The sequence below is a fragment of the Rhinolophus hipposideros genome (assembly GCF_964194185.1).
Source record: "Rhinolophus hipposideros genome assembly, chromosome: 25".
Taxonomy (NCBI): domain Eukaryota; kingdom Metazoa; phylum Chordata; class Mammalia; order Chiroptera; family Rhinolophidae; genus Rhinolophus; species Rhinolophus hipposideros.
The window spans coordinates 13,737,588-14,025,945 of record NC_138071.1 but is presented as its reverse complement, the minus strand read 5'-3'; the positions used below and the strand labels follow the sequence as shown (position 1 = coordinate 14,025,945).

General features: G+C 41.5%; 5 protein-coding genes and 1 long non-coding RNA gene across 19 annotated transcripts in view; 1 reads left to right on the top strand and 5 right to left on the bottom strand.

Annotated features, from left to right (window-relative positions):
• NRF1 (nuclear respiratory factor 1) overlaps window positions 1-22,762 on the bottom strand; it is a 115,060-nt gene extending 92,298 nt beyond the window's left edge. For 3 of the 5 annotated variants that reach the window (XM_081038320.1, XM_081038322.1, XM_081038323.1), the window contains exon 1: window positions 22,652-22,762. The gene's annotated coding sequence lies outside the window, so the exon portion shown is untranslated. The remainder of the gene's footprint in view (window positions 1-22,651) is intronic. The other 2 variants (XM_081038324.1, XM_081038321.1) reach the window with 2 other exon arrangements.
• Window positions 22,763-52,435: 29,673 nt separating this feature from the next.
• On the bottom strand, window positions 52,436-60,461 carry SMKR1 (small lysine rich protein 1; the record flags this gene model as incomplete). The annotated part of the gene is made up of 3 exons (XM_081038315.1): window positions 52,436-53,105; window positions 59,086-59,404; window positions 60,439-60,461. The coding sequence occupies 3 exons, from the start codon at window positions 60,459-60,461 to the stop codon at window positions 52,908-52,910; spliced, it is 540 nt and encodes a 179-aa protein (XP_080894441.1). The 3' UTR covers window positions 52,436-52,907.
• A 7,317-nt stretch (window positions 60,462-67,778) lies between these two features.
• Window positions 67,779-107,630, bottom strand: STRIP2 (striatin interacting protein 2). The gene is made up of 21 exons (XM_081038760.1): window positions 107,429-107,630; window positions 102,585-102,654; window positions 99,450-99,524; window positions 98,381-98,515; window positions 96,942-97,062; window positions 96,082-96,150; window positions 95,775-95,881; window positions 94,874-95,001; window positions 93,803-94,006; window positions 92,348-92,583; window positions 92,024-92,089; window positions 91,261-91,324; window positions 90,455-90,526; window positions 87,619-87,693; window positions 86,866-86,963; window positions 86,304-86,430; window positions 83,697-83,797; window positions 80,437-80,503; window positions 74,889-74,993; window positions 73,840-74,044; window positions 67,779-71,623 (listed from the first exon to the last, which is right to left on the bottom strand). The coding sequence occupies exons 1-21, from the start codon at window positions 107,561-107,563 to the stop codon at window positions 71,373-71,375; spliced, it is 2,511 nt and encodes an 836-aa protein (XP_080894886.1). The 5' UTR covers window positions 107,564-107,630; the 3' UTR covers window positions 67,779-71,372.
• Window positions 107,631-111,171: 3,541 nt separating this feature from the next.
• AHCYL2 (adenosylhomocysteinase like 2) lies at window positions 111,172-252,179 on the bottom strand. Of its 10 annotated transcripts, none has more exons than XM_081038552.1 (17): window positions 251,621-252,179; window positions 154,001-154,112; window positions 146,283-146,426; window positions 145,726-145,826; window positions 139,722-139,824; window positions 138,199-138,293; window positions 135,467-135,573; window positions 134,277-134,393; window positions 131,622-131,685; window positions 131,055-131,143; window positions 127,784-127,854; window positions 125,656-125,750; window positions 118,243-118,341; window positions 116,546-116,614; window positions 116,375-116,453; window positions 114,594-114,714; window positions 111,172-114,200 (listed from the first exon to the last, which is right to left on the bottom strand). In XM_081038552.1, exons 1-17 carry the CDS (start codon window positions 252,104-252,106, stop codon window positions 114,194-114,196), a joined length of 1,959 nt encoding a protein of 652 aa, XP_080894678.1. In that variant the 5' UTR covers window positions 252,107-252,179; the 3' UTR covers window positions 111,172-114,193. The 10 variants fall into 10 exon arrangements, with proteins under 10 accessions (XP_080894678.1, XP_080894680.1, XP_080894681.1 ...); XM_081038554.1 differs by having other exon boundaries at window positions 154,001-154,109; XM_081038555.1 differs by lacking the exon at window positions 251,621-252,179 and adding an exon at window positions 250,795-250,913 and having other exon boundaries at window positions 154,001-154,109.
• Window positions 252,180-253,900: 1,721 nt separating this feature from the next.
• LOC308492998 lies at window positions 253,901-256,819 on the top strand. Its single transcript, XR_013992590.1, has 3 exons — window positions 253,901-254,119; window positions 254,879-254,953; window positions 256,172-256,819. It is a non-coding gene; the product is annotated as an uncharacterized lncRNA (long non-coding RNA).
• A 1,637-nt stretch (window positions 256,820-258,456) lies between these two features.
• SMO (smoothened, frizzled class receptor) lies at window positions 258,457-277,387 on the bottom strand. Its single transcript, XM_081038475.1, has 12 exons — window positions 276,845-277,387; window positions 266,559-266,764; window positions 265,716-265,925; window positions 265,282-265,454; window positions 264,717-264,936; window positions 264,497-264,620; window positions 263,129-263,221; window positions 262,584-262,692; window positions 261,592-261,777; window positions 260,855-261,003; window positions 260,212-260,346; window positions 258,457-259,946 (listed from the first exon to the last, which is right to left on the bottom strand). The coding sequence occupies exons 1-12, from the start codon at window positions 277,170-277,172 to the stop codon at window positions 259,507-259,509; spliced, it is 2,373 nt and encodes a 790-aa protein (XP_080894601.1). The 5' UTR covers window positions 277,173-277,387; the 3' UTR covers window positions 258,457-259,506.
• Between the last annotated feature and the right edge of the window lie 10,971 nt (window positions 277,388-288,358).

Below are 288,358 nucleotides of genomic sequence, written 5' to 3'. Positions count from 1 at the left end.
GGGAGGCCAGGTGGTGCAAAGTTATTTTTATGTCATCTTCTAGCTCAGTGGCACTTAATATTATGAAGATCCCTTTGTAATGACCAAAAACAACAAAATAACAAACCACCAGAAAAAGAAACTTTTACTACATGATAATTACATTTATTCAGAAAAAGATAATGAAAAGGGTATGCTTGACATTACTTAGTTGTTGTTTGTTTTTAATCTATTGAGCAATACTGTTGAGCGAGAGTATTATGTGAGCAGCCCAGATAACCATAGGTCACAAAAGCCCTCAGCTGTCACTGCTGGCCATCCCTAGGGTTCTGGGCCATAGGGGAGAAGCCCTGCTAAAGGGGATGGGAGGAGCATCCTGCAAACATCCCACTGTGTGAAGAATGGCTTGGGAAGGGCTGAGTCAAACCCGCCAGGTCACTAATTCAATGGTCCATGAGGAAGGGCCCATGGAAGCCTCAACTAAGACCCAGGACCTGGAAAGCATGTGTGAAATAAAAGTGCTGAAAATGGAAAGGACTTAGTGAACAACTGGATGTGAACAGTGAGGGAGAGGTGACTCCAGAATGACTCCCCATTTCTGGCTTGGATTAGAGAGTGCCTCATTAACCAAGGCAAGGAACAGTAACAGAGCAGATTTGCAGAGAAAAACAACGTGTGACAACACTCACGCCAGCTACCTAAACATACACCTAGATCTAGAGCTGTGGCGCAGGTGTATATTTGGGACTCATCAACAGGGAGATAGTAATGAAATCACAGAGCATGAACAGAATTGACCAGGAATAATATGTGAAGTGGGATGATGAAAGACGCAAGGAGACCTGGAGAATCTTCAATATAAAAGTGGGGGTAGGGGGAAACGTGAAGAAGAATGAAAGGAAGTCAGAAGGAAAAATGAGAGTAGCCAAATGAAGGGAAAATCAACAATATCAAATGCAGTGAAAGAGCTGAGATAGCTTTGCCAAAAGATGCAATACATTCATTCATTCAACACATACATGATAATCACCTACTGTGTGTCAAGCACTGGTACAGGAGACAGCTGTGAACACGTATTGTTTCTCTCCCCCCATCCTTCTAGAGGGAGATAAACAATAAACAAATATATACATAATATATCAGGGAAAACAAGAGGTGGGGGCGGGGAGGGTGATGGTCAGGGATGCCTGAGCTCAGATCCGTGGGAAGTGAGGGAGACAGCAGGAAATACTTGGAGGAAGAGTCTCTGGGCAGCAAGAAGAGCAAATTTCAAGGTGCCCCCGGTACCTGAAGCGCCCTAAACTAGGGGAGGAGAGGCACACAGCTCCGAGAGGTTAGTCCCAATCAGGCTTCTAGGACCTTCAGGGATACTAAGATCCTTGGCATTTACTCTGAAGGAGAAGGCAAGTCTTTGAAAGCTTTTGAGTAGGGCAGACATACGACTTAATTTTCTGATTTACACTTGAAAAGGCTCACTTGGCCTGCTACGTGAAAGCAGACGGAAGGGAGAAAAAGGGTGGAAAAGGGTGGAAGCGGGAAAACCAATGATTAAAGCTACGGAAAGACCAGCATGGCTTGGACCAGAGCAGCAGCAGTGGAGATGGTGTGTGGTTAGAGCTTGCACGTGTCGTGGGTAGAGCTGCCAGCACTGCCCGATGATTTGGATGCAGGGTAGAGTGAAAGAGCAGAGGGCAGAATGCCTGCAAGGTTTCTGGTTTGAGCAACTGGAAGAACACAGTGGCCACTTACTGAGAGGGGAATGAATGTCCGAAGAACAGATGAGATGCCTGTTAGGTACCCACGTGGAAATGTTGACTAGGGAGATGTGAACCGGCGGCTTGAGTGTTATTTTTTAACTGCCTTTAGATGCTTTTTAAAAACTATTTTTGACTGCTTTTTAACATTTATTTTTGTTCCTTTTTTGAATATAATTTAAAACTGTGCTTATATTCTTAGAAATTTGGAGGTCAACACTTATTATTTAGGTTCATTAATTCCTCAACAAATCAGTTATAAAAGTGCCACTAGTACCTTTTCTAAGGTAACAAACGCTAAGTCACAATCACCTATCATATCTCAGTTTACAAATTTCTGTCATTTTTCTTTATGGATGTCAAAACAGTCCACGAAAACAAGGTTAAGTCCGTAAGCTGAACTAACTGTAAAGCCGAGAATGACAAGGCCGGTGGCACACGGTAGTACTAGCTAACGTTTAGTGAGCCTTTGCTTTGTGCAGGGTGCTTTTCTAAGCACTCTGGCATATACAGAGGGTGCCCCCAAAATGTATATGTATTTTAAGAAAGGAAAACTGTATTAAAATTATAATACTCAGTATATACCGATGACAAAAGATGCATACAAGTCACGTTTGACTTCTGCAATGACAAGAGGTGCTCAAAGTGGTTCCCATCAGCGCCCAGACACTTCTGATAACGGTGGACTACTGCTTGAGCAACATTGACCAACGTGTCCACTTGTATACATTTTTTTGGCACCCCCGGTCTAATGTCATGTAACACTCACAACTCTATGAGGTATTATTCATTATTACTCTTACTGACACATAATGAACTGAGGCACAACAAGGGTAAGTAACTGTTCTATAGCTAAGAGCAAGTGGCAGAAACAAAATTTAAATCTTGACAATGTGCACAGTGCTTTAGTTTACAAAACATGTTCTGTAAACACATTTTATTTTTAAAAGAAGGTATTGCACAGTATTAGACTGAACAATATGGAATTGTTTTATGTAGGTCCAAAATTGTTAAATATTAGCAATTTCATATGGTTCAACCATAACTATTATGCTATGGCCACTTAAAAAATGAAATATGAAAATGTTTTTTAACTGTAAAGCACTATGGCAGGTATTATTTTAAGCAACAATAAATAGAACCACACTAAGAATTATTAACACAATTGTGAAATTGAAAGTAGTATGAAAAAGAGCAGACAATAAATATGGGAATCCATTCAAATTACACATCAATCAATAATCAATAGTCAACGAAAAGTCCCTTATATATCCAACCCAGGTTTCCATTTGCAGCCTTAGTATTTTTGAGGACTAATCTTCTGAACTATTGTTCAGATAATCTCAAGCTGACACTATTTCCCCAGTGGCACTCATTACCACCTGATGCAATATTTGCTGTTTTGTTTATTTTTTTCCTCAACCCACTAGAAAGTAGGTTCATGAGAGCAAAGATTTTTCTGTTTTATCTAGTCAGTGCTTTACCCCAGTACCTAGAACTGTTCAAGGCTCACATTAATCCCTCACATTCACTTGTTGAATAAATGAGTAATTAGAATTTCCTAAATTACTTGGAAAGACTACATGAAATACATTTTAAGACAAAGATAAATAGCACCCAGAGATTTTGTAATGTAAACAAAAACAAATAAAACAAACCTTTCTAAATGGCATAATAATGGTTCCTACCCATATCACTTCAAAAAGTGTCAAACATCTAAATTTTGAATAGTATCCATTCAAAAATTAAAACCCCTTTAATTACTTTGTGATTAAAATAAATTGTATCCTGAATTACTTACAAAATTAAATTTAGGATAGCATATAATCAAAGTTACAGACACCGTAGTAAGAAGGAAAAAGTCATCTTAGAATCCCAGATAAGGAAAGAAAGAGAAAAATTAAAAAGCACATGTTTCAAGACTGAAATAAATGAAATTTAGAACGTGGTTGAATATAAAATTAAAATAACTTTATTTAAAACTAGGAATAACATTTCCATTTTAGAATTTGTTGAACTTGTACAAGATATTCCTAAACTTAAAGGTGGGAGAGGATATACTAGCCTAAGTTTCTAAAGAAGTAACACCTCCCTACATAATGTTTACACTATATTTCCTTATTTTCTGTTCAAAAAAAAGAAAAATCAAAAATTTTCCGTGACTACCAAATGTTGCATCCATTTAGAGTTAAGTATTTGAAAAAGCATAGCACACTGTACAAAAAAAGATAATCATCACCCTATAAGATAAAAAATGTTTTTTTTACCAGTTTCTCAATGTGATCTTTGATAAAATCCTCAATAACAGAAGGGGAAAAGGGACCATCCGATGTAATTTACCACACACATTTATCAGGAGCGCTTGGTTCTTTCTGGCCACAATAGAAGTCCTGCAGCTGGCAGTCAAACCACCTAAAGTAGCTCGTCACCCCCCTTCCTTAATCTCCAGAACTAAACTCACTTGGGTCAAAACAAGTCAACTGCCTTTCTCACCAACAGTAATATGCTGGAATAAAAGTGTCAAGTATAATTCTAGCTGCCAAGATTTTGTTCTTAAGAACAGACTTGTAACTATTAAAGGGACATTAAATTAGAGCTATTGCCTAAAAGGGTTATCTGCATCTGTAGCTTGATTGGGATAATATTCCTGAGGTCCTGATCTGTAATCAAACCAGAGGAAAGGAAAGCAACTGGTAAAAGCAACAAATTTCACAACCCCCTAAAGAGTGAATAAAAAGCAAACTACTGGGGAAAAAAATGAGTGTGCCAGTAGCAATATGTAAGTAAAACTAGAGTTATACATTAAATAGATGTCATGTGTTGTGCAACAAGGAATATTCATTCACTCTGGCTTAGCATAATTACAAATCAGTAATGCAGAGGAATACTACAAAAGTATTAAAGGATGAAGTAAACTGATGTATACTGACACAGAAAAAATGTCCACAATATGTACTGTTGGAAATTGGAAAAAACAAACAAAAAAACCCAGGCTATAAAATATGCTAGAATGAATGTGATCTCATTTTTTTTTTTAAAGTACGGATATAATTATGGGCAAACAAAAATAATCCAGGAAGAAGATATACTGAAACTATTAAGAATCCTATCCTCTCTGCAGAATGGAATTATGAATACTCTACTTTTGTTTTATAATTTTCCTGCCTTTAAAGTAATAAGTATGTAATTACTTTTATAATGGGGAAGGGGGTTATTCCCAGGTCTGGGAAAGGAAAAAAAAGAGCATAAGCCCCTCTCCCTCTTTACCAAATGAAAAATCTGAGGGTGGCCTCCAAGCTCATGGAATCAGAGACACATATGTGTATATAGAATATCAAAGCTGCATGATGTCCTCTGGGCATCCCTTCTTTAAACAGAATCTTATGCAGAACCTCACAACAGAAGATTAAAGTGGAATTTCTGGTATTGAAGGGGCTGGGGAACAGAAACGGCTAGTCATTCACCTCCTGCAGGACCCCAGGAGGCTCCTTAGGAGTCCACTGAGCACAAGAGGAAACCCCCCTGTTAACAGTCTTCCATGATGTCATTGGGAAACTGAGGCCCAAGGATTAGCCTCCCATTAAGACCTCTGCCTTACACACTGGTCCCAGGGTTATTTTATCTACTAGGCATTATAGGCAGTCTTTGGGCTGTGTCTTTTCCATTACATCATACAGAAAAGCGTAGAGAAAGCTGAAAACAGATGAATTAGCTCCAAAATACCAAAAGAAGACCGCACAATCAAAATTAATCAACAGTAAGGTCCAAAAAAAAAAAAAAAAGAAAAAAAGAAAAGGAAACATAAAGGTTCTTCATAGTCAACATGATTCAAGCACACAACTCCCTAGGGGCTTTGCAAATGTATGTTTTTCTATTGTCTGAGGTTCATGTTTAGCTATACATATCCATCAAAGTTAACACAAGCTGTAATCTGCCACTGAGAAAACAAGTGGGGAAAAAAAGCAGCAACAGAGGGACAGTTTTGTAAACAAAAAAGAGACAGAAAAGACACGTTAGTCAAGTAGATCGGTAACTAATAGTGCCAGAGATAATGAAGTCCACCCTTGGAGGGTAAAATCAAATTCCAAAAAGACTCCAACAGCCTAAAATAATGAGCAAAATTTCAAAAGATAAATTTGAATAGGAATAAGCATACCAGTCTGAATTTTGGTCTTTAAAAAAAAAAATTGCAGAAAAGCACAGGATGGTGTCATCATCATAGAAAAAAAAAGATTCAGGAGTGCTGGTTCACACTAAACAGTATGAAAATAAGCATAACATGACAAGCAAAACATGTCAAATGTGGATAACGAAAGGGGATTTCTGCATCAAGCCGACCACACCTGTATGAAGTGCTCCGCCCTTTACTTTTTAAAAATGTAGAAAAATTCCTTAGATTTCACTGGGACTGTGAAAGGCCCAGTAGTATAAGGAATAGCTGGAAAAAACAGAGATGTTTAAATCTAAAGAAGAAAAAACTTTTGGGAAATTATCTTTCATTAAACATTAAAAGACTAGAATGAGGAAGAGGAATTATAAATATTATGTGGCCCTAATGAGAAAAAATAGGTAAGAAGTTAGGGTAGGCAGGAGAATGCTGGTCAACACGTGATTTTTCCAAAATGGTGTGAAGACGGAGTGGGTTGTCAGGAAGCGGTGAGTTCTGCCATCACTAGGTATCTCCACACAACCTCTTGGGAGCACTGGAGAAATGGGCTGCATGATCCTGACTGAAGCTAGCAAGAAGAAAGTAAGGGAGCAAAAGAAACTCTAAGATTCTGCCCAGACCAGGCATTCCTTTACATACCTGAGTATTGTGTTTTTGAAAAAGCATAAGCAACCTAAAAATATGTCAGCCACTTTAGGAAACAGTTTAGCAGTTTCTTACAAAACTAAACATATTTTTACTATGTGACCCAACAATTATACTCCTTGATATTTACTCCAATGAGTTGAAAACATATACATGCAAAAACCTGCGCACAGATGTTTACAGCCGCTTTACTCATCAGTGCCCAAACTGGGAAGTAACCAACATGTCCTTCAACAGGTAAATGGCTAAGTAAACCGTGGTCCATCCAGACAATGGAATATTGTTCAGCACTAAAAAGAAATGAGCTATCAAGCCATGAAAAGACACGAAAAAAATCTTAAATGCACACTGCTAAAAGTAAGAAGCTAATCTGAAAAGGCTACATACTGTATGATTCCAATTACATGACATCCTATAAAAGGCAAAACTGTAGAAACAGTAAAAAAGATCAGTGGTTTCCAGGGTTTGGGAGAAGGGAGGGAAGAAGCACAGGGGACTTGGGGGCTTTAAAACCATTCTGTATGACACTGTGATGGAGATTACATTATTAATACATTTGTCGAAACCCAGAGACTGTCCAACATAAAGAGTGCGTCCTAATGTAAACAATGGCCTTAAATTATATTGGTTCATCAATTGTCACCAATTTACCACACTATGTAAGGCAAGCTGTTAATATGAGAGGAGAGGGTGGGGGTGTTAAGGGCTTTAGGGGAACTCACTGTACTTTCCGTTCAGTTTTTCTATAAAACTAAAACTTTAAAAAATACCTATCAAAAACCAGTGTTCCCGTAAGAAATCATGGTAAAGGTGGGGAGAGAGATTTTCAAGGCACAGTTAGGAAGTGCCTCCAATTTAAATCACCATATAAATCAGCCTATAGTTAGATAATGCTGAATACTTTTATAGTTATGAGGTGTGATCAAACAAGATGATGAATGTTTAAATTTAAAAAAAAATTATTACAGTAAAAGATACATTACCATTAATCCCCCTCAAAATACTCCCCCTCACTTCAATCATACTTATCCCACCATTCTTGCCCCTTTCTCAAGCAGTTCTGGAAGTCCTTTTGTGAGTGTCTTTAGTTGTGCTATAGAGGCTGTCTAGATGTCCTGAACCATTTTGACTTTGTCATGATGGAGGATGATTTATGCCACACTTTAAAACACACCTTCTCTCAACCGCAGCTCACACCGACTGACTGCACCGAACAAGGTGAAACTTGTCACACACTGTTACTAAGGTTCCATGAGCTGCTTCCCATATTGAAGATCCCTGCCTTTCCGTTGGATGGCACTCGGCAGCAGCATTCACCGTATTTTGTGATCACAATGGAAAGGCTCCGTGTCACGCATCACTTCTGGTATATGGCAATTTCTGTCAAATAAAAACGTGACGTGTGTCCTCATCCACCTAATTCACCAGATCTGGCACCGTGTGACTTCTGGCTCTTCCCCAAAGTCAAAATGATTCAGGGCATCGAGGCAGCCACGACAGCGTAACTAGACACTCATGAAAGAGGACTTCCAGAACTGCTTCAGAAAGTGACAAGAATGATGCGATGTGTTCGAAGTGAGGGGGAGTATTTTGAGGGGGATTAATGGCAGTGTGTCTTTTACTGTAACAATTTTATTCAAACATTCACTTTTATCACACCTCATATATCCTTTATAGTTTGTTTATAGTTTACATGTATTTATTCTTAAAATGTGGCTTACATATACTATGTCGATAGTTTATTGTTAATGATAGTTATATAATGCTGAATGCACTGGAGTGGACAGGACGCATGGTGGCAGGAAAAGACTGAAGAGCTCAGGCGGGTGGGATGGCTTCGTCTAATGAAGACACACCGTTGCCGGTGCAGCTTTCCCAGCACTGCTACTGTTGAGAGAGGAGCCTAAGACTTTTCTTTCTTCCCTTTAAACAACGGTTTGGTGGAGCTCATGTTTGCCGCAGTAGGGTAGTCAGTGGGATGGGCCTCCCTAGAGGGGAAAATTGCTCAATTGAAACTACCTGGATCTGGAATGGACACAGGACTTTGCTCACTATTCTTCATAACGAGTGATTTGTTTTTTAACAATCACCTTCTGTAACCCTTTTTAAAAAGGCTTTACTAGCTCAAGCACAAGCAGTGACGTATTAAATTTAAAGGAGATGTTTGCTTTTCAGATCAGATCCGTCTTACTGGAAGATTCTCTGACCACTACAATTTTAAGGACCCAAAAAGTAGAGACTCATTAATAGGAGCCTAACAACACTTGAATTGTTAACTCTGTAGGTACCTGTACATGGGTATTCTTTTCCTGTGCTTTTCTGAAACCAGTTAATTCCAACTTCAATATCACCTTATATTATTTAGTTCTTATTTCATCAATTGCATTTTCCACATATATTATCATCCACACTCCATTTGTTCACCCTGTTCGCACAACTTGGAAAAGGTGGCCTATTATTTTACGCACCAAGTTTTGTAATGTTTAGATATCATACCATATTCATTAAGTATTCTTTGAGCACCTTTTCTGTGTCAACTCCAGGACCAGACACTGAAGCGGAGGGGCAGCGGATGGCTAGTTGAACCCTCAAACAGCAGCAGCTCTCAAAGTGAACCACAGAACCCGGGAGGTGGGGGTGTCTCTGAGATTTGTTCAAGGGATCCATGAGGTCAAAACTATTTTCATAGTAACTAAGACATTATTTGCCTTTTGTCACTATGCTTATATTTGCACTTATGATGCAAAAACAACGGTAGGGTAAAATCACTGGCACCTTCACACAATTTAGGGCAATGGCACCACACTGCAGCAGGGATCGTTACATTCTTCACCTTCCTGTGCTCACAGTAAAAAAGGAGAGTCCATTTTATTTAGGAATGTGTTGATGTAAAAGCAAAAATTATTAATTTTATTAAATCTTTACCCTTAAGTTAATATCTTTTTACTATTCTGGGTAACCAAATGGAAAGTATGCAAAAAGCACTTCTGCATTTGAAAGTGTGATAATAGCTGTTTCAAAAAGCACATGTACTATGCTCTGAGTTGCAAATAAATTACCCATTTCCCCCCACCACCCTCAAAGAACACCATTTTTACTTGAAAGAGTGGCTGACAGACAAACTACATGGTTGTTCAGACCTGGTAACTGACAGATAGTTTTTCAAAAATAGACAAAGTGTGCCTATCACTTCAAGGAAAATAATTGACAGTATTTGTTCCCAATGATAAAATTTGTTATTTCAAGTGACAATTAGAATTTTGGAAAACTTTTATCTACCACTGTGAGCTTGATAGATTTCCATTACTTATCCTTTTCTGATGAGATCAGTACTAGTGTTAAAGAATGTGATTTATGTCAACATTTGGAGGATCTGCATAACTTTAAGTAAACTAATATTTTACAAATGACCAAATGTGATATTACAAAATCAGGCATGGATTAAAAGATCCATTTTAATGGATTAAAAGATCCATTAAAAGTGCATGATAAACCAATAGATTTCAATGTAACAAAGTACAATGATGAATCCACACTGCAACTCACCTTTAAAAAATTAATACTGCTGAGTTTTGGTGTAATATCAAAGAATAATCCACAATTATTCAAAAAGACTCTTAAAATGCTCTTCCCTTTCCCAACTACATATCTGGTATGAGACCAGATCTTCTTCAGACATTTACTTTAACCAAAGCAACATACCGCAGAGTGCAAAAGCAGATATGAGAATCCCGCTGTCTTCCATCAAGCCAGACATTAAAGAGATTTGCAACAACTCACAATACTACTCTTGTCATTAAGTTGTTGTTTTGGAAAACAGTTATTTTTTATAAAAATATTTCACCTATTTTAACATGTAGTGGGTGTACTATTGTTATTTTAAAATTAATAAACATTTTCAAAATTTCTCAGTTTTAATTTCTAAGATGGTAAAAATCAGAAGTTACAACCCATATTCTTGAGTCTTCAATACTTTTTAAGAGTATAAAAGGGTCCTGAGACAAAAGATTAAGAACCACCAGCCTACAGTGCAATGAGAGTGGGGAAAAGCAAAAAACCCAAGGTAAAATATAATCATGCCATAGCCCTACTATTCTTGGACTATTCCAGCTCTTCCTAAACTATGATACCTACCAGGCTCTTGAAATAGTTTATTTAGCCCTGCTGTCAATATAATCAAAATGAGTAATCCATTTAGAAAGCATGGAAAGGGCTCAAGCAATAATACCAAGATGTGTTAAACCAATTTGAATTGATGGGTTTTTCTTTATTCCTTTTCTAAACAAATGGCCTAAATTAAAATTGGTTTTGTTTCCCTGGCATAAACTTAGCCTATAAAGAGAAGTCTTTCACAAAGGACTAAATAATATAGTACAACTCTCTTGGAAATGCATCCCACACAATCAAATTAGTAATGGAAAGCTATGGAATTTAGTTCCCTGCCTCTCAACAATAGGGCAAAAAAACCTAGAAATCCTACACTGGTGCTAAGGATCAGGATACAAAACATTTTTGCTTACCCTGCCTTGAAGGATACACAAGAAATTGGTACTAGTGTATATTTCTGGGAGAGAAATTATGGAGAGAAACTCACTTTCCACTGTATTCCTTTCACACTGTTTGATCTTTTAACCATTTGCACATAATACTTATTCAAAAATAAATATTTTTAAAACACTATTTCTACATCACTCATTTCTCTAGTCTTTTACTTCAAATGCAAATTCCCAATAATACTAGATATGAAAATCATTAAATGCATATTTATTGAATAAGCAATGGACACACACCTCATAATACCTGACAAAAAAGCATCAAAAGCAAGCTGTCCATCAACCTGGAAGTGACCAGCCACTCACTACCGAAAGAATACCTGGTTACCTGATTACAGGACTATTTAGCATCCCATCCATCTGCCCAATATTAATTGATATAGTTGCTACTTCAATGGTAACTTTTCATATTCACCACAGCACTTCTTTTAAGAAATAGTCTCTGAATAGCACCAAAATAGGTAAGTTTAAAGATTCCTTTAAACCATGCAGCAACATTAAATTGAATTAATTTTACTCCTATTATGCATTAGGCCCTATGACTTGATAATGTAACACTTATAACAACGTAATGTGACGATGTGTACTTGGACCTAAATAACTACACAACAAACAGATTTAATAATCATACCAATGGAAAAGACTTGGGGGTTTTAACCAATTCTAGTTTAATGAGCCAGTCTTATGCTGTGGCTACAAATAAACCTAATTCACACTTGGGATACATGAATCATAGTGGCTACAAGGTGCCCAGCATACAGAAAACCGGACCCACTGTAATCCGTACTTGCCAGACCAGTCCCACACCTCACGTGGGGTTCTAGGCTCCACGTGATATGTAAAGACCCTGACAAAGTGCAGTAAAGTCAGGGTCGTTTGGTATGTGGAAGGCAACATTTAATGAGTAAGGTACCATGTGTTAAGTACTTCACAGAAATGTTTCTCAAATCTTCAATGATACAGACATTATTATCCCTGTCTTAAAATGAAGGAGATTCAGACTCAGGATAAATAACACACTCAAATTTACCAAGCTAGTAAGTGGCATTTAAACCCAGAGCCCTAGGAAACTAATACAGTCCCCCAAATCTATCTTTCCAGCATATCCCATTACCTTTTCAAGAAGGCTGAATGGAGGTCCTAGAAATATTTAAACTAAAATAGAGACAACTCAGAGGGCTTTATAAGAAAATAGAAAATATATTTGTTTTTGAAGTCCTAGAGAAATAAGACCAATAGGTAAAAGTTACAGGGTGAAATTTCAGTTGAAATTAAGCTTCCTAACCATCTAAACGTCTTAAAGACTAAACAGACCTTAAGTAGTAAATTTCCTATCAGTGGATGTGTTCAATAAGAGACTAATAACTTTAGGGAACAGACCTGACTTAGATGGCTTAGAATCTAGTCTCCCCCTGGGTCCTAAACATTATAAAATACTAGATGGCACCTCAAAAGCCTAGTTATAAGGTAAAATATAAGTGAATTTTGCAAGGTTTCTACAATCATTTAAATGCTGCGTTTTATGTATCGGGCACTGTGCTTGATGATGAACACAAATATACCTACTTTCATGATACTTATGATCTGGTGAGAACGACAGACATGTGTCAAGTGACATACAAAAGTATAAAATGACATGTGCAGAGACATATATGCTGAAGGAAAGTACAAAAATGAGGGAGATGTGATAAAACTTCCTCAAGGAAATGATACTTGAGGAGAGATCTGAATAAAATTTATTAGATTTTACTAGAAAGAAAAGAGAGGAAAAAGCTTCCCAGGCAAAAGCAACAGCAATCAGAAGGCCTTATGGTTAGGGGAGCATGACTGATACAAAATGAGTCTAAAAAGTAGATATGGCTACATTCAGGAGGTTTGTCCTCATCCTAAATTCAAAATGGGGGGACGTGATCCGACCTGTGTATTTAGAAAAGATCAATTCATCCTGGTTGCACTGAGATCACTGGTGCTCAAAGTGAAAGCGGATGGGCCAGTTATAGGTTATTGCTCCGGTTCAGGAGAGAAACTATCAACTCAGACAAAAGTGGTTAATAGTGAAATGAAGAGGACAAATTGAGCTTATTTAGAAAGTTAAGCAGGATTTCATGATATGGAAAGACCAAGGTTTTTGTTCTGAGAAACTCCATGAAATGATGGTACCATTCACTGAGGTAAGCAAGAGGAGAAACAGGGCTAAGTTTGAGAAGGGACTTTCATTTTGGGATGTAGTACATTTGAGGTATCCAAAAAATGTCAAATAGGGCACTGGGTATAGAATTCTGAAACTACTGGTAGGCCAAATCTGTATACCCATATTACATGGAACAGCTGCCCAATCTTTTATTTTTAAGGGAAAAGTTGTTATAAAATAATCATTATTCTTTTTAAAAAGGTAATTTCAAAATCATGCAAGTTTAAAAGAATCACTACTATACCAAAACCCTAAATTAATGCTAAACAACATTACCTATTTAAAGGGCATTAGATTTGGCTACCAAATGGATTTCTTCAAAAAATCTGGGTAGATTCTCGTTAGAATTAGGTACTGCTCTCACATTTTTCAGACACCAAAAATGAGAACAAAAGTTTAAGAGGCAAAAAATTCATACTTTTATTCCCAGATTCTCCACCTCCCACTATTTCTGGAAGATATTGTTTCTAGCATCTAATTGATAGGTATACACGAACAAGTTTTTCTCCTAGAAAAGATCCTAATCTTCAAAGTAGAAGGGAACACTTTTTTCTTCAGACACACACTTCCTCATGCTTTATATTATACTCAGATGAAAATTTACTAGATTACGTTAGATATTAATTGCCATACTTAAGGGACTATTTACCCTAGAGTTGCTTTTCATTTTGCATAAAAAACAAAAAGCAAACCAGCTAGCAGAAGGATTAAAGATAGAACTAATTGAGTAGGCAGAAAATTTACATTACTAACTCTAAAGAGAATCCACTATATAAAATCTTTAAGGAAGTTAACTTTGAGAAGATTGTTTTTCCTTACATAAAATTAGAATTATATACATCACATACTTCATTGAGGACAAGTATAAATTAAATGACATAGCATTTCATATTTGTGTGTGTGTGTATGTGTATATGTATCTTTTGAACTCCCCATAGTAAATGCTAAACAGGTTCTTTTTTACACTTGTATATTATACTGCAGTTACTAATATCTAATTTGCTCTAAATGGGAAAATAACAATTCAGAAGGTCCCAGGGTAAAACAAAAGATCAATAATACGTATACTGGTTCACTTCAGGAACTACCCTGCAAATAGGACCCTTATACTAGGACTCTTAGTTCAGGAAGTAGGAGGGGAGAGCGGGGGGGGGAAAAAAGTTATTATGTGAATATGTGAATGAAATTGAGGTTAACCCAGGATTTAGCTTTCATTCTTCACTAAGTAAGCTTTCATAAGCAAGCCTTTCTGCCCTTACTCCAAGTTACCCTTACCTCAGCAAAACCACACAGAGCATGAAACAGACAGTAAGCATTTCCTGGACAAATTTATATTTGGAGAGAAACTTTTAAATATCTTTTATATTTCATGAAAACAAATGGATTTATAACTTCCCCATTATGAATGTTCCAAGGCAAAATAGATAAATATCCTTAGACATTATTGGTTCAAGACAGTATGCATAGTATTATTCCATATTATCATATACAGTATGTATAGTGTGTGTGTGCACGTGAGTGTACATGCATACTTAAGAAAATATCTAAAACCATATATATTAAAATATTGTTAATTATCTATATGGCAGAATTATGATTATTTTTAATTTTATTGTCTTTACTTTTCTATAATGAACACACATATACATGCCTTTTTACTATAAGAATATATTCTATTTATTGTTTAACATGTCATAACACAGACTCAGAATTAATTTTAGAAGGAATTTTTATTTACAAGAAACTTTAAACACCATTTCTGTCCTCTTCATTTTTCAAGTGGGGAAACAGAGGCCCAGGGAGGATAAGTGACTTACCTGACCCAAATCTCACAGAGTCCATAGGGCCATAATTATATTATTCATATTTGTTTATTTTTTTCTGATTATAAAAGTGAATGCATTTTTATTAAAGATAATTTGAAAAATAATAAAAGATACAAGAAAGAAAATGAAAATCACCTAGATGTTTATAAATCAAATATACCTACTGATTTTGGAGGGATTTTTTCTTTCTAAAAATTTTCAATCTCATAATACTAATACATTTTCAGTGTAGAAAATCTTTTAAAATACAGAATCAAAAATAAAGGAAGAAAGGCAATTTTAAAAGAAATTTAAAAGAAATTTTAACTCAATCACATAATTGGTGATGTCAGAATTATTTCTTTAGACTTAATACCTGAAGCCAGTTTTGGGTCAAGAGACTAGTTCTATGATGGTGTTTTTATTTACCACCTTGCTTGGTTCCTTAATTTGTGGGTTATTTTCATATGGAAGATCTTTTGCTAAGCATTTTTATTTCATTGTTGTTTCATGAAAGACAAAGAACCAAAAGGAAAAAAAAAAATCAGGAAAAGTTCTATTTAGGGATCTCTGCAGATTTAATGAATGTAAAGATAACCCACAAACACAATTACAAGTTACATAACACAAAATTTCTGTTTAAGATCACCCAATATATTTATTCATATCATTCTTGTATTTACTAATACTTTTATAGGGTATCCTATAAAACATTACCAACTGGAATTAATTATAGAAAAAAAATCATGAGTTATAAGCAAATATGTTTATAAAAATAAGCTACTTAAACTCATGAATTATTAAACCACCATTAACTCAATTAGCAAGACATTAAAAAACTGTTTATTTCACCCTTTTAAAATGTCTGCCTTCTATAATTTTATAATGCACATAAGTGTATTAGTACAATAGCATAGGAACATCATTTATAAATGTGATTCAGAATGTGTGCTCAAAGTTTTACTTGTAAGGGTGACCATGAAAAGTTGGAGATCACTGCCCCAGAATTTAGGGCCCAACTATCAAAACTGTCTCCTAATCTAATTTCAAAAATCCAAAGATCAGAGAAAGAAAGTATAAATGACTACCTAAAATTTCAGAATGAAATAGTCTGGGAATCAAGTAAGTTCTAATATGGAACATTATAAAATAATTTGCTTGAATTTCTAGATTTTATTAATGACTTAAGAAATGTGAACAATAATAATTTGTTAGCATTAAGTCTTCTTAGATCTTAAAGCATTCCATAATTGTTATATTTCAGGAAGACCATATAATATAGGCCAATGGCATTTTTCATCACACGGTCAGAAAAATTAAGCAAGGAGAGAATAAATGTCTTGCCACAAATCATTAGATTAAAACATTTGTACATTTTTAAAAACTTCCAAATTATAAGCAACGCCCAACTTAAAAATGATTTTTTGAGTGCTATCTATGAACCACTTAGCTTTCTTTCAAACTCACTTTTTCTTTAAAACAACAGTAATTTGACCCCCACAAAGCCTGTTGTGTATAGTGCATGGATAGTCATGTACTAGTGTGAATACTGGAGTATTTATTAAAAAAAAATCCAAGGAGTCCGGAAGACTTGGCAAAATTCTAAAAATTGGTTAAGCTTTGCTCTGGCACTCCTCCCACCTTCCTTCTGGTTCTCCTACTCTGATCTCCTAGAGGTGCCTCATGTCTCCCCAAAGTTCCTCACCTGAGACACCTACTCAAAATTTCTTTCCCTTGATCTACCAGTCAGGTAACTGATTTCAGCCAACTAACAACCAACATTTGACTTAATCATTAACATTACTGAAAAGGCCCTTGACTTCTTTGTGTGTTAAGAACTCTGAGAATCTCAAAAAAGTTACGGACCCTCTCCCCAGGAAAATCACATAGGTACATACACAAAATTTTTCATACAATTTCAAAAGATCAGGATCCTAAGGCCAAAATGTATCCATGAATCTCAGAACTATAAAACCCAGGTTAAACTTAACATGTAAACATTATGAAACCTCAAAATCTTTTAAGAGAAGTCTGAATTTTAAGAGACTATATACTCAAGTATACTCTACTATGTACTCAAATACATAAACTCTAATTGTTGGAATTGAAGTCCTCTCCAAGTGTTTTTATGCTGTAATTCCCAAGAGCGCAGGGGAGGAACAGGACCTGCCAAGCATGTCTTACTAAGCATGAGTCCTCTGTTAAATTGGGTTTACAGGCCCTACCCTTATATCCAATCATGTTTTAGAAATCTACTTTGTTTAACCATCATAATTCCTGGCAAAACAATACATACATACATACACACACAAATACATTCAAAAAATTTATTTTAACTCTTAATTTCCAAATCCAGTTTTCACCCCAGTGAGCTCTCTGTAGTATTTCACATTGCTAAATTCCCTGTTAAAATTCCCTTAATCCTCATCGTCAGTTTCTTCAACCCTCACCATTTATCTTACCTTTACCCACTTTTTCAAGTTCCCTCAAAAAGCCCCTCTTCATGCACTTGACCCTGATAGGGATGTTGCACAAGGTTGCCCTTAGTCTTTTCCTCACTCCCACCAGACATTACTCTTTTGCAGTTCTATAACAGTATGCTAATGAATACGCCTCTCTTAACTGATCCCCCTTTCCCTGGAACTCTAGCCCAGATCTGTCAATAGGTAGCTATTAGACCTACCTTCATTCCCACATCTAGAATCATACTCTATTACCTTCCGCCTCAAATTCCGTTCTTTTCTATACATTCCCTATCTTAATTAAAGGCATCATCTATGCACCAAGTACAATCTTTAACTCCTCCATGCTCTTCCAAATCAGCCCAAAATCTCATCAGCTTCATTTTCCACTACTCCCCAAGTACAGCAAAATCAGACTATCAACACCCTTCCGCTAGCCTCTTCTCCATCAGTAAAACTGCTACTCACCCTTCAGTCCTACCTTTACATCCCCTGAACGAATCTTCCCTAACCTCACTTATTCTCCTTGCATCACCCATCCTTCTCCCCAGAAGGAATTCATCCCTCCCTCTGTAATTCCACACCATTCTTCCTTTACTCTATTTTAGTTCTCAACAAATTGTAGGTATTATAGTTAGTTGAGCCCTTATCTTTCTCCCTTAATAGACAGGCCCATGGTTTGTTACTCTAGCACCTAGCGCATGTCTGGAATACAGTATGTCTTTAATCAATGTCTGGTGAATGAATGGCAAGACTCCAAAGTAAGGACACACTTAAGGTAATTTCTCAATGGAGAGTACGTCTCATCCTCTTTTGAAGATAAAACAATTAAATCCCCTAGTCCCTACCTCCCCATTTTTAGTCCACTGCTTAGTTTTAAGCAATGTTTCATGAGGACATTTCCTCACTTCCTCTTGTTCTTTGTAGGTTGAGCTGCCAGCCTAACCACATTAGCATTCAGCAGCAGCAACAAAACAGACTCCAAGTTCTAAAAAGCAAAGACTTTACCAACAGTAAAATACAAGCTCTTTTTTGAAAATGGTCTTAATGCTTATGCGTATAAAGCTCATTCTTCATGATTCTGAAAAAGGTTTAGCACAGTTTATCCAACAGGCACCTTTTAAGAGTTAAGAAAATGCCCACTTAAACTGTCAGCCCAACTTTTCACATTTGTAACCTCAGAAATCAGCGTCTATGAATTAATTTAAATACTAGTTATATAGTAAATACAGTATAAACAGTAGATGGTCTAAATCACCTGATGACCCATCAAAAGTAGCTCTTTAGCTTGTTTTAGAAATACTATGCCTCCAAAATTCCAGGGATCACCCCTATCTATAAAAGGTTCTTTTGTTAGTATCACTTACTCTTCCCCCTGCTCCCCATTTCTCCCAACAAACTCTACACACACACACACACACTCCTCCCTTACTAGAGGTGGCTTCCTCAAGAAATTATCTGATGGCCCAATAGTAGTTTGATAAGGCAGGTTATGAGATCTGGGATTCTGGAGAAGATTCCTTATGTTCAGCTTATCTTTTAAGTGACTGCTATTGATGATACAATACAGATTTGCCTCAAGAGATCACAAATGTGGTAGCTCTGCCTTAACTACCCCCTGGTTTTTCCTTTTTTCTTTTTTGAAATATACTAGAGTATCTTTATGAAATATTTCTGATTTTTCTTCAGTTCACTTAATGTTCACATCTTAGGAAACTGTAGGTATACAGACATGATGAAAAGGAAAAGAAATAAAGCTTTTTTGAAGCTATGATAACTAAACTGCATTGAGTGGGGTTAAAAACAAATTAGCCTAATTCTAAACTGCACTTCAGAAAAAATACATATCCCAAGGTATATATAATCCACTTATTTTCCTTAAGCAGTCAAATATTCATTTTCCAATAAATTTTATTACATCAAAATAACTTCAGACAAAGCATTCTTGTTGCTCCAGGATTAAAAGTTTCCAATAGTCCAATGTGGTTGTAATCTTCTGGAAACACCTGAAAATGATTTGTTTCCCCTTGTTTTACTATTTCTCTTCCAGCCTGTTCACCTTAGTAGAATAAAAATACTAACTGAAAAACCAAGAAAGTGGGTAACCCAACACCTAGCTAGTGAGGAAGAAACTAAATGATACATAATGCACAAAAATTAACATGTGTCCGAGCCTCAAAAAACACTGATTGGACTTGGTCTAAATAAAATGTTTCTAAAATAAACTTAACAAGTGGTTTCTATTTCATTGCTATTTTACTAAGCATTCATGGAAAATTATATTTGAGTAAGCTCGGGCTGAAAATACAGCTTTAGCTCTCAAGGAAAACATAAAAGAACAGAGAGAAAATGTCCTTTAGTATAGAATATTTTCTGAAATGTTTTTTACAAAACCAAAGATTGGTATTTATTTTCCAAATACTACTTATGTATGTATTAATAAGCATCACACACAAACATGTAAATTCAAACATCACATTTCCTGGACTAATTACAGCCATAGACAGAATACACGGAAATGCTTAAGGTTAGCGTACACACTTCTGAGATCAACCCACAGGGTTCCCCCTTTACCCTCCAACTTTTCACAGTAGCATTGAATGGATGAACAGGCCTGCTGCAGCATGAAGCACTGGGCTTGCAAGGATACCTGACAGAAGCTGAACATATGAAATAACTTCCTGTTCTCCAGAGAACTGGAAGGTGTGCTTCTAAAGGCTGACAGTTCATAGTCCTTCCAGAAACTGAAAAATCAGCACACTTTTTCAAATACTTGAGAAAAAAATTTTAATTTCAATAATTACTATTCATTATTATTATTCCCCAACAAACATTTACTGACTGTCTTATTACACATAAGAAAAGGGGTACAAACATTTAATCCCAGACCCCACGGAGCTTATATTTCCCTTAAAAGTCACCCATCTGTGATTATTTCACATAAAATACTTCTTGAAGACAACCCCGGGTCTGGTTGAACCTACAAGCAATGCAAATTCAGGTGTTTAAACCATGGGAAGTCGGTCTTCAGCTCCTTAGCAAAATTAGAGATGGATGTATAATTGTGATTTAATAAAACAAATACCGACAATTTTGGGTTCCATTCGAATGTACACGAATTTGGAGGGAAACGTGAAATCCCTTCGTCTTTTAATCCCTTCTGTGTCTGAACGAGGGGCCTCATTATAGTCACACCCCTTAGTCCAGAGGCTAAATTTCCTTAAAACCTGGTCAGAAAACTATTTCCATGAAAACTCCTGGCTTGGGGGTTAAGAAACTTTTTTCTAAATGAGAACACCACCACTGACTCCTATGTAGAAAGTTATTTTCCCTCATATAAGCTGAATTTGAGATGGGGATAGAGGGAAGGCAGGCAAGACGAAATCAGAGGACTACAAATAAGGATGCTGTCAGAAGGAAAAAAAGTCCCTTGACACAAAAAATTCTGCACACAATTTAAGTATACTACATTACATGTGATAACTGTATGCTTGTTTTTGCACCCAATAAAATAAGGACATTACACTCAGATGCGCCGACAGAATTAGTCCTATTTTTACTACTTTATGGGATAACACGTCAAGAACTTTCAAACATAATTCTAGGGAGTCAGGTTACTACTGAATAACACACACAAAACCAGCATCGCCAAGGGCCCCCTCCCCTTTCCCTTCCGTGAGGAACAACCCAATAACTTACTGTTCAAGGCCAAAGGAAAAGAACTGTTTTAAAGGCTGGGCAGAGATGAAATGGGGAAAGGGTCACTGTTAACGCAGAGGATGCCTGGGAAAGCTGACAGGTTCACTCACACTACCTTTTACCCTAAGAGTTTCCCAATACACTGTCTCTACACACTTAAGAAAATGTGCATTTCGCTCTGACCACAGAAAGCACAACTGACACCAGCTCTAAAGGAACCAATTAATATATTCTAACCTAATGCTTGAAAAGAAGGGATGGAGACCAGCCTACAGCTCCTCCACCTGGTTGAAGCGGATACCACTGGAAGCCCTACAAATATTAAGATTTTAAAACAACCTCAAGTTCCGATGGGCACTGTTAGATACATTGTAGAAACTTTGGGACCAGCCACAACGACACAACAGGTGAGAGAGGCGGTGGACATCACTGCACAGTCAAGTGGACACCATGCGGGGGCAAACCCGTGAGTCCCCGAAAAGCTGGGAATATGGTAGAACGTCCGTGCACAAGGCAATCCCGAGCCCCGTCTTTCCAGTAGTGAAGGTTCGGTTCCTTCCGAGGGTCGCGCCACTGCCCCGCTCTCACCCGGGGGACCAGCACCCCAGGCACGGGAGGAACCACGGCCCCTCCACAGGCAGCATCTCCGACGGGGTAGAAAGCACAATGTCGCTCCTTATTTCTGCGTACAAAAGGACTTTGCGCCCTCCTCCTCGAACTGCCGTCGCTGCCGCCCGGGCCGCCTCCTAACTTGCAAGAAGGTGGGCAACGCGCCATGTTCCAGCGTCCCCCGGTCTACCTGGGTAACGAGCCCACGCCACCCCGGCGGGAGGGAAGCTTCGGTCGCCCCAAGAGCCAGCCTCCTCTCCCGCAGGAGACAGCGGCTCCCGCGCCCCGGCCCAGCCCGCCGCGCCGCCCGGGACCCGACCCAGGAAGGGCCGAGCGGGCAAGCGGGGAGCCGCAGTCCGGTCCCGCGCAGCCCGCCCACCTCCCGCTCCCGGGCCCGGCGCGCTCTCCCCGGCTCCCCGCTCCCGAGCCTGCAGGATGGCCGGGCCCGGGGCCCGGGTTCCACGGCAGAGAGGAGGCCGCGGTCCCGAGAGCTTCAGGCGGCAAGGGAGGCAGGCGCCCTGGGGCTCTCGGGCGGGCAGCGCCTCCCTCCCGAGCCCGCCAGGACGCCTGGGGCCTAGTGCGGCCTGCGCATCCTCGGGGTGGCGGTTTGACGGGCCCGGGCCGGGGCCCCCGCCCGAGGCCGGCCGGATCCGGCGGGGGCCCAGGCCCGGAGCCGGGGGCGGCAGGGTGCCGGCTGCGGGGCGGGCCGGCCGGCCGGCGGGCGGGCGCCGTGTTGCGGCTGCGCCGGGGCTGAAATAGCTGGAGATTGCGCGGTAGGGCACTCACCTCAGAGCGGCTGCGCTACCGTGGGCCTGCGCCGTGGAGACTGCGACCGCGCCGGCTCCTCGCAGCCTCCTGCCACCAGCGGCAATGGCGAGCGCTGCCGCCTGTGCCGCCGCCGTGGGGGAGGGGAGGGAGGGAGGCACGCACGCGACGCACGGGCTCGGCTTCCCCTCCCGGCGGCCGCCATGATGGGGAGGTCGGCGCGCCTCGGCTGGGCGCCCCGGACCCGGTTCGGGCGGAGGTCGCCTGCCGCCCCCCGCGGCCTCCTCGCGGCCCCAGTTCGCTTCAAAGGTTTGCATGGGGACGAAGGCACGGAAGTCACTGGATTCGTCAAATGGGGACGCCCCGGAGAAGTGGCGCAGGCAGCCCAAGATGGTTGCTCGTGGGGAGACAGAACATTTCTGGGCCCCCAGCCCCGGGAACGAGGAGCTCCTGAATGTACCCACGCCGTCGCAAGGGGGCTTTGCCGCATCTCCCTGGGCGCTGCCTTGCCTGTCGCCTCCTCACCCTGTCTCTGGCAGGACCTCTGCTTTCCTGTTTCAAACCCTGCCCGGGCGTTTAAAAGCGAAAGTGTTTGCACAGAGCAACGTATTGATGTATTCCGGCGTTCCTGTGTTCGGCGAACACACATCTAGAGGACACTGTGTGTACCAGCTATTTTTATGGGCGTGTTGGACATGCACCTATTAGGAAGAGGAAGTCGCTGTCAAGAAGCTTAGACCATGGGGGGGGGGGAATCAGGAGTGATGGGGACCCCCCAGCAGGTGACCGAGAAGTAAGGAGGGGTGGAGAGTGGAAACACAATCTAATTCTAGAGGCACTTGAGAGGTAGTTTCGGTTCTTTGTGTTTTAAAGTGTGATCAGGAGACTAGCTGAGTCAAAAGCACCCGGGGCTGATCATTTAAATACTGGGCCCCCATTGCTGTCAGCAGCATCTGGGCTTCTTAGACCAGGAACCTTCATTAGTAACAGCCCGTCCACCCCAACTCCCCCACTCACATTCTGCTGCTGATTCTCATGCACACCCTAGTTGAAGAACCACTGCTTAAGGAATTGCCAACGATCTCAAAAGGTATCAGACAACAAAGCAACAAAATCTGGAGACTCTAATTTTCAGCAAAATTCCATTTCCCTCCAAGTTCAACATCTCCAAAAATGGAATGTCTTTTTATCCAGCGTTTTTGAACACAAGTGACACCACCCACCAACCAGGTGATCAAGTCAGAAACCTAGGAAATGATCCCGTGCTCCTTCCTCTCTCCTTCAAGTCTCCACATCCAATTAGAGGTTTAAGACTGTCGTTCCCTATCGTTTCTTAACGTGGTTCAGGCTATCATCTCATCAAGACACAAAAACTTCTGCGTGGTCTCCCTGCCAACAGGAATTGCCTTCTCCAATCCATTCTCCACCCTACAGCTTGATTGGCTTTTTAAAAAAGTAAATCCTGTCATTTCCCTGTTTAACAGGCTTAATAAGATCCCATTACACATCAGTTAAAGTCTAAAATTCTTTGACGTGACTTCAGGGCCCTCTAACCTCCCCCTCTGCTGCCATCTCTGACCTCATCTGTCACAGACTTTTCCCACCAGTTATAGCCAAACAGCTCTCAAGTCATACAAGATAAGTTCTCCCACCTCACAACTTTTGCAAGGGCTGCTCTCTCTCCACAGAACTTTTTTCTCCTATTTCTATTCACCTGTTTAAACCTTCACCTGAATAATCTCAATGACTCCTTAAGGTCTCAGCATTAATAGCATTTCCTCTAGGATAGCATTCCCTCATCCCCCAGCCCTTGAGTGCTTAGGCCCTTCCATCATCACGTCCAATACTTTACCATCTATGTTGATTGAGCCCTCACAAGGTCTCATGCCCTATTTTAAGTCCTTTACACACATTATTTCCTTTCTCATGTAATTCTCAAGTGAAGCCCATGTGATAGGTACTACTATTATCTCATTTTGCAGATGTAGAGGTTATTTGCCCAAACCCAGACATAAGGTGGAGACAGGTTTGAAAGCCATCAGCCTAAACTCAGAATTGTGTCCTTAACCATTCTCAGGGGTCTTCAGATTGCAGGTCAATACCTACTGATGAAGCACAAAATTAACTTAGTGGATCCGGACCAGCATTTCATAAAATAAACAGACATCAAACTTTGTAAGGCTTTCGTTTTGTGAAACATTTATTTCACATATATAAATGTATGCACAAAAGTGTGTGTGTACTATATCATGATATAAAATGCATTTCTTACTGGCTTACAGTTGCAAGAAGTTTGAAAGCACTGCGTCAGTCTTTCTGCACAGCACCTCTCAGACCACGCACGGGGCACAATCTGGAACCTGCAGGAGAGCAGGGAGTGTGTTTTGTTCGTGACTTTATACCAGTATCTCTTGCAATGTCTGGCTCACAGTAGACCTTCAATAAACATAGCAGGAAATCACTCTGTTTCTACCCTCTGCAGAAACGCAAATTTCTTTCTTAAGACAAATGAGCCTGGGAACACCAGTCTGGATGACCTAAGATTCTAGAATCAGTCTCAGAAAAAGAAAAAAGAAAAGAAAAGAAAAATCTGTAAGAGATTAAAAAACTGGATTCTAAAAAATTCATCTTTAGCACAAGGGAGTCAGAAACTGTAGACAGTATAATGCAGGAAGAAAACTCCATACGGGAAGAGGTAGGCAGTAATTGAATTAAGAAAGAAGGGATGACTCAAGATGACTTAACCTTGAGGCCCAGAGCAAGGAAAAAAGGAAGCCTAGACCCATGAGAGATGGCTGGGAGCTCAGCAGCCTGGAGGATGCAGGAGATTCCCAACTTGGCTTTGCTTTCAGTAAGCTGATGGTCATTCGATTGATTACCTGTAAAAAATTACTGTGTGTGCTAAGAATCAAATACGTGGTGACACAGATAATGTTTTCAACAGGTAATAGGAGTTAAAGTTATGTGGGAAATTTCACAAAACAACGGACCTCGATTTGGCCTCGAAAGGTGGGCCAGATTCTTAAGGGCATAGAGCAGAAAGGTGAAGACACTATAACTGGGGTGGGGGGTGTTGGGGGAGACTGAGCCACAGGCCGAGATGGAAGGCCCTTAGGTGTGTTTAGTAAGTAAACAGGCGCAGGGGGTCTCAGTTTGAGCAGCCAGCATTCAGGCCTGTCTGAGGTGGTTTACTCACCAGTGGGACAGACCCTCTAAGTAACAGTGGACAGTTGGCTTACAGGAGGCTTTTAGCTGTAGAAGGTAGTCAGGCTTCCCTTCCAGTGTTGCCTGTGTGAGTAGGAGGAGATGAAGATGAAGGGAGATGGGCGGAGGGAACTTTTCACAAGGGATTCGAGGACCCGCTGACAAACTGCGTGGAATCCTGAGAGCAGCAGCTTCCCCAGCTCAACTTGGAAATGTGCACAGTTCCATCTCCACAAGGATTCATAGGAAACTGGCACCATGTGAGCAATTCAAGGGCTGGCCCACGATGTGTCTGCATTTCCAGAGGGTGCTGGCCCCAGCAGCTGCACCCCCATGTTTTCAGAGGCCCTGGGTCTCCACTGGGGAGGCCTGTTCCATCAAAGCACTTTCTACCTGTGAAAACTTGGCAAGTCCCTTAACACTTTAATCCTCTGTTTCTTCACTCATGATACGGAAGTGAAAAGAGAGAATACACATAAAGGGCGCAAGCAGTGCCTGGCACCCAGGAAGCACATAGTAAGTGCTGAGTATTATTTGCTTTTTTCCAGTGACCATTAATCATGTAAATTGCTTGGCACAAAATCCAGGTATGATAGATAGTGGCTGCTGTGATCATGATGATGATAATGAATAACTGTTCCTGAGCACATGTAAATATCCTTGGGAACTCCCTCCCAAAGTTGGGGAGAACATTCAGGGGATGTCAAGACAAGGGAACAGTGTGTAACAAGGTTGGAAATGTCAAGATGAGTTTTTTCATGCCTGAGGCTGATTTGGGGGAAAGGGATAGAAAACACTATTTATTATTAGTTTTTAAAATCAGTAATTGATTTATTAAGGTAACAACTTTTAAAACCCATTTCTCTTTAAGCTTAATCCACTAATCTCATCTGTTTATAAATCTAGGAAATGTTAACAGTCATTTTCAAAGGGCCTCTTGTCCCCACACCCAAGCTTTGCTGATGGTTCCTGTAATATGCATCTTCTGCTCCAAGCTGTTTCCTGAGTGTCCGCCCTACACATGAAACTGCAAACTATGATCGGGAGCTCATGTCATACAGACAACTGCAAGTTCAATAGGTTGAAACCTGACCTTGTTATCTTCCCTCTAAGCTGTTCTTTCTCCTGTTGTCCCTGCCTCAATTAACAGTGTGTATTGGTTATAATGTCTTAGAATCTTTTTTATATGACGTCTCAGTTCAAGTCAACACAAATTTGTTGAGCACCTACTATGTACCAAATACCTGGGTGTTGAGGAATACAGTGGGGAGGAATGCAGTGGGGATACGTGGGCCCTGTCCTTCCCGAGGGGAGGCTGAATGGCTGATCAATACTCTTTCGACTCAGTTGGAATACACTAAACTCCCTTAAATAACTGTTTCACTTATAACATTGTTAATGATTTTTCATAAACATTTTAAACAGCATTTATATACATTAATTTCATTTTATCTTTTAAATACTATATTTAAATGCCTGAACTAACAAACAACACCTCTTTATATAAGTAATAACTAACTTAATGAGCATTTACCAAAAGTCAGACACTAGTGCAAGCTCTTGTGTGAACTTATTTCCCTCACAACAACCTCATGAAATAGGTACTATTATTATATTCATTTTACAGGCAAGAAAACAGAGGCACAAGAAGTTTAAGTTACTTGCTCTTAGCCATCTATCATATAGCTATTCATCCAATAACTCTTAGAAATCTAATATATTAAGTATATAAATACAGTGAATGTCAGATTCTCTTTCAATGCTATTTGCAAACTGGTAACATTCTCTAATACAAGTCTAGAATCAGTTACCCAATTATATATTAGGTTGGTATAAAAGTAATTGCGGTTTAAAAGATTAAAAATAAACACAAAAACCACAATTACTTTTGCACCAACCTACTACTTCACATTGGAATCACAAAGCTAATTTTTTAGATTTTCTAACATAATAAAATCTCTTTCCTACACACTGAAAATACCAAATTGCACAGAATATTACCAAAGTTAACACAAAAATGTGAATACTATGGACTTGATTATTTCAGCATTCTCATATGTAATTCCGAACCTTCTTAGGACTCAATGACATTTTGCATCCTGAGCAAGTTGAGGTGACTGCCTCAAGCCAAAACTGGGCTTACCTTTGCAGAAGAACGGGGAATCCTGTCTCAGAGGGTTGGCCAACATGTGCCAGAGAGATTCTTCTGCCACCACTGGGAACACATCAAGTCCCTTTTATATGATATGTATCAACAGGGTTCTCCCAGACCCTGCCCTACAGATTAGATTCCCATGATGCCTCACCTAGTTCTTTCTGGACCTGTTGATTAATTAGGTTATGAGATGGATGAAAATCTGGTAACCGCCCAGGTTCCTTCCCCTCTTGATTAGATCCAACTGTCCTCATCATTGGATGATTATATTTGGCATTCTTTTCCTATTCTTGCCCTGTCTGCCACAATCCCAAGGTCATTCTAATAATAATAATGATAATAATAATAATGATAATATAATGATAGTAATAATAGTAATAGTAATCCTAATAAAAGGTAGGTTGAACCAGGCTATAGAGGGTGTTAATGGTCTCCTTGGGAGGCAACAGTTAGTTTTTGGCAATTTTAAGTAAACCACGAACAAGATCACAATAGTATATAGATTCACCAGGAATCCAAATATGAGTTGAGCCACTGGTCCATAGAGGGCACTCAAGGCTTTCCCCTTTCTTCACTCTCTTTAGAGCGGGCTCAGAATGGTGAGCAAGAAAAAAAAAAGAAGAATGGTGAGCAAGAAATTTCACCCCACCCCCATAAAGGAACAAAAGCTTGCTAAAATTGGAGAATATGGATTAAGTTACATTCTCTAGGGGCAGAGCCTTTAAAAGGTGAAAGGTTCAGCACCAGTGGGTGCAGTCTCCCACCTTCCACACATTCTGAGCAGTAACAAGGGCAGCCCTTGCCCCACTCAGATGCATGCCAACCACATCCTCTTAAAGTTCTAAGACTCATATTTGGACATTGATGAGGAAGAGTAGACAGAAACAACCCAAGTCCGGCCTTTCTTTCCTGACTTCTGCACTGTGGTTTGAGGCCAGATACTCAGCTAACAATAAAGTTCTCCTTTGCCTGCTTGTGTCCCTATTCCCTGTACATATATTTCCCCCAGGGACATCATGGGAAGGGGAAATGGCTGGCCAAGGCAGGATTCAGGCATTCCCGGATCCCCAACCAAACATACCATCTTAATATTAATCCTGGAAAGATACGCTGAACTCCATAACACACCAGAATTGGGCTGGAGATGGCTAAAGCAACGAAAAGAAAAAGATTAATAGAGGGAAAAAAGGAAGTTTCAACACTGCTTGGTAGTTGGTGAGATGTTTAGTGACTAGGAGGGCAAAGGTCAGAGGTAATTCCAAGAACTAAACGACAGAAAGACAGAATGATGGTCGTATTGATGACAATGATCTAAAGGGACAGCCAATTTAGGTGGAAAGAGGATGTGTTTGGTTTCAGACAGATTGAATGATGCGTGGCAACAAGGAAGCCACGTGTTTTGGGAAGTCACTAGCATGGAATGTAGGTGGGGAAGGCTGAGGCAGGGTGACCAGGGGTGGAATAGACACTTGCACAACACCGAGAGTGATTGCCTCCTTAAATTTTGTACCTGCGGTGCCTTGCTAGGCTCACCTTACTCTTAGGTCTGGCTTGTAGTGAGAGTCCATGGGAACTCAGAAAAGTTAATATCTGAGCTGAACCTAGGGGTGGGGGGAGGTGGACTTGGTGGCGAGGTCATACACCTCAAGGTGAAGTAACATCATGGAAAATCCTCCCACGAGAACTCCCAGGGCTGCTCTAGGATTATCAGACTCTTGAGTGCAACTTAAGGGTACAGAGCATGAAGGAAACAGGGATAGTAAGAAAAAGAGGGAACATTAGGTCAGATTCTGCAGGCACTAAGAAAATACTGATGACTGTTAATCTGGGAATGACATAATCAGAGTGGTACTTAAGAAGATTAATTGAACAGAATAGTATGAACCAAAGGAAGGGCTAAGGTCAGGGCAAACAGTGGCAGGCTATTGTGTTAATCCAGGCAGAAAGGTGACAATCCAAACAAGGGAATGAAGATACAATGGGAAAAATATACAATTACTATAACTTGGCAGTGGATTGGATGTTAGAGACAAGGGACTAGAGAAATTGGAACTTCTGTAACCTCTATGCAGCTATAACAAGGGCTCCTTCTGGAAAGGAGCCAGTAGAAAGACATTGAAGTTACAGAGAAAAAGAGGGGGAAATTGATGGAGCAAGGTGCTAAGGTGAGAAAGCACAAGAGTGGGGGTGGGGCGGAAAGGAGGTGGAGCACCTGCACATTTAAGAGAAGCTAGAGGAGAAGAAGAAGGATGTGAGGGTGTGGGTGTGTAGGGAGCTCAACGAGGGAGAGAATTCAAGTTGATTATTCTCAGTTTTCTATGTGAGGCAGGAGACTAAGTCATCTGTTGAAAGGAGGCCCCAGAAATCAATAAGACGCTCAGGAGCCGTGTGAATGTGTGGGAAAAGGCCTTGCTTAGGGAGAAAACACCAAACAAGGGCAGACAAGAGGGATAACCCCACTGGTGAGGTGTATTGCTCTCTACACTCACCCTCAGCTACACATGTGACTATCTGAATTCCAGTGAGATGCGCTGAACTCCAAGCCACACTGCTCTCCTTCTACACAGAGGAAATAGCCGTTATGCTTGTCTCCATTTTGCTATTTGTTGTTGAGTTTCCTCAGTTTCCCCAAGAACCGCTACTACAGAGACCGTGAACAAAAATGGGTCCGAGAAAATATAGGGTCCTTAAAAATAGAAGAAAGAGGCAGCAGGATGGTTCACTTGGTTAGAGTGCGGGCTCTCAACAACAAGGTTGCCAGTTCAATTCCCATGTGGGATGGTGGCTGTGCCCCCTGCAACTAAAGATTGAAAACGGCCACTGGACTTAGAGCTGAGCTGCGCCCTCCGTAACGAAGTTGAAGTACAACTACGTGGAGCTGATGGGCCCTGGAAAAACACACTGTTCCCCAATATTCTCCAATTAAAAAAAAATAGGTGGAAAAAAGAGGCAGAAAATGAGTACCAGAGAGACAGCAGCATGAGAAGAATTTGGCCCAAAGCTGCTGGCTTTAAAGATGGAGCAAGGAGGCCATTAGCCAAGGAAAGTGGGCAGCTTCTAGGAGCTGGAAAAGGCAAGGAAACAGACTCTGCCCTAGAACCTCCAAAAAGGAATGCATCCTGTCAACACATAGATCTCAGCCCAGTGAGATCTGTGTCAGATGTCTGACCTACAGAACTGTAAGATGATAAATTTGTGTTGATTTAAGTCACTTAGTTTGTGGTGACTCATTACAACCGCCACAGAAAACTAAGGTAGCTCCTCAAATTTTTCAGAGAGGAAAAGCAGATCACACAAAAAGATCAAGGAATTAGAATGACATCGAACTTCTAAGAGTAGGAATGAAAGTTAAAACACAATGGAGCAAAGCCTTCAGAATGATAAGGCGAGATCATTTCCAACCTAGACTATATACTCAGCCAAACCATCAATCAGGATGAGGTGGATGAAGACATTTTCAGTTTGCCAGATATTAGAAACATCTGTGCCATGCACCCTTTCTTTGTAACCGACTGGAAGCTATGCCTGGTAAAACACAACGTAGGAAATGGGGGACCCAATACAGGAGAGAGGTGAGGAAATTCACAGAGTGATGATGAGGGAAAATTTCAGACAACTGGACTAGGGAGTCACCCTCCCAGAAGAGCAGGAGGACAGAGCTCTACCGCTGGGGCTGAGGAATAAAAAGGAACAAAGAGAGGCAGAAGAAGCATTCTTTATGCTTCCCTCTCTCATATCTGAACTACTAAACAGGATCTTTCATCCATCCTAGAGAACTGGGAAGAGTGACTTTGACCCTTCTCTTTGCCCAGGAACCCACCGCTTCCCTCATCCCCAGAGAAGGAAGTGATGGTTGGTGATTGGTGATGCTCATGTCCCTTCAGAGAGGCTTATCCAATGGGCTTCCATGTAGTCGACTCCAGAGCAGACTCGCCCTGGAGGTTCTAAGAATGTGGGGCCAGGCCCCAGCAAAAAATATATGGCTACAGATAGAAATCCTGTTCTCCCATCCCTTTCATCTACCAATGTTGATATTTTATCTCTATTTCTGCATTGCTTCTGCACTCAAAGGACACTCAATCTAGGCTGAATGTCTGTGTCCCTCCCAAAATTCATATGTTTAAAAGCTAACCCCTAATATGATGGTATTAGGAGGTGGGGCTTTTGGAAGGTGATTAGGTCATAAGAATAGTAAGAGGTGGAGCCCTCATGAGTGGGATGAGTGCCCTTATAAAAGAGACCCAGCGAGCTCCCCTCACCCTTTCTGCCATGTAAGGACACAGTGAAAAGATGGCATCTATGAATGGGAAGCATGTCCTCGTCAGACACCAAATCTGCTGGCACCTGATCTTGGACTTCCCAGCCTCCAGAACTGTGAGAAATAAATTTCTGTTGTTTATGAACCACTCAGTCTATGGCATTCTATTATAGCAGCCCAATTGGACCAGGACAGAGGGAAATTCTAAACACAGCAGATTATCTGATACATTTGTATGAAAAAACAAAATGGATTGAAAGGCTGCTGGAGAGTGTGCGCTATAGAAAACAAAGCAAATGAAAAACCAAGATAAATATTAACTTTGGGGGCGAGGGGAGGGAGTCGTACAAACAATGAAATTACAGTGCAGTAAATCAGTAGGCTCAGCATTCATTCACTCCAGATGCTTACTGATAGCCTTCGATGTACCAGGCATATTAGTAGGCCCAGGAGACACGGTGGTAAACAAAGTCGCTTCTCTCAATATATAATCAATATTTAAATCAATAAGTGTATAATATAATGTCATGGGGTTGTGTACAATAAGTCTTTGAAGAAAATTAAAGCTGGGAAAATGGATGAGAGAGTATTATTTTCAGTAGGTAAGTCTGGAAAGACTCCTTTGATCAAGTGATAATTGAGCAGATTCATGAATGAAATAGGGAAGCAAGTCACGGAGAAGTGTATTCTGATAATGGGAAGAGCAAGTGCAAAGGTCCTGAGGTCGGAGTGCACCAGTGTGGTCGCATGTTTGAGGAACGAGGGAGGCCACTGATGCTGGAGAGGAAAGATGAAGGGGTAAAGAGCAGGGGGAAGAGAGAGCCAGGAGCCAGATCCTATAGGACTTTGTAGGATGTGGCAAAGACTCAAATGATTCATAATCATAATAAAGTACACACTGAATATTGATTTAACTACAACTTCTGATGAGAGGATGGAGGTTGTACAAAAATGTCAGTCCTCATCTATCATAACAGAAAGTTAATGGGTAACATCTAAAATTGGTAAACCAGGAAACGTAAAACTAAACATATTGTTTGGAAATGTGGACACAAATACTAGAAGAAACAGCTAACAGTGGTTGCCTCCAGAGAGGAGCTTGGCTGGGAGGCAATGGAGTGGGGAAGGAGACCATTGTTAATTGTTGTAAGCCTGTTAGCATAATGTACTTTTAACAACCATATGCCATATTGTTTTGACAAAACTGAAAAACAGAACAGGAAATAAAAACCACCAAAAAACCAACGAGTGACCTCCATGTCCTAGTTTCACAGGCAGTGACAGGGATGACCTCCTTCTATTAAGCTGAAATCGGGCTCCTGTAACTGTCGCCCATGAGCCTAGTTCAGCTAATTGGAAAGACCCACAGAAGGCTGCTCTCTCCTCCCCACTAGTGCCATCAGGTGTGTGAAGGAGATCTCTCCAGAAACTCTCTCAGGCTGCCCAGCTGCTTTGACTTCCTCACTAGACAAAGTTTCCACATAGAACCAAGTCAATCCAGTGATAAGCGGCAGCCACACATGCAGCAGGCTGGAGGCTATGATAAGAGATGGGAGAAGGCTTTGAACTTCAAACCAAACCGACCAAGGCGTTCTTACTCAGCCTCCCAACCACGTGGACCACGTTTGGTGGGAGAAGTTAGGAGAAAAGAACTTACATTCAACGAGTATTCGCTGTGCTTTCGTTTATGTTTGAGAAGTTTTATATCCATTCTTTCATTTAATCCTCAAAAACAACCCTGTGTGTTTAATGCCGCTGAACTATACACTTAAAAATGGTTAAGGTGGTACATTTTATGCTATGTGGATTTTACCACAATTTAAATAAATAAATAAAAAACGCTTGTGTGGAACATACTGTTTCCATTTTTTCAGAAGAGGAAACAGAGGCTCAAGAAATTAAAAAAGAGTTGTCCAAGCTACCCAGCTAGTAGATGTCTAAGCCAGTGTGAATTCAAGTTTGTCTGGCTTCAAAGCCGATAAGGTAAATGTTAAATGCAGTGGAAGGAATCAACTCTAGGAAGGGATTATAGACTTTCTTTAGAGTCTCACAGTTTTCCCCAATGCCAGCTTAGAGTAGTGAGCAAAAGCCAAAGTGAGGCTTATTAATTAACATTGCCCAGCGCTCTGCTGCTCTGGGAGAGGGGTCCATCACTCTGTTTCTCACCCATGAAGGCCACGGCAGTGATGGGCTGGCTGCCAATGTCTGCAGCAGGTGAATGTGCGGCTCGGAGATGTCTTAGATACTCTGAGGGAGGTTCCTTTCCCTTGATTTTAGGATCTGAATTAGCTTAATTTTCAGATGATGCAAATCCGATTCTTTCCCTGTGGGAGTTGGAGGAAATGACAAGAACTTGACAGAGGGCAAAGAGAGCATCAGCATATCATTACAATCCAGTTGAGAGGGTGAGGGGGGGCGGGGGGAGGGCTTAAGAGGACAGATGAAGGTGCAAAGAATAATTACAGTAATAATATCATCAAACACTTTTCTAAAGGCTGCCATGTGGCAGGTACTGTTCTAAGCACTGTATATGTCTTAATTCATTTAATTCTCATAATCACACTATGAAGTTATCAGTCATTATCAGTTACAGAGTGCATAGTTTATAAAGCATTGAATTATCCTATATGCCAGTTTCTACCTAAGAAAATGGGAGAGTATTATTTATAATAAACAAAAGCTAGAAGCCATTTAACATCCAACAATAGGGAATATTAAAGCCACGCAATTTATGCTGACAAAAAGGATAGATAATAATAATAACCAGTATTTACCAAGTGCTTGCTCTCTCCATGCATGCTTTCCATCTATCACCTCCTTTAATCTTTACAACAACCCTAAGGTCCCAGTAGGAGCCCATTTTACAGGTATGGAGACCGAGGCTCAGAAGCCATATAAGGTTAGTGAGAGTAGATTTGAAACCCAGCCCCATCTAACTTCAGGACCCAAGCTCTTACCTACTATGTTATCCTGCCTCCAAAGACTGGAAGATAAAAACTGTGGCACAAAATTTCTGCTCACGAGGCTTACAATCCATAAAACCTGAGGCCGTGGGAAAATGCCAGTGGTGACTGTGATGTGAACTAGGTAAGGGGGTCATTTGAGTGAAATGAATGGACGTTGTTTTCCAAATGTGTTAAAGGCGGCCGACACAGGGCTTTCTTCTCCCGGCTTTCCCTGGTAACAGTTCCCCTTTCAGCTGTCATCAGGCTCTGTGCCACTTTGAGTACGTGGGCCTTCGTGTCCTGGGGTCCCAAAGGGAGAAGGGGAGCAGAAGGAGTTACTTTTCCTTTCCTGGGTTACCCTGGGACCTTCAGACCTGCACTCCTTTCTGGTCACACTTGCTTGCAGCAGAGACTGTGGCAGGGGCGTCTCTGCTGCCCACATTTTGGTTGAGCCTCAAGCCTTCCGGGAGCCCGACTCCACTCACACGGCCTCCTCTGTGTCATGGTCACCTGTGTCCTCATATGCACTATCAGTGGCTCAGAGTGTCTCAGAGGAAAAACTTGGCTCCTTTGACTTCCGCACAATGGACCACTCCCCCAGAGCTTCTGTTGTAGCTGCATTTCACTGATGGTTTCAGAGGGGAGACAAGAGAGGTTTACATCGAAGCCAGCCAATGTCATCGTCTTTCTTAAAGGGCCTTTACCCCTTCGCACGAGTGCTGGCTTCTTGCCACCTCTCTGGCTCTCCTCCTTGTCTTTCGTGTGTCTCTTTCACTCTTCTCTCTTCATTAGCCTTCTCCCTGTTCAGGAGCAAAGCCATTTGAATTCCTCCCTTTGCTTCCAGCAGAACGGCTTCCCCTCCTCTCCCTGCTAACTCCACTGCCACAGGTCACAGTAAGTCCCCACTCAGCAAAGCGTTTTTCCTCAAAAGACACTTCCTCTCCTAAGAGGAAGTGTAGTAACAACTGTACCAGAAAAAAGAATTTAATTTTTTTTTTTTACATTCGCTATCATCTGAGGTCAGCTTACGCAGTAAACAGACTCTGAGACAGCGATTTATGTGCAGGAGATTTATTGGGACATGCTCTTGGGAACAACCTCTATAAGGAGTGAAGGAAGCAGGACAGGACACAGGGAGAAGTTAGGCTTTAATGCAAAGTTAAGCTTTAATGCAGTTGCAATAAGAGCCTTAGAAAGTTCTGGAAGTGGAATGGCTCTTGGGAGTTATACCATTGAGGCGAGGAGCCAGGCCTTTGTACTTCCCTCTCCTCACACACATGGACGGGTCAGTCACTGGATGCCAGACAGCCCACTCGGCTGAGGAAAAGTCCAGATAGAGACAGAGCTGTGAGCCATCAGCAGGCGTTCTCCCCACAGCTGGAGTGTGAGCTTCTCCCTCCTAAAGGGAGGTTGGGGATGGCACACGACAGCACTGCAGTAGTAATACTTTTTAAAAAGTATGAAACAACCTAAATGCCTACTCTTGGGGATTTGTTAAATACGTAATGGTATATCCATGCCAAAGAATGCTATGCAGGCGTTAAAAACTCGGTGTTTACTGACATAGAGTGGTAGTTATGATACAGTCTTAAGTGAAAAAACCAAGTTGCATTTTTTCATTTTTATATTATGTATGTAATATATAATTTTATATTATTATACATATTATATATGCATATATTTTATATATACAACATCTCTATATATACACAGAGAGGGTGCCAAATCATGTACACACATTTTAGGAAAGGAAAAAATGTATTAAAATCGTAATAATATATACCGATAGCAAAAGATGAATACAAGCCATGTGTATACATTTTTTTATTTAAAAAATATATTATATTTAAAATATATAGCCCACACTTTTAATACTGACTACCTCTGGTGAGGGGATTATACAAAATAATTAACAATAAACATTATTTTTATTATAATAGTCCTGAGAGTAAAACTTTTCTGGAAAAAAAAAAAAAATCCTTAGCCAAACAAGACCAAGTAACAGTTGATCAAATTTAAGTCAAGGAAGTGACTTTTCTTGCTGCCGACTTGAATTTCTCTCCCCATCAGTTTTCTGTAAGAAATGGCATTTCTTGCCACTTCCGGCCTTAAACTGTGCTGCAGCCTGTGCAGCTGTTGAGCAGCTGTCCCGTCGCGCTCCAACACAGAGGTGGCTGTGAGCAGCTCATGGGAAGGCTGTCGGCTTCATGTCTAGTGTGGGAGGAACAGGGAGAGCTGGGGTTGCCCAGATTCCACAAAGCCATGCAGCAAATTCCCAGGCTGTGGCCCCTCGAGGGAGGCAGGACCGGAGTCCCAGGCTGGTCCCTCTTTCCAGCCCTCCCTTGTTATCATTTTCAGCAAAATACCAATCACCACTTACTGAGAGTTTACCGCTTGCCAGGCGGTGTGCCAAGCACTTTATATTCATTATCTCACAACCTTATGAGGTATATACGATTATCCTGTTTGACAGACAAGAAACTGAAGTTTTTGCACGACTTGGTGACTATACTAAAACCCACCGAACACTTCCAATGGGTGAATTCTATGGTACGTGAATACCATCTCAATAAAGCTGTTTGAAAAGAGAGAGAGAAAACGAAAGTCCGGGTAGGTTAGGTAACTTGCCCAAGACTACCGAGGTATAAAGTGGCAGGATATTGTTAGCAAGAAAGAAGAGGCGATGGAGCTGGGCAGTGTCAGCTACACCAGAACCTGCTGGCAGTGTGGTGCGAAAACTGTGCCATTGACAACCTCCATGCTTGGAGGCGATGGAGGGTCTGGGGGGGGTGAGCCCTCTGGGCAGTCCCTTCAGCTGTGAGCAGGAGCATCTGGGCCCCTGAGTAGCTTCAGCAGTGCGAGGGGTGGGAGCGGGGAAGGGGTGGTATGAGAGGGAGGGAGAAAAATGAGTGACATCTGTCACAGGAAGCCCCCTGCGAAAAATGTTCCACCACGTGGACAGCTATCAGTAGCTGCTGCAAATTGGCTATGCGCGAGGCAGAGAAGGAGCCAAAGAACCGCTGGAGTTTATGTGGCAAGTGTCCTGGGAGCCCAGCCCCCAACTAAGGCCAGAGAGAGAGGGGCACAGGGAGAGACGGCTGCTGCTACTGGAGAGGCCGCACCAGGCTGGGCCCCAAATCTCCGTGTTCACTCACGCTGGAGTCGGTCCTTCTGCGGCCCTTTGAGGGATGTCCAAGCCGCCGCCGTGCGGGGATTGTGCTAACGACACACGCATGTTCTACTAACTAGGCCTTCACCATTATCTCGAAATAGTTGGTATGAAAAAGTATGATGGGTTTGAAATCCTTTGCCTAATCACAAGAAATTTCCACAAGAGCTGTTAAAACTCAAAGAGGATTTCAACTGCTGTAAAAGTTTGAAGGGTGGCAGAAACGCTTTTAAAATTTCTGTCTCCTACTTGGGCAAATTTCTCCCTGATGGTGATTATCAAGAACTTGACTATAGATGATTATTTGAAAATCTTCATTGGCAATTATCTATCGCCATTGCAAGCATATAACAAAGAATGTTTAAGAGAGTTTCATTTGGCTGGATTTGCGGTCCTCACTACAGAGTCTCATGTGGGTGGCCCCTAAGAACGTGAACTGTGCCTGGTCCAACCTGAGATGTGTTGTGTGAAAATACACACCAGATTTCGAAGCCTTAGTGAGAAAACAAGAATGTAAAATATCTTACTAATAATTTTTATATTGATGACATGTGGAATCATAATATTGTGGATATACTGAGTTAAATAAAATATAAAATTTTTTTTCAAAAGTTATGTTCGTGAAGTAAGCTCAAGTTTCACATTAAAAATTTGAAAATATTTTATTTGGATAATTTCATACAAAGTCTATATTTAATATGTTCTCTAATTACTTTATATTTTATTTTTATAATTCTTTAGTATAAAGAAAACATAATTACATTTTCCATAGAGCCCTACAGAGCTGTCCCCAAATCCCCTCCAGTTTACTTGAGCATGCTGTAAAAATATGAACATTTTCTATGAGTGTGATGATATGAAATAGTTTCAAACAAGGTATTTTTGAACATCTATATGGTTCAAAAGTTGTTTTTGAGCAGCTTCAAGGTTCAGAAAAGGTATTTTTGAGCATCTCCCCATGCTAGGAGCCACACTGAATTCTGGGGACACAGAGCTGTACATATGGTATATTGCATTGTATATATAGCAACAATTATGCCGGGGAAATCTTTGTTGTCCCACTAAGAAAAGAAGCAGCTGGCGAGAATCTCGCAGCAACCTGCTCTGTTGGCCGCAGAATTTGTGGGCATCTTTGTTAGGCTTGGACCAGCCACAGAGCAGTGGGCCAGGAGGCCTCAGTCTGAAGAGTGACAAGGAGAGGAGGGCCTCTTTGCTTTTTTGAGCTTTATGTTTAAGTAGAGCCCGTGGCCTGGCTTCTTACTGCATGTCTCCACTACACAAGGCTTTCTCTCTGTCCTCCTGTAAACTCCAGAAGCCCTGGCTCAGCTGCTGAACATCTGTGTGCAGGTTTCCTATAACCCACATGCCTGAGGCGAGGCAAGTCCAGAAGTCAGGGGCCAGGCTACCTGGGTGCTTGTAAACTTGGTTATTTTTCACATGTGTGACTTTGGCAAACCATTTTGATCTTGTTATGGGTCCGCCTAACGCCAAGGCTGACTTTCTGTTTCCAGCCTCGCCCCCTTGGGTGGAATACTGCCGTCTCCATAAAAGACCACTGCAATGCAGGAAACCACCTGCACGCCCTCAATTTTGTAATTCGAGACGCTGGCATTTTCTCAGCTCTTCTGAGGTGGAGCCCAGGAGGAGACTGTCCATCTGGAAAGTCTTCAGGGAGCTTTAAAGGTGATGGAAGTTATCTTCAAAGTTGGATCCCAGACTATAGGGCTTTTTCCTGGAAATGCAAAGAAGCAATGTGGCATCTGTCAGATGAATACTGCTTTCTCAAATTCTGTGGGGCCTACCTACACCTGCTCTGTGATGTAACTTTGTCATAATGGTCTCCATCTTTGCCCCCAAATACCCATGTACTTGTGCCTAAAACCATTGATATACAAGTGTAGGTGGTATACATTACCGTAAAAACTATGTATATGTGTGGAGGTTCAGTGCAAGGGGTCGACTTAGTTATAAGAAGTGTTGTATCAAGATATCAGGGGTCATGGATGTTAGTTACTAAGTGGCTTAAATATTAAATACACATTTAAACTTTAAAAAACTGTCCAGTGGAAGGAAAAAACTGAGAATGCCTTTTGAAAATGGACTGTTATAAGAATTTCAGCCACTTAAATACCCAATAATAAGGAAATGATTAAGTAACTCACAAAATAATCAGTTACCACTCACCACACACTTCACTCTGTACCAGGTACCAGGCTAAGCATTTTATATGCGTTATTTTGTTTTTAAAAAATGCTCAAAATAACCCAACAGAAGAAGACTATTATCATCATCATTTTCATTTTGTAGATGAGAAAATTAGGGCATAAGGACATGAAGCCACTTCCCAAAGGCCACACAGCTAGTGAGTGGCACGGCTGGGATTTGAACCCAAGACGGTCGGGTCCTACGACCAAGCATCAACCACTAGGTCACCAGACAACACACTACCGTACAACCGTGGTTAAGTTTTCATGGCCACGCACTGTTGGTGAGGCTATCCTGGTTAAAAGGAAGACAGCTTGCAGCGTCTGTCACAACGTTAAGACGTACATACCATTTATCACACAATCCCACTCTAGGGCACCATTCAAGGGAAGTGCTCATGCATGTACATGAAGACAGTTGCACAACTGATTAGAAACGTCCTAAAAATGTCCATTAACAGGGAATGGCAAAATAAATTATGGTATATCTGTAGATGAACTATTTGGCAGCTTTTTAAAAGTGTCCTGGATCCCTGTGTACCAATAAAGAAATGTCTCCAGGACACATTGTGACATGGAAAAGCTAGTTGTAGAACCATTTGTTAAAAAACTGTTTTGTGTAAGTACAGAGAAAGGTCTGAAAGGATGAAAACGAAACTGTTAAATGCGGTTTACTTCTGAGGCCTGGGAGGAAAAGAAGGATTGGAAAGAAATTTTAACTTTTTCCTTTATGTATTTCTGAATTTTAAAAATTCTTCACAGTGAATGTGTATTGCTTTTGTAACTTAAAAAAAAAAACTAATGTGGAAAAAATGTTTAATGTTTGCAACCAATTTTTAATGATATGAGAAAATATTGTAGCAAGTGAAAAAATTAGAGCATGAAATTATGTATACAGTATGACCTCAGCTACAGAAAAATGCATTTAAAATCCAGGGAGGAAATATATCAAAATGTTAATAGGGCCTGCCTCTGGGTGGCAGGATTATAAGTGGGTTTTTTTCTGCTTTTACCTTTGTATACTTTCTAAATGTGCCTTATTATTTTTATAATTAGAAAAAAAAAAATTAAGCAGGTCTGCCAAAGGTGCACGGCAGGCTGTAAAACCAAAGCAGTTGAGGCCAAGTGCTTCTACTCTAGGTTGTCGCCCACACTGGTGGCATGATGGCCACCTAAGGAAAATTTCCTAATTGCAATGGGACAAACGAGGAAAGAAGATGGTTTCTCATTTTGCTTTTCTGATTAAGTTGGAAGAGGAGAAAGGAGGGGGAGATACCAAAGATGGGGAGAGTCTTCTGGCAAAGACAGTGAGACGTCCCAAGGGCCAGAATTGGGTTGTGAAGGTCAGAGGGCCAGGCCCCTCAAGGGATGGTTTCTGATCCTGAAGGTCAGTGATGGGCCTTCCCGGGAATTGGGGGATCACAGTGGCATGAATAGTTTCTGCAATTCCACAGGTGAATGTGACTGGGCCCAGGCAGCACTGCAGGGGTGGAGGCAAGGCAGACACCACACTGGGTAGAATTTGTCTGTTCAAATTCCAACTCCTCCTGAAATGTGGGACCTGGGAGGTCAGGTTGGGTGGGCAGGAAGCTGCCAGGAAGCTTTCACATCTGGACAGCCGGCAGGTTTCAGAAGGAGCACAGAGACCCAGCCAGTTTCTTCTCTTCTGGGGCTGGGCTCACCCTACACCTCCCCAAGCTTCTGGCCACCTCAACTGCTTTGCGGAGAGTCCCAACCTTTCCATCACTCTTGCTACAAATGCCTCGTGTTATTTGCTTTCTCTGGTCAGTTAGCTCTTCTATCACATTTTGATTCTTATTCACATTTTTATCCCAGAAAGTAACTCTATTTAAGGGAAGCTTTGTCAGCTCCCCCTTTGCCCTCTTGTGGAGTGTGATATATGGGAGTGAGTGAGTTGTCAGTCTTGCACAGAAGAGGGGCAGACAGGCTCTCGTGCTCAGAGGATTCTTCTTAACACTGTTCATGTAAAAAACGATCACTTGGGTTGTCCTCAGAGCTCTCAAGGTCAAGCCTCCCCCCTCTCAGCTACCTGGGCTCAAAATCAGAAATCAGATGGACACCACCTTCCTGTTTGCATCGCAAACCATCACTACATCAAGAAAAAGCAGGGGCCTTTGGCCATTCCCAAGTTACATGGGCAAGGGTGTGACTTTTTGCGGCAACTCCAAAGTCGGCAACCTCCAGCCATTGGAATGGGGCCACCACCCACCATGTTGGGTTGTTGTCAGGGCTACCTGAGAAGGTGCTGCAAACTCCCACAGGAATCTAAATTGCAGCATTTACCTTGTGAGCCCAGACAGCCTGCAGCCTGCAGCGCCCTCAGCCCCATGAGTGATGCCCTTAAAACTGGGACTCCAGAAAGTCTGCATAAGCACCTCCCTTGTATCACCAGTGTCCAATCTCCCCTCTGTAATACCTCGTTTCCCCGAAAATAAGGCCTAGCCGGACCATCAGCTCTAATGCATCTTTTGGAGCAAAATTTAATATAGGACCCAGTATTATTTTACTATAAGACCGGGTATAATATAATGTAATGTAATGTACTGTAATATAATGTAATATAATATAATATAATACAATATAATATAATAAATAGTATATAATATATATACTATATTATGTATATACTATAATATATATACTATATTATACATACTATAATATATAAATATAATAAAAAAAGATGCATTAGAGCTGATTGTCCGGCTAGGTCTTATTTTCGGGGAAACAAGGTAACTATGGAGTCCCTCCCTCTCCTTTCTACTCCCTTGGCCCTAGTTCAGGGGCCCATCTCCACTTGGGCTCTAGCAGTGACACCTGCCATTTCTTCCTGTCCCATCCCTGCACACATGCTTCCATGGCCTCCATCGTGAAGACCCTCAGACACACACGTGGCCACACCCCTCTCGGACCTTCCGGAATGAGCCTCACCCGGCAGAATCAAGACTGAGCCCTCAGTCCGCCTCTTCAAGTCTTCACAGTCCGGCCAATAACCTTTTCTCCAGCCTTCTCTTCCGTCCAACCTTTTCCTCACCACTGCTGCCTCTCTTGCTCCAGCCAAGTTCATCTGTGCCCTGACTCCATGATTGAAAAACCAGCCCATGTCACATGCTCTGTCATTTTGGTCAGTGTTGCCATTATCCCGTGTCATCATATTGATACTCTTACTAACATTCCAAACGGTAAACGGTCAGCTAAGAAAAGCAAGCCCATGAAGTGCTGCACACTGAGCGCAAGTTGCACAAGTTAATTGTACAGGGGCGAGAAAGAGAAAGGACAGGGACTTGTGGTGTGTGTGTGGTTTACAAGACCAGGGTAAAAGGGCTGAAAGGCTGCCTGCTCATCCCACAAGGGCCTGGAGAGCTGAGGTGGTGGGTAAGGAAGGCGCAGTAGAGCCCGACGGGTTCCTGGGCCTTGTCCCAGCCGAGTGATTCTGCTGAGCCTGCCAGATACACGTCAGGAGATTCAACTTCACACGAAGGAGTTTTCACACCCTGTGGCTGGAAAACGTTCTGGAGGCAAATGTGTTCTCCCCAGAGCTTTGGTTGATGCAAGCAGGCACGGAAGTGAGAGAAAAAGGAAAGAGAGGAAATGAGGTCAAGGTCATGTCCTCAATCTGGTTCTGGGCCAGGCCTCTCCCTGAACCCAGACCTGGCTTTTGAGCTTTGGAGAAGTGGGTGAAAGAAGCAGGAACTAGAGAGGAGAAGAGAAGCCCTAATGCAAGAGGAAGGCGGGGGAGCAGGAGGCTGCTCAGGGGAGAAGGAAGATGTCTTTCTGTAACTGGAGGGGGCTTCAGTAAGAGTACCCCTCCTCACCCCTCCTCTTCCCTCTTTCCTGTGTTTTAAAATGAACCCAGGATTTTGTTTTTATTCTGGTATGGTAACACCAACATATCAGGAGACCACTGCCACTGATACAAGTTTGTTACTCACAGTTTCCAAGAGGAGGGGGCATACCGCACCTCACAGGGTCTCACAGGGACTCACCAGGGTCCGTCAGGAACAGAGGAAAGCATGGGCCAGAGCCGTGACTGTGGTTTCTGCGCAAAGGTCAGGTGAGGCAGGGTAGGTAACCTGATTAAAGGAGGTGAATGGCGTGGGGATTGGTTGGTTTGCATATCACAAATGCGCTCACAGGCAAGCTGTTTCCTATCTCAGAAATTAGCTAACCTTGGGAGCAGCAGTCTCTCTCCAGGTCTGGAAGTCCCCAAGATGTGAAAACATCACAAAATACAAAAAATAAAAAGCAGAATGTCAGAATGTGCCAAAGCAACAGTGAGTCTTTGCCAGGTCTGTAACCTCTCCATAAACCCCACCCAGTGTGTATGTGTGGGGGGGCGTATAGGAGAGCCAAAATAGCCAGGTGAAAGTAGGATGCCCCAGGTTCCGTCAGCCATCATCAGCTGGTGAACATTTAGGTTCCATCCTCTCCGCCAGGATGTAGTAAGGGGTAGGCTAGAGCCTGGGCTCTGGAGTCAGACCTGGTTTGAACTCCACCTCAGTCAGTTATTGCTGTGTGACCGTGGGGAAGTTACTTTATCTCTCTGAGCCTGAGAGATGGCAGAATTAAACAAATCTGTTTACAGAAGCTTCTCACTCTGTGAGCTGCACAATTCCTGCCTTAGCGACTCCTCAGGAGCCAGCTGAAAAATTCAGATTTCCTGGCTCCACTCAGACCTTCATGTGGCCAGGGCCTGGGTGACACTCAGTAAATTGTAGAGAGAGAGCAAGACCAAGAAAAGTAACTTTCTTAAGGAGATGTCAGGTAATAGTAGGAAGACACTGGGGTAATGCCGAAGCACCCCTAGACAGGTGGAAAACACTATCTGTCATGCACGGTGTCATGCGGGATCTCAGGTCCCCCTCCCTACATGAGAACACAGGACATGGTGAAGCCAAAAAGGAACACCCAGGGAGCCATAGATAGGGGATCTGGCAGCTAGATTGGAGACACAGGAAGCGGGAACCACACGATCCGCAACCTGCCTTCCGCTTCTCTGCCAACCGACCCCGCTTGCTGACTGCTTTCCGCATTTGCTAGCCCAGCCACGGCAGTTATATCAGTGGCTAATGGTTAACCGGTAACAGCTGATGGTCAACTAATCACTTAACACCCAGAAGTGGTCCTGGGACACAGATACCGGTTCCAGGCTGTGAGAAGGTCTTTCTGGCATCACACACAGAGGGCTGGCACCCTTCATCTGGGTCCACAGACCGGCTTGTAGCCCCTATACTGAAGTTAGAGGTGTTCAGTAAACACGGGGAAGACACTGTTTTCAGCTTTGTTAGGCCCAGCATTAGAAATAAATTCATATACTCAGAGGAAACTGTAAATGTCATATCCTTTCAAGTTCCTAGTACTGTCTGTATATCCCAAACTGTGGAGAATGGGCTATTTAGTTATTTAAGACTGAGCACTTTTTAAAGCAAGCTGATTTTTCCTGGTCATCTTTTATCCACAAATTCCATGAAGGCAAAAAATCTATAGAGTTCATCTCCTCTAAAACTCACTCCTTCATCTTGCCTATTCCCAACACAAAGAGGTCTTTGTATAATTTCCGATAAGGGAGAAACATTTCACTGAAGCGACTTCACAGAATTCTGTAACCAACGCTTTCTTGTCACCCGTTTCCCAGCTAGAGCTGTGAGCATATGAGAGGTGGGAGCCCAGACCTCGGACCTTAGGGCACCCGTTTTTCTAAAATGCCTGACTCATCCTATCCAGGCTTTCTTGGAGAAAGTGAAGTGAAATGAAACCCTCCCACACTCCTTTAAAAATGTATACTCCAAATTCCAGTTGTCGTAGTAACATCTTCATGCTGCCCTGCTGCCTTTATGTATTTTGGGGCTGATGGACCATCAGTTACCATGAGAACAGAAGTGGTTTTAAACACAGCGAATCTTGTGGTGCTTATCTTTGTGTCTTGTGAAAAATTAAACCCACGTCCACTGGGGCAGCCTCAGCAGGGCTCAGGGAGTTGAACAATAAAATGAGAAGGCTTTGGCCAGTGAAACCACTAGAATTTTCACTTTATTTGTTCTCTGAATTTTATTTTGAAGAAAAGGTGTATTTTCTTTTGCTCTATTAACTGTCTCTCTTTAGAGAGTGGTCTTAAATGCATAGAACTACATACCTTAAAGACAAATTTGTCACTTCTGCCCAACAATTGTAAGCATTACCTGAGCTAGGTATGTTGCGCTCTACTCCCCCAGCCTGACCCAGTGACCCACTAATGACAGAGCAGGGCTAACTGACCAGGCACTGGCCCAAAGTGTCTGCATTTATTCTTTCTTTCAAAACTGAATTTTGAAAAATGTACGCTCTATGAGTTCAAGGACATAATACATGCTTCTTCAGAACTCTCTGCATGGCCCTATTTGTTAATTGATATGACGTTAAGCTTTCCATTTGTATGTACAGAATTAAGTGTCAGCTGAGAATTTGAAAGTTAATTTCAGAGGATTTGTGCGTTGGAACAAACTGGAAGGTAGGAAGAAATTAAGCCCACAGTTTGAATAAGAGCTTGTATTAATGACACATTCTTTAATTAGTCCTATGACATAACTGACATGTTTTGTGCACATGCCACATGCGAGGCACTAGGCTAAACACATGACATGTAATTTAATCCTCACAATACCACACACACACACACACACACACACACACACACACACACACACACCTTGGCTTTACTGCAGCAACAGGCTGCCTTTGTTGCCTTAGGCGCCTGGAGGCATATTTCAGCAGTGTGGATGGAGCTCAACAATCTTACAGAAAAACAGAAGCCCACAGACCGCACACACCTGGCAGCAGACTGCCAAGGAGGTGAAGGCGGAAGGACCCATGGAGACAGAGAAGGGACCAAGGGCACTGGGCAATTCAACTCTCACAGCCCATAGTGGACCTGGATATGTGCACATTACTGTCTGTAGCTCTCCTGGTGATGTATATGTGCCCAACATGACTATGGCCAGTACAACAGTGACCAGTGCCCCAGAAGCCGGGGACCAGGAGGCCCAAGAAGACGAAGTTTGAGGGGCAGCGGTGGGGGCAGTGGCCTGAAGTGTATGAGATGGTGGATCTCAGTATGTATGGCCTCCCGGCTCTGCAAGTTCTCCTTGGTAGAGACTGCCATGATCCCAACCTCTCACTCACAGCTTCTCTGCCTCGTTTGTCATTAATGCATTTTACATCCTAGTCTGGGAGAGAAAACACAAGGTTGAAATACCTGGGAAAGCTGTTGACAGAGTGACAGAATCAAGGTGCAAAACAGTGGGTAAGGGCCGGCCCGGTGGCTCAGGCAGTTAGAGCTCAGTGCTCCTAACTCCGAAGGCTGCTAGTTCGATTCCCACATGGGCCAGTGGGCTCTCAACCATAAGGCTGCCAGTTCAATCCCTCTTCCCACAAGGGATGGTGGGCTCCGCCCCCTGAAACTAAGATTGAACATGGCACCTTAAGCTGAGCTGCCGCTGAGCTCTTGCATGGCTCAGTTGGTTGGAGCGCGTCCTCTCAACCACAAGGTTGCCGGTTCAACTCCCGCAAGGGATGGAGGGCTGCGCTCCCTGCAACTAGAAACGGCAACTGGACCTGGAGCTGAGCTGCGCCCTCCACAACTAAGACTGAAAGGACAACAACTTGACTTGGAAAAAAAAAGTCCTGGAAGCACACACTGTTCCCCAATAAAGTCCTGTTCCCCTTCCCCAATAAAATCTTTTAAAAAACCCAAAAAACAGTGGGTAGGAAGTGCAGACTTGAACCAGGGAAGGCAAGTAAGACCCAGTGAAGTGTTTTTTGTGGGACATGGGTGGAGGCTGGGGGAGGGGAATGCGTGGGTGTTCTGGTGGCACATGCTGTGGCTCAGAGGCCAGGAGGGCCACTTGTGCAGGAGGATAGAGAGAGCACTGTTTTCTCCACAAGGAAAAGATGAGAAAAAAGGCGAAGGCAGAGAGAGGGAGCAGAGTGTCCAACTGGAGGGAGGAAGCCTCGTAGGACGTCTGCCCCGCACATGCTGCCCCTCCCACCTCTACTGGAGATCTAGAACAAAGAAAGAAAAGCCTTGATTGATTGATTTTGTACCTTTTTTATTATGGTAAAATATACATAAAATTTATCATTTTAACCATGTTTAAGTGTACAATTTAGTGGCATTAAGTACGTTCATAAGGATGTACAACCATCACAACAATCCATTTAGAACTTTTTCCTCATCCCAAATAGAATCTCTATACCCATTGAACAATAACTTCCCGTTCCACCCTCCCCTCAGCTCCTGGTGACCACTATTCTGTATGCTGTCTCTATGAATTTACCTATTCTAGATGATTTATATAGATGAATCATACAATATTTGACCTTCTGTAGCTCACTTATTTCACTTAGCATAATGTATTCACATTTCATCCATGTTGTGCATGTGTCAGAATTTCCTTCCCTCTTCCAGGCTGAGTAAGGTGTTACTCTCCATAAAGAACTATTTCCAGAATCCTTATCACAAGAAAAACAAAATGTGTAATTATGTATGGGGCCAGATGTTAACTAGACTTCTTGTGGTGATCATTTCACAATATATACAAATATCAAATCATTATGTTGTACACCTGAAACTAAAATAGAGACCAACTTTGGCCGAACACACAGCGCTTGTGGGCCATGGTTGGAAGTTTGGTCTTATCCCAAGAGCAACTGCGGGTCACCATGGTAATGTCTGAAGCAGAAGAGCAATGCAATCACACCTGTGTTTTTAAAGAGCAATGGCCAACGCAGTATTTGTGTGTGGTAAGAAATGGCAGGTGAAGAGAAAGCCAATCTCATATTGGCTCTGACCCTCCCGACCAAACACGATGGCGTCCCCGACCCCAGCGGTGAGTGGCTCTGTCTGCAGGTCTGCCCAGATTCCTGCAGCACCTGGCCACTGCGGGGACCCTGCTTCGCCAGGCGGCATCTCTGGGCTCTCATGGCACACGCTGCACACTCCTACCACCAGGGGGCGACAAGGAGGCGTGGGCCTCAGCCCGCTGGGCGCGGCGCAGACCCGGAGTCTGACGGGTTGTGGTTGGTGCACCAGCTGAAGCCCCTCGTTCCTCCCTTGCACATTTACCCTCATCTCCCCTTTTATAAAGGAGACTGAGACAAGGAGGCACCCCCCTCCAGCAGATCGCGGTCCCTGTCCCATTCCCTCATCCTCCCTGACATCTCTGCTGCATGCAGCCCCACAGACCCCCGTTCCTTCCAGATTTCCTCACCCCTCCTTCTCCTCCTCCTTCTGTGACAGTTCCTCTTCCTCTTTCTGCCCTAAACGAAAGGAGGTTGTTCCGAAGGTTCCTAACTCGGTGCTCCGTATCTCTACACTATCCTGCCCAGCCTTTGGTTCCAACCACGAGCTTCTGTTGAACGCGTCAAAACCTACCAGCCTGGCCAACATCTCTCTTCTGAGCCCTGGTCCCAAGTTCCCCAGTGCCTGCAGGACATTTCCACAGCCACCTCACCTCTCCCCGGAGAAGACCTAATTCACCTAGCTCACGTTTTATAGCCAGGTGACCAGCCCTGGTGCAATTGTCTGGGGGTCGGGGTAGGATGGAGGAGAGCAGTGATATAGGACATAGCAAAGGTGGGGTACATGGGGAGAAACCTGTGGACACCAGGTAAATGGACACCCTGTGGAGGAAGAGGAGAAGCAAAAACGAATGTAGAAGACATAGGAGAGTCAGGAGAGACCATCAAAGAGGCCAAGACAGCAGAGAGGGTATGGGTGCAAACAGGGCACTGGCTCAGCAATGACCAAATTCCATCCATTCGAAGGCACTTCTTTTTTCACATCTGAACACGATGTGTCATACAACTGATGGCATTAGTGGTGGGTTTTCCCTCTTCTTTCTTAGTGGTACATATGTATTACTTTTTGCAACATTTGTTTACTTTCTCTGATTATGTGCACATAAGAAATAGATATGCATGTATACGTCTGTTTGTGTATATACATATACATATTTGTATTGTATATGTACATATTACATATATATGGATATATTTATACATAAGTGTGCATGTGCAAAGGTGACAAAACATTCGCTCCTGAATCTGGGTCAGTGGTTCTCAACCAGAGGGGATTTTGCCTCCCAGGGGACATTTGGAGACACTCCTGGTTGTCGCAGTTGAGGGAGAACCATCAGCACCTAGTAGGCAGAGGTCCGGAACGCTGCTAAATATCCCACAATTCACAGGACACTCTCCCACCACAATGAATGATCCAGCCCCAAATGCTAACTGTGCCAAGGTTAAGGGCCTGGTCTAGGTAAAGGGACTGCAGGTTCACTGTACTTTCTTTCAACCTCTCTGTGGCTTGCAATTTTAAATACAAAGTAGGTAAAAAAAAGAAAAGGAAAGATGTATGACAAGAAGGTGAGGAGGTGAAGAAAATGTGAGGAAATTCTTTCCAGGATTCTGCCCGTGGAGCGAGGAGTAACAGCTAGAGGGAAAGCAAGCGAGCACTCCTGCCAGCCACACTACCACCCGCCCCCATGAAGAATCCTCCTGGTGTCCGTGATCAGTCATTCCTGACCAGTAATACCCGCACCATCCCTTGGCACCGTGGACTGGACCAGCGGGAGGTCCCTGACCCGACTACTCATCCGCTAGCTGCCACCACAGAGCCTGTTGTGTGGTAAGACAAGGCAGGTCTATTCTCTTCTGTACAGACCCAGGAACGAGGCACGTAGGAAGCATAGAAAGAGACCACAAAGCAGAGCTGGAGTCACAGGGACCACAACAAGATGAAGTTGTGCAAAAGTAGAAAGAGAGTAAGCAGAATGAAACCGAGCACAGAGGGAGGACAAAGCATCAACAGTTGGCAGAGCTGGTGGTCTCACTACAGTAGGCACAGAAGTGAGGAAACGCCACTGCTGCTACGCTCCTGGCACCATCTTGGATCCGGCCCCGAGAGGTCAGGTTGGACCCACAACGTCTTCATCTCATGCTCCCCTCGCCCCCACCCCCCATTCGGTTCCTCTTGACCTGGCAACTAGGGCTCACCCTGAATCTGCACAGATAGGACAGCTACTCAGATGTCATCCCCCACAAACTCACGTGTGTTATGAGCACGCACTTTTCTAGGATGAAGACTCACGCGATTTCCCTTCTTCTTCGATACTTATGAAATCCTGAGTCCTGGGTTGCAGCCTTCCTCAGCAAGCTGCGTGAATCTCTGAGATCCTCAGCAGGCAACCTGCGGCATCCCCGTCAGGAATTCCGACCAACTAGACCATCCATGAACAGGTGCTGCCTAGAGGAACCAGAGCTGTGCAAGCGTCAGAGTGGGGGAAAGGGCAGAATGTGCTGGGAAGACAGCGCAGGAGGTACGAGGGGGGGGAGGGGAGGGATGCCAGGGGAACCAGAGATGATGCTGACCCTTGACAATGCCTTTCCTTCCAAGTTCCGTATTTGGGGCTTTTAGGTCTTTGGGGCTGAGAGGAGAAAGATCTGTGGCTTTATCTCTCAAGTGTCTCCACCCAGGCTAGGGAGGTCCTGTAATATCAGCAGAATTCACATGGCAAATTTCTGGCACCAATTCCATATCCAGCCAAGTTGAAAAGAAAGCCTGCAGAAGCTGGGGAGAAGATGTAAATGTGCAGAAAAGGGGGGGAGAAGAGTCAGGTGAAATAGAAGGAAGAGAGGGCTGAGGCTGGTTGGTTCCCTTCTCCCTGCACCACAACCATTGAACACTGTGGGCTCCTATGAATCATTTGTTTATAGGCCCTAACAAGGTCTAAGCTGTAGAGACAATCTTAGTTTCCACCAGTGTCTGTGGCCAATTAGAATAAGGCAAGAGGCAGACTGCTGAGAAGAAAATTATAGAAACAAAATATTTATTATTTTTCCTGAAAAGGACAGGAAAAGAAAACAGTGCCCAAGAGAGGGATGTTCATAAACAAATACTGTGCTTTTTGCCGGTTTTCTATAAATAACAAAGCCACTTTGGCAAAAGAAAACTCATGCAAGCTAGAATTAATTGTCTTTTGAGAGCAAGGTTTAATTCTGACCCAGGATTATCATTTTTTTAAAGTTCTATCTATTCCATCACACTGTGCAGGCATTACTGTTTTTTCCTCCCTTAACTTCCAAAAAACCAAAGTGGCTAACCATGGCTGGGTTGGTCTCAGGAAGTGAAAAATGCGTGACTTTATCATTAACTGCCACAGAAACGCTTTTGCGTCTCAAGTTGTCTTCAGTAAGGTCTACTTTGCTTACAGACAATTGTATTACCCTGATCTCTCTTCCCCTAGTTCTGTTCTCTGTACTAGAGATGCTGTGCAACGCTGGCCCTTAAGTCTTGTTTTTCCCTTTCTTGGACTTGGGGGCTCCCGGCCAGAGGAAGCCCCGCATGTGCAGGCAGTGGGCGACATTGTGCGCGATGTAATAGAGGTTCAGCATCGCCGCAGGGCTGAGAATGTCCACTTCCGGCTTCTTCTGCTTGTTCCCACGAGATGCGCGCTGGCCTTTTCCTCTTTTCTCTTTATCTGGCTTTTGAAGACAAGTATATATACACGGGGCAAAAAATTAGTGTTAATAACCTTGATGTGATTTTCAACATATCCTACTGAACTCAGGAAAAAACAAATTCCTAAAAGGAAAAGATGGTAACAACAACAACCACCTTTACATGGAATGGGAAGAGAAGATACGAGCGACCTAATTCAACAAACGTACATTAAGCGCCCCCAGATTAAAAGAGACCCATCCTAATGCAATGTGTGGGTCTTGTTTGCATTCTGATTCGAACAAACAAGCTATAAAAAGACACTTCTTAGGCAATTGGGAAAATTTGATACTATCAAGGAATTATTAATTCTATCAGGTCTGACAATGGCATTGGGTCATGGAAAAAATGTTTACACATTTCGGAGATACTAAAATCTGTAGGAATGAAATGAAAGAAGGCCTGAGATTTGCTTAAGAATAATGCAGCTCCCTCCCCGCCAAAAAGCAGATGAAGCAAATGTGGCAAAATGCTGGTAATTTCTGAATGGATGTATGGGGATTCATTTTTGTGTGTGTATGGAAACTTTCATAATGAAAATTAAAGGAAAAGCATGGTCAATAATGAGGATGCAGAGATACATGTTGGCACTTGTTCTGCGGTAGTCTCCAGCTCATTAAGGAGCCGTGAGGACTGAGACATGAATACACGGTACTTAGCACAGCATCTGACAAGAAGTAAACACTCACTAAGAGATGGTTGCCATCACTTGTCATGGCTAATCCTCAGAGCTGTGTTTCAGAGGGAGGGAGGTAGTGCAAATCGGTGTCCACCAGACTCAGGGCCAGGCCAATGCCTTCTGGGAAAAGGAAGGGATACTATCCTAACCTGGGAATAAGCTATCTCCGCAGTTCTGCTAGAGCTGGACAAAGCTCAGTTGACTTCGCTACGTCCTACGATCCCGAGGGAAGTGTGTTATTTAGAAAGTGTCTCTTCTAGCTAGACGAGGGAAAGGAGAGGAATGGTGCAGTTATCAAGGACTCCTGCAAGGGCTAAATACTTGTGTAATCGTTGTTCTGTTCATAGCATGTCACTTTACAAATGTCCCAAGCTAAACCAAGAGAAACATAACTTGTGTGGTTACAAACACTAAAATACACTTTTGTGAAGTGAAGTGGAGTAGATGCAAAACCCAGGAACACAGATGAGAAGCATCTTGTAACACAGAGGCCCCGCTTGCTCCCGTGAGAAAACCAAAATGAACACCCACATGATAATGGCATCTCCCCATAAAACACCCCTGTGGGGTGTGGAACATACACAGCCAGAAGCTCTCAAAGATTTTGGGTCTTGGCTTTCTTTACGATTTTACACTTTTTTCTTTGCATGTCACCCACCCTTGACATACCTGGAATAACTACAAAAAGAAGTGTGTGTTTTAATATCTAAAATGGTCTGAGAACTGAAATTCACACAGAAGTCTGACATTTTTATTCAAAGTTCTCATCTTTTTGTAGAAATTGGCAAATTGATTCTAAAATTCATATGGAAATTCAGAGGACATAAAATAGAGGGTTGATATTTTTATTCAAAGTTCTCACCTTTCTGTAAAAGATTCTAAAATTCATATGGAAATGAAAAGCACTTTGAAAGAGTTGAAGGTCTAATATTATCTTATTTCAAGACCTATTATAAAGCTACAGTTTCCAGACAGTATGGTATTATTGATGTCAAGATAGACAAATAGATCAATGGAACAGAATAAAGAATCCAGAAGTAGATCCACACATACACGAACAACTGATTTTTAACAAAAGTGCCAAAGTAATTCAGTGGAGCATGGATAACCTTTTCAACAAATGCTGCTGGAACAATAAATATCCATTAGCAAAAAATGCACCTCAATCCATATTGGCACCATATACAAAAATTAACTCAAAATGGCTCATAGAGCTAAATGCAAAAGCAAAAGTCTCTGGAAGAAAATACAGGAGAAAATCTTTGCAACCTTGTGTTAGGCAAAGATTTCTTGGTTATGACACCAAAAGCACAATCTGTTGAAAGAACAACTGATAAGTTGGCCATCAAAATTAAAAGCTTGTGCTCTTCAAAAGGTATTGTTATAAAAATGAAAAGCCCAGTCACAAATTGGGAGAAAATATTTGTAAATCATATATCTGGTAAAGGCCTTACATCCAGAATAGATAAAGGACTTTTGAAACATAATAAGAAAACAACCCAATAAAAAATGGTCAAAAGATGTAGACACTTCCCCAGAGAAGATACACAAATGGCCAAAAAGCACATGAAAAGATGCTCAACGTCAAGTCATTAGGGAAATGCAATGAAAACCATAATGAGATACCAGCACACATTTATTAGAATGGCTCAAGCTACAAAGACTGACCCTACCATGTGTTGGAGAGGCCATGGAGAAATAAATGAACTCTCATACACTGCTGGGGGGAATCTGACATGACAGACACTTGGGAAAACAAATTGCCAGTTTCTTTAAAAGGTTAAACACATACCTACCCTACAATCCGCCATTCCACTCCTGGGTATTTACCAAGAGACATGAAAGCATGTGTCCATTCAAAGACTTGTACATGAATGTTCAGAGGAGCTTTATTTGTAATAACTACTAACTGGAAACAACCCAAAAATCTATCGGTGGGTCAATGAATAAACAAACTGTGGCAGCACCATACACTGGAATATGGCTCAGCAATAGAAAGGACTATCAATACATGCTACAACATGGATGGATTTCAAAATAATTTTACAAGCGTTAGCCAGAGAACTCATTCTGTATAATTCCATATTTATAAAATCCTAGATATTATAAACTAATCTATCTATAGAGACAGAGGGCAGATCAGGGGTTGCCTGGGATGGGGGAGGGGTGGGGAGCTGGGTACAGAGGAGCAAGAGAAAAGGACTGATTCCAAAGGAGCACAAGGAAACCTTGGGGGTGATCAGCATGTTATCTTGATTGTGGTGATGGCTTTAATGGGAGCGTCCATATGGCAAACGTATCAAATTGTACATTTTAAATATGTGCAATTTATTGTACATCTATTATACAGTAATGAATCAGTTAAGAAATTATTGTGAGTGAAAATTTTCAGTTTCTGAGCTGATTGGGTTGGTTCAACACAAGTCTCTGGCTCTTGGTAGTTCCTGGTCTCCGGATACATAGCTCCCAGCTTGAGACTCTCTAAACTCCTGAATGAAAACCACCTGGCTCCAGCCACACTGGCCTTCCTTCTAGTTCCCAAACTGCTAGCCTCTGCTCAAATACCACCTCTTAGGAAACCCCCCCCATACACCGTGTCTATATTCTATCTATCACTAGGGTGACTATATAATTGCCCAAACCAAGATACATCAACAGATACTGGGACTGTCCCAGGCAAAGGGGGAGGGGGCACAGATGGTCTCCAACAACCCTCCCAGTAGTGCCACTTTCTATTTCCTTACTTTAAGCATACTTAGCTAATCGTATTTTTGTTTGTTTATGTTATTTATCGTATGTTTCTCTAACCAGAGGTTTGTGTATGAGTTCACCACTGAATTCCCAGGGCTTAGACCAATGTCTGGCACACTGTAGGGATGAATAAATACTTGCTGAGTGAATACATTGTAACTCAGATGCAACGCAGACCCCAGATTTAGAAAGCAAATGCAGACTTCGGCTTTTCTGAATTTTGAGATGCCTGCTTCATTCACTCCACAAATGTTCCACAAAGAGCTACTGTGCAGGAGGCCCTGCAGCTCTGTTCCTGTCTCCATGAGGCTTACACAGTCCAGTGAGAGAGAAATCACGCACACATTGCCTCATCAACTATGCTGTGAAAGGAGAAGCCCAGGAACATGGCATTATGATGACACAGGATGGGCAGGTAGTGACCTAGTCTGGGATATGAAGGAAGAAGGGTTCCTAAAGAGTGGCCTGTGGCTTTTAAGAGGCAGGGAATTTCCAGGCAGAGCAAACAGCCTGTGCAAAGGCCCTGAGACTGGAGAGAACATGTGACCCATAGGCAACCATGGGGCGGGGGTGTGGGGGGGGATCGGTGGGTAGGGGGGCAGTGAGGGGATCTGAGGGGAAAAGTAGGCAGGTTGCAGCTCTGGCCAGCAGGCCTTGGAAGCTAAGGCGTTCGACCTCTATCCATGGAGCAGTGGAATGCCATTAGCTTAAATGGCTTTATTAAACCATTCTGCTTCAGTTCCCTGGCCTGAAAGAAAATGGCAATATCAACCTTGTGGAGTAACCTGGGAATGACTCAATTTAAATCAAGTGGTATTTATTTAGTGCTTGTACATGCAGTGAACTGGAAGGAACACAGATTTACCAAACACATTTCTGCACTACAGTCTAATGGAGCCAAAGAGGCAAAGACCTAAGGGAGGCGCAGAGGGCGTGGCACTTAGGGAGCAATCCGTAAGCAATAGGTATTTCTGAGCTGGGTCTGTCTTGAAGAAAAGTAGATCAACAGCTGGAGATGGGGCTGGTGCAGGAGGATTCCAGAAGAATGGAGGTCTAATGAGGGATTTTTTTTTTTAAGGCGGGGATTATACGACAGATTAAGCTGAAGAGGTTGAAGCCCCTTTACCAAGGGCTCTGAGCACTAAGCACAGCAGTACTTAGAGTACTTAGTTGAGCAGACAAGGGGAGTTCTTGAGGACCTGGGGTGGGGATTACAAGATCACAGATGTTCAGGGCTGACCAAAGGAGACAGAGAGCCCCTGGGTAGCATGGACAGTGAGGTTGTGAGCTACTGCCAGAGTCCAGGCAGGTGGCAAGGACAGCTTGAGGACCAGTGGCATTAAGGGTGGGAAGCAGGTTGCAAGAGGTTGGATGAGGCCTGAGAAACAGGAATATTTGTGAGTTTGAGCCAGGAGGATGAACTTGCCATTAGAGGCCAGAGACGGCAGTGGTTACAAGAGCTGGATTTTGAACAGTTGGAAAAGACTCTCTGATGGAGAGATTGAGTGGAAGTGGAAATGGAGGTGTGAAGTTTTCAGGTTTGGCTTAATGTGAAGCTCTGTGAGCCAACAACTGGGAGGTGAGACAGAAGTAGGGACATTGCAAGGTTCCTGGGCATAAAATGCAAGAATTCCCTGTACAAGAGGCCTCCTCCAAAGCCTTTCCTCAAACTGGAAGTGGAGGGAAGAATCGCTCTCTAGAGACGGTGGTCTGAGTGGCACTTGGGCTCATTTTCTATTTAATCTGCAGAAAAGAACCCTGCAGGGGACTCAGGGCGCCGACAGCAACAACTAAGTGCCTGGCCAGGGGTAACACACCATGTTACCAGCCTGTCTTTATTTCACACACAAACCATCTTCTGGGTGTGAAAGTAAGTGGCTCAGAAGAACCAAGGAACTACAAGCCACCACCTCACAGAAAGAGGGCTCAGCCTGATTCTGTGGCTGCTGTCCCCTTCATCGCGCAGACCACCTGGGGAACCCCTCTCCCCTTTCATCTTTAACCCCAGTGTGCAGATTACTTGGATTGGACACCACTCACAACGCGAGGAGCTGAAGACACAAGTCTTGACAAAGCTTCTAGAGGGCAGAACACCACGGAAGTAGCGAGAGCCTCGGAACCTCGGATACTCAAGGAAGACGTGTATTACCATGGTGACGCCTTTCTCAGTGGAGCAGATGAGTGTGGCACGGGTTCCCAATCTTCATCTGAACAGAGGGACCGCAGTTCTCGGTGTCCTCGGGAGGCGGCGCCCCGCGCCCATCCCTGCGGCGCACCGGGCTCCCTCCTCGGCCCTGCCTGCGAGCGGCCGCAGGTCGGGGACCTCGCCACGCTTCTCAGAAGGCCGACACGCTCCGGGGGTCCCGGCAGGGTCAGGGGGCAGCAGCCCCCGAGCGGCCGCAACACCCGACACCCAGGCCACCGGCTGCGCGACTCGCGTGGAACCCGCCGCAGGGAACGGGGCCGCGCGCGCCGCCAGGTCGCGCGCACAAACGCCGGGGCCGCGCCGCGGGGCGGGGCCGCGCACTGTTTACCTGTTGCCAGGACACCGGGCGTGGCGCCCGCTGTTGGGCCCAGCCGGGCTGGCGGCGTCCGCTGTCCCGCCTGTCGTACCGCGCTGGCGGCCATTTCACCTCGCGCGACGGCGGGAACAGTTGTGAGCGCCCGGAACCCCGGCCCGGCGGGCGCTGGGGCTCTGGGGCCGGACCTGGCGGGGTAGAGGGCGGGCCGCGGGGTAGAGGGCGGTGCTCGGGGTGTGTGGTCCTGGCCTTGGAGTGGGCTGACTCGAGTGTGAGTCTGAGCTCGGCCACTCGCTGGCTGACCTTGGAGAAGTCACCGAAGACTCCACGACCTCTTTTGGAAAGTGAGATAAAGCCTTTGAGGGTTGAAGTGAGAATAACATGGGGAAATGTTTGTTTAAAAAAAGCCTGTATGTGATGGCTCGGTGTGAGGTCGGAGGGATAATGGATGGGGGGAAGGGGATTCACAGTGTGAGGGATATAAATCATGAACGTCTAAGTATTACCTTGTCTTGTACACCTGAAACTAAAAAAAAAAAAAAAAAAAAAAAAAGCCTGTAACAGCCGCAAGAGAGTAAGAGCCGTGAAGTTCTTATACTCCGCATGGATTGGACAGGAAAGGACACAGTAGGTGCGAGTCCTCCCTACATCCTCCTCCCTGAAGGGGAGGCTGCAGTTTGGGAACAGCCCTCATTCCTTTTTTACGACTGTTGCTTTTTATCCAACAGTTTATCGAGCATCTACCATGTGCCAGGCATTACGTTCTAGGCCCTGGGAATTCATCCCTGAATGAGTCAAAGTTCTTAAGGGTACTTTTTTTTTGGGGGGGGGTATAGAAATGGGGGACATGGAAGATATTGAAAATGATAGGTGCAACAAGGTGTGTTATATTGGATGTATTAAATTGATGTGACTAATGGGTGCCCTTTTGGATTGGTGATTGGGGAAAATCTGGGGAGATGACCTTTAAACAGACTTGGATGATCAGAAGCAGTCAGCCAGGCCAAGGGCTGGGACAGGACGTTGCAGGCATTGCAATGGCAGGAAGAGAAAACTGGACCGGGAAGCCGGGGTGGAGTCCTGAAAGGCTCTGCAACCAAGGATTAGGTGTTTCGTTTGCCTTCATTTGATGGATGAGCTGGCTTCCTAAGGGGGAGTACGTATATCAGTATTTATGTACCAGGTTCTCATAATCCTTTCCCTAATCCTTCAGCAACAAAGCAAACCCAAGTTCCAACTACTTTTAATTTGTCTGGTAGTTTTGTCATGAATCCATATGCCCTTGATATGATAGATTCTCCTGCCCTCTGCCTTTGCTTTCTCCTCTGCTGGCCCCTCTCTTTTAATCCCTGGGTAGGGATGGCCCACATTCCTGCATTTCTTTGCGTCATCGCAACTCTCAGGTTAACCCTCTATTGGGGTCACTCCCCAGTCTGTACCAGCCCTGCTTTTCCTGAGTTCCAGATAGGAAGTCCAGAGCCCTGCTAGAAGTTTTCAAATTCAGGTGTTTCAGAATAGACCAGTAATTGGGGGGTGGCATGGAGTGTGTGTGTATGGGAGGGGTGAGGGTTGGGAATTAATCTGCAAAGGGTTAAGAGAAAAATTGGGGAGTGATGGAAATATTCTGTATCTTGATTGTAGTGGTAGTTACATCAGTGCAGGGCTGGTGACATAATTTGCCTGGCTCAGTGCAAAATGAAAATATGGGGAAGCGGGAAGCAAAAAATGCCACTAAAGGTACTAAATTATAAAACTTTTCCTTTTTTTCTGTGGTCTTTATCAACCTATTGTGATGTTTTTGCTATTTAATGTTGTGTTTCCCCACGGAACAGGGACACTCCCCTTTCCAGGTATCTTCTCTTCCCCTGGGCTGCCACCCTACGTGCGTGACCCCCAAGGCAGTGCAGCCTCTGTGCTGGGTTGTGCTTGGTACCTGGGTCCTGAGGGGTGAGATTCTCTGATGTGCTGGGGTGCCACCATGCTCTGCCCCGAAGTGGGGGTGAATGGGTGGGAGTTAGGGTTAGGGGGGTATGGGGCTGACAGATAAGACTCAGTTGGAGTGTATGCTCAGGCCCTCTTCCAGTGCGGTCCATTTTCCCATCAAACTTCATCTACAAAACGCAAATTCAATGGTACATTGCAAATTTCAAGACTGTTAACACTAAGCATAAACCCTAAGCACAGGGCCCTTGGGAGAGGAGCGCCCGGTGTGATCACTGGTCACGTGCCCATGAAGCTGGCCCTGCACAGGTGTATACATTTGTCAAAATTCATTATACACTTCAAATGAGTGTAGTTTGTCACACATAAATTATACCTCAATAAAGTTGATTTTAAAACCTCAGCTCATAGGAACCTCAGCCTTCCCGTATCTAAAATGAAACACTTCTCATAGTAAATATGTATCATTTTGGATAATGGCATCAGCAGCCATCCAGGACCCAACTATAAACCGGTCATCTTTGAACCTCCTCTCTCCTGGATGTACCCAGAGCTCGCTCTCATCCACACCTACCTGAGCTGCCTCCTGACTTTATGGTCTGGGGACAATACCTGTGCCTGATCACCCAGACTCAGACCTGCGCTCCTTGTCAAACCCTAGTCCTCTGGGGCTGTTATTTTTCCCTGTCAATCTCCCCCGTCCCCCAAACCACCACCTGTGTTCAGGTCTGTACTGGCCCGATAGCTCTTATCCTGCACTCCACCCCGGTATTTTTTCTAAAGGATAAATTTAATCCTGTCTCAACCATTTTCAAAAACTTTGAATGACTATTTCCTAGAGAGTTAACTCCTTGGTATGGTATTGATGGCCTTTCAAAACCTTGCCTCAAGCTGCTTTTCTAGCTTTATTTACTCTCACAAGCCCTACATCCCTTATTTTTCGCAGTACTCTTTAGAGTCGGATTTGTTGCCTCACATCTTCCAGCTTTGGCTTTACATGGTCGCCTTTACCTCGAACGCCTTCTCCCCCTCACCTATCAAAAGCCTATTCAACCTTCACGGCCCAGTCCACACTGTACAATCTGTGAGCTCAATTTGTGCCGAGTCCTCTGGCATAGAGATACGCTTACTTGTCGCCCCTTTTCCACAGTGGGCAACCTCTTCCAGGCTCATCTTTGCACGCTACAGCAGTAACAACAGGCATTCATGGGATCATTCCCACGATTCAGTGGGAAGTATCACCCCGTTGTTCTGCCAAGCCCAGCTACTTCTTCCTTCTCACTGATGTCTGAGACCAAGTTGCTGTGCTCCCCTCCCGTCCTTCTGTCCCATCTCCCCACTTGTTTCTGCGAGCGCGTTATGCTCCCAGCTCACTGAGTCACCTCATGCATACCTGCCTCTCCTGCACTCCGATTGCTGGTTGAGCTCAAGGTCCTGTCCTCAGCCCCCTGCCCTTCTTCCTGTGTCTTCTCACGTGATGCCAGCGACTACCTGTCTCGGGATGACACAGTCTCTGTTGTGGAGGAATGGCCTCCGTCTGAGCTCCTGTCCTCAGGCCCCCTTATTCCCTAGACTTAGGGCATCTCCCCCTCATGTTAGCCTCTCTCAGTTTCCTGTCAGTGGCAACACTGCTCTCCCAGCCTCCCGCCTTTGTCATCTCTGACTCGTCTCTCTCCAACTTGAAAGGATGAGTCCACCATGAAGAGCAGTGCCTCCTCAGGAAATTCTCTTCTATCAGCCCCTCCCTCGACATCGTCCTCATTTTAGACCAGAGCTTCATCATTCTGGACTGAAAATAATTAACCCGGAAGGAGAACTCTGCATACATCAGCACGTTCTCCAATTTGCACTTGAGGTCAGAGAGCCTAAGAAACTTGCCCGAGTTCACACACACAGAGTCAAAGCCCGCTCTGTCTGTCTGTCCAGCCTGTGTTGTTACACACTAAAATTATTCGGGAAGATGCCCTGGACTGGAGGCCAGAAGATGTAGGTTCAGTCTTGGCCTTACCGCTTACCAGTTAAGCAATTTGGGGAAATTCTTTGAACTTCACTTTCTTCCCTTGGGTTGCTGTGAAGGTAATATGATAGAACGCATGTGAAAGTGCTTTGTGAATTCAAATTGTTTCCAGTAAGCCTTGCTTTAAAGATATAAAGTTGGGGGTGGGGGTGGGGAAATGGAATGGGGAGAGGTACTAATTTTCAGTTACAAGATGAATTGGTCTGAGGATCTCATGTATAAAGAACATGGTGACTATACTTGACAGTATGTTGTATAATTGAAATTTGCTAAGAGTGGAACTCAAGTGTTCTCAGTAAAAAATAAGTGAGGTGATTGATGTGTTAATTAATTTGATTGTGGGAGTCCTTTCACAATGTATATGTATGTCAAATCATCATGTTGTATACTTTAATATATTATAATTTTATTTGTCAATTATACCTCAATAAAGCTGAAAAAGAAAGATATACGTAAAGCATAAGAAAGCATGCTTTGTCAGCGGACATGAGGTTGGACAATTAAGTTCACAAACTCATCCTAGAAAAAGTGCTATATTGCTGAATATCACTAGGGTCACCTTCGAAGTCCTCCCCTTGGGAAGCTATGCACTGATGCCAGCACCTAGTCCACCCTTCAAAGCAATTTTGGAACTCTTTCTGGAATGGCCATCAGAGCTGTCCTCGTATTAACCTTGATGTCCTGAATGTCATCAAAATGTCTACCTTTCAATATTCCCTTTATCTTTGGGTAAAGAAAAGTTATTGGGGGTCAGATCAGGTGAGCAGGGAGGGTGTTCCAATACTGTTATTTGTTTACTGGCTAAAAACTCGCTTACAGACAGTGCTGTGTGAGCTGGTGCATTGTCGTGATACAAGAGTCATAAATTGTTGGCGAAAATTTCAGGTGTCAAACTTTTTCATGCAGCCTTTTCAGCACTTCCAAATAGTAAACTTGGTTCACTGTTTGTCCAGTTAGTACAAATTCATAATGAATAATCCCTCTGATATCAGAAAAGATTAGCAACATCGTTAAAACAAGTTCAGGAACTTAATTGTCAGACCTTCGTAAAATGAGACAAAATCGATGGTTTAATGACAGTCTGGTACAACTTCAGTGGCAGCACCATTTTCAAAATCTGGATCTTCAGACTTTGCACTGGAGAAAGCCTTAGCATTGACCTTACAAGGAGGTGAGTGAAGAGGGCTGCTGAGATGTGTGGCTGAAAACAGACTTTGTTATAACACAGAGCGCAGGTTACCTCAGAATCAAAATGTCATTGACAGCATATGCATTTTTCTTAAATACCAGTCCACTTAAGAATCACTTAGCATGTAGGACTTAAGACAGATCTGTTTATGCTATAAGAACTGAACAAATCTTCCTGTGTAAACTGGAAGATGATGTTAAATTTAGATAACTATTCAAACCTACATCCGAATAGCACTAGTTAATTTTATCTGTTTATAAATACACGTCCTTATGTCTTCTTTATTAATAGTAACATTTACTGTACTGTTCTTTTAAAAAATGTAACATTACCAGAATGAAAGCATGCATTCTTAGAATATCCAAACTTAGAATATCTATCACTATCTTTCTTAGAATTTACACTTGAAAATTCCTATTCCCTCCCTTCTCTCCCTCTTTACTTCCTTTATAGCACTGCATTCACTTCACCCCTTATAGCCTTAACATTGAAGAGGAAGTTACTAAAAAATAAAACATTCTTTGAAGGTAACTTCCTCTGGTCAGCCACTAGGGTCCTGGCAGTGAGAACCTTGGGGTGCAGTAGGACGAGCTGGAGCAGACTCAGGGGAGGAAATTCTCTAGAGCAGGGGGTCAGCAAAACTCAAGTAATAAATAGTTTAGGCTTTGCAGGCCTTATGTCCTCTTTTGCAACTACTCAATTCTGCTGATGTAGAACGAAAGCGTTTATAGACACCATGTAAATGAATAAGCATGCCGTGTTCCAGTAAAACTACTATGGAAACTCCAATTTGAATGTCATCAAATTTTCATGTGTCATAAAATATTTTTCTTCTATGGATTTTTCCCCCCTAACCATTTAAGAATGTAAAAATCATTCTTAGCTCATGGGCTATATAAAGAATGTTGGTGGGCCAGAGAATTAAAATGCTATTTATTATTCTTTCTGGGGGAGAGAATAATAAAGGGAGGAGAATGAGGTGAGAAATAACAATAATCAGCAATTATTGAACACTCATGTTTAGCAAGTATTAATCTAAGCACTGTATGCATACTGACTCATTTAATCCTTATGATTCTAGAAGGTAAGTAGTAGCAGTATCCCCCTTTTACAGATGAGGAATCTAAGGTATAGAGATGAAATAACTTGTCACTTATCACACAGCTAACAGAGCCTAGATATAATAACTCACCAAGTTGCGTCCAGTACATTCCATCTGATCCATTACGCTGTATGGCCTTTCTGGGTAAAATATCTCACATCTTGTGGTAAAGACATACTATCACAGGCGTCCACATGGAGGAGCTTTGTCATGTCAGCTCCATTAAGCTTTTGAACAAAAGGTTACAGAATGTCCAAAGTAATGTTCCATTAGGAGGCAAAGGGAGAGATGGCGCCGTCTTGTTTAGTAAGAAAGTCATCAAAGGTGTTTGAGCAAAGCTGGAATGGCTTTTGTACTCTTACATTTCCTTAGAAAGGCTTTGGTGATTTTCTTTTCTATAAAATAAAAGTAAAATTTTAAAATCGTTTTTGAAATTTAAATATGACGAATTACACAGGAGTGGACACCTGAACACCTCCCCACAGCCCACTCAGACAAATTACTTTCGCAGGATCTTCTGGGAGCCTGAAAGGCCAGAGCTGCTAGCAGGAGGTTATATTTCAGATTGCTCTGGCCTATTGCTACGCGAACTAAGTGAATCTCCCTTACCCTCATCCTACAGCATACACACACCCCATTCTTCTCTTCTATACCTTTGCTTCTAACTTTCTTCCTTGCTGAAAAATGTTTTAAAGCAGTGTTACGGAAGAATTGTTTGATTTAATTATTCAATATATTAAATTTATAGTCATCGAAGAAAATGCTGATGTAGATAGATCTCCAGGATAAATGATAAAAGCAAGTATAGGTAAGAATATATTCTGCTTCCATTTGTGTAAAAAATGTTGGTGGGGAGGAGACGAGTATGATCATGGGAATTTGCTGAAAGTATAACAAATAAAAAAAAGTACTGATAGTGATGACTTGTGGAGAATGGGGTAGGGATCTGGGGTGGGATGTTACATTTTTCACTGTGTACTCTGAAAAATCATTTGATTTTTTTACATGTATCTTCTTAACAAAAATACCAATAAATATATAAATGTATTCTTCAATTTTACACCTGCTTTCCTGTGTCACAAAATCTACCCAAGCTTGAAACTTTAATTGACTCTCCTTTGACTAAGTCAATAACTGCAAGCATTTTCCAAATAAAGATAACTCCCGTTGGATTTTGCCTTATACCTCTAATAATGATAGAGTAAATGAATCAATACTGATATTTATAAGGTGTTTGATGAGTGTTAGTGGGTTGATTGATGCCTCCCAACCCCCCCAAAAAAGTATATGTTCATGATCTCATCCTTAGGACCCGTGAATATTACCTTATATGGCAAAAGATGCAATTAAGTTTAGGATTTTGACTGCAGGAGCTTATCCTGATGGGCTCTATATTTAATCAGATGTATCCTTGTAAAAGAGACGCAGAGGGAGTTTTGAGAAAGAAGAGGAGGAAGCAGTGTGACCACGCAGGCAGGAATTGGAGTGATGTGCCACAAACCTAGGAATGCCTGGAGCCTGCAGAAACTGGAAGAGGCAAGGAATGGATTCTCCCCTAGAGCCTTTGAAGGGAGTATTGTCCTTCTGATACCTTGATTTCAGACTTCTGGCCCCTACAACTGTGAGAGAAGAAATTTCTCTTGTTTGAAGCCACCCAGCTTCTGGAAACTTGTTACAGCAGGCTTAGGAAGCTAACACAGTGGGAAGGAGGTACAACTAATGGCTCAAGTTAGGTGTTGGGATTCCATAAATGTTCACGGTTCTTCTGGCCCAAACAATACCACAGGTTGATTGTATTGAGGTATTTAATTCTGTTGTAGACACTTTAGTTGTTACTATAGAAACTATGAAGTTGTGAGGTTCTTGTCAGTGAAAGTACTGGAGGCTAGATTAACACAGAGGGAATGCTATTAAAGGAATTCTTGCATTAGATGGAGGTTAGCCTGGATGATCTCAGATCCATTTAACTCAAGGATATATTTCCACAGAAAAATCTGCTTCCAAATATGAGGTTTAACATTTTAAGGATGATAATTAGAATAGTCAGACATATGGAGAGTACATTCACCTGGGAAAGGTATTTGAAGGTATAACGTACTCAGGACTTACCATCTATAAACTTTCCAGATCAGGAATTCTAAAAGCAATCCAGAGGCTACTGAAAATTCACTAGTGGAAAAATCAGTCAAATAAGATAACTCGTGTTTTTCCAAAATCACCAGTTAGGACTTACCCATGCCAACAATTCTAAAAGTATCTGCATGTTGTTGCCAATATAAAAGCTTTGATCTCTCCCTTTGTTCTACCTTATTTTAGAGATTACACATTTCCTTATATTGTTAAACTGCCACCATATTAATAGCTCAGTGTTGAGTGGTAAGATTATAAGGGAGGCAGATTCTTCTTTTCACTATCACTATATTCTTTTTTGGTTGAGAGAAAATGAGAAAACAGGAGGCCCAGAGGAAGACAGAAGTTATATTTAATGTATACATAATAAAATCATGCTGTGGCCATATTTACTTCAAAATTTTTGATGTCTCTCATGTTGAAAAGCATCATATAAAATATGTACTAGTATTAAACACATGTAAGATAGTACTGGCTGCTATAGAACTTACTGAGTGTTTCACAAATGTTTATAGCTAAATTCTGTATTTTGTAAAACATTCTTTTATTACAGAAGACATTCTCTTATCACACTAATACAGAAAAGCCTGGCCCTGAATTATAGGTAGAACAGATGTTAATTGGCCATGCCCAGTATTTCTGAGATAATAGCAGGACTTTGTTAGCCTCTGCAAATCACCCTAAACACACACTTTGCATGTAGCATCCCAGAGTGCCAAAAGAGTGGCAAAGTTCATATTTGACCTAGCCTGGATATTAAGGTGGTTACTTAACTCACCAATTACAGCATTGATGAGATCAAGGTCATGAATTTGATTGTTGTATAAACCAGTGTCATTTGTGTTCCAGAACCACAGCGTCATTCTTATTCTCACCTAGTTTTATTGTAGATATGGGCTATCTCAAGAACTACAGCAAAGAATTCAAACACAACTGCTCGGGAGAAACAGAAACTATCAAAACACTTGTCTATAGGATTATTTTTATATAACAAAGGTTATTGTTAGGTGGAAGAGCAGGGGAACTGTGGACAAAGGTCAAGAAAGCCACAACTGAAAATATCAGCACTCTGGGTGGTGAACACACAATGTGATATATAGATGATATAACACAGAATTGTACACCTGAAAGCTATGTAACTTTACTAACCATGGTCACCCCAATAAACTTTAATTTTTTTAAAAAAGAAAGAAAATAGCAGCACATAGCCCTGAAATGGTAAGTTCAAATGCTCCCTGGAAATCTATTGGAATTCTCAAGAATCTCTAAGAAGATCCCACTACCAATCTCAAGAGCTCATGGGAAGCTGCTGTATCTTACTGTCTATGGCAATCTGGTTGCCAATTGGTTCTGTTTCTCTAGTGAGCTTCTCTGGCCCAGTGGCTGGCTTGTCCATGTGAATTGCTTCAGGCCAATGGAATATGAGCAATTTGATTTATGCCACATCCAAGCAGGAGCTTTAAAGGTGCTTACATCGTATGGTTTGGTCTTTTGCTCCTGCCCTTTACTATGAGGACAGTATATCCCAGGTACGGCTAATTCTATCAGCCTAGTGCCAGAAGAAGACGACGAATGGAGCAGAACCAATCTAGTAAGCCAACCTGAGTTAAGCACAGCTGCAGCTGATCCCCAAACCCATGAACAAGAAATAAAAGTTTGTCATTAGTCACTGAGATTTTGCAGTTGCTTATATTTGTCTACTCCCAGGGAATACTAATAGGAGATTTTATATATTCATGTTCTTTAATTATTTTTCCTTTTTGTATCTAAAGTCTATAAGATTTTCTTATGTTGAAGAATTTAAAGACCCAATTTCTAACTCTAGTTCGATTTTCTTTTTATTAAAGTGCTTCAGTAGATAAAGTGTCAACACAAACTTTACTGAAATATTCACAAATAAAAGTCTTCTACTTTATGAATCACTCAAATAATGGTGTTCTATGCAGTAACAATAATCACCATTGGAGGTTGATTAATCTGAATTTATTCCTAACCATACACATTGGAAAATTCAAACTTGTTACCTTAACATATGGGGCTGGCTGTCAATAGCTGAATACTAGTCCCAGCAAGTCAGTGGAAAAATGATGCAATTTGAAACTAATCACTTCTCCTTGGTACCACAGTTTCTCCATCTGCACTGAGAATTAATCTTCCCTTCGAGAAGATTTGTAAAAAAGTATGAAATGTTAAGGCTTAGCGTACTTCTATGCCTCAGAAAGCATTCATGTGCATATTTTTAAAAGGGCAGCTTATTTGTTCTTGACACAAATTAAATACTATATGGTTTTAAATGAAATAGATTGATGACTGCTCTTTCCTTGAACATTATCTTTTTACTTAAATCACATTAAAATTATAGATTAATAGGGTTCATAGATGATATGCTCAGTAAATTATTTTGATTGCAAAGAGGACTCCCATCCTACTCAGGCAAAATTTACAAGTTATTTTAAGAAGTTTCATCCATTACATACTTACATTCATCATGACCTTCCCATAAAAACAGAAATCCGGCTACCTTAAAGCACAAAGAAGTAAAATTTTAAACTTTAATTAGAGTTTTGGTATAGTTCCTTTGGACATGGTTTGTAATTCGGTCATGAAAATGAGACTGGGGTTGACAAAGGACTGAGTCAATAAGCCAATTTTGATTAGACCTCCCCCTCCTGGCACAATTAAAGTGGCCTGGTGCTATCATAAAAAAGATTCAGTCATGTGTATGTGGTGGGTGGGGGTGGATTTAAAGTTAAAAAGCTTGATAATATAGATGACAAATGTGGGGATAGAAGAAATGTAAAATAGTCCTGATTGAATCAGAAACTTTTCTAAAAACTTGTCCTGTTGGGAAGTATTTGATTCTACTGTAAGAAAAGTTTATAGAGGTTGGTAAACTAGTCCTTATAGTTTCAAAGAAATGTGCAATACTTTTAGGTAGAAACAGTATTGCTAAATTACCAGCAGAAAAAAGAAAAAAAAATCAATCAGTACAGAAGAAAAATGGTAAGCTGTGATGCTCTTGCTGTTCAATTAATAATTGATCATGAGCACAAATGGTTACACCACCTCAATAAATAAACCATTCTGTAGTTAACTGGTCATTTAAAAAATGAATTGGATGAAAAAAATAATTTTCTACAGTGTACGCAGTCATTTTAAGACTAAGGTAGTTTTGGAAAAACATGAAGGCCTGTTTCATATCGGTTGTGGCAGAGCACTCCATGCCCTATACAGAGTACACAAAGAAATAATTTTCACATTGAACACAGATCTCTTAGGGAATAAAGAAAAAAACACTTCACACAATATTCATGCAGTATTTGGTAATAGTAAATCACCATCCTTCACAAAGCAGGTGCAAGTGTTCTAAAATCATCTCAGAGCTAATGATTTTAGAAAGAGGTGAGTGTTGAAATTCTAAATTTAAAATAAAGACTTAATTTCAAAGTTGGTTTTTCCAAACCTCTGGTAAATCCTAGGAATCCAGGGTGAGCAGAAGACAATGTTCTCTTTTATGACATGCACCTCCTATTACCATGATGAATGCCATGGGCCAAATGCCATAATAAACTTACACTCACTTGGGGCCAACAAAGGCCAGGCTGGTTCTAGGCAAGACTAAACGCAGTCCAACAAAAGAGCCCGTCAGGACTGATCCAGCAGATTTCTAAGGCCACCTGTCACCCAGCAGACCCCAGGGCAAGTTGATCAATTTTTTGTGACTCAGGATCCCAGCCTTGCACTATCTCCAGGCCCAGCAGCTCCCAGAACGCCCTGAACTCCACAGGATGTCGGTGGACTGGGCCAGCTCTCCCCTGGACAAGCTCTTCCAGAGGTGGAAACAAAGGCTGAATGGGCAGAGTAGGCAGAGCACCATTTATTGGAGCCAACCCCCATCTATCAGATGCTTTGTAGACCAGAGCTTAGTGATTCTGGAGCAGCTCTTCCCAACAGATGGGTTGTGAAAACACCTCTCTTTCCAGCCAGATCTCATATGAATAGTGGAAATCCTCAGGCAGATCCAACCTCTGCCCCAGCACACTCTGCAAGCAGTTATCCACAGGTGAGAATTCAGAGTCCTGGGGTCTGTCATACCGGCGGCTGTTAAAAGCCTCAATGTTGGCCCTCAAGGTGCATTCTTCTGCTTGGAAGTCCCACGGCCTGGCGTCGATGTCTGTGATGGGAAGAGAGAAAGAAGATGTGTACAATTCAGGACACTGCGCCCCTTACCACAGAACATGGTCTGTAGGATACCAACAATGGAACTGCTCAGAATTTCCTTTTCAGAATTTAAAGAGCCATGTACAAAGTAAGTAAATAACATGCCGTCACTCAGGTTTAAAAAATATACACATGCCTACATACAAATGCTTATATATGCAGAGACTATCTTTGGAAGGGTAGTCTAGAAACTGGTAGCAGTGATTACCACTGAGAAGGAAATGAGGACCCCGAAGGAGGTGGACTTCTTTTACTGTATTTCCTTTTCATTATTTCACCGTTTTACTAGTTATATGCATAGTAAGTTCTCAACGTCATTGATGGGTTCTGTGATTTTAAGTGAAATGACATATAAAGAAACCAATTTTATCATAGGTTAATTGATATAAATGAGAGGTAAGTTCTGAAGGTATCTCATCAACTTATAATGAAATGACATTGAACGAGGATATTATTCGAGGACCTCCTGATTATATTTTCAAAATGGCAACTCAGTTGCCTTTCTTGAGCTTTCCTCAGGATGGGTCTTTCCCATTTGAACAGAATCACCAGCTCTCAAAGAATGGGAAGAGGTACAACAAGGAGACGCAGAATGGATCAATTACTAAAGAATTTCCTGATTCCCTGGGACCTCCCCCAGCACATGATAATCATGTGTCAGCTTATGTTAAGATTATGAGGTGAAGGCTTCAGTGGAGGTAAAGACAGAAAACAGATAATCTGCTTTGTTTCTACTTATTCCACTTAGACACTTATTTCAGAGCCAGGGATACATATTTCCCAGATTGCTTATGTCCCACACTCAATGCTTTATCATAAGTGCAGCTGGGGTTTGGGCTCACAATGGCAGCAACAACAGATGTGCCCTTTACAGGACAAAACATTTTCATGTTTTAAAAGTCTATAAGAATTTAAATAGTTAATTGTGCTTTATGTCTTACAGTAGAAGTTGCATCCTGGCTTGTTATCTGCCAACTATACACGCCCTTAGTTCTCTGAACTCTTTACTGCAGCGTCCTCTAAAATTCAGGCAGGTTACAAAGTCGAGCAAACACAAGTCATTAGTCATCTTACCAAAAACTCTTCAATGCAATTATGCAAGAAATGATCAAATCCCACTACAGCAAACATCAATACAAGGAAAAAGCTCTCTAAAATAAATTCTTCCAAACTCTGGTCAATCTTAGCATAACTCCTGGTAGGTCAACCAGATATTGCAATGTGAGGCAATATACAGTTCCTAGCATTACCTAGACTGTGCCATAGCCAAAAGGGTTTAAATAGAATGTATCAAACCTTTAGATGTAACTTTCAGTTTACAGGTAATACCAGAGATAGAGGAATAATGTAAATGATACCCCACAAATCAAGTAGACAAATCTAGAAAGTGGATATGGAAACTGGAGAAAACTTGAACTATTTCTTCAATTAGTCAGTGTTGGGGGTAGGGGAGAAAAAAAGGGGGGCAGTGACTGCTAGAATCAAAACAAATAAAAGGATATAACAACCAGATGGAATTTATGGTCCTGGGTTGGATTATGACTTGGAAAAAAATAGCTTTAAAGAACATTTTGGGGCAACTGGGGAATTCTAAATTTAGACTTGATTATTAGATAAAATAAAAATGTAGTGGTATGGGAGGGTAGAAATGTTAACTGAAGAGAGAAGATGATAAAATAGCACATACAATTTGCTTTCATTTTAATAAAATGTGTATATGTAGAAAAATATCTGCAATAATATACAATAAGATGTTAACAGTGGTAATCTTTGGGTGATACAAATTTGGCTTAAATATGGTAATATTGTAAAATGTTTGCTTACTTGTATTTTCTTACTGCTTTGTAATAAATAAAAGGTTGTTTTAATTTAAGGGAAAAAAAGCTCTCAGTGAAAACTGTCATTTAAAGGAATGCTTTGGAAAGGGAGTAATTATCCCTCAACTTACTTGTTTAATAAAATAGGTTTTCATAGTTTACGTAGAATAGGGTACGTGCTAGATTGGGGCAGTGCATTAAAGTTTGTTATATCAGCACATGACCTATAACCACATATCTTCTCATCTAAAATATGTAACAATTCATACAATGAGAGTCGAGATAAATGTTTATTTAGTTTTGTTTAAACCCCAGGCGACTACTGGAGGTCCAAAGCTCTGAGAATACTCACCATTCCCGTAAGCCCAGTCATCATTCATGCGATGGCGCACTTTCTGGTAAATGGCTGACATGGTTTTCATGTTGCTTTTCCTCCACTGGCGCCCAAGGTACTTGGTCTGTATTTTTAGCAGCTTCAGGACATAAAGTTGTAGCATGGCCTGTTTGACCTTGAGCGCTCGCTTTAAGATTGGAGCAGACTTAAACACCACCAGCATCTGCCCATTTAAAGAGGGGTGGGAGTGAAGAAAGATATATGCAAATCTAAAGTTTCTTGGAATTTCCAACTCACAGATAAATTAAGCCAAATCTGGCTGGCCTCAGATTACCCTGGGGAGCTTTGAGAATCTATGGTCCAGGCTCTACTTAGATTTAATCTTTAAGAACATAGAGGAACTACTCCATTTATACTTCACAATGAAAAGTTTCTAATATTCAAAGTACATGATATAAAGTGCAAAAATATTTTGTCAGGTACACATCTCATTTGCACTGCTGGCAGTTTCTTGTGTATCTTCTAGAGGTAATTCTATGTATGCATATATTACTTTTATTAACAAAAATGATAGCCAACTACATATCCTGTTATACTATTTCATACCATGCCTTTTTAAAACAATATATCTTGAAAATTATTCCATCGAACTACCTCATTCTTTTTAATGTTATATAATATTCTATTATAAGGTTGTACCACAAATTCTGTAACCAGTTGGTCCCATATTAAGGACTAGTTAGGTTGTTTCTTATCTTTCATGATTACAAATAATGCTGCAATGAATAATCTTAGACTTGGGATGTGTAACTATAGTCCAAATAAGGACGCTAACTTCCCTACCAGAGCAGCCCTGACGAAGTGTCCATATTTAGCTTCCTGAAAAGAAATGGACTGGTAAATAATTATCTCATATAGAATAAATGTCCAGAATAAGGAGGGGCAAAATCTTAGGTAGTATTTAGTGTCTATCTATAGAGCTTGCAAAGCAGGAAGTCCAAACTATTTACTAGAGATTCAAAAAATTCGGTTAGATGGACACCTCAGTGATCTGAAGCGCCACTCACCATGGTTCTGGAATGCTTCCATTTGGTCAGCTTATTGAGCAGCCTCAGAAGGTTGATGCAGGAAAAGAGGTTCCTCCAGCAGAACTGATTGTTTTCTCCAGCTTCCTGTAATAAGGCATGCCTCTCATTATCTCAACACCTACAAGGCTGTCATTCCCACAGAAGCCTGGAAGTCACTAGTGGTCAGTCTAGAGGAGACTTTCCATATGAAATGCTTCCTCCTCACCATCCTGCTCTTCACACACTGAGGCCTTAACCCATGCAATATCTTTCATCTGAAAACACACAGCTGCCAATCCTAGAAGACTTCAGACTGAGAGCAAGCCACTGGTAAGAAAGATGACACATGAACATAGAAACTTCATTTAAGCAAGCTTTCTAATTTAGGATCAGAAAAGAGATGATAGAATTTTACCCCCATATACTTTACAACACTTATATAAGCCATATTTGTCACTGCTAGGAGTTATACTGGTAGATTTCAAACTATGTGAGATGGATCTGATATTCATTATGGTTGAATTATTTTAATCACCCCCCACCCTCCTTTATCAAACATATTGCAATAAATTGCTTAATTCTTCAGCATGGAAAGAAAAATGGCAGATGGTTAATTTTAACTAGGTGTTTCTCTTATGTTTCTCGATATCTTGTGAGCACCCAACCAGAAATAACAAATGGATGTCAGATTAGAAACAGATTAGAAACTCATCATTCAGGAGTCCTTATGGAATTTGGGGCCTATAAATATATACTGGTGTCAGAAGCTATATACATCAATGAGTATGCATGGTAGCCAATCTAACATCTTGGAAATTCCTCATGTCCACAGAGTGACAGGAGAGTGTAGGAGTAAAAGATGTGTAGAAGTGAGCTGCTGTCTGGTAAATGGAAAATTGCCCTCTCCTCTTCCAAATGAATTTGAAACAAGCAAGATAGGCATACATGTAATGTGGATTGAACATCCATGATTTTTGAGAGTATTAGGCTTGCCTAAGATATAAATAAGACTAAGGGTCAAAAGGTTTCAGGGAAATTTTTTAGAACTATTATTTAGAAAAAATGTTCTTCCTGTAGTAAATGTTCAATATTGTGTTTAGAACTAGTTCCCAGGAGAACCATCTGTTTCCATCCAAGGGAAACTTCCATGGGAGTTTCCACTCTAATGCATTAAGCTAGTTTGCCTTGCCCAAAACAGATCAGGTTCTATAGATGTTATGTCTTCTGTGGCTAACAGAGGAAACAGACTTTTAAATGTTTATTTTTTTAAAAAGAAGCAGGGGAAACAACAAACATATGGGATACAGGTAAGTGTATTGGAACTGTATCCTAATTTCTAACACGGTAGTAGCATTAAAAGCCTTGTATCCCTTAACACCCAAAGAATAATACGGGAGTAGAGGTACGGCCTTGTAGAAAAAGCACTGGAGTGAGCCCCAGGACACCTGGATTACGGTTTTGCCCTGGCTGTGTGATCTTGGGCAAGTCATTTCCCTATTTCCAATGAGAGGTTAAACTAGATAATCTCTGACACTTTTACTGCGTAAATTGATTTCAGAAACCCACAAAAAACAAGAAGTTGGTATTTTGACTATTTTATACACTTAATAATAACAATTTGAGCTGCTTTGTATATAAATGACATTTTTTGTGTATAAAAACTTCCTATTGTTGGACCGGCCTAGTGGCTCAGGCGGTTGGAGCTCTGTGCTCCTAACTCCGAAGGCTGCCTGTTTGATTCCCACATGGGCCGGGGGGCTCTCAACCACAAGGTTGCCAGTTCAACTCCTCGAGTCCTGCAAGGGATGGTGGGCTCCACCCCCTGCAACTAAGATTGAACACGGCACCTGGAGCTGAGCTGCCGCTGAGCTCCTGGATGGCTCAGCTGATTGGAGCACGGGCTCTCAACCACAAGGTTGCCGGTTTGACTCCAGCAAGGGATGGTGGGCTGCGTCCCCTGCAACTAGCAATGGCAACTGGACCTGGAGCTGAGCTGCGCCCCCCATAGCTGGGACTGAAAGGACAACTTGACTTGGAAAAGAGTCCTGGACGTACACACTGTTCCCCAATAAAGTCCTGTTTGCAACAAACAAACAAAAAACCTTCCTATTGTTATTCATTCTTGAAAAACACAAAAATATAGAAAAATGTACATCTGTGTTCCTAAACTTATTTTCTGGGGACGTTTCCATCCGCAGTCAGTGGATGGAAAGATTCATTCGGATGTATCTGACCGTCGTGGCAAAGGGGTTAAGATCCTTTCAGCTCTGACAGTTCAATAATTCTGTGATTTACGTCAACTTTCTGCAGTTGGTTTAAGAATGAAGTTCTGAGCCAAAGAAAATTAACTGTGGCTGCCTTTTCTTCAGAGCTCAGTCTCAGAAGTTCTAGGAAAGATGCCCCAATTCCCTCCTGACGATAATGTCGCCTGCCCAGGGCTTGCTCTCCTTTCTTTCTGACACTGCCTCCCTGACATTTACCGCTAGCCCCGGTTCTTGCATCACCAGATGCTGCCTGGAGTGGGCGCTGAAGGAACACCTGCTGGTCTGGGGCTCTCAGGATATGGGAGCCCAGTCTGGTCTCCCTTGCTTGCAGCAGCAGGCTCTGCATGGAGCCCTGCCTTGCCGTGTCCAACCCAACGATCACTTTCCCAGCAGGCCTTCAGCGGCATGGGTGCCATTTGAGATTTGCCAGGCTTCAGGGTTTTCTGCGTTTGTTTATGTTCCTTTTAGGCAGGTCACCTTCCATTTCTCTCTCTTTTTTTGCAGGACTCGGCATATTAAGTAAGATGTAAACTTCTGTGGGGAGATATATTTTGTGACTAGCAGAACCTGGCCATTCTCCTGCTGCTGGTACTTCACACTATTGAAAGCAAGGCTTTCGCTCACTTTCAGCCAGCTAAAGTTAAAAAGAAAACATGTGCCCATCTTCCACTCTCACAAGTAAATTATTTGTTTGTGCACACCTTGGGTCTAAAGATGTACAAGTATATATTAATAAAGACATACATATACATGGTAATTGCAACAAAATATTAACAGTGGTTATACGTAGGATATTTTAATTTCCCCCCCCTATTTTTCCAGTTTTCTCCAATTTTCTGCAATAGTATATATATCGACTTTATATTCAGAAAAAAACTTTAATGTTATTTAAAGAAAACCTATACGCTTAAAAAAACCAGTATATTTTCTGTTTACAATTAATTCATTAAGCCTGAAAAAAGAGATAAATCTTCAAGATGAGTCATTTCTGAGTATGGAAGCCATCAGTTTAGATAAATAAACCATTATACTGAGGATGTATGTGGGGTAAACTTGCTAATTACTTAAGCCCATGATTGGACTTACATTGTAAATTCAAGCTAAAAAACAAAACAAACAAACTGTGGTTACCAAACGAAACCACCAGGTGCCACTGCTGCTTCACAGAAAGGAGAGGCATACCCAGCCTGAATTTGTTTTTGATTAAGAATAGATACATGCTTTCACCCACTCTTGCATAATAATAAAGTCTTCTCAGAGGCATAACAATTATTTTGATAATTTTATGCTCATATACCAAAAGGTCAATTGAGATATGAAAGAGATATGAAAGTATGGTTCCCATCAATTCCTAAATAGGGGATTGAGAAAAGACAACACATTGTATCAAGAAATAGATTCAGGGCTGGACCGGTGGCTCAGGTGGTTGGAGCTCCATGCTCCTAACTCCGAAGGCTGCTGGTTCGATTCCCACATGGGCCCAGTGGGCTCTCAACCACAAAGCTGGCAGTTCAATTTCTCGAGTCCCGCAAGCGCCCCCTGCAACTAAGATTGAACACGGCACCTTGAGCTGAGCTCCCAGATGGCAGTTGGTTGGAACGTGTCCTCTCAACCACAACGTTGACGGTTCGACTCCCGCAAGGGATGGTGGGCTGTGCCCCCTGCAACTAGCAACTGGCAACTGGACCTGGATCTGAGCTGCGCCCTCCACAACTAAGATTGAAAGGACAACAACTTGACTTGGAAAAAAGCCCTGAAGTACACACTGTTCCCCAATAAAGTCCTGTTCCCCTTCCCCAATAAAATCTTTAAAAAAATAGATTCAGGTCATAAAAGCTGGCTTTATGTTTTGAATTACCCTACTAATAGACAAATGTTAATGCTATCTGTGTACCACTGTTCCTGTGATAAAGTGCATTCTTTATTCCAGCTCTGAATAGCAGGATGTAGGTCTCTAGCCTGCCTCTGCTGCTTTCAACAGTACGATTTGGGCAGTTATTTAACTTCTCTACCCATAAGACAGTAATACCAACCTCATCCAGTTGTTTTAAAGATTGGATAACATCATGTACATAAACAAAGTTGGACAACTTATCACCTCTCTCTGTAGGGGTAAGTAGTTCCCAGCTTCCTTGGCTGCTGAGACCACATCTAAATAAGACAGGGAATCTTGGTCCAGTGTTAAAATGGGTGCTAGACTTGGTGTCTCCGGACATGGGCCTTTCATCATTCACGGCCTGTCATCTGTGAAGAGTGGAACATCCAAGTCACTTTATCCAATGGGCCCTCAGGCTTCTCATCTTTGAAATAGGGTTTTGGACCAAATGGCTCTCAGGTTCCATTTAGCGAAGAATCTGAAAGTTCTATACAACCTGTATCACAGAAAGCATTTTTGCATAATATATGTTTCTAATGCAACAATCGGCAGGTATTAAAGTTGGGGGACAAAGGGTTGTAGCACACACAGGTGCTGTCATCTCATCATTTAGCTTTTTTTTTTTTATCATTCAGCATTTATTGAGCTCCTTCCATGTACCAAATACGGTGCTAGATTCTGGAGATATAAAAATGATGACAATATCTCTTCCTTTAAAGAGTTTTCAGTCAAATGGAGAAACAGATACAGTTACAATGCAACAGAGTGAGGGTATGGACCGAGGTGTAACTAAGGAGCTGTGACAATACATGATGAGGTAGACACTTGATCTTCAATATGCTGTTCATCAGTCAGTTTCATGGAATTCAGAATAACTCTAAGGATGTCTTCTGATTTGCCTCAAGCTGTTCCCAGGATGAGGAATTTCCTGAGTCATCCTTCTGTGGCTAGATTGACTTTTGTGTCAGAGAGACCCAGGCGAGGTATTTTCTGAAGTACCACTCCTGGGTGTTATAACCCATAAGAAAAGCGAGTAGCTTGTATGTAGCACAGCAGAAAGAAGACAGATAACTGTTTGGGACAGACCGGAAGAGATGCTCCTGACATTTTGCACAGAAGTTCACATTCAATTTCAGTCCCCTTATCTTCCTAAATTTCCTCTCCTTCTTAGTGTTTCTCACTGACCCTTTTCTCTTCTCTACAGAATGCTATGCTCAGCTTTTCCAAATTATTCTCAACTGGATCAGCAATTCCAAACCCCTACCGCCTCTCGGCTTTTGCCAGTAGGCCTTTATTGAACGGAAACTCCCAAACCAGGGCATTCTGGGGATGGAGAAAAAATGGAACAGCAAATGCCAGCTTCTGCCACCTGGCAATTTCAAAGGTCACCCCATCCCCATCTGCTTACCAGACTCTCCGTGGTGAGTTCTGGCAAATCCTGGATGGTACAGCAAGGGTAGTCCAGGCCCGAGATGCTGCAAGATGCGGAGATAGGGCAGGCTTTAGGAAAATCACAATGGCAGGAAACAGTTGCACCTGAAAGGGCAGGAGTCATTTCTCTCTCTAGCAGGCCCCATTTATTTCCCAAACTGCTTAGTGACCTTAGCGGAAACTAAGGGTTCTGGTGCGAGGCAACTCCAGCTCTAATCTCCTCTCCTCAGAGTCATGAAAGGAACCAACTGAGTTCTTTCAGGCTGGCCCACCATGTGGCAGATGCAAAAGAGAACCTCTGTATAGCCAGCTTTCTCCTCCATTCTTTAAAGGAATATGCAAGCTTGTGTGCATTTGTGTCTCTGTATGTAAGTGTCTGCTGGATGTATGTGTGAATATCACTGTGCTTCCAGAAACGTTGCCCACATTTATTCCACGTAACCTGTGGATGTGAGGATGAAACAAAGACCTCTCCTGTGTCTCTCACCAGATGTTTCTGAAGGCCAGGAGCTCTGGGGAATGAAGCTGCTCCTAAAGGAAGCTTGAAACAGAGGCAGCTTCCTGCAGCAGGGCCAATCTAGTAGCTCAAGAATGGCAACAGCATCTGTCCCGAAAACTGACAGTGGGGCACGGCCAGGGAGCTGGAGGCTCCGCAAGGAGCCTGGGAAGCAGGGAAATGAGGCATGATGACAGGAACACGCCAAGTGACAGTTCTGTCTCTCCTCGTCTCCCTTCTGTACTGGTACAATGCAGAATTGAGACTAGCTAATCTCTCATGCTCCTTCTAGTCCTGATATTCCGTGAGGTTTTAAACACCAATCGACCTGAACTAGTGCAGTTGGAAATAAAGAGGTTGGCACAGCAGGGGCAATAAAGAATATGGGTTTCCTTGGGCCTGTTTCTGCATTTTGAAAGTCAAAACTTCTATCCAAGCAAAAGGCAACAATTTATTTGACTAGAAATGTTTTGCCTTTGTCCAAGAAACCCACAGAGATAACCTAGGGAACAAGGGGAGGCGAGGAGAGGGCGGTGGACCTACCTACACTGTTGCTCATCATCTTAATCCCGTCTCCTGGACTCTCCCAGGGCTGCCAGTTCTGTGCTTCTCCATCAGGATAAACGTTCTCGGCTGGCTTATCAACTTATCTACCTACCTCCCACTGACAAAGCCCCATGGCAAAGGAGGTGCTGGTGACCAGGAAATGGGGGCGGGAAATCACAGATGGATGCATTCCAATCTCAGTGAACTGAATTCTAGCCTCAGGGGCCATACAATAAGCTTACAAGTTTCTAGACTATCTAGATGGCAAGAACCATGAGGAAACTGAGCACGGATGAGCCCCAAGTTCTCAGGGATCAGGTAACGGTCAAGTAGGTAGGCGTGCACGGGAGGACCTCCCAGCCAGGCCGACCTTAGCAAGGGCTGCGCAGTCCGGGACGATCAGACTTCCAACTCCCAATTGAACGTGATGGACACCTATTGGATTGTTTGCCCCTCTCTTTCCAGGCCCATGTGTTCAGTAGGGAGCATTTCATTTCCGAACCCCACTCCCCCAGCCACAGTTGATCGATCCAGGGATGGACCTCTAACCCTGGGAATGTGAAACAAGGATCGAGCCACTGTAACCTCTGAAGTGTCATCAGGTGGGACATGCGTAGCTCATGTGAGCCTATTTCACTGAGTGGCCTGGGAAGCAGACAATGCAATTTGTCAGTGAGAGAGGAAATGGAGCAGAACTATGGCTTGGTGTCCACAGACAGAGGTAGAGGGCGTCCTGGTCTCCCCACACTACAGACCAACCCTGAGGCCCAGAGCTGCAACCCTGTCCTGGGTTCCAGATGATATACCTCCCATTTCTTTTTAATAGATTCTCCACTCTGCATAAGCCAGGTCCAGCTTGTTTCAGTTACTTATAACTAAGAGGGTGGACTGAAACACACCGGTACTTTCATGAAGCTGTGGCCCTCACCCCACCCGACCTACACTTTCATTTTCCCTAGTAACCCAACTAGCATGTTTTAGCACCCTTTTTAAGGGGGCCCGTATACAAGGCTCTCTGCTGAGTAGAAAACACATTCTCCAATGCTTCCTCCAAATGGGAAAAGTATTTAAAGCAATCTCATATGTTTATCTTAACTAATGCATACAAAAGCTCTACGATATAGTCAGAGGAGGTATTATTCTCATTTTAAAGATGAAAATATTGTGGCTCAGAAAAACCAAGTATGTGACTGGAGATTACATAGCTAGCAAATGGCAGATCCAGGTCTCATGACTTCCGGTTCTGTGCGTGTGTTAAATTACATATAAGTGAGCTGGTCTCCACGGTGGGATTTCAGGCAGGACAGACAGACTGCTGAGGCCACACCTCCTAGCCCCTCTCCCGTCACTCCAAGTATCAGATCAGCCTTCTTACTTCTCCTCCAGGAAATGTGTCTCTGTTTAAGCACTTCTGGTACGCTCTACTGATTGAAGTGCTTCCCGTTCTTAGGGAAGCAGAAAATTAAGGAATAAGGATCTACTCTGTAACCCTCCCTTGCCCTCCCACTGCCAAGTCCCCACTTGGCTGGAGGAGTGGAAAGCAATTTGTATTCACAGCAATTGTGATCAGAAAGCAATTTATGTTTTGATCCCGCCTTCACTGCTGACTGAAGCGGCCTCACCAGAGTGTTCATCCCGAGCAAGTCAATCAACCTGAGTTTCTTTCCTAATTGGTACAATGAGAAATCAAACATGGCGTACTACCTCTTAGCACCGCTGAGATTAAATAATGGATGTGAAAATAACGCAAGTTTTAAAACTACAACGTGATCTAAGTAAGGGTCTAGTATTTCCTTTCAGTTACAAATTCTGTATTACACTTTAGTTTACAAAGTAGTGGAACTGATCCAACTTATGATTTATAACAAGATCGGGGCTGGCCAGACGGGCAGGCTGTTTCACAAGAAACATCTTTTGGATCTTCTGACACAGGACTGAAATTTCATCGTTGTAGTTTTGTTGCTTGGAGTCATGACAGTTTTCAGTTTTCAAAACTTTTAAAATACAAATATCTTTGTGAAGAGGCCAAACCCATACACCCCAACAGCTAACACTTCAAGGAAATTAAATTTGACAGCGACAGCTCTAAGAAAGAAGGGACTAGGGACACCAGGAGAACTGAGTCTCAGAGACGAAGGAATTTTCTCAACCACCCCAAACTAGCCCTTTGAAATAAACCTGTCCAGAGCCCATACCTGTTTTTAGCAGTGATGTAGGACAAAATATTTTGATTGAAGAACTTCAGGATCAGTGGAATGCAGTTGGCAAATACCAAATGTTGCGATACATATTCAAACTGAATTAAAAGATCAAAGCAGAAAGGGTTGCTTATTTGGGGGAGAATAGAAGGTATGTATGAAAAAGAGAGGCAAGTATAATTCTAATATCCACTCCTCAGAATAGTCACTGTCCACTTGTGTTATCAGTCTTCTTGTCTGGGAAGTGGGGAGAAATATCTTCAGCCAGCCCATCTTATACGGAAGGAGACAATCTGCAGAGGAGCAAACTCCTGACCCAAAGCACAAAACACAAACAAGCCAGAAGGAAAATCCCACTCCAGATAAATAGAAAGAATTGCTGTGAGATTTGTAACTAATCCCAACAGGAAAGGGAAGGCTCCCTGAATTGTTCTCTATACCAAACCCCAGGCTCATAGTGTTTCCACTGTGATTGATAAGCAGGGACAGGTGCAACTTACTCCTGGTGACTGCTGGCATCACTGTGTCAGGACGGAGACAATGCACAGTAACCAAATGAACCACGGGAATGTGGGCTCCAGGGAGAGTATGTATGGTTCATCGTATTATCCCTGTACTATCAGTATGTTAATGAATGAATCCACAGGAGCCCTTCCGTCAATAGGCACTGCGCTGAGAATAAGTCCCAGACCTCTCTGATGAGCTAAACGCCACAACACAGGCGCTCCCTTCTGCTCTCTTGAATCTGGATGGGGTTTGTGTCCAGGAAGACCTAGTGGAGGCAGTGTCATGGAGCTGTGTCACCATGGATTTTGCCCAGGATACACTGAGGAGTATCAGACACAATTTGTCTCCAGATCCAGAACCTAGACGACTGGGAGAGTGCAGAAACTGTGTTGACAAACCAGAAAATGGTGCCACTTGAAATCCCCTACTTCTTCCTGATTACCAAGTAGCCACCATGGCAGCAAGTGAAGCTGCCCTCTGTCCCTGAACGTGTGGTTAGAGGTGGGGAGTCAGCTTGTGCTGCCCATTTCTTCTGATCAAATATTTCTTCTGGCAGCTGACCCAGGGTATTTTTCAAAGCCCCAGATGGAGAAGCCAGTCCATACCACGGAAAATGGTTTTCAGTTTGAGATGTGTCTGTAGCCTTGTCAGGATTCCCTGACACTGACACACACTGGCGAGGCCCAGCAAGCCACCCACCTGTCTGGCTGTTGGTCCACACACTGCCCACCAAGCGAGGCGGCAGAAACACACAGCCACGTGCACCCTTCTCTATTCTTCTACCAGGAACACGTACCTCCCACCCACCCCAACTCCTCCCAGCCCTGCTGCTGCTCAGCGAACACTAGCAGAAGTGTGAGCACCCAGGACACCCCAACACACCCAAAGACGTCTTTGCATGTACTAAAGTGGAGAAGTGCCCTGGTTGTATACTCAGTGGACACAGACCCTGCAGGGACCTCCCTGCCGTCTGAGGACCTGCTCTTCCTCCGGCAAACTTGGTTCTGACTTTGTAGGAGGAAAATAGAGCAGAGCTTCTGTGAGGGGATGACAAGCCTCCTCTCCTTCCCTGGCTCTCGCCACAGAGACCATCCATTCACTGCCATCTTCCCCTATACCTTGGCGATGCCCACAGGACCAAGTCCAAACTCCTTAGTGTGGCACCAACACCTTCATGGAAAAGCAGGTTAACCTTCCTGAGCTCTGGTTTCCTCATCTATAAAACGGGTAAAATACGACCTACTGCATAGGGTTGAGTGAATTCAATGAGAACCCACACAAGCTTAACAGAGTGCCAGGCACATTATAGCTCCTGGATAATTGTATATTTTCCTGTATAGTATGGTCTGCCCCATTGTCCCCTTTAGCCTTAGGGGTCACCAGGCCTCTCCATCTTCTCCGACCCCAGGCAGAACTCCAGCAATATTTCGTCAGTTTCATAAGGTACTGTGCTCTCTCCCCTCTGGACTTTCACAAATTAGCTTTTCTGCTTGAAATGCTTCCTGTCGTCTTTCCCTGACAACTCCCATATCCCAGTACACATTTCTTTCTTTAGGACTCAGACTAGAAGTCACTTCTCCTCCACTTCAGGCTGACTCAGTGTGTCCATGGCAGTCAGTGCTGACCTATGTCACAGTCCGTACCCCTCTACCATTGGCTGTTTAAGGATCTGCATCCTCACACGCCCTTTAGGGCCAGAGCTGTGCCTTATTCAGAATCGCATCTCAAATGTTAGAAAAGTGCTTCCCATATCAAAAACTATGCCCAACATACTTTTTCCCCTTTTTGTGGAAAGTTTGAATCCTGCCTTCCATCGCTTCAAGGCTGGCTGGGCCTATTCCCAAGAAACTATATTCCTACCCACAACCCTCATCTGATGCTTGAAGGACAGCCATCTGTACCCTTATAGGACAGTTCCCCACATGGCACTCCATACCCCCACCCCAAGCCGGGGTGACAGGTGTCTGGATTCCCTGAGTGACATAAAGAGAAGGCTGGAAGATGCTCAGCAGGGCTACGAGGGCTCCTGGTCCCTCGCGGGGAGACAGGGCCTGAAGAACACCTGCGCCCTGTGGACAAGCGCTCCCCACTGCTCACCTGATAGATGTGGTTCAGTTTGAAGTGTTTGAGGAGGAGCAGGAGCAGGGCAGAGATGCTCTTTACGATGATCTCCTTGTGCCTGTTCACGTCGATGCCCAGCTTCATGCTCTGGAGAACAGTGACGCTACAATGGGGACAGGAGTCAGGGCAGGGGCGGCAGGGGAGAGGCCTCCATGACCCAGCGTACAGACAGCCAGGCCTTGGGGAACCCGAACTTCTGGCCTACGGAAACCTCCAGGGTTCCCACTTCTAAGCCTGTTTGGAGAAAACCACCTGGAGTCTCTGTTTCTCTCTCCGCTTTGGCAAGCTCATCCCTTGGCAAAGCCCACCCACGTACCTGGGCGGCCAGTCATGGGCACTGAAGCTGCCCTCCAGGCCCTCGATTCTGAGCTCAAAAGGGCACAGCAGAGAACACTGTAGTGAAAAGGGACTACTGGTGGCGGAGGAGAGACCTCTTTGGAGACAATCCCTGTGCGTGTTGACAAGGTGGGGTGGGCACTGGGAGACCCCATAGAAGAGACGGCTAGTACTGAGCAGCTGCCCCAGTGGAAGCACTCACGGCATCTCCTCAGGAAGGACGTCTGCCAGGATATTGATAGAGTCTGTCTTAGCCTTGGAGGTGGGCGCTGCGGCCAGCAGAATCTTAAGCAGAGCAATCTGGAAAGCAGAAAATGAGGACATGCATCCCCGTCAGGCCCATTCAACAAGGCAATTCTTCAACACCCCAACAGCCATACGAGAAGTGTTTTAAAGCTTTCCTTTCAGTTCTTCCCTCAATGATCAAATCTCTCCAGCCCCCAGAGGGCAAACAGGTGCCCAGTCCTGAGAGGCCTGCCTGTGGGGCTAAGGAGCCAAAAGGAAGCTCATAGGCTGCTCTGCTTCAAGACTCCTCTTTCCAAAGAGGGGAAGGAAGAAGCAGAGTGAGAGGGGCAATGCCCAGAGATAAAGGGCGTGGTACATGCAAGACCTCACTCCCGCTACCCTTTTCTCTCCTCTAACCCTGACCATCTAAACTTTCTTTCCTCTCACCCCGACCATTCTCAGCCTGAAGCTAGCCAGGACATGACAGACTTCAGCAGACCTCAGGGGGCCTAGGGCCCCTCAATCTCCACCCTCCCAAAGAAGGACTTGGGAGTGCTGCCAAGCTCTCCTTCCCCTTGGAGGAGCCCCGAGGAGAGCTCAGGATTCCGTGTCAGAGAATGCCTCGCCTGAGGGGCACAGCCTCCAATGATGGACAGCTCAGCTGAAATGGCTCTCAGCTGTCTGTTCCTCGTAGCAGAGAAGGGCAGCTCGAGCCCAGCCATCTTCTTACCATGTACTGGGGGAGGCTATACAGCATGCCTTGGTAGAGGATTTCACATGGCGTCTCTGGTACCACCTCTTCCCCCTAAGGCAGGAAACACACAGTTTGCCCAGGACATTTCCAGTTGACCAAAAGCTACATTTTCTTGGTTGTGAAGGGTGGCATGAAAAGAGCACTGAGCTTGGTGTCAGATCTCAGCATGTTCCCTATCCTATTTGTGTCAATGACTCATGGTCTGACCTTGGGTAATTTACTTTCCCTCCCTCGGTCCTAGTTTCCTAGGGCTCGTCTGACGGACCGCTGAGGGCTCTTCCAGCCATAACAATCTGTAATTCTGGTTTTCACATCATCTGGCGTCAACCCAGAATTATTCTTTCCGTGTCACGTGCTGGGTCAGGAGTCAAAACTCCTGCCTCGGAGATGGCTCAGACCACTGCTTTGCTGGACACGTGGGCTTAACTCAGGCTACAGGTGTGCCTGGGACACAGGAACAGACAATCCACACAGAGTCACTTCCCATGGTGTCAACCTGAGGCCCTCTGGGAGCTCTGGAATGCTCTGAAGGAGAGACAGGTGACTCAATCAAGAGAATCGATAAGAGAGTTGGGTAACCTATGGCCTGGAGAGGCAAGCAGGAGTAATAGCTGGGAAGCTTGAGGTGGAAACTATTTTCTTGACTTCTCCATTAGCCCCTACAACGCCTTTCTCCCTTCTGACCCACCCCTCATGCACTCCTCTTTTTGTCCTTTTGATGACCCACTTAAGCTTTTTACCAGAGTAGGGAGACTTGGGCCTCCAGTGCTCCAGAGGCAACTCGGGCCACTGTCATCTTTGGCCAGTGCTGTCCTTGCTTACCCCAGGTCCCTCTGTTACAGGGCAGGGGTCGCTGCCATGAGACCCTGAGGCATGGAGAAGTAACCAGGTCCTTTCATCCCACACAACTGAACGGCTGCTTCCATGAGCACAGGTCTTACGTGGGCATTCAGTGAAGCCTGGCAATCCTGCCCGCTTGCCTTCCTGTTCTCCGAAGGCTTATCTCAGACTTTCTCTCCTCTCCTCCAACCAATCCCTCACCCAGAACCTCTCAGCAGTGGCTAAGTCTCCCTCACACTTCGTGGAGAAAACAAACCGACAGGCACCTGCTCCTCTTCTCAATGCCACATCCTCCAGTCTCTACCTTCCTTGACATGAAGGAGGAACCACCTGTACTCCTACCAAAGGCCAACCCTCCACTTGGGCTCAGGTTCTCACGCACTTTTGCCGCGTCAAATGCAATAGTGTGTAATTGTCCCCTCCCTCCTGGATCACCTCTCTCAGGACACAAACATACTCGAGCATCTCCCAGCTATAAAGCACTTTCCCTTGAGCCCACAGCCTCCTTCAGCTACCATCCTATTTCTATTCTCTTCATAACAAAACTTCTGTTGTCTATGTTGACTGTCCGCGTCCTTTCTTTGCCTTTTTCCCCCACACACCCATGAGGCTTCTAGCCCTACCACTTCACTTGAGGTTGCTCTTTTCAAGGTCACCAGTTTTCTTCATGTTTCCACATCCAGTGGGCACCTGGCTCTTACCACGCTCCCCTTGTCAGCGGCCCTTGATACAGCTGATCACGCCCTTCTTGAAAGACTTTCTTTTCTTAGCTTTTATGGTATCATGCCCTGGATTTCCTCCCACCTCCCTGAGTGATTTTCTTACTCTTCTTTGCCGGCTCCTTTCCTGACTCATCCCACTCTCAACATACTGGTGTGCCCCAGGGCTTTGTCCTGGCTTCCACCCTCTTCTCTATTTCTACTCCTTCCCTGGGTTATCTCAGCCAGTTTTATGGCTTTTGACACTGTCCATAAATCAACAGCTCCCAGATTAATCTCTCTAGGCGAGTCATCTCTCTAGAACTCTAGATCCATATATCTATTGCTTGGCTGCTCTAGTATGGATGCCTAATGGATATTTAAAACTTAGGATGACCAAAATAGAACTCTTGATACAACAAAACTCCCATCGTGGCAAATGGTACTTGTTCTTGAGTCCTCTTTTCCCCTCTCTATCATACACAATTAAACTGCAATTCTTGTCAGCTACACCTCCAAAATATCCCCCAAACTCGTCTACTTTTCCCTGGCTCCACACTTAACTACCCACGTCCAGGGCACCATCATCTTCCACCTTGATTTCTGTTTGAGCTTCCTAACTGATACCGCTGCTTCCACTCTTTTCTGGTCTAGTCGCTACACTGCAGCCAATGGTTTTGAAAAAGATAAATCAGATCATGTCCCTCCCCTGATTAAAATCTCCAAAGGCTTCCCTTTGCACTGTGAATCGACATCAAGCTCGCTGTCTTTGCTTCCAGGGGCTACATAGTAATGTTGGCCCAGACCACCTCTCTGACTCCGTCTCCCACAAGCCCACCCATCAACCCTGCGCTCCAGTGGGCCACGCCACGTGAACAGCTTTCGTTCCCTAACCCTAACATTCTGAGCTTGCTCTCATCCTGTTAAGGCTATTCCCTCTGCTTGGAAGGCTCTTTCCCCTGATGTTCCTATGGCCGCTCCTTCTTGTACCTCATATCTTGGCGTAACTGTCCCCTTCTCAGAGGTCTACCTACCCTGACTGCCCAATCTAGTCTACTACATGCCTTTATCATGTCGTTCTATTTAAACTTTCTTCATTATATCCCCCATTCTCTTATAGTCTTCTTGTTTCCCTAACTATTGGTTTATCTTTTTTCTCCAACTTTCACGTGACCTTGTCTTGCCTGGCACACAGTAAGAGCCCAAGAGCAGGCACGCATGCTCTGTGACAGCACTGCAGATAGATTTCCTTCCCGTGCAGGACCCTGACTCACCAGAGACATCGGGCACTTCTCCAGCGCTTCCTCATTCTTGATCTGAACGTCTGCAATGGAGATGTACTTGTGCTGGGGAAGATAAGACACCAACAAGGGGCCGAGGGCCTCGATCACACGTGCACCCGCCTCTTGTCTAACATCCTCAACCACAAGGCAACATTCTGTGCATGGGTCCAAACAGGTCATGAACTCTCTGAAGGTAGGACTCTTAGTCAGCTTTGCATCATTAACACTGAGCAAAGCGCTTCATGCACAGTGTTTCTGTTGATTCCATGCTTCCCATTTGTTGAAGAGCCTCAAATACCTAAGCATTTACCCTCAACCAAAGTGCAAAGGGAAGCCAAGAACAGGTCCTTGCCCCTGGCCCGCTGCCCTGAGGGTTCTGCTGCATGTGCATGTGGGTGTGGAGTGACGTTCAGGGGGGAGAAAAGTCAAGGTCTGTGCAGGAGACGCCTACTCTTAGTCTTGGGGCTCAAACGCGTTACACGTAGAGCAGCCTGCTACTCAGTCCTGGGCCTTTGGAGGTTAGTGGTCCTATAGGGAGAGAGACGTGAGAGGAAAGGAAACGCGAGGTGGGAAGAGAGAGAGAAGGGATGAAAGGAAGAAAGGAGAACTTTTGTATCTATCTGAACGTTGGTAAGTAGCAAGACCAGATTTTTACCTCTTTGGCCAAAACGCCTTCAGGGAAATGCAGAATAATAGGTTCAGCATGTGCCTGGTGGAGGAGCCTAACCCAGTACCAGGACCTGGTAGTCCAGCTTGCCTGGATGGCTCCCTACCCCTGAAGAGCCCCCGCCAGTCACCTGCTTTAGGGTCTTCACACTTTCGTGGATGGGCCTGGGTAATCCAACCAAGGTATCTGTGTCCCTGTGAAATGCAAGACACACCAGATCATACGCTTCAAACGTATAGAGAACTTCCCAAACCCCTGGAGTCAGGTGGACCCTGCCACTTTCATCATCTGGTACTCGGGATCTTTCTTTGCCAGCTGCCGGGTCCCCCATCATTGCTTTAGGATGCAAAAAGAATGGTACACAGAAGAGTTCCTGAAAAATGAGGATTTTTGTGTAGTGTCTTGGGGACTCACTTTGTCTGGAAGTGGTGAGTTCCTCCTTAAAAGGGCATGTAGCCCAGTGACACTTTTGACAGTAAAACACCACTAATAATGCCTTCTCAGGTTTTGCAGAGGACCGTGGGAAGGATTCATGAGGGTGCAGGGACAGGGGAAGACTGGCTCTGTTCTGACCATGTCTCTTCTTCACAGACTTGTGGCCCATGAGAATAGGAAGGGCCCCTAGGGACCATCTAATCCTGCACTCTTATGAGGAAATTGAAGCCCAAGAGGGAAATCACTTGTTGCTCAAGGCACCACACCAGCTAAAAGCAAAGTAAGTTGTTCTAGGAAACTGGAAGGAAGAAATTCCATGGAAAGAACCCAAGGTAGTCCCTGGGAGTTGCTCATGGCCTCGTGGTTCTATGTTGCATTGTGACTGTGGGCGAAATCTCTTATTCCGAGCCACCCGCACCTCTGGCCGCCTGTAGCCATTCGGACCATCAGTCACTTACTGTCCCAGAGTGAATCCGATGAACTTGTTCCTGCTTAGCTCCAAGAAGTGCTCAATGTCCTTCTGCCTGAGAGGACGGCGGAGAGGTGAACCCCAGAGAAGGGAAGAAAAGCAAACCTTGAGAGAGAGAACCTTTCTGGGTTCCTACCCCATCCAATTGGATCCTTGGAGCGGGGGAGAAGAGTAACTAACAGAGGGAGCTTCAAACTGAGGTGTTCTGACCCCCAGCCCAACTTACTGAGCCTTGAATACACAGACCACTCCACCCTGGGTCTTCAGTGATTAATAACCCAAAGCTCAGGGTCCCTGGTGCTATCAAACCTACCTGACTTTTGGGGCCCAGGGTAGGCCCTTGGGGAAAGCCACCCGCTCAGCAGAGAGGGGTGCCTGTGAGGGCGGAGGTGGCACCAGAGGGTCCTGTTCTAGCAGGTCTAACTCTCCATCCAAGGTTCGTTCTCCATCCCCAGCAGACTCCTCTTCTTCCTCTGTGGTTGGTTCCTCGGTCTTAAAGAGATCTCTCTCATTGTAGATGTCCAGGCTGTCCTGCTTAGTGAGGAGTTGCTGCGGGAAAAGGGGGCAGGTATGCAGAGGTCTCACCCTGGGCATCCTTGGTGGAGCCCATCCCCTTCCCACCGGCTGCCAGACATCAAAAGACATGTAGTAAGAACCCAGCTCTTGTGAAAATATCCCTTTTCCACCTCCACCCTACTGTTCCCACCAGGCCCAATCCCAGGACAAGCAGCTCTCAGACCACCATGACAACCGCCAGGAACAGAGCATAGATAATCCCGAAGTCAGAGTTACTTAGCGTTCAGAAAGCACTGATGCCTTTTTTTTTTACCAGCACTTTCCTTCCTAATTATGCTCTGCTTAGGTGAACATTCAATTAGTTTGCCTTCTGTGAGCATACACCAGCTGGCTGGCTGAGGAAGAGGAGGACAGAAGCTGCTGCTAGGCAGAGGGAAGCGAGTTTGGAATTTTAAATGTTGTCACAGAAAGAAAAACATTGGACAGAAATAGGCCAAAAAGTTAACAGTCACTGCCTCTGGTTGTTAAGATTGTGGGTGATTTTTTTTCTCTTCTTCTCATTTTATATTTGTTCCAAATATTCTACAATGAGTAAGCATTACTGTATAAAACAAAAATTAAAGGTTAAAAAAATTACACTGCAGATAATGTAGGCTAGATAACGGAGCGTGACTGTCTGGTTCTGAAATTTGTAGTTGGCAAATCAGGCAGATGAGTTCACGGGAGCACGGTCAGGTCTCAGTGCAACTTGCCATTTTGACCTTTCCAGAGCTGCAGACTATGCCTAGAACCCTAACCTGTCATCTCCCACCTGTAAGCCTCTGGTTCCAGGGCCTGACAAGAACATGGTTGGCTCAGAGTAAACCTTGCTGCTGAGAAAACAGGGAAGGCACGAGGATTTTCTGGGAGCTCTGTTCAGATGCCCTGGGTCCCTACCCCCAGGATTAGAGCCTAACCCAGCTCTTGCTAGGGATGCTAAGGAGCCCCAGGCACTGAGATGCAGGCCAATGACCCTGTAGCAAAACATGGATGTACAACGTGATATCACAAGGTGACATCATGACAGCTCAGGCGTCTGTCCATGCTGGGGTATAGAGGCCAAAGTATTGAGTCCGAGGCTTCAGATTGGTCACATGGCCAAGGGATGGGATGAGCCGGGTCATTTACTGTCCTTCCCTACCACACCCAGAGTAGCTTAGAATCCTGAATTTTGGCCAGCTGGTGTCACGCCACTGTCGGCTTTAGTCCATACCCTTCGAGAACCACGGCGGCCTCGCAGCTTGGAGGGTGGTGGCGCCAGCTGAGACTCCCCCAGGTCGAGAGTGTAAGAGGGCGGGGAGGCAGCACGCATGCTCTTCACCACCTGAATGCTGTCCTCAGCCAGTGGCGGCAGGCCCAGGTCTGCTCGCTTCTGTATTTTGAGTGCTTGCAGATGCTCAAATCCACCGAGGGTAAACTGAGGGGTAAACAGGAAAGGGGCAGAGGAGAGAGAGGAAGGGAGGGAAGTCAGAGAGAGCCAGGTCAGGGAGGCATGGATGCAGAAGAAGAGACAAACCTCCAGGCCCCCTGGGATACCCTCCTTAATTAGGAAGTAATAAAAGGAAGGAGCAAATGTGGTGACTAGCCCAGTGTGAGGAGCTCAGAAGTCAGGATAAAGCATTTTTCACTGACCCAGGGCTGGACATCTCACCAGAAACGAGGAAAGGGACTTCTAGGGGTTTCCACTGAACCAACAGGAAAATGTACCTTCCCCTTTAAGGAACACATCCAGATGCTATAACCCCCAGAGCCACTCAATGTCCTCTGCAGTCAAGAGGCAGTTTCCCCTTGAGGCCTGCCCTGGACGGTTCAGCAAGTGCTGTGGGGTGGGAGTCGGAGATGGGGGAGCAGGGTGAGTAATTAGCAGCAGAACTACAACCATATACTTACAAAGACTTCATTTATTTTAAAGCAAATCCTCTATTTATCTGGAGGGAGGGCAGGCACTAATCCCCCACTTTACAGCTAGAGAAAATCAGCCACAGAGGTGCCCCAGGTTCCTCAGTAGGAGCAGAGGCCAGATCTCCAGGTGTTAGGCTGTGCTCTTCCCACAAAACATCAGCTGTATCAGGGGAAGGTGCAGTGATACCCCGAGTCGCTCGTCAGAAACAGATTACCTGCTCTGACACAGCACATAGGATTCTCTGGGACAGCACTGTTAACCTCCATTGGCTAGGAGCTGCCCTGTTCTGCCGAGCTCCTGCCTCGGAATCAGACTAGAAGAAACTGAGGTGGCCAAGGGCTGCCCATCTGCTGAGATGGGAGGGGAGACTGAGTCACTCACCATGACCACCTTCCAGAGCAGAAGCAGGACCTTCTTTATGGGGAAGTGGGGAGCCAGGCCGCTGCAGAACTTGGTAACCATGGAGAAAAGCAGAAGGGCAAAAGGTTCCTCATTATGCATGGAGAAGCCTGGGGGTGTGGAGAGAGGCAAGTGAGAAGGTGAGGAGGAGGTAATGGAAACCCGGCCCGTGACCCTGATTCTGGACACACCGAGGAAGGCACTCACCACCCCTAAAGCCTCTGAGTGCTTGGTCCTGAGAAGGCAGCTAGAGACCCCCAGAGAGAAGCTCCTCAGGGGCAGAAAGGGAGGCCTTTGAGGTAAAATGGCTCAGCTCCCGCAGCGGGGGGTAGACGCCAAACTGGGAGTAACAGTTATAAAGACGTGACCTTCTGGCCGAAGGACCCAAGGGCATTTCGTGGATCACAGCCCACTTTCCCACAGCAATGAATACAGTTTTTACATCCCACAGGCTTTCATATCGTATCCCTGTCTGATGACAATACCAACTTACATTTGAACAGAGTTCAGTTTTCAAGGTGAATTCAACTCATTGTTTTCACGTGGGATTTGTGTGGAATGGGAGAGGGATGCCTGCCCCCATTTATAACCAAGGAAATTAAGGCATAGAGAAGACATAGGACTGGTCCTACTTCACAGATACAGGGCAAATCAAGCCAGGCCTTCATGCCTGCCATGCAGTATCTCTGCCCTAAAAGAAAGGATGTTAATTCTTAAAAGAAGAAGAAGAGGAGAAGGAGGAAGAGGATGAGGAGGATGAGGAGGAGGAGGAGGAGGAGGAGGAAGAAGGAAACAGAAAGGCTGCCTGTCTCTTAGGCAGATGCTCTGCTTCCCCTCCACCATCAGCAGCCATCCCCACCCTTCCTCAACCGCCACTTCTTACTCAGTTCAGTGCGGAAGGTCTCCCGGGCTCTCCTCCACCCGCAGGAGTCTGTCTCTCGCTCCAGGCGAATATTTTCCACCATCAGGTACATGACACTCAGCAGCACCCTGGGGTTATAGAAGGGTCACAAGAGGTGCCCAGGGCAGCTCCCAGCCTACAGTCAGAGACCTCAGGGACGGTCTCTGTGGGAGCCCAACCCACTGGAATTAGCAGCTTTTACTGGTTTGGGTGCATCCGGGATTTGGCTGAAGGGTAACCCATTGCTAATCCCGACTCCCTATTCCAATCCCATGGCAGCGCCACTCACCGGAGCTCGGTGCTATCCGCGATGGAGATGGCTGGTTTCCGAAGAGCACTGCTACAGGCCTGGCTGTTGCTGCCACAGGAAGCAGGGAGAGAGCGAGAACCCAGAAGCCTCTTTACTCACTGTGTTCCCACTGATCACACACGCAAACGTGAGCACCTGCCATTCCCTGGCTATGTAGCTCTAAAGAAATTGGTCTACGGTAAAGGAGCCCATAGCATTCCTTGGCCAGATCAACAAACCCTTAACTGTGGTGAAGATGGGCAAGGGCAGGGTCTGTGATATTCACTCCTGTTATAATCCCCACTGTGCCTAGTGCTGTGCTGGACACAGAATAGATGCTAAGCAATACCTGATGAATAATAAACAGAATTCACCTTATCTAAAACTCCTGGGTGATGGACGTGAGACAAAACGAGGTGTCACTACAGTGGTAGCAGCAGATAAGGCCACCTCCAGAGCCATAACCCATGAGGGAAAGAACTGGGCACAGCTACAGGAATTGGCCCTGTCCCTCTTGGGTCATGTTCTCAGCTAGAACAGTTTTGTTCATGGATTCCAGAGTTAGGCTAAGCTGAGAAGATGTCTAGATAAAAAGGCAACTCACCCAAGGTAGGCAGACCCCTGAAGCCCAGGATTGAAGGATTGAAGCTGTAAGTGGGGCAGAAGCAGCTGATGAGACCAGCCACAGGGAGGAGGACAGAATATCAGAGAGCCTGGCTAAAGGGAGGGGACCTGTCAGTGTGAGCTTTGGATGGGGGTGAGAACAGACCCAGCTCCCCACAGAGGTCTCTATAGTAAGGGAAGCAGCGTAGGACACGACACCCTTCGAGGGGAGGCCAGCCCTCCCCCAAGCTTCTTACTCGATTTCCATGTGGAGTAGCTCCAGGAAGGCCGAGAAGGTCCCCATCTGATAGAGCAGGAAGCAGTTGTACCTGGACCAGTGTAGCACGTCAACCTCTGAATCACATTCCCCAAAAGTGCCTAGAGGACCAGACAGTGCCATAGGGGTTGAGGGGGAGGGGTATCCCAGTTCTTTGCACCCTGCTCACGATCTTAGGACTATCTTCCAACATGCTGCCCAACAATTAGGCTGACAAAGGTAGGGCCAGGGCCCCCTAGAACTTCCCGGAATGAGGCAGGGATGAGGAGAGGCAGACTCCTGGCTTGGGTTCAATGTGCTCATCAATGGCCCGTCTTAAGTTTGAGTGCCCTGAGAAGCAGCTCCAGGTGAGAATTCAAATGCAAGTAGTTTATTTGGGAGTGGATCCTGGGAATTATCTGTAGAGAAGTGGGGGCGTGAGATAGGAGAAGGCAGGCACGAGCTCAATCCCAGGTGGGGGGAGGCTCTGAGAAACAGTATAAAACAGACAACTCAGAATCATCCTACCCAAGAGGGGTGAGGCGGGCGGGTTATTCATCCGCTGACTCTGGTCAGTCATGGACGAAGGCTGCTGGACCAGGGGAGCATGTTAGTTCCCTAGCGCTCCTGGCTGCCCCATGTGGGCTGCAGAGAAAGCCCTCAGGCACAAAGAGGAAGATGCTGGCAGCTGGACACCGGCCACAGCACCAGACCCAAGAGACGTGGGTGGGCTTCCGGCTTCCCTTCACCCGGTTTCCACTCTTTCCTCTCCATTTATGATTCTTACATGTTGGCTCCCAACTCGTCGGTTCTGCCAGCGGTCCTCTTATTCATATTTATGATCTCAGGGCTTATTTTTACTACTCCAGCTAGGCTATCTCATTTCTCTTTCCAACACCTGGGTAATAGGCCTCTTCTGGGAGGCTTTCCTCAATTAATCTCGTTGAATTCTGATCATCTCCAAATACAGCATCCACCCTGCTACTCTGTTGGCTTGAACCTTTTAAATGCCAATGAGAAACAAGGCAGAGGGTCCACGTGTGCATTTGTGGTGTGCCCTTGCCTCCCCTCGGAGTTGGGGCCAGGGAACAGCTGTTAAAGAGGCCTCCAGGCTCGGCTGGTGGCACATCGTCAGCTCTGGCCACGCTGACGCTCTTGCCAGTCTCCAAATGCAATTACATTGCAAGGGAAGGAAAAAGGACCCATGGAAATCCTGGGATGCCCGGTGAGATACAGGCCGATTCCAAGGGATCCAGAACAGAACCCACCACCTCCTCATCTGCTTCGTAAGAACCAGGTTACTCCCAGCACATGACAAGATCTGCCCTTGAAAGGCAGGGACCTTGCTTTCCTAGCATGACTGGTCTTATCCTTATCCTGATAACACCGTTTCTCTCTCTCGTCTCCACCTCTCTGAAGTGGGCAAAGGTGGCTGCTCACCTTGGGCCAGGTAGAGAACAGCCCGGGCCCCCTTCAGTCGCCTCTCCCTGCTGACCACCTCCAGCCGGTCCAGGAGGCCCATCACGTAGGCCTTCTGGGCATCTTCCTCCAACTCCAGCCACTCCTTGCCCTGCACTGGGAACAGAAGGCCACACAGAGCCAGTGGCAGCGGCTGCCTCCCCTTCCTGAAAAAGCTCCTGACAGCATAGCCACCTCTGACCTCAGCCACCTACAAATCCTTCTCTTCAAAAGCTTTCCTTATTTAGCTGAGAAAAAATAAGGGATGGGAAAAGGTAAGGACCCAGAATGTTCTGGCCTGAACCCACTCTGCAGTCTCACCTGCCCCACCCCCACCCCCAGCCTCCACACACAGCCCATACTGTCCGATCTCTCTGCCTTTCTTCGGGGAGTTCTCTCTGTCTTCCGACAACAGGTAATTCCTAGTCACCATTACAGATCAGTTGCAAATTGCCTCTTTGCCACTAATGCTTCAGCCAGCTCTTTTCACTCCTCTTGTAACACTTACCATTTTCCTCTTGGCTTTAGCTAGTGTGGGGACATACACATCTCCCCTTTGTTACCAGACTATAATCTCTTTGAAGATACTGCAAATTCACCTTCACCCCTGCCTCTTGCATCTCTGGCACAAAACGGGTACTCACCACACATTTGTTAAGTTGAAAATTGAATTGTCACTGACCAAGTAAGGGAACGGAGGTCCGAGAGGAGCACAGTCTGGGCACATGAAATTATTATTAAATGCTATTGAAAGTCCAGGAGTAGCAGGCTGGGCACTGGGTTCTACCAGGTGGCACCAGCCCAGCCCAGCCCCACCTCCCCTCCCTCTATCAGAGAAAGGGACCCAGCTCAGGCTTCTCTCGCTTCCATGCTATGGCCTCTCCACCTGACATATAGGAAACTCTGTCCCATGTGCGAGAAGGGATAGAAAAGTTGTATGGCTATGGAGAGGCTGCAAAAGGATCATCTTTGTTTTAGGCTCTTTCTAGATCAGGCTGGGGATAGCACGGAGGGAAAAAGCAGGTCTCTATGAATAAGGATCTGGGATCACCTTGCGTCTTGAAATCTTCTTCAAAGCACCTCCTGTTAGTGGTGAATTCCAGGTTTTCAGTGTAGCTGTACAATTCTGTGGCAGGAAAGATAGGACAGAGTCACAAACATTTGTCAGACCCTTCTAGAAGGGTCTGGAGTGGAGAGGGTGGTATGAAAGAGCTACAGCTTCCAACACATTCCTGTGTCCAATTCAGTGCAGAGCCAGCTTCCTCCCTTGTGGAGCAGTTAAAAATAGCCACTTGTGTCCCTGGGTGATTAAACTATCAAACCTGTCCTCCTGCTGCCAGCTGGCTGCTACAGCGGAGAAGGCAGGCATCTACATTTGGTGAGGGCCAGGAGCAGGGTGGGGGCCGAAAGGGCTTCGTGTCATCACTCCTGTTTCTTAGGGCTGCACCCTCTCCTGTTTGTCAACCCAGACTGGGACTACCCTGTCTCTAGGGAAGAGGAGGGCAACCTAACTCTTGAAATTTATAGGCACGATCTTGTGCAATTCAAGAAGCCGGAGTGATGGCTGGAGAATATGCGTGACATGGCTCTTTGGGGTTGGAGCCAGTTCATTCTCTCCCTGCTGAGTTTCCTCGAAGGGTATAGAAGTTTAAGTTCCTGTCCACAGCCACCCAGGCAGAGGCAGCACCAAACCATGCAGAAGCAGCGACAGTTGCCAAAGGGCTGCCCGTGCCCAGGCAGGGCAGCTAACTTCGCTGACAGTAGTTCCTCAATGCGAAACACAGAGAGCTTATGAGAAATAAAAATGCCCTTCCTTACACACACACTCCAGCACATTATACCAGTGCCCTCCTCTTACGGAGGATGAAGAGAACTCAACAGGTGATAAAATCAATTTCCTCAACACTCTGTTCCCTCACGGAGACCCTTGCTGGACACTGAACTCGGTCACAGATATTATAATTGACAAAGTAAGAGAAATTCACTTATGTGTCAGCCAGCTGTCTCATGGTGGAGAAGCACCTTGTCTGGGAGCCAGGGCTTTTAAGTCCTGAGTCCCCAAAACCCTGCAGTGACCAGAAGAAAGACCCATCTCTGAATCTTAAATTCTTCAGTCACTAGTGGGTAGTGTGGATATATACTTTTTAAGAGTAGAGCACAAAGCCAGTCAGAAAACGGAAAGGCTCTTAGGTACTAACTTTTGTTTTTATTTTATTTTTAAATTTTAGATCATGAACTGTCACATACAGGTAAATATAGAATACATGTAAAACACCTGTGTATCTTCCACCCAGAATACACACTTATTAACACTTGTCATATTTGCTTCAGACATCTAAAATTCCCTCTTCCTCCCCAGTCTATCTTATACCCTCTCTAGAGGTAACCAGTAAAATGAAATTGGTGTGTATGCTTCACATGTCTATTTTATTCTTTTACTACATATGCATATGCCTGTAAAAATATGATATCATTCTGTTTGAAAAGTTTTTATCCAAGCAGTATCATATTGTGTTTTTTTATAGAAACATTTTTTTTGTCTTTCAATAGTTTTTTACAAGAAAAACTGAATACATCCATTCACTTAATTAACACTGCACTAAATCAAGGGTGCAACTAGACTTCTAGAAGCATCTTTTAGACTCTTGTGTTTATGCAGTTTGATGCATTTACAAATTATTTTATCACTGCTTCTTCCCCCCTCAACATTATATTTTTAACATTTATTGATATTGAAACATTGATATAAATCAATTATTTTAATGGCTGTATAATATTGATATACCTTAGGTTATTCATTCCCCTACTAAGTTGTTTTCAATTCTTCACAATGGCTGCAATAAACATCTTTGTATATGTGTTCTTGTGCCCAAGTGGTTTTTAAAGTGTACGTCTAGAATCATTAGGTCATAATATGTGTGTATCTTCAACTTTGCTAGATCTGACCAAACTGCTTTCCAATTTTATACTCTGCGCCCTCGTGCCAAGCAACATATAAAAGTACTCATTCCTCTGGACCCTCACCAACCCCAGGCTTTTAAGTTTTGCAATCTGATCAATGTCAAAGAATATCTCATTATTTTAATTTGCTTTTTCCCATTTAGTAATGTAGTTGAACATCTTTTCATATATTTATAGACGATATGGCTTTCTATTCTATAAATTACTATTCATATTCTTTGACCACTTCTCTAATGGATTGTTCCTCTTCTTTTCTCTCTCCTCTTCTTTCTCGTTCCCTCCCTAGCTCTCTCCCTACACACACACACACACACACACACACACACACACACACACACACATTCTGGATTCTAATCTTTTGTGGGTTATTAAACTAGCTTTCTATTTCTGTCACTCATCACAAAATTTATTCCTTGTGCTTATTCACAAGAACTTCTTTAAAAACATTTGTCTCTTTTCTTTGAAAAAGCATGTCTCAAAGTGTCACTTCCATGTGACAGAATATTTAACTTTCACACCATCTCCACTCAAAGCTCACTTATTAATAACTGGCATTTACAGCACAAGTAACATGGACGCCCTTAATGTGAGGAGATCACATTCAGCCTGAGCTAAAAAGAGAGAAGCAGCCCAGCACTGAGAGAAGACTGGGGTCACTTTCCTCCATCAGAAACATCCTAGCAGCGCTCCACTATGATAGATATAAGTGACATGTCCAACCTTGTACATCTGGCCAGTTGTCTATAGAGCTTTTCTTCAGACGTTGCTGAGATTTATTTAAGGGACAGGTATTAGAGGAAGGGGGGCAAGATAGAGGTAGAAAAGGAGAAATGAAATGGGATAGAGAAGGAGAGGGTGGCAGAAAAAAGAGGGTATGCAAAGTTATGGGTGGATATGGGAAGAGAAAGAGAGGAGAAATGGGAGAAGGTGGAGAGAAAACATTTGAGAGTGTCCCAGAAGAGAATAAAGAAGGGTCAGCAGAAAAGTGATAGAATGAAAGAATGGAGAATACCAAAGCCAAGGGAAAATTCACAGAAAGAAATGTGGACGTGAACAAAGAGATATTTACTGCTGGAGAGTGGGGAGAAGAGGGAATGTGGAGAACAGCCTTTGTTCTACAGCTACTTGTTGAGAACAGACAAGCTGCCATGGTAGATAACAAGCCCCTTCCCTCTCCCTCCTGGGCATTCCTCCTCCACCCTCTACAGACCCACCTAACTCGTACCTGATAGCTCTGCTGCATGCCCATCTGCGTCTCCATATTCAAATTCCAGAGTGGGGCAATCCACTGAGCCCTGTAATGGAGAAATCTTTGTGGTAACTTGGGGAAAGTGTTGACAAAAGGAGATCATACCCTCATTTCATCCTCTTCTTCTCTTGGAGGCCAAGGTGACCACGGAGGCAGCTAGGAGAGTCCCATCTGTGCCTTTCATCCAAGAGGTAACCTTCTACAAGCCAAAACTTGAGGCTCAGTGCAGGGTGGGGCTGAAGATTCCAATATAGAATCAGAAACTCTGGGTAAAGGGCCAGGAACAGATATAAAAGCGACAATGCCCATATCTGATCTACATAAATACAAATCAGAAGAGCAGCTAGCTGATCTCTAGAAAAACGAGATAGACAAAAACAAAAGAGGTGAACTGAATTCTAACTTCAGCTATCATTAACCCATTGTATAATTTTGGGCAAATCTCATTGTGGGGATCATAGCTCCTCATCTGTAAAAAGAGGTCCTTCAGCTCTAATGTTCCATAACTTTAGGATTGTCAAATAAGGTAGCATTTCTACTCCAAAAGTTGTATTAAAGTCTAGATTTTTCTATGATATTGTATGCATACATTTATAATCTCATTTAAAAATATTTTTAATATAATCCCCTAACCTCTTTAAACATTTTGGGGTATTTTCTACCTGTGTGTGTGTGAGTGTGTGTGTGTTTTAAATATTAAATCTTAGCTGTGACATACTCTGTCACATATTGTGTGAACTTGAGCAAGTTTTATTTAAGTGAAAGCTCTCTTTTCTCAGTGTGGTATAAAAAAATATATTTGGTCTTTGCCCCAGTTCCTGGCACAGAACTCCTAAACTTTGGAATTTTCTGAGTGATAGGAGTGTCTGTTGTTCATTAGGAGCCCTGTCAACCATATTGGAGTTTATGCTAATAAGGTGACTCACCATTGAGTCCTTAGAGAGTTTCAGAGGGCCTGGCCCCACCTCCTGGGAGGGGAGGAGGCTGGAGATTGAGTCCAATCAGGTGGCCAAGGCTTAATGCAAACACCCTGAAAGAATGAGGTTTGGGCACACCAGTGTGCTAGGAGGTGCTGCCCCTGCGAGGACACGGGAGCTCTACACCACCCCATCCCCATCCCTTGTCCTATGCCCCTCTTCATTGGGCGCTCCTGAGTTGTATCCTTTCTAATAAAAATGTAATCAAAAGTATAGTGCTTTTCTGAGTTCTGTGAGTCCTTCTAGCGAACTATCAAACCTGAGGAGGGCATCATGGTAATCCCTGAATTTGTCATTCAGGTAGCCTGGGGCTCCACTTGTGGCAGGTGTCTGAAGTGGAGCAGTCTTGGGGAACTGAGCCCTTAACTTGTGGGGAGTGAACTAACTACTGGTAGTGTCAGAAATGGAATTGAATTGGTGTCAGGGAATTGTTGGGAAATGACATGCTTAGCTTTATCATCTGTAAAATGAGGATAATTCATAGTGTCATTGTAAGGACTAAATGAGTTCATATGGAAAAAACAGCACATCACCCAGCAATTGATAGAACGATGTAGGTGGTTACTACACTTAGAATTTTACTCTACTTACAATTTTAATATTATATTATAAAGGCATTTTTCTCATATTATTATGACTATCACTTTAAACAGTTAAGTGGAAAGATATCTGTTGGTTTATTTAACCAGTTCTCTACTGTTGAACATTTAGTTTTTTTATTTTTCTTTACTATATGCATGAAGCTGTAATAAGATTAATTTTTTTTCACATTTAGGATCTTTCCTGAGGATAGATTCTTATAAAGGAAAGTAATGCATCAAACCCTATGAATATTTATATGGCTTTTTGTACATGACAAGTTGTTTTTTAAAACCACTTTATCATTTTATCAAACTTCTGGATTACAGAGACCAGTAAGAAAAAAAGGTAGAGGGCGGGGAATGACATAAGGTTGTGGATGTTTTATTCTGATAAGTACAGATTCAAAAAATCTTTTAAAAAATATATTTCAAAAAAGAAAGAACAATTTAATACCCCCAAAATGGGAAGGACACACTATCAGAATAAAAGAATCATTAAAAGCAGTGTTCTTCAAACCTTTTTTGACTGTAAATCACAGGATAAATTTCACGTCATGTCCCAACATACACACACACACACACACACACACACACAGAAACAAAAGTTAAACAAAATATATTTACCATTATTGTATGTGATGCACTGATGTTTTCTATTATTCTATTTCTTTAAAAAAATGGTCTCAACTCACAGGTTACCTGCTACAGTTTGAAAAACACTGTTCTCTGGGTGAGCACACAATGTGCCATATAGATGTATTATAGAAATGTACACTTGAAACCTATGTAATTTTACTAACCATTGTCACCCAATAAATTTAATAAAAAAAAGAAAAACACCGTTTTAAATTGCATACATCCTTTAAATTTAATGTATGGAACTATATTTTATGAAAAACTCACTTTAATGCCCTGAATTTTCCTCATTTTGCCACAAACTTTGTCAAGGACTTTGGGAACCAATTAAACCAGGGGATCTGGCTGAAAGAGGCCTGAGGTGAACCCTTAGTAGGTTAAGAATCTGTTTATTAAGCAAATAATTATTCTATAGCTTCATTTTTAGGTTGGAAGTTCATACACTAAGCCATTGGGAGAGAATAGGTCAAGAGTGCTGTCCAAGGAGCCTCTCTTGACTGGTGCCAACAGTAATTCTCTAGAAGCCCTAGAGAGGAAAGCAAACCATCTCCCCTGAGGTCTATCTTCCCCAGGAAAGCAAAAGGAGGGCAGGAAGGAAAAGCAGATAGCATCTGAGTCTGGCACCTGCATATCGTGGTAACAGGGGATGTACTGACAGGTAGAAGCAGCTCTCCGGCTGCAGTGCAAGGTGGAGGAAAGCTAATCTTTTCAGCCAACCTTTCAGTAGGCACTGAGCCCAGAGAGAGAGGATCACTGCAGTTGTTCATTTCCAAGCATGAAAAGTGCAGCTGCAGACAATCAGGAGGTAAACTGCGGTGCAGGTGGAAAGCTCCGAGTCTCCAGATACTGAACTCACTGGCAAAGGTCAAGTACGTAGGTGCTGTCAAGAGCCTTTTCCTGAAGGAAGACTTAAAAGGTAGGGACAAGGCCTCCAACCTCAAGAGGAGTTTTAGTTCCCCCCTAGAACATAACATTCTGAAATTATTTTATTTACTCGCGTATTGCCTCTCTCTCCAGCCCCCACTAGAACGTCAGCTCCACACGTCAAAGACCTTATCTTGCTCACCACTGTATCCCTAGCACCTAAAACAGTGCTGCGCCTATACAAAGTCTCAATAATCGCTGAATTAATGAATGACTCACCCTCCCACCTCCCAATAAAACATTTGAGCAAGAACAATGTCTCTATGGGGGAAGGAGGCACAGGGTCCCCTAAAAGGCCAGCCGATCCCCTGCCTGATCTAGCAGGAAGGAGGGCTGAGTTATGCCTCCGAAAGGTGGTGTGATTTGGAGCCAGTCTTTTCACCTCCTCCACTTCTCCTTTTAAAAATGGGGTGGATTCCTACTCGTCAGTATCAAAATGGAAAGCATACATGAAATCCCTTTGGAAACCGTGAAATACTATTCAAATGGTAAACCCTGGACTGGGATGCCGAAGACCTGGCCTCTAGTACCAGCTCTGCCCCTTGATGATGGTGGTGGTGATGATACAGGAAGTGCTCAGAGCTACTCTGCTCTGACCCATTACCTGCACTGTGCCTGCACCGAATTAAACATTGTACATTCAATTATCTCTCTTAGACGTTATCGCAACCTCCTGAGGCAGATAATGTTAACCTCATTTTACAGATGAAGAAACTGGAGCTCCGAGAGGTTTGGCAATATGCCCGATGCCACCCAGAGAGTAAACGGTAGGGCTGGGATTCAAACCCTGGTGGGCTGACGCCAAAGCCACGATGCCGGATGCACGGTCCTGGGCCAGTCATTTCTGTCTCTTTTACGTCTGGAAAAGACAGGGTTAACCCCACCTGATCTCCCAGACCCCTTACATTTGGTCTATTTTCCTGGTCCCCCGTCCGCTCCAGTTCTACTCTGGACGCGCTGATGGAGACTGGCTGGACGGGGGGTGGAGGAGTGAGGATCGTCCGCTCCTTTCATCCTCCCGGTGAGGATTTCCTCTCAGAAGAGGAAGCCGCCCGAACACTCACACTCCTCTGCGCGGGTTTGCCTCCTGGGACACTTCCATCCACTCGCTCCAGTCCTGCCCCCGCCTGATCCTGTCTCATTAACCCTTGCAGGTGGGGGCCCTGAGGTCCGTGGAAGGGGCTCCCTAAAGGGCCTGCCAGCCCTGGGGGGGGGAGCGGGGAGGGCACGAGGCGCGGTGGGAGAGCGGCTGCCCCCCACGCACGCCCCTCTTCACCGCGGCGGAGCTCCGGCCTCCCACCCCTCAGGCCAGTCAGTCAGTCTCCCCGCGCTGGTTTCCTCCTCGGTACATCGAAGACACAAATTCCCACTTGAAGGAGCTGCAGCGACTAGTGGGATAAATATTTGACAAGTATCTGGTACTCTCGCTAAGGAGCTACGGCGTGCGCCCCCGGAGCGGAGGCCAGAAGGCTAGAAAGCCCCAGACCCGCCGCAGGAGACCGGCGCAGAGCGGTCAGGGGCTGCCCAGCCCAGAGTCCAGACGGCGGACTCCGCGGGCGCCCGCTCCCAGGGGCACCCAGGGGCACCGCGGGGCGCGCCCGGGGGTCCGCGCGGGGAGGGCGACGGGGCCAAATCACCTCAGCCACCGCTTCCCGCCTGCGGGCGCCTCCCGGCCACTACTGAAGCTCTCCGGGCTCCTCACCTCCGACTCCCGCCGCTGGCTTCTGAATGCTTCCCGGCCCTTAGGCGCCGCCTGCTTCCCTTTGCCGCTGTCGTTGCCGTTGCCGTTGCCATTGGCGGGCTGACTCCCGGCCCCCGATGCCGCAGGGTCCTCCATGCCACTCTGGTCAGCGGCTCGCCTCAGCTGCTCAGCGCTCTCTGCCCGGGGCGACCCTGCCGCCCCGCGCCGCGAGCTAAGCCCCGCCCCCTCCACGGTTATTGGCTGCAGTCGCCTCCCGCAGCCCCGCCCCGCGGCACGATTGGCTGTTCGACCACCCCGAGAGAGACTTGGAGGAGGTGGGGGCTCATTCAAGGGATTTTTTTTCTTGTCTTTTTTTTTTTTTCAGTCCTGCGGCGTTGCTGCTATCAGTAGACTCCCGAGTTGGCTCCCAGCTCCACCTCCCGAATTCTGGGCCTCTGCTTCTCACTCGGTGTCCCTCAGCATTCAACCCCTCCAAAATAAAGACTAAACCTTTTGGGGGAGCTCTGTGTCTCCCTCCTGCTCCACTGCAGTCACCGTTTCCCCGTTACCACAGACCTCTGCTCTCGAATCCCGGCTCCTGCAAGTGTCCCAAATTCTGCTTCCGTCACAGGGGAGGGATGGCACTGCCGGGTGGCCAGGGACACCTCAGGAAAGGAGGGACTCGCCCTCACTGAAAGCGCAGATTTCTGTAGAGAATTTATGCCTCAGGAGTGAAGTTTGGCTGGGAGACTAGGGGTTGAGGGGGAAGGTGGGGGCGTTTTACTTCGCTGAAATTGCTGGTGCCTTTCAGGGCTGCTCCCGGTCATCTACTTTCTTCTGCTGAAGTGGGCACCTTCCTCATGGTGTGAGCTAGGGAATAGATGTTGAATGCAGAGCACGCCCCCGTCCCCACCTGCTCCTCAGTCCTTTTCTTCATTCTTCTAAGATCCTTCTTAAGGGCTCAGTGTTACCTGGGGCGAACGAGGCTGTGCGACCTGCCCACTCAGAATCCCTAAGCAAGGAGCCTGAGGGGAATCGTGGGAGCCAATGGGTAGGATTGCGGGGACTGAACTGCCACTTTGTTCCAGGCATCGCACCAGGCACTTTCTAGGTATATCACACCTCTCTCCCCTAGGTTGCGGAAGAATCGTTGTTACTGATGAGGAAATTGGGAGGTACTCCTTGCAGTTCTCAAGGTATCACGTTCCGTCTTGTCTCAGTGTCTTCCACGTGCCCTATTCTCTCCCTCTGGAGGAAACTTTCTGTTCTAATCTTGGCTTGACTTCTATTCTTCCTTAAGATTCCATTTAGTCATCACCTCCTCCTCCAGAAAGCCTTCCTTTTGACCCTCCTCAACCCACTCAGGCTGTGTTGGTGTCAAGCCACATCTGCCTGGATCCAAAATCCTTGTATTTCCCATGACATTCCCAAAGTAAGGGGCCAAAAGGAATTATTCCCCCTTGTTATGTCTGAGGTACAACTCTGTCCCTTGCTTAACCGTATCTCTCCCTCACACTTTCCTCTGCTAGTCAGGGACAGATCAAGGCAGAGTTGAGAGAGCAAGCACTCCTTGGAGCTTTCTGAGTTTCTTTCTCTCCTGGGTCTTCCACGTCTCTTTACTGTACCCTCCCAGCATTTTCCCTTTCCTACCTCTCTTACCCCAACCTGGATCTAAGCTCCTTGAGAGTAGGATCAAGTTTTGTTCATTTTCGTATGCCTCATTTATGTATGTATAACACAGGGTTTCTGTACTATTGACTGAAAAATTATTGTTCGTGGGGGGCTGTCCCTTGCATTGTGGGAGGTTTAACAGAATCCCTGGCCTCTCCTCACTAGTTGCCCATAGTACCCTTCCCCTAGTGTGACAATCTAAAATGTCTCCAGATATTGCAAAATGTCCCCAGGGATTGAGACCCAGTGGTTTAACAGAATTGAATTGATAAGAAGTTCCAAGAAAATCCCTGGCTCAAGGCCTAAACTATTTGATTTTGGAATGTTTTCAGGGTATAATTTGTTAAACTCTTATTAAAGATTCATATTCTGCTTTAAAATTCACAACCTACACCTAGCTCATCACTGCTTTAGTGTGGTGAACCTGCCCCAGCACAGCCCACTGTCGTTTCTGAATAAAAGAATTATTCTACCTACCCTCTTCCAAATCTCTCCTCCTAAGCAGCCAGAGTTCTAGGATTGACAGGCCCAGAACTTCATGTTCCCTTTTGTGAGCCTAGTCAATCAGCGGGATCCCCAACAGTGGTGGCAGACAGGAGTGGTTATTTTTGAGGCTTTGCTCCTTTTCCAGCCTACCCCTGGGGCAAAGAGAGCTGAGTGATCTTCAGTTGGGAGTAGGATTAAGGACAACTCTCAGGTCCCCTCTGGCCTCTGTGTAAAACTGCTGAGCCTAGAGCTCCATCTGGCTCTACTTTCAGAGATGGGATTTCAAAAATTGGTGCTATGGAGATTGCAAAGAATCAACATGAGGAGAGACCTCAATCCATTATCTTTTCTACACCCAGTGGAATGGGAGACAGTAAAGGTCAGACATCGATCTGATCATTATAGGCCGATGTTCAGAGGAGGCCGACGTTGTCAGAAAGGAGGAAGATATCTGGAAACAATTCTTGGACGAAGTGACAAGAAAGCACAGATTAACTGAAAACTTTGAAACTACAGGCCATGAAGTTGGCACACTCAATTTCTTTTCGCTTATTTGTCAACAAAGAAGTGACAGTTATCAGTACCATTGACCACAGAGATACCCATAAATATACCTGGGAGCTAATTAGGGCTGGTCTACAAGTTTTTCCATCTTGCAGAGATGGCTCCAGTGCTGAGTTATTTTTAAACCTACACTACTACTTTCCCTTATCCCAAAACTCAGATTTCCTGAGGCTGCTGGCAGAGGGCTGGAGGTATAAATAGAACCAAACATACCCCTTTCCCCATATAATCACTCCACTCTAATCCACGGTCAGATATGTGATTAAATAGATAACACCTGGCACTGAGAAAGCTTAAAAATAAGATGAAGGAAGTCTTAAAATACCTAGTTTTTTAGGATATCAGGCAGCCAGAATAAAGCAGAAAAAGGATAGAACACCCTCCTTTCGTCATAAAGGGCATGTGTGGGGGACATAAGAAAACATCTTGGAAACAGGATGTAGAACTAGTTCAAGATGTCAACTAAAGTAGCTGGCTGTCAGTAAGCTACTTGAAAATGGCTACTCTACTGGTAGTTGAGAAAGAACAGGCAGTTGGATTCATGCTCTGGTTACCGAGTTAGTCGGGCAAAACCTGACTTAGAGACAAATCTCTGCTAGATTCAGGTCTTTCTTCCTTTTGGTTGGATGTTGTCAGGTCCTGGGTGGCAGAGTCCTTTGGTCCCAAACGGTGGGATGCTACCTTCTTCTGTACTCTCTAGCCAAGGGCAATATCTCTCCAAGAGAGGGCTTGGGGAACCTAGAAACAGGCTTTAGTTTCTCTGCCTTAAGCCCATATTTCTCAACTCCCTGGTAGTTTCTCAGAACTACCCGGGTGGTCGTTCTGAGAAAGCAGGTTCTGTATACACATAACTGGGGGTCACGGTGATATTTATTCATGGAATAAGGGACTCTTACAAGGCTGAGGCCAAACATGCCTATTGGTAACTCCTGCAACTTTTCACATCCTTGCCCTACAGTAGCCTCTCTAGCCTGTTGCTCTGAAACCTTTCTCATCTCTGAATTCCTAGTTCACAGAAGCAAGGAATACTCTCAAGACAGGGATGCATTTTAAGAATATTTTATTTATCTTTTGAGATTACATCGTCATTATTGCTGATCTAATACAATCACTTAGACATAAAGATTTCCAAGAGCCTCTCAGAAATGGTGATCCTTAAGAGGTTTTATTTCCTTTCAGTAAGATGACAATGAGAACTAGATGATTATTTTATATAGTATATATATGTATTTATGTATGTATATATAGTTTAGAACTTGTCCACATATAATTTGCTGGTGTTGCCTATTTTCTTTCCATAATTTTCCTTTATTAAAAAAAGCTTAATGCAACAATGCATTTTGATTTCTTTTTTAAAACCATGACAAAGTTAATTTTGAAAAAAAAAATCCATGGGAGCAGCAATTTCAGATCTGTTCAGAGAAAAGACAAGCAGCAAAAAAGCTTTGCAGGAGTATGTGGCCATGGGGAGCCTTGCTCATATGGGAAGGAACGATGAAGAGGTAGGAGGGCAAAAGGAAGGTAGATAACTTTTTTTTTTTAATAATGAGAAAAAGAAAACAATAGTTCCATTAGAAAGGCACAAAAAGACCTTGAAAACTAGCACAAATTCATCATAGGGACAATGGTAAAGCCAGGGCCACAAAGAGATAACTGGACTTCTTTCCCATACTTCCAGATAATAGGATGCATCTAAGGTGAGAGCTTGAGAGAAGAAGACACATTTGTTCTGATTCCAAGGGTAAGAGGGAATAAGGATCAAATGCCAACACTAAGGTAGAACCCAAATACTCAGGAAGCCTGGGCCTCCATGTTCTTAACGGTTGATGATACAGGGTTCCCAGAAAGAAAGAAGTCGTCCAAAACGCAGAGGCAAATACCTCACCATGGGCAGCAACAATGGCAACCTAATCTAGAAGCCTAGTGGGGCTCCTCTTTCACCTGGAATTGGTCTCTTCACGATAGCCAGGCATACATGACAGGATCAGCACATAGTAAGCTCCAAGGGGAGCCGGGCTTTGCAGAGACACAGCAGGTTACGATTTCTGGCCTGAAACATTAAGAGCCTCGAGTCCAGATATTGCTGAATGGAATCTGCTCTGGATATAGTATGAGGTACAAAGATCTGAATCTTTTGTAAAAGGGATCCAATTAATTAATTAAAAAAATGAGAACTGGGTAGGCAAATGGAAAAATTAAATGGTTTGGTGGAATTTTCAGCATTTATGATCTCATGAAAGAGTATCACCATGTATGCAGCCTTTTTCTACTTGGTAAGACACGTGGCCTCTGAGGAACCAGACTCTACGGGCTGAGCCTATATACTGTTTAATGAGGCAAACAGCCATTTACCTAAGGTCCACCTCCCTACCCCCAAAAGGAATGTCACTTTCAGACTAGCTCTGAAGGTAGATGTGAAGACCAGGGTTAAGTTGGAGAAGGTGGAAGTTGGGCAGGAGAATTAGAGGGAGAAGGTTACAGTGATCCTGGGTGGTCTGGCGCTTTCTTGAGTCACCTTGGTCTTGAGACTTTGAGGCAGACCAGTATAGGAAAAAAAATGGGGAAACAAAAAACCCGACAGTATAATTACGGTTGTCAGAGGGAAAAGGGACTCATTTCATTCAAAATTCATAGGACCACTCTAGACTTTATTCTTAGAAACAATCTTGTTCCAATGGAACTCATAAGACCATCAGGTCAGTCTCCAAAATGAATCAAACTCTTAGGTGGAACATAAAATTTCACGCTACTCACATTACTAATTTTTTTGTAATGTTGGAGTTACTCAAGAAATGACCTCTGAAATACAGAATGCTAAGATGGAAGAGGCCAGAACATGAAGATATCCCAACAGAGAAGAAAGACCATAGACCAAACTGCAGACACATTAGATCTCAGTTTCATTGATGGCAATGGCCAAAGAGATGAATGTCTGATGAGGTTCAAAATAGTCAAACTCGCTTTGATCATCTGGACACAATTTATAGTGTCATCTCTGTATATAGCTTAGCCAGTTAAGCTGCAAAGCCCTTCCCAGGATACAAATAAATATATTCTGCTTCCTTAGGGTGTCAAGCTGTGCGCCTGAAAGACCTGTCCCATTTCCGAAGCCATACACCCACAAATCCTTTGGAAAGTATGCCTTTCCCTGTTCAGTTTCAGAAGTAGTATTAGGCAATAAGAGGAATTTTCAGGAAGCAATGTTTCACAACAAGGCCTACTTTTCTGAGACAGTGCCAATTTGGAGGGAGCTTCCTGGGAAATTATCCAGTTAAATGACAAGGAAGTAAAACTATGGGCCCCATTGGGTCTCGCCCCCTCCTGAGCAGAGGTAAGTTGGGTTAGAAAGATGGCAAAATAAATGTCTGACAAACATTAGAGATGCTGAGGAAATAACGGAGGCACATTCCTCTTGGGACCAAAAAGTGTTAAAATGGACATAAATATTCAAGGAAAAGAAAGGAGTCCTGGGTAAAGAAGGAGATCCCAGTATGCACAGGCACAGCTGAGTTCTTGGTGCATCTTGACAAAGCCATAATACTCCTTCCTTCTAGTCATTTTACAAAGAAGGCAGTGACAGTGATGGTCAAGGCCAGGAACCCAGGCCATATTAATTCAGTGGTTTCCAAAAGGCCTTACCAGGGGATGGGCCCAAGCTGGTCCTGAAGGCAGCTCCTGAAAATTTATTCCCCAAACCCCAGGGAACAAGGAGTGCGGAATCTCTGGACTAACTCCTGAGCCTGGACAAGAGAAAAATGACCACTGCTGAGGACTCTGAGCCAATGGAGAACAATGCAAAAGACACACTGGGAATGGTTACACCTTCTTTCCTTCCTCAGCCTGTCCTCTGCAGCTCTGACTGCCCTCTGGGCAGTAACCACACTTTGGGCCAAGGTGACAGGCACAGGATTCTAGATTTTAATAAATAAATAACCTAACATATATGGTGAGCACGGCAGGCGGCTGATTGGAGAAGCAGCTTGCAAGGTTCTTTCCCGTATAGGAGTGGGGTGAAGACTTGGAGTACTATTCCTTAAAACTTCTTCTGGCTTGAGTTACAGGAACTTAATACCTGGAGGGAAAAAGAAAGATGAGACGGTGATGTTATCAGCTGTGGGGATGCTGGGACATGAGAGCCCGCCTAAAGGTACAGCAGGGAGGTAGGACTTTCTGGAGTGTAGGGTGAGGGTGGATAATGATGGCGCCTCTTCACCTCAGTGAAAAAGGTCAGTAGTTCTCCATAAAGAGGTGAAGATCATCAAGATGAAATGGAGAAAGGCAAACTCGGGAAAGGGAACACTATTTAATGTCTGCTGGCCTCAGCGTCCTTTGGGGGTGGCAGTGAAGGGGAGTAGGTTTATTTTTCTGAGTTCATGTAAACATGGTGATGGATGCAAAGACCAATTCCAGTGCAGAGAGGTCTTCCCTACCCAGGCTTTCCTGTTTTCTGGGGCCCCCACAGCACCTGTAGTAGTTAGGCTTGAACGGTCCATTCTTGTTGAGTCCCAGATACTTGGCCTGCTCATCTGTCAGCTCTGTCAGGTGGGCATCAAAGGTGGGCAGGTGCAGGCTGGCCACGTACTCATCTGGAACACACCACAGAAGCCTTGACATAAGCATTCATTCTGTTGTCTAGCTGTTCTCTCCAGGCCAGGCCTTAACAAGTTGGAAGAAACCTTCTAATTCTTGGAGCTGAATGAAAAACGCTCAACTTTTCCTCACTGGCCCTCAGTTCTAAGGAATGGTTGCATGAGCTTCAAGCCCTGTGCTTTTCAAAGCCATATAACCTTTCTTCTTTACAAGCTGCTTCAGCCTTGAACTTTCCTTCTCCCCAGAAAGTGTGAGGGACAAATGCAAGAAGCAACAGGACTTAGGGTCTAAAAGAAAAGATGGGATAGTGGGAGGATTAAAAAACGGGAAGCTCCAACTTTAGTTCTGCCTTGAGTACGATACTTTCAGTCACTTAGAAAAACTAACATCTGGGAAATCAGACAGGAATGACTAAGAATGATAACAGACTGCCTTGCTTCCAGTATGCTGAATTCTCTTATGAGTTTCTGTTTACATTCTCTTACCTGAATACATATGACTTATTCAGAATTTTATGTCATTCCTACATATTTGTTTGGTCTCCCTAACTTCATTATACATTCAGTCAGAATATGGAATATTCTATCTCATTTATATCCTTCCACAATATCTATTAAAGGGAAAACATTTCAACTTCTAACAGTTGCTGTGTATCTAGTGCTAAAGCAAAACAAAACCAGAAGCTGATTTATTCCCTGATCTTTGCCTTGGGAGTTTATAAACACACATATCAGTTCAGGTGCTCGAGGCAGGTTCTTTAAAAATTTAAGACAGTTTAATGTTTCTCTTATATAAAACACCCACATAGGCGCTGGCCCGGTGGCTCAGGTAGTTGGAGTGCTGTGCTCCTAACGCCAAGGTCTCCGGTTCGATTCCCACATGGGCCAGTGAGCTGTGCCCTCTACAGCTAAGATTGTGAACAATGGCTCTCCCTGGAGCTGGGCAGCTGAGTGCTTCTGTGGGTTACCATATGCTGCCATGAGTGGCCAGCAGCTGGTGAGAGCTGCTGTGAGCAGACGACTATCGACCAACTGCCTCAGCTGGGGGGAGTGCAAGGCTCATAATACCAGCATGGGCCAGGGAGCCATGCCCTACACAACTAGACTGAGAAACAATGGCTTGAACCGGAGTAGGCAGGGGAGGTGGAAGAAGGGGGGGGGGAAACAAAACAAAACCCACCCACATAACTAAACTGTTAACAGAAGCTGTTTAGAATCTTTCCCTTTGGTCTGAAACAATGGGGTGAGAGTTAGATGGTGTAGCACGAAAGTCTTCTTGGTCTGTGAAAAGTTTGGTAGGGGCTACCTAGCAGCCTAGAACTGGAATAAGCCTATTCCTTTCTCGGGGTAATCTTTTTTTTTTTTTTTTTTTTTTTTTCTTGAGATTCTCGCATACAAGATACTTTAAGAGAGAAAATCTTTAAAATTCACAGGCAGGTAAAATAAATCACAGCAAAGCGTCATGACTTCACTAGTGCAACTCGTGGAAAATGTGATAAAACAACTGAGGATGGAACCTAGGAATCCTAGCTCCTACTTTACAAGATCAACATATCCTCTGTTTCTCTCCATAAGAAATATAATTCCCCCAAACTTCGTTTAGCCTCTGACTCTGAACGACTTTGGTAAGGACAGGGAAGGAAGAGCACATGCTTACCCATTTTCTTGGGCAACAGGTAGACGTCCTGCTTATAGCGACCCTCAGGAGCATTGTACAGCTCTATCAAGGCAAGAGCCTAGAAAAGCAGAGAGATGGCTGCTGACACGCCATTCACAGCACGTGAACCCTAACGGTCTTATAACTGCTTTCCCACTCTGGATGCCTTACCTGAGTAGTAGCAGTGATTGAAAGCACAAATGTAGGCACTGTGGAGCAGCTTAGGTTCAGTAGACGGCCCTACACAGCAAGGGTTAAGACACAAACTGGTTAGGACAGAGCCTCTGGCCTTTGAGGAATGAGGGAAGAGCATGCCTGCCATTTTCCAAATACTTCCCAACAAACATTGCTGGGCAAAAAGCAGGTGTTCAACACATAGAAATTAATTGATTGACATTTAAGTGAAACCACAAAATATTCTGGATGTTTGATGGAGAAAATAGGTAAAAGATCTCTGGGATGATGTAAAAAGGAATAGAGGTGGTCACATGATACTGAGGCTTATGTCAAGGAAAGGTATCTTCTCTTGAATTTTCTACTTTCTACAGCAGAATATCCTCCTAACCTATCGGCATTCCTTTGAAAGACAGTCCTAAACAATAATCTAGTCAAATTCAGGGGCAATCTCTCCAGGGAGTAAGAGGAGATATTGTTGGATTTAGGAAGCTGTGATAATTTTTGTTCTTCTTCCTCAGTTTGGTTCCCCTGAATTCAAGGGCTGCTTTGTATTTTGAGTGGGTGTTTCAGAGACTACAAGAGCTAGAAACTGCCTCCAATGCCATCCTTTCCTGCTTTATTTCCTTGACCACCTTTGTTTGCTCAACCATAGAAACCAAAAACAACTGTGGTACTTGCTTTAGTCACCAAAATTACGACATGGCACCTCCCAGGGCAACTAGAAATAAGTCACCAGACAATGGGCTGACATCAAAGCAATTAATGAATATTTCACCACCTGCTCCTCCCTCCTCTCTCCTCCCTGTACAACCCATTTCTTGTGAAGAAATAATTCAGTCCCATTACAGATGCCCTAAAGTATTTGATAAGGTGAGATAAGGTGAGGACAGGTGAAAAGAACAGGAAGGATACTCAACATAAATTTAGGGGCCCCTAGTGAAGACAGTATATATTTTACATTTTCAAATTCAGTTTCTTTAATTAAAATAAAACGTATCATTATCCTCCTTGTTATTTTGGTATCGTTCCCTGAAGAAGAGAAAGGATCAAGGTAAGAGCAGGGGGTTTCGTTATAGCTGTCAGGAATCTAGGACTAAGGAAGAGAAGCTTTCAGGAAAGGAAACATGTCCAAATTTTGACACAGAAGACTAAGTAAAATGGAAGTCAAGAGTAAGTCTGAGCTAGAAGAAGCTAGGAGAGGAAACTATCACTCACACAACCAGTGCATAGCTGGGTGTCTACTACGTCTGGCTCAATTCAGGGGAATGGACACTCCAAAACAGGGACTCTGTCAGCAAAGACATGGTCTTCCCAGAGTATTAGTTACAGTCAGGAATATCTTTGTGCTTACTGATTAAACCATCCCACAAATGACATTATCTCTTTGTAAGCATCACTCAAAGAGGCAATGGTTCTATCCGTTAATTTCTTTCTCAGTAATAGTCATTATCTGACTCAACCTGTAGAGTGACACGGAGAGACAGGATAATTGGTGAAAAGTGGGGAACCGAAATAGTTTCTTAATTGCCGAATGAAAGGACCTTTCACAATTAGATGTAAAATCCATTGGTACAATAGTTAAGCTCGTACTTAAGAGAAATTGAAAGTATGAGAGAACATGAGGAGGAGGGGACCTGGGTATTGTATTCTCTCCTGTGGAGGCTAGATTTCTTACCAGCCTCAGGTCTTACCTCTGCCAGCAATACTATCCTCTTGCCATCAGGCCATATGACATGGTCCACTTGGGATCTCACTCGCTCCCAGGTCAGTTCTGGAGTCCGCAGACTTGCCTGGAAGACATACAGCAAGCACATCATCAGTCATGCCAAGTCCCACGTTGCGGACAGAAAGATGCTGAAGGGAGCCATTTCAAAAAGCAAGTTGAAAGGAGCAACCAACATGCCAGATGAAGAATACCTGTCCTGGGTGGTTTAGGACTGTTCCATTTCAGGGAATTTAATCTTAGGCCCAGCCAGGGAGGGATCACTCTGGGTGCCATTCCACAACATATACTGTACGCCCACTCTCTGCTGAGCACAGTAAAAGGTGCTACAGGAAATACAAAAGAAACCAAAGACATGGTTTCTGCCTTCAAAAAGCTCTTATTTTGTTGGGGACACAATACATATGTGAGGGGGAGAAAAGCCTTTAAAATACTTACAAAGCAACATGCAAACAAATGCAAATTAATACAGTGCCAACTGAATACGTAAGTGCTGAAGAGACACAGAAAAAAGGAGGATCAGAGCTGAGTAAGATTAGTTAGAGAAGGCTGAATGGCCTCAACATAGCATGCTGGCGCCCCAGTTCTGCCCTCGTGTCCCAGTCCCAGGTTCCACCTTCTCCATGATAGTGGTTCACCCTAAAGTTATAGAAGCTTTGTGACCTAAGTGCAAATGTGAGGTAGCCTTTAGAGGAATGCTTAATGGTAGAGTAAAGCTCCCAATGGCTCACCCTCCTTCCATTTCTGTATAATGTATATTCCGAGAATAAGAGAAGAAATGTTAACTTGATTAACAACAGCAGCAATCAAATAACAGTCACAGGGTTTAGACTTAAGACAACAACTTCCTTCTTCCGATAGGCAATGCCTACAACAGAGAGGGCGTCTGTATTCTAAGACCACCCATTGGCTCACATTGGTACAATTGAGAAGTGCTGCCAAATAGTAGTCCTCGGACCAATAAAGAGAAGCACTTTAGTTATACAATAATCATTTACTGAGTGCATACTATACTCTAGGCACTGTAGTAAAAGACACTATTATAGATAAGTCTGTGGATTCCTCTGCTAGACTGTGGGCTATTTGTGGACAGGGACTGTATCTTCATTTCATTATCAATTTAGTGGGAAAGATAGATACATAATTATATTTCAGTATGTTAAGGACTATTTTAATGGTCTGGACCATGTCTTTATTAGGTAGATGGGAAATACAAAATTTCTTGAGCTGTCAAGTTTCACAAATTGATTCAACCTTTCTACATGGCAATTTGGCAGTAGCTAACAAAATTTTACATGTATCTAATCTTTGATCAATCACTTTCATTTTAAAATTTCATCTTGCTCAAGTTCAGAAATGTAAGTGTGCAAGAATGTTTATCCATTGCTATCTGTAATAGCAAAAAACGGAAATTGACAAGGGAATGGCTAAGTAAATCAGGATAATTCCACACAATGGAATATTATGCAATTCTTTAAAAAAAGAAGCATATCTATATGTGTTAACATGAAAACCATTCATTATTCTTAAGTGAAAAAGTCAAGTTGCAGAACAATACACTATTCACTCAATTTTGTAAATTTTCTACTTCTTACTTTAAACACAATTGTATTGTTTGCAATTTTAAGCTAGGAAAGTATTATTTTAAAATTAGAAGTTTAAAAAGAAGTCTTACAAATAAACACTGTAAATAAACTTAAAAAGAAATTTAAGCAAAGACAATTTGGGGAAATTAAGGATATACAAAATAAATCCTTTAGCCTGTAGAAACATCACCATGGAAGGCAATACCCACAGAGAGCCAAGAGATACTCCTTGGTGACACTGGTATTTTTTTATTGAGATGATGGGACTTTAAAGTACTTCAAGTTCTCAGTGTCTCACACTCTTAATCTTCCAGAAGACAAGCAATCTTGGTGACCGGGACTGAAGAGTTACTCCATGATTAACGAGAATCTTCTCTCGTTAGAAGGAGGTATTACAAAGTATTCCTTGGGAAAAAAGATATGTTGGAATCAAAGAAAGGACACTTCTTATGAACCTCATAAAATGATCAATGCTTAGTAGAGGCAGTTTACAAGAGCCCTGGAATGGCTAAGATGCAAGCAACAGACCTGAGGGTCAGTTTAAAAACGGGGTTTGAAGAGAAACTTGGTGGAATGATGTTTAGCACTGTCCACGCAGCTCCAATAACCCATTAAGGTCTATTTGGCAGTAACACTCCTCGAGAGAAGGGTTTCCTATGGCTAGCACAGCTTTATAAAATTTCTCTAAAGACGTCCAATTGTCTTTACTGTAGATTTATAATCACTAAGCAATCTACCAGGAAAAACATTCCCTATGCAGACTACCTTCCCAAACTCGATGTATGTCACTGTAAACTAGCCAGTTACTATGCTTGCACAAACTGGTATTATATGATTTTGAACAGCACACATCATTTTTTTTTCAGGGAGAACAACTGTGGTTTTAGTGTTACAAAGCACGTTGTTACTAGCTAGTCTCAGGTTGTAATTCTCTGGCTGACAGAAACTTTTAAAGCATGTGTACATAATGGTTTAAACCAGGGGTGTCCAAACTGCAGATCCATTTTTAATTGGCCCGCAGCAAATTCCAAAAATATATTTAGTTTACTTAAATAAACCAGGTGAGGCAATACGTACTTCACCTCGAGTGAGTGGCCCAGCTGTTTATGTATTTTACCGCATATGGCCCTTGGTGAAAAACGTTGAAAAAAGTTTGGACACCCCTGGTTTAAACACTTGAACTGTGAAGCTTAGAATCATACAGGGCTTCTATGTGATGCATACAGATAAGGAGGTCTGTTTTCAAGGGAGAGGAAATACATGAAAGATGTGGCCAAAAAGCTAAGAGCGCAATCCCTATCACAAGTCCCCTAAGTAGTCACAGATTAATATTTCTCAGGAAAAAAAAATGCAGCTTTCTAAATGAGCAACTCCTGATGAGCTATTCCTTGCTAAAAATGCAGCAGTCAACATCTCAAGGTTAGGTAAAACTATAAATTTCTACTTTAAAAAACCCTTAAATTTTCCCCCCCTTTCTTCCAGCCTCCCCCACTCCGGTTCAAGCCGTTATTTCTCAGTTTAGTTGTGTAGGACACAGCTCCCTGGTCCATGCTGGTATTATAAGCCTTGTGCTCCCCCTGGCTGAGGCGGTTGGTCGCCAGTCTTCGGTCAGCCACTCACAGCAGCTCAGGGCAGCTCTCATCGGCTGCCAGCAATTCACGATGGCTGCAGGCCATTCATGCTGGCCACTGGCCACTCATAGCAGCTCAGCTCCAGGGAGATCTGTTGTTCACAATCTTAGCTGTAGAGGGTGCAGTTCACTGGCCCATGTGGGAATCAAACCGGAGACCTCAGCATTAGGAGCACGGCGCTCCAACCACCTAAGCCACTGGGCTGGCCCTAAACATTTATTTTCTAAAACTGTTTGTGGGTCAGGAATTCATGAGTGGCTTAGCTGTGTAGCTCTGCCTCAAAGTCTCTCATGCTGAGTCTGGCCCTTGAATTTTTGATTACTAAAAATATCTGGACAAAACCTTACCAAATCATTCTCCTTCGCAGTTTCACTGAATTGACTTACAGTGACTCTCCTCTCTTTTTCTCACACTCCACACCAAATCCATTTGGCAAATCCCGTAGGTCCTACCTTCATAATACATCACTTCTTATCACTGCTTACCCATCTAATCCAAGCTACCACCTTCTATCACTGTAAATACTGAAAGAGCCTCCCCTTGTCCTTATCACTACTCAAGTTCCAGACGTGTTTTCTTTACAGGTCAGAGCAACCTTTTAAAACATAAGTCAGATTTTGTCAGGCACTTGTTCAAAAACTTCCAATGGCTTCCCTTGTACCCAGAATAAAATCTGAAGTCCTTATCATGCCCTACAAAGCTCTACGTAACCCACTGTCTCCTTGAGCTGCCTCTTATCCTCATCCCCTTGCCCATTCTGTTCCTGCCAAGGCGGAATCTTTTCTGTTCCTCAAACACATTAAGCACATTTCTACCTCAGGGTCTTTTACTCACCATTTTTTCTGAATAGAATGCTCAGATGGCTTGCTCCTTCAGTTCATTCAGGTTTCTGTTCAAATGTTATCTCCTCAAAGAGACCTTCCTTGATCACCCTAACTAAAATAGCACTGTCAGTGTCCGTACCCCACTGTTTTTCTTCAACACTAGACACTAACCGACAACACTACCTATTTAGCATCTGTCTCCCGAGTAGACAACAAGGTCCAGGGGAGGATGTGTGTTGTTCACTGCTAGTCTTCAGCCAAGCATTGGGCATAGAGCTGAGCAAGTATTCAATACAAATTTGCTAAATAGTGAATGAACATTCTGGTTTTAATTATTAGCTGAGTTTGCTATTTCCTTAAATTTCATTTACGTGCCCTGTGATACTACCATCAAAGGTTGAGTTTAACTTAATTTTTCCAAAGTTCTTCTGAGCATCTCCTCTTCTGGACCATTTGGTTGAGTCATAGACCTACTGCTACAAAGAGCACTGAGAGCTGAGAGATGGTCCTTAGCTAGTGTCTGTGGCAGATCCTAGGACTACCTAGCATTACCTGCAAAACTAGGCCTAGTCACAACACAGAAGCCAGAGTGACCTTTTTAAAATCAAAACAATCCTGGCCGGCCCAGTGGCTCAGGCGGTTAGAGCTCCGTGCTCCTAACGCCGAAGGCTGCCGGTTTGATTCCCACATGGGCCAGTACCAGATGGCTCAGGTGGTTGGAGTGCAGGGCTCTCAACCACAAGGTTGCACGTTCGACTCCTAGACTCCCGCAAGGGATGGTGGGCTGCACCCCCTGCAACTAAGATTGAACACAGCATCTTAAGCTGAGCTGCAGCTGAGCTCCTGGATGGCTCAGTTGGTTGGAGCGCATCCTCTCAACCACAAGGCTGCCGGTTTGATTCCCACAAGGGATGGTGGGCTGTGCCCTCTGCAACTAGCAACGGCAACTGGACCTGGAGCTGAGCTGCGCCCTCCACAACTAAGATTGCAAGGACAACAATTTGACTTGGAAAAAGTCCTGGAAGTACACACTGTTCCCCAATAAAGTCCTGTTCCTCTTAAAAATAAATAAATAAAAATAAAAGTAATCCCTTTAAAATAAAAGTCAGATTGTTACAAATCCTACAATGGCTCCCTATTTCTCTCAGAATATAATGAGAAATTCTTACAATGGCCTAAGAAGTCCTATCATATCTGGCGTGTTACCTCTCTTACTTCATCCTGCTCCAACTATACTGGCCTCGTTGTTGATCCTCAAGCAGACTAGGCACCTTCCCGCCTCAGGACATTTGGTCTGGCTGTTCTCTCTTCTTGAAAAGCTCTTCACCTAGAAGTCCATATGGCTAGTTCCTTCAAGTCTGCTCAAACATTGCTTTCTTAATGAGGCTTATACCTTGATCCCTCTACGTAAAATTACAACGCAGCACTGTTGACTCTCCTTACCATGCTCTACTTTTTTCTGTGGTGCTTTTGCCTTCTAACATACTATAAATTTTACTTATTATGTTAATTTTCTTTTTTCTCTTTTAAAACATAAGCTCCTTGAAGGCTGGAATGTTTGCCTGTTTTGTTCATTGATTCCAAGCACCTAGCATATAGCAGTCACACAATAAATGTTTGTGATTGAAGGTAAAGAGTCTCCTGGGCTCTATGCTGAGAGATTACTTATGTGTGGGCTGCCCTCAGAGGAGAGATTACCATCTCAATTTGAAATTAATCTGGAAATCATGAGGAGGTAATAGTACAACATCAGGAAAACAAAACACAATGAAATACTAACTGGACTAGAGGTAAAAAAAACCCTGGATTTTGTATTCCAATTTCATTTTTTAATCAATGTATATGACTGAACAATGTACTTATTAGTTTCCCAATTGAAAATCAGGGATAATAATGACTTATGGGGTGGTCAAAAGGATGAAATGAGATAAAGTAAAAATATAAATATTATATGATTGCATTTGGAATTATTTTTATCTCAGAGCTTCTTGAGGGTTTAAAAGGGAAAATGCTTTTCCTGTCCCCTTAATCAGAAGTCTTTTCATTAGGGCTCAGAGTATGACTACCTAAGCTTTTCCCATTTGGGGGCTGTACAAGCAGATTAATCCAGAAAAGTACAATCATGTGCTAGGTAGCATTAGAAATATTAATATCTTTGACCATTTACTAAAGGGACAGCACGGCACATAAGTAAAACTTAACGAAAAAAGAACTAACTAAATGATTCATTATAAGCAAAATATCATGGTAAGACATGGTATTTTATATAATGGAGCCATGCCACTCAAAAACATCAAGGGTAGAAACAGGCTTTGGTAGGTTGTTTGTCCAGCTATTTTTATAAAGAGAAGAATAGAGCACAGAGTTAAAAAGAGAAACCATTTAAAATAGATGAGAAACCATTTCAAATAGATACTATCCAACAGGCTCTCAATATATCAACTAATCCTTACCTGGCAATGCTGAAGCTCAATCAGAGCAGCCCTCAGTGGAGATGAAAGCATGCTTTGCTTGAGCCATTTACCCAGAGGGAAATACAGTTGTGCCAGAAAAATGCCATAAAAATTAAAAACCAGAGTGAAAGTCACACTGAGAGATATTTTGATAAGTTTGAAAAGAAATAAATAATACTTCTATTAACTATTACTTGGGCAACTTAATATGACCAAGTGTTATGCTGGACTAGAAAGTTTTAGGGTGAATGCAATCAAATTAGACATCCAAAATGATAGTTTCCAGGTTTGAGGAACATGAGGAACACATACTACTGAGTTCATTGTGATACCTACAGTATTTTCCAAACTTACTATAGTTTGGAAAATAGTTAAGGGGAGACCTGGCCCAATGAACGAGGGAGAAAAAAGAGAAACCACAGCATTTGACAGACACAGTAAATCTTAAGCAACATTCTCATCCTAATCCACAGATTTCCCTCCCTTGACTGATTTCTTTGGACCAATCTACCTATCTCACCTTCATGGTAAAATTAAACATTCCCCAAATACTGACTACCACACTGACTCACATTTATTGTATTCTTTTTGTAATTTTGAATTTACCCAGCTCTCAATCCTAAATGTAAAGATAAAATGGCCTATAGTGTAAATAGGCATGAAGCTTGGGTGGAAGCGAACAATCATTTGAAATAATTAAGTTGAGACAAAGAAGCTTTATATTATCCACAAGCACAGGTCATGGGGCTAGTAAGTGACCAGACTGTAGACAGCTCTGCCAGGACAGTCATGTTTAGGACAGTTGGTGACCCTGTTCTTTCCTCTTCCAGTTTGTTTCTTGGCAAGGAGGAAAAAGAAGTCCCCAATGATGAGTCGCTTGATCTTACCACATCAATCTCTGTGTTGGAATGTCCCATGTTACAAACGATGCAGCTATTCTTCATACGGTCCAAGTGCTCTCTGGTTACCACATTCTTGTTACCTTAAAAACAGAGGAGATAGGCACATGAAGAGGAATGAAGTTGGATCCATATCTCACGCTGCATGTAAAATTTAACTTGAAATGGATCAGAGACCTAAATATAAGACCTAAAATTATACAACTCTTAGCAGAACATGGGAATAAATCTTTGTGACCTTGGGTTAGGCAATGGTTTCTTAGATACAACATCTAAAGCAAAAGCAAAGGAAAGGAAAAAATAAACTGAACTACATCAAAATCATAAATTTTTGTGCTGCAAATGATAACACCAAGAAAGTGAAAAAACAACCCACAGAACAGGACAAATATTTATTTGCAAATCATATAACAGCTAAGGGCTTGTACCCAAGATTCTTAAATAACTCTTAGACAACTCAATAATAAAATGACAATCCAATTTAAAAATGAGCAAAGGATCTGAATAGACATTTCTCAAAAGAAGATGTGCAAAAGAAGACGTGCCAATAGGCACGTGAAAAGATGCTCAATGTCATTAGTTATTAGGGAAATGCAAATCAAAACCACAATGAGATACCACTTCACACCTACTAGAATAGCTATAATCAAAAAGACAGACAACAACAAATATTGGCTAGGATGTGGAGAAACTGCAATTCTCATGCACTGCGGGTGGGATTGTAAAATGGTACAGTCACTGTAGAAAAGTTTGGCAGTTCCTCAAAATGTTAACAGTACAGCCACCATATGGTTCAGCAATTCACTCATAAGTATATACCTAAGAGAACTGAAAACACGTTCACGGAAAAACTTGCACATAATGTTCATAGCAGCGTTATTCTCAATAGCTTAAAAGTGAAAACAACTCAAATGTCTATCAACTGATGAATGGATAAATAAAATGTGGTAAATCCTTAAAAGGGAATATGACTGAACAATAAAAAGGAATGAAATACTGATACGTGCCATGACATGGATGAATCCTGACATTATGCTGAGTAAAAAAAGTCAGTCACAAAAGACAACATACTATATGATTCCATTTACATGAAATGTCTAGAATAGGCAAATCTATACTGACAGATAGATTAATGGTTGCCGAGGGCTGGGGAAAGGTGAGGGGCAGAATGAAGAGTGACTGCTAATAGTATGGGGTTTCTTTTTGGGGTGATTAGAATTAGAAGATGAGATGTTGCACAACTTTACTAAAAAAATCACTGAACAGTATACTTTAAAAGGGTGACTTTTATGATTTGTGTGTTATAGCTCAATAAAAAAAATTAGCTTGTGGCGATGGTTGTATGACCCTATGAATTTGCTGCAAAACACTGAATTGTACACTTAAGTGGGTAAAATCTATGGTATTGAATCACATCTCAATAAAGCTATTTTAAAAAAGACATTGATGAGATTCATGTGAAGAAAGAACAGTTCCTTATGGTCCCTCCCCTCTGCCCCCAGCTCTCCCTGAAGCTGCAAATATATTTCTATTCTTAAATATTCTGATTTTCTTCCTCTCAAATACAATATAAAAGAAAACCAATGTTCCAACACTTCATAGTTCTCCCATAAAGGTAAAATCTCAGTCCAAGAAACGAGCTAGTTCTGCATATTCCTCTCTAAAACACAAAATCTACCTCTTTGGGAATTAACACAGCTACCTTCCCCACTTTTTCTAACTATGAACAATTTTTCTCTCGCCTGGCTTTAATTACAGGGACTAGCAAGAAATATCCACCATTTTTGGAGGTAAGATAAAAATATCAAATGTGCAAATGTAACATCTGGCTTCCCAAATAAAATTCATCTGTAGCCATCTTCTAGGTAGCTGAGGATGGATGGAGATATAGAACAAAGGGATGGGGAGAAACTTTCCTCTAGGGATGACCTAATGTATACTCTTGGTCAGAGCTCTAAAGAGGCAGGAAGAATGTGAAAGACTGACTGGTTTTGTGGACTACTACTTTTGGCTTTTGGACTTTGGTTTCGTTCAGAACATTTCCCCAAGTCATTTTTTCACTTGTTCCATGAAAGCCTTCCCAAGTGCCACCCCATTTTGTATGTCATAATCATACCTGTACAGGTAATAACAATGTCCACTTGTCGGATGACCTCATTTAATTTCACCAGTCGAAATCCATCCATGCTGTGGAAATAAAGCCCAATAATTAACCTAAAAGACAGCTGGGGAGCCTTTTGCCACAGAACCTCAAAAGCTATTACCAAGTTCTTTTGGTACCTACACTGTCACTTCCTGATATAGCTGGACTATTTTTAGCAGTGAAGAATTCAAACTATTTCCTTAGTTCATACAGGACAGAAATAAACGTTTCTTTCACATCATTGGAACCCAATTCTTCCTGATAATAGGGAGACAGGATTCACAATGAGATGTCCCAATCAAGTTTCTAGAAAGTACTATTTTATCACTGAACCTACTTGCCCTTGAAATTACTCTCCCCCAAATCATCAATAATCTCCTGAATGCAGAAATAAATTGTTTTCCTTAAACTCTTATATTACTTGATTTCCTCTGCTACATTAAACATCAATTGCCTTCTTAAAACTGTGTACTCCTTGGAGTCCATGATACTGTTTTCTCCTGGTTTTCATATATATATATATACATATATATATTTTTTTATTTTAGTTTTTTTTTTTTTTTTAAGGAGGGCACCACTCACAGTGGCCCATGCGGGGATCGAACGGGCTACCGTGGTGCTACCAGCACCACGCTCTAACCAACAGAGCTAACCGGCCACCCCTCTCAGTCAGTCTTTAAATGCTGGTATTCTGTAGGGAATCCTTTTCTCTGTTCTTTTAGCACTTATCCATATCTTTTCCTTGATTGCCAATGACCACTCGTAGGTGGTGTCCTGATGTAGAATTAACCCCTCGTCATTCAAAGAATGTGCAATAATTCACGAGACTCTACAAAGTGAGAGAACAAGAAAAGGTTTACTGAAAGTCAGGCAGAGACAGAGTGAGAGATAGTTCTGTTTGGAAGAGAAATACTGGCAAAAGGAGTTTGCCAGGGCAGAGTCCGATAGGGACCGCTGCTGCGGGTTTCTGTTTAGCTGGGGTTTTACATGTTTTCCATGCAGGATGTAGGGTGCTTGTCAGCTTGCAGGGGGGCTGCTGGTACAATTGTCTTCTCCTGGGAACTGTCCTGTTTCCATCTAAGATGAATGTCAGCTTGCAGGGGGTTGCTGTTGCAATTGGGAACTGTTCTTTTCCTACCTATGATGGATGTAAGGTGCTTGTCAGCCTGCAGGTGCAGTGCTAGCCCGGGGTTCAGAGCCAAGCTGTTAATGTTTAAGCTCGTTCCCCCTAGCTCACAAGCTCGCTCCTATTCACTCTTTGCCTGTCTCATCAGGTGGTTGAACTTCACATTTGTATCTTTAGCTTACATCTCTCCAAAGTTTCAGAGCCATGGATCAAATTATAGCTCTTCCTGGATTCCCACAAGGATCTCAAACTTACTGTGTTTAAAAAGAAACTCACTATCTTCTCCACACCCCGAACCCTATCTATGTCTTCTCCTACATTTTCTATCTTGATCACCAGCATTACTGTTCACCCACTTGTATAAGCCAAATAAACTAGACTGTCCTAGCCGACTGCCTCTCCCTGACTGACGCTGTCTCTTGAATCTGTCCCCTCCCCATATGTGCGGGCCTTGCTTATGTGCGGGTCTTACTCTTTCTTCTTAGATTACTACAGTAGCATCTGAATTGATCTGATTGTCTCTAGGTTTATGTCTCTCTAATTCATTTTGCAGACTGATTTCCCTAAATGCAATTTGGATCATGTCACTTCCTTGCTTGAAATACTTCAGTGAGATTGCCTGACCTCAGGATCAGCCCCAAATACTTATAATGATGTATGATTATATTAGACATATGATTCCTACCTCAGACATTACCACTCCCCCAAATTTATCCTACTGGCCAGCTACATTAAAATACTTCGAGCCTCTTAAATATGCTGTGCTCTCTCCTTCCTTGGTGACTAAGCACATGTTTCCAGTACCTGGAATTTACTTCCAAACTTCCAAGAAATCACTTACCCAAGTTTGAAGACTCAGCTCTATTGACACCTCTTTTGACCCTGCCCCTTGCTCTTTAGTTAGATGGTTCTCCTTTATGCTCCTACAGATGCATGTGGTATTCACCTCCAACACAGCACCTACTACACTGCACAATGGTTATTTGTCTGTGTGCGTCTACAAGCAGGGACCTGTCTCATTCATCTATTCATCTTATTCATCCTCAGCACAGTACCTAATATATAGTAAGTGATCAGTTCATGTCTATAATTTGAATTAGTATCTCAATCAGTATTAAAGCATGTTTAGGTTTCTCGAACGAACCCTTAAAGTACTAGAATGGTGCGAGTTCCTTTAGTGTGCTAGAGCCCCGACCCAGAGAAAGCCAACGACTCTGCTGGGGAAACCTGTGGGGTTATGGCTAGGATGTGTGAGGAGTGGTAGGGTAGGGGGAAATGATTACAGTCAAATCTTTATGCCATGCCTCTTTTGATCCTGGGAACCTTCCTCTATTAATGGTAAAAATTGGGTGGGATATCCAGGCTACAGACACTAGGGCATAGCAGTAGTTTATAGGGACAGTGATTTTTCCATCCTGCTGTCGATGGCCAGAGACAATTTTAATATAATAGCTACCGCTTAGTGAGAATTTATTATGTGACAGCAATTCTGTACTTTATATAATTATGTATTTATTATATAACGTATAATCATATAGCACTTTCACAACTCTTTGAGGTAGGTAAGATTACTCACATTTTACAGATGGGAAAGGGACTATTCTTTTTTTTAACACTTAATTTTGGAACCATTTCAAACTTAAGAATTACAAGAATACTACAAAACAACTCCCGTATACCCTTCCCTCAGGGTTAGCAGACTTTACCTTTAATTTGGATTTGTCTGATATGTCCTCCTGATTAGATTTAGGATATGCATTTTGGGAAGGAATATTACAGAAGTGCTCTTTTCAGTGCATCCCATCAAGAAGGATCTGGTACCAGCTATTTCTTTTTTGATCATTGTTTTCAAAGGGAGAAGGATTTCACATGGAGAAGGTAAGGGGAGACTTCCACAGGAATTCTACCTTTTAGCCTCTGACAGTCTCTGCTCTCTCCGAGCAGAGCTCCTTCGTCCTCGAAAGACAGGAGCTTACAGTTAATGGCAGCCCCTCTTAGGATCTGGGCCCCTCTAAGTTCAAATGTGGTATTAAATCATGCCATTCTTTGGAGGCAGCTACAAGATAGCATGTTAGATGGCTGTGTAGAAGAAGAAGCGAGTCTGCGTTCACATCTTACCAGGCTTGAAGAGCACAGATGGGGTCAATCTCGGTTACATATACAATGGAGCCCATGGCTTTTAAGGCAGCGCAGCACCCCTTCCCCACCTGAAGAGGGGAGAACGTACACACAATAAGGAAAGTCAATGAGAAAACAGTTTCTCACATTTTCTGGTAATGTGTACCCCCTTTTCAGCCCCCAAAAGGAATTTCACTGAATTGTTTCGTGCTTAGGGAAAAATAAGAAAAACAAATACATGAATGCAGTTGATAAGCAAACTCCTAGCCCCTACTTAGCACATGCATGAGCATAAGGACACCCACACTCACGATTTATAATCAAAACACAAGCTAAAAGAATTCACAAACAGTCCACGGGAACAGTCAGAAAATCAGTTTAAGAACAAATGGCAAAAATGCAAAGGGAAAAAGAAAGATCGTACTCTAACCAGAGGGTCTCTAAAGTTACTTTTTCCTGACCAAAGTAGTAAATGAATGTATTCTTAAGTCCACACAAATAAAAAATTCTACTTTATTTCAACAAAATACATTTTAAACACCTAACAACTGAAAAGTTAAACCTTACCTCTCCATAGCCACAGACCACCACCTGCTTTCCACCAAACATCATGTCTGTTGTCCTTTTAAGTCTAGGAGAAAAAAACAGTAAATCAGAAAAATCTCGTTTCTCCCTTGAGATTAGATTGGATCCCTTTGTTTTTATGTTTGGGTTCTCCCTGCCGCCCCACATTTTGAAAGAAAACCTGGTTTCTATCCTAGATAATACATGTAATACCTAGAAAGGAAGGCTTAATAAAATATACATTTTCTCACTCCATGCTATCCAATCAATTCTATCTACATTTGAGTCTTTTTCTTTTTTACCACTTGGCTTGGGAGTGGTACAGAAGGAAAGAAGCTATCGACTACAAAGTAACTTTTCAACCTAAAAGCAATACATATTTATTATATAACATTTGAAATAGATAATATTTGGAAATAAAAGATATAAAGAAGAAAATAAATATCATGTAATTTTTATTCATGAGGTGACAAATTCTGGCTTAATGGAAACAGTCTAGCTGATTGAATTAGACAGACACATAAAATACAACAGTGATAAATGAGCATTACATTTAGTAGTCTCCACATGGCAACCAGATGCCATGTTAATTCAACAGGGAGGGTGATGAGCACCAAAACGAAGACGAGCTTTGAAACACACCAACACTGAATATGAGACAGTGAGTTTTCTGGGGTAGATGCCTTCTTAGACACGTTCTACTTCTTTATCTCTGATTCTCTATGACACTAGAATAAAGGTCCTCACTGTTTTCAGTGTCGCCTTGAAGAACTTGTAGAAGTTTCTGGTTTTTCATGTCAAGTCTCTGACTTCTAATTCTTCTAGCCCCAGGAACTTCTAGAAGAGTTCCTGAAATATGATCTATTTGATAATCTAAAAATCCTACCTGAGATATCCTTCTTCCTACCAAGTGGAACCTCAGTCTCCAGAAGGCTACACTTACACTGCTTTTTGGCATTGCAGGCCAATTAAAAAAGTGTCCTCTAGCAGTCAGCGGGGCCATTCCCTCCCAGCTGTGGTGCAGTTTGTAACTAGCTGAGAACTACAGAAAATCAATCACTACTCCTTTCCTCATATGAACTCACTATTGGCCTGAATGTCCTCCTTTCCATTGCAACGTTCCCTGGAGCACACTTTGCCTCTTCTTTAAGTTCTCCTGCTCTCAACTCCTCTGAGAGGAACAACTGCCTGTGAACCAACTGTAAAGTTTCTCACCATCTGAAGGTGTCAATGAACTCTTACTACTCAGCAGGTTTCTGATAGATAGTTGTTTTCCTGTTTCTTCATTAACCTTAATTTCTGTCCCACTGTTTTTATCTTACTCTCACTTTCATAATTTCTGATATTAAAGAATCTTTCTTACCGACAGGGTAGACACTGCTTAGGAGGGACTTTGTCCATTTTTATGAACTAGTATAGGTACCTTTATCTATCTTTTACTGAACCCAGTATAGGCAGATTTTAGGCTCATAGATTTGAGACTTGAAAAATCAATAAGATATTTAGTTGTGGATGAGTAAATATTTTTAATGACTATATACCCAGTTAATTATTGATTTTATTGGGCACAAGGCTATTTTCATCACAATAACACTTACATGTGGACAGAACTAGGGACAGTCTATAAAAAGACTGATGAATTGAAAATTCATTCAAATGTCCAATCCATCTGATAATAGTATTGATTCAAAGGAGCAATAATTAACAACAGTTTGAATTTGCATTGGACACTCCATTCTCCCCATCTCCCCCCCAAAAACAAAAAGAATTCAAGGCAAAAAGCTTCTCCTAAGATCTAACTCCATCTTAGCACTTACTGTACAGGGTTCTAGAAAAAGGGCAAGGGAACTAACATGGACTACCAGGATTCATACCTTATTTCATTTAATTCTCACAGTAACTCTATGAGGTAGGTCTTACTGCCACCATTTTACAGATGAGGAAATAGGTACAGAGGGGTTAAGTAACTAGTCCAAGGCCTGAGAGTTAATAAATGACAGAGCCAGTAGTCAAACCAAGGTCCTGCTGGCTCCAAAGCCTGCGGTGTCGCAAACTGCCTGGGGTCCAGAACGGTTAGTAATGTGGCCCACAGCCCCTTTCTTCACGTTCCCATTAGCCTATACATGATGAAAACCAACTTAATGGTTTCAGATGGGGAATTACTGAGTCTTCCTAGCAAGAATGAAGGAATGTCGGGACACAAGTATAGAAACAGAATGGTTGGTATATATCTAAGTAGAGTTTGTCCAAGATGTACAGTCCTAACAGATTTGGAAAACTAAAAACGCCCTGGGAATTGACCCTTGGTTCACCACAACTTTCCAGATGGCCAGAGAAGTATATGATAGTTGGAACCTCTTCCCAAACCATCAAAGATGCTTACACGTTTATAACTACTTTACTTAGTCTCAGGCCTGTTAGGGTCATCAAATAAAAACTCTGCCACCAACAGATAGGGCTAGTCTGATTTTTCTAAGTAAAATAGATTTACTTGTAGTGGTGATAACAATAGCAGCTCTGGGTTACAAAATCTTGAGTATGATGTGGTGATAGACCCAGAGGTAGTACATGAATCATTTCCAGAAATAACCAGAATGAAAACACTTAGAAGTTCAATTCAACAACTCAAGTTCACAAATCAAAATAATAAAAAATTACCCATCGAGGATTGATTCACGGCAACAGTAGAGGTTGTCAAATTTCTGTTTGGTGACTGAGTCATTGACATTCATGGCTGGGACACACAGTTTCCCAGCTTTGGATAGCTGGTACAGCCTGAGAATGAGGCAAGTCAAGAAGAACATAAAACAATGAGATACTGCAATCTACCACCAATTTTATATCAAATTCCAGAAATATGTTGATTGGGTAAGCAGGAGAGCATGAGGCATGACGAGTTGATCCTATTAGGTGTATATGGAGAAATAAACAATATTTTTCTAAAGCCTTTACGCAGCTCAGAATAAAGATCTTAGTCAAAAGGCATGTGACCCACCTCTAAATTGTAATGATTAAAATGTAAAAATTTAAATTGCTTATTAATTTTATTTCCCTTTTTAATTACAAAAAGAATAACTTTAAGTACTATTTTAATCCCACTACTCCAATGCAACAATTTTAACTTTCAAACAGTCTCAATTTTATCATCTCAGTACACATACCTAAAAATATGTATATAAACATATAGGAGTTTTTTTTTTTTTTAATTGAGTCAATTAAAAGTCAGAATCAGGCATTTTATTCAAAATTCGACCCTTTCTAAGAGTCTGAAGGTATGGTACCGCCCATAGTTTTGTGTGTTCAAAAAGGTCACAGAATACCGAAGCAGTGATGATGACATATTAAGAATTTACTTCCCTAAAACTTTTATTTCATACTTTCAGTTCTTTCTGGGTGAATAATAGCAAACAGAAATGATTTCAGTTTTACTCAGGGAATTATTGCTCATTTGAGAAACAGAACCCTAAATCCTTGCTCTCCGTATACGAATGTAAGTGCCATGAGGGTGCAGGTTTTTGTCCAGAGCCCTAGCACAGTTCTTAGAACTGTTCCTGGTTCACTGCAGAAGTTCAATAAATATCTGTTGAATAAATGAATTTGTCCAAAAAGGGACAAGCAGTCATTGCATTACAATGACTAGAAAACATGAGGACCGTACTTGTTTCCCTACCCTTCCCATCTCACTATTTTAGGTTTGTTATTTGTGTTAAAGAAAACAAATCTGCAGACTCAGATCTCATCACGTCAGAGTAAGTTCCAATTTTTAACATAATGTATTCTATAGGTATGTGATTTCAAGATCTATGTCTACGCTGCATGAAACCAGGTATGCCTATGCCAAACCTTACCTGTGGACTCCAGTAACACTCTCTTCCACTATGCCCTTGATTTTCTTAAACATGTTGGGATACTTCTTATAAATCCAGTGAGTAAGATCCCCTCCATCATCCAAGATCTGCAATAATAAGCATCAATAATGTCATTCATTTTGCTGAAGGCTCAAAGCTTCCAGTACTTCTCTGGGTCTTATATCCCAATTATTATTTGTCAATTTACAGATATTTCAAATTTCTCATATGGTTATGAAAAGTAACTTGAAGCCAGTATAATGACCAAACAGTCATTATACTGAAGTCAAAGACGATGAGGGGTGAAAAACCAATTGTAATTCTCACAGCCAAATGTCATCCCACATGACACACCTACTCGATCAAAATACACAGCAATGCAATGAGGATTTTCTTAGGGACCAATAACTTAAGTGGTTATCTAGACCACTAGTTCTTGAGTATACTGTAGATATTCAGAAAGCCTCAATGTGATATTAGCATATTTCTATTGGTAAAATTCAGGACCTTAAACATAATCTATCAAAGCTTAGTTTAAATAAAACCATATAATTCGTCTCCCTCCCACAACAATGGTTTATGAAACTGTATTCATTCATTTTTCACTTATCCCAAGGTATAGGCACTGTCCTACCCAAAATGCCAGGCAGCACTGTTGGGTTTTGCCTACACTTAATACACCAAGTTAACTCACACTCTACACACAAATGCACAATAACCAGGGAACTGGTGCAGCACGCAGGTCTGCACGCATGCTTCTGAGCATCATGGTATTTCAGGTTGCGATTAAAGACAAACACCATGCTGTGCCCGCTGGAGCTTTCACCCACAGAGGAAAGTCTGTGAATTATAAATAAGGTAAAGAAAGACCAGCTGAGGATACTATTAGGCAGTAGGTCATGGCACTTCAGCCCTTCACGTGGCTGTCAGAAATGCTTGGCAGGACTTTCCAAATTGTTATACCCATCCTCTCGGGAAGTCCCACAGAAGTGAGTCGCCCTCTACTGGCATGCAACCATTTTGCAGTCCTGTCAATTATCAACTCTCCCACAGGTGCCGAAAATGCCATCCTGGACCCCTGGGTACACAAAGTCCCCAACCTCATGTCTGCCACCGGATATCTTTTTTGCTTCTATTCTTGCTATTGATCTACTTTCTCAGACTCAACTAAACCTAATCTGAGAGCAGGGATTGGAGGCAGGACTCTCATGAAAACTCTTACACTTGCGCCATACTGTAATTTTGTACTCTCTTTTATCCCAGTAGAAAGCCTCAGAACAGATGCCCTAAGAAATGGGAAGGCTTCTCTGAGTTTCTCTCTCTCTTTCTGCATGGATGAATCCCTCATGGGGTTTTCCCTCGTAGCCTCTGATTCCCTAGCCACACAAAAGATCAGAGACAAAAAAGGTTGAGCAACTGGAAACTCTTAAGTCCCACTATTCTCCCCCATTTTTCCCTTTTAACAAAGGTATGTAACACAGGTAGTTGCCACCCCTAATATTTAATGAATGAATGTAGCCCATAGAGCTCACCGTGTAAATTTACTAAAGAAAATTCTTGCCACCAGGGAATCTTCCTGAGGTTGGAAAGCAAGGAAAAGTACTAGATCTTGACAGGATCCAACGAGATATGGGTCCTATTTTCTGAGGGTGACACGTGTTTTCATCCTTGTGTTACTCTTCCTCAACCTTTCCAGGCTCTAGAGTCTATAAAAGCTCTCTGGGAGCAATCCCATGTACTCCGTATGTTCATGACCATAAAATTAATATTTCCAGTAGAAACCCCCTAACATATCTTCTTGAGAGCCTGTCGGTCACCCTCCCTTCTGTTACTGTTATACTCAAGTTCGGCTGGAATTCTCTGACTCATAGCCAACTCCTCTCTCCCTTTCAGGATATGAAAGCTTTAACCCAGCTTCCTCAAACCAGCACATGGTGCAAGGTGACCTGGCTCACAGAATCCAGAAAGGTAGGCTGCTTCTCTCTGCTGTGTACCGGGTGAGGCCCGCTCTGCAGTATTTAGCAGCAAGCAATAGTTGGACTAGAGCTTCAGGGATTCTTTTTGCAGTTGATTCCCTAATTTCTCTTCTCACTCACATGCAGAAATGTTCGCAAAATAGGAGTGCCTGATACTCTGTCAAGCTTTTTGCTTCTCTTCGTGAATTTAATATGCTATCAGCCTTTAAGAACTTAATCTTTTAAAAAAGTGAAACAAAAATAAAAACCCCCAAACTTTGCCTAGTTATATTCCTTAAGGTGGAGAATGAATAAAGAGAAGAAATTTGAACTTGGAATCCCTTCAGATTTACTATGAATGTAGCATATGATTCTAGAGAGTTAAGTACTACAGGAGCGCTCTCTCTCTCTCTCTTTCTCTCTCTCTCTGTCTCTCTGTTTAGATTATTGTTGTTGGGGGGTGGGGTGGTGAGCAGTGGTACGGGATGGTAACTCATTAATCTTATTTTTTAACCAGCCATGTGTGAACCCTGAGCAGAATTTTAATGTTGCAGATGAATATGAATGCTTCTAGGATCAGCACTAACAATTACAGCACTTTGAGGCTATAAAGGTCAGTATTTTGGGGGTACCCTGAGAATAAGCATGTAGCTCTGCTGGAAGCCTAGGTACATCAGATGGAAAAGGAGGCATTTCCTTTTCTACTGTTGGGAAACCCTCTCTTATGCCAATTTCCCTCCCTCCCCCCAGGATTATGTTAGCAGAGATGTAACCCACCATGTTTGGCTGCCAGCCTTCCACATTCACACATCTATCAATGCACCACCAAAAGTCATCTTCTGACTCTCCTTTCCAGGCAAAGACAGGAAATCCTGAGAAAAAGAAACAAAGAGAAACCATTAGAGCCAAAAAAAAGGGCTAACCCTATATTTTGGCAAGAAGATGCTGGTTTTCCCCAATTCCACACTCTCTTGTTCTCGTGCACTCCTTGGATTGACTTTTCTTCACTCATTAGTATTGTCTTCAGCCCCTTTATCCACGCCTTTGTCTGTGGGGGTCATTTTGCTCTTGCTAGACCAAAGAGGACAAACAAAAGGGACAACAGGACGATGGACACTAAAAATATGATTAAAGCAAAAAAAAGAAGAAACCAGAAATAAGTACTTCTTCATCCAGTCCAACTGGAATTCTCACCATTTCCCAATTACACTTTGATGTTTCTTGCTTCTATGCTTTAGTCATCCCATCCTCTTTATCAGGAAAACCCTGAGACTCTTCTCCATCTGTTAAAATGTTGTTAAGTTCATGGCTCAGTGAAGTGTCATGTTCCTATGGAAGTCTGATTAGCTCAGCTGGAAATGATCGCTCGTGAAATCCGAACTTTTATAAGCCCCTTATTTTGGTGCTGAATGTGGATTTATGATCTGTTGTGGCATTTATCATCTATGCCCTTGTATTATCATTATCTATATAAGTGTCTTTTCTCCTCAAGCACAATGTAAGATACTGAGGGCAAAGTCATTGTCTCATTTGTCTTTATAGTTCTTATAGGAGGTATAATAAGCATTTGTTGAAAAAAAAAGAATGTATATGTACAATTCATTGGGCTATATATTTAATATTTGTGTACTTTTCTATACATATTTTATGCATTAATAAAATTTTTGTAAATGAAAGAACAAATGAAATGCTTAAAGTGCTAGCAAAAAGAGAAACATGCATGAACTAGAGAACTTTCAGCATTTCTTAAGAGCTCTGAAGCAAGTTATTTGGTGCCCTGATTTGCATTGTGCTGCCAGAGTGAAGAGAAAAAATTGACGAAGTCCTAATTTCTCTATTGCTTTTAAAACTTCAAGTGTCAGTGACAGCTGTGATCAAATATTAATCTGCCAGGTAAAATCCTGTTTACTGCTGAAGCAGAAACACCAAACATTAAATCAGGGCAAACGTCTGAAAAAACCAGCAGGACCACAAAACTGTGCCTGAAGCATTTTCTTTTCAATCCATGTTACCTTAGAGTGGTTTTCACGGGTGCTCTAATATTTACAAGTCAAGGAAAATAATTAACTAATAATGGAATATTAGATGTAAGAAGGTAATTATTGCTGTAAAACAACAGTTACTTAGATCATATTTAATAGGAGAAGTCCAAAAAGAGAGAAAACTCATCAAGAGAGGGATCCATTTCTTCCAATACAACTCCTTTAATGTCAACCTTCCTTAAAGATTTATATTGAAACAATGGAACCTGTTGGAGACTTACTTTAGCCAATGACGCAGAGAACAAGCAAAGACCTTACCGTTTTCTGCTAGAGCAGCAGCCACTTCATTGAGAGTGGAATAGATGTTGCAGGCAGCCCATCGGCACTGTGCCCCCAGAGCACCCAGAGTTTCCATAAGCACCTAGATTAGAGAAAAGCAGATGAGCGAGTCTGGGCCACACACTTGGTCAAGGAGATTAAGTTTATACATTTGACAGTGAGAAAGAATAACTGAGGCCAATGATTTTTCCCACTGTGTTCTATAGAAACCCTTCAGCGTTTTGATAAGAGGGCACGGGTAGGAGGCAGGCATGACGAGAAGGCTCCAGCTGAGCTTTACACTTTTACCTACGTAACATGCTGAGCTTTCTTATAAGAATTAAACCAAGCATATCAGAGCCAAAACATTTTATTTAAAACCACAATTTATGTAGTTCTTCGTCTTCGGATATAGAAAGCTGTAAGAGAACTCCTACTCTAATAACAAGAAAAAGCCGGATGATCTACAAAACCATAACTTTTCTTGAGCCCATCAAAGAGCTGAGATCATAGAGCAAGCAAGTGATCTGAATTCCAAAGAGTGACAAATCCCTTTCAGGAGAAGAGAAGACATGGTTTCTTTCACTGTTGGCAGAGCACGGGAAGAAGTGGCTGGCATACAGGAGGGTAAGAAAAAAATTAGCTACAATTGTAATGAATGCAGGTAGAGGCGGAGTGTGGAAAAGCATGTCAGTTTGGCATTTCTATTAGCCCCAGGCACAAAGACACTTGGCACTCACATAACAAGCTCTTTTCCAGGGGGTTCCACCAGGTACTCATAAGGAAAACTGGGGACAGGGAGCTGACTGGCTGTCTCAAAGACAAGCATGAAACCTGGGCACGGCCCCACAATCTTCTCTCATAGGAAGCAAAAGCCTAAGCTGTAGGTAGAGGAGCAGGCAAAGATCCACTGTTTTGGGGGGAGGGCAGAAGCAAAAACTCTGCTCCTGGGGGAGTAGCAGGAAACCCTCTTGGGCCTAGGACGCTGCATTGATACAAAGTAAAGATCAGCTACCTCTCCAGGAGGGGCAAGAAAAGATCTCCTGCTCAAGACTTAGCACAGACACAGAGCAAAATTTGGCTGCTCCAGGTGTGAGAACACTAAACAAGCCCTTCCCTACCTAGACTGAGGCTGGACCAGAAGCTCCATGGACCCCAGTTGCCCTCACCATAAGCCAAGCTCCAGGAAACGAGCAGCCGCAGTCTAGTGGGGCAGGTTGGTGGTGCATGCCCTTGAAGAGAGAGCCCCCCTGTGGCGAGCGCGTGCAGAAGCAGCTGAAGGCTGAAGGTGAAGCCAAAACACTGAGAGGAATTTGAAGCCTATAATGCACATCAACAGAATCGAAATCTAGCCCAATTCATGACAATAATGGAAACTAATACACTACTGTTCAATATAACATTTTTATATAGAAAAAAGTGGAAAAAACCCACAACCAATTGTCAAGAAATAAAGTATTCTTCAAGAAAACCAAAATCTGTGGTGAGCTAGATGTTTGATCAGACAAGAACTTTAAATTTACTATGATTATGTTTATGTTAAGGGGTCTACTGAGAAAGATGAACAATATCCACGAACAGATAGGGAATTTCAACAGAGCAATGGAAACAATAATAACAAGTCAAACAAATGTCAGAAAAAAATGTTTTTTAAAATATCAGAGATGAAGAATTCTTTCATCAGACTTACCATCAGACTGGGCATTATCTGAGGATAGAGTCAGTGAACTTAAAGATAAGTCAATAGAAATTACCAAACTGAAATACAGAAAGAGAAAAGAGTGGGGAGAAAAATCAGAAGACAGCATCCAGATCTATGGGATATTACCAAATGGTTGAACACACATGTAACTGGAGCCCTGAGAGGAAAGGGGAGAACAAGCCAAAAGAAATATATGAAGTGTTAATGAGCAATTGTACCCATGATTAATGAAGGAGGATCCAGGAACAACGACATTCCAGTAGCAAAGAGCACCCTAGAGTATGACCCACTGAAAGAACCCGGAGCTCCTTGGAGAAATGGCTGATTCCAGGGCTAGGACAGGGAATGTACAAGCTGAGCTTAGATCATCTTATACTAGAAGCAAGAAGTGCTCAAAGAATGAAAGGGATATGTCAACAGACAAGCTACAGAAGCCAGACTGAAGGGGTTCCCCGCTGGCCAAAATTGGAACAATTTGAGCATCACAATAAATAATGATAATAATGGATTATAACCCATTAAATAAAATAGGAAACAATGATTCCACTCCAATAAACAAATGAGTGAATAGATTGAAAGTTTGATGGAGGATGTGATATTTACACAATTTCATTACTACCTCACAAAATACTTATTAATTACAATGGGGAAAAGTAACGTTTAAAAAAAGTCTTCCAGACACCACCTCCATCAAGGGATCAAAATGATATCAGTTATTGGACAAATCAAAATCATGTGTCACCTGATAAGATTAAATTTAAAAAAAATGCAGCGTAGCTTCCTACCAAAGATGCATAGCCTGACCTGAATCTAATAATGAGTAAGCATCAGCAAATTCCGAATTGAGGACATTCTACACAATAATTTGCCTGTCGTCTTCAAAAGTGTTAAGGTCATGAAAGTCAAAGACTGATGATTTTGCACTAAAGGATACTAAAGACAGAAGACAATTAAAAGAGATACAGAACTATGGACTGGATCCTTTTGTTATAAAAAATATTATCGGGACTAGTGAAACTCAAATGGGGTCTGAGGATTAGGTGGTAATAATGGATCAATGCTAATTTCCAAATTTTGAATAGCTGTACTGTTTGTAGAAAACACACACTAAGTATGTGTGGGTGAAGGAGCATGAGGTTGGCAACTTGTTCTCAAATGGTTCAGAAAAAAAGTTGTTGATACTATACTTGAAACTTTTTAATAAATTTGTGTTTATTTCAAAAATTTTAAAAAATTATTAAAAAAATGTAATCCACTGATTTGACCCTGACTTACTTTTATTTCAATATGTAAGGTGGAGACAGGATTCTTTTTAAGAAGGTAGTGTACCATCCTACTGCTTGAATAGCTATTTTAACAAGGATAAAGTTTTGGTTTAAAAGCTTGTTTTAAATTTTTCTGACAGTGGTTAACTCTGGGTACTGGTAATTTTCATTTTTTAAAAATTACATTTGCTAATATTTCTATACTAAATAAAAATTCTACTTAAAATATGCTTTAATTTTTTTTTTTAATTTGCAAATAACTCCACTAACATAAGCTAGGCCCTCATGTAATATGTCCATGGCCACATAGTAAGTTAACAGCCAGACCTACTTATATCTCTTAATTTCCGGTCTCTGCTACCTTTCAATGTCTGATCCCATTTTTTTTTCTTGTTTTATTTTTCACCTTAAAGAATTCCTGAATTCCTATAACTAGGATTCCTGAATTTGTCAAACAAAAAAATGATACTGAGACTTACCCACAAAGCAATATAAATTAACTAGAAAAGTTAATTTTGGCACCAAGAATATAAAAACTGTTCAAAGAACTGTAGAATCAAGACTGCTGCCTATGAGGGCAAGCAGGAGTGAACCCAGATAGGAGTGGGCAGACAGAGCTTAGAACCCGACTTAAATCATTACCATTTAGAAGGAGTAGCTAGGCAATCTAGTTAAAAGGAACTATGGAAACACACCTTAAAAATATGATTAGATCCAAGTCAATTAAAACATGGACAGGAAACTATCAACTATGATAGTTATTTCTGCAGCATGAGATTATAGGAGAATTTATCTTTCTACATTATAGATTGTGATAATGTTTGAATATTGTGAAAATTAAACTACTTTTGTAATGAAAAAACTAAAACAGAGATTAAAAACAAAACAAAGCAAAATTCCTTTGTAATTACTTTTTTAAAGGAAAAAGTAAAAAAAAAAAAAGGACGGGAACATTAAAATAATATTAAAATTGGCAAACTAATTTTGATTACTCCGATTTTGATTACTCCAAAAAAAGATAGAAAGGAACCTTGAAGGGTGGTAATGTTCAGTGAGCCAAGGGATGAAAAAGAACCTAGATATAATTTAGCAACATGCAACAGTACAGAAGCACTTACTATTTAAGCCACCACATTGCACTCTCTCATGTCCCCAACTTGGGAAGCCCGAAAAAGTTTCCAAGAGGGTTTCTGCCTCAATACATTAGTCTGTAGCTCCAAAAACAGATAGCTTTTCAATTAATACTAATTTGGGGCTGCCGAAGTACACTTTTCCTCAGAGAACGTGTAACCCAGAAAAGTCCTGTAGTGAAGATACTAGCGTCAGCTGTCTGTGTCTTGAGGAATCTCTGCTGTTCTTAATAAGGAATGTGGCCATATAAGTGTTGTGCTTCAGGAGACGGTCTTTTGGAAGTTGATCTAGCCATAAAAATGACCTGGATCTTATAAATCCTATAGAGGATTCCAGACTGTTTTCCCAATACACCAATTTCCTGTAGTGGTTTCAATTATAGTTGGCAACTCCATATCTATTATATGTTTGATGACGACTCTAAGTCAGTTGTTCTCAGCAGAGGTAATCTGGAAAACTGTGGGGCATTTTTGGTTGTTACAATAATTGTGTGTGGTGGGGGGGAGGGGAGAGAGTGCTACTGGCATTTAGTGGGCTGGACCAGAGATCTTGACATTTGGAAAGTGCAGGACAGTCTTATAACAAGAAACTGTGCCAAATCTGGTACAATTTTCAAAAGTTCTAACAAAAAGTTTGCGTGAGTAAGAAACCTATTTATAATTACCTGAGTTTAGAACCTTATTCCACTCTACATATTAACAAAAAAGTGTTCGTGTAGTTTTAACACAAAATAATAATAGTTTTTCCAAGAATGGAAACTGCGTAAATCAAGAGAAAACTCAATACTTTTTGTTGTTGTTATTCAGAAACTTACAAAAAGTTGTTTATAATTTTAGAAAAATCAAACAATTTGGCAATGCTGCTCTGAACCAATGACACATTTCTATGAATCTACATTTGTAGCACATTCATTCAAATAGTGCTGAGTAAGTACAAATACCTGACTCTTCTACGATACCCGTACCCAAGCACTTCCATATTGAAATACACATTATTTTATTATCAATTATTTTCCTTTCATTCTTCCTTCATATTTCAGTTAAAATTTTATGTTGATTTTTTAAAACTTATATGTACCTAGATGTTATATCTGAATTTCATTTCAAGATAATACAGGGACCTTGCAAAATACTTCTTTATAAAAACAGGACATTGAATCTGATCGGGGTGAGAATCACTGGTTTAAACCCATCACGGTAATCCCAGTCCCCTTGCCAGGACTGGGCATGTGACCCAGTTCTGCTTAATGACACAGGACGCAGTGTCCTGGAGGACTTCTGAGAAAGGTTTCCTTGCTCTTGGGAGAGAGGAAGAAATGATGCTTCTCCCTCTTCATGTCAGTTTGCGATGGCTGTAAGAGCTGTAACCATCTTGCGAGCAGCCCGAGGATGGAGTAAGCACAGAGGAGGCAGCTCCAAGACCGTCACAGGCAGATGACCTCAGAGCTTGCACCTGCAGTGCACCTGACCTCTGGACTTCTAGTTTTGTAGTGTAATAAATTCCTGTATGGATAAGCCAGGTGGAATCAGGTTTTCTCTTATTTGCAGCTGAAAGCAGCCGAACAGAGTTGCCTTGGAGAAAGGACACGGAGCTGGAAGACAGAGGGAAGCAGTGGAGCGTAGTGGAGAAAGCATCAGCATGGGAGTCAGCTATATTGAATATTGAAGTTCAAATTTTGGTGCTGTGATGTCCTAGCTATATCACCTAGGACACGTTACTTCACCTCTCTGCGCCTCAACTTCCTCGTTTAGAAACTGGCAACAGGAATACCTGCTTTACATGGCCACAATGAGGATTAATGAACGAATACTTGCTAAGCTCTTAAGCTAGTGCTTGGTATATTGCAAGCATTTAATAGTGAGTCGCTATTATTAACTGTTTTTATGTGGAGGCAGGAAAAACTCACAGCAGTCTGAGCGGTGATGTGTGTGCAGCCCACAATTTTGGCTCCAGCCAAAGGTTTTTCTCCTTGCGCTCTCTTCCTCAAAGCCATCAGTGCCGGCATTTCTGAAAAGGCCCAATACACACACAGCAATATGAGAGAGGAGGGAGTGAGAGACAAAGAATAAACAGAAAAACTTGTTCTCTTAAGGCAAGATCCCCTCCTGATCAGGTTCCTTGGTAGAGTAGGTTTCTCAAGGGATCAAGATATTAAACCTGACTTTCCTTTTATAAGGAGCTTTCAGAGGCAAATGCTCCAGTGTTCTGATTCGCTGGACCCCAGTCCTCCTTTATCTAGGTTCTTTCCCTTTTCCTTGTGTAGGGGTTCTTTGTAGGCCCGCCACAGTTCATGCCCTCCCCACAGTGTTTCTTGAGCTCAGATTTGTTGTTGCTGTTGTTATAGGTATTCTTCAAACTCACACGGAAATTTCACAAGCTACAAGGACCCCCGATGTAAAAAGCAATTCACATGGACAAAAAGACAGAGGCAGCTTGTGAGGAAAAGGTGCGTGCTTTCTTTACCTTGTTCCGCAATTTCAATTTCTCTTCGTCCAAACTCTGCCTGTTTGATGTTCTTGACACAGAAATCACTGTTTCCCTTAGAGTTCTTTTGCTGCTTGTCCCTGGGAGATGTCTCATCATCAGAGCTATCTGTATATGAAGCCGCTGAAACGACAGAATAAAACACCCTCAGGGGGAAAAATGGCTTCCTCTAAAACTCCAAACCATGAAATGAACTTCTCTGGTCATCCAGCACCACAATGTACACATCGGGTAAGCACCTAAATGGCATCGTGGAGCTGTCTGAATCATCTCCTGTGGAAGGTACTACCCAGAGGTCACAAAGAGCAAGCTGAGAGAGGTTGCCAAAGATATCCCCCCTGAGAGCATTAACTTGAAATCCAGGGCTAACTTCATCTTCAGAACATGCAGAGGTCCTTGAATATGCAAAAGGAAAGAAGTTACATCATGCTAGCAACAGGTTAAAGTTCTTTTTTTTTTTTTTGAGGAGCAAAGATTTTATTAAAGCGGAAGTACAGCTCTCTTACAAGAGGGGATACCCGAAATTGGGGTGCCCCCAATAGGTTAAGTTCTTAATGCAAGGTCACCGTCATTGACCTATGGGTTTATGGGATCCTAGCTACCCTTCTCTGTCTGCTGCTTAAATGCCTGATGTAATTTGTGTTTTAGTACAATAACTAAATAGATAAGACCTAGAAAACAAGGAACCCATGGGAAAGTAATTCAGAACCACACAAACAGTGTTTGTCTGACATAACAGAGCTTTCTTTTTTAAGACTGGCTCTGATGAGGCTGAACTGTGCCTGCAGACCCAATTAGACATTGACAATGAAGTATTCTGTGTGCTCTCTCTCCCTTCTTGCTGGTCTCAGTGGGCCCTGCATCAGGCATTTTAGATTCCCAAAGAAGCAGATAAATCCTCTTGCGGTATAATAAAATGCTCCGATGACTAATCCATTTAGCAATATACACTACAGGGTGCAAGGTATGACTTTTGCTAACAGGCAGCAGTAGGTGCTGCTATTCCCATGTTTAGCTGAGGTCTTTTTAGTCTTCATACAATTCTGTAGTTGCTAATTGTTTGCTGGATGATTTGAATCAATTTCCTTCCTGGATTTATGTTTAAGTTTTTGTGGATAGCTTCTTTCTAAATAGTCCTTAAGGCTTTTTGGGAAGGAAGGTTGGGGAACATAAAGCACTGTCTACAAAGCATTATGTATCTCCCAGGGTGATAAGAAGTAGTTTCATCACTTTTAAGGGGAGAAAGCTGCAAAAGCTCAGAGCTCCTAGGATCTATGGTGCTCTGATCTACTTACATCCAGAGAATTAAGGCATTTCTGAGATTTCTTAGCAGAGGAAGCAGATTTCTTAGCACAGCCCTCTGGGAGGGCTGTGAAAGGCAAGTCTGACCTTGCCCAGTTAATCAGGCATGGCACTACGAGATGTTTGGGCAGCAGGGGCCTGACCATCTCACTCTGAGCTGGAAAACTGCCCCAGAGCAAAGTCCTAACACGAGGCAACAAGAATGAACTTGGGTCACTCGAGGAGGTGAGGGAATTCATAAATCCCCAAAGGGACTTTTGTTCTTCAAATGAGCTAATCTGTACAAAAAGTTTGTGGTTCTCCCTCCTAGGGTGAGCGAGAGCTCAAAGTACCTTTGTCAACAGAGCCCAGAAACAGCTTCCTGGGCAGTCAACTGTCTCACTAATCAATACTCAGAAATAGCTTATGAGCTGGAGGCTGAGGGGAACCGATGCTTCTACCACCTGAGAGAAGAATAAGAACAGCTATCCATGATCCTGATCCAAATTTATAGGGTAATGACTTTTGAAGAAAGTGTTTATATTTAAAACACCCTGAAATTTCAAATCCTTTTCCAGAGCCATATGATATTTACGTTCCCCAATGGCCATTTAAATATAGTCGTTATGCATTCTGGAGTTAGACAGACTGTGGTTGAAATCTCAGTTACTGTTCTGGGTGTATAAAGTAGAAGTGGTACCAAAACCTGTTTAATAGGATTGGTAATTCATTCACGTATTCAGTCATTCACACATTCAAATTCACACAAAAATTCAACAAATTTTTATTGTGTGCACCTGCTATGTACCAGGCACAGTCTAAGTGCTGGAGATATAAGGGCAGATATAGGTTGTTTTTACCTTCATGGAGCTTTCAATTTAGTAGGTGAGTCAGTCATGAAACAATAAATTACAAAACTAATTTTTCAGAGTTTTTCTTTCCTTATGATTTTAATATATACTATGAAGTAGACTGTATAATAAGCCAAATGACTTGTCTAAGTCAAGTTGTCGAGAATATTAAGTAAGATAATGTAAGTAAAGTGCTCAGAGCAATGCTTGGTGCAAAGCACTCAATAAATAATACCTGATATTATTATCGGCTTTTGCACATATTTTTTAATTCAATACCAGACATAACATCTTTAAGGGTTTTGAATGGGAAAGGAAATGACACACATACAATATTATTCAGCAGTTTCTCTTTTTTGCGACCTCCGTCACTTACTAATGTACCCATGCAGCAGGTGGTTGGCTGGCAGTGATTAAAAAGGTTGGAGCCCTAACTCTACCCAGAATAGCTCTCCTCTCCTATTCCTCTTTCAGCTTCTAACGAAGAGTCAGGGAAACAAACAAAGAACAAAACAAAACTCCAAAAATTTCCCCTTAGAATAGCACTCCAATTTAAATCTTGAGTTGTTTTCTTTTAAGTCAAAGAAAAAAATTATTTATACCGCTTCCTATTCTAAAATGAAAAAAACAGTATTTTATTTTCTTAACAGTAGTCAACTGGTTAGTTCAACCAATGTTTTTCTTTGAGCCAAAATGAATTTGTTTTCAAAGAGTTCTTTATATAGACCTGTTATCAGGTGAGAACCAAAAATATCAGTGTCTAGATTGTACTATTACGTAATGTAAAATGGCTGACAGACCCAGATCAAGAGTGTTATTTCTGCAAAAACAGTGGAAAGATTATTCCTGAATTAGCATGACATTTATTTTTTGCATCCATACTCATTTCTGCCACTATATTTAAAGTAGCACATTCATGAAGAGTTTAGATAACATTAAATACATTTTTTCCTAGAAAAATGTAGAGAAACCCAACACACGTATACATATACACACTTGAATAGTTTCTAACAAGTGTTTGTTCTTGTCAGCGCACCCTGAAGCCCAGAGTCATAAGTTAAGTAAAGAGGAACAATCAGTAACCAAGGATAACCTACTCAAGTACAGGCCCGAGACCTTAGCTCTAGCTTCTCCTCTACATGATGAGCCAGTTTCAATTTATCGACTATAAAATAAGGAGCATAACAGAAGCTCTCTCCCATGCTCTTCTTTTTCTCTAACTACCACCAGAAAAATCTTCGGGATAAATGAGATAATACCGCAAAAGGGTTCAACTTCTAGGCAGAAAAGTCACATAAAGTACAATATAATGTTACCGTGAGATGTTCTTTTTTTCATGCTATCCCAGAATCAAAACATAACTTGATGAACCAACAAGCCCCAATCTATCACATAGAACATGCTATCTAGCTTCTATGGCTCAAGCCTGATTAAGCCTTACCTCCCAGCAGATTGCCCACTGTGGGCATTGCTAGGAGAAGCCACAGTCAGACTCCTGGTTGCATTAGTCCTATTAGACCATTTTAAGTCAATTCTTCTTGGACCCAACTCCTGGGTGCATTAGTCCTATTAGACCATTTTAAGTCAATTCTTCTTGGACCCAACTCCTGGGTGCATTAGTCCTATTAGACTATTTTAAGTCAGGCAATTCTTCTTGGACCCAACTATTCATTTGATAATAGAAATAACAGTAGGGCCCTGTGTGTCAATGTGCAGCAGATTTCATTGATGAATAACACTCTAGAAATATGTGAAAAGCTATGTTAGCAACCAAAATACAAATAAATAAAATTTGTTATTTGAAGAAATCTGAAAATACGTCACACAATTATGAACTAAGGGACTTCGGTTGTCCTTCCCTATCCTTAGCCAATTAATTCATTGCGAAGACAATTTGTCCAGAAATATGTCACTGAGAATGATCTGACTTCAGAGAAAAGTCTACTGTTTATTTGTTTTTATGAGGTTTTGTGCTTAGGGAAAGAGTTTTTAGAAGTTTGTTTTTTAGAAAATCATTTTAGGGATTAATGCAGCCGTTTTCAGCTTGGGTTTCTCTAGAATGAAGCCCCACCACCTGGAAGCATCCATTGAATATATGAATTAACTTCTCTCTTACGCATCGAGAAGGGCACCAGCTATGGCCCATCCTTTGAAGAACTGAGACAGACCCTCAAATCCTTTTCTGTGTTCTGTGATTCAGATGAGGAACTTCGGTTGAGAAAGGCTGGTAGAAGTTCCTAAATGAAAGCATGGCAAAACTTCGTGCTAGGGTCATTAGGAAGGGAAGGGAGGCCACAGCCTAAGCAAGCCTCTCAGTATCTTCAGTACAGAAACAGGTACTTTGGACAGGAAGAGATCTTTTTCTGTAATATCATAAACTTTCTGTGATCTGTTTACATACACAGAGTATATCAGAGATCTCAACAAGGTTGTAAAGTATAACAAGAACGTCTCTGGATACTTTTCACCAATATTTATTTATTGAGCACCTCTTATGTGTCAAACACAGGTATAAGTGCTGGGAATAGAGCAATACAAAACAGACAGAAATCTCTGCTCTCATGGAGCTCATGTTCAAGTAAGTGGAGAAAAGACAATAAATTAGTAATATATGCTATACGATACTAAGTGCTGTGGAGAAAAATAAAGGAGGAAAACTTGATAGGGAGTGTTGGGTGATGTATTTGTACCATTTTAAAAGAGGAGCCAGGACAGGCCTCAAGGAGAAGGTGATCTTTGGTTAAGAACTGGAGGTAAGATACCCAGCTAGGGTATCTTAAGGCATTCCAGGCAGAGGGGATAGTAAGTGCAAACATCTTAAAGCAGGAGAGTGCCTGGCATGTTTCAAAATAACAGAGTAACAGTAAGGAGGCTAGTCAGAGTGTGCTGGCATGCTGTTATGAATGACTGGAGTGAAATGAACACCTTCATTCGGAGGTTTGGGGAAGCAGAGATGCGATTAGAAATGCAACGGGAGGCTAGATGGTATAGATGTAGACCATTGTCAGAACTTCAGCCTTTACTCAGAGGGAGACTGGGAAGCCAGGGGAGGGTTTTGAGCTGAGAAGTGATAGGACCTGACTTATTTTAAAAGAATGAATCTTGCTATAGTGTTGTAAATAGACATGACTCAGGAGCTCAGTTTTTAAGACATGGCAGGTTTGAGATGCCTATAAAACATTCAAGTGAAAGGACTGAGCAGGCAGTTGAATATACAGATGTAGTGTGTAGGGGAGAGATTTGAGCTGGAGACACAATCTGAGAATCAAATGTTAACACACTGTATTTAAAACCATGAGACTGAAGGAGTTCACCTGGGGGGAGAGTGGAAACAGAGAAAGGAAGAAGTCTAAAGATGAGTTTTTGGGGGCTCTGTAATGTTAATCAATTTCTATAGTCACTTAAATTATAACGTATGCTGAACATGGGTTCCAAGTTCTGATTGACCTGCATTTGCACATCTTCTCCTACTTAGAAAGCTCTGAGTCAAATCTGTTATTCCTGGCTCTTCATTCAGTGGTACGGAGCTTTTTCTGTATCACTTCATATAACTTCCCAGTGCTTCTGTTATGAGTATCACAGGCTGCAAGAGTTTTCCAGGATCACACAAGTCACACATGGGTCAAAGCCTAGAAACTAGGTCCCACCTAACTACCAGTCCGAGACTCAAGGCAGTAGGCATCTCCATTGAGAGTTTGTTTAAAAGGCTTTGACAATTGTTCATGTGGAAAACAAACAAACAAACAAAAACAAAACGAGGCAATAGTGTATGTGACACAGCTGCGAAAGAAGCAAACATAGTCTTAGGTTTCACTTTAAAAAGCACTGAGTTTATGGAAACAATACTTCCTGTAGAGTAGTTCAGACCATATCTGGAACATTATATTCATGGGCATGATATTTTTAAAGGGACACTTAATCTGGCTCATATCCAGAAAAGGGTGATAAGGACAGTAGGATAACCCCCAAGTGGTGATTCTTATTTCTCAGTAAAATGTGAAAGTTCAGGAATTGTATAAGAGTTTGTCAGGAGCTAAATAACTAGATGAAGCAAGGATTACACTATCACCTAAAACTCTTCCAAGAGGCCACATAGCCATTTGTGAGGGACGCATCCAAGACAATTCCAGCCTCCAGTAAGAAGCTGAATAACTGATCTTTAAGTTATTTTCCACCTCCAGGATGCTTTCACTCCAATGCTGCTGAACTTAATATCCTTAAATGGATATACATAGTTGATAATTTTTTACTACAAAAATGGGAATTTCACAGTTCAACCTAAAAGGTCCAAGTTTTCCAGGGTGACACCAGTTACTGTCAATTACCAATGAGCTTAACCAGACAACTATGTGTTTACTTCAAAACCAAGTGCATCAATCACACTCTTCTAGGTAAACAGATATTTTTGTAGGTACCCTCCTTGCATTTAGGGGTTCAGTGGCAAAGCAGGCATTGGTTTTCTTTGCAGGAATGTAGTTGGAAATGTGGATCTAGTGTACAGGGAAGAGACTGAACTGGAGTTAAAATTTAATGTAGTTATTATTTAGTATCCATCTTTAAATAAAATGCACAAACTCACAGTCTAAAATGTTACACAGTTTTACAATTCACTTTTTCACAATTATTATAGTTCCCAGAGTTATATTAATTGGTTCATGAATTTCAACACTGGTTATTTCAGTAGAATAAGATAGGTACAACATTCAGTATCTTTAGACAAAAATCCATAGGAATTTATTTCATGTGCTTTTATATCATTCAGTTTTTGTGGGGAAAAGGAAAAAGAGAAACGTAAAAATGTAAATAACAATGTACTCAACCTAAAATTACAGCTTCCCAAACAAGCTTTCTTTAATTTTACGTAACAAACACTACTTTCTTACTTTGTGAAGAACAAATAAAATTTCACATCACAGTTCAAAACTTCTAATGAGTATTAATTACTATTTATAATGTGAAGAGACAACTCAGCTTCCTACCACATTCCAAAGCAAGAACAAAAGGAAATAGCTCCCTGTTAGATCAGACACTGTTGTACAAACGGCCAGTGCCTTCAGGGGGCGTTCTACATGGTAACAGCTCATCTGGCATTAAGTGATAACTCGGCTCCAGGACCCATATATTTGAATTAATCCCACTACAAAGGAAGAAAGGAGTAACAAGCAATATAATGTCACAGTTTAGAAGAGAAGGCAAAGGGCTTGAACTAGCTACACTGTTTTCACTGGGGCAATTAAGGCTTCCCTGTTAATTTGCAAGTACCAGATGGAATGATGGAGAACCCCTTTTTTATTTTCAAAGAATGGAAAAAACACAAGTCTTTACACATGCTGTTCAGTAAAGGTCATCAGTGAGCTACATACTCCCACCCTCTGAATAAATCAGAACTCAGTATCCCCAAGAGGAATCCAAAGATTCCATCTAGAATTTTGGTCTGAATTTCAACCAAGAGGCAAAGTGTTTATTCCAAAACGAAGGTGTGATCCTGCTTAATTAACCTTGAGTAGACCGGGCGGTCCATTGATCACATGTCCACAGGTGGGTCCACAACAGTTCAGTACTCACCTGAGCTGTAGCTGTCAGTAGATGACTGAGAAATGGAACGAGACAGAGAGCGACGTCCAATTTTGGTGGGACGTTTGTTGAATTCTTGCTTCTGGTCAGCAAACTGGATCTGCTAAGAAAAGGAACTCTAGTTATATAAAAGAAAAGAACCTCCACATTGAGACAGCAATTCAAGACTTGCATTATAAGGTCTTACCTTCCCTTGCAGTTGATCTGATTGTACCAACCCATATTTGGAATGTTAAGACTGGAGAAATAATGATTTTTCATTCTTTACCTACTGTGTTTCTATCAAATTTAAATCTTTCATCCACTCTCTGACTACATACTTTCTACAATAAAATTGTGACCAAATAAAGGGGGTGTTCTGGTTAAAATAAATGCTTAGAAAATTGAGTCATATTCAGAAATCCTTTCTATAGTCTCATTGGAAACAAAAGCTGGAAAGAAGCTTTGAGACTATGTATTCAATCTTCATATATCTAGATGAGAAACTGCAAAGTGCAGGAAGGTAAAGTAACATGTCTTCAAGGTTTAAGATTCTCAGGAAATGGTATGGTATAATGAAAAAAAATAAGTTTTCCATTCAGAGAGAACTTTTCTGGAACTGCATTCAAACCCTGGTTATGCCACTTATTAGCTATGTGATGTGGGTCAAACTGCTGTGTGTGTGTGTGTGTGTGTGTGTGTGTGTGTGTGTGTGTGAGCTTCATTTTCTCATAAATACAGCAAAACTAAAAATACCTCCCAAGTTTTAGAGAGAGTTAAATGAAACAACATACTGGCATAGTACATTTTATTGCACTTCATTGATTGTTTTTCTTTTTTCTTTTTTTTACAAATTGAAGGCAAGACCCTCCACCAGCAAAAAGTGTAAGACTCACTTTATTGCAGTGGTCTGGAAACTAACACGAAATATCTCTGAGGTATGCCTGTATGTAAACTGTGAACCACAGCAGGGGATTCAATAAATCCACTTTCCTACTGCCCCCACTACAGTTCACTGTTCTTAAAACTCTCGCAGATAGTCACTATAGCTTTTCAGTACCAATAAGTAGTCAACATTGATTTATTATTTTTAATGTTTGGTATCATAAAATGCCTAAAAGCTACAAGACTGATCATTTATTAACTATAACCGATGTAGAAGGAGTGGATGAGTGGACTGAATATGTATAAACCTCAACATTCAAGGTTGTATTTTGGACAATATCTGATGATGACTTTCTGGTATTTTTATCTTTCTCCTGCTGTTGAAGGTTCCAGCTGATACTTCACAACACTTTACAAATCAAAGCTCCTATCATTTATTCAACAAATAACTTGTTTTCTTTGTCCCTAATTGAATGTTTGCATAATTACTTAGATTATTCTGGATCCAAGGTGGCAGAAATGCAGAAAGGATCAAATATCTGACAACTGATTCTACCTTTCATGATAAAAAGCCGGTTCCCTGATGGGCAGAACACCGACACAGCATACCAGAATGAGAGCAGCAAATGATGACTCCATTTCCTGCAGTGAGGGTAACTACTGAGTCATTTAAATATTGAGACAAAGGGATGAGGCCAAATTGGATTAGCTTAGCATGCCTTTTAGGGGAATTCATGCCGTGTTTCTCCGAAAATAAGCCCTAACTGCTAGCATGATTTTTCAGGATGACATCTCCTGAACATAAGCCCTAATGCATCTTTTGGAGCAAAAATTAATATAAGACCTGGTCCTATTTTTGGGGAAACACGGTAGCATTTTCATAGCTATAACAACAAATAAAGCCTGTGTAGTACTTTAGAGTTTGTAAATTGTTTTCAGCAGTAGAAAATTCATTGGATTATAAACTCTCTGCAAAACGAAAAATAGCAATACTGATTATTTTGCTAAGTAGCACTTTATTCCAAAAAGATGAAGTGCCCTTTCTATGCACTCCCATGGAACATACATTAACTTCCATATACATCTCCTATCACAATAGTTATCACACTGAATATAACTTTCTACCTGTATCCTGTATAAACTGTAGGCTCTATAAAGGAAGGAGCTGTGTAACTTATTACCCTTATATCCTCGGGCACAAATGCCGGACACATGTCAGGCAATCATGCTGAAATGAATCTGAAGTAGCCTATTCCATCTTCACTGTCAGTACAGGTTGAATATTAAGTAAGCATAAGCCAAGTCTAAAGTTAAAAGAATTTTTAAGGGCAAAAAAAGCTGAGAAGGGGAAGGTGGGTGAGAAGATGGGGAGAGGAACAGCAGTCAAGCTGAAAACTCTGGCTTCCAGTTCACTAACCTTGTTTAAGAGAATGAGGCGTCTTTATTCTTTGTTAGAGGCCCCCCTAGGGAAAGGAGTGGTAACTGACTTTCCAAAGGCCACAACAAATCAGGAGCTTTTGCAGCGCCTCCTTTTATAAGAGAGGAACAGATAAACCCTTCCTGAGATATGTAACATCCCTTACACACACACACACACACACACACACACACTACCGGGGGCCAGGCACTTTTCTTCTCTAGATTTGTAGGATCAGCGGCGGGTGGGCACACACGCTTTTACCCACTAGCACTAAACCATGCAGCTAGTTACCTGCATCAGCATCTCAAACCAGTCTCCCTAAGCTGAGCTCTCTGCTCTCTAGTCTGCTCTACTGTACTCAGGTCATGTATAGGCTACCCTTTGGCCCTAAAGACTAGGCTATGCAGGCTTTCTCCCCTCAAAGACGTAGGGTTCTAAATCTTGTTTACTTGTTAGACACTGAACTCAAGTTTCTTTAAGACAGAAGAGTGTTAGAAGGAGACTAACCACTTATAAAGACTGTTATACAATCTTCCCAAGAAATATGTATTTTACTGACAGTTTTAAATAGGTCATCCCTGGCGCCCACCTGTCCTGAATAGTTAAGTGCCATTCCATTCTTCACTCAACAGCTCACCTTGTAACACAGGAGTCTACCCACCCAGGTTGGGGGTACTTCTGGTAGACTCCCCCCTAACTTTCCTACCTGGTCTGAAATCAAAGAGCTGTTTAGGTAAGCCCCCTTTTTCACTTCAGAGAGAACTGCCTCATTCCAACAGGCATCAAGGCAAGGTAAGGGAGGGAAACAGACTGTTAGGAGAAGGGCAGCTCACCTTACGCCAGAAGAAGGGATGAAAGCAGGAAAAGAGGGAAACGGCAGCTGGTCGGGCACAATAATGGTTATAGCAACAGCAAGACTGGTAAATAAGAGCTTAGCCTCACCTGGGCTTTAATCCCAGAGTTGCCATTGACAATGTATTTCTTCTTGTTGCTCAGCATAGTGACATTCCCAGCCCCACTGCCACCTCTCCGGTCCAGGGACCCTTGTGGCTAGGCCTTTAAACTTTCCGCATCAGCAATTCTGTTGGCTCTGGTTCCGGTTAGCTTTTTTTTGGTTGGGGGGGGGGGTGCTACCCTTCCCTGGAATCCCTGAAGCAGCTCCAACAACCCCTTCATCGGTAGAGCCCTGGATTTAATAAGGCATTTCTGTTAGTGGCTCATCAGCCTTTCCTAATTCTGGTGGCTGTTTTGCTTTTATTTTTTTTCCTAAACACCTAATTACCTGGCTCCTCTGACCTCTAAACCTTAACAAGTCCCCTGACAAGCCCAACTTGCATGCGCATAACAATAGCTTATTTATATAACCAGTGCACTTTTTTGCCTGCTATAATTACCTTGCTAATTAGGTTCCTTTCTAACCTTACCTGCTCCTTTCCCATGTCAGATGATTTTAGTTAACTTACTCTCCTTAGAAAACAATTAACTACAGCACCACTAAAACAATGAGGGGATTTATTAAGGTGGTAAGGAAAAAAAATGGAGCCCAGTGCTCAGGCAGCCCCTACCCTATACTCTGTCATGGGGTTAGTCAGATTGGAAATCATTGCTGTACTCTTAATTGTGCATCTTTTATACAGGTTTTTCCATAAGAATCTTAAAAAGTAGGCATTAGCTCCACTTCGTTCTGCTTAATTTACCTTTATATCAAATATATTTAAAATTAACCCTTACATTGACTTTCTTATCAGATTGGGTCTCAGAAATGTTATCATCCCAGATGACCTTGGGGCTCTGATCAAACCACAATTTGGAGATGGCTAATCATACAAGGATTTGAAATCGAACAGCCCTTTAACGGGCAACTTTGCCCAATGCCATCACAAGAAATTAAAACAGAAATCAGTTGAACTCAAATACTGATGTTCACCATCACCCTCATCTCTCACTCATAATTTCAAAAAAATGAGAGAGACAGATATTTTTCTGCTTGCTTGATGAATCTCTAAACGTCTGCTCTTGCTAACCAAGGATGTTCACCCTCGTACACTCTTAGCTGGTTTCTCATTGTCCTCACTCAGGTGAAAAGGAAGTCCTTGGTCCAATGGCTTCAGTCACTAGACCTGCGCCAACAGGGGCTGCAGATCTATACGAAAGACTACAGCCAAAAGACACGTTAGGCTACTCTTACTGACAGGAAAAGCCTAACCACACAACACGCTTATCTAACAAAGCAGTTCTCAAACTTTGGGGGCTTCCAAATCACCTGGAAGGCTTATTAAAATGCAGTGCTGGGCCCCTACCCCAAGAGTTTCTGACTTAATGAAACTGGGTGGGGCCAAGATTTTGGATGTCGAACAAGTTGCCAGGTGATGCTGATTCTGCGGATCTGGGGACCACACTTTGAGAACCGCCGCTCTAACACTTTCTCCGAGCGTGAATACAACAGCCCTCATTCTTTTGACTCTCTCCTTAGCCAACCATTGGATCCTATCCGTGGCTGCACCAGCGAGGCATCATTCATAGGCAGAAAAGAGAAGGTTATTAGAAAGGTCAGAGAATACAGTGAGGTGACACACAGATATAAAGAGAACTGGGTCTAATTCTGATTTCCACAACGTAAGGCTGTTGAGAGTAGATGGTTAATGCGTTAAGAGATATAGGACTCCTGGGGAGGACAGAAGATCTATTCACCCTAAGAGCATCAGGCCAAGAGAAAACAGTTCATTGCTTTTCAAGTACACAAAGGATGATTATCAGAGGCTCTCTCTCTATGTTATCTCCATTTCTTAACTTTTCTAGCACTTAACACCTGTCATTCTCATTTGTAAAATGGAAACAATAACATCTACTTTGCCAATCTCAAGTGTGTGCTGAGAGATAGACTAATGCATGTGACAGGGTTTTGGAGACTATATATAACACACGAGCATACAATACTGACATTTCTATTTTTCTTAGGTCAAGAGTCCATCTAGAGTTAATGGATGTCTAGCCATTCTGTTTTGCAAAACAGAATGCAAAATTTTGTGTATGTGTATATTTTTGGGGGGAGAGGGCACATAGTGTTTTCATCAGTTTTTCAAATGGGTAGCTTGCTTTAAATGTCAATCCTGACCTAGAGTTACAGTTAGGCTCTGTCTCTACCACCATTTGCCAGATACCTTGAAGGTGTCTGTCTCACGTCTAAGTGGATATGGTTCAAGCAGTCTTACAGACCTCTCTCCCTTCCAAGTCAAATGAACTACTTGAACAAATTCTTCACCTATAAAACTTCCAGCCAAAAGAAAATCGGGTAACCAGCTGGCTGAGAATTCAAGAGTGTCAATCAGATTTCCTTCGGAAAAGTACCAAGTACTACAGAGAGCCTGGGTGGGAGGAGGAAATATTTAAATGTAGAAACTTAAAAGGTTAGTGCTGACCGCCAGGCAACATAGGAGGAGGTATTTCACTAAAGATTTACCTCCTAAAGATTTCTAAAGATTTAGAATCTTTAGGGACTAAAGATTTCTCAGGGGAAGTAAAAACATATTAAGAACCATCTTTAAAAGGATGTGTTTCCCAACCTTTTAGCAATAAAACTGCCTGAACAAGGCTAAGAAAATCCTTCACATGAAAATAGCTGAGGAGCAGAGGCTCCAGCAGAAGTTTTCCAGTGACTGATGGAATGTTGACTGAAGTTCTGCCTTGTCATTTCTCGAGACTGGGGTTCTTCAGACTTTGTCCTGGCTTATTTCCCTGCTGGGAATCAGAGATGTGAGTATGTCAGCTGCTGTCTGATCTGAGTCCTATTCTTTGAGGGGTATGCAAGTCCCTTGTGGCTGGTGATTGTTAACAAAAAGCAAGGTGTTATAATGAACCTTTTCTGCTAAATTTTCCCCCCGAAAGAAGGCTTGAGAGCCTTGTCATATTTCTTTGGAAAGCAAGGATCGTCTCAGTGGAAGTTTCATTACATTAATATGTAAACTGGAACATGAGTCAGAGGTTTGTTAAAGCTTTCTTAATTGAAATTTCCATCCAACATGGGGGCTGGCTCCAGGGTTTCCTCTTGGGGATTAAAAGACACTCTAACATTTCACAGGTAAGGTCTGGAAATCTATAGGCAATGCACGAGAGGGTGCTCAGTGGCTCACTTTGCTGGCTAAGTGGCTATCTGTGGCAGCCTAATGCAGTACTTCCAAACCAGGTCAGAAATTAATGACTTATGTGGTATCTGAAAGAAAGCCTCAAGAGGTTAACCCTTTGGCAAGGAAAAGGTAGTAGGTGAAAAAGCTGAATTATTGAAGATAAGTCCCTCCTGAGTCTTTCTAGTTGTTTAAAAAAATCTACTGATCAAAGGTATTTTCCTGGTTTTTAAGAGAAAAGGGCCAAGAAATTGCTAGAGAGATGCCATGTCGAAAACAGCAGACCTGTACTTTAGTAAAGAATGTTTTCTAAAAGCTGGGATGTCCTAAGTCATATCCCTTAAGCAATAGTCTCACTCCTTTAGGGCAGTTTTCTTGTTCCCATAAATAAAAAGAAGGTAAGTAGGTAAAAATCAACTAGGAGCTCCTCTTGAGCTCAGCAGGTAAGCCAGTGAGGACCATCATAAGAATAGGAGTTACTATAAAACTTCTATTGCTGCTGAGTTGACACACTAATGTTCCGCGGAATTCTTCTGTAATGTTCCTTTAGAGAATTACCAGTTTAGTACCTTAATGTTGTCCCTCCCTCCCCTAAGGAAACGAGAATTCTTGCTCACTTTTCTTGTTATTAGTGAGTAGCGAGAGATTCAAAGGCAAAAATTCAACTAGAATTATCAGATGAAGCCTCTCCATGAATTCCAAAACACTACATTATTTGAAATAAGCCTGTAGATAGGTAGGATTTCTTTCCATCAAATGTTTTAAAACCGAGCGCAGGGTTCTGAAACAACATGGAGAGCAACCTCAACAACTTGAACAAAAATAATAAACAGTGAGAACAATGAGAGTTGAAATGTGGGCTCCTCGGCTGGGCTTTTGTTAGGCCTACTGTATGTTCAGTCTTATTACTGATGGTTATTTCTTTAAGTCCATAATTCCATAAACACTGAAAAGAACTTGGAATATGTTATACCTAGTCTAACCAGTTTTCCATAAGGAAATATACATATAAAACACAAGCTGGTATAGACTGTAAGAAATCAGACTAAACCTAGAAGAAACCAGACAGTTAAGAACATAAGAATGGCGGCTGTTTTTAAATCAAAAGTAGAAACTGGATCTAAAATATTAGGTTTTAGGTGCTAGTTCTTATCAACAAATAAGTTCTTATCATTATATTAAAAACATTTATCAGGCAAATATGGTATTTTGAAGACTGGTACCAAAGAAGCTATAGTTCCTGCCTTTTAGAAATATACATATAAAGAGTATTTGGGGAAATGTTTCGACTGGAGGAGGGGGGAAAAGGGCAGGTTGGGGAGAAATGTCTTAAATCTTTTCAGAGACTTGAGGGAGCACCCTTTCTACAAGTTCTGGGGTTTTCTTCCCCTCACTACAGACATACCTCAGAGATATTGCAGATTGGGTTCCAGACCACCGCAATACAGTGAGTAGCACAATAAAGCGCGTCCTAATCTTTTTTTGCTGGTGGAGGGTCTCGCGTTCAGTTTGTAAAAATGCAACATCTGTGAAGCATAACAGAGTGAGATCTGCCTGTATTCTTTCTACTTTATCTCCATGAGAAACAAACTAAGCATGAGCTTGAAAATAGAATGCAAGGCAATTATAGGATAACACAACCCATGCAGTGTACCAGCAGCACTAGGCTGCAGCCCAGCACAGACAACCAGGCAAGAAGCTGACCATGGCCAGGCAGCTCTCACACCTTCCCCAGCTTCGCTCGTAACTAAGGAACAGGGGAGACCAGGACATAGGAACTAATCAGAACTTAGACTAATACATTTTTTCCCAGCCACAGGTTTTGGAAGGAACTTCTCAGAGGTGATCACTGTCACCTGTCAAAAGTGTTGGCCTCATTATCAAGAAACAATGAAAAGCAAAGCAACCAAACAACTCACCATCCACTCAGGCATGTGAAAAGCTGAGGTGCCCTCATTACCGTCCCACTTCTCCATAGTGCAGGCTTGGGGGATATATGTCCTGAAGCAAAAGGGAAAGCTGGTTTGGCAATGCCAGGGTTTTCTGAGTGCCCAAAAGCAGAACCAAGCCCAGTGGCTCAGAAGTTCACTATGTCTAGCAGAAGCTGCACCCCCTTTTCCTGCGACTTCCTATTCAAATCAAGCTCATTCGTCAATTGCCTAACAAGTCCCTTCCTGGCCAGCTTCAAAGCTTCTGCTTCTGATTCAAAAATCAGAGCTGACGCAAGGCTCTGAGCCCAGACACTGAATTTCCTGCAGGGCACTCACTGTTTAATGCTACCCACTCTACCCCTGCCTCCCCAGTGGGGACTTTCTGCAGCAAGAGTCAGGCTTCCTCTCTTTCCCTGTGTATAAGGCACTTGTTAAGGTTCTCCCGCCCCTAAGGACACGTCACTGGAGGTGCTGATACCAAAATCAATAAGGATCGAGGTCAAGAAGGCACTCCCATTGCTCAAGAGTTGCTTGGTGTGAATCAGTACAGTAAATAGGCGTTTCCCTGAAATCAAGAGTTCCTTATGGCTTTCAAATTTAAACAGCTATGTAGAAGCTCCCCATCTGCTCACCCCAGGGGTCTGGCTCCAAACTCAGGCATATCTCAAGTTAAATGTTTATTGTATGAGAGATGCGGATGGAGCCAGGGAAGATCTCTTACAAAATCAGAATTTATTTGAAGCTCTGAAGAAAGTTCTGGGACCACACCTCTGCTGGCTCCCTGTGCTATTTACATGAAGGTGTAAGGCCTTCCTTCAGAGGCACCTACAAATACAACCGAGGTGCCCACTGTAAATTAGTAGCTTCCCTGGGGCTAGTCAGGAGCTACCACAGTGTAGGTTTAGGGGGAGCCAGAGTTTCCAATCAAGATTACTGCTGTCTCAAAGTTCCTATCCAATGTTGGTTTTTGCTCTCAGGTCTGGTTGCAGGAAGAAACCGCATGCCAATACAGTAGCCCTATACGCTGTCACCTTAAGGGACCTCAGAAACAGTTTCCTCGTTATGTCTCCATACCAGTTCCCTCCTTTCTGCAGCAACTTCAGAAGTTTGGAAATAAGGCAAAACTAGAAAAAAATGTGCCCTAACCTATTTTACCTTCTTCGTTCATTCCAGTAGCAGTACCAAAGATTTCAGGCACAAGGGAAGCCCAACAAGATATGCCTGCTTTGTTTGGTCCCCTTCAAGGACCAAGGACTCTTTACGGTGTCAATTCCCCTTGCAGAGGATAATTTCTCTGGAGCTGATAGGCATAATATTATAATTAGGATTATGGGTTCATTGCCCTTTAGAGCCTTTACTGGTTAAGAGAATGTGGAATGGAGGAGAGAACGGTAACGTCTAAAGGAAGAGGCACGTAAGATACCAGAGAGGGCAGAATTCAAATGACTAACCTGGAGGTCTAGATTAAAAGGAAAGGCAAGTGAAAACAGAAGGGGACTGCTGGACCAAGTGAATGCAGAGGTGTGAAAGGATTAGAATCACAGCTGCAATAAGAAGCGAGAACAGCAGAGGTGGAAGTGAAAGAAGCTGTGGTCACAGAGGAGCTATGTATAGAGTGATGCAATTTGAATGATAAGATACAGAAAGTTGGTGAAATGCAGGAGTGATGAGGTTAGGATGGCAATTTTAAGAAAGCCTTAGCTCCCAGCAACCTCCAGTCTTCCTTTCAATCCAAACTTAACAAAATGCAAGTTACATGGACTGCCTGAATTTCCAGTGGTATCGTTCATCTGTGTTTTAAACACAACATATCTAAAATCAAAATGACTGCTCCGTCTTTCCTTCCCCTCACCCTCCAAACAAGTTTCTTTTCCTCACTTTTCTATCTGTTCCCTCAATCAGATATAAATTCCCAGTCATCTTTGATTTCTCCCTCTGCCCTAGTCCCCAGAACAATCAATTGCCAATTGTTTTTGAGCCTCTCACCAAGCCTCCCGTCTATCCCTGCATGTCCGTTGTCACTGCCTCCTACAAACCCTCTACAAACCCTTTCCAGGAGGCTCCTCCACTACCTGTTCCTACAGACTCTGCCCCCAGGTGAGCTGTGCTACGTGCTAGCTCCTGAACGGCAGCCAAGAACACTGGTTTTGGAATACAACAGACCTGGATGAGAGTCCTTGGTCTGCCACTGAACCTCTTTATCCCTCCAGATTCCGAACCTGTACAGTGCAAGCAACAACATCCATCTCACAGGACTGACGCAAGGGCTTAAAAAGTGGACGTACGCCAAGCACGGAATAAACGGGAGCTCTTACTCTGTCATTATTATGCTGCGTCCTCTCCCACCTCAATGCCTTTGCTCAGGCCACTTTCTCCAACTGAAATGGCATTCACTCTGCCTTCACATCCATCATCTGCAATTACTCAAATTCTTCAAGGTTCAACTCAAATGATAGTTCTGCCATGGAATCCAACCTAAAAAAGGAATCTTCCTTTCCTCTGATATTGTTCTTGGGTCACATCACTATTTTCACCCTTCCTCATATTATAGCCGCTGTGTACACGTGTCACCCCGGTTAGACTCAGGCTCTTCAGCGGCTTGGCCAGCGTTGCTCTGCCTGCAGAGCCTGGCACACAGTGAGGGCTTCAGAAATCATCACATCCTGTATGTCGTACATACGTATACCTTCTAGCACTCTGGGGGTAACTTGCATCATCAACGTGTTTAATATATTTAGGTCCATTTTGTAGGATTTGGAACAAATTATTTTATACATGAAGGTTATATACAGTTATATTATTGACCACAGCCACAACTTATCTGTAGTGAGTCCTTACGAGGGTTTTAATCCTTAATTATGATATTATCTCTATAGGAATATATGATCTTTCCATAGCTTGATCTGCGTCAATTATAATCCATTAGTATCTGAATCATAATGAAGATTTTAGGAATAAAGGCCAAAAGACTGTTTTACTGCTAGAGGGGAGCCCAACCCTTAAAATACTTCGGTGATCAGCAAATTACTAGATTATTGGTGTTCCTCTTGTTGTTTTCTACATAATCATTTATAAACAAATGAAAGATGACTGCCCCCAAGGTAGTGTTAAAACACAGAAGAAAAATAACTTTAAAGAAACTAGGAATGGGAATAGAAGAAGAAGCATAAGTCAACTATATCACTTCGGCAAACTATTAATAAAGTAAATGTCATTTTAGTTGTAGTACTTTTGTTTCTTAGTGTAGGTTTTAACTAAAATAGATTTCATTTGAAAACTGCAGTCTCCCTACACCTTTCTGCAACAAAACAAAAGGGCAGCTCTTAGCTGCAACGCTGTGCAGTCTTCACCTTTCTGCAACAAAAGTAACAGTAGCTATTCTAGAACTGAAGGTCTATTCACTGAGCAGGACTGTATGAGGCATAAGATATAGATATAAGCACTAGTTATAAACGTGTTTCCAATCTAATTTCATTTTGCCATAATGTGCCTTAGAAGATACACCTGTAGCCAGGAGTGAGGCCACTGCACGTGATCGTTTATAATAATCACCCTGAACATTTAGGCGAGGAACTTGCAACTTCAAAAACAGCTACACAAACTGCACCCATTCCAGCAGTCTTTCCCTTTACAAAAATTGAGCAATGTGTACACAGCCCGAAAGCCTCCCATTTTCACTCCAAGAAGAACAATCTGAAGTTCTACGTGCCAGCCAGACTTGCTAGAGAGACTATACCCGTGGAGCCGGAGGGAAAAGGAGAAGCAGTTAATATTTCCAGGGGGCAAAGTCAAGAAGAACCAGGCAGTGGTGAGGAAGTAAATACAATGGCAGAACAGTTTTAAATGAGATCACTCCTCAACCTGCAGAGCCATAATGCACAGGGCAAAGAGCAGACGACTGTGGCCCCATCCTCTATTCCTGGCTTGCCGCTAATGGTTTTATTAGACTTTGGCCAGTCACCTAATTACTCTCTTCTTCGGTTTCCTTATTATAAAATGAGGGCAAGTGGGTAAGAGTGGACCGGAGAAGGTTCAAACTGGTTCCTTCCAGTTCTGACATTCAGTATTTCTAATCCATCTGGTTTCTCTGAGGCCATAAGAAAAAGTAATAACTACTCTGTAGTCACCAAAGTGACAGCTTATTGTAGAGGCTTAGGTTCCTAACGACCGGCGTTCAAAGGTCCAGCTGGTCAGTTATGAGGCTGTCTGGAATTGCTGGGCCTCACATCTCCCTGCCCCTTCAAACCTGAAAAGCCAATGCTACCAGAGCAACTGGAATTGTTCAGTCCTCTCCCTACCCCACAACCTAAATGGCAGGCATCTACGTCGGTTCCTCAGTGATTTTAAGATTCACATTCCACGCGTATTTTCGACTCCACGTGGAGACACCATGGATACTGGTCAAGTCTACAGGCGTTCGAGTTGGATAGTCTTGGCTTGTAAGTACTCCATCACTTCCTAGCTGTGTATCTGTAAAGTAAGCTACGCAACGTTTTGAGCCTTTGCATTCTCATCTGTAAAACAAGATAATATCTTCCTCACATTGACGTTGTAAAGAATACTACATATAAATACACAGAAAGCACTTAGCATAGTGCCAAGAAGCTACTTTGTCCAAAACAAGCCGTAGCAGAGTAGTAACAGGCTGTCTAGTGCGAATCTTGACTCACCACTTACTACGGAACCCTAAGCAAATTACTTATCCTCCCCGTGCCTCAGTTTTCTCACCTGTAAAATGAAGATATTAAGAACATCTACCTTTCAAATGTATGATGATGGAAGGAGAACTGACTCTGGGTGGGGAACACACAGTGGGATTTATAGAGGATGTATTACAGAATTGTACACCTGAAATCTATGTAACTTTACTAACAATTGTCATCCCCATAAACTTTCATTAAAAAAAAAAAAATCTACCCTGATAGGATTGCTGAGAGGATCAAAGAAATTCCTACACAGAAAGCACTTGGAACAGTGTCTGGCCCTTGTGCCAGACACTGCTATTTAAAATGTAGCATTATTTTTAAATAGCATTAAAATAGCATTAAATAGCATTTTAAGTGCTATTTAAAATGTAGCATTATTATTAATAAATATAACATGTACATCCCCCAACACACCCGAGTCCATCTTCTCTTCTTATACATGATGAATTCATTCAATCAAACCACAAACATTTATGGGGTGCCTATCAGGTACCAGGCAGCATAGGAAGACAGTCCCAGACCTCATGGAGCTTAGCGTCTAGGGAGAAAGACAGGCAATTAAATAGGTAATTACAATAAAGGTGTGGAAAATGAGTGCCTAAGTACAGGGTGCCATGGGAGCATATGGCAAGGGTTCCAATCACGTGTACTGGGGGTGTAGCATCAGAGAAGCTCCATTCAAGCTGAAAGGCAAAAGACGAGGGAGGAGGGGTAGATCTGGTGTGTACCTGTGAGGAGGACTGAGAAGGCTATTTCAAATAGAAAGAACATGTACTCTATTACATCTCTTGTAATCTGTCCTTTCTTCTTCATACCTGACGTCTAAAGCCTAACCATCATCATATCCATCTAAATCAGTGCTTATGAAACTTGAATGTGCCTACAATTTATTTGGAGATCTTGTTAAAATGCTGATTCTGATTTAGTAAGTCTGGAATAGGTCCCAAGATTCTACATTTTTAACAGCTCTCAGAGGATGTCAATACCACCAGGATGACACTTTGACAAAGGCCTAGATAATTCCATCCCTGTAAAAGACTACTTCGATTCATTCAATTAACTTATTTATACGTGATTATCATCAGCACAACCATTTTCAAATCTGGTCACATCACTTCCTTGCTCATAATGCCTCAATAGCTCCCCACCATCTTCAAAATAAAATCTAACCTCCTAGCATGACCCGTCATGACTTAGCTTCTGCATATCTCCTAAGCCTCTGCTCTCTGAATATCTCTCTCTCTCTCTCTCTCACACACACACACACACACACACACACACACACACACACACACACACACACACACACACCCCTACCTTTCAAAATGTAGCTTAGCTGTAACTTCCTTAAGTACACAGTTCCAGCTCCTGGTCTAGGTTAAGAATCAGTTCTGTGAGTTACTGAGTAATCCCCCAGACTGATCGCAATCATAACGCATATCAGCATTGACACTGTAACTGATCATTTGTCTGTTTCCACACTAGAACGGCAAGCAATTTGAGGGCAGAGATTGTGCTTATTTCTGTACTCCAAGGGCCTGGTACATAGTAAACAACCAACAAACATGAGCTAAATGAAAAAATGACTTCATCAAAGAATAGCTCACTTAGAGTCAAGCCCAAAGTGAATAAAATACAGGACAGAAAGGCAACTGAAGGGTAAAAGGAAGGAAAAGGGAATCAGGGATGAGTATGAACTAAGAAAACCATTAACTGAAATGTTACTATTCACAAAATTATGCCTCCTTTAGCAAAATGTACCTCCTGGCCAGTGACTAATCCAATCACTATGTTTCGAGTAAACAATTAAGCAATACAGAGAGGACAGTACACCAGAGCAGGCACCTTTTCCACTCCCTGTGAAGTTCTCTAGAATCTGGGAGTGGAGTGTGGACTTAACTCCTCAATTTTCCTGACACAGCTAGTAGAGCTCCACTGCGGTCAGAGTTCCGTTTGCTGCACAGTTAGCTAAAACTGTCCTTGAAGAGAGGTCAAGCCTAACCTTAGAAACTTCTTAAACTTGAAAACAAGCAGAACAAGAGTGAGAAGGCATTTGCATTCAGGGCCCTCAATTTTATCACAGTGTGTGTGTGGGGCGGGGGGGGGGGGGAGGATGGGATGGGTGTAGAGTAAAATAATGAAACATAATGCCATTAAATAAATATAGAATGTGGACTTCTCACTGCATTCTTTTTTTTTTTCAAATAAACTTTTTATGGAAGCATAACTTACCTACCAAAAAAAAGTACACCAATCAAAGTTACAATTTGATAAAATTTCAAAAGTCAACACACCTATGTAACCATCTGCCCAGATAAGGAAATAGCACATCAGCAGCACCCGAGAGCCTTCCCTCGGGGCCCCTCTTAGTTATTACCCTCACTTTTCCTTAAAAATAATCCCTGTCTTGATTCCTATCACCACTGATCTGTTTTGCCCATTTTCGAACCTGATATAGATAGCATAAAAGGTGCACCCTTGAGGGCCTGTTTTTTTTTCCAACTCAATGTGTTCTAAGAGTTATCCAAGTTTGCTACATTTAGCAGTAGTTCATTTATTTTTATTTCCGGAAAGCGTCCCATTGCATGAATATTCATAAGTTATTAAATACGTTCTCCTTTTGAAAATTGTTTTCACTTTGGGGGCCATAAAAACATTCACTCTGAACATTCTTGTATATGTCGTGTTCATATGAAAACATCTCTGTTGGACATGTATCTAGGCGTCGGACTGCTGGGTTGTGGGATATACATTCAGTTAGGTAGATAATGTCAAGCCATTTTCCAAAGTACTTGTACTAATTTATACTGCTATTGGCAGAATATTGTGTTCCAGTTGCTTTATATCCTTGTTAGTACTTAGTAGTGTTGGTCTTTTTGCATTTTCGGCACCGAATAACTCATGGCTGAATAAGCTTATCTAACACACCTTTTTTCTATAAAGCACATCACAGCCTTTTTGTGTGCTCAGGAACACTAGATAGCACTTCATTTTTTTTTTTTTTTTTTTTTTTTCAGCACGATGTCTGAGAGAACATTTTAAACAGTGAAATCTCCAAAGAAAAAAACACAAAAATACAAAAAAACGCAGCACTAAGTAGACCATGAGAAGGACACAGGAAGGCAGAGCACCGTCTTGTTTGACCTCAGCTGGGAACATACATGGCAGGTGACTCAAAATTTTGCCGCTCTGTACATGTCCATGAGTGATCAAGGAGAGGACCATGAGTATTGATTTTGGGGTTACAACTACATTTTAGCGAGTTGGCAACTTTGCAAATACAGAATCCAAGAATAACGGGGATTGGCTGTGCTGTTGTGTTCACTTGCTAGGGATGATTCCAAGACAAGTTTGCTCTGATTTTAAAGGTTATGAGCTAATTGTTGCCTACAGATGCTGTGAATACGTCCTGAGGTCCATAAATCACCTCAATTTTCATTCTAAGGGCAGTTCTCTACAGAATAGAGATGCTCTAGTCAAACTCTTCTGCCAAGTCCAGCAGTCACACAGAAAGTAGAAGAGAACTTAGTCTTCTCAAAGCAGTGCTAACAGTGTAGTCTTAAGAGAAGTATGCACCTGGTTGCAAGAGACAGTCTTACATGAGGAAGACTTAAAAGAGGCCATATTCAGATAGGCAAGACTACCCAACAGCCATGGCTACGCTTGGGCTGCCCGGCTGCTGAAAACGGCCAGGCACACCGATAGGTCAATACAGCCTAGTCATTCTGCCATGTTCCCCTACTCAGACCTTTCTTCCCATTTCCACTTCAGCTGTCAAATGTTCTCTCCTCTTCCCAAATATACAGCTACAACATCTATCCCTTATTCTTGGGACATTGCTTACAACTCCTATTTCACAGAGAAAACGAAAACCATTAGATGGAAAAAAATTTTTTTCAACTTGACACCAAAGCCTACAAATTTGTCCACATTTACCTTCTCTTATCTCCCTCCTGTTTTAATGGAAGAGGATTCTCTTTTCCCATCTGTTATGGACTAAATTGTATCCCTCAAGATTCATCTGCTGAAGCCCTAACTCCCAATGTGACTGTACTTGGCAGTAGGGCCCACTGGAAAGAAACGAAAGCTAATGTGGTCAGTAAGGATGGAGTCCTAATCTCATGGGATTATCTTCCTTATAAGAAGAGAAAGAGATACCAGAAAGTACACAAAAGAAAAACAAGGAGAACACAGGGAGAAGGTAACCATCTCATACACCAGAGAGAGAAGCCTCACCAGAAACAAACCCTGATAGCTCCTTGATCTGGACTTCTAGCCTCCAGAACTGTCAGAAGACACATTTGTGCGATTGAAGCCCCCCATTCTGTGGTATTTTGTTATGGAGGCCTCAGCAGACTAATACGCCATCTCTAATCCCTCCAACCAGTGTTCTGGATCAAGGTCTCTCTCACTTTCTAAGGGGACTGTTCTCTATCAATTATCTCCTCTCACTCATGTTTCTTCAACTTTCACCCTCTACTAACTTCTCCCCATCAGCACTCAGTGTGTTCAAGTTTCTTCCATCCCCAAAATAAATAAATTTCCACCTTCCTCTTTCAGCTACTATTGCTCTCTGTACTTAATTCAGAGAGAACGTCCTTGACTTTCTAAACTCACTATATCCCCAATTCTTTACTTTCCATTCATTCCTCAATCTACTACAGTCTAGCTACTGCCAACCCACTGAAACTCTTTGTGCCAAGGTCACTGTCTCCTTGTTGCTAAATCGAAGGGAGGCTTCTCAGCTTCCTTTACCACTCAGGATTTTGACACTGTTGATACATTTTCCTTAAAAGACTCTCTTCCCTTGGCCTTCCTGACATCATACCCATCTTTTCTTTGATCTCCAAGATAACCTTCCTTCTCGGTTTCCTTTGTAGTGTTTTTGTTTTGTTTAGTTTTGTTTTCATTTCTGGTTCTTTAAATGCAGGAGATCTTGAAGGTTCTAATCTCTGTTTCCTCTTCACTCAAAACATTCTCTTTTCCCATACCCACGTTTATTATTAATGTGCAGATAACTTCCAAAACTCTATCTAACACCTCTTTGAGCTTCAGTTCTAAATGGACAATGACCTATTAGACAGTTTTACTCTAGTTGTTCCCATAGGCATGTCCAATTCAACGTATCTAAAATCACTTGCTTACTTTTTCTAAAAAGGGAGAGACGAAAATTAAGTATACAAATAGAATAAATTTATGGTAAGCACTTATAAAGAAAATAACCAAGAAGGTAAAGTACAAAAGAAAGAAACTACCTTCAACAGAATGATCAAGGCATTTTTAAGGTAATTAACACTTGAGCTAGGACCAGAAGGACGAGAGAAAACTTGCTATATGAAAGGAAGGAAACGGTCATTGCAAAGACTCCAGTGTAAGATCTTGGCATGTTTAAGGAACGGAAAGACAATGAGTGTGGTAAGAATTTAGTGAATGAAAGGAAGAATGAAGTTGCAAAGACAGGTGAGAGCCCCAACATGAAGGGTTGTATAAGACAAGATAAAAATTTTGGATTTTATTCCAGTGGATGTCAAGCAACGGAGTGACCAAAACAATTTATATTTACATTTGCTGCTGTGTGGAAAATGGATTATGGACAGGCAAGAAGGAAAATCAATTAGAAAGCTGGGGCAGTAGATCAAGTAAAAGACCATGGTAACCCGGAGTTAGCAGATAGCAATGAAGATGGAGAAAAGCAGACAGACTGAGATATTTCAAAGGCAGAACTCATAAGACTTGCTCATAAATTGGATATTGGAGGTGAGAAAAAATAAAGAATGACTTCCAATTCTAGTTTGAACTGGATTGAAGGTGATTAACCTAGATGAAAGAAACTTGGGTGGGTGAAAAAGATAGTTCTATAGGAGAAATCAAAAGTTTCACTGTGGACATGTTAAGTTTGGAACATCTATAAAACATTTATGTGGACACGGAAAGTAGGTACATATGAGGGTCTGCAGCTCAAATAAGAGGTCTGCACTGGAGGCAGCTTGAGAGTTTCCAAAATTCTAATTTTCATCTGAAAGCTTGAATTTTATCATTGACAACAAATATTGTCCATCTTCCGTGAAGTGATCGGTTCACTTTGTTCATTTTTAAGAAAATGTCTGCCAAGTGCTCAAGCCTGAATACCTGTGGTTTCTCTGTCAGTTGTTCTTGCAAACAAAAGTGGTATTCCATAAAAAAGAAGAGGCTAGCTCAGTTTGCAACTCAAAATCATGAGTGCTTACCCTCAAGACAACCATCATACTTTCAGCATGCAGCAGGAAGTGCTTTATGTGTACAGGTGACCCTTGATTGGGGTGCTGAACCCCACACAGTCACAAATCCACATATAACTTCTGACTCCCCCAAAACTCAACTACTAATAGCCCACTGTTGACTAGAAGCCTTAACAATAACAAACAGTCGATTAACACACATTTTGCATGTTATGTGTATTGCATACTGTATTCTTACTTTACAGGGAGCTAAAGAAAATGTTATTACCTGTGTTATTCAAGGGTCAACTGTACCAACTGTACTTCCCATTTCATTAAAAAAAAATTGTACTCTAAGGTTGATACTTAATTAAGTTAATAATTTTAATTACTTCATCAAGGATATTCTTAAGTGAAACTGGAAAAAATTTAACTGCAAACACATAGCAATGAAAACTAATAGTCTGGTGCCACGCCCTTAATTCATGGTAAGGCGCTGACAGTTTTATCCACCATGCCTTATATACTATTAGCACAAATGTCAACACAATGGAAAAGGCAAATAATATGTTAATATTATTATGAAATAGCTTTGACCTCATGGATCCTGTGAAAAAGTCTCAGGGACCCCCAGGAGTTCTTGGAGCACACTTTGAGAACTACTGCAAGGGGTGCTGGGAGGCCAGAGGGAGGTCTGGGGGTTCACAAAGGAAGGGCCATGTGGAGGAAGGAGATACAAATTTTTTTACCTGCCAATGGGTGTCTCAGAAAGGTCTCTTCCTTCTTACTTCTTCCTTCTGCCATTCTAACTCCTGCCATTAATAGTGGAGATTTCCTTCTTTTCACCTTTGCCTTTTTTTATGCAGGGAGTTTCAAAGTCAAAAGTATGTTTATAATAATCCTAAAATGTTATTTGTCTTTTTCACTTTACATTCTCTCAGGAGTATAGAGTGGAGTTTTCCAGAGGCGTGGTGTGTGGTGTGATGATGTCGTCACTGTGCTGGCGGATGGAATGTATGCGTCTGTATTTGTGTGCTAAAATTTCGCAAGGAGATTGGCTTAGGTATAAATAGAGGTGTTTTCAGTGCATTACTTCTACTATGCTCCTACTGTTTATTTTCAGTTATACCTGCTATAATCTCTGTAACTTCACTATCACCCAATAAATTGTCATGTTTAAATCCCAAAGATTTCCTTGTGCCTATGTGGAAATACAAATAATAAGTACACATGGTTAACTTGTTTAAAAATAATATTCAAACAAATATTTTTCAACTTTCCTAACTTTAAGTTTTTTATTTCTGTTATTTTAGAATTTAATAATATTCTAAAATAAAGAAAATTTATAATATATTTTATATTAAGGATGAATTGTTTGCTTTTAAAAAGATTAGAAGACTGATTTTTTTTCAACCTACAGCTGTACCATCTATAGCTAAAGATACTGAAAAAGATGAAACTAACATTACCAGAGTTCTCTGACTCGTGGAAGAGAAGAATCTATCCCAAAAAATTTGAGAAAATTTGTAAAGATAAAATGAAAATATAATGAAATCTGTATTTCCCTCAGATTTGTAGTTGATGATAATTGACCTTATTTTGTCTTATGAAACAGAATATTTTTGAATAGTATTATGGTGTCAGTTAAGTTACTAATCATTTATAAAGGAGTTGAATATTTTCAAAAGAAACAAGATGAGCTCCTTAAAATGTGTCACACAACTTGAAGACTAACTTAATACAAAGATGAAGTGACCCCCAAATCACCACTTAAATGACAGTCATCCTGAATTCTTCCAGAAAACCACAGATGAAAAACTAAATAGAACAGAAAGATACACTTTTAGGATTAGAGGTACAGTCTCTGTAACTTAGGAGTTACAAATGTTGTTGAAATAATTAGTAGACAGTAAAGCGGCCTGTTGTTCTTCTAAAAATAATAAGGATCTCCTTTAGTTCTGATTCAGATAGGTAACTGACACGGAGAGAGAAAAAAATCCACGTGACCCTTCTGTGTCAGAATCCCCAACCTACAAAGAAACAAACAATGCAATCAATGCAATCGGAAAGTCCAGAGATCTAATAATGCTTGAGACCTGATTCTGAGCTGCTATGTTTTCCTTTCTTTTTTTCCTTTACTGTCAAGAAGACAATAGAGGGCCTGCGCATTCAAAAAGATATCATTGCTATAGAATTTATACAACAAAGTAATCTTGGAAGAGAACTGGCTCTTAATTCTCATGATCAACAACTTGACTCACCTCCTTATCTACTAGTTTCACACCTCAATGTGGAATCCAGGAAACCCAGTCTCTTAACAGAAAGTGTACTCTGACCCATCTCTCCAGGGAGGCCCTTCAACTCCAGAAACTGATTTTTTTCTACGCTCACTAACCAAGTACAACAGAAGGCCAATTCCTGAAAGTAGTCACCAAAAGTATCAAGGATATTCTTGATGGTGGGATAATAAAATAGGTTAGCTCTCAGAAGAGTCACTTGAAGGTCATCATTGTGTTACCGAGCACATGGCAAAAAGAGAGCATGACATTTTTTCCAGGTGCAGCCTAGCTTTGGGAGGACTAGATTCTCTTCAATCAATAGTATTTGGGAAATCTCTGAACTGACTACTGTTTAGAATTCCTAAATCGTCTATAATGGTGACTAGCATATCCTTCCCTTAATGCTTATGATGAAGTTTGCTTCAAACTTATTACTTACTGAGAGAGTGTAGTGAAGAAATGAACAGCACAGATACCCAAGAGAAATGTTTAGGGAGGTAGTGCTTTGTTTATAAAGCCCGATGTATCAAATTAAAACATGGGCAGATAAAGAAGTGTCACTAGATTCAAAAGCGTCAGCTCATGAGCTCACTCTTGTGGAAAAGGGAGGGAAAGCAGAAGAGCTATAGCTGAATGTGGAATGTATGTATAATGCAAACTAAATCTAGCAATTACCATTCTAAGGTAACCTGAAGGAATGTTCAAGAACACAATCAAGGTTCTGAGTGGGTAGAGCTGAGGTATAAAAGTGTGACACACAATCCAAGGGGTTCATCCTTCGGGTCTCAGCTCAAATGTAACCTCTCCCAAGGCCTTTCCCCGATCATCTTATCTGGCTCTGCTCCCAATACTCTGAACCTGTTACCTTACTTTATTTTCTTCAATTACTTACCACTATCTGAAATTAGTTATTTTTTCCAAATATTTTCAATCCAGGGTTGGTTAAATCCGCAGATATGGAACCTGTGGATACGAAGGGCCAACTGTACGTACATGAATCATTTCATCCTCAGGACAAGCCTATGAGATCTGGATTTCACTTTATTTGTTTTTAACTAGATAATAAAGGTTTGTGGCACAAAGTTCAAGAAACATAAAGTATATTGTAAAAAGTTAAGTCTCTCTTTCTAACCCCTTTCCTTCAACGCCTGATTATCCTCTCTAGAGGGAAATTCTCCTACTGAATTCTTCTAGCGATATCTTTTGCATGAAAGTACACACACACACACACACACACACACACGTGTGGTTATTCTTTGTTTCTTTTTCTACACAAATAATAGCATATCATACATAGTTATACACCTTGCCCTCCCAACATTACCTTGAAGATTGTTCCATATCAGTATGTATAGGACTCCTCATTCTTTTTAATTTCTGCACGTTATTCTATTTTATAGATGTACTAATATTTATTTCACCATTCCCCTACCAATGGACATTTAGATTGTTTCCTATTTTATGCCATTTGTAAATCACCAGGATAATGCTGTAATGAATATTCTTCTATATATGATATTTCACATGTTTGAGGACATCTATAATATAAATGTCCAGAAGAAGTATTGGTCTCTTTTTTGGAAAAAATGACTTTTGCCATTCCGCCCCCCCCACACACAAAAATAAATTAAAAATCTGCATGTAATAAGAAATGAGGGGAGAGTATCCACCAGCCAGAAGCTAGCCAATTATTGCACCTTAGTTTTACAGGCTCTGTCGTATACATGGGTATAACCCAATACCTTTCCCACCTTTTCAGAAATTGTTTTGGAACCCAAGGAGGAGGGAGGCCCTACTTGGGTGTAAAATTAAACAAGGTAAAAAATACAACTGAAGGGAGATTCAAATAGTCCTTAGCTTAGTGAAATACATTTCTTTTAATTATTGGAGTTGGGTGTTTCCTTCATCGTTTCTCTTCCCCCACACACACACAGTATAAAAATCCAGACATTTATATTTATACATTATTAGGCTATAGTGATATCTTTCCAAGGATTGTAATTGGTCACTATCACTGTAGAAACCTTGACAGAGGTGGTGAAGGGGGGGAAGGGAAGCAAAACCCTCCCATTCAGCAACAGCAAACAACTGAAAACAAAGACCTACAAATCCTAGGCTATTAGCTCAATAATTTCAAGTTTAGCTCAGTAGCTCTGACTAAGCTGTTTGACCATCTCCATGCAGTTTCTTAGTATAGCTGGGTGGTTGTTTTTAATAGACTTTATTTTTTAGAGGAGTTTCACAGTAAAATTGAGCGGAAACTACAGACATTCCTCATAGATCCCCTGCCCCCTAATACACACAGCCTCCCCCACTATCAGCACCCTGCACCGGAGAGGTCCATTTGTTACAATGGATGAACCTACACGGACATGTTGGGGTCACCCTAAGTCTATAGTTTACATTAGGGTTCACTCTTGGGGCTGTGCATTCTATGGATTTGGCAAATGTATAAAGAAATGTATCCACCACCATTATACTACCACACTGGATAATTTCACTGCCCTAAAAATCTTCTTCACTCTGCCTATTCATCTCTTCTAAACCCGCCACCCCATCCCTGGCAAACACTGATCTTTTCATTGTCTCCCTAGTTTTGCCTTTTACAGAAAGTCATAGCGCTGGAATGATATAGTATGTAGCCTTTTCAGATTGGCTTGTTTCACTTAGTATAATAATATGGATTTAAGTTCTTCCATGCCTTATCATGATTTGATAGCTCATTTCTTCTTAGTGCTGAATAATATTACATTGTCTAGATGTACTATAGTTTATCCATTCACTTACTGAAGGACATCTGGGATGCTTCCAAGTTTTGGCAATTATGAGTAAAGCTGTTATAAACATCTGTGTGTAGATATAAATTTTCAGCTCATTGGGATAAATACCAACAAACACGATTGCTGGATTGTATGGCAAGAGTATGTTTAGCTTTTTAATAAACTGCCAAACTGTCTTCCAAAGTGGTCGTCCCATTTTGCATTCCCGCCAGCAATGAATGAGAGGTCCTGTTGCTCCACATTCTCATCAGCATTTGCTGTTGTCAGTGTTCTGGATTTTGGCCATTCTAATAGGTGTGTGGTGGTGTCTCATTGTTTTAATTTGCATCTCCCTGATGACAGATGATGTGGAACATCTTTTTATATGCTAATTTGCCACCTGTATATCTTCTTTGGTGAGGTGTCTGTTAAAATCTTTTGCACATTTTTAAATTGGGTTGTTTTCTTATTGTTGAATTTTTAAAGTTCTTTTGAAAGTATATTTTGAATAACAGTACTTTATCAGATGTCTTTTGCAAGTATTTTCTCCCAGCCTGTGGCTTGTCTTCTCATTCTCTTGATACAGCTATTTTGAACAGATGAGAAAATTGGGGCTCCTAAGTTTACCTGCTCAAGGCATACAGTAGGAAGTGGCAAAGCCAGGACTTAAACTCTGCTCTTACCACCATTCTATGTTGTATTGCCTGGGGCTTATTTGGAAAAGGAGGCAGAATACTGAAGGAAAAAACAGAACACTAACAACCACCACAACTACTCTGGTCCTGAAAAAGGAAACTACACATCCTCCCCTTCTCTTATCCCATAAATTCCCTCTGATAATCTCTTCGTCCACCACCTTTCAGTTATCACCAATGTGCTGGTAACTCCTACATGTCTATGTATAGCTCAGGTATCTCAGATCTCTACATCCAAATGCTTATTGGACACCTCCACTTATACGCCCCCTGGGTTCCTCAAACATAGCCTCTCCAAAACTGAACTCATCTTATTACCTGCGGACATCTTCCTCCTCCTGAAACGACTTCCATTCCAGAAACCTCAAAGTTGCCCCACGACCAGTTCCTCCTATCCCACCACTTCATTTGGAGAAGTAGCCCCAGCTCACAATATTCTGTGTCCTTTGTCCATTGTCATTTTATCATAATTCATCAACCCCTTCCTAGCTTCACTTCCCCCCTTTTCTAGCCTAGATTTCCTGGTCCATCTTGAAAATGACGCTCATTAATATCTTCACACATTCTCTCTCTTCCTTCATCATTTCTTCCAGGTAAAACCTCAATTCTAATGACCCCTACCAATCTAGCTTGTCCATGTTGGGGTCCAAGCAGCTAAATTTTGCAAGAGAAAAACCACGTGAGCAAGCTGACTGGTTTTACTTTAAATTCACCTTCTCAGACTTCAAATGAGCACCAACAATGCCTCAGTCATCTTATCGAGTTCCTTTGTCCCCTTCAGGAAAAATGTTTCGTGTTTGTCCCCTCAAACTTCTTCTATCCTGTCAGTTGACAGCCTTACCTTATAGAGAAAAACGAGAATCTAAGAAAACAGGAAAATAGCTAATATAAATTCTCACATTCCAAGCAGCAGACCTACCTCATTTGCCCCAGCTTCTCCTCCTTCCCTTTCACTGAAATAAGGGTCTCACCTTGTGCTCTGGAGTCCATCCCCACTCAAGTTCTTCAAGACTTGACTAGTCCTTTCCTCATGATCTGGCCCTTATTTATGTCCAACCTCATCTCCCACCATTTACCATTTTGCTCACAATACTCCACTAAAAACCAATCATCTGGATCAAACATATGGTGATGGAAGGAGAACTGATTCTGGGTGGTGAACACACAATGGGATTTATATATGATGTAATACAGAATTGTACACCTGAAATCTATGTAACTTTACTAACAATTGTCACCCCAATAAATTAAAAAAAAAAAACACAACCAATCATCTTTTCCAATCTAGGGCTTTAGTACATGCTGTATATGCCTTCTTTCCTTCACAATTTGCAATGTTTTGGTGAAGTCATTTGTTTATTTTGTCCTTTTCCCCTGTGCAGCTGACTGCCCACCACTACCACAATGGCCTTATGCAACCACCGATTGCTTTCTGTCACTATAAATACATTTACCTTTTGGAGAATGTCATATAAACAGAATCGTAAAATATATGCTCTCTTGTGCCTAGCTTCTTTCACTTAGCATACTTTTCAGATTCATCCATACTGTTCTGTGTGTGGTTCATTCTTCTTTATTGCTAAGTAGTATTCCTCTACAAGGATGTAACATAATTTATTTGCTGACAGATATTTGGTGTTTTTCTAGTTTGGGGCTATCTTTGTGTGAACATAGGATTTCGTTTTGTTGGGTAAAGACATAGGCAGAGTAAATTGTTGAGTTATTTGGTAAGCATATATTAAATTTATAACAAACTGGAAAACTGTTACCCACCAGTAATGTATGAATATTCCAATTAATTCATATCCATAACAATACTGGGTATTGTCAGTCTTTTAAATTTTAGCCATTCCAGTGGGTGTGCAGTATTTCACTGTGGTTTTAATTTGCATTTCCTTAATGACTCATGATGTTGACAACTCATGTGCTTATCAGCATTCACATAGCATCTATCTCAATAGACGCTCAAGTCTCTTCAAATCATTTATCCATTTAAAAAATTGGATCGTGTATCTTATTACTGAGTTGTTAGAGTTCTTTATGTATTCTAAATACCAGTCCTTTGTCTGGTATATGTATTGTTAGTATTTTCTTCCATTCTGTGGCTTATCTTTTTACTTCCTCAACTGTGTCTTGAAAAGAATTTTGGAGAAGTCTATCAAAATTTCTTGTTTTAGAATTCTTGTTTTGTATGTAGTAGGAAATTTTTGCTTACCCCAAGGTGGTAAAGATTTTCTCCTTTATTTTCTTCCAGAGTCTGCGATCCATTTTGAGTTAATTGTTATACAACAAGGACTTAGATAAAGGCAAAAGTTCACTTTTCTTCCAAATGGATATCTAATTATTCCAGAACCATTTGTTAAAAAGAATATCCTTTCCCCACTGAATTACTTTGGCTCCTTTGTCAAAACTCAATTCATTTTATACACGTAGGTCTATTTCTGGACTCTCTATTTTGTTCCATTGTCCTATATATACCTATCCTTTTCCCTTTAAGGTCAGTGAGCAAATGGTACTAACTGGGGTCTAAAGAATTCCAAATTCTTTCCCATTTCTCCAAGGCCTCCTTCTCTTTTTCTTCTTTAAGCATTTAGCACAAAATAGTTTTCAAAGTCAAAATTGCTATCACAGAAGGTACTACAATTGTCTATATGTGCCAAACAGGATGATCTCAGAGTGAAGATTTTATTCATACTACAATACAGGACAGATAAGAAAAATACAAAAGTTTTCATTCTAAATTCACTATAAACAGTCCACCCAACACAAACAATATCCTAGCGCCCTCTAGTGGGGAGGAACTGTAGGGACATGCCAAACAGACAGGTGGGCTAATAAAACAGTCAGAGGAACACTAAATACCCACAAATGTGATTAATATTTTCATTTACTCTCCTCACTCTTTTTAAAACAATTTTTTTTAAATAAAAAGGAAAATGTTTTGCTATTTTAAGCTATTTTAATCCAATGTGAATGCAGTGAAATAGAAAATTGGTTAAAAAACCAAAACAGGTATTTGGAATTTGTATTCCCACAGTATACTTCTATTAGCCTTCCATACTTTTCTTCTAATGCCAGCATGTATGCTGCTTCTTATCTCAAGCTTTACCTTAGAGATAATCCTGTCTTCTAAATTTCTGTTGTAATTATTGCCTATACCACTTAACTGGCTGACAGCCCAGACTCCTTTCCATGGACATTCTTACCTTTAAGCACTTGCTAAACCTTCCCGACTGTTGGTAAATTCCCAAGATTATAGGCAGATTTTATATTTCTTATTTCCACTAATTTACCCAAAATATGTTTTATACAATAATCATGAGTCAATCATGTCAATCCCACCCTGGAAATTCATAGAATTCTACAAGAGCACTTTGGGACAATAGTCACTTTTACTGCTAACAATGACTTACACGTACTGAGTCCTCCATTTCCATCCTCATCAGCCCCATCACTCCCCCTCCGACCACTGCTGCCATAACCCACGCTCCTTCCTTCCTATTATCTGTTCTCTTTCTCTCTCTCTGATAAGCGGTACCAAAGAATTATATGCTATGCTTTTAGTTAATTCTATCTATAGGGGTAACTTGTAAAAGTACGTTGTATTTCCAACAGTGTGAAGTACTAAATACACTGAATTAGCCTCCCACTGTGAACAATTCAATATATAGTATAAACACCTATTTAAATCTATTACTTGGTTGCCCAAAAGTTATGTACTGACAGGAACAAAAGCAGGAAAAATTCCAAGTAAAAACCATCCAGCTGAGTCTTCCCATAATCCTGACCCACAAAACTATAAGCAAATTAAAATGATTATTTTAAATCTCTAAATTCTGGCAGTAATTTGTATGTAACGATACTAACTGTAAGAGGTATGACACAGTAGTGGTCAAGCTCTTCTCTTTATACTTTTTGAAATCAATATGGAATCTTAATGGTATCTGTTTTACTTTTATCCCCCTACATTTTTGTCCTTGGCTTAGAATTTCAGGGAGATTTTTAAAATTCATAAGTGTGGAAACTTAGGCCCAGAGAAGTGAAATCACTGAACAAATCAGACCAAATAAGTAACAGAATATAGATCAAAACCCACAATAATGTTTCACCTTGTGCATCTTGATTCTCAGTGTAGTGCTTTTTTTCCCCTAACCCAAACTTTTTTGCATCTCCTCCTTCCTTTCTTTATTGCATTCTTTTTCCTTGGGGTGGAAGGGCAGCCAGAATAATATCAATCAATAACCCTTTTATGCTTCCCTTTATTTTGCCCAGACTTATGGGTTCCAGGATTTAAAGAGCAGTTCCTAATCCCGCTTGTTTCTACTCTTGCTGAGCCTCTAGCAATGAGAGTAAGGTGCCAGCCTCTGGGGCAGTTGATAAATGTACGTGGATTATCACCGGCAGAATGCAAATTTGTTACTAAGTATACCTTGGCAAGGTGTGTGTGGGGGGCAATGGCAGTAGAAGGGCATTATCTGAGTAATAAGACTTACAGAACTGCCAGCAAGGAAGACAGCAGGAATCCCATGCTGACCCAGCCTGAAAAGTGCTACGCTTTGGCAACTGTGATACGCAAAGGTCCTCTGCAAGTCTAACCTCCCTGACAAAGGTCTAACCAGTAAGGGAAGCGGGTGTGTTGGAATGGGTCAGGAAGGAAACAATAAAAGAAAATTAAAAGACAAAAAATAAACCAAATGGCATCAGAGAAACAGGTGGTAACAGAGAAAGAAAAACAAAGTAGAGGAAGTTTGCATGAAGGTAGCATAACTATGAAGTTATGCAGACATCTTCCCACAGCTCACATTAGAACTACAGCTGGATCTGTGGTTTTTCATTTATATTCAACTGGTTTCTTCTATGTATTAACATCTGTAGCTTGGCCTCCAAGTAAGGTTGCTAATAAAAGGAGCTTAAAGTTTCTAAAATTCCAGCTTAAAACTATTTGGAACCACTCTAATGTCCATCAACAGGGTTTTGATTACATAAACCGAAGTACATTCAAACAATGGAATATTATACATCTGTAAAAAGACAGAGCTTTTTTGTATTCACACAGAGGTTCATAATATATGATCTTTTTGTGTAAGAAAGGGGGAATAAGAATAAATATATGTATTACTCATATTTACATAAAGACAATAAGAAATGAAGACTAGGCCATGGAAAAAAAGGTTTTGGCTATTTACATGTAAGTTCATTATCAACCTTACTGCTCAGCAAGAGACTTAAGGTGATTATAATGGTACTTATTTAACTTTTGCTCTTTCCTAGCTTAGGGACAAACTGGACCATCTGGACGGAATGTCTAATTTACTTTTATATGGCACAATAGGGTCTGAGGATGGAGTATATGATGCTGTTTGATTTCCAAAGTCTCCTCAGATCAGAGATGATTGTTTTTCTCCGTATCTGGAATAGATGTTTAACTGCCACATTCACTTTTTCTCTTACTACAATAATGTTTCACCGTATGTTTACCTCCACTAACCTCTAATCAATATTTACAATTTAAATAAATACCTTACTGTCTGATTCCAAGTACTTACCTAGTTTCTGTGCCATATACTTTAGGCTTCAGCTGTTATAACTGCCATCCAGTTATAAATATAAATGCTTGTAAATTACTGACCAACTAGCTATATCTAGTCTTTGCATAGTGCCTCCAACATTTCGACAACTTGTAACTGCTTTCTTATGCCAATCCCCAAAGTAATACCCTTTATAACCAAAAATCATAAACCCTATGCCATGCTCTACAACCTTTCATTTTCCAGTCCTGAAAGACAGCTTAGAATCTATTAATTCCACCCCCAAAGAATGACAGTTCCCAATATATAAACAAATAGAAAAAAAGTTGTTAGTCAACTACATCTCTTAGCTGCTGGGAAAAATGACTAAAGACCAACACAAGTAGCTACAGGTAACATATTCTAATCTCACAGTTAAGAGACACAGTGAGAATCAAGACTAGGAATGTAAACTCCATACTCTCTTTCCTCGATTTCTACCCTTTCTTATAGTCCTCCCCAATTACTAGTACCACTTCATCTAAGGAGGGAGGTTGCAGGGAGCAGCTGGTTTACTTAAGCTAGCTTTATTTGGTTTACATGGCAACAGAACCGCACAAAAAGTCAGGCACAAAAGAGAGCTATTAGTTTATGATTGGTTCAAATTCTTTTCACCCAGGTAAAAGACCCTTAAATTAACAAAAAAAAATAATTGGGAGAAAGGGGAGGTGAAGGAAGATTTTTCTCGTGAAAAAGCTAAAAGGGATGGGCCTCGGGAATTGCTAACTGTAAATTTCTAGGTATTGTGCTTCTGGTTTCTGAATCCTGTTGCTAGTGGCCATGGTCCCAGATCTAGGGAACAAAGTGAATAATGGTTACAATGTTATTATTTAAAGATTTTTCATCTATTCACATCTTCAGATCTCAGAATAACACTGCGTTTCAACCTTCTAGTTTTCATAAACTAGAGCCAAGAGGAAATTACAGGCAACGTCAAGAGTGGATACACCCAAACTCAGAAATACATCTCTCTTTAGAAACAGAGGGGAAGAGGGAATGATTATTTTTTTAATCTACTCCACCCCTCTGGTATGAAATGAGTATCTTTTTAAAACTTTAACAATAAAAGTCATTCATGTTCACTATGGAAAAAATAATAATAATAAAAAAAGACAAAAATCAACCATAATCCCAATACTCAACTATTATCATTGTTGACATTTTAGAATATATCCTTCTGGTAAATTTTTATATGCAAAAAATGAGATCATGTTATCACCTTTTTTCATGTAATATATTATTACATATTTCATGTCTATAAAATCATTAAATGCTGTAATTGAGAGCATGGATTTTGAAGTCAGACAGACACAACTAGGTGCCAGCTCTCCCACTTACTGTGTGATTTTAGACATGTTATTTCACATCTCTCAATGCCCGAGTTTCCTTGTATATAAAGTGGAAATGGAAAGTGCTTATCTCATAGGCTTATTCTAACGATTAAATAAGACAACACTAAAAAGACAGAACAAATATACTAAATAGTAAGCACTCGACAACATAACATACACTGCATAAATTCTGTACTCCTACATTTTATTAAGTGGCTAGTATTCCCCTGAATAAATGTATCCTAATTTATTTAAAAGCCCTAGAGTCAAAATAAAGTTGTTTCTAAATTCATATTATAAATAGCAATGCAACAAACACTAAATCTAAATCTTTACATTTTGTGATTTTTTTTTCTTTAAACTAAGTTTCTATGAGTTCTAAGTCAAAAGGAATAACAGGTTCTCTATGTCCAAAGTGCCTTCCAAAAAAGTTGTACCAATTTATATTCCCATCTGCATACAGAAAAATATTCATCTCCTCACCCTTTCATCCACATAGATTAAAAAACATTTAAAACTATGATGCATATCTTCTTATAATCTCTGTTTCAGAAAGATAAAATATAGGGTGCTGATAGAAAATTCCATCATTTCAGAGCTGTTGGAAGTAAACATTTCCCTTGTTCCAGTTTTATCCCTATTTGGAGGTTAATTTTTATGTAGTCAAACGTGACACTCTTATGAATGCTGGGTTTTATGTCGTATTTAGTAAATAATCACTGAGGCTTCTTTCAGTACCTTTACATTCTCATTTTTATTTACGTATGCTTAAAATATAGAAGTTATTCATTAATATGTTCATTAAAAATTCAAATGATACATAAATATACAGAATGGAAAGTGAAATCTATCCGTCACTCTTTCTCAGAAGTGACTGCCATTATTAATTTAAATCCATCCTTCCAGACCTTTATCTATGAATTTACAAATAGACACATTTACACTTAATTTTTTAAAATAAAAATATGGTCATATAGCACCACACTATAAAAAGTGGTATGCTGACTTCCTTCTTGTTTCTTTTTAAAAAAACTTACAAGAATATCCTGGAGACCTTTTTATGTCCAAATCTATAGGTCTATATTGTTTTTAGACACTGGATAGTGTGTTTAAAAGAATATATATGCTGACTGAGTTAAGTCAGACAAAGACAAATACTGTTTGATATCACTTATATGTAGGATCTAAAAGCTGAACTCATCAAAACAGAAGAGTAAATGTGGTTACCAGGGGCTGGTGGGGGGGTGGGAGTGGAGGAATATAAGAAAGGTTGTTTAAGGGTATAAGCTTAAAACAAGTAGATAAATAAGATTTGGAGATCTAATGTACAGTATAGTGATTATACACAACATTACTGTATTATAAACATCACGCTTGCTAAGAGACTAGATTTTATAATAATTAGTCTTACCATGAAAAAGAAATGATAATTATGTGACATAACACAGGTCCTAGCTAATGCTACAATGAGAATCATTTTGCAATATATAAATGTACCAAAGCAACGTTATATACCTTAAACTTACAAATGTCATATGTCAAATATATTTTAATTTAAAAAGCACATGTAATAAAGGTGTTTATAAAAAGAGTTTATAATTTATTCAGAGCAAACAAATAAAAAGGTACTTGAAATTATAATACATGCAGAAATAAAATGTATAGAAACAATAATACAAAGGATGGGAGAAGTGGAAGTATACTTCTACAAGACTGACAAGTTATATGTGAAGTGTCGTATCATCACATGGACATAGTTTCTGATAAGTTAAAGATGTACACTATAAATCCTAAAACAACCACTGAAAAAAGAGTTATAGCTAATAAGCCAGTGGGGAGATAAAACTGAATGATGAAAATACACTTAATACAAAATAAACAGGAAAAGGGGAACAAAGGATAGATGGGAAAAACAGAAAACAAATAGCAAAATGGCAGATTTACACCCACCCATATGAATAATCACATCAAATATCAATGGTCTAAACACCCCAATTAAAAGGCAAAGTTCGTCAGATCTGATAAAAAAGTAAGACCCACCTACATGCTGTCTACAAGAAGTACACTTAATAATAAAGATACAAACATATCAAAAAAAGAAAACTATGCTAGTACTAATCAAAAGAAAGCTGAAATGACTACATTTCATACACATCGTCAAGGTGATTTCAAATCTGATGATGTGATGATGAGACACCAAGTATTTACCAGCTTCCATCTTCTTTACCATATTTAGTGAATTTCTGAGGACTAAAGACCTCAGTCATTAAAAATTATATGCCCCATTTAATCAGGTTTTCTACATACTTTACTCAGGAAAAAATGTCAAATGCATTTTCCTCTAAATAATCTTTTTTTAAAAGTGTGCATATTTTTTAAATATGGTTTCTTTTTTAAAAAAGAAGTTGACTATACTAATATCAAGTAAAGTATATTTCAGAGTAGAGAATATTTTCTTTTTTTACTTTTTATTTTATTTTATTTTTATCAGTTTCAGGCAGAATAAAGAATATTACCAAGAATAAAGGGTAATTCTTAATCATTAAGGGGTCAATTCATCAAGAGGACATAAATCCTAGGTGGTTCTGTATTTGATAAATGAGCTTCAAAATTCATGAAACAAACACTAGAACTGCAATGCGAAACAGACTAATCCATAATTCTAGCCAGGAACTTCAATGCCCCCTCTTATTAATTTATAGAACAAATAGACAACACGATCAGAAGGATCATACTTCTATAATCCTTGAAAACTATCAACCAACTTGACCTAACTGACATTTATCAAACACTCAACCCATCAAGAGCAGACAGTACACTCTTTTCAAGAGCACACAGAACATTTATCTAGATAAAACATATTCTGGGTCATAAAACACATCTAAAAAATTTAAAAGAATTCGAGAGATACAAATTCCATTCTCTGACCACAATAAAATTAAAATAGAAAACAGTAATAGAAAGATGTCTAGAAAAACCCCCAAATATTTGGAAAAGTAATAGAGAAGACCAATGAAATCAAAAGTGGGTACTTTCAGAAAATGAATAAAATAGATAACCCTTTAGTCAGACTGATGAGGAAAAAGAAGAGAGAATATCGAAATTAACAATATCAGGAATGAGAGAGGTGACATCATTATAATTCTACAGATATTAAAAGGAAAATTAAAAAATACTATGAAGAACTTTTTCTAATAAATTCAACAAATTCCTTGAAAGACACACAGCTCACTCAAAAAGAAACAAATCTGAATAACCCTGTAACTATTAGAGAAATTGAATTTGTGGTTAAAAACCACATAAAAAACCCAGGCTTAAATGGCTTAACTGGTAAATTCCACCAAACATTTAAAGGATAAATACAAATTTTACACAAATTCTACAAAGGCATAGTAAAAGAAGAAAACTATGGACTAATGTTTCTCACTAACACTGATCAAAAAATACTTCACAAATTTTTAGAAAATCAATTCTAACAATATACAGGGTCAGAAAACATGTACGCATTTTAAGAAAGGAAAACTGTATTAAAATTGTAATACTCAATATATACCAATAACAAAAGATGAATACAAGTCATGTGTATACATTTTTTGGCACCGTTGGTATAAAAAGAATAAATGCATCACAATCAATGGGGTTTACCCCCTAATGGAAAGTTGGTCTGGAATATGAAAATCAATCAATGTAATTTACCATATTAATAAACTAAAAAAGAAAAATCATATGATCATTTCAAAAAGTGCAGAAATAGTATTATATACAAATTTTTCTATGTACATACGCTTTCATTTTGGGGGGGTGGGTTTCTAGGAGGGCAATAGCTGGAGGGTAATTCTGCTCCATACAAGGTCACCCTAATAGACAACTTTTGTTGAGGACCCTACATCTGCCTGGTTGCGATTTTCTCCGCTGCGCTGTGGCCTGAAGCTCTTCCTACCCAGTGCTTTCTCCCCGTCTTCCTTCATAGGCCTTAGACTGGGATCGGATTCTGAAAGCTCTCCCTGCCTACCCCTGCTTCCTTCCCTCTATAGTTCACAGGTGCTGCTCCCAATAAATCTTGCACTTCTACGCTTGTCTTGACATCTGCCTCTTGGGGGATCCACACCGACCTGGGGAACGTAAAATCATTTAGTTAATTGTGAAAGAATCAGCCAGCTGTTTAAAAGTGGGACCTGACTCCACATTCTTCATACCCAACATTATGTGTCAAGCTGCAGCATGGATGGCTTCTCTAGACAAGCATCTGGAAGACATGGAACTCACACATGAGGGAAGAGAGATAAAATTTTTAAATCTCAGTATACTATAGGCTCTTTTAGCTATTTCACTTACACGCTCAAACATATTTCCCTGAGGAAACAGAGCTAACTCTAAGTAATCACCATATTTTTCCTTGTCCTGTTTTGAAGTGAGAAATAACTCAGAGATCTGGCCAGCAGTGAAGGCAATGGCACCACTGTCGGGCATTTACAATGTCCTGCAGAACAAATATGTTATTAACATCAGCCCAGGCTCTTCATCCCTAGCACCAAGGAAGATCTCAGCCCAAGGACAGACGTTATGCCATCTTGTAAGAGGCAGCATTCCTTTAAGTAGTACTTTATCTACATTTTTTAAGTTTACATTTGGCTTATTTCTACCATCCTGTTCCAAAGGGAAAGTCTTATGAAATTTGCCAAAGTTTCTAAATTATTGAAGCAAACTGAGAATGTATGTAAAGCCTATAATGACCAGTGGTTTTATAAACATTTTAGAACCTCAAGAATCATGTTGCCTTGTTGCGTGCAGTGCTCAATATAGTGTGTGTGGCTAAACCATACTAAACCAATCCTCCATAACCTGCATTCCAGGACAAAATCTCTCTTTAGTAAGACCAGAAGATTCCTCAGCAAAATTTCAAGGGAAAGAGCTTCTTAAATCTGACAATTTGGCCTTACAGCTTCACACTATAAAAGTTTTGAGGGATAAAGGTGACACCACGACACCCCCAAACTATATCAGGACATTCCTCTTAGAGAGGCATAAATTTGCCTGCCCTTAATTTCACCTTCTTACAAAGTTCCCTCGTCCAGGCTAAATAATTCCTCTCTTGCTCTAATGTTAACACCCTTCACATATTTGGGAGTCTCTCTCTCTCTCTCTCTCTCTCTCTCTCTCTCTCTCTCTCTCTCTCCCTCCCTCCCTCCCTCCCTCCCTCCCTCCGTCTCTCCCTCCCTTCCTCCCTCTCTCTCTCTCATTATAGTTGCCAGAATTCAGTCACCCCTGCATGCTTAAAATCTTTAACTCATCTCCATAAATTCATCTGTTTACCCCTTTCAGCACTACGGTTGCTCTCAAGCTCACCACCTCCTGTTTCTATCATGCTGACACCGTGCTAAATGTAATACTCCCAGTGGGCTCGTGCCAACTCCCTATGCTCTGGCACAATTCTTCTTTGTTCGCTGCCTAGAATAGCACTGGCTTTCCTTTGACTGCCAGATCACATTTCAAGCCCAAACCAAGTTTGTTATCTGCCATTACTGTCAAGTCTCACTTGCCCTCTGGGGTTTCATTTTTTTTTTCCTGTCAGATCTCTTGTATCTCCCCTTCAGCCTCTGAAACAAGAGTAGAATTGTGCCATAATGCTAATTTCCCACACAAATGAATATTGTTCATATTTTGGCCTGATACTAGTACTAGAACTTGCTTATTGATAATTTTCATACTGAACTTTTTTTCCCCCCTTCTGTTGGGTTCCTATCTAAGATCTTTCCTCGTTCAATCTTCACTCAAACCTATATCCTCCTAGTAACTTCTAGTAACTGTGTTAGTTAAAACAAAATAGGTTGTATACTCTCCATAGTTCAATAAACTTTTACTAAGCACCCACTAGATACAGGTGTTGTGGATAAAAATGAATATATTGCTTAATCATGTAAGCAATGAGCAGAGATTAAACAAATATAAAAAAGAAAGATACATGACTGGTGTGTCAGAAGAATCACTCAACGTAAGGGTAGAGAAGAAAATGGAAGGAGGGGGACGGAGGCAAGAAAATCAGTCAGGAGTCAGCTGCAGTAGCCCAGGTAAAATGTAAGGGCTTTAAATTGGAAAATGTTTCAGAAGGAAAAAAATCAAGATGGTTATTTTCAGGCTTTCACTTACTGAATACCAACTACGTGAAGTGTGCCATATTATGTCCTTTCGATATTTTATCTCATTTAGTGGTTACCACAATACTGTCTGGTAGATACTAGTACCTTATATCTAATGTGTGTGAGGAACCTGAGGCTCAGGAAACACAAATAAAGCTAAAACATGCAACAAATAAACCAACCATCAAAAAGAGTCAAATTGAGTCAAATGGCCTCTGTACTGTCAGGATGGCTTTTAGAACACTATTCCAGAGTATATACTCTTAATCTAGGCACGAACAGACAGTCTCTATTTCAATTCACTTATTCAGCAAATACAAACACTACCTAGAATGTACTAGCACTGTTCATACTACTACAGTCAATGAGTTTACAATCTCGTGGAAGAGAGATATGATGTAACTACACAATAAAATCTGTAATTAGAAACTAATAAAGAATCATAAAACAAAGAGTACAGGGTATTACAACACAGCATCAGAGAAGTTCATTTAGACTTCAGGGAAGGAGATATAAGAGAAGGGCTCTTGAAAAAGTGACATTTGAGACCTGAAGGTAGGATGGTTAAGAAGGATGACCCGAAGGTGAAGCTGTTCTTATCTACCCCTCTGCTGTCACCTGCTACCTCTAGTCACTTCATCTCATTTGCTGAAAACACTCACAATGAGCTCATGACTCGGTCTTCAAAGTTCACGGGCATGACATCTCTCATCAGATATTTGACCTCAATTCCTTCTTACCTTCTCCAAATGGCCTCAGTCTGACAACCTTGTCAGTACCTATAACTACAGTACCTACACTTTTAGAATCCAAAACTTAAATGCCATATTTCATCAAATCTAAGATGTCACCAATTGGAAGACTCACCACTATTTCACATACCAATGAGAAAAAAGTGTTACCAATTAAACTGACACCTCAACTGCAGAGATGTTAAGATGGGGGGGGGATTCCTAAAAGCAATGAACTACAGTGTCTTAACTGATGACAACTGCTAATCCTTTTATCAGTCTCTCACTCTATTTTTTCCATTATGTCTATTCCTTGGCTTCAACTATTCCTCCAGAAACTTGGTCCGGCAACCTGTTAGCTCTTACCTGTTAGCAAAAATGAGACTGGGGTTTAGATAAATGAATTCAGAGAAGTAGCAATTCTCCGACTTCGCAGCACTCAGTTGCATCAGCATAGACAGAAGCAGAAAAAGGCAGATGATAGGAGTAACCCAGGAACTTGGGGACTGGCAGAGGGTGAGAGCCAAGGTAGTTGAAGGTATTTATTTACAGATCACTAACCATTTGTAACTATCAGTATTTGTAATTCAATGCTTTAAAATACCTACCTCCCAAAACGTAACAGTTTAAAAAACAAACTTGAAAAGAATAATACATCACGGCATACAAAATTATATGAACTTCTAAGTTCAGTTTCCGTAAATTCTACTGGGACACAGCCATACAGATTTGTTTACATTTTGTCTATGGATACTTTGATGCCAGACCAGCAGAGCTGAGTAGCTGCAACAAGATTGTGTGGCCTGCAAAGCTTAAAATACTTATTATCTGACACTTAACAAAAAAATCCATAACCCCCGAAAATATTCTTCTTTATTGTATTCCAAATGGGCACAAGAGCTTGAACCAAGAGCAGTATGGAAGATGATGACCTTAAGTCAATTAGAATTAACAACGCAAACAGTTTAATAAGTAAATTGGTATTGATTCAACTGGTAGAATGACAGATGGCAAACATACTATTACAAACGTGTCACTTTGTAAGAGCTCATCATCCCTTTGGTTTAGTTACAATAAGCCCTCACCCTGCATCTTTTCAATTATCGCCCAAGTCACCTTTAGTAAGAGCTCTCCAAACGCCTCTAGGAATTTCAGGAAAAGCTACCTAAAGGTACAGCCTTTAGTCACTGTAATCTACCTATGTACCCTCCATAACTGTCATATTTCCCTATGTTTCAGGAAAACAAAACAAACAAAGGCCAAGTGTCCTCATGAAATGTCAAGTGAATTGTGGCCAGCAGGTGGAGACAGTTTCTAACCAAACTAGAGCAGCAACATTTGATTGTGAGTTGTGGTGGAAATTTAAACTATCTTCATTCAGATCCTTACCTTGAAATATTTAGTTAACTAGATAGGACAAAGTGATTTTTTCCCCCTAGTTCAACAGTAAAACCAGGTTACCTCATATTTCCTAAATCAGATTTCACTAAGGGATCAGAAATAGAGAGACTGGATGTTGAACACTCCGTTCCCTATAGAACACAAACCTACTTTTATCGGCTAGAATAAATCAAGGTTTTTCTTCTCTTGCCAACAGAAAACGAGTATTTTCCGATCTTTACTTTTAAATGAGGTTAGCATCTTTCCTCTCAAAACAAACCACAGGCTTTCTTCTCTACCACTCTCTAGCTACGTGATTATATAAACTGGGAATAACTGAATATTCAGCAGGTAATAATTTTGATAACAGCTCCAAATCACACTACTAACCTTCACTCACAAAAAAATACCCTTCTTAAAGATTTTTCTCATTTTATAAATAAGAAAAAAAATGTTATATACTGCAAATGAGAGGGACAGAATTGTGCTTTTAATTTCTGGGTCATTAGTCCAGAGCTATAAGGCAATTTCTAGCAGCAAGCAGGAGGGAGGCTGTTTCTATCAGGCCTCAGGCAAAAGCATTCTAAACTTCATGTCTCATCTCCTGCCTGACGCTTCTGCTACCCAAGTACTCAGTGTCTTGAAGCTGTTCACTAGCTTTCCGAAGCTCCCAACAGTAGCTTCTCCTTGGCGTTGGTCTGTTGTACACTTTTTGAGTAACTGATTTCAGGAGTATGCACATCTCAGCCCGGTTTTAAGATGAACCTCATGTAAAAGTAAAGCAAACAAATACTCATAGGGAACCTTTGCTGCCATCACTACCCAGGGAGTATATGCACTACAAAGAATTTCTAATTGGAATAAAAGGAAAGTAATGTCTTCCAGACGCTCCTGCTCTTTGGAGCAGCCACCTCTCTACAATCCTTTCCTGTCACACCCCCAACCACCCTACTTATAGTCACACATTGTGTTAAAGATACAATACACACATACACACACACTCCCCTGCAGTCTTGACAAGTTGGGTACCTACTTCCAAAAGGCTGATGTATCTTACACTAAATCCTAGAAAGAACATAGACTAAACCCTCTAAAAGCTAACTCACCAGGCCAGGTTAAAAACTCTAGTAAGTTGAGTGTAATATGAAAATACATATTCATTGCTTTTACAAGGCTGTTTTCAGAAACAATTTCTTTTGAGTATTGTTCTAAACCACTTAGGATCAGAAACTCCTGAAATTTTTATTTTACCTTTCAGGTTTTGTGAAATATAGGTGTAAGCATCCTAACCTTTCTATTTTAATAAACCCTAGGCATTTACTCTCTATTGATTGCATGAATCACCCTAGGTAGCCAAAATATTTAAATCCAATGCAAGCCAACATGGCACCAGAAAATAATTTCATCTTTCTCCCCTGGATGTTTCTAATTTTTTGAGAAAGTACTTAATTGGAAGGAAAGTCTGTGGTTGGTGGTATATTAAGGGGTACAGTGGTCCCTCATTGGTTCCCTTTATGTAGCCTATCCTCTACTACTCCTATATTTCCTTGATTTTCTACTTTCAAGCAAATATCTGTTTTTAGTAATCTTGAATGATTCCCCCAAAATGAAACTCTCGTAACCACATTCCCAAGTCTCCAATCAGTTCCTTTAAGTAACGCATACTGAGAGGGGTAATGCTAGAGCCGCAGAGTAAAGAGGCTGGCTTAAGATACTAAGATTCCAGGGTCTAAAATCAGCTATATAATTACCTAAAATCAATTTAGCAAATAAAGGCAAGAGTATGGATGTAGAGAGCCTGTAGAAAAACAGACTAATCTATTTTTATCCTGACTTTGGCCAAATTACTTAAACCAGTGGCTTTAACTATGCACATATACTTACAAACCTCCAGGATTGAGCAAAATCTTTCTGGTTGGAGACCATCTGAGTTCCACGAGGGCATGTGGTAACCCTCCAGGGATGCCTGCAGTTACAGAAACTCATTTCAAGCTGTTTCTCTGGCCATTCATTGCCTTCACCTTAAGACAATAATGAGGCATAATTCTATAACGGTTTTTACTAAACATTCACACATTTATTGTGTGCCTCCTATGAGCTCAGTGTACCAGTTGCAGTTTCTTGTTCTGGGATACAGACTGACTCATATGGAACATTTTTAAAGCTGCTGCTTGGCAATGCACATCCTTCATAAAACCTTAATCACAATAAATTTAGTTAAATCCTTTAAAACCAGATTGCTCTAGCTTCACAGAACAAGTGTGGCTGCTCAGCTTCAATTCCCTGGAGAGAAGAGAGAGGCTCTACTCTATTATAAAAACAGCTTGCCTAATCAAATTCCTTTTCAGAGAAAGAGGTCAAGGAGAATAACTGCTGTGCCATTTTTCAATTCTTCCTTCCAAGAAATGACTGTGATTGACAGATGCTATTTCTTTGAGTTCCGATGGCCTACTGCCAAGACCAACTAATTGTTCTTTAGTTGAAAGAATAATACCAATCCACCAAGCTACATGACTCTCCATATTCATAGTACATAATACTTTACATTTGCAAAGTTTTATCATTTTCAAGGCTTACATACACACATTCTCTCATTCTCTTTCTCTCTCTTAACATCCCATTGGGAAGGTAGAACAGATATTATCTTCACTCTACACACTGGGAAACTCCAACAAAGGCAATGAATCACTTGTCCAAGACACACACATTAGGTGGAAGATCTAAAACTCTATTTGTAATGTCATTATAGTCCTGTGATTTCAAACACATTACACATCTTGGCAATCTCCTTAGTTTGTCTACTAATCCCATTATCTGCCCCAACTTAGTGAAATATTTACTAACAGAAGACAACATGTTCAAATATAGTGGTGCTGTAGAAAGAATATTTGGAGACTGAGGTGGGTTCAAGTGACAGTCTTGCCACAACTGACCTTAAACAAATAGCTAGATATTTCTCCAGCAAAATAGGTTTATTCGGGGGAACAACAAAGAATTGCAATTCAGGACATGTGCTCTAATGGCGAACCACACGCAAGTCCAGAGAAACAAAGGAGGGGAATGCTCTTTTATGGATCTGGGAGGGGCTGTTATAAATGAGTCCATTGGAAGAAACTGAAAGTTGGAAGTACCATGACTTTCCATAGGCTAAGTTATGGCAGTTTCCCACTAGCTGAGCTGTTGTTACTGGGCAAGGAGGAATCTTTTCTTCCTCCTGCTGAGGTAATGAAGTGTAGCACTTCCTGTCGGAGACGCAAGGGGCATCTCTTACTCTTGGGGTCAGTAGTGTGCACGGAGTGACACATGCGTGAGAGTTTTCTAGTCTCCAGACTCCATTTTAAAGGAGGTTTTGTTTATAGTCACACTACTTAAGGTATATGACTTAGGGTATATTGATGAATAGGCTCAATTCCTTTATCTGTAAAACTGGTATACCACTTACCTCACAGAATTCTAAGGATGAAATGAATTCACACATATTAAGTGCCTGATACATAAAAGGGACCCCCCCAAATGTTAATTCCATTCCCTGGAACAGTCCTAAATAGACCACCCTCTCGAGAGAATCTAACTCATCGGATTTCCGCAACCCTTAAAAATTATGGGATGAAGATTAGGGAAATCAGAGAGCTGACACTTTCCTGGCCCTTCCTCAGACATGTGGGGAGTTTTTGGCTGTCTAATGAGTAGCCTTGTAGAGATGCAGTCAAACGACTTAAGAAAAAAAATAGGAAAAAAGCAAATGCGTCCAAATAAGTAACATTTATCATGGGCACACAAGTAATTATTCTAACAACTAAACATATATTTGAATGCCAGCTATAATACACCATTCACTTTCCCAATAAAGAAGAGCTAAATTAATGTTACTTTTCCTACAAAATAACTGGTTTGATCCATACAAAGAGAAATAATATGAGCACTAATCTAAATAATTCTCTTTATTATGACCAAATAATACAAATGGGATAAAGCACTCTCACAACCGATAAATGAATAATCATGTTGACTGTGAAATTAAGTTCCTAAAAGTGAACAGTCTCTAAAATGAATTTCTTAGTTTAGAGCAAATCACGTCTGAGTCTCATTCTCAATAATATATATAAATTCATATTAAGCCACCTCTTTTCTGGGATTATACTATGTTTCAATAGATAGTTAAGGGATGACTGCTGTATTTGAATGATTCAACATGTGAAGTCCCTGACTTTTAAGAACTTAATTTGTTCTTGCTGTTATTGTTTTTCTATTTGTGTGTGTGTTGGGTTCCCTCAGAAATATTTTATTCTGTGGTTATAATCAATCCACGGCTTCTACTAGAACATTTTCAAGGTCATACCCAGACAGTGATATTAAAGGGCATACATATATTTGCATATAACTTTCATGTGATGCAAGAGTATTTTTTACCTATCAGTCTTGGGACATAAGCAAGATTTTATTACTTATTATAATAAATATAACATTGTCATTTCTTGGTTTCCTTTTTAAAAAATTCCTTGTCCTCAACCATTAAATCTGAGCTTCCCAAAACTAAAGTTTCAAAGATGGGAAGAAAAAAATACTACTAGATGTCTTTGTTGTATCAATTTGAAGAAAAGTGCTTAAGCAATATCCTTTAAGAGTCATGCTTCTCAATCTACAAGTGGCAAATCTGTGTCCCAAATAACTTATTTTTAATAATACTTAAGTACCTTTTTATGAATAAATTAGATTATAAGTTGTCTCTATTAATGTCACTTTCATTCTCAGACAGTAGTCCCCCTCTTATCTGTGTGGGATACATTACAAGGCTCCCAGTGGATGCCTGAAATAGCTGATAATACCGAGCCTATCTATATGTTTTCACCTATATATACATACACTTTACATCTTCTCATTGGCATACCCAAATTGCCAGTATCACCATTCTTGAACTTTGGGGCCATTATTAAGTTCAAAATAAGGGTCACTTGAACACAAGCACTATGATACCGTGACGGTCAATCTGACAACCAAGATGGCTCCTAAGTGATTAACAAAAGGGTAGCCTCTACAGCATGGAGACACTGGACAAAGAGACGATTCGCATCCCAGGTAGGATGCAGTGGGATAGCACAAGATTTCATCACACTACTCAGAACGGCATGCAATTTAAAACTTATGAATTGTTCATTTCTGGAATTTTCCATGTAATATTGACCGCGGATAACTGAAACCATGGAAAGCAAAACCACAGATAAGAGGGGAATCATTGTATTACATTCAGTTTTATTGAGTGGAGAGAAAGGAGCGACATATAGCCAGTCAGCAAGGAATTTTGCACAATCAGCAGACTCTATTATATATGCTATAGCTTCAGCTGTGACAATTACTGATAATTATAGTGGTTGTGAGTTATTTTCTCTTTCTCATGTATAAATCAGAATAATGAAGGAAATAAGGAGAGATTAAGAAACTAGGACAACTCCCTCTTCAAGGCTCATATACGAGAATGCTATGAACATGCTAGTAACCCCAACAAACAAGTTATAGTTACCTAATCAAAGGGAAAGTGATAGCAAATTACGTTACAAGCATTGTTCCTACTCAAAATGTTTAATATCTGCAAATTCTATGAGTTCTCATTTTTTTAGAAGAAGAGAATAATAAAAACTTATTCTTTAACAGTTCATACATATTTGCCTTAATATTACCTATGAAATGATGACCTAGGGAAAAAATTAAGATTCATTTTTCTGGGGATAAGGTTTCCTTAAATGAAAAAAATTGCCTTAGCCATGATTACTTATTATAAAATGACAGATTTTGTGACACTGAATGAACAATTTTATTACATGACCATAAAATCCCTTTATGAACACCATCCCTTTTTTCCTGCAAAAAGTCTGTGGTAAAGTCACTAAAGGTAATGGGATAGCACAGGCTCTGGAGAAAGAATGCATGATCTGAATCCTGGCTGTAACATTCAGGTATGTGACCTTGGGCAAGTTACTTAATATTTAATTTCTGTGCCTCAATTACTTCATCTATAAAATGAAGATGATAATAATTCTACCTACTTAATAAGGCTGTGGGAAGAATAAGATAGAGAGACGATAGATGATAGATAGATAGATAAATTCCATATGAAAGTGCACAGAACAGTGCCTAGCATATTGTGGGTACTTAAAATTAGTTTTGCTGTATTTTCCTCTAAAATTATTTTGGGTTTTGCAGAATAAATGGATAAACTCATGGGCAATAAGTATGTGATGTAGCTATTCCTTGCCATTTATACTAAAGGAGAAAAGAATGGGGCGGCAGTCGGGGGAGGATGTTTTTCAATCTTTACCTTATAGCAAGAGAAATAATAAAAATTTTGATGAAAAGATTCACTGGAAACGGGCATAAACAACTCCATGTCTGCTAAATAACCTACTTAAAAAAAAAATAACCTTTTTCTTTCACATTCACCCAGAATATTTTTAACTGTTATGTCATCTTTTTTCAGATCAAGCAAGAAAGCCGTGCTTGACATTGTTCCTCTGTCATGCATCTAAATCATGAACTCATACTTTTTAAATACTGCCCAGAATATTCATTCATTCATTCATTCATTCATTCAACAAACACTTATTTAAAGCCATGCACTAGGGCACCAGTTACAGAAAGATGACTGACTACAACATGTTATCTTCGAGCTTAGTCTATCAGAAGAAACAAATAAGTAAAATTACTAAAACAGGAATAATGTGTAATAACAGTAATGAATTAAAGCATTTTAAAATGTTTAAACCTAGGACTTCATAATGATACCAAAAACAAAATAAAACAAAACACTTAGTCGGTCACCACTGGAGAATGCTAGTAAACCAATTCATTATTTTGGAAATAGGTAAATAAAAGGAAAGAATCAAGCATTCATCCTGACTTTCCTATATGAACTATACCACTGGGTAACCAAATAGTTAGGAAGAGGAAGTTTCTCATATAGAGGTATTCCGTCTAATGAAGAATAGTTTGGAGCTCATTTTGCAGGTCTTCGTGATTTAATGAATCTAAGCAAAGATCATAGCTACTGCCGTCACAAAAAGAGAGTCAGATATTATGCACCTCCAGATGGAAGTACTCACCACTCATGAAGAAGTCTGAGCAAACATCTAAATGTAAGTACCAATTTACAGAAATGCAGGACAAAGGAACATGTTAAAAGACACCACAGAGATGCAATCAGCAAAATTCAGACTAAAGGAAACTCTACAACACTAACAACTCAGTTTCTACAACAAAAAAATTACAAGAGACAGAAAGAGATGGAAAACCTTAAGAGACAAATCAGCACTGTACACTTATTTGCATCCCAATTCAAACACACTGAAGAAAAATATATATGTATGAATGACACTAGGTTTTTGATGCTATTAAAAGAATTACTGATTTCTCCAAAGAGGACATACAAATGGCAAATAGACATATGAAAAAATGCTCAACATCGCTAATCATCAGAGAAATGCAAATGAAAACCACAACGAGATATCACCTCACCCCAGTCAGAATGGCTATCATCAACAAGACAAATAGTAACAAGTGTTGGAGAGGCTGTGGAGAAAAAGGAACCCTGATACACTGTTGGTGGGAATGCAGACTCGTGCAGCCGCTATGGAAGGCAGTGTGGAGGTTCCTCAAGAAATTACGAATAGAAGTACCATATGACCCAGCAATTGCTCTCCTGGGTATCTACCCAAAAAATCTGAAAACATTTCTCTATAAAGACACGTGTACTCCAATGTTCATTGCAGCTTTGTTTACGGTGGCCAAGACATGGAAACAACCAAAATGTCCTTCGATAGATGAATGGATAAAGAAGTTGTGGTATATATACACAATGGAATACTATTCGGCGTTAAGGAAAGATGATATAGGAGCATTTGTGACAACATGGATGGATCTTGACAGTATAATGCTAAGTGAAATAAGTCAGACAGAAAAGAATTACTGGGCTGTGTTTGCTGATCCCTCTGGGTTTCCTTAGTAAAAGGGCCCGCTGCGTAGGTACGACGAGACACTTGCGAATTGAAGAGAAAAAAAACAAAACTGAAAACATTACCAATGGCAGACCACAAATAAAGGATAATTGAGACAGCAGGGGGAAAGAAAAAGAATTACTGTTAAGTTTTTTGGTATAACAGAATTGTAATAACTTATTTAAATCTTTGTCTTTCAGAGATATACACTTGTATGTTTACAGATGAAATCATAAAATATCTAGAATTTGTATCCAGTAATCCGCAGGAGTGGGTGGAGAGTAGGTAGGGGTATATATGAAACATTTGGCCATGAATTAACAATTGTTGAAAGTGGGTAATGGGGTACATGTTTGATATTTTCTATTATTAAAAAACATTAAAAAGAAACAGTAAAAATCAAAATGATAAGAAAGTGAGCGAGAGAGCATGTGATTGTATGTAAAGCACCGAGTCTTACATCACATGTATGAGTTATAATTATTATAAGTAAAGCTTAAGGATTGAATTAGAAGACCTCTCAGGAACTTTACAAATCTGAGTGTCTAAAATTCTACGACTAGATTATCTTTGAAGGTCATTTTTATCTCTAAAATTCTTTGATTCTTCCCCAGGGATCTGGCTCAATTTTCTTCTCCCACTGGTTAACAACAGAATACAAAAACACTGAACAAAAACTACTTTTGAAAAGCACATGAACTGGGATTGACTCCCAGTTCAGTGCTTGGAGGTTTCAGCCATACCACCCACTTCAATTCTGGCATCTGGATCTTATACTGCTTAATTACTAGATTAAACAGTCAGTGCTGATTAAACACATGGAAAATTTTGCTTTACCCAATGGTGATAACTCTTGTGTTTCTTTTTTCCCACACATAAACAGTTTGGGAACAGTGGTCCAGAAACCCCTGGAGGTAACAAGAATTTCATGGGGTACTTGAGACCAAAAGTATGTTCGTGATAATATGTACTAAGAGTTTTCCAGAGGATACATGATGTGTGGCAATGCACCAGACTGAATGCAAATGCAGAAATGAAATTCAAGCTGTTTTTAATAAGGCCAGATATCAAAGAGATTTGTAAAAATATAAAACTATACCTTTCTTCCCACTAAATGTTTCCTTGTTTTGGAAAATATATTTTTCATGAAAATGTCATTTATTTAACATGTAATGGGCTTATTATTTTCAAATAAAACATAATTTTTAAAAAATTCCTCAGTCTTAAATAAATAGTAACACAATGCATTTATTGTCTTAAATAAATTTAAATTGTTTTAAATCCTAATACAGTAAATACTGATATGACCCACATACACAAAAACTCTTTGGGATCCTCAAATTTTGAGTGTAAATGGGTTCTCCCAAGACCAAAAGTTTGAGAACTACTGCTCTAGAACACACAACTCTGTCTGGTTATGTTGTCACTGTGTCATCTTGTATTACTATTATATTTTATGTTGTGTAACTTCAGTTCTTTCATTTTCACCGTAGAAAAGACACTATGCTCTAAAATTAGTTGTTTTTATATACCTAAAATTTATTGGGCTAGCGGAAGTCCTGGTTTCAAGAGAGAGAGGATTACTGCTCACAATTATAAAAAGATATAAAGAAGTTGAATCACATGGATTCCACAAGGTCAGGAAGAACATTTCCCTTATAGAGAGATTGGCAGTAAGTCCAAGGGCCTAAGTTCGTGTGTGTGTGTGTGTGTGTGTGTGTGTGTGTGTGATTTTTTTTCATTAAGACTTGCCAATACTGGAAGTTAGAGACCTCAATCTCAGTTCCCTGACACCATGGAAAGACTTTGGCAAAATAATCCTTCCTGGTGAGGGTAGGTTAGCTGGTCATCTCAGGACACAGAGAGCTGTTCATTTCCTTGCCTTGTGGATTCTGTTAGGAATCTCTATGCACTGATATCTGCCCAATTCTTCTAACAAAAATTTTGAAGTTTAATACAATTCAACAAACTTTGGTGAGTTCTTGAAGGAATGACCGAGGCGGCTACAGATAGGAGAGAAAGAAAAGACTGTAGCCCTAAACAGCTGTATTAAGTACATACTTACAACATACTTACAAATGCCAACACCTAGAACTGCCTGTCCCGTCCTCACTAACCTCTGAGCAGCACTAGAACCTTCTGTGTCTTATCTTCTAATCTTTTACACTCCAAAGCATTTTAACTGGATTTCACCTGTGGATGAAATGTGGAATTTGTCCACCTTCATAGAGCTGTAACTCTATAAATTGATGCAATAAAAACTGTACTATTCCAGTTTGCCAAAAATAAAGCTTGAGGAACTAATGATTTGAATTTTCTATTTCTCAATATACATTCCTCCTTTGAAAAAAATACTTGAAAATTTTTTTCATTCCTCCTTTTCAATTAATCAACAATTGCATATTGAACATAAAAGAGAGGAAGCAAGAGTGAAAGCGACAAACTAGAATCCTCCAAAAGGATTCCTCATCCCCATTCTCAAAAAGGTAAGAATCACATTGCCTCAGGATGGCCCCTAAAAGAGGTATTTCAAGCTTTTTCTATTTCACCTTGGGGTTGAATTTTCCTATTCCTCACTCGTCTGATGAACCTCGCTTCCTCTCTGAGAAGACTGACAAACTCTCTCATCTCAACTTCAGAATCACTCTACTCAAAAATCAACCCCCACTCCAGATCATTCTTTCCTTTATTACTTCCACCAACAGAATCTATGTCCTTATCACTTCCCTTAAACAGTTCAACTAGGACATAGTCTTCCTACTCCAGGAAGTCTTAGAAATAAATTATTTATAATAAAATAGTATTCAAGTTAAATAATTCATTAACAAGGCTAGAGGACAGTGCTTCCTTTTTTTAATGACTCTATTGTAGAAGGGTTTAAAGATATTAAAATGGTTTTAATATTTGGATCTTCATTTATTTTTTAAAGCCTCAGGATGTAAAATGGTTTTTATTCTATTCCTGGGAGGTTTCTTCCTTGATGTCACAGGATCAAATCAGACCAGATGAGCAGGCTGGTTTTAAAGTCAAGAATGGCCACCTGATGCTATTTGGAAGCTATTATGAAACAAGATAGTGACACCGAGTTCAGGTCTTGGGGCGTGTAGTACAAGAAGTAATGCTCTATTCATACAATTAGAGAACATAATAAATCTCTTTGTTTTAAAGATAACCAGCAAACTCTTCTAGAATCAAAGCAAAAGGAATTACCTTAAAAAAACAACACTCAAAATATAAAACTTTAGTCTTGGAAATGTTTGAAGAGAAGAAGGTAAAGTTTAATTCAAGTCTGGATAATTCTAATTACTACCTTTGAAAAATATACCTGTTTGGTTTATTTGTGAATCACAAAACATTCTAAGCACATTTTAAAAAGTAGGGACAGAAAATAGGGACTTCCATTTTCAGCCAATATGGAGTTAACAGGTACAGGATTTACCTACCTGTCTAAAACAAACAAAAAAAACCAGACAAAATGTATGAAACAATGGTTCTGAGAACTCTGCTCAACAGGCAGAGTTCAAGGCCAGTGAAGTCTGAGACAGGAAACAAGTGAGGTAAGTTTTGCGACCATCTCAGCTTACTGCTTTGAGACCATTTCCAGGGCACAGCTCAGGGAGGAGGAACCAGGGGAGAGCCCAGCACACTATCTTAGTTGAGGAGATGGAGCTGAGAGTCAAGGGAGACCAACGCAGAGAGTTTGCAGAACAGAGTGCTGGACAAGAAAGGGCTGTATAAACAGAACACTCTGGAGAGACGTGGTGGGCACCCCTCAAATATTCAGCAGAGTACTGATCAGTGATTGTATATAAGGAACCGTTCAAAGGGTTAGATGAAACACTAACTGGCACTCATATAGAACAGGAATAATGACTATTCCTACCAACCACAATAGAAAACCCCATAATTTACAGAGCACTGGGTATTCAGAAGGGTCTTGGGAAATAATTACCCTTGGTGGGAAACTGCTCTAGCCTCACCTAACACATTTTTTAAAAAAATTTTATTGGAGAATATTGGGGAACAGTGTGTTTCTCCAGGGCCCATCAGCTCCAAGTCACCGGAACCTCAATCTAGTTGTGGACGGCGCACCTCAGCTCAAAGTCCAGTCACTGCTTTCAATCTTTAATTGCAGGGGGCAGAGCCAACCATCCCATGCGGGAATTGAACCAGCAACCTTGTTGTTGAGAGCTCACGCTCTAACCAAATGAGCCATCCGGCAGCCCCCGCAGAAGCTCAGTGGCAGCTCATTGTCTTCAATCTAATTGTGGAGGACACAGCCCACCATCCATGCGGAAATTGAACCAGCAACCTTGTTGTTAAGAGCTCACACTCTAACCAACTGAGCCATTGAGCCGCCCCTCACCTAACAAATCTTAAAAGCAAGACCAGAAAGGGTCAAACTATCTTGCTAACTTAACTGTGATACAAAACAAAGAAAAAGAAAAAGATCCAGTACCCAACAAGGTAAAATTCACAATGTTTGGAATGTGAGCAAATTTATAAGACATGCAAAGGAGCAGAAAAATATGACCCATACAGAGGTAAAAATCAATCAGCTGAAACTAACATAGAATTGACACAAATGCTAGAATTAGCAGACAAGGGCATTAATACAGTTATTATATCTGCATTCTATATTCAGAAAACTAAGTAGAAACATGGGAGATATAAAGAAAGACCTAAATCGAATTTCTAGAGATAAAAATTACAATGTCTGAGATGAAAAATACATTAGGTAGAATCAACAACAGAATAGATAAAAACCAAATAAGAAATGAGTGAATTTGAAGACACAACAAATGAAACTATCCAAAATAAACCAAAGAAAAAAGGGAGGGAAAAGACCATCAGAGAGTTGTGGGGACACTAAGTAGCCTGATACATATGTAATTTGAGTTCCTTGAAGAAGAGGGGAAAGGGATACAAAAATATTTGAAAAGATAATGGCCAGATTTTCCCAAATTTGGTAAAAACAATACACCCACTAGTCCAAGATGCTCAGTAAATCCCAACAAGAACACAAGGCAAACTACATCAATAACATAATAATCAAATTCTTCAAACCACTGACTAACAGGCAATCTTAAAAGTAGCCAAGAAAAAAAAAAGGCACATTATGTATAGAGGAACAAAGATAAAGATGACAACAGATTTCTCATCAGAAACAATGCAAGCAAATCAACAGTGAAGCAACAGCTTTAAAGTAATGGGGGGAAAAGAAAATTGTCAATCTAGAATTCTATACTCAGCAAAAAATGTATTTCAAAAACAAAATTGAAATAAAGACATTTGCAGATACACAACAGAATTCATTACCAGCAGTGCCCACTAGAAGAAAGGTTAAAATAAATCATTTGACAAAGTGGATGATACCAAATGAAAATTTAACTCTACACAAAGGAATGAAGACTACTAGAAAGAGTAGCTATATGGAGACGTATATAAGATTTTTTTCTCATTACTTAAATCTCTAAGATAGTTTACTGTTGATACAAAAACAATAAGATGGTATGGGGTTCATAGTAACAGAAGAAAATGTATGACAAAAATAGCACAAAGGTGGAGAGGGAAAAAAGGGGTATATTTCTTCTCTGGTATAAGAACTATTGTAAATTTTTTTCTTTTAGTTTATTGTACATTTTTATACTATAGGTGAAGTGGTATAACAGAATTTAAAGGCAAAGTGTGACAAGCTAAAGATGTATACTACGAATCCTAAAAGCAACCATTAAAACAAAACAGAAAGGAATACAAGAATAAAAAAGATAATTATTTCAAAATAAGACAAAAAGAAAGGAAAAACGGACCTTGAATAGATAGGACAAACAGAAAACAATAGCAAGATGGTAGATTTAAACCTAACCATATCAATAATCATTTTAAATATAAATGGTCCAAACAAGTCACTGAAAGATAGAGGTTGTCAAATACATTAATGAAGCAAAACTCAACTAGATGATGTATACTACTACCCACTTACTAAGCAGGCTGAAAATAAAGAGTGCTCATACAAAGCATGTGGAAGAATTCAAGATCTCCTATACCACTGGTGGTGGCAAAACTACTCTGGAAAACAGTTTGGCAGTTTCTTAAAAGTTAAACACACACTGACATGATCGAAGTATTACACTCATATATATATTAACAAAGACGAAAGAAAGCACATGTCTGTAAACACTTGTACACAAGTGTTCACAGCAGCATTACTTATAATAGCCCCCAACGGGAAATAACCTAAATGTCTGTCAACAAGTGAAAAACAAAGTGTGGTCTAGCCATAGAATGGAATATTACCAGACAATGAAAAGGAATGAACCTTGACGACTCAACAACATGGATGAATTTCAAAATAATGATGAAAGAGTGAAAGAAACAGAACACCCCCACCTCCCCCCAAAAAGACAAAAGTATATACTGCATGGTTCCATTTATATAAAATTCTAGAAACATAAACTCATCTATTGCAACATAAAGCAGATAGGTGATTGCCTAGGGATGAGTTAGGTGTGGGGAAGGGGCAGAAGACTTCAGAGGTGATAGATATATTCTTCATCTTAATTGTGAGGACAGTTTCACGGTTGTATACCTACGGCAAAACTTATCAACTTATACACTTTAAAGATGTACAGTTTATTACATGTCAATTAAACCATTATTAAACTGTTTTTAAAATTCCATCTGTGCCTCTTTTATACTGGGTAGATTTTTACTTACTAATTCAATATATTTAATGATTATAAGTCTATTCGAGTTTTCATCCCTGGAGTCAGTTTTGGTAAGTTAAATGTATTTCTAATTTCTATTATTTCTTCTTTGACCTATGAGTTACTTAGAAATGTGCTTTTAAATTTTTAAATATATAAAGTAATTTTGATCATCCTTTGTTTTAATTTCAATCTTAACTGAATTGAAGAAGAAAACATAGTCTGTGTAATACCCATTTATTAGTTTTGTTGAGACTTGCTTTATGAATTCAGAACATGTTCATTTTTTTAAAAACTGCCTAAAAAGAAAGTATATTCTCATCTATTAAGTGCAGGGCTCTTAACAGGCCAACCACATCAAGCTTGTTGGCAGTCTGTTCAAATCTTCTCAAATCTTTTGTCTGTCTGAGCATCAATTACTAAGAAAGATATCTTAAAAGTTCCTGCTTTTGTAGATTGATCAATTTATTCCTGTAATTACATCTATAGATTTTCTCCCTGTATTCGATCTATATATTTTGTATCTATATATTTTGAGTCCATGCTGTTGGATGCATACTGATTTGGAATCATTGTAGCATCTTGGTTAATTATTCCTTTTATAATTTTTTGTGATAATTTTTAACTCTAATAATGGTTTTTGCCTTTCAAGTTAATTTTGCCTACTATTACCCTGCTATACCAGCTTTCTTTCAGAATATGTTTTTCCATACATTTACTTCCAATCTCTTTGATTCCTTATGTTTTATTAGGTATGCCCCTTATAAACTGTATGGAGCTGGATTATTTACTTTCTATTCAATTTGACAATGTTCCAGTTACCTCGTAATATTACTGCATTAAAAAAAACTACCCCAAACTTAGCAGTAAAGAATGATCATTTTATCACTCTCATGTTTCTGGGAGCCAGAAATTCTAGCAGGGCAGAGCAGAAACAGCGTGTCTCTGAGCCACATATCTGGGACCACAGATGGGATGACTTAAATAGATGAAGAGGGCTGGGATGTCTCAATAGGAGCTATTTGTCTGGGACCTCTGTTCTTCTCCACTGGTGTTTTGCTATGGCTGGACTGTCCAATATGGTTCCTTCACTCACTCACATGGCTGACAGTTCGTTGATGCTGGGTGTTTGCTGGTAAGCTCACTGCGGCTGTCAACCAGTGCCTGCACGGGTCCTCTCCATGTAGCTTGGGACTCTCACAGCATGTTGGCCAGGTTCTGAGAGTGAGTATTCCCAGAGAGAATTCCAAGAAGCATAGGCAGAAGCTGCAAGGCTTCTTATGATCCAGCCTTAGAAGTCCCAGAAAGTCACATCCAATCGGTCAAGCAAGTCACTAAAGCCAGCCCAGATTCAAGAGGCGGAGAGAAAAAGACTCCACCTCTGAATAAGGGAAGAAACTGATGATGGCCATTTTGGAGACAAGCTATCACATACCGCCCCTCTGGTCCCAACACGTCCCTCCCACATGCAAATTACACTCACCCTCTCCTAAGACCTTCAAAAGTCTCATCTCATTATGGCATCAGCTTGATGTCCAGAATCTTGGTATCTAATTCAGGTCCAGGTGTGATTGAGGCTTCTCAGATGCAGTTCCTCAGGCACAGCTACTGGAGTATAGTTCCTTTTGATCTGAATAAAGAGACAAATTATCTGCTCCCACACACCCAACATACAAATGTACAATAGTGAGACTGACTCAGGATAACTACAATAGATACTCATTCAAAATGTGGAAAGGAGGGAAGGAATAGGAGACACGTAACAGTCACTGGTCCATAGAAGTTCTGAAATTTAATCAGGCACATTTCACCAGTTCCTTGATTAAAGCCCAGTTCTACTCCCAGGAAGTGATTCTCCCCAAAACTCTTGGCTCCACCCTGTGAGTCATCCTTCCTTTTACATTAAGAGATGACTGACGTTTGCAATGGAGTAGTCGTCTCAGCCTGCTTCCTGTCTGTAGATGGTTAAAAGTCCAAAGGCCTATTTTCATTTTTTACTGTCTCTGTTCCTTGTAATCCAAGCTGAAGCTGCTTCTGTTAGCACAATTTATTTAAAAACCTTGTAGGTTTCCTATGAATCTTATAAGGGGTTCACTCCAGTAAACAGAGCCATACCCACCTTCTCTATCTTAAGTTCTTTGTGAGGCTACTGTAAGAAAACACCCTTAAGATCCTTAGAAGCCCTATTGTTTAACAAAGAGGTATAAGAGGTAGTCCCTTAAGATCTTTAGGAGCAAGGGATTGAGAACATATTTGAGGTAATAATGTCAGAAAACTTCCCTAACCTGATGAAGGAAACCAACATACAAGCCCAGGAAGTGCAGAGAGTTCCAACCAGGATAAACCCAAACAGGCCCACACCAAGACACATTATAGTTAAAATGGCAAAGCTTAAAGACAAAGAGAGAATCTTGAAAGCAGCAAGAGAAAGGCAGAAGGTTACATACAAGGGAACTCCCATAAGACTATCAAATGACTTTTCTACAGAAACATTGAAGGCAAGGAGGGAGTGGCAGGAGATACTCAAAGTGATGGAACACAAAGGCCTACAACCTAGATTGCTTTATCCAGCAAGGCTATCATTTAAAATTGATGGAGAGATAAAGAGCTTCCCAGAAAAGAACAAACTGAAAGAATTTATGACAACCAAGCCAGCATTGCAAGAAATACTAAAAGGACTTCTGTAAATAGAAGAAAGATGAAAACAATTTACTACAAATCTAAAAATGGCAATAACTATGTACCTATCAATAATCACTTTAAATGTAAATGGATTAAATGCTCCAATCAAGAGACATAGGGTGGCTGAGTGGATAAGGAAACAAGACCCTTGTATATGCTGTATACAAGAGACTCATTTCAGATCAAAAGACACACACAGGCTGAAAGTGAAGGGTTGGAGTAACATATTTCATGCAAATGGAAGCAAAAAAAAAGCTGGAGTTGCAATACTTATATCTGACAAAATAGACTTTAAAATGAAAAAAATATTAAAAGACAAAGATGGGCACTATATAATAATAAAGGGATCAATCCGACAAGAGGACATAACCCTAGTAAACATCTATGCACCTAACATAGGAGCACCTAAATATATAAAACAGGTACTGATGGACATAAAGACAGAGATCAACAGCAACACTATCATAGTAGGGGACTTCAACACACCTCTGACAACAAGGGACAGGTCCTCCAGACAGAAAATCAATATGGAAACAACAGCCTTAAATGATACTTTGGAGCAGTTGGACTTAATTGATATTTTCAGAGCATTTCACCCCAATGCTGCAGAATACACGTTCTTCTCAAGTGCTCATGGAACATTTTCTAAAATAGATCATATGTTAGGACACAAGACAAGCCTCGATAAATTTAAGAAAATTGAAATCATACCAATTGTCTTCTCTGACCACAGTGCTATGAAATTAGAAATGAACTACAGGGGAAAAAAACCAGGAAGATACACCAATTCATGGAGGCTGAATAACATGTTGCTAAATAATGAATGGGTCAAGCAGCAGATCAAAGAAGAAATCAAAAGATATCTTGAGACAAATGAGAATGAGAACACGACGACCCAAAATCTATGGGATGCTGCGAAAGCAGTCCTAAGAGGGAAGTTCATAGCACTGCAGGCCTACCTAAAGAAACAAGAAACATCACTAATTGACAGTTTATCTTCACACTTAAGGGATCTGGAAAAAGAACAGCAAAATAAACCCAAAGGGAGCACAAGGAAGGAGATAATAAGGATCAGAGCAGAAATAAATGAAATAGAAACCAGAAAAACAATACAAAAGATCAATGAATCCAAGAGTTGGTTCTTAGAGAAGATAAACAAAATTGACAAACCTTTAGCCAGACTCATTAAAAAAAGGAGAGAGAGGACCCAAATTAATAAAATCAGAAATGAAAGAGGAGAAGTGACAACAGACACCACAGAAATACAAAAAATTGTAAGAAATTACTATGAGCAACTATATGCCAACAAATTTGACAACCTTGAAGAAATGGACAATTTTCTAGAGGCGCACAACCTTCCAAAGCTAACTCAAGAAGAAACAGAAAGCCTGAACAGTCTGATTACCACCAGGGAAATTGAATCAGTAATCAATAATCTCCCAACAAACAAAAGCCCTGGACCAGATGGCTTTACAGGTGAATTTTTCAAAACGTTCAAAAAAGAATTATCACCTATTCTCCTCAAGCTCTTCCAAAAAATCCAGAAGGAAGGAAGACTCCCAAACACTTTTTACGAAGCCACTATCACCCTGATCCCAAAAGCAGACAAAGACACCACAAAGAAAGAAAACTACAGGCCGATATCTCTAATGAACATAGATGCAAAAATTCTCAACAAATTATTAGCAAACAGAATTCAGCAATACATTAAAAAGATCATACACCATGATCAAGTGGGATTCATCCCTGGTATGCAGGGGTGGTTCAACATCCGCAAATCAAGTAATGTGATACACCACATTAACAAAATGAAAAATAAAAATCACATGATTATATCAATAGATGCAGAAAAAGCATTTGATAAAATACAGCAACCTTTTATGATAAAAACCCTTAAGAAAGTGGGAATAGAGGGATCATATCTTAACATAATAAAGGCCATATATGACAAACCCACAGCTAACATCATACTCAATGGGGAAAAGCTAAAACCATTCCCCCTAAGATCAGGAACAAGACAAGGTTGCCCACTTTCTCCACTTCTATTCAACATAGTGCTGGAAGTTCTAGCCACAGCAATCAGACAAGAGAAAGAAATAAAAGGCATCCAAATTGGTAAGGAGGAAGTAAAATTATCATTATATGCAGATGATATGATACTATATATAGAGAACCCTAAAGACTCCACCAAGAAACTATTAGAACTGATAGATGAATTTAGTAAAGTAGCAGGATATAAAATTAATATTCGGAAATCAGTTGCATTTGTATATACCAATGATAAAATAGCAGAAGGAGAAATTAAAAAAACAATTCCATTTACAATTGCTCCAAAGACTATAAAATATCTGGGAATAAATCTAACCAAAGATGTAAAGGATCTGTACTCAGAAAATTATACAACACTGAAGAAAGAAATGAAAGAAGACATAAATAGATGGAAACACATTCCATGTTCATGGATAGGAAGAATTAATATAATTAAAATGTCCATACTGCCTAAGGCAATATACATATTCAACGCAATTCCTATCAAACTACCAACGACGTTTTTCACAGAAATAGAACATATAATCCTAAAATTTATATGGGACCATAAAAGACCCCGGATAGCCTCAGCAATCTTGAGAAATAAGAACAAAGTGGGAGGTATAACGATACCTGATTTCAAACTATACTACAAGGCTACAGTAATCAAAACAACATGGTACTGGCATAAAAATAGATACATAGATCAATGGAACAGAATAGAGAGTCCAGACATAAATCCATGCCTATATGCCCATCTAATCTACGACAATGGAAGCAAGAATGTACGATGGGGTAAAGATAGTCTGTTCAATAAGTGGTGTTGGGAAACCTGGACGGACACATGCAAGAAAATGAAGCTGGACCACCTCCTTACACCATATACAAAAACAAATTCAAAATGGCTTAAAGACTTAAATGTAAGATCTGAAACCATAAAATATCTAGAAGAAAATATAGGAAGAAACTTCATGGACATTACCCGGAGTAAGATTTTCACTGATATATCCCCTCGCGCGAGCGAAGTAAGAGAAAAAATAAACATGTGGGATTACATCAAACTAAAAAGTTTTTTCACAGCAAAGGAAACCATCAATAAAACAAAAAGGGATCCTACTGTATGGGAAAAGATATTTGCCAATGATATATCTAATAAGGGATTAATATCACAAATCTATAAAAAACTTACTCAACTCAACTCCAAAAAAACAAACAACCCAATTAAAAAATGGGCAGAGGACTTGGGGAGACATTTCTCTAAGAAGGACATACAGAAGGCAAGAAGACATATGAAGAAATGCTCAACCTCACTAACCATCAGAGAAATGCAAATAAAAACCACAATGAGATACCACCTCACTCCAGTCAAAATGGCTATTATCAATAAATCAACAAACAACAAATGCTGGCGCGGATGTGGAGAAAAGGGAACGCTAGTGCACTGTTGGTGGGACTGCAGATTAGTGCAGCCACTATGGAAAACAGTATGGAGGTATCTCAGGAATCTGAAAATGGAACTACCCTATGATCCAGTAATTCCACTCCTAGGTATCTATCCGGAGAAATCCAAAACTCCAATTCAAAAATCTGTATGCACTCCTATGTTTATTGCAGCACTTTACACAATAGCCAAGATATGGAAACAACCAAAATGCCCATCGGTAGATGACTGGATTAAGAAGCTGTGGTACATTTATACAATGGAGTATTACGCAGCCATAAAGAAGAAAGAAATCTTATCATTTGCAGCAACATGGATGGATCTAGAGAACATTATGTTAAGTGAAATAAGTCAGAAAGAGAAAGACAAGTACCATATGATCTCACTTATATATGGAATCTAAAGAAAAGACTATGTGAATGAACTAATCAGAGTCAGTTTTGGGGACGCAGAGAAAAAACCGAGAGTGGTTAGATGGGTGTGTGGGAGGGGGTTGGGGATAAGGGGAAAGGTGAAGGGATTTGGAAGCAGCTGGTAACCACAAGATGGCCTCAGGGTTTTTCTTTTGAAAATTAATTTGGGGAAGGTATTCTATAATGTTGTAAAGATTTTGTTGGGTATCCGATGGACATGCGTCCTATTTGGGAGACCACCTCAGGGATACTGTGGATACCTGATCATGGCATTGTACATCAGAAGCTAAACATTAATGAATGCCAACTATAATTTTATATATATAATGTGATGGTTCAGTGTGAGGTCGGAGGGATAGTGGATGGGGGGAGGGGGGTTCACAGTATGAGGGATATAAATGATGAACGTCTAAGTATTACCTTGTATTGTACACCTGAAACTAATAAATAAATTAATTAAAAAAAAAAAAAAAAAAAGATCTTTAGGAATCTTTTTATCTAGCTGCAAGAGTCTATGAAACACTGACTTAAATCTTTCTGAAGTCTTAACAAAGGGATTTACAGTTGCACCCTTGAGATCTTTATTTGAGGCCATATTATTGTGATTTATTATTATGTAATTTATGAATTCTACTCTATTATAACCCTCTGAATATATGCACTATATTTTATTCAGATTTGGATGCCTCCTTCCCCACCATTGGTACCCAAGTATCTAGCTCAGTATCATTATTAAATTAGATACTCAATCACATGAGTGATTTATCTAGATAGGGTTTACCCTGAAAAAAATATTATGTCCATTGTGCTACCTAGTCCTCTGTGAGATGACACTTTAGGTCACGGCTATTCCGAGGTATGATTCTTTGGCATTTCCTTTGATTCTGAGTTGCCCCTATTATCCTTATGATATCCCTGCCCCCTTACCTTTTTTTCTTAAGTTGATTTGAAACCAAAGAAGCCTAACTGGTAAATGACAGAACACTTTGTATCTGCTCAACAGACATTTGTTTATTGAGCAAAATAGAGACTGAATGTACTCAAAGCCAGGTGAATGTGCACTGAGAAGAAAAGGATACAGAAACAAGAATACATGGAAACAGGAAGATACTGACTATACTTTCAGTAGGACACTGTACCAATGTAATTACCCTCATTTTGGACAATGTTTCCCTAGTGTTCTCATTCTTGTTCTTGCTAATGGCTTTGAAGTCATCCTTAATTTCTTCCTTTCTTTCAAACATCCATTGAATTCATTAGCATATCCTGTTTGCTCTAGTTTCAAAATACATGCAGAATCTAACCCCCTTTCCCATCTTCACTGCTATCATCTGGTCCAGGACATTTTCTTGTCTGTCATTTCTCTGCACACTACTAGCTTCATTCCCTCAGGTTACTTTAAGTCACTGGGGACTTGGCTACCAACAGCTCCAGGGTAATTCCCAAAAGTAAAGAAACAAAATTTGATACATGTAAATAGATTCCATTATTATTCAAAATATTCACTGCCCCTCCCTGATGGAAGTTTAAATATTCCTGCCAAATTGGAATGGAATATTAGCAGGCCTGGCCATGTGACTTGCTTTAGCCAATGAAATGTAAGGAAATAACACCTCCCACTCCTGAACAAAAGTTTTCAGAGCAAGAGTATGATTCTACGATATTTCACTTCTCCCAACCACGAGGGAAGTGTCTCTAATCTGGGTCCTGGAACAGAGACACATGATAGCTATGCAGCATGAGCAAAACATAAACTCTTGTTACTATGAGCCACTGAAGTTGGGGGATCGTTTGTTACCACAACATAACCTAGCCTAATCTGATTTATGTAGTATATCACAAGGAAGGGCTGTGACTGGCCAGGTTTTGACCATATCCCCTACTTAAAACCCTTCAATGACACACATGTGCCTACTGGAATCCAAATTCTAGCACAATAGGAAGGCCCTCTCTGTATGGTCCTGCTTTTCTCTCCAGCCTCATTTCCTAAGATTCCCCTTTATATTCCACATTCCAGCCATACCAGCTAACATTTCTCAACATACCATGTTGGCCTTTACCTTCCATTTATTTGCACATGCCATTCTTCATAGAACAGGAAGGAATGTTATTCCCCCAATCCCAGCACAATCCTTCCAAAATGGCCACACTTCCGTTAAAAATCCATTTAAACAGAACTTCCTCTGTGAAGTCTCATATAAACCTGCCCCATTAATCACAGCTGGTTGCTCTTTCCTGAGTACACAGGATTTTGAACACCCGCTATCAGCCCTTATCTTGCTCTTCTGCAAAAATTTATATGCATCTCTCCAACAACTCGTATATTGTGACTTCCTTGAGAGAAAAGACCATGTCTTACTCATTTTGGAGTCCAAAAATCTAATTCCGTGCTTGGCACATAATAGAGGATCGACGTAAGTTTATAAAAAGTGCTGACATACAGTCTTTTTCTAACATAGTTGGATACAAAAAGATGAGACAGGCCCTTCTATCATGTTAAAAGATAATACAGAAAAATCTAACCTATTCCACTCTTATTTTGCTTCCATTTTCTTTATCAAGAATAATCTTCCAGACTGGAAAGAGCAGAACACTATTGAAAGGCTAAGAGGTTAATCTGTTAACATAGTTAAGAGGATACTGAAGCCTAAGATAGAAGATAATAAAAGAGCGTTCAGAAGCTTTTTAGTAGGTTCAAATCTCTGGGACCAGATAAATTATAGCCTAACACACTAAGATCTCCATTCTATCTCATGGAAAATAGAAGATAAACCAGAAGACTAGAAACAGGAAAATTCTATTTCAATATTCTCAATTTCAAAGGAAAAAAAAGACTAGATTCTAGTAACTAAAGATCAAGAGTTCAACAAGGATTCCCAGCAAAATTCTATTATCAGCTTATGGTAGTATAGGGAGGGAGTGTAGAGAGCACCAGAAGCCAAGTGGGGTCAATAAGATAAATTATGTTGACGTAATTTTACTTTTGACAAAATTACTAGACTGAGAGATCAGAGAAATAACACAGCACAGTTCATATACAATTTGCTGAAATCAAGAGAGTTTCTTATGCTAGTTAGGTGACAGAATTGGTTAAATCATCCTCAGATTATTAATCAATGGCTTAATATCAGTCTGGATGGAAGACTCTCATGTTGTCACAGGTCTCTGTATTTGGCCTTCTTTTAGTAAATGTTACCAACAACTTGAAGATTTAAATGGAAGCTTATAAATTTTGTTGGTGATATAAACCTGGGAAGATTAGATAATACCATGAAAGACAATCAAAAATATCTGAACAGATAGAAACAATGGGCTGAAAATACAACATGAAACTTATCATGGATAAATGTAAATGCATTTATCTAAAAAAAGCATACTACTAAGAAGAAATCAATTTTAATATTAGTTGCCGATTACTTGAGAGTTTAGTTGGCTGTAAGCACAAGATGAGTCTTCAGTGTGAAGGGTCAGCTTTAAAAGATTACAGAAATTCAGTTAATAAAATAACAGTACAGTGACTGAAAATTGCTACAGTTCACGCAACTTTTTGAGAATTATAATTTAGAATATAATCTCTTACAAGTGACACTGACCAGACTCGTATAATAGATCCAGAAGAAGATAACCAGGATGGTGGTAATGAGACTGGCAAACGAAATCATATGAGAAACAATTAAGAGAATCAGAAATGGTTTCCACAGAAGAGAGAAGACCTGACATAGAAAAAGTAACATCAAAGCTGTTTCCAAGTATTTGAATGACTGTTACATCGAAGGGCAGAAGTTATGATTTTATATACTTTATGCTTATTTCCCATGCACACAGTTCCACGTTTTGCATATAATAAAGGTTGAAATATTTGAAATTCTGGATCAACTCACCTATTGATGGCCAAGGCAACAAAGACAGTTGTTACATAGCAGTATCTGAAATGATCTGAATGACAACTTAACAAAAGAGTAAGGTTGGAGGAAAAAAACCTTAAAAAACCCAAAGTAAAGACATTTAAAAGCTTTAGGCTATCTGAGGCATTACTCTAAAATTCAGAATTTCTGTCTTACATCAGATGATATTCTTTACCATATACAACTAGTTATAGTTTAGTCCCTTCTGTAAATACAGATGGTGCCAAAAAACGTATACACATTTTAAGAAAGGGAAAAACTGTATTATAATTATAATACTCAATATATACAGATATCAAAAGATGAATATAAGTCGTGTGTATACATATTTTTGGCACCTCCGGTATTTGCTCACAATAGAGGCATTGTTTTCACTCTTCCTTTACAAGGAGAAAATGGAGGGTGATAGAATCTATTTGCTTAGCACCAACAGCATGACAATGGTTAACCTTGACTAACAGCCTTAAGCTTTTCGCTCACAAGCTCTTTGTTAAAACCACTGAACTCATTCGGGGGGTAATAAACAAGTACAGTACTCAGCAACTCAACCCCAGTTTGGTAATACTATGGTTTCACTTTTATTACCCTCCTCCAATCACCCAATCTCTAAATCCACAAAGATTCAGTCTCCATTAAAACTCTAAAACATATAGAAACTTGTGTTTCTTAAAGGTTAAAACAAAAAATTAAGATGCGAAACCTTTCATGCTGCTTAAGGAGTAGCTTTGGCACTCCTGATAGTCTCTACCATAAGCCAAATCTTGGCTAACAGGGTATACGAGGCACACACCACAGTGTTTCTCCAGGAACCTAAGTGGTTTCCTCTGTAAAAGGAAAGGCGATTTGGTGCATGCAGGGCGGCAGCCATGTTAGTGCCAAAAGGCAGTGAGAAAAGGTAAGATTAGCAAAGGTGAAAGAGAAGCACATCAAGAAATTGGTTCTGTTTTATACACATATTAAAGGTGGTGTTAGCTTCTCAGAAAACTAAACGAAGCACAGGACTCAACAGTGTCCAAGGAGCAACTACATGGGGCTTTAAAATAGCAAAAGGCTAGTCAGCTCTAGTTGTAAAAGCTGTAAAGGAATGCCCTAACAAGCGCCCACACTCTCAACTTCCTTCCCAAGGAGACTCATTTACATGATAATGGTTGCCAAGGTTACTTTAATTCCATTACAGCTCCTTTCTCCAGTAGCTAATCTGGAGCAACACCTGGGTGGTATAGTTAACAACAAAAAACCTCGGTTAAGGATAACTTAAAACTTAGGCTACTCAAAAGTTCATGACCTACAAAAGTAGAGCAGTTCTAACAACAAAAATTGCAGAAAGGTAGGGCTTGTGTGTTTCCTGTACTCCGTTCTACCCAAGATCTTAGTGCTACCTCAGGGAAGTCTCTAAGAGACACTATTTTTATCTGCCCTAAGCAGAGATTCTCACAGGAAAAGCCAGATAAATAACAAATTTTATAAAGGGTAATGGATCAAATGGATTGCTTTATTCCAACTATTTTCCCCTTTGCTTTAATCAAAAGAGGGCATTGAGGAATCTCATCACTAAGTCATGCGTATGACTCACCACTAAGTATTACTGTATCTTCTAAGAATGACAACATATATAGTGCTGGTTATACAAGGAGTACCTAAACCAGACATAAACGATGAGGCTCGTATATGCTGTATAAAAGCAACAATCAAACAGAACATAGTATAACAGAAAAAGTGAAGAAAAAGGAAACAAAGGCAAAAGAGAGAGAGAGCAAGCTTTTAGAACCCCAAACCCCAAACGTTCACTTGAAGTATAGTTAAATTAAGAAAAAAAAATATGTTCCAATAATAATTTGTATCTGAAGTTTTACTCCCCAAAGTAGCACCATGGGAGTAGCACCAATGGGAGTGGCAGGTGTAGTAGTCATAGGTGTCCCAGGCTTGCTTCAAAGATAACCTCAGTGGAGAAATGAAGTTTCACTTTTACATATTTTCAGTCTCTTTATTCTTTTATCCCCACTCAAATCATCCCTCAAGTTAAGCAATCATTATAATGCCTACAATGTGTTTACACGTTTTCTTGCAAAGTGTGCAACGTTTTACTTACATACATTGTAAAATGTATATAAATGCTCTTGGGTTACATATCTCATTCCATTTCTTTCTGTTTTTACTCAGCACCATGTTTTTAAGAGTTATCATGCCACCACGTGCACAATGAGTCCATTGCTTCAAACTGCTCGATAGTAGTACTCTGTGGACTAAATCTACCACAATTCACCCATTGTTGGGGAAGAAGTACGGATAACAAATAACACTGCAACGAACAACCCCTTATGGACTCATGTAAGAATTTCTTTCCGATACATACCTAGGAAAAGAACTGCTGGATAATGGGGTACACGTAACGTACCATCAAAATGGTTAGCCCAGTCTACACTTCCACCAACAGGGAACTAGCATAACCGAGCAGCCACTACATACCAGGCACTGGACCGGGCGCTCTGGATCGTTCTCTCCTATACCACTTCGTCGTCTTTAACTAGTCTTTGCCCCTTTTGCTTTTTCATAGCAAAGCTGTCACCACGTCAGAAACATGAAGGCCAAGGCCTTCCTCCCTTGCTTTTTTCCCTGACCATCAAGCTCCCTATTCTACTCGAACGATGCCTGTCGCTGCCAAGGCCTCCACTGACCATGAAGCTTATGGAAACAAAACCAAACAGAAAATATTATTTTAAAAAGGTTCATTCTCAAGAAGTCGTTGAGGTTTACCTGTTACACAGAACATTAAGAAATTCTTTTTGCGGGCCGGCCCGGTGGCTCAGGCGGTTAGAGCTCCATGCTCCTAACTCCCAAGGCTGCCGGTTCGATTCCCACATGGGCCAGTGGGCTCTCAACCACAAGGTTGCCCGTTCAACCCCTCTGAGTCCCGCAAGGGATGGTGGGCTCCGCCCCCTGCAACTAAGATTGAACACAGCACCTTGAGCCGAGCTGCCTCCCGGATGGCTCAGTTGGTTGGAGCGCGTCCTCTCAACCACAAGGTTGCCACTTCGATTCCTCAACTCCCGCAAAGGATGGTGGGCTGTGCCCCCTGCAACTAGAAAAATGGCAACTGGACCTGTAGCTGAGCTGCGCCCTCCACAACTAAGACTGAAAGGACAATGACTTGAAGCTGAACGGCACCCTCCACAACTAAGATTGAAAGGACAACAACTGGACTTGGAAAAAAGGCCTGGAAGTATACACTGTTCCCCAATAAAGTCCTGTTCCCCATCCCCAATAAAATCTTTGGGGGAAAAATAAAAGAAAAATTCTTTTTGCATATATTTCATAGCCATTCCTATTCTTTTCTGAGGATTCTATAGTCTATTTTCTTTCTATTTTTTGGGAGGCTTTGGAGGAATAGCTCCATTTCTTTGGAACTCTTCTATTAATACATAAAATAAGGGGAACGGGATTACAATCACTGTTTTCAATTTCTACTTTGGCACCCTAGGAGCTCCCCTCAGGTGGCTCGAGAGGGTCATGTCAAGACAAATAGGAGCTCCCCTCAGGTGGCTCGAGAGGGTCATGTCAAGACAAATAGGGGTTACCTACCCCTCTTCAATGAGAACACACAGTACAAAGAACAGCACAGTACAAATCCTTTATTGTTGTTTGTTTTCTACTAAGATTCAGTTTGGGGAATCAGTCCTACTTAAAAAAAAGTTTATTCACACATTACTAGTTGGGAGTGGTAACAGATACAACCTCTACTATATTTAACACTATTTATAAATTTTAAAAATATACAGACCTTTTGAACCAGAAATTCCACTTATAAGAATTTATTCTACAGACATTCACATACATGTTCAACACATATATACAAAGATAGTCATTACATTTTTTTGTAAGGACAATATAATGAAAACAACTTAAACAACCACGAATAGCAAACTGGTTTCATAAATTATGGTACATCCATATAACAGAATATTACACGGATTTTAAAAAGAACAGGGGCTGGCCCGGTTAGAGCTCCATGCTCCTAACTCCCAAGGCTGACGGTTCGATTCCCACATGGGCCAGTGGGCTCTCACCCACAAGGTTGCCAGTTCGATTCCTTGACTCCTGCAAGAGATGGTGGGCTGCGCCCCCTGCAACTAGCAACGGCAACTGGACCAGGAGCTGAGCTGCGCCCTCCACAACTAAGACTGAAAGGACAACAACTTGAAGCTGAATGGCACCCTCCACAACTAAGACTGAAAGGACAACAACTTGACCTGGAAAGAAGTACACACTGTTCCCAATAAAGTCCTGTTCCCTTAAAAAAAAAAAAAATAACAAGGCAGCTCTCCAAGATATATTAAGTGGGGGAAAAGCAAGATGCATAATGGTGTATATATTATGCTACCCTTTGGTATATTTTTTAAATGATATAAATACACTTGTATATGCATAGGCTACTCCTAAAGGATACATAAGAAACTAAATATTCTGCTTGCCTCTAAGGAGAGCAATCAAGCGGCTAGAGGAAAAGAGCTTTTTTTTTGCTATATAATCTTTTTATACCTTTTGAATTTTATATCATTGCATGTATAATCTATTAAAAATTTTAACTTATTTAACACTCTAACAATCAATGTTATCTTCTAAAGTTTCTTCTAGCCCTCACATTCTGACTGTACCATACTGACTTCCAATTACATAGTATTTCTTTCAAGTAATGAAAAAGAAGAAAGCAGTTGAAGGGTAACAAGAAGCCAGCGTTTATTTGGCAAGATGGATGTGTCCACATAGGATGATGGTATTAAATTTAGTCTTGGCACTGCCTCCTCCTTTAGAATGAGTTTCCTTCTGACTGCATCTCACTTTATTTTTAATTCATATCAACTTCCGTTGAGTTCATCAAGCCAGGTCTGTCAAGTGAATTGCCTTATCTCTAAGGACTGCTGGTAAAAATATTATATTCGTGTAAATAACAGATAACAGTATCTCTGCAGCTCAAAATTTATTTACTTTTAATTACTTTGTGGTGTTCCAAAGATAGTCACTAGCCACATGTAGCCAGTGAACACTTGAAACGTGGCTAGTTCAGATTCAAATGTGCTGCCGATACGTAACACACACGAGATTTTGAAGAGTTAGTACAAAAAAATATACAATATCTCAATTTTTATATTGATTACATGTTGAAATGATAACATTGAATTTATTGGGTTAAATAGAATGTATTGTTAAAATTAATTTTACTTGTTCTTTTTACTTTTTAAATGTGGCTAGTAGAAAATTTAATCCTACTATACTTTCTAATTAAGTAAAAAATGACCCCGGGCTTAATAAACACTGATGGTGCAATAAAGACACCCACATAGAGCCGGCCCGGTGGCTCAGTTGGTTGGAACTCCATGCTCCTAACACCAAGGTCGCCGGTTCGATTCCCACGTGGGCCAATGAGCTCCGCCCTCTACAGTTAAGATTGTGAACAACAGCTCTAATACCAGCATGGGCCAGGGAGCTGTGCCCTACACAACTAGACTGAGAAACAGTTGTGCCCTACACAACTAGACTGAGAAACAACGGCTTGAACTGGAGTGGGGGGGGCCAGCAGAAGAAGGGGGTAAAGAAAGTCACCCAAATAGGAAATGAAGAGACTTGGCCTCTAGTTTCAACAAAATAGCTATTTTTTGAAAAGTATTAACAGTTTACCGATCAAGTGCAAAATAATTCAATATGAAGTATCTAGGGTTCTTTTCCCCCCTCATACTTTTAAGAAGAAAAAGTAGCAATAGCTTCCCTAAAATTAACATGTTATATTAAGAAGTCACTTAGTTTATTTCAAACTCTATTTCAGTAGCAAATAAAATGATGGACTTAATTGGATTAAAAGGTATATAGAGCTATACAAAGGTAAAATCATATTACTGCAGGATAATAATGTAATTTTGCCAATACATACTTATCTTCTTCCTGTCCATTAATGGTGCTTTGTCCTTCCTACAATCTTTCTAAATATAGCTACCATTGTGATTAAGACCATTATGAGAACTTTCAAAATTATTTGGCTCCCTCCTCCAATTTCCACTCTGATTCCAGTTCTATCTACGAGACATCTTTAATCAGATGTTATACTAACATTTTTCAAACACAAGATAGAAAGCTGAATTTGAGTTTTTCCTGTCATACTTTAACCAACTGCTCATGTTTAGTAAAATAAGCATTTGCTTGAAGTATTATAGAACAAGTTCAGTTTCTCACTTTGTGTTTGACTTGACTAAATCATAGTATTTAAGCAGAAAATATGCAACTATAAACTAAGTTTGTTTCTGGCTTTTCTAATTCTGACTTTTTAACCTCTCTGAAAATTCATAAAACATAAAAACCTAAACAAGTATATTTTGAAGCACTTGCATTCTAATCTCTGCTTAAGAACATTTCTTTATTATAATCTTATAAATCTAGAATTATTTAAATTTACAGATATAGAAACTGAGATGCTGCCTTGGCAAAAGGCAGTTTGTTTTTTGCATTTACAGCTGTCTGCTGTGGAGCCTTGGACAAGCACTAAGTAGAATGCCTAATGGCATTTAACAAACATTAATTGAATTTCATTTTTTTCGGCCTTTCCATTAGTAAACTATAATTGCTTACCACAGTGCTATTGTAGGAACTAATTCATATTTATAAGTGCTCTAAAGAGAGTATTCTTTGATACTCTGCTAGGTCTTGGCAAGGACTTGACCTTCCTAGGGTGCCCTTCCTTTTCTTCCCACGAGTGGGTCACAGGCCTCGGGAGTCTTACTGTGAGTACCAACTGCCCTACTGCTGAGTCTCTCAGTCTTCAAGTGGAGATATGTATCCACCTTGAACTCTGCTACACATTTTCTTCAAGCCTGAAGAAAAATAGTGAATAAAACTGTTAAGTTCTGCAAAGTTTTAAGACCAAAGAATGTTAACTGGCTTAATTACCAAGTATCATTTCGATATACACTACACACTGTTCTTGTGCTACTGCCTAGCCAGAGAGCCTGAAAACTCTTGGGCTCTTTCCAAAAGGTTGGTTTATCAGTGCCATATGACAGAAAAGCGAACCAAGAATGTTACGTAAAAGAGTTGAAAAGTTAATACTAAAGTTTCCGTATGTGACTGCATTAGGAGTTACATTCATTCAAAGGACAGAGGTAATTGAGCTGGTAATGGGAAAAGAAGTATGTTATAAGTCAATGGTTCACGACTGGGGCTCAGTTCTATAACCACAAACATTTATTAAGCATCTATTATGTGCTAGCACAAAATTATGAAAGATTCACCAACAGCAAGCCAGATACCTAATGAACAAATGGGTCGGCTAACCAAACAGAAGAGATTAAAAGACACTACCCCAAGGGAAGGAGGGAAAAAAACTTACTCAATGATTTCTGGGATACCCAAAAGAACTAAAATCCATAAAATTTGTAAGTCACTATGATAACTCAGAAGACAGTGTGACAGGGAAAGAATTTAGGATCAACTACAGGTCAACGGGTATATTCAAATTGGAAATACTTTCTTTCGGTTTTCACCAAGCCATGTGATTTATCATCACTGCTGGAGCTCAGATCATGCTACTCCAAAACATGGCACTTTGGCATACTGAAATTTTAAGGCCTTGCTAAGTTTCCCCCAGTTCACTACCTTACCTTATACCCTTTTGTCCTATCACATTTTGCCATGACTTTCCACTCTTCATCAAACCTAGCATAAAAACATTCAAGTTTAACCATTTTTTTTTGCCCGGTGGGGTGGGGAGCCTGAAGGCTATTGGCTCATGTAAAACATATTAAATAACTTTGTAGGCTTTTCTCTTGTTAAATTGTCTTTTGTCAGTCTAGTTTACAGGACCCCAACCAGAGAGTTAAGGATAATAGTAGAAAAAAGAATTTTTCTTCCCCTACAATTCTAGTAACTATGACAGGAGAGCCGGGGACACCCCACTCACCCCAGAGACTATAGCAAAAAATCCTAGCACAACTGACAAAAAGCCGTGAAAGGTAAGAATTCTTACCAAAATCAGCCTCCCAGATTTCTGTCTGCAGTGGCAGGTTGAGAGAGGAAGGTGAACTTCTCCTTGTCCTTTCTTTCCCAAATTCAGATTAGTAGGAGAAAAAGATGGGTAAGAATTAGTTCTTTGGATTGTGACTCTTGTGAATTTGGCTTTGGATACCCATTGGTTATTGATCTTTAGTGTCCCAGAAATAGTCACTGTTTCCCCCATCTCTGTCGTTTGTGTCCTTTGTCATAAGGAGGTCCTTTATACCACCTGTAAAGACAAAAGTCTTTACCTTCATAGACTATCTCTGGGAGTAACTCTAGGATGTGGGTGGGTCTGCATCTTGTGCACCCTCTCTGAGGATACCTCTTCCGTTCACAGTTAAGCCATAAAAAGGCTTATTGGCTGGAAGTTACATTGAAATAGATATATCCTCGAAGATTTGGACTTTTGTATCTAGAAGGATTTTTAGACAGCATTCATCCTAAACAAATGTCCCATTGGTACCTATGGGAAAATGAGGTTGGGGTGTGGGAAGAAAATGAAAACGAAAATAACAGAATGCCTTGGCTGTTCTGAAGTGTGTGTGGTGGGGGGAGAGATGGGGGGAATTCCCTTAACAAGATTAGGAGACAAGATCAGACAGAGCAGGCTTGAGATTTATGTTAACACTAACAGTCAGGAAATAGTTTTGACAAAGGCCCAGAAAATGCACAAGGCGTTTCCATGCTAAAACCCTTGCAAATATATTTTCGACTCCCACCACAAAGAATTTCTTGGACTGTTTTGTACTTTTTTAAGAAAAAAGAGAAAGAAACAAATAATAATTACCCTAGATTTCCGATAATAAGCAAATATGCCCCTTAATTCCTTCTTAGAGAACACGTATCCTTTCTCTGTCCCTTTGAGATGTAAATTTTCTGTCCTTTCTTCTCAAGGAACTGAGAGCCATGTCTTTGAAACACAAACTTTCAAGAAGGTAACTCTGGCCTCCCAAAAAGGAAACAAAAAATTAAAGAGGTTTTATGGAAACAAACTGCTACTGTTTCCAGAATCCCTTGCCAAAGTTTAGTCCACAGCCTCCATAAGAATATCAAGGACAAATGAAAATCTTAAAAGTCTTCTCCACCGATATTAGTAAAACAGAAAAAAAAGAAAAATAACTTTAGCAATCATTGAGCAGGTGACCTTAATTTGTTCCATCCACCAGAGACATATTTGGATTTAAAAAAATAATAAAATAAAGATGAGAATCAACTCTTGTATAAATTAGTGCATTGTGTGTTTATGTATTTATAACTAACTCATTGCTAAAATTTAGAATGAAAGCTATAAGATCTATTTACATCAGTATGTATGTTTTTGTGTGTTTCCCTATGTGTGTATGTATGTTATGTATACATATTTTCTACTTCCAGAAGGTATTACAAAATTAATTTATCAAATCCTTTAGAGGAGTTCTATTCAATTTGGCCTAGAGATAAATGAGTGCTTATATAAAGTGCTCAAAAACTCTCAGAAATATAGAAACTAATCCAAATGCTCTTTTCAGGTTCATGTGCTCTTTGGGGAAAAGGCTAGTTTAAAATTTTGAGTTTAATAAAAACCTTCAGAGTTGTCATCATTAAATAAAATGCACATACTCATATACAATTTTTTTCCACCTAAGTTTACTAGTCAACAAGCTTATGTTATCACTACTGGATTTTTAAGATTATAAAACTATAAATCCAACCCAATAACAAAATACAATGAAAATGAATTTCTTGGTGTACATCAAGCACAGAGGTGAAAAAAAAAACAGCTGTATGTTTAACTTTTTAGATTCTTCGATCCTGTGATTTTTTTTTGATACTTGTCTGATTTGTCAATAAGAAAAACAACTTACAATGATGTTTTCTTTAATTTCACATGAAATTTTAAGAAATTCATAATTTAAAAATTACTGTTAAAATAAGTAAGCATAATCGTTAAAAACAAGTAGTAAATTAAATAGATGCAAGTGGGATAAAAGTTTATAAGTCAACTTTTCAACAATAATTATGTTTTATAATGTTTACTTAAAAATAGTTTTCAAAATATTTTTGATAACTTGAAACCTTAAAGCTATACTAAGTTAAACGATATCCACATCTAGCAGCAAATAAGATATAATGCTGAAATATTTTAACTGCTGAATCTAAGTCTGTCTACTTTTGGCTTCTTAATTTTTTACAGAAAGTCAGAAGACATTTGGGTCTGTTAATAAAAATGTCCTTTACCACACTGAAAAATTGTGCTATGAGAAAACAGCATATAGCTATAAAAAATGAGATAATATATTCATAAAATTTGCTCTTCTGCTACAAAATGCTGGTATGTGACAGGCAATTCACCATTATCTACTTTGCAGTTTTCTCAGAAAAGGAAAGGTTACTAATGATAAAAAATTATAATGAATATATGTAAATAAGCTACTAATAAGAGTAAAAAAACACCAAACCTCTGTATGCAAAGTATGCAAGTTAAGTAAGATGTGTTTTTGGTAAGGAAAGGTTGAAGACAAGATATGAAGGATATGTTTTTGTTACTGAAAAAGAGAGCAATTTTGTCCTAAAGTAGAATGACTGGTTGTTCCAGAATAAGAAAGATGAACTAAAAAATTAAATGGATATTTTAAAATGTTGTAGAAGGTTTGTGTAAGAGGAATTTTACATGTGTTCAAACTGCTAAAATTGAAAGGATTTATTTATAAGTTTAAAAAATGACCAGACTTAATATTAAAAGTATACTGACACAAAACTAGAGTGACTAAGTTTTCATGGATTATTGGTCTGCACTTATTAAGAAATCTGGCTAGGAAACAAAGACTTTGTATCTTATCAAAATAATTCCTGTACCTCATGTTGCTGTTATCATGTCTTTAATTAAAAAGAAAGAAACTGAGTCTTCAGAGTATTGAAGGAGCTAGGTTTGTTTTTGTTTGCTTGTTTGTTTTTAACAACTATTTCATTTGTCTTTAAAAACTTTTCTCATCACTTTGATTAAATGAATAAGTATTGGGTTTTTTTTTCTTTTTTTTACAGTTGACATTCAGTTTTATATTAGTTTCAGGTGTACAGCATAGTGGTTGGACTAAGTATTATTTCACAGCAATCTGTGACCCTATTTAATCAAATGTTGAAATCTTTTGACATTTTTGACAAACTTCCTAAAATCAAATTCTAAATGAAGCCTTTCTGAACTTGAACCAACTTGCGATTTCCCAAAGGGACCCTGGAAAATGGCAAAGGATTTGTCCCTTTATCTTACAAAGAGAAATGTTAAAAATAATAATAATTCAGTTTATTTGATCTATTAAATTGCATGGAAAACACTGTCAAATAAAAAGAGATGCTTAAGCTTCCCTAAGTTGTATTTTCATGGCTAAATGTCATTAATATAGGTATTCCAGAAATTAGATGAAGTTCATAGGAATTTGTCAATACCTTCATTGTACAATTATTATGTTAAAATGTTGTATGCCATAGAAATAATTTCTTTATCAAATTAACACCCATCAGATCTTTAACCTCAATCATTAAGTTTTTTGTCATCTACAGATAGTTTTGTTTTACTCTTATTCTTGGATAATGTTTGAAACTGCTAACCCAACATCAAGCAGAACAAGAATTTATTACATGGCACTGAATGAACTGATGAGGGATTATGATTTTTTTTATGGCCTTCTTATTTGAAATTTTGCTGTTCTTTAATGTTGTATTTTCCAGCTATAAGGAACTCCTTTCCCTTTTTTCTTTCAAGCTATCTATATGTTATAGCAATTTAATAAATTATACCTTGGTAAACAAATATGAAACATTTATCTTTTCTCCCTGCCTGATCCTTTCAGAATTTGGAAGCTCTTATTAAGTGTTCCTTTTTCATGGCAACATAGTTATTTTAATAAGTTCAATAAGAACATGTTATCCCTGCAACAGGACATAATCGGAAACACAGGTTATATTACCAAGGCTTTAACTGGAATGTCATATTTAACAATGATGTGTAAAATCAGATATGACTGTAAAATCAGATATGACTGTAAAATCAGATATGACTATAAAATCAGATGACTATAAAATCAGATATGACTAGACAACTTTAAGGAACAAAGGTTGACTTTATGGAACAAATGCTTACAGAGTCCTCTTGGAAAAATGAGCCTGGTACCTGGCTTATGGAGTTTCCAGCCTCACAGGTGAATAAGGAAGGTCACTTCCTGCCAGGCCCAGGAACCTGAAGATATCTTACGGACCTCAAGAAATCTATACGGACTCACTCAAATCTATAGGTACTGCTGGTGAAATCTAGTGTGTGTTCCTAATTTGGCTTCCTTAACCTCAAGTATTTTTTCAAACTCTAATCTGAGATTTTTTAAACGAAAACTTCCATGAAAACAAACTTGAAAAGGCCTGTGTAGTCAATTACCATGCTTGGTGCACTTATGTAAATAATCAGGCCAAATCTAATGAAATCAGACTCATTTTGTAAAGAAGAATAACCTTACTCTGGTTATCTCTGATCAACAAGGGAGATGACTGTAGAAATTTTTATGTTTCAATGGGGAGCTATAGTATATTCGTGTGAGGTCTCAATTCTTCTAGTTTCCTAAAATATCTAGCTACAACTCTCCAACTAACATTGCCAATGCCCCCCACCACTCTCCTGACTTGGTATCACTAAGAACTAAAACTGCCCTTTTCCTGAAGTACTGGTAGCTAAAGGTGGAAAACTTAATATAAACTTCAAAGAAATCGTCGCCACGGGATCATGTAGGGACAACTTCGTGACTGCTCTTGTGTAGGCCACTCGGAAAGTTGACAGGAAAACCCAATGCCATCACCAGAGACATTCAAACTGGAAACCAGGAAATTCGCCAGATTGCCACTGCCTATCCCTATTCCAACATCTAAAAATGCTTTGAGTCCAACATCTACAAATCTTGACTGATTGCCCTCTGGACTCAAACACTGAGTTTATAGTTTGTTCTAACTATTAACTTTTTTCTTTATAGAAATGCCCCTCGTCAAGTACCATATAGAGGCCTGACTCAGGTATGTGCCCTACTCCCACCTACACCACTGCTGCCTGAGATATGACCATTGAACTGGACCGACCTATTCCCAGGACGGAGAGAACAGTTCAATGGGTTATTTGAACAATCATCAACTCACGTTTCTGGACTGTGAAATTTTCTAGTGAGAGTTTCAGACAGAGGGAACGATGGGGTTCAGAATATGTAATCCCCAAATACAGTGCCTTGGCATTTTGACTCTTTTCACCTAAAGGAATTTGAAAAATGTTAGGTGCAGAAAGGACTCTCTGGCCTTCCTGTCTCCCCAGAAGCAGGTCATAAGACCCTCATGTGAGAGGTCTTCTCCCTACACCTGGAAGTAAGGAGCATTGCTATCTTCAAAGACGGAGGAACGGGACGCCAAGAGGAATCCTAACGAACAGGCTTGCTAAGTTTCCCCCAGTTCACTACCCTTAGCTTATACCTTTTGTTCTACCACATTTTCCCATGACTTTTCCACTCCTCATTAAACTCAGTATAAAAATACCCAGGTTAACCATTCTTTGGTCCTCATTTCCTTACAAAGGCTCCCGTGTTACATAAAACTTGTATTAAATAAATTTGTATGCTATTCTCTTGTTAATATATTTTTTATCAGTCCAATTTACAGGACCCCAGCCAGTGATCCTAGGAGAGTAGCAGGAAAAAGAATTTTTCTTCCCCCACATCATCAAGCAGTATGACAAAAACAGATGAACAAATTATGGGCTAATAAGGTCGCTGAAGCGTAAGGGCAGAGAACAAGACTGGGAGCTACAAATTTCAGCTCAACTCCTGTTGAGCAAGTTCTAACAGTCCTCCGTGTTGTAGCAAGAACCTAGTCAACAAAGCAGGGAGAAACGGAGACAGGTCTCAAATGCCAAATATGATTCCTTATTCAAAACAACCGAAGTGAGCTGCTAAAATCAGAATGTATTTATTAACCAATCACAACTAACAAATGCTGACCCTTCTTCAAAGGAAAAGATTTAGGAGTAAACAATGGCATTTTACTAAAAAGATATCAACTTCCTACATAATAACCATAACCATCCCTTTCTGAAAACTGATTATCTCAAAGGTTTCTATCTAATTATTGAAGTGGGTTCCTACAAAATTACCCAAATCAGTCATACCTGTCTAGGCCTAAAATTCTCTAATGACATGAAAAATAGTTTGACATCAGCACAAATTTACTTTGATTCTACCAGACTGTAAAGGAAAAGAGGTTTCAAATTATTAAATGTATATATGTAAGAAAATAATAATAAGCTTGATAATATTTAGTTTAATTACTAAGAGAAAACTGGAAAAATTTTCTATTTAAGCTAAATAGACACAATCCATACTCTGAAATGCTTTGAGGATTTAGAGAATGAAAATTCACCCTAAAGCCAAGCCAATTTACTAATCTCTACTCTTTACAGAAGTATCATAAAACGGACTGATTTCATCATTCTTTTATTGGAAACCCCATCTGCCAGCTGCTAGCAATGCAGTAAACAAAAAAGGCATGGTCTCAGCCCTTGTAGAGTTTACGGTCTAAGGGATAGGCACTTAATCGAAATATCACACACAGACTTATCAATCAAGGTGTACAAACCTGTGTCCCCATCCACAAGGAGAAGAGTGCTGCATGTGGATCTTATGGGAACAGATGAAACAACAGGTTTGAACTAGAAAATAAACCTACATCTATTAATATAGATGTAGTTTACACACACACATATTTTACTTTAAAAAGAAAATATCATCGAATATCTCCCCACAGAAATGAAAACCATAATGAACTTTAAAACAGTATCAGAGGATATAAAAGATTCACCTTTTTTTTTTTTTGGTCACAATCTAGATATCCTAGACTTAAATATGGACAGGCAGCCTATCAACTGCCAGTTTAGATTACAGATCAAAAAACTGACTCAAAGTAGAATCTTAAAGGGTATCAGATTGACCAATTCTGCAAGAGACAAAAGGATTGTTAATATTATAGCTAAGAGACGTACGTCAAGCAGATGTTATCCACTAATACATGTCAATTTATCCAGTCCTTGAATCAGTCAAAATTAAGACACTATAAAGAATACAGTAGGAGAAATTTGCTCACCAACTGTCAGCTAACATTATACGTAATGGTGAAAGACTAAATATTTTTCCTATAAGATCAGGAACATGGTAAGGATGTCAGCTCTCACCATTTCTGGAGATTCTAGACAGTGTATATAATACAGCAAGAAAAAGAAAGTAAAGGCCTACACACTGGAAAACAAGAAGTAAAACTGTCATTTGTAGATTACATGATCCTGTAAGGAGAAAATCTAAAGACTCTCCAAAAATCTCATGAAGTAATAAACAAGTTCAGCAAAATTGCAGGATACAAGATTGATATACAACTATCAATTACACTAGTAAGTTTATATCCAAAAGAACTGACACAAGGTCTCAAACAGATATGTATACACCCATATTCATAGCAGCATTACTCGTAATAGCCAAAAGGTAGAAATCATGCAAGTGTCCATCAACAGAGAGAGGAAAGGGTAAACAAAACATGGTAAGATACAATGGAATATTACTCATTCTTAAAAAGAAATAAAATTTTGACATATGCTACAAGATGGGTGGACCTTAAAAATATTATACTAAGTGAAATAAGCCAGATATAAAAGGACTTACATGATTCCACTCACATGAAGTATCTACAGGCAAAATCATAGAGACAGAAAGTAGAATAAGTTTCCAGGGGCTGGAAGCAGGAGGCAAAAGGGAGTTATTGTTTGATGGGTACAGAGTTTTTGTTGGGCATGGTGTAAAGGGTTTGGGTGTACATAGTGGTGATAGTTATACAACATTGCGAATGCACTTAATGTCAGTGAATTGTATGCTTTAAAGTGGTTAAAAGGATATGTATATTTTACCACAGCAAAAAATCAATTGTGTTTCTATAGACCAGCAATAACAATCTGAAAATAAAATTAAGAAAACAATTCAATTCATAACAGCATCAAAAAATGCTCAGAAATAAATAACAAAAGAAGTGCTAAACCTGTATTCTGTAAAGTGCAAAACATTGCTAAGAGCAATTAGCATCCTAACAAAATGGAGATGTTCCATGTTCACGGGTTAGAAGTCTTAATACTGTTAAGAGGGGAATTCTCCCAAAAGGGCCTACAGATGCAACACAATCCTATCGAAATCCTGGAAAGCTTTTTCATAGAAAATGAAAAGCTTATCCTAAAATTTATGTGGACATTTAAAGGACCTAAAATAACCAAAATATTTTGAAAGAAAACAAAATAGGAGCATTTATATGATCCAAATCTAACTATAAAGCTACAGTTATCAAGAGAGTATAGCATTGGCATCAAAATAAACAAGCAAATCACTGGAACAGAATATAGAGTCCAAAAATAGACCCACATATTTACAGTCAACCGATTTACAACAATGGTGGTAAGGCAATTCAATAGGACAAGGATAATCTTTTCAACAAATGGTGCTGGGACAACTGGATATGAAGGAAAAAAGATTAGGACCATATTTCACCTCACACACAAAAATCAACTCAGAATGAATCATAGACCTAAATGTAAAATCTAAAACTATAAAACTGCTAGAAGAAAACATAGGAGTACATTTTTTTTGTGGCCTTGACTTAAAAATTTTTTAGACATAATACCAAAGGCACAATCTATTAAAAATGTAATAAATAGGATTTAATCAAACATTTTTTTAAAAAATAGCTCTTCAAAATAACTCATTAAGAAAAAAATGCATCATTAGGAAAATGAAAAGACAAGCAACAGACAAGGAGAAAATCTTTGCAAGTCATATACCTTAAAAAGGACTTGTATTCAGAATATCGAAAGAATTCCCACAACTTAATAAGAAAACCACCCCATTTAGAAATGGGCAAATTATCTGAATAGACATTTTACCAAAATAGAGATCCGAATGGCTAATAAGCACGTGAAAAGATTCTCATCATCAGTAGCCACAGGGAAATGCAAACCAAAACCATAATGAGAGCACTACACAACCACTAAAATGGCTACAACCAAAAAGATGCTGATGCCACATGCTAGCAAGGATGTAGAGAAACTGAAATACTAATACATTGCTGCTGGGGATGTTACGTCATACAAACACTTTGGAAAAGTTAGCCATTTTCTTAAAAAGTTAAATATAAACTTAACACACACCTAGATACTTGCCCAAGAAAAATTAAAACCTACGCCCACATAAAGACTTATTCATTATTTTTTATGCCAGCATTTTTCAAAATAGCCAATAGTTGGGGGAAAAATCCAAATGTCCATCAACTAGTAAACAGATAAAATGTGGTACAGCCATACAACGAACTACCATTCAGCAATTAAAAGGAAAAACTACTGATACATGAATGAACCTCAAAAACATGATACTAAGTGAAAAAGCCAGACACAAAGACCATATATTTTATGATTCATTTACATGAAATTTCCAGGAAAGGCAAATCTATAGAGAAAGCAAGCAAATCAGTGACTAGCTGGGGCAGAGAGTAGAAGCAGGGATTAACTGCAAATGGGCAAAAGGGACTTGGGGAAAACAGAACTGTTCTAAAACTTGATTGTGGTAGTGATTTTAAAACACTTCATACCCATTAGGACAGCTATAATAATTAATTAACTGCAAGTGTTGTCCAGGATGTTGAAAAATTAGGACCCTTGTGCATTGCTGGTATAAACGTAAAATGGTGTGGCTGCTATGCAAAACAGTACAGTAGTTCCTCAAAAAAGTAGAAATAGAATTATGATATGATCGAACAATTCCACTTCTGGGTATATATCAAAGAATTAAAAACAGGGACTCAAACAAATATTTGTAAACCCGTGTTTATAACACCACTATTCACAATAGCCAAAAGCTGGAAGCAAACCAGTGTTCATCGAAGGATAAATGGATAAACGACATGTGGTACTAGGTTGGTGCAAAAGTAACTGCGGTTTAAAAGGTTAAAAATAATTGCAAAAACAGCCAATTATTTTTGCACCCACCTAATATATACATATACTGGAAAATTATTCAGTCTTAAAAAAGAACAAAATTCTGACACATGCGACAACATGGAGGAACCTTGAAGACATTATCCTAAGTGAAATTAGCCAGATACTAAAGGACAAACACTACATGATTCCACTTACATAAAAAACACAGAGTAGTCAAATTCATAAAGAAAGAGTAGAATGGTAATTGCTAGAGTCTGGGAGGAGAAGGAATGGGGAGCTATTGTTTAATGGGTATAATGAAGTTTCAGTTTGGGAAGGTAAAAAAAGTTCTGGAAAGAGTGGTAGTGATAGGTCCTCAACAATGTGAATATATTTAATGTTGCTGAACTATACACTTAAAAATGGTTAAAATGATAAATTTTGTATTTTATATATATATATATATATATACATATATATATATATATGGATAGATTACTATATTGAAAAAAACTCTACAAATATATTAACAGTCATTGAATTGTAATTTATAATGGGTAAATTTTATCTGATATAAATTTTACCTCAATAAAACTTCCCCAAGCAAGTATCAAGAGTTACTATAAAGTTCTAGCCATTTTTTTTCAAAGTGTGTATTGGTAGAGATTGACAAAAAGACCAATGAAACAAAATGTATATGACAGAGTATATGACAGAGTCACATTGCATATCAATGGGGAAAGAATAGACAGTCAACAATCGGCGCTGGGACAATTGGCTATCTGAAGAATAAAATGAAATTAGATCACTATCTCACACCACAAACAAAAATAAATTCCAGATAAAGACCAAATTGTGAAAAAGCAAAACTAAACAGGTTAGAAAACTATATCGAAAAACATATGACCTCGAAATAGGGGAAAGTTTCTAAAATAAGATTCAAAAAGGAGAGAAAAAATTGATCAATTTTACACTAAAAAATTTAACTTCTGTATAAAAGCCGTTAAGTTAAAAAAAATAAAATAAAACAAGCCGCAGACCAGAATTTATTTGCAACACATATGCTGATAAAGGATTAGAACGAGTGTATTATAAAGAACTTTTACAAATCAACAAAAAAAGCCAATGAGATCCTAACAGAAAAACAGAAAAGGATATGAATACAGACGATACTTTACAAAAAATAGAAATCCAAATAGACTACAAACATATTAAATGATGCTAATTCTCACTAATATCCAAAGAAATGCAAACTAAAACAAAATGGGTACCATTTCACAACTACTACACTGACAGAAGTTTAATGTCTGACATGCCATATATTAGTAAGGATTCAGAAAACAGGAATTAATACAATCACTTTTGTAAGCAATTTGGAAGTATTTGGTAAAGTTGATACACCTTAAGCAATTTTGCTTACAGGGATGTACCCTAGAGAAACTATCACACATGTTCATGGCTAAGAAAGTTCACTCCAGTTTAAAAAAAAAACAAAAAAAAGATGGGGAGGAATGGGTAAACTGTGGAGTAGTCATACCATGAAATACTACACAGAAGTTAAAATGAATCAACTAGAAAATCTACATGTCTCAGACTGGTTAAAACTCAGAATAAAGTTGAAAAAAGTAGGTTTCAGAATAATATCTATTCTATAATACCATTTATATTAAGTTTATAAACACACAAAACAATGCTATATATTGTTTGTTGATATACAATTGATATTGATAAACAACATACAGCAAAAGTATTACAAGATGAAGCAAAGTTTGGACAAGAAGTTGCTTCTGTGATGGGAGAGAGAGAAGGGACAAAGGGAAATAAATAGAGAAGGGGTACAAAAGGGTCTTCAATTTTATCTACAATAGTTTATATCTTTAAAAAATATCTACAGGGTCAGCCAGATGGCTCAGTTGGTTAGAGCGAGACCTCTGAACGACAGGGTTGCTGGTTCGATTCCCGCATGGATGGTGGGCTGTGCCCCCTACAACTAAAGATTGAAAACGGCGACTGGACTTGGAGCTGAGCTGCGCCCCCCACAACTAGACTGAAGGACAACATGAAGCTAATGGGCCCTGGAGAAACACAGTGTTCCCCAACATTCTCCAATAAAATTAAAACAAAAAAAAATTTTTTTTAATCTACAATTTTACAAAATGCTAACATTTGTCAAACTGAGCAGTGAGTACAATTTTGTCTGTACTCTTCCATCTGTTTGAGAAAAACATTTTTTTAAACAAAATGTTGGTCAAATGAATATACACAGGGTGCCAAAAAAATGTATATGCCGTGTTTCCCTGAAAATAAGACCTAGCCAATCAGCTCTAATGCATCTTTTGGAACAAAAATTAATATAAGACCCGGTATTATATTATATTATTATATTATATTATATTTTACCTGACCTTATATTATAGTAAAATAAGACCGGATCTTACATTAATGTTCGCTCCAGAAAACGCATTAGAGCCGATTGTCCGGCTAGGTCTTACTTTCAGGGAAACACGGTACACATTATAAAAAAGGAAAACCCTGTATTAAAATTGTAATACGTAATATATACTGAAGACAATCACGTGTATGCACCTTTTTGCCATCCCTGGTATATACATGTACCAGGCAACAAGAGAGAAATATTTATAACTTTTTGGAAACTCCATTTGTAAAACTATTCTACTAATATCTCTTTGGAGCCCAACTCACTCAGTGTGATAGAAACTTTCAAATATTTAGGAACAAACCTGCAGGGCGGTGGAGTCTCCTTTTCGCAAACAAGAAACTTCTCATAAAATGCTGCCTGAGGCATTAAAAATATCTGACTACGTGATTACCAGTGATCTATCCCCTGTCCACATCACTGTCCTTTTAAAATCTTTTCACTAACAACTAAATTATTCCCCTGAGTCATTCTTAAGTTTCACCACGGGTATCTATGCAAACTTATACCATGAATGACCTAACAAGCAAAAAACCCAAAATTACATCTCTTTCAAGTTTTAACATAATTTTCTTTCTCCGCCCTACATTCTTCAGTTCCACACACCCACAAAGGACTCAGAATGAGTCCTCCACAGAGATGCAATGTTCCTGGGTCTTCTAATCCTGGGCAGATTTCTGTGACTCAGCACGCAGGGAGTGTATTAATTAGTGCCCGAGGCACTAAGCTGGAACCCTGCATCACCAGCAGTCTAGGACTCAAGCTCCTGCGGGAAAGAGAATGACTTTCTATCTAACCATGATGAGTACACAGAATAGAAAATGATGCCCAGGAACAAGCAGTTCCAGAAACAGGAATTCAAATACAACTGGCTTGGTAGCCTTCACTGTTCTGCAGACTCAATCACAACCTGTTTGTTTCTGCTTCATTCTCTGGCTCACTTAAAAGTACCTTAGAGAATATACTTGTCCCTTCTCAAAAAACTATGCAGAACACTACTCAAGTCCCATGAAAATCTGAGTTTTAAGCATTACCTATGGGTGGTCAGTGCATGCATGTCTCTGTGGGGGGGGGGTCTTATGGTTTTGTATGGGGGTGGGCCTCAGAGTATACGTGGGTCTGTGTGGGGTATCCCTGCGAGTACATGTAGGGGACTCTGGAGACACATGGCAGTCTCTCTGTGGGGGTGTAAGTGTGTCTGCTTGTGGGAAGGGTCTGGGTAGAGTGATCTTAAGGAGTTCTATTGTGTGTGGGGGATCTCTGTGTGTCTTTGTGTATCTGTACCTGTTTCTATAGCTCTTAGGTTTATCAAGTACTTTATTATAAGTCTTATAATAAGTTTTATTATAAATTTCTACCCTTCCACAAAACCATAATCTGATTTTCTTGTCTCTGTTCTGAGGTTTCATAAAAGAAACAAAATAAGACCACCTGCTAAGCCAATGTTAGTCAAAATTAGTACAAAAGTTGAGGTTCTGGTAGGTATACACTAATCCAGAACCTGTTGCCTGAGATTCTTAATTTCTAACAAGCTCCCAGGTGATGCCAGTTTGAGTAGCAAGGATCTAAACGATTCCAAACTTACTAAACTGCTTCTAACTATAATTAGACTTCCCATGTAGATTTTCCAAAGTATCCTCCCACTGACATGTTAATTAGATCAGGTCAGGTCGAGTGTTACAGTCTGACCGTAAATTAGAAGTTATCATTCTGTTTTACATATGAATCTCTTGTGAGTTTGGTTTGAATGAGCCAGTCCTAAGAGGTGAATGATCTCAAAGTGTATTAAAAGTATAGACGTCTGGATTTGTAACGCTAGAACATGGTAACCTCTCAAAGGTCTGCTACACTGAGAAGCCTGTTGGGTGGACAACCAACTAGTTTTCCTAAGGTGATACACCTTGACTTATTTCAGTGCTGACCTCTTCCAACTGCAACGATTCCTGCTTCCAGTATTGCTCATATCAAACTAGACTGTATTTATTTTCATTCTACATTCCCCACCCTCTCCTTGAGAGCAAGAATAGTATTTTGTTGATTTAATAACCCTACCACTGAGCAGAGTTTAGCACAAAACAAACACATAAATGGTTTTTGCACAAAAGAAGCTCACAATGTATCAGGGGAGAATATTAGGCGAGTATCCAGAAGTAGCAAAGTTGCTTTTCTACTACTTCTATAGTCCAGTCCAATATAGGCCCTAAAAAAGAACTATCATGAGACCAACCGTCTTTTCTCCCTATAGAAACAGATACAAATGTAGTAAAAAATTCCTATTCCGTTTCTGTCTTCCAAGGCAGAGTGACCCAAGGCTAGACTTAGTCAAGCTTTACCCAACGAAGCTTTGTTTGAAGATACTTTATTTACCAGCCAGGAAAAGAAGTCCTTCTTTAACCTGGAACAGGTAATGTACTGTCAACTTTGAAAGGTAGATGTACAAAACGATCTAATCAGGGCAAAAATTTTTATTCCTACAGTCTCATCACACATACTCAATTCCTGGAATGTCTTTTTAAAAAATCAGGTGTCATTTTGGAAAAGACCCACACAATATGTATTACATTTTTCCAACTTAGTATAACTGCGGAAGATAAGTTCCTCTGTAGGCCATTGCTGCACAGGATATGTATTTGAGGTATCACTGAGGCTCTAATTTCCATCAAAGTATAATCTAGATCCACTTAACAATAATAACTATGTTTACTTTAAACAATAAAGTTTGCTAAAATAGCAAGTGCTTCTGTGAATGATTCATTATAAGCACAAGTTGATACTACCAGGATGGCAATTTTTAGTATGATTCTTGAGTTAAATACATACACTCTTGAAACAAAAGTTACTTCTTACATGTACAGCTAAAAGTTAAGAAAACAGTTAAGAAGAATAAGTTAAAGAGAAAGAAACAAAGGGGCAGCCTCATAACACCAAGGTCGCCAATTTGATTCCCACATGGGCCAGTGAGAAGCAAAAGCTTGAGCTTGGAGCTGAGCCGCTGGTGGGCGGCCGGCTGGTTGGTTCAGTGGTTGGAGCGCGGTGCTCATAATACCAAGTTCGCTGGTTTGATTCCCACATGGGCCAGTGAGAAACAATGGCTTGAGTTTGGAGCTGAACAGCCAGTGGGTAGCCAGTTTGCGCAGTGGTTAGAGTGCAGTGCTCATAACACCAAAGTTGCTAGTTCGATTCCCACATGGGCCAGAGAACTGCACCCTCCACAACTAGATTGAAGACAACAACTTGACCTGGAGCTGGTAAGTCCTGGAAAAACACACTGTTCCCCTATATTCCGTCCCTCCCCCCCAAAAGACAGAAAGAAACAGAACAAACACCAAACAGTAAAATATTAAAATTTGGGGCCGGCCTGAGGTTGGAGCTCCGTGCTCCTAACTCCGAAAGCTGCCGGTTCGATTCCCACATGGGCCAGTGGGCTCTAAACCACAAGGCTGCCAGTTCAATTCCTCGAGTCCCACAAGGGATGGTGGGCAGCGCCCCCTGCAACTAAGATTGAACATGGCACCTTGAGCTGAGCTGCTGCTGAGCTCCCGGATGGCTCAGTTGGTTGGAGCGCGTCCTCTCAACCACAAGGTTGCCCGTTCGACTCCCGCAAGGGATCGTGGGCTGCGTGCCCTGCAACTAGCAACGGTAATTGGACCTGGAGCTGAGCTGCGCCCTCCACAACTAAGACTGAAAGGACAACAACTTGACTTGAAAAAAAGTCCTGGAAGTACACACTGTTCCCCAATAAAGTCATGTTCCCCTTCCCCAGTAAATTCTTTAAAAATATATATTAAAATTTATTTGGAGACAAATAGAGCTATCAAACATTACAAATAGTCCCTATCTTACATTACAAAAAAAATAAATTCCAGATGGATTGAAGACCAAAATATATTAACACAACCTTAAAAACAGTTGAAAAAAGCATAAAAGAATTTGTTTATAAACATGGGGTAGGAAAGACCATTCTAAACCACAAAATGTTTAATTAAGCCATAATGCAAAAAACTGTCCAATCTGACTACATAAAAACTTTTAAAAATCATAAACAAAGCTATAAATCAACAAGAAAAAGAGTATGAAAAAATGTTGGTACATATACAGAAAGAATTAATATCCAGAATATGTAAAGAATTCCTACAGCCTACAAGAAAAAGCCAAGAGGAGGGCAGAAATTCGTTAATGAATAAATATGAACAGGCAATTACAAGAAAAAGAATATAAATTGCCAATATATGCATGAAAATATTCTAATAAGCAGGAAAATGCTGGTAAAAATAACAGTAAAAGATTTTCCTCATAAAACATATAAAAATGTCCAGTATTGGTGAAGGTGTAGTGAAAGAGCTATCTTGCATATAGTTAGTTGATGTGTAAGGTCTATGTTTGTTTAAGGCAACGTGACATTATGCATTAAGTTTAAAATGTGGATATCTTTCAACCCCAAAATTCTACCTTTAGGTATCTATCCTAGAGAAACACTTATAACTACACAAAGAGAATGTACACCAATAGTTACTACAGCACAGTTTATAAAAAAACAAATTAAGTTAAATATGCATCAACAGAATGGCTTAATAAACAACAATGGTACAGACTTTGGAAATCAATTCAGCAGTTAAAAATAATGTGATAGATATATACGTACTGATATGTAAAAAGCTCCAAGACATGCTGTTAAAAAAAAACACACAAAAAAAAGGAATCCCAAAACAATGTATACATAGGATGCTTTTATTTATGTACAAATTATAAAAGTATATATTTTTCTATGTACATCTATAAATGTAAAGTCAGAGAAAAAAAGGTCAAGAAAGACAAATTGAGAGTAAAGCTTGCCCCTGGAGAGGGGAATGAGACTGGCTGCGGGCCAAGGAAAGACTGCTATATTCGATTTAATTATATTACAAAAATATATGCAAGTATTACTTGTGTAATTAAAAACAGTTTTTTAAAGAAAAAAGAATGTAAATACCATTTTACTGATATGAAGAAAAACACATTATTTGGAGATTAGACCGGGAGATACAGAATGCCATTTTGGAAATGCTGGTTTTGAAGTCCAACTGCAAGGAGGCAGCTGTACACACAGGAGAATGGCATTCAGAAGAAGGGTCTTCGCTAAAGAAATCATGTGGGGAGTTTTTGGTATGTAGATAATACTCAAAGGCGTAGGAATGGTGTGGGTGACAGGGGGCCCAGGAGCAAGGAGAAAGGGCCAAGGAAGAAGACCGAGAAGGAGCAGGCAGACAAACAAGAGGAAAACTAGGAAAGAGCAGTATCCGGGAAGCCCAGAGAGGAGACTATTTTGGTAAGAAGTCTGTGTCCGATGCTGCCAACAGGTCTGATATGATGAGGGCTGAAAACCAGACAGCCATGTTTCCCAATCTGACGGCATTAGCAACTTTAGCAACAAGGCTTTGGGTCAAGGGTAGGAGTCGGTTAAAGAGTGCATGAGAAAGAAAACGTGTACACAGCATGTACTGAAAACTCCTTTAAGAAGCTTAGCTGTGAAAGGAGTAGAAAGATAAGAGCATTAGAAAGGAAATATTGGGGGTGGGCGGGGCAGAGGACAGGGTTTTCAAAACGGAAGCGATTAGAGCACGTTTGAATATTGCAGGAAAGGCTCTAGTAGAAAGAGGAAATAACCAAAGGAAGAAGTTCTTCAAGAAGAGGAGAGAATGTGATTAGAGCACCTGTGGGAGGGGCTGGTCTTTGATAAAACGAAGGGCATTTCCTCTCTGGTAACAGGCCGAAAGGAGTAAACGGTAAGGCCCAGGTGCAAGCAGGTTTCCAGATTTGGGAGGTACAGAGATGAAGGAGTTCCCTGTAGCTTCTGGTTTTATAATACAGTATGAGGCATATCACTGGTTCAAAAAGAAGAACATGTGAGTGATTAGACACAGAGACGGTATGAAATAGTCATTTCTAGTGCGCGGGAAAGCAAACTTACTAGAGAAATGTATCACATTGCTAGGCCGTGCTGCTTATGCACATGAGGCTGACGATTATGAATTTGTAGTGACACTCATCTGCCTGCTTTCCTCGTTTTTCTCTAGCAACTTTCAGCTCCACGGACACAGACAACTGAAAAGGCAGATGGTTAGGTTCAACCAGTACATCACTCAGCGTTCCACACACAGAAGGCAACTCTGACTGAATTAAACAAAAAATAAAATTTACAGAAAGGACACGAGGTAACTTGCCCTGCGTCAGCTCTACACTGCTAAAAATATCACCCAAAATCATACACAAAATGGGCCTGGGAAAGCTATGTTTGCTAACGCCACGGAGGAGATACTGCAGCTTAGGCTGCACTGCTATCATTCGGGTACCAGGTGCCACACTGACAGCACCCCCACTGGGGCCCCCATAACTTGATCTTGCTTCCAGAAGCTGGTGCCACCTGGGGATTTGCTGACAACTGGGTGCAAGCTGTAGGCCCTAAGATCCGAAAGCTTACGCAGAGTGGTCTTAGCAGCAGCCTCGGGGCAGCAGCTGAAGCAGCTTGCACCCAGGAGTTTGGTCAGGGAAGTAGGGGGTTGGCAGTGTGGCAAAGCCTCCCAGTGTTCCTTACTATGGGCAGTGTTTCATCTCACTAATCCCAATGGCATCACAGCTTGGCAAAGCCTGCGGTAAGTTAATTATTCTCTTTGAGCCTATATTTTTCTTAACTGTAAAACAACAATATTCATCTGATAAAGCCGTTACAATTAAATGCAATGAGATAGATAAATGGACGCCACGCAAGAGGAAGTATTCAGTCAGTGGTAGCCATCCGTGCAGTTATAACTGAAGCCAAGAGAAGAGTTTCCAAGGAAAGGAAACCAAGAGTATCTAGCCTTTTAGAGTGACAGGAGGTTCACACTGGAGCACTGCAGGAGATAAGTTTGTCGGGAAGAGGAAACCAAGTTTGGTCTCAGGTTATTAACTTTCAATGACAGTTTTGCAGCATTCGTAAAGGCTTTAAGGAAAAGCCTGATTTATAGTCATGGAAATTCCACTAGCAGCTCTAAAACCTCTGTATCCTTCCTTCATATAGGTTCTGGGCTAAGAAGAACCAGGTGCCCCAAACAGATAATTTCCACTTAAAAAAAAAAAAAGAATAAGAAATCACCAGCTACTAATGCAGTGTCCAAGAAGGAAAGTGACTAATTGAATTATTGCACAATATAGCTGGGAATCATACACATCACATCTTAAATTATTTAATTTAATCAGAACAGTTTTAGACTTAGAACTATTACAGAAGAAATTTCAACCTACCACTTTCTCCACGGCTCAGCTCTCACCAAATGTCGGGCCATAGGTCATTCAGACTATAAAAAGCTCCTACAAATTCCATAGAAACCTGATCAAGCTTACTAAAGCTCCTATTGGGTAAATGGAATTTCAGCTCCTCTAATTGTGCATACCACCTGAACACAATGGCAGGGCGGCAGACCAGAGCAACTGCCGAGATTATTCTCCCACCCACCTCAGTTGTACCTCTCTGAATGATTTGAAAAGAATGACCAGAAAGAAACTGCATATTCTTTATAAACTCAACTTAACAGAGTCTAAATAAAGACTCCAACAAATCTCTTCTTTTTTTCCCCTTTCATTGTCGGGGAGGGGAACATTTTCAAAGAAATCATATAATAAAGAAACACACTCTCCCTTTTTCGTGAACTATCTCTCCTTTTCTTGAATTAACTGGACATTAAGTTCTTCCCCAGGACATCAAATACACAACTGCAACTTCAGCTCTTACCAATCTCCTAATACAGCTTTTAATGTTCAGTCTTTCTCCCAGGTCCAAGGAGAACACAATTCAGCTTTCTCAGAAGTTTCATAAATGTTTACATAAACATGTAAGACCATTAAACAAGCTCAATAAATAAAAAGAAAGTACCTGTTAATGAAATAACAAAACATCCACATAAAAAATACACAAATTAAGGTTGAGAAGGCTCAAGTTTTGAACAGAGAAATATTTCAACTGAAAGGCAATGGACTTTTGTCTTCAACTCAAACAGATTAGAGTTCTGTCAGCTCCAGCCACATTACTAAATGTGTAACCTTGAGACAAATTCTTTTATCTCTTCACCCGTCAATAAAACAAGGATAACCCTACCTATCTCTAAGGGCTATTAAAAGGATGAAATAAAACATATGTAAAACCCTAATTCAATGCCTGGTACACAGCAGGAATATACAACAGTATGCTTCCCCTTCTAACTTGCAAAAGGTTTGATTAGAGATTGATTCACAGAGAAGGTGGGACTTAAAGAATAGGGACAGTTAGCTGGACAGGAAGGGGAAGCATTTCCTCAGGTGCTCATAAGAATTAATTTCTCAGGTGATCAGTAAGTCACTAACGTGAAAATGCATCGTTGATCTTAAAATGCTTTCTCTATATAAGGTGCTCTTCTTCTCTTCTAATTTTACAATTGTTTGAGGTTCTACATTTGTGTACTGTCTTCCTAAAACCCTAACTCAGACCTTACTTTGCTTTGGGGATGACCTAAGCTTTAAGCCAGACACAAATACCTTCGAGTTCACAAGTATTTTGAAAGACTTCTGGGAGAAGACCAGAACCTAGCATCTAAGAAGTTAGAAAAAAATCAGTGCGGCATAATGAAAAGGACATGGGCTTTGGAAACAGACAGAAGTTTAAGACAGAGGTTTAAGTCCTACCTCTGCCACTTTCTAGATGTATAACCTTGGGCAAAGCACTTTACCTCTCTGGACCTCATTTCCTTATTTGTAAAATGGAGATAATGCCACCTATATCTCAGTGTGTTGTTATCAGGAGGAGAAGAATGCCTATAACAATCACTGGCATCTAAAAAGCCAATTAATGGTAACTCTTATTAGGTCAATATGCCAATTGCCTTACTGAACATTTTGCAAGGCTGTACTTTCCTAACTGGCAAATGAAGTCACACTGTTCCCACATTCCCATGCCTGGATCCAAAAGGTTCCATTTTTGTAATCTATAATTAACCAAATCAAGAGCTTAAAGAATCCAACGCAAGAAAGAGCTAACATGGCTCAACTCATTCTCTGCTGACAGCAATAAAGCCAGTGCAAGGTGGGTACATTTGCCAAAAAAATAATAATAATCTGCTTGAACATGGTCATTACCGATACTGACATAAGCAAAAACTAGCTGCGGTTCTTGAGTAATCAGCCTTGTCAGAAAGTTTCAACTTTTCTGAAACGAATCCTCTTCTGCCCTGTTTTCCCTGCTATCCTATGACATTCCTATTTCCCTTTTTAAGAACACAGGGAAGAAATCCTCTCACCTTTACTATTCCAGTCACCGTGGAACTTAGCTTCCCATTTCACAAATCACTTCTAATAGAGATTTTTGATTAATTGGATTCACTTGATGTGAGCCTATGAAGAAAGGCATTATATACAGACATATCAGAGCCACAATGACAAGATCTGGTCCCCAGAGATGAGATGTGACTGAGTAACGTGCACACCGTAGGTTCATTCCTGTGAACTACTGCACTTGGGAATTCTGGCTCTTGTAAAAAGTTTATTTTCCTTGTGTGGCTGAGAAGAGAAACAGAACTAAGAAAAATGATGACAGATACATGAATAGAGTAAGGGAAACCATCAATGGAAATGTGACTTAAGATAAACAAGCTTGTATGTAACAGTTACAAAATAAAAGCAACAGTCACCAATTACATAGCCAGAGGCAGCTATTTCCATCCCTACAGTGTCTCCATACACTATATAAAAGCAGAAGGGAGTCAAGGTCAGATGATTAAATAAGCAATCTAAGAATCAAGAAAGGCTCAACAAATCAAAATGGGACACTGTAGTCTCTTGGTGAGGTGGCTTTCAACTTGAGGGAAAGAAGGGCACTCTCATGCACTTATTTTAATTCAGCCAATTAAATATCAAGAAAGATAAAGACTATTCACAAAAAGCAGCTCACGATGCCTTTAGTTATGTCATATAACTGCATCGTTGCCCAGAGTTTCACCTAACTTCCAGCGGAGAAAGTTGTTATTTTTTGGTTGTAATTAACATTGTAAGGCAAGCTCAGCCCTGTCTTCTTCCATAGCCTTGAGGTGCTGAGTAAATCTAGAATTATGGAACCTACATTTTGATGCTGAAAAAACAGTTAGAAGGTGGTTCAGCAACAAGGAAAATGGTCAAGAGGCCCATTTAGAATTAAGAAAAACAAACTGGTATGCCGGCCTGTGATTTCTTAACTTCTTTATATAGATTCTATTGAATTGTGTGTACGTTTCAGAGGAGGTCACAGTGGCATGCACTTAAGCTATAATGGGAGGAGAAATAAAATCAATTCCTAGTAATAGCTACCATTTTTTAAGCTACTACTACACGTTGCAAGTTCATGCTAAAGCCCTCTACAAATATTTCTCATCCTCAATCATATCAGTATCCTCATTTTACAGAAGAGGAAACTAAGATTTAGGGAATTCGGGAATTACCCAAAAGCTAGTTAGTGGGAACACCTGGATTCAAACTAGGTTTGCCTGACTGTAAATCCCATGTCCCCAAAACAATCTGCTACATACTCTCAGGAGATCTAACCAAATTACAGATTTGACACAAAAAGAGCCTTCATCACAGGGAAAAGATTTGGCCAAAGTTAGAAAGCAACTGAACTAGTCAGAAACACGTTTCCGATTTCCAGACTCATCATCTCTAGGTACCACCGGCGCCGGTGCCCATGCTGCCTCTTTCCTCCCATTGTACCTCCCAGGAGAGCTTCATACTTCAAATGACAAAGACACAGTCCTGAACCATCATTCCATACATTTCTTCTGACACCATTTGTTGATCACCTATAGCTGGGTAATCAGAATGAAAGGGTTATGTGCTTTATACTTTACTAATGAGATCATTACAACGAAAGTGAGGCGGGATCCGAGGTTCCATTTCAGCTGGGTCCTACCCCGTGAACCGACCCGGACTTCACATCGCTTCAGGGCTGCTGCTGAGAAACCACTTCAACAGCATTCACAACAATAAAAAAAAAAGAAGGATCACGGTGTTCACATTGTACCTTGGCAGTCAGAGCCGCGACCCTTTTGCTAGGACCCACATCTCTGTCGTTTCCAGTATTTGCCTGTTTTCTGGGGTGTCGCCTTGCGAAATGAGGTACCAGCGCAGCCATCGCCAGAGAAGGACCGGGGTGCGGTAGCCCCCACTTACTCCTCGCCGTGCCCGGCTCCTGCCTCTTCCACGCTCCGTGGGTCTGAAGGGGGCTCACGGCCGAGCACAGGCCCCAGCACATCACCCCCTCCCGGAGCGGACGCGCCTCCGCCCAACACTTGCAGAGCATCCAGAGGAGCCAACAAACCACCGCTCCCTGTCGTCCCAGGTGGCCAGCGCCTGAGCGGGCAGGACAGCGCTCTGAGGAGTGGACAGCATCTCCCCATTACCCACGGCGTCCGCGCGGCTCCACGGAGGCGGCCGGCCGACGTCTGCTCAGAAACCAGCCCCTGAGGACGTGCGACGCGCGGCGAGTCCTGGCGGACGCCCACGACGGTCAGAACGGCCCTTGCCGTCCCCACGCTGGGGGGACGCTCCGGCGCAGCCCGGCTGCTGTGCCCCGCGGGGGCCTCCCCCGACAGTCCGGCCAGCACGCGGAGCGCAGCGTGGGGCCGCTCCTCCCGCCCTCCAGGTGGCAGGGCACGGCGCTCGCTCCCTCCCTCCGCGCCCCGCACGGACACGCGCGGCCGCCGCGCCCGGAGTCTCGCTCCCCGGCTCTGGGCCCGGGGGCATCCCGGGGGGGTCCGGGGACCGGGGTCTCGGCTTCCGCGGCCCAAAGCCTCTGCGCGCGGCCCCCTGCCCCGCCCCCTCCACGCCAGGCATCCCGGCCCCGATACCTTCTTGACGGTGCGCGGCGCCTCGGTGACGGTGCCATCGGGGTTGACCAGGGCCTCGCCGCCGTCGCGGTGCCGCTGGTGCTGGTGATGAGGGTCGCTCCGCTTCATCGCCGACGCCTGAGGCACTTTCCCGGCCGCGGGGCTGGGGGCGGCGGCGGGCCCCGAGCCCGGGCCGGGGGCCGGGGGCCGCTCCGCCGCGGGAGCCGGAGCCGGAGCCGGAGCTTCGGGGTCCCCGCCGCCCGCCGGGGGGGGCATGGCGCTCACGGCCACGGCGCTCAGTCCCAGCTGTGGCTCCACCTCCGAAGGGCTCAAGTCCTTCAGCTCCACCTCAGGCACCTTCGCGGCGGCCGCCGCTGACACGACCTGCACCGACATCACCGCCTCCACTGCAACCGCCGGCTCCGACTCCAGCTCCGGCTCCCGCTCGGCCCCGCCTCCCGCCTCCCTTCCCCTTCCCTCCCCCAGGCCCCCACTCCTCCCCTCCATCGCCTCCGCTCCCACCCCTTCCTCCGCCCGCTAGCCAGCCAGCCCCAGGCAATGCGTCCCCGCCCGGCCCGGCCCCGCCCCGCCCCGCCCCGCCCGGCCCTGGTCCGGCCCGGCTGGCGCGCGAGGCGCCACGGAACCTGTAGTGCGCTTGCTCCGGGACGCACGCGGCGAAAAGACCGTGGGACCTCAGCCCCCAACCTACACTGCGCGCAGCCGAGGGCGGTGCCCGCGATGCCCCCTGGGAGTTGTAGTTCCCGTCGCCCTTCCTCCCGCAAGTGTGATTCCGTAAGAGGGATGGAGCTCTAGGGCCGGCGACTAACGGAAAGGAAAGGAGTGACAATAGGTGACACGACGAAGGGGATGAAAAAGAAAGTCTCCAGAGGAGTTGCGGTTTCCAGGGAGGGAACGCCAGAAACCCCCTAGGGTTGGGAAGGTGGGGGCGGAATGACTCTACCCTGACAGCGTGAATTTCCTTCGTGTGTGCACATTTGCGGTCACGTGAGCAGGCATTTAAAGGAAACGCAGCGGCGTCACGTGAGAAGAGCGCCTGCCTTAGGTTTACAGTTGCTTGGTTTTTCTACTGTGAAATCGGGACCCTGACACCTGTCTGAACTTGAATGACATTGTTTTTAGAAGGAATAAAATAGGACCTTCCCTGCTGTGGCAATTTCTGACACATTCTGGGCCTGGAAGTTTAAAATCAGTCCCAAAAGAAGTTAAGTATCATTAGGTCGAAATTTCAAGGCTATGGAATTACACGTGGCTTTAAAAGAGGCCAAATTTTTGACCTATTAACTCTAGTAGGGATCTAATCTGAAATTAAGATAAACCTATCAACAAAGGGGAATGTTAACTAAAATATGAATAGTGAGTTCCCTAAGTGGTAGGATTTGGGGTGATTTTTTTAAACTTTGTACTTTTCTGTATAATTTTGTTTGATATTTATTTTAGAAGGTGTAAGCGCAAAAACACGTATGGCAGTTTTATTTTTACTAAACAGGTATCTGAAACGACTTTAATGTCCAACAATAGGTGAATGGTTACAGCCTTTAAAGTTTGCCAAAAACTGTTTTTAATGATAAAGGGACATAAATGCTTATGATAAAATAATAAGCTTAAAAGCAGGAGACAAAATTGCACATTCCATAAGATTTTAACTATGTAAACAATAGTTGAAAAAATACATTAAAATGCAGTTGACCCTGAGTGGAGATTATGGGATAGGTTTTTTCTTCTCTATTCTCCGAGAAACTGAGGCAAAGGGGCTCTTATAGTTTATTGTTGCTCTGGGAGTGACAACTCCAGAAGGACATCTATCTTTGGAGTAACCATATATTCCTTGGAAAGAAGGAACAGGAAATCACCTGCTCTGATTTCCTCCTTCCCTGAGCTATTGCTTTCTTAAAGCTCAGCTCATTTGTGGAATTGTCTTACCATGAATAGAATCTCGTATTCTTGTCTTCAAATGTGTGCCTCATACTATATATTGGAAAGCGTCTGAGCCCTGCCATTTCCCCAAAGCCCACAAGTCCACCAGACACAAGGGCTTCTTAAGCTTTCACTTCACATTCTGGCTTTCAGAATTTCCTTCCTGTTATAAAGAACCAGCCCTGAGCTTCATCCTCCAGCTGTCGGGGCAGAGATTAGCAGCTCTGTAACTGATTTCTTTCTTCCCTCTAATGCACAAGGGAGCTGCGGTACTGCCACCTGGCATGTGTTGGAGCTCACAGGCAGCAGCTGCCTACCTGAACTGCCACTAGAATTGATTACTAAGGGGATGAATTAATTCTTCAGTGGGATGTAGTTACAAAACGTAAGGAGTTGGGGCACTGGAAAGAAACTGATATGCACCCTTTATTTATTTAGGCACTGTCCACTGGTTGGGGCCGAACATCAGGGCACACTGCTCAGCCATTCTCAACGCCATCCCTACCCACCTGCTGCTTCTCCCCTCTTTGTTAACTGAGGGACACCAGGCACAGTTGAAGGTGGAAATACCATACTGGAAGCAGGGTGAGTAAGCACATGTTTATGAACTATTTAGTTTATGAAATATTTAGACCATAGGCCTTCTTCTCTCACCTGGCTCATTCAGCTTCCAGACCCTGGCAGGCAGGAATGTATCTTCCATGCAGGAGACTGAAAGAACTTCTCTGGGGATCAGTCCAAGAAAGAGAATTTGAGGATACTAATATGAGAGTTTTATAAGGAAATAGGCCAGCCAGATCAACCTCGGTGATGACCACACTCATGTTCACAGAGTTTCCAGAGAACCATTCGGATGAGCAGACAGACAAAGTTAGCAGATATGTGAAGAAAACCTTTAATATGAAAGGCAGAGGCCAACATAAACAAACAGGAAAAAATAAAAAACTTGGAGGAAACAGAGGCTAAGCATGAATAAAAAAATCAAGACCAAAAAGAAATCATCAATATCCTCAGAGACTGCAGATATTGTATTTGTGAAAGAACATGGTGTTTCAGGATGTGAACACTCAGAAAACAAACGAAACCTTTAAAATGAAAGCATTCTAGCAGAAAATTTTAAAAACTCAATAAACAAAAGAGAATGAAATAAAAAATAGTAAAAATGCATTTTATCTTTGCTCAGATTGTTGAAGAATGGTGTCATATTTTATGGCTTTTACATTTGTGTGATGAATGTTTTAACATGATAGATACAATACATTGTGTAGCTACATTTTTCTGGGAAAGTTGATCTTTTAGGAATTGCCTTTCTGAGCTTCATTGTTTTTTCTTTAAATTTCCAAGAACAAAGAGGAAGAAAGACAATGAATTAAAGGGCTACTCCAGGATATCCAACATCTGACCGAGTTCCAGAAAGAGGTAACAAAGAAATTTAGAAGTGTGGATGTTAATCAAAAAACTAATTTAAAACAGTTCCCAAACTGAAAGATGAGAATATCCAGAATGAAAGGAGCCATTAGGTACTGAGCCCAATGGATGAAAATAGACCTACATTAATATACAGTTTGTAAAATTTCAAAATTCTAGGACAAAGGGTCAATCCTTCAAATGTCTGGAGTGGGTCAAGGACAATATTTTTACAAAAGCAAAAGAGTCAGAAAGATATTGAACTTCTTAAAATTAGTTCTAGAAGCTAGAAGATAGTTGCCTTCAAATACTACAGACCCTCTGCCTTCTCCAGACAATAAACTTACAGTTAGCCAAGGTTAGGAAAAGCAATTATCTGACTATGCAGAGTTAGGTAGGGGATCCGGGATCAATCCTCCTGCTTTCATTTCTACCTTCTGAAGTACCTGATGCCTCAAATTCAGAGCCTTCTGGTGGTGCTACAACATGCATTTGCCCTACTGTTGGCTAAGACTTGAGCTTTGTCAAGTCTGCTAAGTTCCCACTCATCATTTTCTTTCCAGCTTTCAAAATTGTTACTATGACTTTCTCCCTGCTCCACCTCTCTTTGTCCTCCTTGTGGGCCAAGCATGAAGAAGAGCTAAATCCTTATCCTCTGTATTGAGAAGTCAAATGATAACACCTAAAGTGAAAATTCAAGAGAGAGCATTGTGTTACTCAGACATATGGAAGGAAACAGCATAAGAATTATTTATCTAAACGAAAATGGTTGGCTCCTAGGAACAGGAAATGATGGACTAGAGGGTGGGAGTAGGTACTGAGACAGCTGTTTTAATCAAGACTTGTAGAACTATGTATTTGCCTTTTCAAACTATATTATGCATAAGTTAGACAAAAATAAACACTTTAAAAGCAGGCAAATCAATACATAAACAGTATATGGACACATAGCTGCATACGTATATATAAAAGTATAATGGACTGGAAGGAAACCCACTAAACCAAACAGCTGTTTGTCTGTCAAGGAAGGGGAAGGTGGGAGGAAAAATGGGACAGGGGTACCAACCAGTCAAAGAGAACTTTAGCTAAATCTGTTACACTTTCTTTTAAAAAAATAGGGTAGAAACAAATATGATCAAATGATTTCTAAAGAGTTGTAATTTCTGAGTAGTGGGAAAATATGGATGTTAGGCTTTTCTTTATGCTTTTTTATATCTTTCAATTTCTTAGATTAAAAAGACAAAAAACGAAAACCTCGGGCAGAGCAAGGATGGGGCAGTGGAGAGACTGCTTAGAAGAAGCTGGGACCAACAGAGGCAGGTCTCACAACCTAGGAAGATGGAAGACTGAGTCTGAGTTTGAGTGTTCTAAGAGCCTCCCAGAGCAGTGAACACATGAAGACCTGTTCTCAGGGTAGCAGTTGGGCTACAGGGCCCCAAACCAAGTTCCTCTTGGATCCTGAGGTGTTTCTTCCAGGAATCTAAATCAGGAGCTGTGGTAGGAAAGTGGCCTCTATGGCTCAGTCAAGAGGTCTGGTGTGCCTACAAAAATACTGTAAGATTTCTTGGTTGGGGTCATGTCTACTGTCCTGGATGTCCAGTGGCCACTTAATGCCTGCGTTCACAGGTGGGCTGACAGTGCCCTCTCGTGGTTGTAGTCTGTCAACCTCCGCAGCCAGACATAGAAAGCTAACATTTCTCAGCTTTTTCAAGCCCAGAATGAACTCCCCATACATCCCATTCCCCATCCTTTACATAAGTATTCCCACTAAACAAAGAAGAGGTGGAGGGAATTTTCATGGAGATGAAAAGAAGGAAAATTGTTAACATTTTCCCTGATTTCAGAAAAGATCATTAGGCAATACGATACATTTTGTTGAATACTGTTGTGTTTTTGTTGTTTTTTTTCAAGATTCTTTTTATTGGGGAAGGAGAACAGGACTTTATTGGGGAACAGTGTGCACCTCCAGGACCTTTTCCAAGTCAAGTTGTTGTCCTTTCAATCTTAGTTGTGGAGGGCGCAGCTCAGCTCCAGATCCAGTTGCTGCTGCTAGCTGCAGGGGGCACAGCCCACCATCCCTTGCGGGAGTCGAGGAATCGAGCCTGCATTCTTGTGGTTGAGAGCCCACTGACCCATGCGGGAATCGAACTGGCAGCCTTCGGCGTCAGGAGCACAGAACTCCAACTGCCTGAGACACTGGGCCAGCCCTGAATACTGTTGTTGATAAAGGTTAAAAAGTAGCTATGCTGCTGACAGCTGTCAATGCCAGAATGAGCAAGGTAAGCAAGGGATACATGGCGGCCAGAGGGAACACAACATGGCCTACCTGGATAGGAGGACAAATCAAAGGTCAGAACTGAGAGGACAAATCAAAGGAGGACAAATCAAAGGTCAGAACTGAGAGTGGCGATCTGGACTCAGTCAGGAAGACACTGGGCCCAGTGTCTGCCACGTACTAGCTAGGAGCTGGTACACAAGTCATTTTGCTTCACTGAGCTTGTTTCTATGAAAAACTAGCACCTCTGATCCCTCTGAATTAAACAAGAGATGGCAGAATGCAGTGGCCAAGATCCCACTCAAGTTGGAATGGAATCCAAGCATTACCACTTACTGTGTGGCCTCGGGCAGATTACCAAGCCTTTCTGTGCCTCAGTATCTTGGGAATGTTAACAGTGCCTCATAGGTCTGTTGTGAGATTCAACAAGTTAATGCATGTGATGTGCTTGGAAGAGAGCCTTGCAAGCATTCGATAAGAGTTAGCTATTATTATTTTAATAATCCACATGTAAAACACCTAGAATCCATCAGATCAGAGTCTTAGTTCCCCTTCCTCTGGAATCTGGCTCTTGGCAAAATGCTTTTTGATTTTTCAATGGCTATGTCCCCATCATGAGAGTTACTCCCCAAACAAGTCTGGTCGACACTCCACAATACCCTCTGAGTGTGGGGGTACCACCCCCCTTCCTCCCCAGATCTTTCCACGTGATCCTGAGTCCTTGCAACCCAGTTCTCAGTCTTCTACTGACACCTTTTTGGAGGAATTGGGGCTAACAGCCTTCCCTCAAGGAAGTCTGAGTTCCTTTGACGGCCCAGGGAAGGAAGTGTGCACCAGAATGCACCGATCCCACTGACATCCCTTACAGAAGGCAAGAGGCCCCCAGAGGGGGTGCCCAGGATTGCCTCAAGGAGCTGTGCTCATCTACACCAGCAGGGGGACACTTGCTTCCAATTGTCACTCCAGGGGCAAGCTGCGTGTTCTTAATCATCTAAGATCAGAGCACAGTGAGGCAGCGGTGGCCACAGAAGAGCTTTTGTCCATATAGAGCCGACTCGTCAGGAAGGTCAGCCGGCACATTAAGCCGACATCAGCCAGACATCTGTCAGTCATAACCTCATTAGCACCAGGCTCCTGGCCTTTCAGAACAGCCTGAGGAGGAAGTAGAAGACACATGAGATCAGAACCTGGTAAACAGTTAGGTCGAGACCAGAGCCCATGAAAAAGCACACCAAGAGTTTATACAAAAACCTTTTATTTACTATTAATATTTCTTCTCCCCATCCCTACCCCCTGATCTGGAACCCAGCCAGCTCCTAAGGCTTCCTGCTCCTAAGGTCTTGAAACTGGGGCCTTGGGGACGTGGAGGGGGCTTATAAGAGGTGGGAAATCTCCTCACCCACCGGTTGTGGACGTTAAAGGAAGCTTTCCTGCCTGCCTGAAGCTCCAGCAGCTTCCCAGGGTAGCCCCTCAAGTCAGAGGACCCATCCTCCACAGGACGGATATGAAAAAGAGACAACACGTGTCTCTCCGAGGCCCAGAGGCTCCCCCTCACTCACTGCTTCTACCCCATGCCAGGCTCTGTGGCTGAATCAATCTCATGGAGATGGAGCCCGGCCACACAGGATGGGATGGAGAAGGCTGCACGCTGGGTCCTAATCCTCTTCCTGTTCTCTACAGGAAGAAAGGAGGGTGCAGAACACAGGGTGGGTTACTGGCCTGGGGCGGGGCCAGCTGGATACCTGCAGACAGGTTATAGCTCCTATGGGACTAGGGACTCCTAGAACCATAACCACCTAGAAGAGGGGGCAGGGAGCCCGTTCCCACTTAGACAAAAGACTAGTGACACAAGAAACACTTTTGGTCTGAGAGTGCCAGGAAAGGGCACCCACTGGCACAGCACTCATCTGTCAGATAGGGATTTATCTGCCTCTCTGGCCATCAGAGCCCCACACTGGGTACCGTCACCCCTGTCTCTGCTATTTTGCTCCACCAGAAGCTCTGCATACCCCATGATCCTAATGCAGACTAGCCAGACTCCAGCTGGTAGGGAAGAAATACGGGTCTGAGCTCCAGGGCGCCTTCCTGGCTGAGGCCCACCCACAGAGCAGTCCGGGCTCTTTCTCACAGTCCTGCTGCCATGAGCCAGACATATAGAACCCTCCTGCAGGGGCACTGGGCCCGCAGGTTCTCCGGAAGACGAGATCCTGGGGAAGCACTCGCAGGGAGGAGGAAGAGCCTCGGAACAGTATGTGTTTCTCTTTCCTGGGCCAGGTCCTGCTCTCCTGGCTCAGAAGTCCGAATCTGCGTCCATGAGCTCTGCCTCCATCAGGTTGGTTCGGGAGTGAATGGGCCCCAGCACCTGCCGGCGGCCCTGAGCCCAGGCGGTGGGGGCAGGGGCACTGGGCAGAAACGGATCCTGCAGGGGACTCGGCTCTGGGCAGAAGGGGTTGGAGACCAGGGTCCAGGCTCTCTGTCGGCAGGACTCCCCAGCTCCCCAGGCACCTGTGGCCACCAGGCACTTCTGCCGGGGCAGCTGTGGCAGCCGAGGAACAGCACTGGAGGCAGGGGCGGGGGCGGGGGCGGGGTGGTGAAGCTCCCGTGGGGGCACCAGTGGGCACACCTCCTTTTTCCTCTTCCTCCGCTTCTTCTTCCGGCCCAGGCGCTTCTCCAGCTCTGGGGAGATCTCTGCCTCAACCAGCCAGAGGTTGGCTTTTTCCTCTGGGGGCACTGACAGTGGGAGAGAAAACATGAGCCTTGAACCTGCTTCTGTCTACGTCGCTCTTCTCTCCTTGGACCCCCACTTCTCTCCTTGGACCCCCACTCTTTAGAGTTCTGAGGCCCACAACTCTAGACCTCTCATGCCTCAGCCCCACACTTTAGATCCTCCATGGCGTTTACTTCTGTTTTCCCTCCTGGTACTCTAGTCCTAGGACTCCCCGCCCCCCACCAGCCTCTATGTCCCCACCTTCCTACGGAAGCCTGAACCCCATACCTGGAGTTGCCACAGGAGTGACAGACACATCCTGGGGTAGTATGGCTCCTCTCCGAGCCACCATCTTGGTGACATGCTGGGCCCAGGCCGAGGACACATCAGCTGAGGGCTCATTAAGGTCAAAGGCCAGCCCTGCTGTGGGGATGGAAGGAAAGGATAAGGACTGGTGACTGTTCAGTCTCTTGCAGTCACCGCTCCTCCCTTATTCAGTACCACTCACCTTCCCCCAGCAGGTGGCTCCCACTGCACCTAGCACAGAAAACCTGCCCTCGTGCTCACAATGATCTCAACCCACGCCCAACCCGAAGGGTGGGACCTCACTGGATGCCAGAAGGCCAGTTCCTAGAACCCCAACTTATTCTAGCCCAGGGACAACAACTGGAAGACACAGGAGAAGAAAGAGAAGGGAGATGAGTCCTCTTGGAACCAAAACAAACTATTGAACCCAGGACAGAAACAGAGAGGGGAGAGTGACTAGGGACAGGATGTGAACTGAAGAATGAGTGTGTGAGGAGAGCAGGTAATGCTTTATTCCTCACAGCCTTCCATGCCGTCCGTGTGTTCACACCAGCCTGGGGGGGAATGGGGCCGGGGCACTGTGGGTGTTAAGTGGCTCCGGGGGAGGCAAGGGGCGGGAGCTTACCCACAGGCCCATCATGGGAGACGGTGTGCATACTGAAGGAGAGCTCCTGGCCTGGGTTCTGCAGCAGCTCGCGCCGCTTGGAGAAGGCCTTGGCAATCATCTTGCTCTTCTTGATGCGTTTGGGCTCATCATCACTCTGCCCAGTCAACCTGAGAGCAGAAGGGATGGCGGAGGGGAAGTGGAGGAGCAGCCACTTCCCGTAGATCTTGTGAAAGACCAGTGACCCCGAGGAGTAGAGGCCTACTCTGCAAAGAACAGGGCCTGGCATGCAGGGCTCCTGTGTGCACAGTTCTCAAATCATTCTACCCTTAGAATAGGGGTGTCCGAACTGCGGCCCGCGGGCCAACTGCGGCCCGCAATCCATTGTTAATTGGCCCGTAGCAAATTCCAAAAATATATTTAGTTTACTTAAACCAGGTGAGGCAATACGTACTTCACCTCGAGTGAGTGGCCCGGCTGTTGTGTATTTTACCGCATATGGCCCTTGGTGAAAAACGTTGAAAAAAGTTTGGACACCCCTGCCTTAGAAGATGCTGGCAGCGGGCTCAGGACCGGCCTGTGGCTCCTCAGGACAGGAGGCGTCACCAGGGGGCAGTAGTGAGCCACACAGAAGGCAGCGTTCGGCGCCTCCCCAGACCCTTAGAAATCTCTCCTGCCCAAGGCTGTGCTAATGATGGGGACACCGAGGCTGAGAAAGTAAGACGGTGGAGTCAGAACAGGCTGGCTGCTGACCCCACCTGCACCAGGTGCGCCTCCAGATGAGCAGCGTGGCCTTGGTCCAGACCCAGGTGCTCATGGCAATACCAGTTCCAAACATGGCAAATAGGTTGATCTTCTCCACCAGGAGGCTAGGGCGATTCTTGATCTCACAGTCGGGGATGGGTTTCTTGGTGGGCATCCCGATGGTCACATTGGCCTGGCACCTGAGGTGAGGGGTGACAGACAGAGGAGGCTCTCTGGGTTTCCTCGGTGGGTACCCAGACAATCCCTAAGCTCCATGCACTAATTCATAACCCTGGGTGCACATTAGAGTCACCTGGGAGCTTAAATAATGACTGATGTCTGGGCTGCACCCTAGACAACTAAATCAGATGTCTGGCGGGGGGAGGCCCAGGCATTGGTGCGGTTTGCAGCTTTCCCGACTGGAAGCGGGAGGTTTTCGGAAGGAGTCTGAAGCAGTCAGGGCATGGACTGGTGTCCATTCTAATGAGCATTTTAACTGCTGGTCCTGGTACCAGAAGATGCTGCATTTCTCTCAGCAGCTAAGATGCCTTCCTCTCTCAGATTCGTCCTCACTGTGACACAGAGCACAGGCCAAACAGCAAGAATTAACAGGCTGTTACCTTATTATAGACAGGTAACTACTTCTGTGCAGTGCTCTACCATAAGCTCTGTAAAAGAGTACGTGAGAAATGGAGAGAGCAACTTCTGTGACCAACAGGGCCGGTCAAAGAAGCCAAACACGAGATGGCTTCTTAACAGTTCTAAGTGCGCCCACCAGACAGCCATGGGGTGCAGAGGGAAGGGCGGAGTTGAGCAGGGACTTAGGGCTGCTTGCCCGGTTTGCTAATTACAGAGCAATTGACATCTTGGGTGCCCAGAGCAAAACGGGCAGTCTCACCTACCGTCTGAGGCAGGGACCCGGCACCCCCCCAGAGGAGGGCGGTCCCTGCAGCCCTGGCTCCGGCTCCCACCACAGCTGCCCCCAAGCCTCTCGCCTCGCACTCACAGCACGTAGTCCCGGAAGCTACGCTCCCACTCAGCCTGGTTGAAGAAGTCGTAGAAGTGGCAGCTGAAGGTGATGAGCACAAAGCCAAAGGCCAGGAAGCCAAAAATTCCTGCGGAGGGCAAGGGGCGGGCAGGATGTTACCACTCCCAGGTGGAGGGGCAGCTGTGGGGAGGAGGGCGTATGCCCCACTCGGGCCTGAAAGACAGCTGAGTGTGGGGTGAATTCATGCTGGGCTCAGTTCAAGAACGGTAGTCTTCAAAACAAGGCATGAAGGGCGCTCGAGGCAACTGCGAGAGGCCCAGTGGGAGGGAAATGGGCATGAGGAAGCAGTCTTGGCATGAACTCGAATTCTTGCCAAGGCAAGGTCCCTTTTTGAGCTGCTCCCACCCCCCACACCCACCCACCCACCCACCCACACACTCCCCAGCCTTGTCTTGTCCCCATGGCCACTGACACTGCCTCCTCCAAGACCCTGTCCTGCAGATCCCAGGATGGTACAGGGCTGGGCTGGGCAGTACCTCAGGCCACAGGCTGGGCCCACTCACCCAGGCGCAGCATAGTCTCGTTGATCTTGCTGGCAGCCTTTTCACTCAGCAGCCCCGGGTGGTTACTCTTGATGGAGAACAGAGTCATGACTCCTGAACAGAAGGGAGACCTCAGACATTAGCGGGGGCGAGGCCACTCCTGGGAGAGAGGAGGTGTGGCAGGCACGCTGTCCTGGCCCGGGACTCCCAGGTCTGATTACACCTGTGCTGATGGAAAGCTGGGGGAACCGGAGACCCCAGAGAAATGGAGCACAGCTGATGGCAGATGTGCCATGGATGGCGAAGACTGGGGCAGAGTGCAGACGGACAGTCGGGAAGGGAGAGAAGGCCCCTCGGTCCTGGCCTGGCCACCCCTAAGTAAGGCAATGAGGTCAGAGCTCTTCTGCTGGAAAAGGCATAAAAAGAGACTTGAGAACAGCGCCGTCTGATAGAAATACAATGGGAGCCACACACATAATCTCAAATATTCCAGAAGCCTCATTAAAAGAATAAAAAGACACAAGTGAAACTAATGTCACTACATGTTATAAACAGCTGCTTTTGTTTGTTATAGCATCATTGCAACATATAATCCATGTAACAAATTATTACTGAGATAGTTTACTTTGTGTGTGCTATGTCTTTGAAATGCACTGTGTGTTTTACACTTCGGACACATCTCATTCTGGACTAGTTTCGACACATGGGGCGAGTGGCCACTGAACAGCGCTGCACAGATACAAAACATAAATCGGAGGCTCAGACACTGCCAAAAAGAGGGGAGAGGTGGGCTGAGCAGAAGGCTGCCAGTGCAAGGGCAGGAAACTGAAATTTACAAAGGAAGGGCCACAAAAACGAGCTAAGAAGATGTGGAGGCTTACTGTGGAGGTGGTAGACTGAGAAGGGGAAATTAGGGAACAGGAAACCTGTGCAAGTAAAAACTGTATGTGAGCGTATGTTATGGGCAGGAGGGGGATGAGAAACCAAGCTCCAAAAGATTGAGAGAATATATAAATTCGGGGTGCGCACACTCCACTGAAGGCCCCAAGATGGCCCATGTGGACAGACGAGGTTACCCCCGTACACGTGCACCCAGCCAAGGGCTGAGTGGAGGCTGGAACCCAGACCAGGTTCTATTCAACAAGCTGTGAGCCCTGGCTCAACATTCTGGAGAAAGGGATGCATTTTTCTGGCCAACACAAAGGTGTTGTCCCATACCAAGTGCCCAACGGACTGTGTCTTCCTAGAGGGGCCACCTTCCACTTAGCTCCAAGACCCTGTGTGACCTGGCTGAGGTCCCACTGCGAAGGTAGCAGAGCTGGCTTTCACAGAGCAGGCGCTCAGTATATGTTGTTTCTGGACTGGTCCTGGCTGGTGTCACTGACTCACCTCGGATGAGGAAGTAACCTCCCACAATCAGCACCAGGCCAATTGGCGCCAGCACGAAGCCAGCACGGTATCGATAGTTCTTGTAGCCCACGAAACAGATGCCACTCACGGAGTCCCCATCCACCTGGAGCAGGACGGGGTGGGAGGAACAGTGTCAGTCACTGGCCCCTCACCCAAGCCCACCCTACTCAGGTCTCCAGCCCCCTACCAGTCACTATACCTGGGCCACAGCGAGGATTGCCACAGTGAGGACAAAGGGGAGTGACCACGTGAGCAGGTGGAAATAGGAGGTCTTGCCTGAGAGAGGCTGGTAAGTGGTGCCCAGGGCTTTGAAGGAGGTGTGCCAGGCATAGGTGAGGACCACAAACCAGACGACACCAGCCATCAGGGCGTAATACACAATGACAAAGATGATGACGCAGGACAGGGTCTCGTTGGAGCTGTGCAGACATGTGGGGTGTCACTTGGGGAGGTCATTCTGTACTCCCTCTACCAGCTCTCTGCACCCTGTCCCCAGACTCTTGGCTTCTAAGGTCTGGAGGTTCCCTAGGAGTCATGGCTTGGAGACAGGACCCAGTCAGATTTGAAGAGGATACAGAAGATGCCCCTTTGAACAGATGCAAACAATCAAGGTCCTAATAATAGTGGAGACCTTGGGTGGAACAAGGCAGAGCTGCACCCTACCCTGAAATTTCAGGTTCAAGTCCAACCTGTCCCTCTTGCGATAAACACACATTTCAGCCTTCCTCCCCTCACTGTCACCTCTAGGTTCCCAAGACACCTACGTGGGCTCCCCAAGCCTCATGGTGCCATCTGCACGGCAGACGATCTCCCGGCGGGCACCGTCCATGAACTGGGCCAGCCAGCCAATGCTGCCCACAAAGAAACACGCATTGACATAGAAGAGAATAACTGCAGGGTAGCGATTCGAATTCCGCCAGTCAGCCACAAAAGTGGCCTAGAAGAGAGAAGTGGGGTCCGTTCTGTGAGGTCAGGGTTATTCTGCGGCTGCAGACACGCTTATGTGAACCCCAGGCTCCTCTTAGCACAACTCTTCCCGGGGGACCCCACCACGTCATCCTCTGCCCACCTCCCTCTCCGCCCCCAGAGCCCAGCCTCTCTCACGGACCATCCAGCTCTTTCCCACTTTACGGGCTGAGCATCCCGGGCCCCCTCGGCCCCCCTGCCCCCTCCACCCGCGGGTCTGCCCCCAGCTGACCAGCGTGAAGAGCGTGCAGAGGCCTGTGATGGCACCGAAGACGGCGATGTAGCGGTGCATGTCCTGGTGTTCGGCCTCCGTGAAGAGTGGGTTCTGGCACTGGATCCCACAGCCCTCCACGTCCTCGTACCAGCTCTTGGGGTTGTCGGTCCGGACCAAGGGAGCCTCACACTGGCCTGAACTGTTGAACTTGATGTTCTGCACCTCATTCTGGCCCCCGGGAAGGGAAGAAAGACAGTGCACAAGGGAGCAGGAGGCCCAGGGGCGGCCTTTGGTTTATTAAGAGGCACAGGGGTAGCGTGGCAGAGTGGCTAAGGGCACAGACGATGGAGGCAACCCTCCAGGATTTGAATCCCAGCCTTGCCACTCAATGGCTAGGTAGCCTGGGGCAAATTATTTGACATCTCTGTTACCTCCGTTTCCCCATCTATAAGATAGCAGAAACAAATGGATTCTTTTGAAAGATGATGTTGGAGGAAAGCTCTGCCGATGTTTTACATGTGCCTTGACTAAATACACGACAAACACCCTAAGGATACGTTCCTGCCATCTGTGACCCCCATAACTCTCTAACGCCTAACAGTTGATGCTCAAAAAAATATTGTTGCACACAGTTATATTTTATTTAAAAAAAAAAAAGAAAAAGAAAAAGAATCCCTGATGGATGGGCCCAGCCAACATGCTTCAGTTTGGGTTTGTGGCCCGTTGACCTCATGGCTGCAGACGTGGGGCCTCCCAGGGGAGAAGGCTCTGGGCTTCCCTGTCCTTCCTCCTGCCGGGCCCGCCCCATGCCTGGTCCTGCCCAGTCCAGAGAGGCCTGACCTTGCCCGACGCAGCACTCACCGGGCAGCCCTCGGGGAAGTGGTCAGGGGTACAGCGCAGGAAGTCAGGCCAGCCCCGCTCCCTCTCCACGATGGCGCAGGGGCCGCGAGTGGCCTGGCAGAGGGTACGGCTGGGCAGCTCCACCCGGTCGTGCTCGCACTTGGGCATGTACACCGCACACAGCAGAGGCTGGATCACTGCCCAGCAGCGGGGGGCATTGCGGAGACCTGCAGGGTCGTGACAGGGTGGACGCATTACAGTGAAGACCCCTCCTCACTCTGACCCACAGACATAGCTCCCTGTTCCCCAGGCCTAAGACGTCTCTCTTTGCCACATCACAGGCCAGTACTGCTTAGAGCTGTTGGGCACGATATTTCTCAACAGGGCATTGGGCAGGATGATTCTCTGGGCTGCAGGACTCTCCCATGTATTAAAGGACATTTAGCATCCCTGGACCCTGCCCACTAAATGCCAGTAGAACCCCTAAGTCATTGTGACAACCAAAAAATACTCCACCCCCCCAGCCCCCTTCGAGGGTTGGTGACTGGAAGAGAGCATGAAGAGGAACTTCTGGGACACCAGTCATGTTCTATTTCTTGATCAGGTACTGGTTACTTTGGGAAAATTAAGCTTATGATCTGTGCACTTTTGTGTATGTACATTGTAATCCAATTAAAGTTCTATGAAACAGGCCCCATTTCCAAATGCCCTGCTAGGGAGTGTTAGTGCCTCTGGCTGAGAACCCCAAGTGGATTTACCTTGTACATGTTCTGGAGCGTTCTTAAAACCTGCTACAGGCTTCTAACAGGGCGAAAGAGGGTGGTGGGACCCACCCCTCATAGGGCCCAGGTTCCAGATCAAGGAGACATTTCCCTTTGCCCAGCCCCCCAGGACGCTTGCTCCTCTTACCAAGCTGAGGTGAGATAGAGAACAGGTGGGAACTTAAGAAGAGGTAGAGCCAGGTACTCCAAGGTCAGAGGAAGAAACAGGAAATCAGATGGAGAGAAACAGAAGAAGCTGTGTCCAGTGCAGAGGGAGGAAAGGAGATGTCAACAAGACAGACACAGGAAGAGGCCTCCCAGTCCCCTGCCCCAGCCCACCTCCACCCCGCTGCCCCAGGGGCTGGGGTAACGCAGCATCCTGCCTGCCTTGCCCCTCCTGACTCCTCCCTGCTTCAGGAACACCTATTTTCTAAGCAAGAAGTTGTATTAGGAGAAGCTTCTGAGGACATGAGCACTAATAACGGGTGCTGGCCACCCTGCCAGGTTGGGAGGGGTCATGGGGGTAAGTAACTGCTCTTTTTTCGGGGGGCAGGGGAGGCAATATAGTAGAGGGATTAGAAGCATGGACACAGCAGTTAGCCTGCCTGGACCCAAGTCTTGGCTCTACCATTTCCTGGCTGTGTGATCTTGGGCAAATTATGTAATCTCTATCTCCAGCCTCAGTTTCCTCATCTGTAAAATGGGGGATAATAGATTTATCTTGTGGAACTGTTGTGAAGAGTGAGATAAGTGCTTAGCACAGTACCCATCATATAGGAAGCACTCAGGAAATGTTAGCTGTTATTATTACTTATCTGAGGCCTCTGACCACTCACAGCTCTCACTACAATAGAACCTATTCCAGGGGAACAGAGCAAGTTCCTGTCACTTAAGCAATGATCTCGGGGAATGGTTCCCAGGCCTGACTCAAATCAGAATCATTTGGGAAACCCCTATCACTCTGGATGGAGGACCCACTCCAGGAATTCTGACTGGGTGGGTGTGGGTGGAGAACCCAGCAGTGGGTGCCAGGGGTTGGGTGGGAGGAGGGTTTGCCTATAAAGGGGCAGCACGAGGGACTATTTGGGGGTGATGGGGTTGTTCACTGTCTTGAATGTAGTGGCTGGTCAGACAACTCGATGTGTTTGTATAAACACATAGAGCTGTACAACAAACAAAAAGTGATTTTTACTGGATACTTATTAAACGACATATTTAAAATGAGGGGCAGAGCTCACTAGAGTAAAATTGTACTTTAGAAGAGGAGCAGGCAGTTAATTAATAAAAATATTGTGTTATTTTTCTGGATTTTGTGATATGTTCCGTAATTATCAGCTTTTAAAAATATGTAATTTGAGCCGGCCTGGTGGCTCAGGTGGTTGGAGCACCGTACTCCTAACGCCAAGGTCACCAGTTCGGTTCCCATATGGGCTAGTGAGCTGCACCCTTTACTGCTAAGATTGCAAACAACAGCTCTCCCTGGAGCTGTGCTGCCGTGTGCTGCCCTGGGCTGCTGTGGGTGCTGTGTGCTGCCGTGGGCTACCGTGGGCTACTGTGTGCTGCCTGGGCTACCGTGGGCTACTGTGTGCTGCCATGAGCGGCCGGTGACCGATGACCAACTGCAGAGCACAAGGCACATAATACCAACACGGGCCATGGAGCTGTGTACTATACAACTAAACGGAGAAACAACGTCTTGAAGGGGGGGAAAATGTAATTTGTTTTTATGTTTTTCTCATTTTAAATATTCTTTTGTTCTTTAAAAATAAACTCCTTAAGGAAAAGGTACATTAAATAAAACTTAAAAGACAATTGAGAAGCCATCTAGGGAAAAAATAAGTTGGATCCTTACCTCACTTCTTATATAAAAATAAATTCTAGGTGAATTGAAAACAACTATGTTTCCCCAAAAATAAGACCTAGCCGAACAATCAGCTCTAATGCGTCTTTTGGAGCAAAAATTAGTATAAGACCCAGTCTTATTTTACTATAATATAAGACCTGGTCTATAATATAATATAATATAATATAACATAACATAACATAACATAATATAACATAACATAATATAATATGATACCGGGTCTTATATAAGACCAGATCTATATTAATTTTTGCTCCAAAAGACGTATTAGACCTGATTGTCCGGCTAGGTCTTATTTTGGGGGAAACACGGTACATTATCTTAAAAAATTTAAGTACTAGACTAAAAGATGGGAAATGGTTTTTTAAACCATGGAGTGGAAAAGGCCTTTTGATGTATTTTGTGATACATCAAAAAATACATATCACAAAACCCAGAAGCTATGAAATAAAAGATTTAAAGAAAAGACTTCAGAAAAATAGATAAATTCAGTAGACTGAAAAACAAAAAAACAAAAAATCAAAAGAAAAGCAACACACTAACTATATTTCTGATACATATCACAGGTAAAGAGCTAATTCTTTATGCGCATAAAACTCTTCCAAATCCATAAGAAATTCATAATCCTATAGAAAAAAGGGCAAAAGACAAGCAGAGAAAATACAATGGCCTTTAAACACATAAAGAGATGCTCAGTCTCACTCTTGATAAAGTCAATGTGAAATAAAACCACAATGAAAATCAATTTTTTAAACTTCAGAGCGGGAAAGATCAAATAACAGTGGTACCTCGGTTTTCGAATGTAATCCTTTCCAGAAGATCTTTCGAGTTCTGAACAGTTCGAAAACAGTCAACAGCAAGGCCTCAGGGTCTTGCATTCAGTGGAAGCCGCATGATATGTTCGACTTCCGAAATGTGTTCAAAAACCGAAGAATTTACTTTCGCGTTCTTGGCGTTCGTAAACCGAAATGTTTGTCAACGGAGATGTTCGAAAACCGAGGTACTACTACTGTATTTGAAAATGCTGTATCGGCAAGAGTGTGGAGGAAACTGGCACTTTTGTATATTTTTAGTAGGAATAAAAAATTACTAAACACTGTGGAGACTATTTGACATTATCTATCAAAATTTTATACTAGCAATTCCACTTCACATGTTCACAAAGATAATTTATAAGATTATTCATTGAAGCATTGTTTGTAATAGCAAAAGAGTAGAAACAGTCTGCATGCCTATCTATCAATAGGAGACTAGCAAAATAAGATATCATACATCAATATAATAGGACACTACTCAAAGTTGAACTATTTGCATTGAAATGGAACTATCTCCAATACATCTTATTAAATAGATGCTGCTGAGTGGAGAACAGCACAGGGAGAAGGCTACCGTGTTTCCCCGAAAATAAGACCAGGTCTTATATTAATTTTTGCTCCAAAAGACACATTAGGGCTTATGTTCAGAGAATGTCATCCTGAAAAATCGTGCTAGGGCTTATTTTCCGGTTAGGTCTTAATTTTCAGGGAAACACGGTACTACTGTTTTTTTGTGGGAAGAAAAAGAACTAAGGACACATCTACATTGGTACATATATTGGGTATCTCTAAAAGGACACACAGAATTGGATAGATGGAAACAGAAATGGAGGAATTTAATTTTTATTACTTTTGAATTTTGTACTATGTGCATGTAGTACCTATTTTTCAAAAGTAATTAAGCTTAAAAAAATAAATACGCAAGTTACTGAGATGGGGGAAGCTCCCCAAAGAAGAGAAGGGATGAGGTTGGAAACTAATAAAAAAAAAAGTTAAAATAAAATAAAATAAAACCATAAATCCATATCACAACATATCCACTAGACTGGCAAAAATTTCAAAGGCTGACCATACCAAGGGTCAGGAATCCTGTGGAGCAATGGTGACTCAACTACGGGGCTAGTGGGAGTATAAGTCGGTACAACTACTTTAAAAAACTGTTTGGTATTATAGATGAGGAAGAGAGGGGACATCAACTTTATTTGTATTGTTTTATTTCTTTTAATTTAATAAAATATGAAAACAAACAGAAAAAATGGGAAACAAACAAACAGAAAAATATGAAACAAACAGAAAAAATGGGAACACAGGTGTTAGTCTCTGTATTTTTCTACATTCACAGGCTTTTAAAATAGCATTTAAAAATATTATACTGAGAAGGGGCCCATAGGTTTTACCAGACTATCAAAGAGGTTCATAGCTCAAAGAAAAGGAAGAACCATGCTATAAAGATATGATCATTAACATGGTATGATATTGGCAAGGGGTGGACAAACAGATCCATGAAACAGAATAAAGATCCCGGAAACAAAAATATATTTGGACACTTGATTTATGGCAGAGCAACAGAGAAAAGATATTCTCTTTAACAAATGATGCTGAGATACTATATATGAAACTGAAGTTCTAAAATGATCAACTCCAGGTGAATTATATGCCTAAAATGAAAGGAAAATCTATAAAGTTTTGAGAAGATAACATAAGAGAATAAATTCATGACTTTGTGGTATGACAGGACTTTTTAAAATTAGATACAGAAAGCACTACTCATAAAAAGTTTGATAAATGACTACTTAAAGTTCAGAATTTCTGTTCAACGAAAGATACAAAGAGAATGAAAAGGCAAGCCACAGAATAGAAAAAATAATCAATATATACAACCAATAAAGAACTTATATCCATGAAGTTCTACAAATCTTACAAAAATGACAGCAAGCCCTATAGAAAAATAGGCCAAAGATTTGAACAGACACTTCACAAAAGCAGAAATTCAAAGGGCCAGTAAACACTTGAAATGGTGCTTAACTTCACTAGTAATCAGGGAAAGGCAAATTAAAACCATTTATCAATGATAAATGTCTATTACATTGTTTTGTACACCTGAAACTAATACAAAAAAGTTAAAATAAAATAAAATAAAACCATAAATCCATATCACAACATATCCACTAGACTGGCAAAAATTTCAAAGGCTGACCATACCAAGGGTCAGGAATCCTGTGGAGCAATGGTGACTCAACTACGAGGCTCGTGGGAGTATAAGTCGGTACAACTACTTTAAAAAACTGTTTGGTATTATAAAGGTACGCATGCCCTATTGCCTAGCGATTCCATTTCTCTAAGTACATACCTGGAGAAACTTGACCCAGGTGCATCAGGATATATATAAAAGAATATTCACAGCAATGGTATTCACAGTGGCTCCAAACTGGAGACAACTTAAATGTTTAACAACAAAATGGGTAAATAAAATGTGATCTATGGAATACTATCCAGCAAAGAAAAATGGGCTGCAATAAAATGGATGAATCTTACAAAATAATGGAGAGCAAAAGACGCAAGACATAAAGTACACACAGCATGATTCCATTTGTATAAAATTCAAAACCATACAAAACTGAAATATACTGTTTAGGGATTCCAAAATTAGATGGTAAAACTACAGAGAAAAAAAGGAAATGGTTATGGAAAACATCAGGATACTGGTTACTTCTAAAAGAGGAGGGAAGGGGATATGATTGGAATAGACAAAGGGAGAACTTTTAGGAGACCCTCTATGGTCTAGTTCTTGACTCAGCTGTCACTTTATAATTATTTGTTATTTAGACCTCTGTGTTTTAGGTACTTTTTGTATACATGCTACATTTTACAATTAAAAAGTTAAAAATCTGAAGCAAAAATGAAAAAGTGGGCCCAGAGGTATTTTTCTGTACTTTTATACTTTATTATGTGTGTGTGTGTATACATACATACATACATACATACATACATACATATATATGATTCTGATCATCAGCCAGGTTTGCGAACAGCTCTAAGGAAATTCTTCCTGATTAGATCCTTCAAATAACACATCATCACCAGCAACATCCCTCCTCCCACCTCTCAACTAGATGTCTGAGGGGCAAGTGAGAAATTTCTCCCAGCTTCTCGGCTGTTTCCTATTGGCTGCCCTGACTGGGAGAGAGGGCCACATACCCCTGTGCACACACAGAGCACTGCAGTGAAAGAGGCTACGTGCTGGCTCTCAGGGACCTATTTCCCTTGCCAGCCTCAGGCCTCTCTGCTTTCTTGCCCCATTTACCAAACCAGATTTGGCCAAAGGTGGGCCATGGCCTGAATATTATGTTTGTCTGGTCAGCCTGGAATGCCTGAGAGGAGGCATTTAAAGCTACAATGGGGAAGATGCTGTGTGCCTGAAGAAGCCCAAGTCCAGACAGTTGAAAGATATAGGAGACTGTATCTCCAAGTTCTATACACACCTAAAAACTGTCCCAACCTGAGCTATGAACTTCCTCACTCAATGGCATGCTTCCAAAGGCTCAGCAGTCAGGCCAAGAAAGCACATAGTGGCCACCTGTCTTCAGCAACTCCTATTCCAGATCTGCTGGGACCCTCCACATAGATGTCCAAGGAGCCAAATGAGAACGTAATTCACCTGGCCAAAACTGAACCCATACTTGCTTTCTAAACCTACTCCTCTAGCATTCTCTAGCTTAGTGAAAGTGAAGGTACCACCTTCCATCTAAGCCTGAAACCTGGGTCTTCCTGCTTGCCCTCCATCCAACTCATCGGCAAGTCCCATTGGCTCTAGCTCGGAAACTGTGATCTGTCAACTTCCTCCAGCCTGTTACCCTGGTCCTGACTGCCATCGTCTCTCACCTGGACTCCTTCAACCATCCCCTAAATGAGCAACCAGGCTCCAGGCTTTCCCTCCAACCATGGCTTCTTCACACAGGACTCAAAGAGCTCTTTCTAAAATGCAAACATGATTACATTTTTCCTTGCTCAAAAGCCTTCAATGCCTCTTTATTATCTTCTGGATAACATCTAAACTTCTTAATATGGGGTATGAATCCCTTTATTGTCTAATTCTCTAGGTCTTATCTCTTATAATTGTATCCCTCACATGCTTTGATCCAGCTCTACTGAAATTCTTCTACTTCTTTAAAAATACCAAGCCCTCTCACTTCTACACCTTTGTGCATGCTCCTTCCTCTTCCTATCCCTTCCCACCCAACCCTTCCTTGGCCCAAGTAATTCCTACTTATTTCTCAGGTCATGGGATGAATGTCAGTTCCTCTAGTGGTGGAAGGGGGTGTGTTCTCTCTCTCCCCAAAGTCCTTTGTGTTCCTTCAGCACCCTACCTGTGGCCATGGCTTTCACAGGTATTACCAAAGCCTATTTAATTGTCTGTCTTCCTTTTGATGGCAAGGACCATGTCTGTAATCCTTAATCTTTATATGCCCCAGAACCTGATCCAGGATGACACGTAGCAAGCACTCAATACCTAAATGAATGAATGAGTGGAACTCAGAACTCAGGCTTTCAGAAAATAACACAAAGCCCCTTAAAAAGTTTACAGATGAAGACAACATGCATCCTCTTCAGTCCTTCACCCACAGAAACACCTCCAAGAGCCAGGAGACACTGACCACGTCTAATGCCAAATCAAGACACGGACTCAGGACAGGACAAATCACTAGTCAGAAGTTCCCAGCTGATGATGCTGATGACCGGTCTGTGATTCTCGCCCTTGATTCAGGTTCACGCTACCTACCCCCTGACTCAGCTCATACAACATCTGCTTCCAGCCCTCGTTCATAGGACATCCCGCAGAAAGATCCACAGCAGAAAGAGAACAACCAGAACACTAGAACAACCAAAACTCCCATGAGAATGGGACTAGGCTGAGGGATGAGGGGTGGCAGCAGAGAAGAGCGCAGAATGAAGCAAGGGTCTGGGCTCAGCGCCGGGACCTCTGCAAGGACCCTGCTCCCCCAGAGGCACAGCTAATGAGGTTCAAACCGGCACCAGCAGATGGTTCTAACTTCTAAGCTTTCCTGCCAAAACCTCGTCTGGCTACTCAGCAGTTGCTCTCAGGAGTATGGGCTGGAAAGAGGTTCATACCTTCCCTCCTTGATTTGGTGATAATGACAGAAAGGCAGCATCCCACGTGCATTTAACTTAGGAGAATTCAACCCAGGGCCCCCGCGAAAAACATAAGGAGAGAGAAAGAGAATCCTCTCTTCGTGTGAGCAACTCAGAACTGGGTGAGAGTCTACTGCTGAGAGATTTGGATTTTCCAAACAGCTGGCTCCTAAACTCAAGCCTTATTTGAGGTAGTGCTCAAAGAAATACCTTTTGTGTTCCTTTTTTATTCTTTCAGTCTTCCACTTTTACATTTATGTGACTTTAGAGACTAAAATGATAGTTTCTCTGTATGCCCCTTAACACTGTACATTACTCTATGTGCAACATATTACCCAAACATATTACCATATAAAGGACGTATATGCAAAATCACAGGCCTTATGTTATGGTAATTTATGGATTTTTCCAAGCTACTGTTAATCACACAGGGTTTTTGCCTATATGCTGACTTTAAACCTGATACCCACAAAGGATGTAGCACCACCATGGGCACCATCCTCGAAGTTCCTCCTCTGGCATCTTCACCAACCCAGGAATGATAGGACTTTGTCTAAGATTGGGCAAAGACTCAAAACTCTAGTGGCCAAGTTGACAATGACAGACAACCTCCATACACTCTCCTCATCAGAATCGTCACCAGCACCCAGGGCAGAATGGAGATGTGAGATATGGGGCACCTGGGGCCTGTCAAAAGAAGGAGGCTGCCAGCTTTGCTCCTGCTTTTGATTTTCCTTTCTTTTTCAAGGTCTGTTTGGGAATCATCCTGGCTAGAAGCAAGGGATGAGAAGACCAGTTCCCTTCCTGAGCCCCTTTTAGGCCCCCAGAACAGAAGAGTGACAGGTGGGGAGATAATCCACTTCTACGGCCACCGGAGGACCTGTTTGGGTTCAGTCTGCAGGATTTCAGGCCCAGCCATAATTCCACCTTGAGGTGAGGGCTCTGGGACTTCAGACCACCATGGAAGTATCCACAGGCTCTTAACACCCCAGACTTGTGTCTTTCCACAGCCCTAACCAGCCTGAAGACCCAAACTTCCAAAGAACACATAAATAATCGTTAGGATAGTCTCATTCTTTCACAACGTCAAACAAAAATCAAAGTCCCTATTTTCAGGTGAGGAAACCATGAAATCTGTGAAGACCACACAGGATCACGGTTCTCTGGACTTCCTGTCTTCCTCTTCCAGATTTGTGGAACATTCTGGTTACCTTTTAATTACTCATCACGAGGGGGTTTCTTATCCTTCACAAATTTCACTCAATTCTCACCCCCCCCATGCCTAAATATTCTACCCCCATCCTTCCCCTTTTCATCTCCAACTTGAGTTTCCAGTCTCTTCTCCAAGGTCTAACACCTTGAATCGCCAAGGAACCCGCTTCCAGAGTGGCACTTAGGAGAAGCATCTCCTCTTTTTGGAAGATGTCTTTCCTGTGGCCCGGAGCCCGCTCCTCACGGGCCCCTGTACCCCCCATCCTTTGCTCACCCACCCTGCTCAGGCCCTTTGTGACCCGATTCCTCAACTTCTTCGCCCTCCCTCCTCATCACCGACGGTCCCATCCTGAATACAGCCAGCCACCAAAGTTTCAGACAAGGTTCCTCCGGCTCACCCGGGTGCAGCTCCCGCCCTCTCCAAAGCCCAGGCCTGAGCCTATTCTTTCCCCGAGTCCCCGCATCCCACTACCGCACCCCCGGCTCCGGCTCCCGCGCGCTTACCGGACCAGAGCACCAGCTTGCCGTGCGCTTCCTCCTGCGAGTCCGAGTCCCCGGCCAGCAGCGTGGAGGTGGCCGCGTAGGGCAGCGCCGAGCCCAGGCACACGTTGTAGCGCAGCGGCTCGCAGGGGGCGGCCCGGCCGCAATGGCTCAGCAGCGGCGGCGGGCCGGTCACCGCCGCGCTCTTTCTGACGCTCCCGCCCGCGCTCCGCGGCCCGGGCCCGGTCCCGTTCCCGCTCAAGGCGGCCCCCCGGCCGGGGCCCCCCAGAAGCAGCAGCAGCAGCCCCAGGAGCAGGAGCTCCGGCCCCCGTACGAGGCAGGCAGCGGCCATGGCCAAACTCGCCAACTCAGCACAAGCCCTGGCGCCCCCGCCCGCTCCCCGGAGCCCCCCGGCCACACGCGCAACCTTTGGGGCCGCGGAGGCGACTCAGGCGACCTGTGCACCCCACGAGTCCGGTGCCCGGCTCCCCCGGACGCTCCGCGCGCCGCGGGCCCTTGGCGCCCAACTTCGCAAACTTTGGAAGCCGGGGCCCATGTTGGGCGACCGAGGCCCAGGCCGGGATGCGCAACCCCCCACCCCTTCACCTGGCAATCCAAGTGGTCTTCAGCCCCGGGAGCCCCCTGGGCCCCCAACCTCCAGCCCCATCCCCGTTCCCACCATTAAAACCACCTCCGGGCCCCGCGAGGGAGGCCAGACGCGGGATGGGAGTGCGGGACTAGGTCCCGGGCGCCGCCCCCGCGCCAGCCCGGGGCCCGGCCACCACCTTCGCCGGAGCGCGCCGCAGCCCCCCGACTTGTCCCCGCCGACTACCCGGCTCCTTTGTTGCTCTAGCTCGCTCGGCTCTCTGGAATGCACGGCCCTCGCGGAGCCAAGCCCGGCCCCCCCTCCGCCACGGCTGGGGGTGGGACCGGCCGAGGGAGGGAAGAGGAGGGGAGAGGATGAGAGGAGGAGCGCGAGCTTCGGCGACCCGGGCGCGCGGAGGGGCCCAGGCTGGGGGCCTCTGCTGACCCTGCCCGCCTCCTGGGGGCAAGAGACCGGTGGAAATCGTGGCCCAGAGCTGCACCGAGACCCAGCCGGCACCTTGATTAGCCCCGGGATCATTCGACTTGGACACTTGCAGGGAGTGGACTCTTTGGGTTTACGGTGGGAGAAACATGGGGTGCCTGAAGGCAGCGGAAACCTCTACTATATCCCGCCCCGCTTCCCAACCCGCCAGTGTTTTGGTTAGATTTTTCAGCTTATCGTGGAGCCCCATGGAGAAGAACCAGAGTTTGAGGTTCCCTTGTCAAATCCTTCCAGCTCCGGACCTGTGTGAGAGAAGACCTCAGAGTCACTCAGGTAGCTGCCCTGGCGGCTGTTATCTGTGGAAGCAGGTGTCTGGAAACCAAACGTGCCAACGCCAAGCCTGTATTGCTACAAATGTGTGAAGTCTCAACTATGGTTTCCAATGACTGGCGCTGGGGTGTCTTTGGTTATGTCCAAAGGAAGCCAGTCCATCTTTGCTGGCCCTTGCTGCTCAGAGGCTGGCGGAGGAAGTTGCTGCTGCTCTTCTTCCTTACACTGCTCGTCTTGTCTTTCCTCGCTCCTTTGCTTATTGTGCCTTCAGTCACCGCACTGGATTTCACAGTTTATACCTACAGCCAGGGGCCAGCCAGGAGTGGTCTCGCATTGAGCAACTTTTCCCATGTTGCTGTTCCCACAGCACACTAGGGTGGCTTTTCCTGTCTTAACTCTACCATGACCCCTTCAGCCTAGCTGAAGTGGACTACCCTGTTTCCCCGAAAATAAGACCTAGCCGGACAGTCAGCTCTAATGCGTCTTTTGGAGCAAAAATTAATATAAGACCAGGTCTTATAATACATTATATGACCTGGTCTTACATTATAGTAAAATAAGATGGGGTCTTATATTAATTATTGCTCCAAAAGACGCATTAGAGCTGACTGTCCGGCTAGGTCTTATTTTGCGGGAAAGACGATAGTTCTGTTAGGTTTGGCGGTTTAAGAGCAAATCAGAGATTGCACTTCAGCTACCATCCTCAATTAGTACATAAGCCCCAGAGAGAGAGAGAGAGAGAGAGAGATAGAGAGAGAGAGAGAGAGAGAGAGAGAGAGAGAGAGAGACTAATTCAATTTAGCACGTCCTTCTGAAATCCTGGGATATACATAGCACTCTGATAAGCATGATGTCATTGCAGAATGTGGGCATTTTACTGTGGAGACATGGCTTGCCCTCTGGAAACTGATATATCATGACAAAGCAGCAAAGTCTCTCCCTCTAGGACAGGGATCTTATTCTATTCTCTGATCCACAAAATGTCTAGTGCAGTGGGACATGCAGTATACTCACTCAGTAAATAAGCTGCCTAAATGAGGTGTACATTGAGTGTGCTATAGGAATTTATAGCAGGGAGAGATCTGTGTGGGTAGAAGTGGAGGAGGTGGGATTTGAATCCAGCCCTGAAGTGTGAGGAGGAGGAGTTAGAAAAGTAGAGAGGAGTGGAATTGGCATTACAAGTGGCGGAAACTATGACTATGGCTCAGAGTATGACTGGCCTGGCAATCAGGACATAGTAGGTGATAAACAGGAAAACTGATTGGTAAGAAACCTCGAATGACATACAGAAAAATTAAGGTTTAATTCTACTGGCAATAAGGCAACAGTATAAATTTAAAAAAAAATTTTATTGGGGAATATATTGGGGAACAGTGTGTATTCTCCAGGGCCCATCAGCTCCAAGTAGTTGTCCTTCAACCTAGTTGTTGAACCGGCAACCTTGTTGAGAGCTCACGCTCTAACCAACTGAGCTGCCCGGACGCCCCAACAGTGCAAATTTTTGATCAGAGGAGTGATATGTTTAAAAACGCTAATCAGAGAATGCAGGGCAAGAGGCTTGACCATTTTGAAGGAAGTCACTGGTGATTTATGGAAGAAGTAGGAACAGACTCTGTCATCAGGGCATTATATTCCCACTGGAAAAATAATTCCAAACATTATGACATACTTCAGTTATTTTTTCTGTGATATAAATGAAATGACTGTTATAACATGTCCAAGGTCTGAGCCACAGGGAAAGTTGTCTGATACCACACTGATGTTTTGCTTTGTGAACTTTCTCCATTTATTTTTCTATCTGGTTGTTACTGTGGCAGCTTTCAAGCCCTGTGAGATTTTCTCAGTATTCCATGTATTAGAGAGGAACCTACATATGTGCTCAGGAAGCCCCTTACCCCTCTGCCCAAAAATGTTAGTAATTCTTTAAGTATAAAGGCTCTACCATTTCTTGTCCGGGATTTCTTGGGAGGCATGAGGAGTAATCACATCATTGTAATATAGCACCTTTCCACTGGAGATAGAAGAGGGAGAATTGAGAAAATCTTAAGGTGTTGTCTTCTGGCCAGAATGTTCTTTCCTTCAAAAGGAGAGAGAAGATATTCTAATTTCTCAACTGTGTGTGTGTGAGTGTGTGTGTGTGTGTGGTGTGAGTGTGTGTGAGTGTGTGTGTGTGTACACTTCTATTCTCTAGCCTTCAGCATTCCTTTCTGGGAATCTTGCTCACCCAGGCAAAGGGCAGCAGGAAGGCAGACTGAGAAAATTCTCAGTACTGTACACAGCTACCGAGGCCAGGTTCCCATCAGTGGCAGCTACAACAATAGCCATGGCTCCAAGTCTAAAGTGTCTGTTTCCCCAGAAACAGAAGGAGGTAGAGATTCAGGAATCCTGTCAGACAGCAGGTTTGGGAGAGAGAGGAAAGTGTTTAGTGGGGACCGGGGAAGAGAGAATTTCCTGGTGGTTCCTGAATGGCATTCAGTGTTTTAGAGAAAGCTGATCCATCCCTCCTGTAGGCATACCAAGATTTCCAGTGTCTTTTAGAGACTCCTCTGAGTGATGTGACACACTCCTGGTCTCCAACCTCATGGAAGGCTGCAAAGTGCTCCTGAGCCTGAGCCACTCTCCAGCCCCCACCCAGTTCCTCAAGAGTCTTAACCCCATCTACATGTCATAACACAATCCTTTTGTCAGGGCCGTGAGAAACTGTCCCGTGTGGATAATGTATTACAGTAGTTGATTTGCTACAAGTAGCTTCTTGATTTCTGAGTCATTCTCATCAAATATTTTAGCATTTTGAAGTCACACATTCAATGCTGACTCTTTACGATTTGCCTCTGGGCCCTCCACTAGAAAAGAATGGACATGAAAGTATCTGTGGACTATTCATGGGTCTCCTTGAGACCCTGGTTGCCTCTTTATGGTTCAGTTGTCACACTGGTCAGAATTTGGAGCATAAATGTTGCGGTGTTCCAGTTCTTTCTTTTTCCAGTGTTTCTTATGTTGCAACTAAGAAGAGCATGAAGTTAAAGGAAAGGGTAAAATGGGCAAGGGGCTACATAAACTACCTCCTTCGAGAAACAGCAAAACAGGTTTGGAGTAGAGACCTGAGTTTGGCCTACATAAACTACCTCCTTCGAGAAACAGCAAAACAGGTTTGGAGTAGAGACCTGAGTTTGGCCTTACTAACCAAGGACCTTTGAGCAACTTATTCTAAGCCTCTGTTTCTGCCTTTACAAAATTAGATATTATAAATTGTGTTTCTATATACCAGCAATGAACAATGTTAAAAGGAAATTAAAATTCCATTTACAAAGTATCTAAGAGACTCAAACACTTAGGAATAAGTCTACCCAAGGAGGTGAAAGATTTGTATACTGAAAACTACAAAACATTGCTGAAAGAAATGTTAAAATACCTCAATAAATTGAAAGATATTCTTTATTCATGCACGGAAGATTTAACATTGTTAAGATGTCAGTACTACCCAAAGTGATCTGTAGATTCAACACAATCCCTATCAAAATTCCAATAGCCTTTTTCACAGAAATGGAAAAGCTGATACTCAAATACATATAAAATTGCAAGGGGCCCTGAATAGCCAAAAGAATCTTGAAAAATTTTAATAAAATTGGATGACGTACACTTCTCGATTTTGCAACTTACTACAAAGCTTCAGTGATTAAACCACTAAGATACTGGTAAAAGAACAGACATATAAGCCAACAGAATAGGATAGAAAGTCTGAAAATAAACCCTCACATATATGACCAATTGATTTTTTACAAGGGTACTAAGATCATTTAGTGGGGAAAGGAAAGTCTTTTCAACAAACAGTAATAGGAAAACCAGATATTTATATGCAAGAGAATGAAGTTGTACCCTTACCTTACACAACATATAAAAATTAAAGTGGATCAAAGACCTAAGTATAAGAGCTAAAATTATAAAACTCTTAAAAGAAACCATTGGGGAAGATATGGATGACATTGGATTTGGCAATGATTTCATGACAGTAAAAGCACAGGCAATAAACTAAAATATAGATAAACTAGACTTCATTAAAATTAAGAACTTTTTGTGCAGGAAAGGATACTATCATGAAGCAAAAAGACAACCTATAGAATGGGAGAAAATATTTGCCAATCATATATCTGATGAAGGATTAATATCCAGAACATATAAAGAACTCCTAAAAATCAACAACAAAAAAACAAACAACCCCATTAAAAAAGGGGAAAAGACTTGAATAGACATTTCTCCAAAGAAGATATACAAATGGCCAATAAGCACATGAAAAAATTCTCATTATCATTAGTCATTAGGGAAATGCAAATCAAAAACCACAATGAGATATAACTTCGCACCTACTAGGATGGCTATTTAAAAAATAAAGAACATGGAAAATAAATGTTAGCAAGGATATGAACAAACAAACTCTTGTGCATTGCTTGTAGGAATGTAAAATGGAGCAAATGCTGTGGAAAAGTTTGATGGTTTCTCAAAAAGCTAAACGTACAACTACCACATGATCCATCAATTCCACTCCTAGGTATATGGCCAAAAAAACTGACAGCAGGAAGTCAAACAGATACTTACACCAATGTTCATAGCTGCATTCTTTACACCAGCCAAAAGGTAGAAACTACCCAAGTGTCCATCAATAGATGAATGGATAAACAAAATATGGTATAACATACAATGAATGAAATTTTGATATATGGTACAACCTGGATGGACCTTGAAAACATTATGCTGAGTGAAATAAGCCAAGCATAAAAGAATAAATATTGAATAATTCGGCTTATATGAGCTACCTAGAATAGGCAAATTCATAGAGACAGGAAATAGAATATGTTTACTAAGGGCTTAGGGGAGGGAAGAAAGGGGAGTTATTACTTAATGTTACCGAGTTTTTGCTGAGGATGGTGAAAAAGTTTTGGGTCTAGATAGTGGTGATGGTTATACAACATTGTAAATATGTTTAATGCCACTGAATTGTAAACTTACAAATAGTTAAAATGATAAGTATCATGCTATATGTCATCATGTATACTTTTCTGCAATTAAAAAAGAAAAAAGCACATTACTACTTATCTAAAAGGAATCTAATGAGGATTAATATTAACATAAGAAATCTTGGTCCTTAAGTGCTTAACAACTATCAGTTTCACTTCCCTTCTTTCATCTCCAACATCCTTCCTATGGTGCCATTTTAGCAGTTCCTGGAAGTCCAACTAGTAGCCAACATTGTAGAAATGTGGCTGGTTTGGGAAATGGTAATATTACTGCATTCCAATTTATGACTGCACAGTGTGATATCAGATTTTAGTTCTCTTTTGGGTAATGACAGTTCTGTTTTTATACTAAAGGATGTAGGTTTCCTCTTCTTAATAAATGGCAGCACAGTTTAGCCAGCTGCACTGGTTAAGAAGCTTGGAGTCATCCTTGATTCTTCTCTTTCTCTAATATCCCACACCCAATCCATCAGCAAATCCTATCAGCTACACCTTTGAAATATGTCTAGACTCCAACTACTCCTCCCCTCCACAGCTACCAACCTGGTCTGATCTACTATCACATGTCACCTGGGCCACTCCAAGAGTTTCCTAACATAGATCCCTGTTTCTCTTACCCTCCTACAGCCTATTCTCCAGCCAGATGCCAGGGTGATACTTTTAAAACATAAGTCGTATCATACCATTCTGGTGCTCAAAACTCTGATGGCATCTCATAATACTTGGAGTAAAACACTAAGATCTCATCATGAGTTCACCAACGCCCTGTCAACCCTGGGCAATCTCCTGGATCTTATTTGCTGCTACTCTTTTTTTTAGTTCACGCCATCTCAGACATGCCGCTCTTTTCACTGGTTCTCACACACACCAACAAGCTCCTGCCTCAGGACCTTTGCACTCATGTTCACTATCATGTTCTCACATTCACTCAGCTCTCTCTTCAAATATCCCTCCTCAAGAAGTCATTCCTTACACATTGCTCCAAAGAAAATGAGATACTGAGGTATAAATCTAACAAAAATATGTACACGATCTGTATGATGAAAATTATAAAATGCTGATGAAAGTAATAAAAGACAACCTAAATCCTTGGAGAAACACACTGTGTTCACAGGTTGGAAGATTCAACGTAGTAAAGATCTCAATTTCCCATAAATTGATTCCCTAAACCTCTCAGATTAACACAGTTCCTATCGAAATCTCAGCAATTTTCTCTGTAGACATAGAATAGACAAGCTTATTCTAAAATTAATATGGAAAGTAAAAGGCACTAGAATAGCCAAAATGATTTTTGGGAAAAGAAGAAGAAAGTGGAAGGCATCACTTCTCGATATTCAGACTTACTATATAGTTACAGTAATCCGGGCAGTGTTGTACTGGCAGAAAAACAGATACATTGATCAATGGAACAGAGAATCTAGAAATATGACCACAAATGCGCCTAATTAATTTTTGACAAAGTAGCAAAAGAAATTCAATGGAGGGATAACCTTTTCTCTAAATGGTGCTGGAGCAATTAGACATCCATAAGCAAAACTATGAAACTCAACCTAAACTTCACACCTTATACAAATATTAACTCAAAGAGAATCATGCACTTAAATGTAAACTATAAAACTTCTAGGAAAGAACACGGGAGGAAAATTTCAGAACCTATATGATTAGGCAAGGAGTTCTTAGACTTAACACCAAAAGAATTAACCATAAGAGGAACAATTGATAAATTGGACCTCATCAGATTTTAAAACCTTTGTCCTGCAAAAGACACCATTAAGAGAATGAAAAGACAAATTATAAACTGTGAGAAAATATCTGCAAATCACACATCTGACAAAGGTCTAGTATCTGGAATAAAGAACTCTCAAAACTCATCATTAAAAAACAAACAATACAATTAGAAAATGAGCAAAAAACATGCACAGACACTTCATCAAAGAGAATATATAGGGGCCAAATAAATACATGAAATTCAACATCGTTAGTCATTAGAGAAATGCAAATTAAACCACAATGAGATATCCCAACACACATATCAAAATGGCTAAAATAAAAAACAGTGATTAACACCAAACATTGGCAAACCTGTGGAGAAACGGAATCACACATTACTGGGGAATGTAAAATGACACAACTACTCTGGAAAACAGTTCGTAAGTTTCTGAAAAAAATCATGCATACACTTACCACACAACCCGGCAATCACACTCCTGGGCATTTAGCCAAGAAAATGAAGACTTATTTTCATGCAGGAACTTGTATACAAATGTTCATAGCAGTTTTATTTGTCGTAGCTCAAAACTGGAAACTAACCAAATATCTCTTAATAAGTGAATGGTTAAACAAACTGCGGTACATCCATACCATGGACTACTACTCAGAAATAAAAAGGAACAAACTATTGATTTACGTAACAACTTGGATGGATCTCAAGGGAGTTTTGCTGAGCGAAAAAAGCCTGTCTCAAAAAGATACCTACTGCGGATTCCATTTATGTAATGTTCATGAAATAACATAATTATAGAGACGGGGAACAGGTTAGTGGTTGCCAGGGGTTAGTAATGGTGGGGAGGGATGGGTGTGGATATAAAGAGGTAATACCAACATCTCTTATGTTGATGGCCCAGTTGAGCACTTTTTTTGGTTATAGCTTTATTGAGTATAATTCATATACACAGTTTAGTACTTTGATTTTGGTGATTACACGAGGCTACACGTATGACAAAATGACATACAACAATGTGCACAAACTCCAATGAGTGCATGTGTAACTGGTGAAATCTGATTGCGCTCTATGAATTGCACTAATGTCAATTCCTTGCTTTTGACATTTTACTATAATTGCATAAAATGTTAACATAGGGGGAGATTAGGGAAAATGCATGGGGCTTCCCTGTCTATTCCTTTGTAACCTCCGTGAGTCTATAATTATTTCAAAATAATTTTTTTTTCAATTTAAGGCATTTTTTAAAGCTTCCTCATCCAAAATAGCACCTCTTCTGTCACTCTTTACCCTCACAGTCCGCTTTATTTTTCTTCATAGTCTCTATCTCTACCTGACGTTTTAATACATGTAATGTATAAGGTATAACAAATTTTGTATAAACCTGTCTCCTCCAGTAGACTTAGGAAGACAGGAAGTTGTCACGTTGCCCACTGTATGCCCCGTGCTGGAGTGGCACCTGGCATGTTCTTTGTTGAGTGAATGCATGAGTTCACCTTCCTCTTGTAGGTATACATTTCATTTATTGTGTCTATACATAAACTGGCCTTTACAACCTCCCACCAGAAGCAACACCTTTCTCAAGGCATCCATTCCAGTCAGTCCATTCAGAGGAGTTTCCATTGCCTCTTTTCAGTAATAATATTTTAATATACGCAATTCTCCAGTGGGGAATAAGCATTTTGATCCCATTCTGGTCATTCCTTCCCAGCTCTAACCAGGCCTTTTGGGAATTTCGTGTATTTCTGGGATAAACCTTCAGCTTTGAGAAAACAGCTAAATAAAGGTCCTCGAATCTGACAGAGTTGACCCTGCGTTCTTCATAAAGACCTTCAAGAGGTCAAGGCTTCAGACTAAGTTGTTCAAACAGAATGAAGCCATTTCATAAGAAAAAGAAACAGTACAAAGAAAGATCATTAAACTCTCAGCCATCTATCTTATTACAAATGGTCATGAGATGTTTTATTGGCCATCTGTGGGAGGCAAAATAATGGGTCCCAAAGATGTCCACATCTTAATCCCCAGAACCGTTAAAGATGCTAAGATGGGGACATTAGCAGGTGGGCCTAATCTAATCACGTGAGTCCTTAAAAGCAGCACACCTTTCCCGGCTGCAGAGAACCACCAGGCAGATGATGTGGTGAGAAGGATTTGATCTGCTCTTGCTGGCTTCAAAGATAGAAGGAAGGGGCTTCAAGAAGTTGGAAAAAGCAAGATAAGAGATTCTCCCCTGGAACCTCCAGAAAGGAATGCAACACTACCAACACCTTGATGTTAGCCCTGTGAGACCCACAGCAGACTTCTGACTTACAGAACTGTATGATAACAAATTTGTGTTGTTATAAGCACTAAGTTTATGGTTAAGTTGTTACAGCAGGAACAGAAAACTAATATAGTATCTTACTTTGAGTATAACTTTTCTATTAGCTTTGCTTGTAAGCAACAGAAACCATGCAGAGCTTCCTTAAGCAAACAAAGCAAGTTCTTCTGAAAGAGAGTGTCTCAGGGCACCCCAGGCAGGACAGCCAAGGAGCTGCAGAAAGGCTGGAGGATCATAACGAAAGCTGCCACCAGTAATATCCTTCTTCTGCCCCGTGTCTCTCCCTCTCCACCCCACCCCACCCCAATCTGTTCCATTCTCTTCCCGGAAACAAACTTTCTCTGCTATTTAGTACATAGGTGTATCAAGGCTGAGCCTCCCAGCTTCATTTTGCCTTCTCTTTCTTCACCAGACCATTCAGCCCAGGCTGTGACTAGAATCTTATTCTTAATTCCAAAGATCCAGGAAAGGAAATGTTTGCCAAAGTTTGGGCTAGGTGCCTGCTCTGGGTTGAATTGTGTCCCCCAGAAAAGATATGCTGAAGCCCTCACCTCCCCACCCCCCACCTCAGAATGTGACCTTATTCGGAAACAGGGTGTTTGCAGATGTAATTAGTTAAGATGAGGTCATGCTGGAGTAAAGAGGGCCCTTATTCTAATGTGACTGGTGTCTATATAAGAGGAAATTGGGCCACAGACACAGAGATCACCATGTGAAGATGGGGTTAGAGATAGCAGTAAAGTTGACAGAAACCAAAGAATGCCTGGGGGGTCTACCAGAAGCTGGAAGAGGTAAGAAGAATCCTCCCAGAGCAGCGCCAGAGGAGCATGGCAGTATGGATACCTTGCCTTCTGACTTCTGGGCTCCGGAACTGTGAGACAATACATTTTGTTGTTTTAAGCTACCTGGTTTGTGCTACTTTGTTATAGAAGCTCGAGAACACTAATACAGTGCCCCTGTAAGCTATGTTTAGGAAAGCAAGCTATGTACTATGTCTCACAGCACAAATATGGCTCCTCAAGACTCACCCCCAAGGCTTGAGTAGAGGGCCAGTTTCCAAAACAGGAAGAATCTTTGTGACCTGGGCAGATGCACTGAGAACTGTCCACTCTAGCTCCCTACAGTGAGG

Bases quoted from the DNA above. Each gene is read 5' to 3' on its own strand.
- STRIP2 (XM_081038760.1), bottom strand. From the start codon at position 107,563: ATGGAGGACCCTGCGGCATCGGGGGCCGGGAGTCAGCCCGCCAATGGC. The intron at 80,504-83,696 runs GTATGGGCTCTG...CGCATCTTGCAG, and splicing joins TACATCACTGCTAAAAACAG to CATCTCGGGCCTGGACTACC. The intron at 74,994-80,436 runs GTAAGCAGATGG...GCCTTATTACAG, and splicing joins AACTCACCACGGAGAGTCTG to GAAGCTGGAGAAAACAATCA.
- AHCYL2 (XM_081038552.1), bottom strand. From the start codon at position 252,106: ATGGAGGGGAGGAGTGGGGGCCTGGGGGAGGGAAGGGGAAGGGAGGCG. The intron at 127,855-131,054 runs GTAAGATGTGAA...TTATTTCCACAG, and splicing joins ATCTGTGCTCTTCAAGCCTG to CATGGATGGATTTCGACTGG. The intron at 118,342-125,655 runs GTAAGATCAAGC...TATGTCTTCCAG, and splicing joins CCAACACAGAGATTGATGTG to GCAAGTCTGCGGACTCCAGA.
- SMO (XM_081038475.1), bottom strand. From the start codon at position 277,172: ATGGCCGCTGCCTGCCTCGTACGGGGGCCGGAGCTCCTGCTCCTGGGG. The intron at 266,765-276,844 runs GTAAGCGCGCGG...ACGACCCTGCAG, and splicing joins CAAGCTGGTGCTCTGGTCCG to GTCTCCGCAATGCCCCCCGC. The intron at 261,004-261,591 runs GTGGGGTCAGCA...TTCTGCTCTCAG, and splicing joins TGGAGGCGCACCTGGTGCAG to GTTGACTGGGCAGAGTGATG.